Source organism: Scyliorhinus torazame, chromosome 5 (genome assembly GCF_047496885.1).
Source record: "Scyliorhinus torazame isolate Kashiwa2021f chromosome 5, sScyTor2.1, whole genome shotgun sequence".
Taxonomy (NCBI): Eukaryota; Metazoa; Chordata; class Chondrichthyes; order Carcharhiniformes; family Scyliorhinidae; genus Scyliorhinus; species Scyliorhinus torazame.
This window is the reverse complement of record NC_092711.1, coordinates 200474080-200762437: the sequence shown is the minus strand read 5'-3', so window position 1 is coordinate 200762437 and position 288358 is coordinate 200474080. Positions and strand designations below refer to the sequence as shown.

At 51.0% G+C, this 288358-nt stretch overlaps 3 protein-coding genes and 1 pseudogene across 8 annotated transcripts; 2 read left to right on the top strand and 2 right to left on the bottom strand.

Moving 5' to 3' along the window:
- The first annotated feature begins 28590 nt into the window (after positions 1–28590).
- Positions 28591–30935, top strand: LOC140420878 (interferon-inducible GTPase 5-like). Its single transcript, XM_072504983.1, has one exon. The coding sequence runs from the start codon at positions 28595–28597 to the stop codon at positions 29780–29782; it is 1188 nt and encodes a 395-aa protein (XP_072361084.1). The 5' UTR covers positions 28591–28594; the 3' UTR covers positions 29783–30935.
- Positions 30936–56396: 25461 nt separating this feature from the next.
- Positions 56397–109314, bottom strand: LOC140420877 (interferon-inducible GTPase 5-like). Of its 6 annotated transcripts, none has more exons than XM_072504981.1 (4): positions 109126–109313; positions 108768–108944; positions 90974–91124; positions 56397–58037 (listed from the first exon to the last, which is right to left on the bottom strand). In XM_072504981.1, exon 4 carries the CDS (start codon positions 58028–58030, stop codon positions 56816–56818), a length of 1215 nt encoding a protein of 404 aa, XP_072361082.1. In that variant the 5' UTR covers positions 58031–58037; positions 90974–91124; positions 108768–108944; positions 109126–109313; the 3' UTR covers positions 56397–56815. The 6 variants fall into 6 exon arrangements, 5 of the variants coding, with proteins under 5 accessions (XP_072361082.1, XP_072361081.1, XP_072361079.1 ...); XM_072504978.1 differs by lacking the exons at positions 56397–58037; positions 90974–91124 and adding exons at positions 76741–80717; positions 100675–100740 and having other exon boundaries at positions 108768–108937; positions 109126–109314; XM_072504977.1 differs by lacking the exons at positions 56397–58037; positions 90974–91124 and adding exons at positions 76741–80717; positions 100675–100740.
- A 28702-nt stretch (positions 109315–138016) lies between these two features.
- On the bottom strand, positions 138017–243306 carry LOC140418097 (interferon-inducible GTPase 5-like; annotated as a pseudogene).
- On the top strand, positions 241697–266589 carry LOC140420876 (interferon-inducible GTPase 5-like). The gene is made up of 2 exons (XM_072504976.1): positions 241697–241752; positions 262716–266589. The coding sequence occupies exon 2, from the start codon at positions 262723–262725 to the stop codon at positions 263947–263949; it is 1227 nt and encodes a 408-aa protein (XP_072361077.1). The 5' UTR covers positions 241697–241752; positions 262716–262722; the 3' UTR covers positions 263950–266589.
- Positions 266590–288358: the final 21769 nt, after the last annotated feature.

Genomic DNA, 288358 nt, shown 5'->3' with positions numbered 1-288358 from the left:
ATGACAGCCGCCACTTTACTTCGGCAAACGCCCCTGCTGCGGCGGGTCCCAAATCCGCCGCTGACCTTTCTTCAACAACAGGTGCAGCAGGGCCAAAATCATTGCCAAATTTGGGATGAACTTCCCATAATAGTAGACCAGGCCCAAAAATGAACGGAGCTCCTTTGGGGTCTCTTGGCACGGGCACCTGTCGGGTGGTCCAAACTTTAGCGTCCACCTGGGACATCCGTGTCTGTCAACTATGTAGCCCAAATTAACCACTCCAGGTGCATGGAACACGCACTTTTCACGCTGCAGGTGGACCCCGGCTGCCTCGAACCGATGCAGCAACATCCTCCATGTTTTTTAGATACTCTTGGTCATAGGAACTGATGACTAGCTCATCGTCTCGGTAAACTGACACTTGTGGCAACCCTCGGAAGATATTTTCCACCACCCTCTGGAATGTGACACATGCTGACGAGACTCCGAATGGCAGCCTGGGAGATTCATACAACCGCCTTTGTCTGTTGATGGTCACGTACTAATTAGATATAGACATGGCTCATGTCGAGCTGTGTAAAAGTCTGTCCGCCACTGAGCCTCGCATACAAGTCTTCAACCTTCGTCACCGTGTAGCGATCCAGATGGGATGCCCGGTTGACCGTCATTTTGTAATACCCACAAAGGCAGACGGACCCGTCAGGCTTCATTAACAGCACAACCGGTGCAGCCCAATCCACAAATTGCACCATGTGGATGATCCCCAGCTATTACAAGCTGTCCAGTTTGGCCTCTACCTTCGACCTCAAAGCGTAAAGAACGAGTCGGGCCCGAAAATAGTACGGTTGAGCCTCCGGGTCCACTGATACCTTGGCGGAAGACCCCCCCGAATGGTGCCGAGGCCATCCCGGAACACCCCGGGAAACGGGCCAACACCACATCTGGTCCAGCGGGGTGCATTCTGCATACTTGCTTCCAGTGCAGACGGAGATGTTTCAGCCAGTCGCGCCTCAGCAAACTTGGGCCGGAACCTTCACCACCACTTGTGGTAGGTTCACCGACGGCTCCGTATTTCATGGGAACTTCTGAGGTGCCCACGATCGCCAATGGTTCCCCTGTATACATCACTAGCTGGGCATTGGTATCCTTCAACGCTAAGGCGTGCGTCCCGGAGCGGATCATGTCATACGTGCAATGGACGATTACCGATACCACGGCTCCGGTATCAAGTTCCATCATAATTGGGAAACCGTTGGATCTGGACCATGACCTGGATAGGTGCCACCCTTGGCGCCAAAATGTAGTAAAGGCGGTGGACTACCTCCTGTCCATTGTCTATGAAATATGTCCACGTTCTGGGATGGTCATCGGTGTGGCGGTGGTGGGTGGGTGAAGTCTCTGTCCCGCCGTCTCCCTCTGGCACCGGTGCTCACATTCCGCACATCAGGAGACTCCGGTGTATGGGGTGCTCGGCGGCCATCGGCGGGGATTTGGTGCCATCAGTCCTGGTCTCTGGAGTGCACCCCTAATGGGGGAGTCCGAAAATCCTGCCCAGGGGAGGTGCGCTCCGTGCCTTGCCGGGCGTGCAAGGTCCAGGACGCCCATCCATTGGAGCTCCTGCACACTACATTGTGTGCCCTCCTGGGACAACGAGATCTCAGTTGCTTTTTTCAGATCCAGGTCAGTCTCACTCAATAAACGTTCTTGGGTCGCCCTGTCTCTGATTCCCCAGATCAACCAGTCTTGGACGCCTCTGATAATGCCGACCTGAACTTGCAAAACGCAGCGAGTTTGGGAAACTAGCCCAGGAATGTTTTAGTGGTTCGTCTGCCATTGAGAAGCTGTGTGGAAATAAAAATGGCGAACTATAAGTGCCAGTTTTGGGTCAAAATGGTCGCTGACCAGTGTAACGAGCTCCGTGATCTGGCGGTTGTCAGGCGAGACGGGAAATGTTAAACTTTTGCTAATGCTGTACGTCTCTGCACCACAAACCACACGGAGAGTCACCGTCTGCCTGTTGTCCCCGACTATGTTGTTCATCCGTTCTATGTATTGGGTCGAATCTCCAGTCTCGGCGTTGAACGCCTCAACCTTTCCAATTAGTGGCATCTGTGCCATCTGAGTAGAGGCCTCCTGAGGTCTAATCGAGATCGACCCGGCCAGGAGGAAATGGCGCCCCCTGCAGCTCCACTTGACCACCGTTGCCCGTGTAAAGTCTCAGGCAAGTGATGCATGATCAATTGGACAAAGACGAGAGTTGAATACAACTGAGGCTTTATTACTCTCAGATGTGTGGCCTCCCACAGCAGCTGGCGAAATGGCTGCTGTACGGAGGACACACACATTTGTACTCCTCCTACTGGGCGGAGCCAGCAGGCAGGGACTACCGCTGTACCTGTAGTACAGGGTCTTACCATACATATCCTAATATACGTACAACAGTGGATTACCACATTCACCCCCTGTTAAAATTGAGTCCGGCGTGGGTGGTGGAGAACTATATACAGCAAGTTTGAGTTTAATGTACAGCGTTGCAAAAAAACATTTTTCTTTTGAAGTCCAGCGGTTAGACAGTCCCGAACCAGTTATAGGTTTAGTCGGTCCGGGGCCTTGATCTGCCACATGGAGCGACGCAGTGGTGGCGGCGATTCCGATGTTGGTCCGGTCCTCGGAGACTCCGGGAGCGTGCCAAATTCCTCTTCATCCTCTGGAGTGGGCAGGGGGAGGATGGATGGTCCTGGACAGGGGTTGCTGCTGGGAGCGCCGGGGGAGGCGGGGGGGAGGGGGGGGGGGAGCCGGGCCAGAGGTGTGTGTGTGTGTGTGGAACCTGCTGGTGCCAGGTCCCTGAGGTAGACAGTATCTTGCGGCCGTCGGGGTACGCTACGTAGGCATTGTTGCTGCTAACTTTAGCCTTAGTTTAATTGCTCTTGTTCTATCACCTTTGCTCTTGAGTCGCCAGGTATCTTTCTGATACCGCCATGTGGTTCAGGTCCGAGTACTGATCAATAATCCAACACACCGCTTAGTCAGAGTTAAATCAAAGCACATTTATTATATACACTAATCAATACTTATACATAAATTCTACTTCTAAGCTACTTCCTACAACTAACAGGCCAATACTTAACTTTGGAAATGCCCATCAGGTCAGGGAAACTAATGGCCTTTCGTATGGGTTCTGAGCCTGCGGTATTCGAAGCTGGTACAGATCGATAGCTAGGAGCGCCTATCTCATAGCGAGCGTTGAAGTAAGACTTACAATTTGAGCGGCTGTTGCAGAAGGTCAGCAGAAGGGTGTCGAAGGGTGCAGAAGGGTCGATTTGAACTTGGACTCTATTCTTATAGCCCCCAAGGGCTTCCCACCTTTCGTCCCAATCACTTGGTTCAATATTCTCCAATGCTGGAGCGATTCCTTGATCGATGGGCGGTTTTGGGGTGGCCGTTCACCTCTCTTTGTGTAGGCTCCTGTTGGCGCCGAAAAGTCTGGGTTGGCTTTGTGTGTCTAATTTGTTGCACATTGTTCCCGGGGATTGCTAATTAGTATTCAGATGGCTGGTGTTTTGTTATACTGATGGCTGCAGGTATCGATTCTTGTCTGGCCTTCCCAGAGGCGAATACACAGTTTTACCTGCAGCTGCTTGTTTTAATCCTGTTGGCTGATTTTCCCATCAGCCTTTTCCGTTCGCCATTTTAAATCGGGGTTAGCCATTCTAAATCGGGAGTTAGCCATTTTAACTGGCTACAGCATACTGGGGGTTCGCGTGGAACAACTGCACCCTTTCTACCAATGGGTCCATCTTGTGGAGTCGGACGTGCCTATGGAGGAGCGAGTCAAGTCGGCAGCGACACCCTGGATGTGGACTTCATGGAGAAGGCAAAGAGACGTTCATGGGGTGGCCATTTTAACTGGCTACAAACCCTCCTTGTGATCCTAACGCGAAGCGTGATGGATCATATCATTATGTTGCTTTCCATTCCCTAACCTGGGGGGGGGACACACTTCCTTCATGGCCTGTGCACTGACCATAGCTATGCACAAAAATTTTTAACTAACAATTCTAAGGACTCTATGTCAGACAGGGACATGCATTACAAAACAATAAACTGGGAACCTCTAACTTATTCTTAATATACTACACTCACCTAAACATTCCATTATCCTACCTTCCTCAATCATAAAACAAAATCATAGCATTTCATACAGTCTTTCCTGGCTTGGCAGTCAAGCTCAGGATCATACAATTTTTGCTCATTACATCTCTTTATTTACAATAACAATAAACGCAAGTGAATGCACTTTATTACTTTATTATAGGTCGCGGGGGTCTGGTCGTAACCGAACATAGGGGATCTGATCCTATATATACCGGGGTTCGAGCGCGGTAGGCTCTCCTTCTCCATTTTTGTAGACGCATAGTCTGCACGATGCAGCAGAGTATCGCCAACGCTAGTAGTGTTTCGATCACATAGGACAGGGAGTACCAGGTTATGAACCTGGCACACCAGGATGATGTAGTGTCGCTGGTGACTGGGCTCTGGGTACTGCGGGAAAGTGAAACATTAACGGCTGGGGGTGAAGTCATGGGGTTCGCGGTCACGCGCAACCAAATGTCCAATAGCACAAAGGTGATCCACTTGAAGGAAGTCCTCATGGCTCTTCTCTTTCCTTTTCTTTCTTTGTTTTTCTCCGGTCCTGGAACTTCTGGAGTTCTGTAGAAACACGCATAGTGTCTGTAACTATCTTTGTTTAATATCTTGTATGCTAGTGTGTCTGTCCTTTGGTGCCAATTATTCCCTTTATAATTGGTCACTATGTGTGACTCCCTCATTTTTTTTCAAAAAACAATTTTTAGGACACGGCACACTTCCCAATAATGAACCAGTGCTGATTTACCATCCAAATGTTCCAGGATGTAAATAGCAGATGGCTGGCAACCTAAAGGTTACCTAAACAAACAAAACTTTTTGAACTGAAAAATGCCAAAATGAGGTGCGTATGGGCCGCGAAGGGTAAGAGTTGGATGGAGTCTCCGGGTAGGACGGCTACCAATGCCGTATCTCTCCTACCCGAGCGGAGTTGACCAGCAGGGCGGGTAACAACCTGTTTCTCCACTGCCTGAGCAACCAACAAGAACGAGCAAAAATGTAGTCATCGTGGTGGGGCTGCCGTAGTGGTTCTACCTTCGAACCAGAAGGGCAGTTACGAGCGGGCGTCTGGTACCCGAACAAGTGTCTGCCGACAAGCTAGTTCCTCTGAACAAGTGTCTGGCAATGGTGAGTCTCTGTGGGCAAGTCCTCAGAGGTTTCAGGTGAATTGGCATCTGGCAATGGTTAGTCTCTGAAGGCAAGTCCTCAGAGGTTTCGGCCGAATAGGCGAGTGGCAGTGAGAAACATTCTCCTGTCGGACATACAACATTTAACAAACGTACAAACAACATAAAACATTCCGCAGTTTCCATCAGAAAGGAGAACACTTCTCCCAAGCGGTTCCTTTGAAACATCATCTGGACACCTCAGTTCTCGGTTGCGAACAGGATCGCAAAGGGGTTATCGGTTTGGGAGTCAGACCCAAGGTCGTCCTCTTCTCCCGGGTGCCAAACTCTGGAGTGGATGAGAGCTGAAATGGCTGCATGGTGTGAGGTGGGGTCGCTCTCGTCGTTGCGGACGAGTCTGTATGAGTTGTTGCGGTGCCAGTAATTGGTGTCTAGTAGTGTGGGGACAAAATCGGGGTCGTCAGTGTGGTTCGGTGGTCGGTGGTGGGGTTTGTTCAGGAAAGTGATCAGGAAGGGATCACTTGGATCGAAGTAGGAGTCGCTGGGTGTGGGTCCTGGTGCATGGGGATAGTAGGGAGGAGTGCTGTGGCTACCGTCCGAGTCACAGTCGCTGTCTCTGCTGCTGCAGTCTGTGGGCGTTCCGGGGCGGAGTGTATATTTCGGGGGAGGAGTCGAAGTCGAGTCCGTGGCTGGGCTGGACGTGGTGGGGGTTGGTAGGGTTACGTTGGCTGTGCGCGGGGCGTGGTGTGCTGTGTCAAGCATGACGTGGTGTGCGTGGTTTGACTGTGTTCCATAAGCCTTCAGCTGGTTTATATGGAACCACGCAGTCTTACCATTGGGGTGCTTATTTTGGAAACGGAAGGGCTTACTTTATCCGCAATGGAATACGGACCCAAGTATTTTGGTGACAGGAATGTGCTGGGGTTATATACAGAAAGCATGACTTGCTGTCCGATATCGTACTCAGTCGCATGCACTGTCTTGTCGAAACAAGCCTTGCTCTGTTTCTTTCTGGTGCCCAATTTTACTGTGGCTGCTAGCTGAGCCGTTTTAACATTTGCAACTAATTGCTCCACGTCTTTCTCATGTGTGAGGGCCGTCACTTCGGGGCTGGTCAGGTCCAAACCTAACAAATATTCTGTGCCTTTCATGGGGCGTCCGGTCATGAGGGTGTGTGGGGTGTAACCTGTGGAGGTAGAAATAGTGTTACGCAAAAACATTAGCACAAAAGGGAGGACTGAGTCCCAAGTGGTGTTGTTCTGCTGGATCATTTTTCTGAGGGTGGTTTTTAGGGTCTGATTCATGCGCTCCACGATACCACTCGATTGTGGGTGGTACGCAATGTGGAATTTTTGGGTGATGCCAAATATCGTGAGGACGTTCTGCATGACACTTCGCGTAAAATGGGAGCCTTGGTCCGATTCAATGCTGCGGGGGGTCCCCATCTTGTAAAGATGTCGTGGGTCAAAATCTTGGCTGTGGTTTTTGCAGTGTTTGTGCGGGCTGGGAATGCTTCCACCCATTTCGTAAATGTGTCAACGACCGCAAGTACATATTTATAGCCATTCCTGCAAGGGGGCAATGGTCCTATAAAGTCAATCTGGACGTTAGTCCAGGGGCCATTAACGGGTCAGGTGTGGCTGAGTTGGGCCTTTTTGGCATATCTGTCGGGATTATTCTGCGCACAGATAAGACAATTTTCTATGTAATGGTTTACATCTTCCTTTAAATTCGACCACCAACAAAGCTGCTTGAGATGGGCTGTAGTGGGATCGATTCCCTGATGTCCATGACCATCATGGAACAAACAAATCAATTGATTCCTGTCCTGTTCAGGAACCACATAAAGGATGTCCTTTAACACCACACCGTCAAGTGTGGTCAGTGTATTTCTAAACCTCTCGTAGGATGCTGGATACTTTCCCTTTACAATCTCCGTGAGATTGCTGTCCTGCTTCTGAGCCTCCACTAGATCCTCGATCTTTGTCTGTGAGACCTGAACTGCACTCACTGGCGCGCTTTCGGGGGGTGTCCATAAATACCCATGTCTGGAACCTGCTTTAGCCAGTGCGTCGGCTTTTACATTTCCAGGGGGGGAGGAACGATGGTGGCTGCGGACTTTGATGATCCCAAAAGTCCTGTTCTGGGCTTTTCCTAAAATATGGCGGAGCAATGGGGCTGAGGGGAGGGGTTTTCCGTCTGCAGAAACGAATCCTCTTATTCCCATGGGCAGAAATTCCATAAGGCTGATACAGACATAGAGGCTGTCCGAGTATATGTCTGCTGGGCTGGGGAAGGAATCTGGGTGTTCCACTATATATGCTATGGCCGCGAGCTCTGCTGCCTGTGCGGCTAAGTGTCCGGGTAGTTTTAACGATATTTCCTCGAGGGCGCGTCCCTGCGCGTCCTCGACATAGATACCGCAACCTGTTATGCGCTTCCCATCCAAGACTGTGGAAGATCCATCCACATAAATCTTTATGGGCTCACACGTGTCCGTGTGCGGGGGGCTGTGAGTTGAATTACCTATTTTTCTGGGGGGTGTTTTAGCGATAAAGGGGCCTGTGTTGTGGTGTGGAGAGATAATCTCACATTCATGGGGGGTTCTGGGGTACTGTGAATTGTGGGCTAAATCGGTGTGTGTCTTTGTCCTTTTCACAGTGATGTCCCATTCCCGCAAGAGAAGGGTCCATCTGGCTGCTCTTATTTGGCTTACTGTACCGTCCTTGAGTCGTCCATCCAGTAAAAGTTGGGTGGGGGTGTGTTCGGTCAGAATTGTGATGGGGTTCAGTCCGGTAATATATGAAAAATACTGGACTGCCCAGAAAACTGCGAGCAGGTGCCTCTCAGAGGCTGAAAATCCCTGCTCCACAGCATCTAAGAGTCTGTAGGCGTAAGCTACGGGCCTTAACTGGTCGTGCCGTTCCTGGTGGAGCACGGCTGAAAGGGTGCGGTCTCTGGTCGCTACCTCTATGGCGTAAGGGGAAAGGGGGTCGGGAACTTGTAGTGCGGGGGCGGCTATGAGCGCCTGGTTTAATGATTCCACATCATCCGTATGCTGCGGAAGCCATTCCCAGGGGGCTCCTTTCTTTAGGAGGTCTGAGAGGGGCGCTGCCTTGCTGGCGAAACTGTCAATGTGGCTTGGCGTTAGCCAACCAGTCCTAAAAACGACCGGAGGGCTGAAACGTTCTGGGGAAGGGGCAATTTAGCAATCGAGTCAATCCTTTTCTGCTCGATCTCGCGTTTACCGTGCGTGATAATTGTTCCCAAATATATCACCTTTTCTTCCAAAATCTGGGCCTTTTTGGGGTTGACTTTACAACCAATTGAATGTAATAGTTCCAGCAATTCGGACAGAAGCTGAATGTGCCCTTCCTTGGTGTCTGTCTGCAGTAGTAGGTCGCCTACATACTGTACCAGACATTCGGGGCGAGAGAATTTTGCTAAACCATTTACCAGCTGTCGGTGGAAAATGGAGAGGGAGTTGTGGAATCCTTGTGGCAGGCATGTCCACGTGTACTGCTGCGCTTTAAAGGTGAAGGCAAATTTGTACTGGCACGCTTTTGCCAATGGAATGGACCAGAATCCATTACTAATGTCCAAAACCGTGAAGTAGCGGGAATTGAGTCCCTGCTTGAGCATGGACTCGGGACTTGTTGCTACTGTGGGGGTTGCTGTGGGGGTGACTTTGTTGAGTTCCCGATAATCAATGGTCAGTCGCCATGATCCATCGGGCTTTCTCACTGGCCAAATCGGGGCATTATTAGTGGAGGCTACTGATCTAAATACGCCCTTCTCTAATAAGCTCTCTATTACCTTGGAAATTTCTCCCTCTGCCTCTTGGGGAAACCCGTACTGTTTTTGGGGTCTAGGGTCAGGTCCTGTTATTTGTACGGAGCCAGACATCCGTCCACAGTCGTGCTTGTGGGTCGCAAATGCTGCCCTGTTCTTTTGCAGAACTGCCCTAACCTGCTTGTCAGTGCTAAACGTGGTCGGGTTGAACCAAAATTCGTCTACGACGCTAATTTTGTTCATATACTCTCCTATGTTGAGCGTTGCGGGGGCTCTTGCAGATTCTCACAACTTCCAGACACACTGGTTGACTGGATCGAATGATAAGTTGTGGGAATTCATGAAATCAATTCCCAGAATGTGTTCTGCTGTGTGGGGCAGGTCAACTAAAACCACGGGGTCCTTGGTGGTAGTGTTACCAATTTGAATGGGTACAGGGGCTGTGATGGGTCCCTGCTGTGAGTGGCCTGTAAAGCCGCTGAGGGTGATAGTGGCTGTAGTGGGCCACGTGTCTTTTTGGAACATGGTGGAGGAATTTATTGTGGTGCGGGACCCTCCCAAGTCCCAGAGAAATTCGATAGGCTGTCCCCGAATTTTTGCTGCAACTACCGGTCGTCCGGACCTATCCCAAAGGGTGTCGCAGACCCAACTGGGGGAGCCCGTACACCGTCAGTCCATTCCGGTCAAGTCCGTCTGATCCGAACGGGTGCTAATGCTATGAATGGGCTCTGTCTTTTTCTTAATCAGAGTGCCCGTCTGCTGGGCTATCTGTGGCTTTTTAGGGGCACTCTTTTTCGAAGTGTCCCAACAGTCCGCAGTTGTAACAATCTTGTGACTCGGGTAGGGGGGCTGTTCTTTCCCTCATTCACCCATGCGGGGTTCTGGTGTGTTGTTTTTAATGCCTGCATATCTGCGCCGGCCTGCTTTCCCTCCCTATTCTTAACTGCGGGATTACTTTGAACAGATTGTTCCCAAACGCGGGACAATCTTTTCACTACCCACGTCTCGTTATGGGCCTCCTTTGAGGGATCATAACTCGTACACGCTTTCTGACTTGTTTCTGTGGCATGGGAGATAAGGGTGCGGGTCTATTTGGCCATGTTGTCTGGGGACAAATGGGCACGGTCTACGTCTCCAAAGACTGCTGCAAAGTGAATCCACAGGTGTCCAGCGAATGCTGTGGGCTGCTCAGATTTCTTCTGCCTACATTTGTAGAGGCCATCTACGGGGTCACCCCGGTTATACCCGATCGCATCCAGGATCGCGGTATGCATTTCTGCAAGGGTGCCTCCTCCTACATTCTGTGGGCCGGGAAGGGCTGCTGCTACTGACGGATGTAAACTTAAAACCATGAGCTTTACATGCTCTCGCTCATCTAGGCCGTACATGTTCGCCTGACGTCTAACTGTGGCAAAGAACTGGTGGGGGTCTGAGGTGGGGAGCAACGGTGTAATTGCGTCACTGTTAAGGGGGTGGAATATAGAAATTCCGCATCGTCCAGTGTGGCTGTGTGGTTACAGGGTTCATTGGAGCGTGAACTATCTGCTGTGTGGGGGTTTGGGGTGCTTTTCTCTTTTGGGGCTTTCCCTGCGCACATGTTCCCTGAACATATCTCTGCTCTGTTTCGTTTAACTCTTCCCAATCAGGGCCGTCTTCCTGATCTAACTTTTCCCCAAAGGTTCCCTGAAAACCTTTTTGAACAGAAAGCAGCGATTGCAGCTCTGCAATCTGCTTCCGGCACTTTGCGTGATCTAAGGTGCTTTGTCTTTGTTCTGTGGTGGCAGCATGGAGTGCTCTTAATGCTGCCTTGAGATCACTCCACTGTTTCTGTAATGTCTCTACCTGTTTTTCCATTTCTTCTCGTACCAGGACTGCACGTTGCGTGTCCTGATAGGCCTTTTCATATTGAGATTGGAAGCTGCTTAAATGCGCCAGACAAGACTGGTGAGCCCGTTTGGCGTCATCCACCTCTCCATCTTTTGCTGCCAATTTCCTCCTCAATTCCATATTCTCTCTTTCTACTTCGCCTACATCGACCTTACTCATCCGATGTATGCCCTCAACTTCATTGCGGAGCGTCTTAATGACCTCCTCTGTGCCTCGCAATTGTGCCAAACAGGACACGATTGCCATCGGCTTGCGAGCTTTTCCCAAGCTCTTTTTGTGGATCTCGCTCAGGTTCTCCCACCAAGTATGTCCTATACTCCTGGAAGCTGATTCCTCATTATCACAGAAATCATTCCAAAGGGGCCATCCTTTCCCATTGAGATATTTCCTGATTTATTCCTCCCAAATGGGACGTTGTCCCACTCTACTGCTGCTGGTCGCTGCAACCGCAAATTCCTCAGGGTTCATGAGGCCCTGCATTGCCTGCATTGCCATCTTGCCTATCCGAATGCTTCTTTTAAATTTGGAACAGGGGAGCTAAGGCGGTGCTTTAAATATGGGTACGGCTTTCGCTACTTTCCGATATACAAACTTCCGACAGTTTTGACGCAACAAAAATCTATCAGTTTTACCTTATAGCCCTGTTAGTTACGCATGCATACACACACTTCCGAATTATGAGTATTAATCAGAACTGCTTGAACACATGTGGTGTTCTGTTTCCAATTGGATCTCTAATTCAAATTCTTGGGTTCTCCCGGAGTGGTTTTCCACTTCTAGATCGGGATGTCGCCAAATGTTGCTGCTAACTTTAGCCTTAGTTTAATTGCTCTTGTTCTATCACCTTTGCTCTTGAGTCGCCAGGTATCTTTCTGATACAGCCACGTGGTTCAACTCCGAGTAATGATCAATAATCCAACACACCGCTTAGTAAGAGTTAAATCAACGCACATTTATTAAATACAGTAATCAATACTTCTACATAAATTCTACTTCTAAGCTACTTCCTACAACTGACAGGCTAATACTTAACTTTGGAAATTGCCCACCAGGTCAGGGAAACGAATGGCCTTTCGTATGGGTTCTGAGCCTGCAGGATTCGAAGCTGGTACAGATCGATAGCTAGGAGCACCTGTCTCGTAGCGAGCGTTGAAGTAAGACTTACGATTTGAGCGGTTGTTGCAGAAGGTCAGCAGAAGGGGGTCGAAGGGTGCGGAAGGGTCGATTTGAACTTGGACTCTATTCTTATAGTCCCCAGGGGCTTCCCGCCTTTCGGGGCGGACCCTGTACCTGGTTCCAAGTGATTGGACTTCGTCCCAATCACTTGGTTCGATATTCTCCAATGCTGGAGCGATTCCTTGATCGATGGGCAGTTTTGGGGTGGTTGTTCACCTCTCTTTGTGTAGGCTCCTGTTGGCGCCGAAAAGTCTGGGTTGGCTTTGTGTGTCTAATTTGTTGCACATTGTTCCTGGGGATTGTTAATTAGTATTCAGATGGCTGGTGTTTTGTTATGCTGATGGCTGCAGGTATCGATTCTTGTCTGGCCTTCCCAGAGACGAATACACAGTTTTACCTGCAGCTGCTTGTTTTCGTCCTGTTGGCTGATTTTCCCATCAGCCTTTTCCATTCGCCATTTTAAATCAGGGTTAGCCATTCCAAATCGGGAGTTAGCCATTTTAACTGGCTACAGCATACTGGGGGTTCGCGTGGAACAACTGCACCCTTTCTACCAATGGGTCCATCTTGTGGAGTCGGACGTGCCGATGGAGGAGCGAGCCAAGTCGGCAGCGACACCCTGGATGTGGACTTCCTGGGGAAGGCAAAGAGATGTTCATGGGGTGTGTCGTTAGTGGCGGTGCACAGTAGTGACCGAATGGAGTGCAGTGCATCGGGGAGCACCCCCTGCCAGTGGGACGCCGGGAGATTCTTGGACTGTAGGGCCAGTTGGACGGCCCTCCAGACCGTCCCGTTCTCCCCCTCTACTTGCACGTTTCCCCAGGGGTTTAGTTGGTCGTCCTGCTGGAGGCGATACCCCTGCTGAGCAGGAACTGACGCAGCTCATCACTCATGAATGAGGATCCCCTATCACTATGGATGTAGGCGGGGAAACCGAACAGGGCGAAGATTGTGTTGAGGGCTTTGATGACGGTGGCAGACGTCATGTCGGGGCATGGGATGGCGAAGGGGAATCTGGAGTACTCATCGACCACACTGAGGAAATACGTATTACGGTCGGTGGAGGGGAGGGGCCCTTTGAAATCCACGCTGAGGCGTTCAAAGGGGCAGGAGGCCTTCACCAGGCACGCGCGGTCCAGCTGGTAGAAGTGTAGAGTAGGGCAGATTGCGGGCCTTTATGAAATGGTACATCCGTGTGACTCCCGGGTGACAAAGGCTGTTGTGTAGGGTCCGGAGTCGGACTACTTGTGCGCTGGTACATGTACCTTAGGATTGGGCATCTGGGGGCTCGTTGAACCTGCCGGGGCGATACATAATCTCGTAGTTGGAGGTGGAGAGCTCGATCCTCCACCTCAAGATTTTATCATTTTTGATCTTGCCCCGTTGTGTGTTTTTAAACATGAAGGCTACCGACCGTTGGACAGTGGGGAGCGTGAATCTCCTGCCGGCCAGGTAATGCCTCCAATGCCACACAGCTGCAGCGATAGCTTGGGCCTCTTTTTCGACGGAGGAGTGCCGAATTTCGGAGGCATGAAGGGTGCGGGCAAAGAATGCCATGGGCTTGCCTGCCTGATTGAGGGTGGCGGCTAGGGCGACATCTTATGCATCGCTCTCCACTTGAAAGGGCAACATCTCGTCTACTGCGTGCATTGCGGCCTTGGCGATATCTACTCTGATACGGTAGAAGGCATGTTGAGCCTTGGCCGTCAGGGGAAAATGGGTGGACTGGATGAGTGGGTAGGCCTTGTCCGCATAGTTTGGGACCCACTGGGCCTAGTATGAAAAGAACCCCAAACAGAGTTTGCGGGCTTTGGGGCAGTGGGGGAGGGGGAGCTCCATGAGGGGACGCATGCAGTCGGGATCGGGCCCCAGAACTCCGTTCTGGACCACATAGCCGAGGATGGCTGAGCGGTTCGTGCTGAACACGCACTTCTGCATGTTATAGGTGAGGTTTAGGAGAGTGGCGGTGTGGAGGAATTTTGCAAGGTTGGCATCGTGGTCCTGCTGATCGTGGCCACAGATGGTGCCATTGTCTAGGTACGGGAAAGTGGCCCGCAATCCATACCGGTCGACCATTCGGTCCATCTCCCTTTGGAAGACTGAGACCCCGTTGGTGACGCCGATGGGAACCCTGAGGAAGTGATAAGAGGCGACCATCTGCCTCGAAGGCAGTGTATGGACGGTCTGCCTTACGGATGTGGAGCTGGTGGTAGGCGGATTTGAGGTCCACAGTTGAGCAGATCCGGTACTGTGCAATCTGATTGACTATGTCAGATATGCGTGGGAGGGGGTATGCGTCAAGCTGCATATATCTGTTGATGGTCTGGCTGTAGTCCATGACCATTCTGTGTTTCTCCCCAGTTTTAACTACTACCACTTGGGCTCACCAGGGGCTGTTGCTGGCCTCGATGATGCCTTCCCGAAGCGGCCACTGGACCTCTGACCTGATGAAGGTCCTGTCCTGGGTGCTGTACCGTCTGCTCCTCGTGGCGATGGGTTTGCAATCCAGGGTTAGATTTGCGAAAAGGGAAGGTGGGTCAACCTTTAGGGTCGCGAGGCCGCACACAGTAAGGGGTGGTAGGGGCCCGCCGAATTTCCGTGTTAGGCTCTGGAGGTTGCACTGGAAGTCCAGGCTGAATAGCAGGGCAGCGCAGAGATTGGGGAGGACGTAGAGGCTGAAGCTGCTGAATTCTACATCCTGGACCATGAGTGTGACTATACAGTACCCCCGGATCGCCACGGACTGGGATCCCCGGAGGCCAGGGAGATTCTCTGCTTGGCTGGGTAGACCGCGAGGAAGCAGCGCCTTACCGTATCTGGGTGGATGAAGCTTTCGGTGCTCCCGGAGCCCAATAGGAGTCCATCAATCTTAACGCTGGTTGAGGCGGTGGCCAGGTTGTGCGGGTGAGACTGGTCGATGGTGATCAAGGCGAGTCGTGGCTGGTCGTCGCTGGTGTTGGACGATGGGGTGCCCGGGGGGCACGGTTCCTGGAACGATGGTGGTGCCCATGTGCCGTTGGGAAGACAAAATGGCGGTCTCTGGAGATCTTGGGGTGGACAAATTGGCGGCGCCCACTGGCCGCACGTGGCGGGGGTTGAAAAAAATGCCGGCGCTCATGGGCCGCACGTGTTTTGCGGAGGGGAAGATGGTGGCACCCACTGGCCGCGTGTGGTCTGAGGAGGTGAAGATGGTGGCGCTCATTGTGCGTAAACGAGGAGGGTAGGGGCAATAGAGGCGACTGAGCGGGCCTGGCACACCGCTGCACAGTGCCCCTTCTTACCGCAGGCCTTATAAAAGGCAGCGCGGACCGTGCAGCTTTGGCTGGGGTGTTTTTGTTGGCCGCAGGGGTGTTTTTGTTGGCCGCAAAAGTAACATCGGGGACCCCCGGGGTTGGCTGGCTGGCGCATGGCGCAGGTGTATTGGCTGGGTAAGGCCCCCGCTGGGGCGGCCGTCTGTGGAGTCCACGATGCGTAGGAGGGGTGGGCCGCGCGGCTGGGGGTGTAGGCCTGAATATTGAGCGAGGCGATCGTCATGGATAGCGATAGTTTCTTTGTCTCTGCGCAGTCGAGCGTGGCCCCCTCTAAAAGTCACTGGCGTATGAGGTCTGACCCAATCCCCGTAACAAAAGCGTCCCGCATAAGGAGGTTCGAATGTTCCATGGCCGTGACGGCCTGACAGTCACAGTCTCTGACTAGTGGAATTAAGGCACGCCAGAAATCTTCTACGGACTCACCAGGGAGCTGACAGCGAGTGGAGAGTACGTGTCTGGCGAAGAGCGTGTTCGTCTGCTGGGCGTAATTCTCTTTGAGTAGCGCCATGGCTTCGTCGTAGTTTGGCGCGTCCTGGATCAGAGGAAAGACGTTGGAGCTCAGCCTCGAGTACAGTATCTGTATTTTTTGAGCTTCCGGAATTGGGTCTGGTGCAAACCTGATGTACGCCTCGAAACAAGCTAGCCAGTGTTGAAAGTCCTTTTTGGCGTCGCTTGATTGCGGATCCAGCTGCAGGCGATCCGGCTTGATGTGGAGGTCCATCTTCTGAAAATCTTAGAGGAATAAATTGATGCACGATAAATTGGACAAAGATGAGAGTTGAATACAACTGAAGCTCTATTACTCTAAGATGTGTGGCCTCCCACAGCAGTTGGCGAAATGGCTGCTGTACGGAGGACACACATATTTATACTCTGCCTACTGGGTGGAGCCAGCAGGCAGGGACTACCGCTGTACCTATAGTACAGGGTCTTACCGTACATATCCTAATATATGTACAACAGTGGTTTACCACAGCAAGCGATGTCTGTCGCAAAAATTTCATTTTATTCAGGTTACGATACCCTCCTACTTCCCGAAGGGTCACCACCTGGGATTCTCTGTCCTGCCAGCCGGCCAATGGTGTTTCTGATTGTGGGCAGCCCCACACCGTCAGGAAATCCCAGGCGTGGGTGTGCTGCCAGTGCAAAGGGGAATCCTGACCGCGGAGAATCCATTCCGGGATCTTTCCCGTTAATTGTCTGGAGATTGACCTGAAGTGGTGTTTGTTGATTTCTCGCTACAGTATGGCAGGTTAGAATCATAGAATCCCTACAGTGCGGAAGGAGACCATTCAGCCCATTGAGTCTGCATCGACCCTCTGAAAGAGCACCCTACCTAGGACCAATCACACCCTATCCCTGTTATCCCACCTAAATTTTGAACATTATGGGACAATTTAGCATGGCCAATCCGACCAACATGCACATCTTTGGACTAGTTCCTGATTTTGCCAACGGAGCGGGCGGGTTAGATCACAAACAAATCGGCGTCTGGTGGGGTTCTCGATTTTTGGCCTCTCCCACGATTTGATGGCCTTGTCGCACTTTCACTTAAACGCAATGCGGCTGTATAATCGTGCCCTTGGTCACTTGTTCGAGCCCTGGGGAGTTTCCCCCCGGGCGAGCTCACATTTAGAATTATTTTCATCGCTGAGGAGCTGAACTCACTGGCAAAGGCGGCTTCTCAGAGATCGGGCATCCATTTTGAATAGGTGTCTCGATCTCTAAGTGAGCTTCAGGGTCACCCACACTCCCGGCCCATGGGAAATGTCACCCCAACACACATGGGCCTTACCCTACTCGGATGCCCCACTATGAGATTGTTGGGGTCCCCTAATCAAATCTTGCCCCTGCCCCTTTTATAGGCCCCACCCCCCTTTCAGGACTCCCGCCATTTACCGCCTCAACCCTCCTTTCATGAGCATGGCCCCGCCCTCAGGCCCTGACCCTTGTTGGTGCCCCCTGGCACCTGGGTACCCTGGCCCTGCCATCCTGGCACCGTAACAGTGCTCCTTCCAGCCTGGCACTGCCAAGATGCCTGGGTGCCAGGGGAGTGCCAGAGTTCCATCCTGACCTGTCCTCTCTGAGGCCCCCAAATGGCCTGGGAAACATACCGGGTGCCATTCTGCCTGCTTACGTTTGTGTATTGGTTTCTCGCCACGTCTGGGCGGGAATTGGATCACGCCAACGGGAGCAGTTAGGTCAGAAACCGATTTGCGCCTGGCGCGGATCATGTTTTGGGCTCTCTCGTGATCGAATCGTCTCGCACCGATTCATACTGAGCGTAATGCAGCTATTAAATCAAACCTCCATCCCTAATTTCTCTTGTAAGCAACAGTTTGGCCACGGTTCCCTCCCTACCCTAGCGCTAAAGAGGAATAAACAACTTTTGGTGTCCACCTTTTTGTTCCCCGATTACCTGTCATTCCCTGTCCGCTGTCAGTCATGTTTCACCTGACATTTTCTCCTTCCCTCTTCTTTTCATTGTCATTATTTTTCTCCACATCAATGGGAATCATTATCTTCATTCCCATGTCCTTCACTTTAAAGGGGGAGGTTGTGGTGCAGTGGTATAGTCCACAGTAATGCTCTGTCGACCTAGGTTCGAAACTCACCACGGTAGATGGTGAAATTTGAATTCACTAAAAGTATGGAATTAAAAGTCTAATGATGACCATGAAGCCATTGTTGATAATTGTAAAAATCCATCTGGTTCACTAATGTTCTTGTGAGAAGGAAATTTGCTGTCCTTACACGGTCTGGCCTACATGTGACTTCAGATCCACAGCAATGAGGCCTTAACTGCCCTCTGAAACAGCCTAGCAAGTCACTCAGTTCAAGGACAGATCAGGGTGGACAACAAATGTGAACCGAGCCAGCGCCGCCCACATCCCTGTATTGAATTTTTAAATTTTTGATCCTGCAGGTCTTCATTTGCCTCAATAAGTTCTCTTCAGTTCCACTACAATTAAAGGATGACATCCAATTTAACTGTGTAGTTTAGTTGGAATATTCTCTCAGGAATTCCTGCTCCCATATTCTTCTCCAGTCACTACCAGCTGAATGCCTTCTCTCCCACCTGCAGATAATGGAACAAGTCTTTAATCCATTTCATATCCTCTGTCAGATCAATGATTTACCTGTCCATGAAACTGTGAGTAATAGTCACCTTATTGAGAAAAACAGCATTAAATAAACACATTGTCCTTTATGATTCTAATCTTCATCAATAACAAAACACAATAGGCGATGTTCTCTGCCCACAATGTCGCAAATGTGCACTGCAATCGGGCGTCTGGCCAAAACAAAGGTCCACGCCCAGCGCCGACCAGAGCGGGAGTTATGCTCTGGTCCCCAGCTGGTGGCGGTAACGAGGCTTTCACCCTAACCCGTCAGCGACATGCAAGACAGACATTTGCATGCATTTAAATGTGATTAGCGCGTTTGATCCACTGTACTCCAGGCCTCCGCGATGCTCCGCCCCTCCTTGTCTTAAGTCACGAAGGCGGTATTTGCAAATGGCGCCTGGGCATCATGGCTGCTGAGGGTTGGCACGGTGGCGCACAGGTTAGCACTGTTGCCTCACAGCACTGAGGACCCAGGTTCAATCCTGGCCCCGGGTCACTGTCCGTGTGGAGGTTACACATTCTCCCCGTGGCTGCGTAGGTTTCACCCCCACAACCCAGAGGATGTTCAGGGTAGGTAGATTGGCCACGCTTAAATTGTCCCTTAAATGAAAAAATTTAATTTACAAAAAATGGTTGCCAAGAGTGTGAGAGAAGGTGAACAAAGTTTGAAAAACAGCACCACTTGCTGTGGGGTGGCTGCCAGGGCCAGGGAGGGAGTGGCAGGAGGGTCTTGGTGACATCTCTGTGGATTTGGGTTTTCCCCCTCGGGATCAGGATGGCCTGGTTCAGACTGCCATTGCTGCAGTCTTTGTTTTAAATACACCCGTTTGGTACAATTTATAGGCCCCTGGCTGCTCACTCTACTGACTGCTCAACGTGTCCTGTAAATGTTCAAGAGCCTCTTTTTGGACCCCAGCCAGGCCACCTCTCTGGATACCCTCAGATGCCAGAGGACCCATCAATGGGATGGGCATGGCCAAGCTCAATCATTGGCACACCAGGTGCTGGCACTCCTCAGTGCAATTAGAAGAATAGTCCCACTGCAGGAGAAGCAGGGGAGTAGCAGAGCTCGCTCCACACAAAGGGGACAGACCTTTGGCACCCTCCCTGGCACACTGCCCTCTCAGGGCAGAGGTCTCACCAGTGACACTATCAGCCAACACACGTCCCAGGACCACCAGCTGTCTCTAATCCCTGCCTGTCCACCTGCTCCTGCGCCCATCCATCCTGCCCCTGGACTAGTTGGCACAATATGTGTGTCACACTTAGCACCCACATCAGACTGCAGCTAGCTCTCAGCAGATGACCACTTCCTTGCCTCACCCCCATCTGTTGGACCTGCCAACACAAAAGCCTCTAAGCATGGAGGCGATTGGTGACAAACAGTGGACCCTCTCCACCGCAGAACCAGGTGCCACCCTGTTGGTGGGATAGCACACATCCCACGCAATGAATATGCCCACAGTAGACACCACTGGAGAAATAGGACTTGGGTCACAGAGCCTATCGCTGACATGTTGCGGCAGCTACGTGTACCCTGTTTACAAGTATGGGTGGTGAGGATAAAGGCTCCCCGGTACCTCTCACTGATGGGAGCACGGGTACAGTGTGGAAGGCGACATATCAGGTGTAAAGGCTGAGAGGTGGGAATGGGTTTGGGAGGCACATGTGGAGGGTGGAGCTGAAGTGCAACCCAGGGTCACCATGCAGCCTGTTGGATTTGAATAGGGGAGGGAATACTCATCTTGCTTACATATCTTCTCCTTTCCCCACCTGCAGAGAAAGAATTTTGGAATACAGCCAGCAATGCCCCAATAAAAAACATTCATTAAAAAAAAGCAATGCTCACTATCTACCTGGCCACAGCTGCTGTGGTGGATGCACGGAGGCTGGTGGTACAGGGCCTGCTCAGGGAGGACCTTGCACAAGAGGAGTCTGCCCCAGAAGAGCAGGGTCCAGCCAGCGAGACTCCAGTGCTGGCCTTCCAACAGGCCGAGAAAGAGGAGCCACATCAGACCATGTGTATACCATCAACGACTGATCTTTGAGGAGATGCCAGACCACCTGTGCCGCCAAAGACTTCGGCTAACCAAGGAGACCATGCACAACCTGTGCCAGATGATGGCACACCTGGCACTGCGGGGGTTTTGAGGAGGATACCCGCTCACAGAGGCCGTGACAGGTGCCCTGAGCTTCTATGCCTCAGACTTTCCAGGGGCCGAGCAGAGGGATGTCTGGGATCTCTCACACATCCGTACATGGGTGCATCCATGCAATAGGATGCCCTATGCTCTTGGGCAGCAGACAATATAGTCTAGACCAGGCACACCAGGATGCCTGGCAAGCAGGATTTGCCATCAGCACTGGCATTGCCCTGGTCCAGGGGGTGATCGATGGCACACATGTCCCCCTACGAGCACCGGTTCATTAGGGGGTACCTTTGACAATCAGAAGGGTTTTCACTCCCTAAATGTGCAGTTGGTTTGTGACCACTAGCTGCACATCATGCACGTCTGTGCCTGATACTCAGGCAGTGTGCACAATGCATGCACCCTGGCACACTCGTCGGTTCCCGTCAGCTTGGAGGGGCTCCCGCAGGCAAGGGGTTGGCTCTTGGGCGACAAGGGTTACCTGCTAAGGTCTTGGCTAATGACGCCTGTCTGGAGGCCCAGGCTGACACGGTGAATCGCTATAATATCACCCATGCAGCAAACACGAGCGTCATTGAGTGGTGCATTGGCAACCTCAAGATGCGCTTCCAATGCCTGGATCACTCTGTTGGCGCACTTCAATGAATCCCCAGAAAGATCTCTAACATCATGCTGGCATGCTGTGTCCTCCACAACATTGCACAGTAGGGGGCGAAGCAGGAGGGGGCAAACATGCTGGAGGACGGGGAAGAATGCCAGTCCTCCTCTGATGAGGAGGATGGCCAGGAAAAGCTGGGCATTGAGCCTCGGCTGGCATGACAGGCCACCTAACGTGTGCTCCAGGACCGCCACACACGGGCAACCTCATCACCTCCAGATTTGCTGACTGGAAAACCTGACCAGCAGCTGCTCCACCACCCCATGTTCTTTCCCCCCTCCCCCCACCTCCACACTCCCTTCCAAGTGGTTCCCCCTTCCCCATAGCCACTCGCATCATTCTCTCTCCCTCCTTCCTTCACTCCATCCCACCACCCCAGTCTCCCAAGGTTTATTGGACCTGGGTAGGCAGTATCATTGGGTCTTTTTCACAGGATAGAGGATAATGATGACTCGATGTGAGATGAGCTCTGGTGCTCCTCATCATTGTTGACCAATCCATCTCATGAACCACAGTTGATAGCACTGTGGCTTCACAGTTCCAGGGTCCCAGGTTCGATTCCCCGCTGGGTCACTGTGCGGAGTCTGCACGTTCTCCCCGTGTCTGCGTGGGTTTCCTCGGGGTGCTCCGGTTTCCTCCCACAGTCTAAAGACGCGCAGATTAGGTAGATTGGCCATGATAAATTGCCCTTAGTGACCAAAAATGTTAGGAGGGGTTATTGGGTTACGGGGATAGGGTGGAAGTGGATCTGTGCAGACTCGATAGGCCGAATGGCCTCCTTTTTCACTGTATGTTCTATGTTCTATGAACCCTTATATTCTTCTATTCATCCGGGTGGTGGTAGGCATTGGGTGGGGTTGGGGGGAAGGGGTGGGGGGGGGGGGGGGGGGGGGTTGGTTGGAGGCACTGCCGCAGTTGTGGAGACAGTGAGCGGTGATGGGTCACCCACTGGGTAAGCTGTCCTAAGATGGCTACACATTTCTGGCCTTGTTCCCTGATGCTCTGAGGGATGATCCCAAGTGGAACGTTCAGTTGTCCTGTGGACCCTGCCTCGTTTCATCCTCCAACACCCACACAACCAACCTCCCACAACCCCAACCGCAACACCCTCTCGACCAAACTCAGCCCATCCCTCACACCCTTCATACAGAGGATTGAAACAGGTCAGAATGTTGGTAAATTGGTGTTTAATCGTGACTATATATAATTGTTGTGCCTTGACCCCTACCACTAACCTATGTGCTGCACGCGTGCCAACTTAACTACTGTCTTTGTTATTTTACGTGGCCTACTTCTTCTTCGAGGTGTGACCCCAGACAGCACGTGAGATGTGGAGGCTGCCTGCTGCATATCTCGCCCGCTGACCTGAGATGTCTTTGGCGGACGTCCTCTGGACGGCGTGGACCTGGATGGGCCCAGCTGACTTTCTGGTGCAACAGGTGATGAGGTGCCACCCTGTTCTGCCCACTGCCCGTCAGATGCCCCATTGTCAGGTGGAGGGGGTTCAGAGGCGCTGTGGGTGGCACCAGCATGGGCCCCATCATTTCCTCCACCCTCAGGATGCTCGATGGCCCTGGGCTACTCCATGGGACAGAAGTGAAGACAGATTGAGCTCCGGAGGCTCCATTTTAACCCTGGTATTGCTAATCCTGGAGGCCTGCTGCCCTCAATCATGGGGCACTGAGACTGGGCACGGCCTTCAGCAAGTGAGTCATGCCCCTCACTGACGTGATCATGTCCCTGTGTGACTGGCCCAGATCAGTCAGCACCCGGCCAATGCTCTTGGCGCCCTCAGCCATGACCTTTTGGAACTGGGCCAAGCTCTGGAGTATTGCAGCAATGTCCATGTGGACCGGTATTTGGGTATGTTGGGGTTGTAGCTGGAGGCAAGGCACCCAAGACAGACTGGCATGATGCTGATCCTGTAAGACAAAAGACAAGATATATGTTGAGATCTTTGGACGGAGTGTTGAGGTGAGAGGGGTGACTCGTTTGCTATCGGGGCATCATTTTGCATTCGGGACTCAGTTGTCGCATGTGAACCTCCGCCTCGGAGATAGCCCTCTCTTGCACCTCCCTGGATAATTCCATCGCCCTCTGCTCAGCAGGGGTGAGAGACCTGAGGTCTGGTACTCCCCCCTCCAGTCTTCTCCCACTCCCTTCTATAATGGGCCGCCTTGTCCTGCGGGTAAAAAAAGGACACGATGCATGGAGGCGAGTTATAATCGGGGGTGGTCACCTGTAGTGGAATGTGTGCGCAAGGCACCTGGCCAAAGAGGACAGTATAGATGTTGGGATTTGGTGTGTGGTGGGATGTGAGGGACATGCAGGTGGGTTTTGATTGGCCTCTAGGGGAGTGGGGTGTGATGTGAGGGACAGGAGTGATGCCAGGGGTGGTGGCTCACCTGAGGGGTTGTTCATCTCCTTGCGACATTGCGTACCAGACTACATGGTGAGGTTCACAGCACTAGCCACCTCGTCCACCTCCACCAAGGCCCGGTTGGCCACCTTGGGTGGGAGACTCCTGCCCACCTTGGGGAAGAGGTTGTCCCGACTCTCCTCCACCACGTCCAACATGGTATCAAGCTCCAAATCGGTGAGATGTGCTGCTGCTTCCCTTGGAGTCATCTTCTTGGCTGGAATGTGTGTGTGTGGGGAGTGGAGTGCTTATACACAACTCCAGCTTGTCAAGCTCTCTAGTGCCAATTCTGGTTCCAGCGAATCTGACGCCAGTGCAAATGAGAATTGCTCAAGATTCACATGAGCAGAGTGGTGGCCCATTAGCATGTCCTGAATTGATCCACACATAGTGCTCCCAACGGGAACGCGAAACACATGCAATTCAGTCCCGGCGTCAACATTTAGGGCTGCATTCTCGAGTGCCGACGGCAAAATCACGTTCGGCAATTGGCAGGAGAATCCGTTTTTATGCTTAAATCGTGGGCTCCGCCTCCTGAAAAATGGTGGCATCACTGAGTACGCCGCACGCCACTGGGGCGACCTCAGGACGTCACCTCCTCGATGCTCCGCCCCCGATGGGCCGACTTCCCGACGGCATCGGTCGCGGGTCCTCAGTTTTCACGGATCTCGCATAGCGCCTGCGGACTGTGTCCAGCGCTGCCAGTCAGGGGGGGAAGCCATTCCGCTGGCCGGGGGGGCTTCGGCGGGCGCTGGGGGGGGGACTGGTGGGGGTGGTGAGGGGGGTTAGAGGGGGGGCCACTATAATCTGGCAGGACGGGTCCATGTCCATGTGCGGCCCTCGCCATGTTGTATGGCGCGACCGCTGCAGGTTTCCGCCGTGCGCATGCGTGACCACAGACCCGGCAATTCTGTCCGTATCTGCAGGTAAAGCCGGGGGCTTGACGTGATGCGGCTGCTAGCCCCCCCACCGGGCGGAGCATCAGTGCGGGAGCGGCCCCGACATTTTGGCTGTAAGACTAGACACATGCTCCAGACATAGCCTCAAAAGTGGAGATCCAGCCCTTAATCTCCAAAATGAAGGATTCTGACCAATGGAGGTGCACATTCTGTTTTAATTCAAAGAACAAAGAAAAGTACAGCACATGAACAGGTCCTTCAGCCCTCCAAGCCTGCACCGACCATGCTGCCCGTCTAAACTAACATCTTCTGCACTTTCAGGGTCTGTATCCCACTATTTCCATCGTATTCATGTATTTGTCAAGATGCCCCTTAAACCTCACTATCGTCCCTGCTTCCACTACCTCCTCTGGCAGCGAGTTCCAGGCACCCACTACCCTGTGTAAAAAAACTTGCCTCGTGCATCTCCTCTAAACCTTGTCCCTCACAGCTTAAACCTATGCCCCCTAGTAATTGACCCCTGTACTCTGGGAAAAAGTCTCTGACTATCCACCCTGTCTATGCCCCTCATTTGTAGATCTCTATCAGGTTGCCCCTCAACCTCCGTCGTTCCAGTGAGAATAAACCAAGTTTATTCAACCTCTGCTCATAGCTAATGCACTCCATACCAGGCAACATCCTAGTAAATCTCTTCTGCACCCTCTCTAAAGCCTCCACATCCTTCTGATAGTGTGGCGACCTGAATTGAACACTATACTCCAAGTGTGGCCTAACTACGGTTCTATACAGCTGCAACATGACTTGCCAATTCTTATACTCAATGCCCCGGCCATTGAAGGCAATCATGCCGTATGCCTTCTTTACTACCTTCTCCACCTGTGTTGCCCCTTTCAGTGACCTGTGGACCTGTACACCTAGATCTCTCTGACTGTCAATACTCTTGAGGGTTCTACCATTCACCGTATATTCCCCACCTGCATTAGACCTTCCAAAATGCATTACCTCACATTTCCTTATATTCCACACAGACTTCGTCTGTTCCCAGCCTTCTAGCCCTGACAAATGCCTCCTTTTACTTTTTGACGAGGCCTACAATATGTCTCGTTATTCAAGGTTCCTGAAATTTGCCGTATTTATCCTTCATCCTCACAGGAACATGCCGGTCCAGAAGTCCTTTCAACTGACATTTGAAAGCCTCCCACATGTCAGATGTTGATTTACCCTCAAACATCCAACCCCAATCTAGATTCCTCAGGTCCTGCCTAATATTGTTATAATTAGCCTTCCCCCAATTTAGCACATTCATCCTTGGACCACTCTTATCCTTGTCCAGTAGCACTTTAAAACTTACTGAATTGTGGTCACTGTTGCCGAAATGCTCCCCTCCTGAAACTTCTACCACCTGGCCAGGCTCATTCCCCAATACCAGGCTGTATTTCGAATACAACTAGTATAGGTAAAAGATAGCTGTTTAAGCATAAATATTAGGCCCCAGTTTTAAATACCCATTTATACAGCATAATTCACTTTTACTGAAGTCCGTTGTTCTGGCAAATGCATATTTTCAAAGACAGTGTGACATTAAAACAGCACAGTTGCAAAACAATTTGACACTGCTTGTGCTAATTGTCAAGGCGAAGGACTGAGTTCCAAGGCAACAAGGTGGCAAGAGTCCAATGCAGTTTGTAAGAGCATTGAATCATATATATATTACTCAATGTTTCTCGATATGAAGTCTCAATTGTTACATTAGCCAAGCCAGCTTAAAGATTAGCAGAATATCACATTCCATAACATGTAGACATGAAACAATTAAAAAGCTGATGTTGCACATTGAAGATGGACGGCTTGCCATCAAATCAAATGTGTTTGAGTCTAACCCAAACCAATTAGGATTATACTGGGGTGTGATTAGATGACTTAAGACAGATATGAAAGTGTATAACTGAAAAGTTTCCGCCCGCCATTTTAGTGTTGTCTCATGTGTTGTGTGTGTGTTGTCTTTGTGTTGTCTTTCTGTTAATTTAGTCAGTTTTGTCCTTAATAATCTCCATTTTAGAGATGTCTTTTGGGGGTTCTGGCAGTCTACCAGTCTGTGTCAGTGATATTAGTCCACTTTTGACTTTGAGTTTTAGTTTTGCTGAAGATTAGCTTTCTCTCTCACTTCATGTTTCATTGCCAGACTTTGACCTTTTAAAAGTTACTTTCGAGCTGTCTGTCTAAGCAAAAAAAGATAATGTCTGTAATTCTCTGAAAGCTTCGAATTGTCTACGAATTGCCTTTTAAATGACTTTCAAATTGTAATCAAGCGACTACAAATAAAACAATTCTTTTTGGCACCTGAGAAATTTTAACTGAAATTTCTGCTGAGTTCCAGTATTCGCAAAGTGCTACTGATAACCAAATAGCAGAGATGATATAAATTCCTTCAACTGTACACAGTCGAATAATACAAGGAATCGAACAACTTGGCATAGTCCAGAAATATTACAAATCTTACAACTTGTCGTATTGCGCCAGGACTTTGATTCATCAACTAAGCTTCCCCCAAACTTGGCGTAGTTCGACAGGTTAAGATCCCATCAATTACAGATTCCTGCCGAAATGCTCCCCTCCTGAAACTTCTACCACCTGGCCAGGCTCATTCCCCAATACCAGGCCCAGTACAGCTTCCCTAGTTGGACTATCGACATATTGTTGTAAGAAGCCCTCCTGGATGCTCCATACAAATTCTGCCCCGTCCAAGCCCCTAGCGCTAAGTGAGTCCCAGTCAATATTGGGGAAGTTAGCCTCCCATCACAACCCTGTTGCTTTTACTCCTTTCCAAAATCTGTCTACCCATCTGCTCCTCTGTCTCCCGCTGGCTGTACAGGGTGGCCTGTAGTAAACCCCCAACATTGTGACTGCACCCTTCTTATTCCTGATCTCTACCCATATAGCCTCGCTGCCCTCGGAGGTGTCTTCCTGCAGTACAGCTGTGATATTCTCCCTAACCAGTCGCGCAGCTCCTCCAACTCTTTTACACCCCCCTCTATCCCACCTGAAACATCTAAATCCTGGAACGTTTAGCTTCCAATCCTGTCCTTCCCTCAACCAGGTCTCTGTAATGCAACAATATCATAGTTCCAAGCACCATTCCAATCTCTTCAGTTCATCTGCCTTACCTGTTATACATCTTGCATCAAAACATAGCCACTAGTCCCACTGTTTTCAGCAACATCTCCCTGTCTGCTCTTCCTCAGAGCCATACTGGCCCTGTTCCCTAGTTCTCCCTCAATTTTTTCACCTTCTGACCTATTGCTCCGGTACCCAACCCCCTGCCACACTAGTTTAAACCCTCCCGTGTGACACTAGCAAACCTCGCAGTCAGGTTATTTATGCCTCTCCAGTTTAGATGCAATGCGTCCTTCTTATACAGGAGCTCCCATGGTCCAGATAACTGAAACCCTCCCTCCTACACCAGCTGTTTAGCCACGTGTTTAGCTGCTATATCTTCCCATTTCTCGCCACACTGCCACGTGGCACAGGGAGTAATCCCTAGAGGTGCTGTTTTTTTTTAACTTTCTGCCAACCTCCTTTGTTCCAGTGAGAACAAACCAAGTTTATTCAACCTCTCAATAACTCAATACAAATAACTCAATGTAATAATTCAAATATCTGTAGTTTCTTTGCAATACTTGCCCCAGAAGTACTGAAAACAAGAATAAAAGGTGGGGATAGAGAGATCATCAAGTTACATAGTGACAACTGCCCTTGTTTTTCAGCTCAATGAGTCTTTAAGTAGCTGTGAGTGAATTGGTTCAGCCCCTGTAATTTCTGTTTGAAATCAGTAAATATAGATTGTAACATCTTTGAATAAAGGCAGACACAGATTGTGGAAATTGTGTGTTAAATATTAATTCTCTTCCACAGTGATCCAATGGCTCAGTCTTCAAACCCTCAATTCTTCACTCAGGAAGAGCTCAATAACTTAAAGTCCACTTATGAAGTGGGTGGGCTGGAGGCTGTTGTGTCTCTGATACGGAAGAAGTTACAAGAGCTGCAGAATACAGAGCTGCACATTGCAGTGACAGGGGAGTCAGGTGGAGGGAAATCGACCTTCATCAATACTATGAGAGGACTCCGGAGAAAGGATAAGGGAGCAGCTAAAACTGGTACCACAGAAACCACAATGAAACCAACCCCGTACCCACATCCCAACATGCCGACTGTTTGCTTCTGGGACCTGCCAGGAATAGGGACAACCAACTTCCCAGCAGGTGCGTATCTTCAGGAAATGAACTTGAATAAATATGATTTCTTCATCGTTATCTCAGACTGTCGATTCAGAGAAAATGATGCAAGCCTCGCCGAAGCGATGAAAGAACTGGGGAAGAAATTCTACTTTGTTCGATCTAAAATTGATAATGATCTCCGTGCTCTTCAAATGGAAGATGAAGAGTTTAACACAGATGAAGAACTGGGCAAGATCAGAAATGACTGTGTGGATAATTTGGAAAAGGCAGGGATTTCATCAGCTGATGTTTTCCTCATATCAAACTTTAAACTGAATGAGTATGATTTTCCAGCATTAAAGGAAGCCCTCGAAGATGGTCTTGATGATCTAAAGAAACACATTTTTTTGCTGTCGCTTCAAAACACAACAATGGAGATTATAGAGAAGAAAAGAGTCCATCTCTTGGCTCTAATCGGGATAATTGCCATAATTTCTGGAATAGTGGGAGCAGTGCCAGTTCCTGGTTTGTCATTTTCTTGTGATGTCAAGCTGCTGACATATGCAATAATACATTTCCGTAATCATCTGGGTCTGGATGATGCCTCTCTTCAAAGACTGGCCGACACAGTAGGAAAGCCTATGGGAAATCTGAAAGCTGTGGCGAAATCTCCATTTATGGGTGAAATAAATGAACAAACTGTGGAAAGAATGATGGTGAAAGCCACTTTCTATACGATATTTACTGACGTGATCCGTTGTATCCCAATCATTGGGTCCATCATTGGAGCAATATCATCAGCTCCAACAATTATCAATTTTCTGAAAGATGCACTGAATGATCTTACAGAGAATGCAAAGAGAGTGGTGCAGGTTGCATTTGGGTCTCACTAAAATGGTCGGCAGTTATACATCCGGACATTGAACTCCTATAATAAATAAAAAAGCGAATAAAGAAAACAAATCTTGTGTTGTGTTGGTATCTTCTGCATCCCCCAAACAATGCAAGTAGGTCCACAACTAATGAATAATATTTGAAGAAATTGTACTGTTGTAGATTACCATGGCAACCAATTTGTGCAGAGCAAGATTCCACAAAACAACTGAGATGAGTAATCTGTTAATTATTTTTGTTATACATAGATACATAGAACATACAGTGCAGAAAGAGGCCATTCGGCCCATCGAGTCGCACTGACCCACTTAAACCCTCACTTCCACCCTATCCGCATAACCCAATAATCCCTCCTAACCTTTTTGGACACTAAGGGCAATTTAGCATGGCCAATCCACCTAACCTGCACGTCTTTGGACTGTGGGAGGAAACCGGAGCACCCGAAGGAAACCCACGCACACACGGGGAGAACGTGCAGACTCCGCACAGACAGTGACCCAGCGGGGAATCGAACCTGGGACCCTGGCGCTGTGAAGCCACAGTGCTAGCCACGTGTGCTGCCGTGCTGCCATTATACTGATGTTAATTGAATGTGTTATGGGTGAGGTGTTTTCAGAACCCCAAAATGTATCATGGAGTTCAACCAACCTCTCCCTTTAATGTATTTGTTGCTTTTCCTAGCACACTGCTTGTCCCCTAGGTGTGGGATTACAATTATGGACACTGTAGCATAATCAATCACTCATGAGACGGGATGAGAAGGAGTTGAACGATGGCTTTATTAAGCAGACTTGTTCCCCAGCAGCACAGTTACAGAATGCGGCTGCTGGGAGAACCCGGGCTCTTATACTCCGCCTTACTGGGTGGAGCCAGCAGGCGGCTGATCCAATCGGGACCCAGCTTCTATCCACCAATAGCCTCTCGGCATCACAGGGTACCTTAATACCCCTAATACATACCACCACAGACACGTGGGTTTTTAAACACAAAACAATGTTTATTCCATGAACACAACTTAACATCTTAAATAAACATTGGATCTCTTAACATCCCTTGCTTCAACGATAACTCAGATAGTATTGCAACAGTAAATAATTCCTTAAAATGTTCCTTCAAACTTCCAAGAGACTTAACACCTTTAAACAAAATCACATCAGGTTAAAGGCTTCACTATTATAAGTTTAAATCACCCAAATGATCCATAGATAGTCTTTCATGGCAGAGATCCAGCTCACTGCAAAGCACGGTCACACACCCAGCTCTTTTCCTCCCAACTGCAAAACTAAACTGCAAAATGGCTGACCTGACCTCAGCTCCACCCACTCTCTGACATCACTGTTTTCTTAAAGGTACATTGCTTAACATCCATGTCTTAAAGGTACTCTCACATGACAAATGAAACATGTTGCCCAGGTCATTGCAGAAACTCTTCTACTCTTCTGTGGATATTTTATATCTAGATGAAGAAATTAACAGATCTCAGTTTAACTCTTCACTCAAAGAACAGCATTTCCAATATTGTAGCTGTGTGCTGTGTATCGATCTATTGTCTGTGCTCAAGTCGCTGGAAGAAAAGGGGCTAAATTTAAGAATTGCAGCAATTTCACATGTCCCTTTGTTTATGGATTGACCAGCAACAAAAGAACCAAACATTCCAGCAAACTTGTAATTCTGTTCTATGATTGAAAAAAGAAACATCAAAACTCAATGTGTGTTAAATAAATGTTAATGAATGTCATCAATCATGGATTATATTATGATCATTTCCTTCATCGAAATGTTGGTTGGGTACACCTCGAAGTGTCAAATGACAACACAGGATGTGTAATCAACACCCTACCTATTTTTGGAAAAAGGTCACTGAACTTGTATAAATCACTTGACAAGAATGCCATTTTATCTCCTTTTAAAATAACAGCAAGAATCTGTACTGCAGAGATGGTGTTCCATTAGAAAGCCTTTGAACGAACTGCATTTCACCTGAGCAGATGAGGTAGTAACCAGCAAAATCTTGAAAGTGGAAGAAGGACTGCACCCACTCTCCTGCGCCCCCTAAACCTACTCCAACTACAGGTTCATCTGGGAACCAAGCTGTTAGAAATGCAACTACAAGAAGCCTCACTGTGAACTGATAATTTGTTGCTTTACAAAACCTTCACTTCAACTAAAACATCAGATCATCTAATAAACTACAAGCCTGCCAAAAAGACCATGAAACAATCATAAATAATCATTGTATTGTTGTACATTTATCTGCATTTGTATCAGGGGTGGCATGGTGGCACAGTGGTTGGACTGCTACCTTACAGCGTCAGCGACCTGGGTTAAATTCCAGCCTTGTGTGACTGGCTGTGTGGAGTTTGCACATTCTCCACCTGTCCTCCAGTGTTCTACCATAGTTCAAAGATGTGCAGGTTAGGTGGATTGGCTATGCTAAATTGCCCCGTAGTGTCCAAAGGTGTGAAGGTTAGGTCCAAGGGTTAATCCAATAGTATTGAGTTAATTGAAGTGTAATCCAATAATATATAGTCAATTCCAGGGTAATCTAATGGTGTGGTGATAATTGTAGAATAGTTCAATAGTATAGAGTTAATTGCAGTATAATCCAATAGAATAGACCTAATCGTAGTGTAACCCAACAGTATAATGTTAATTGCAGTATAATCAAATAGTATAGAGTTAATTGCAATGTAATCCAATAGTATAGACCTAATCGCAGTGTAACCCAACAGTATAATGTTAATTACAGTGTAATAAAATAATATAGAGTTAATTGCGGTGTAATCAAATAGTATAGACTCAATTGCAGTCTCAGTCTCATCCAATGTGTCTCATCAATTGCAGTGTAATCCAATAGTACAGAGCTAATCAGTGTAATCCAATAATATAGTGTCAATTGCAGAATAATCTAATAATATCGAGCTAATCGCAGTGTAATCCAATAGTGCAGAGTTAATTGCAATGTAATCCAATAGTATAGAGCCAATCGCCGTGTAACCCAACAGTGTAAAGTTAATTGGAGTGTAATCAAATAGTATAGAGTCAACTGCAGTGTAATTCAATATTATACAGTCAATTGCAGTGTAATCCAATATAGAGTCAATTGCAGTGTTATCCAATAGTATGGGTTCAATGCCATGTAATCCAATAATATAGATTCAATGCAGTGTAATCCAATAGTATAGAGTCAATTGTAGTGTAACCGAATAATTGTGTGGTGAATATCAAACTGACCACAGGATTAATTCAGGTTAAAATAAAGAAGCTTATAAGAATCAGGAATTTAAAATTAATGCACAGTGTGTTCAACCCAAGTAGAGTAAAATCACTGCGAGTATCTTTCTAGAATTCATTGGACACTTGGAAAAAGACCTTAGACTAATGTATTTGCCACGAACATGCAAAGAGCCTAAATTAAGGAATCCTTGATTTGACAGATCATAAACCCTTTTAATTACTTAATTTCAACTGTACCTATAGCCGAACCTAAGAGGCCATAAACAAGATAACAGAATAGAACCAATTAAGTAACTTTCTGTCCAACCATATAACTTCTTGAGGCACAAAAATTAAATAGAATAGACAATCTCAATAGTAACTTTCTATTCATATATACAGCATAACCTCCCTAGTCTTAAACTCCATCCCTCTAGCAATGAAGGACAAAATTCCATTTGCCTTCTTAATCACCTGTTGCACCTGAAAACCAACTTTTTGTGACTCATGCACTAGCACACCCAGGTCTCTCTGCACAGCAGCATGTTTTAATATTTTATCATTTAAATAATGATCCCTTTTGCTGTTATTCCTACAAAAATGGATAACCTCACATTTGTCAACATTGTATTCCATCTGCCAGACCCTAGCCCATTCACTTAACCTATCCACATCCCTCTGCAGACATCCGGTACCCTCTGCACTTTTTGCTTTACCACTCATCTTAGTGTCATCTGCAAACTTGACACATTGCCCTTGGTCCCCAACTCCAAATCATCTATGTAAATTGTGAACAATTGTAGGCCCAACACTGATCCCTGAGGGACACCACTAGCTATTGATTGCCAACCAGAGAAACACCCATTTAGAGATCCTTTTGGAATTCCATGTTTCTTTATTTTAATGGAGACAATGTTGACAGATAAAAAAGGACTGTTAGCAGATTTATATTGTAAAAACTCTGTAACTTTGTTCTTATACTCTGAAATGTTTATAATAAAACTCCACGACAAACTATAAACAGTGTATGTTTACAATGAGATACGTCTAAAATCTGTTATGGGTCCGGGTTTACAGAATCCCAAAGTGGAGTTCAACCGACCCACAACTTTCAATAGATTGTGGTGTGAGAAGCACACGGCGTACTCTCAGGTGTGATACAGCAGAAATGGACAAGTGGTTTTTAAAACAAAACAATGTTTATTCTACGAACTCAAGTTAACCTTTTAAAACAAACATTGAATATCTTTATACCCATTACTTCTAAGATAACCCGAAAAGACTACAACACTAAATAATCCTTCAAACTGTTCCTTTAAACATCCAAAAGACTTCAAACCTTCACAAATAGGAGCAAATTAGGTTACATTCAGTATATTTATAGTCTTTGGATTGCAGAAATCAACAGACCAGCTCTGTGTTTCTTCCTGCAGCTCACATCAAAAATAACAGACACTCCCAGCTGCGTTCTCAAACTGAAACTCAAAAAGCATAAATTAGCTCAGCTCCCCTCACCCTCTGACATCACTTCAGTAATATGATCAGCTCCATTTCTTAAAGCCACATTGCTTGAACATCCATTTCTTAAAGGTACTCTCACATGACACCTCCCCCCAAGAAACAAAAAATAAAACATCAACTTCAAGATGGTTTCATTTTTCACCTTTGCACCACCAATTGAGAAATGCACACAGTAAAAGCACTTTACAGGTTCAAAATAAAACAACACACGCAAATAGGTATAATAATATAGTCCATTTTGTTTTCCTGTTTTTCTTCATCCAACCAAAATCCTTCCGTTCATCACATTCGTGACAAAGCATCAGCTATCACGTTTTCCCATCCTGCCACATGTACTATTTTTAAATGAAATGGCTGTAACAATAAACTCCAGCGAAACAGTCTGGCATTGTTATTCCGGAATCACTCCAAAAACGTCAATGGATTATGATCAGTACATATAATGGTGTCAGACGGATTGCTGGTCATATAAATGTGAAAATGTTGCAAAGCCAGCACCAAACACAAAGTCTCCTTCTCAATCATGGAATAGTTTTTCTGGTGAGAATTCAATTTCTTTGAAAAATAATCAACAGGCCGCTCTAGCCCTTCGTCATCGTCTTGTAGAAGCACCACACCTACGCCCAAATCGCTCGCATCCACAGCCACTTTGAATGGTTTGGTATAATTTGGGATGACTAACACAGGAGCAGTGGTTAACACCACCTTCGGGCCGTCAAATGCCTGTTGACACTCCGCTGTCCACTGGAATTGTTACGCTTCTTGAGCAAGTCCGTCAGTGGAGCGACCACACTGCTAAAATTTGGTACAGATTTCCGGTAAAATCCACTCATACCAAGAAATCGCATTATTTCCCGTCGTGGCGAGGGTATCGGAAACTCCCCAATAACTTTTGTTTTCACATCCCGTGTGACCATTCGACCCTGTCCGATTTTATGGCCAAGGAAAGTGACTTGGGCTTTTCCAAATTCACTTTTGGCTAGGTTTATCACCAAACCCGCCTCCTGAAGTCAATTGAATAACTCCATAAGATGCTTTAAATGTTCTTTCCATGTCTGGCTGAAAACTAACATATCGGTGATATATATCGCACAATTGGGTAATCCCAAAACAACTGTATTAGTTAACCGTTGAAATATGAAATGTGGCTGGGGCGTTTTTCATGCCAAATGGCATAACTTTGAATTGGTTTATCCCATATGGAGTCACAAAAGCTGAAATCTCCTTCGCCCTTTCGGATAAAGGTACCTGCCAGTAACCTTTCAGTAAATCCAATTTGGAAATAAAAGCGAATTGTCCCACTTTCTCAATGCAATCCTCCAAACGTGGGCTAGGATAAGAGTCCGTTCTTGTAACTGCATTCACCTTTTTATAGTCCACACATAACCGTTGGGTACCATCTGGTTTAGGTACCATCACTATAGGTGAGTTCCATTGGCCGCAACCCACTTCAGTTATGCCATTTTTAAGCATACTCTCAATCTCTTCGTTAACCTGTGCCAATTTTAAAGGAGAAGTCGAGATGGATGTTGTTTGATAGGAACAGCATTTCCCACATCTACATCATGTATAGCCATTTTAGTACTTCCCAATTTATCTCTACAAACTTGCCCATGTGATATCAATAACTCTTTGATGTCAGTTTGTTTTTCCTCTGGAAGGTAACTTAACAATTCATCCCAAGTTTTAAGAACATCCTCATTTTCCAATTTAATTTGAGGTATGTAAAATTCACAGTCATCTGTATTTGGTTTGTCACTTTGAGTTAGAATCATTAAAACCTCCTTTTTCTCTCCTTCCCTTTCAAAGTACTTTTTAAGCATATTCACATGACACACTCGGTGAGTCTTCCTTCTTTCTGGTGTTTTTACCACATAATTCACCTCACTTAATTTCCATTCAATCTAATACTGTCCACAAAACCTAGCTTTTAAAGGCTCCCCTACCACTGGTAACAACACTAAAACTTTATCTCCACTGACAAAACTTCGAACTTTGGATTTCTTGTCCGCTACCCGTTTCATCACATTTTGTGCAACTTTCAAATGTTGTCTAGCCAGTTCACCTGCTCGATTTAATCGTCCCCTAAAATTTGACACATAATCCAATAGTGTAATTTCTGATTTCTCACCCACCAATTTTTCTTTAATCAATTTAAGTGGCCCTCTTACCTCATGACCAAAAATTAGTTCAAAAGGACTAAATTTGGTTGACTCATTAGGTGCATCCCTAATTGCAAACAGTACGAATGGAATTCCTTTATCCCAATCCTCTGGATAATCGTAACAATAAACCCTCAACAATGTCTTTAATGTCTGATGCCACCTTTGTAACACTCACTGCGATTCTGGATGGTACGCAGTTGATTTAAATTGTTTTACTCCTAAGTTATCCATAACTTATTTGAATAACTTTGAGGTAAAATTTGATCCTTGATCCGAATGAATTTCTGTGGGTCGTCGATATCTAGTAAAGAATTTAAGTCACTCCTCCACTGTCTTTTTAGCTGTAATATTACGTACTGGAATGGCCTCTGGAAACCTAGTAGACACATCCATTATAGTCAAAAGATATTGATTCCCACTTTTTGTTTTAGGAAGTGGCCCTACACAATCAATTAGAACCCTTGTAAAAGGTTCCTCAAATGCTGGAATGGGTATTAGGGCACTGCTTTTATCACTGCTTGAGGTTTCCCTATCACTTGACATGTGTGACATGATTGACAAAATTTAACTACATCTTTATGTATTCCAAGGCCAATAAAAATGTTTCTGGATTTTAGCTTGAGTTTTCCTTATCCCCAAATGACCTCCCACTGGTACCTCATGTGCCATTCGCAATACCTCCTTTCTATATCCTACCGGCAATGCTACTTGATGAACTTCTGCCCACTTTTCATCCGCCTGCATACGTACAGGTCTCCATTTTCTCATCAAGACATCACTTTTACGGTAATAACACTCTGGTATACTCTCAGATTCCTCATCCGTATATGCTTTCTAACATATCTGTTTTATTTCTGTGTTGTAACTCCGCCAATTTTACTGAACAAAAAATACCCGTCTCCTGCTCCACCTGATCTTGTTCTTTTTCAATTATTTGATCAAAAACCGTTTCAGATAATTGCACTTCCACTTCATCTTCACTCTTTGATTTCTCCTCTTGCCTTAACCTGTGACTTTGCGACCTTGTTACTACACAATCCGGAAAAATCCCATGATATTCATCCTTCAACACTTCAGTTGTCTAATTTTACACTGGCTTATCAACCACAGTAGCGATCCAGCTATATCATTACCCAAGATAAACTGTATCCCTGGACAAGATAGTCTCTCTATTACTCCTACTACCACTTCACCACTCCTACTACCACTTCACCACTCTTCACTGGACTTTCCAACCTTACCTTATATAATGGAACTATTCCTCTCACCCTGAATTCCACATATTACCAACTTTTCTGGCAACATTCTTCCCAACGTACATAATTCCTCATCTCTTACTATTAAAGATTACCTAGATCCTGTATCTCTTAAAATTGTGACTTCTTTATCTGCTCCTCCTGATACACATGAGTAAACATTACCCACACAAGTAAATTCTTGAAAGACATCTGGCACCTTCTTATCAATTACTTTTTGAACAGGCTGTACAATCGTTTGCACCTCCTTCGCTTCCCTTGGGCTTTCCTTGACCATTCTAACAAACCCCACTGTCTTATCCTGTTTTACCACATTAACCTTCCCAGTGCTTTTCTTCAACCACCAACACTGTGACTTTACATGGCCTAGTTTATTACAGTGAAAACATTTGAAACTTTGCATTTTTCTTCTACCCTCCTGGATTTCTTTTTTAATCTGAGGTACACTCTCTTTATTATCTCCCATCAGATCACCTTTACCTTTACCACTTGAGTATTTCTCATGTCCCCAGTTTCTACCCCTCACTGGCTGAAAATGATGTCGGAAACCAAGCCTTGATTCATGAACTAATTCATAATCATCTGCCATTTCCGCTGCTAATCTCGTAGTTTTAACCCTCTGCTCTTCCACATGAGTCCTCACTACATCAGGAATTGAATTCTTAAACTCCTCCAAAAGTATAATTTCTCTGAGAGCTTCATACGTTTGGTCTATTTTCAAAGCCCTTATCCACCTATCAAAATTACTCTGATTGAGCCTTTCAAACTCCATGTATGTTTGACCAAATTCTTTCCTCAAATTGCTAAACCTTTGTCTATAAGCTTCAGGCACTAGCTCATATCCACCAAAGATGAATTTTTTTCACCTCCTCATAAGTTCAAGATACCTCCACCGGTAGTGGTGCAAACACTTCACTAGCACTACTAACTTTGTTTGAATCAGTAATACCCACATGTCCTGCGGCCATTTCATTTGTTTAGCTACCTTCTCAAATGAAATGAAAAAGACTTCTACCTCCTCCTCATCAAACCTTGGCAATGCTTGGACATATTTAAATAGATCCCCACCACATCTTCGACTATGACGCTCTGTCTCACTATCCTCATCAATCTCATCCAACTGTATGTTTCCCTTTGCGACTGCCAATTTTAACTGACTTTCATGTTTCAAAGCCATTTTATGAAGTTCAAACTCTCTCTTTTTCCCTTTCCTCTCTATCTCTTTCTTTGTTTCTTTCGTCTCTCTCCTTTTCTTTGTCCTCTCTATCTCTTTCTTTGTTTCTTTCTTCTCTCGCCTTTTCTTTTTCTCTCATTGCATATTCAAGCTGCTTTAATTCTTTTTCATGTTCAAATTGCTGAATCTGCAACTGGAGCTTTGCCATTTCTAATGAGTCAGAATGTATCTCAAGTACCTCATCTACCTCAGTAAGTACCTCATCTTTTCGCATTTGCCAGGCAATGTTAACTGCAATGCTTTTGCCAAATCTAACAGTCTGCTTTTAGTCTCTGTCCGTAAGGTATTGCGTGTTACCGTGTCCACCCCCAAAAACCCCAGAGCCTTTGAAAGAGCCATTGTCCACAACACACTCCCCACTTAAACTAAAATACCACACCTGAAAAGCAACCACAATATGCTCACCCGTCACTGTCCAAGTCCGTTAAGCCAATTCAATCGATAGACTTTTATCCCCCTCGAGCCCCCAATTGTTATGGATCCGGGTTTACAGAACCCCAAAGTGTTTCATGGAGTTCAACCGACCCACAACTTTCAATAGATTATGGTGTGGGAAGCACACGGCGTACTCTCTATGTGTGATACAGCAGAAATGGACAAGTGGTTTTTGAAACAAAACAATGTTTATTCTATGAACTCAAGTTAACCTTTTAAAACAAACATTGAATATCTTAACACCCATTACTTCAAAGATAACCCCAAAAGATTACAACGCTAAATAATCCTTCAAACTGTTCCTTTAAACATCCAAAAGACATCAAACCTTCAAAAATAGGAGGACATTAGGTTACATTCAATATATTTATAGTCTTTGGATTGCAGAAATCAACAGGCCAGCTCTGTGTTTCTTCCTGCAGCTCACAGCAAAAAAACCAGACACTCCCAGCTGCATTTTCAAACTGAAACTCAAAAAGTAGATGCTTCCCCCATCCTCTGACATCACTTCAGTAATATGATAAGCTCCATTTCTTAAAGGTACATTGTTTAAACATCCATTTCTTAAAGGTACTCCCACATGACAAATCCCAGACGTTAAATGACACTACCCATGTTGAAAACGTAAGGGCAGTGCCCTGCACCGTACCCTGTGTACCCAGCTGCCCATCACGCCAGGGAAGACCCAGAGGGAGAATCCCGCGATGGCCCTGTATATATTGGGCCATCGTGGGCTTCTCCCTCTGGGTCCTTCCCTGGCAGGTCTTTCGAACAGATGTGCCGCTGGAGGCTCCGCCTCAACAAGGAGATAGTGTGGCACTTGTGCCATGTCCTTGCAGACTTGGCACCACTTGGAGGAGAGGGTGCCCACTTCCGGTGGCCATCAAGTTCACTACAGCCCTGTGCTTCTACGTCTCAGGATTATTCCAGGGCTCCAGCGGGGACTTTGTGGCATCCCACAAGCTACAGCCCACAAGTGCATCCGTGAAGTCACGGATCATAGAATTTACAGTGCAGAACGAGGTCATTTGGCCCATCAGGTCTGCACCAGCCCTTGGAAAGAGCACCTTACCTAAGCCCACCCCTCCACCATATCCCCCACCATATCCCAGTAACCCCACCTAACCATTTTAGACACTAAGGACTTTTAAAATGGCCAATCCACCTAACCTGCACATCTTTGGACAGTGGAAGAAAACCAGAGTACCCACATGAAACCCACCCAGAAACGAGAAGAACATGCAGATTCCGCACAGACAGTGACGCAAGCCGGGAATCGAACCCAGGTCCTTGGCACTGTGAAGCAACAATGCTAACCACTGTAACAGGGTTTCCTTTACTCCACAACAGGCTGATATTGGGTGTCACAGATAACTGTGAGTGTCTCTCTCCTGCAGATGTTGAAACCACAACCCGGTAGTGTCGCAATGGGACAGCTTCGTAAGAGAGAGGGAACAAGTCTCATTGTTTATACCGAACCAGTTGGATTGCCCTAATGCCAAACCAGTTAGGTATAAACCAGAGAGGCAGTTATCTGGCAGTCACCTGAGGCCTGTTTAGGGGCACAAAGGTACACATTGTATTCTTCTCTTTGAAGTTTAAGTAGTTGAGTCATCCTAAAGTCTGTATAAAAGACAGACAGAAAGCGCACTTAGTAAGCGTTGCGCTGGTCAAGGAGACACAGCCTGAGTGAGTGAGACACAGACAGAGTGAAACTTGGTAATTTGGTGCAGTGAGGTAATTCGGTGAAGAGTGGGAGAAGGTGCTTTTTCCCTACTATTTTGTTCTCTCTCTTTCTTCTGGCCTGTAACTTTTAATCAGCAGGGAGAGAACCTGAGAACATCTGAGACCCTCAGAAGGTAAGTAAATGATGTTTACTCATTTTTACTTTTATTACCTTTTCAAATTGTGTGTGTGTGTGTGGGGGGGGGGGGGGGGGGGGGACTGAAGTGACAGCACAGAAAAGCTGTGACCTGAGTGGCTGGTTGAGAATCTACACTAAATTAAAAAAATTAAGCATTGGTAACTAATTAAACATAATTACTTAATTATAATTTAGAGGGGTATCTAAGCCAGAGATCGGAGAGTACTATATTTAGCTTTCACATTTATAGTAGAAATTTAGTGCAAGGAAACAGATAGTTAACAGTAACTTAAAAAATTAAAAAAAAACTTTTAACTCTAATTTACTAATTAATTGACGCAATGTCAGTTAGAGGGGTGCAGTGCTCTGACTGTGAGATGTGGCAGGTCCGGGTGGCTTCCAGAGTCCTGGATGGCTTCATCTGCAGAAAGTGCACCCAACTGGAGCTCCTCACAGACCGCATGATTCGGTTGGAGCAGCAATTGTATGCACTTAGGAGCATGCAGGTGGCGGAAAGCGTCATAGATAGCAGTGATAGAAATGTGGTCGCACTCAAGGTGCACGCAGAGAAATGGGTGACCACCAGAAAGGGCAGGCAGTCAGTGCAGGAATCCCCTGTGGTTGTCCCCCTCTCGAACAGGCATACCCCTTTGGTGCCAGGGTCCAGGATGTCTCCGAACGGGTAGAGGGCATCCTGAAGGGGGAGCGCAAACAGGCAGAGGTCGTTGTACATATTGGTACTAACGACATAGGCAGGAAGGGGCATGAGGTCCTGCAGCAGGAGTTCAGGGAGCTAGGCAGAAAGTTAAAAGACAGGACCTCTAGGGTTGTAATCTCGGGATTATTCCCTGCGCCACGAGCCAGTGAGGAAGATAGAGCAGCTAAACAAGTGGCTAAACAGCTGGTGTAGGAGGGAGGGTTTCCATTATCTGGACCACTGGGAGCTCTTCCGGGGCAGGTGTGACCTATATAAGAAGGACGGGTTGCATCTAAACTGGAGAGGCATAAATATCCTGGCCGCGAGGTTTGCGAGTGTCACATGGGAGGGTTTAAACTAGTATTCTAGGGGGGCGGGCACGGGAGCAATAGGTCAGAAAGTGAGAGCATTGAGGGAGAACTAGGGAATAGGGACAGTGTGGCTCTGAGGCAGAGCAGACAGGGAGAAGTTGCTGAACACAGCAGGTCTGGTGGCCTGAAGTGCATATGTTTTAATGCAAGAAGTATTATGGGTGAGGCAGATGAACTTAGAGCTTGGATTAGTACTTGGAACTATGATGTTGTTGCCATTACAGAGGCCTGGTTGAGGGAAGGGCAGGATTGGCAGCTAAACGTTTCAGGATTTAGATGTTTCAGGCAGGATAGAGGGGGATGTAAAAGAGGTGGCGGAGTTGCGCTATTGGTTCGTGAGGATGTCACAGCTGTACTACGGAGGACACCTCAGAGGGCAGTGAGGCTATATGGGTAGAGATCAGGAATAAGAAGGGTGCAGTCACAATGTTGGGGGTATACTACAGGCCTCCCAACAGCCAGCGGGAGATAGAGGAGCAGATAGGTAGACAGATTTTGGAAAAGAGTAAAAACAACAGGGTTGTGGTGATGGGAGACTTCAACTTCCCCAATATTGACTGGGACTCACTTAGTGCCAGGGGCATAGACGGGGCAGAGTTTGTAAGGAGCATCCAGGAGGGCTTCTTAAAACAATATGTAGCCACTCCAACTAGGGAAGGGGCGGTACTGGACCTGGTATTGGGGAATGAGCCCGGCCAGGTGGTAGAAGTTTTAGTAGGGGAGCATTTCAGGAACAGTGACCACAATTCAGTAAGTTTTAAAGTGCTGGTGGACAAGGATAACAGTGGTCCTAGGGTGAATGTGCTAAATTGGGGGAAGGCTAATTATAACAATATGAGGCGGGAACTGAAGAACCTAGATTGGGGGCGGATGCTTGAGGGCAAATCAACATCTGACATGTGGGAGGCTTTCAAATGTCAGTTGAAAGGAATTCAGGACCGGCATGTTCCTGTGAGGAAGAAGGATAAATACGGCAATTTTCGGGAACCTTGGATAACGAGAGATATTGTAGGCCTCGTCAAAAAGAAAAAGGAGGCATTTGTCAGGGCTAAAAGGCTGGGAACAGACAAAGCCTGCGTGGAATATAAGGAAAGTAGGAAGGACCTTAAGCAAGGAGCAAGAGGGTAGCCAGGGAAAGGGTTGGTCCACTGAAGGATAGGTAAGGGAATCTATGTGTGGAGCCAGAGGAAATGGGCGAGGTACTAAATGAACACTTTGCATCAGTATTCACCAAAGAGAAGGAATTGGTAGATTTTGAGTCTGGAGAAGTGTGTGTAGATAGCCTGGGTCACATTGAGATCCAAAAAGACGAGATGTTGGGCGTCTTTAAAAATATTAAGGTAGATAAGTCCCCAGGGCCTGATGGGATCTACCCCAGAATACTGAAGGAGGCTGGCGAGGAAATTGCTGAGGCCTTGACAGAAATCTTTGGATCCTCACTGTCTTCAGGTGATGTCCCGGAGGACTGGAGAATAGCCAATGTTGTTCCTCTGTTTAAGAAGGGTAGCAAGGTTAATCCAGGGAACTACAGGCCGGTGAACCTTACTTCAGTGGTAGGGAAAATACTGGAGAGAATTCTTCAAGACAGGATCTACTCCCATTTGGAAGCAAATGGGCGTATTAGTGAGAGGCAGCATGGTTTTGTGAAGGGGAGGTCGTGTCTCACTAAGTTGATAGAGTTTTTCGAGGAGGTCACAAAGATGATTGATGCAGGTAGGGCAGTGGATGTTGTCTCTATGGACTTCAGTAAGGCTTTTGACAAGGTCCCTCATGGTAGACTAGTACAAAAGGTGAAGTCACACGGGATCAGGGGTGAGCTGGCTAGGTGGCAAGGTCATAGAAGGCAGAGAGTAGCAATGGAAGGATGCTTTTCTAATTGGAGGGCTGTGACCAGTGGTGTTCCACAGGGATCAGTGCTGGGACCTTTGCTGTTTGTAGTATATATAAATGATTTGGAGGAAAATGTAACTGGTCTGATTAGTAAGTTTGGAGACTTGTTTGGAGACTTGGGCGGAGAGATGGCAGATGGAGTTTAATCCGGACAAATGTGAGGTAATGCATTTTGGAAGGTTTAATGCAGGTAGGGAATATACAGTGAATGGTAGAACCCTCAAGAGTATTGAAAGTCAGAGAGATCTAGGTGTACAGGTCACTGAAAGGGGCAACACAGGTGGAGAAGGTAGTCAAGAAGGCATACAGCATGCTTGCCTTCATTGGCCGGGGCATTGAGTATAAGAATTGGCAAGTCATGTTGCAGCTGTATAGAACCTTAGTTAGGCCACACATGGAGTATAGTGTTCAATTCTGGTCGCCACACTACCAGAAGGATGTGGAGGCTTTAGAGAGGGTGCAGAAGAGATTTACCAGAATGTTGCCTGGTATGGGGGGCATTAGCTATGAGGAGCGGTTGAATAAACTCAGTTTGTTCTCACTAGATCGACGGAGGTTGAGGGGCGACCTGATAGAGGTCTACAAAATTATGAGTGGCATAGACAGAGTGGATAGTCAGAGGCTTTTCCCCAGGGTAGAGGGGTCAATTACTAGGAGGCATAGGTTTAAGGTGAGAGGGGCAAGGTTTAGAGTAGATGTACGAGGCAAGTTCTTTACGCAGAGGGTAATGGTGCCTTGAACCCGCTACTGGAGGAGGTGGTGGAAGCAGGGACGATAGTGACATTTACGGGGCATCTTGACAAATACATGAATAGGATGGGAATAGAGGGATACGGACCCAGGAAGTGTAGAAGATTGTAGTCTAGTCGGGCAGCATGGTCGGCAAGGCCTGGAGGGCCGAAGGGCCTGTTCCTGTGCTGTACATTTCTTTGTTCTTTGTTCTTTGTTCAGTTGCCCTGACTGCCACCTACACCTGTGTGAGTCTCTCTCCTGTGATGGTGAAATGTCACCTGGAAGCGCCACACTAGTGCAACTTCACAAGAAAGAGATAACGAGGGACCACTGTTTATCCCTAACCAGTAGCCTCTCTTGAGTGAGCGTGTTCGATGCGCTCGTTGCACGACTATGGAATTATGTCCTGGCAATTATTGTGACTCAACCTGAGCAGACAGTGAAAGGAAGGTGAGACTACAACAATGGTAGATTTAAAATTAAATAATTTATTCAAGTGAGTTAGGTTCTCCACAATTCAAACTATCACACACAAACACCGGTTATAAAAATACTATGGAAAAAAGGAGAGACTAAACAGCATGACGAAAATGCTTACTTTTACACAAATTTCCTTTAATGCCCACAAACATAAACACACTCATAAATAAACACAGAGTAAGAAAGGTGCTGCTGCAGAGGGGAAGGAAGGCAGGGGTTTGGGTCTTCCAAACCTAATGTATTATTACTGGGCGACGAATGTGAAGAAGGTACGGAGCTGGGTCAGAATGCAGGAGAGTTTGTGTAGGGGGTCGGGATTGAAGGCGGCAGCAACAGCGCCGGTCCCGATGGCCCTGGGGAAATACTCAGGGAGTCCGGTAATAATAGCTTCATTGACAATTTGGAGGCAGTTTCGCCAACACTTCGGGTTGGGGGCAGGGTCAAGGGAAATGCCAATTCAGGGGAACCACAGATTTGAGTCAAGAAAGTGGGACGGAAATTTTCGGAGATGGGAGGAACACTAAAATATTTGTTTCTTCGGGGTCGGTTTGCAGGATTGAAGGAGCTGGGAGCAAAGTATGGGCTGGAGCAGGGGGAAATGTTTAGATACAAGCAGGTTTGAGATTTTGCCAGGATGGAGATACAGAGCTTCCTGGTGGAGCCGGCCTCCACATTGCTGGAGGTGCTTACGACAGGGGTGCTGGAGAAGGGGGTAGTTCCGGCAGTTTACGGGGCTATTTTGGAAGAGGAGATAGTACCGCTGGAAGGGATCAAGGCAAAGTGGGAAGAAGAGTTGGGAGTGAGTATGGAGGAGGTGTTCTGGTGTGAAGTGCTCCAGAGAGTGAACTCCTCCACCTTGTGCACGAGGTTGGTGCTGATACAGCTGAAGGTGGTATATAGAGCACACCTTACAAGGGCGAGGATGAGCAGGTTGTTTGAGGGTGTAGAAGATGTGTGTGAACATTGCGGGGGGGCGGTCGCGAATCATGTTCATAAGTTTTGGTCCTGTCCAAAGCTAGAGGATTACTGGAAGGACGTTTTTAAGGTAATCTCTAAAATGGTGCACGTGAAACTGGACCCGGGCCCTCGGGAGGCCATATTTGGGGTGTCGGGCCAGCCGAGATTTGAAACAATTGGGGTTGGGGTGCGGAGGCAATTGTTGTGGCCTTCGCCTCATTGATCGCCCAAAGGCGGATCCTGTTGGGATGGAGATCAACCTCTCCACCCTGTGCCCTGGCGTGGCGGGGGGACCTGTTGGAATTCTTAACGCTTGAGAAGGTTAAGTTTGAACTGAGGTGAAGGATGGAGGGGTTCTACAATTCATTGCTATTATTCGTTATGCACTTTCAAGCATTGGATAACATCGAACATTAGGGGGTAGGGGTTGGGAGGGTTGGGGGGAGGGGGACTGTTTGTGTTAATGGTGACTATGGGTGATTCCCGATTCCTTTTTGTTATTTGTTTCTGTTAACATGCAGGCTGCTGCTTGGGGGTTTGGTGGGAAGATGGGAATGTTGTTGTTGTAATGCGAATTGACATTGTATTCGTTGCTGCTTATTGTTTATTGTTGGTGAGTGTAAATTTGGGAGAAAATGTGAAAAAGGAGAATAAAAATATTTATTAAAAAAAAGAAAGTTGACGTGTTAATGTGCGGTGTAATGCATCCCACTTGATTAACGAGGAGGCAGTTTTTCTTTTTCCTGCCCTCTGTAGAAATCATATTAAGTTCTGTGGTAATTGAGTTTAGATGTTCATATCCAGCCTGGATGCAGGAACTCCAAATGTTAAGTTACGATGCAAGATTACTCAAACTGGGCTTTCTCGGTAGAAATCTCCTTTCAGCTTCCTCCTACCCCACTGAACTGATGTCTTCATATCTCAATTCTACTTTTTTTCCTCTTGTCTCATCTTTTCCCACACATCTGTGACTCTGCTGATCCCCTCCTTCACCTTAACAATTTACAATTTTCACTGTCTCACCTTCATCATGATGTCTAGTCCGTCTACACCTTCATCCCCCATCAGGACAACCTGAGAGCTCCCCTTGTATTCCATAAACACACACCCTACCAGTTCCCAGCCACCACCATCCTCCTTCACCTGGCTGAACCTGTTCTCACACTGAGCGGCTAGCCATTGAACTCCACTCACTTTTTCCAAATACATTTGGAAATAAAAGATTGCCTTCGCTTTGCCTGTCTTTTTGTGGGATATGTGGAACATTCCTTGTTCCAGTCCGACCCAAGCCCCTCCCCTCACTTCTTTTTCTGGTACATCGATGACAGTATCAGTGAAGTCTCTTCAGTTCACCCTGAACTGGAAAATATCATCAACTTTTCTTCCAACTTCCACCCTCCTTTCACATTTACGTGATCCATCTTTTACTCTTCCTGAAATTCTCTGTCTTTATTTCAGGACATAGACTATCAGTGCCAATCTAAAACCAGGGGACATTATCTAAGTATTCTTCCAGTTTCTCAATAATTTTTAATCTGTTCCGAAGATGCAACTTACCAAGCTAACACTTTAGAAATATTCTCCTTTCTCCTTGACCAAGGATTACCCCCTCTATGGTTAGCAGGACCCTTGATCTTGTCTTCCCCATTTCTGGCAATTCTGCTCTACCCTTTCCCCCTCCATCCAAGAATCATGACAGGGTTTTCCCTTTTCCTCATCTTCCATTTCCAAAACATTGGGAGGTAACGGCATTGTGGTATTGTCACTGGACTAGTAATCCAGAGTTTCAGGGTAATGCTTTGGGGACCTGGGTTCGAATCCCACCATGGCAGATGGTGGAATTTTAATTTAGTAAAAATCTGGAATTAAAAGTTTAATGATGACCATAAAACCATCGGCGATTGTCGTTAAAACCCATCTGGTTCACTAATGCTCTTTAGGGAAGGAAATCTGCCATCCTTACCCGGTCTGACCTACATGTGACTCCAGACCCACAGCAATGTGGTTGACTCTGAAATATCTTCAGGAATGGGCAATAAAAGTTGGCCTAGCCAGAGAAACCCACATTCCCATGAACGAATAAAAACAAATTCACCAGCCTCAATATTTAATGGATTATCCTCCATTATTTCTGTCACCTCCAACAAAATGCCACCATCAAACACACTTTCCACTTTTCCGCCCTTCCAGAATTGGGAAGGGACCATTCCCTCTGTGACATCCTGGATCACTCGTCAATTACCCCCAACAATCCCTCTCTTTGCCACACAACCTTTTCATCGAAATGCAGAAGATAAACCCTGTTGTGGGGAGAAGGCAGGAGATTGGAGACGAGAAACAAATCAGCCATGATTGAATGGTGGAGCAGATGTGATGGGCTGAATGGCCTAATTCTGCTCCTATGTCTTCTGGTATAAGTGTCTTTTACATCCTCTCTTCTATTGTCCAGGGCCCCATACATTCCTTCCAGGTAAAGCAGCTGTTTATATATTTCAAATTGTTTTACTATATTTGCCACTCACAATACAATCTGCTCTACATTTAGAAGACCAATGCAGATTGGGTGAGCACTTTGTGGCACAACTCCCTCTGCCAGCATGACCCCGAGCTCCTAATTCTTCACCTTGCTTTCCTGTTGACCTCTCTGCATTTTTTAATTGAAACTGAATGTAAACTTGAGCAACAGCACCTCACCTTTCAACTCTGCACTCAACAAACTTCCAGATTAAATTTCAGTTCAACAATTTCCAACCATAATCTCTGCCTTCATTTTGTTTCCATTTTCTTTGCAGGTTTTGGTTTTACCCTTCCTTTCCTCTTGTTTTTGCTTCTGCACAGCAACTGTTCAGTATTCTACCATTCACACCTCCCCTGGACACATTATTTTGTTTCTTTATTTGTCCCATTACCACTTTCTCCAGTTCTGATCACCAACTCCTTTGTCATTTAACCTCCCCTGTCTTCCACCCAATCCTAAACCTTCCCTGTTGTCCTTTTCCCCAGTCTGCCCCCCTTTCACTTTCTCAAAACCTATTACAGTTCTAAATGTTCCCAGTTATGATGAAGGGTCATCGGCCTAACACAATAATTCTGTTCCTCTCCTCACTGATGTTGCCTGACCTAATAAGTATCTCCACATTTATTACACTAATTCCTTGGAATTATATTCCCTGGAATTTAGAAGATTAAGGGATCATTTGATTGACATTTTCAAGATATTAAGGGGAACTAATCGGGTGGATGAAATAAATTATTTCTGCTGGTTGGGGAATCTCAGACTTGGCGCACCGCCTAAAAATTAGAACCAGACCATTCAGCGGTGAAGTTAGTACTCAGAAATATTGGGAGAAATTTGGAGTCTCTTCTGCCTGTGGCAGTTAACGTTGAATCAGTTGTTAATATTTAATCAGAGATTGAAGGATTTTTATCAACCAACAGTATCAAGGTATATGGGACAAAGTCAGGTGTATTGTGTTCACTGACTGACTTATACACAGTGCAGTTGTCACTTTCCTGCTGTGTGGTGGCAGTGTTTCAGACTCCTGACTGGGTCTGCTCCAAGAACGTGCTGTAATGCCACATTACTGCAAACATGACTGGATTCAACTGGATTCAACTTTGATGGAAGTTATGGGCAATACCTGCAAAGCTAACGTTTGATTCCTGATAAAGGCATTCAATAAAAGAACCATTAGTCATGATATCTTCAACGTGCTAATCAAATCAGTGTCCAGTAACTGAGTAATTTGCCAGCAAACTACATTCACACACAGGTTGGCAGGGCCTTTTGTCCAACTTGGTAAAGGGTAAAAAGTTCAAGGGATATGTTCTGTTCAATGTTTGATTTTGGCTTTAACAGTCAGATCATAACATTGGTACTTAATTATCAAACAATTAACTAAGATCCAAACGAATTGTGTGGAACTGTTGTTTTAGAAAGCAGTTATGAATGACTTGGCGATGCTGTGAATGCTGATGCCAAGAATATTGTTATTCTGGAGTCAGACAATACCTTGACAGCCAATTTATCTCAATGACTTGCCCTAATAAATCATGGGCATGATTGAGTGGACTTCAAACTAAGCCCTGCTAACACAGCGTCACTCCCCAACCCCCAACCCAACCTGCCCACCAACCTGAATGACCCCCCAACAAAAATGACATGCTCACAACGTGACTGACAAACCCCCCCATATCCATTCCCTCCCCAAGTCCTAACAGCCCCCATGTCCGACATGCCATCGCCGGGATGCCCCGGGTCCAGGGGGTCATCGATGGGGTGCATGTCGCCCTACGACCACCGGCGGATAACAGGCCGCTGTTCACCAACCGAAAGGGGTACCATTCGATGAATATTCAGGTGGCCTGAGACCATTAGATGTAGATCCTGCACATCTGCGCCCAATTCCCGGGCAGTGTACATGACTCTTTCATCTTGACGCACTCAGTGATCCCCGACATGCCTAGGGAGCCCCCCCCCCCCCCCCAACCCCCCACCCCCGGCTGCGGTGCTGGTTGCTGGGTGACAGGGGTTACCTGTTGCGGTTGTGGCTGATGACGCCGAGATGGAGACCACAGACCGATGCGGGCGGAGAAACGCTACAGTGGTGTCCATTGTACGACCAGGGGTGTGGTTGAGTGGTGCTTCAGGGTCCTGAAAATACACTTCCGGCGCCTGGACCGCTCTGGTGGGGCCCTCCAGTACGAGGCCGGGAGCGTCACACGCATCGTTGTGGTCTGCTGCATCCTCCACAATATAGCCCAGCAGAGAGGCGATGTGGTGGAGGAGGCTGAGGAGGAAGGGCAGGGCTCGTCAGATAAGGAGGATGGTGGGGAGGGGGACAATGAGCGGCACATGGGCCTGGTCAGGCACGGGAGGCTGCACAACGCCATCACCAGGGCCAGCGCACACGGGACACACTCATCGAAACACCTTTCACAGACTGGAGGGAAAGGGGACGCTGGCCAGGGGCACGGATTGGTTCCAACTCCATCTACAAGTTTGCTGACGATACGACCATAGTGGGCCGGATCTCGAATAACGACGAGTCCGAATACAGGAGGGAGATAGAGAACCTAGTGGAGTGGTGTAGCGACAACAATCTCTCCCTCAATTCCAGCAAAACTAAAGAGTTGGTAATTGACTTCAGGAAGCAAAGTACTGTCCACACCCCTGTCAGCATCAAGGGGGCCGAGGTGGAGATGGCTAGCAGTTTCAAATTCCATGGAGTGCACATCTCCAAAAATCTGTCCTGGTCCACCCACGTCGACGCTACCACCAAGAAAGCACAACAGCACCTATACTTCCTCAGGAAACTAAGGAAATTTGGCATGTCCACATTAACCCTTACCAACTTTTACAGATGCACCATAGAAAGCATCCTATCGGGCTGCATCACAGCCTGGTATGGCAACTGCTCGACCCAGGACCGCAAGAAACTTCAGAGAATCGTGAACACCGCCCAGTCCATCACACGAACCTGCCTCCCATCCATTGACTCCATCTACACCTCCCGCTGCCTGGGGAAAGCGGGCAGCATAATCAAAGATCCCTCCCACCCAGCTTACTCACTCTTCCAACTTCTTCCATCGGGCAGGAGATACAGAAGTCTGAGAACACGCACGAACAGACTCAAAAACAGCTTCTTCCCCACTGTCACCAGACTCCTAAATGACCCTCTTATGGACTGAGCTCATTAACACTACACCCTGTATGCTTCATCCGATGCCAGTGCTTATGTAGTTATATTGTGCGGTGTTGCCCTATTATGTATTTTCTTTTATTCCCTTTTCTTCTCATGTACTTAATGATCTGTTGAGCTGCTCGCAGAAAAATACTTTTCACTGTACCTCGGTACACGTGACAATAAACAAATTCAATCCAATCCAATCCAATACCACACCCGCTCACCTCCTACACCACCGAACACCCTCACCTCCAACACTACCTTCCACACCACCGAACACCCTCATCTCCCATACCACCAAACCAACCGCATGCTCTGTTATAGAATCATAGAATTTACAGTGCAGAAGGAGGCCATTCAGCCCATCAAGTCTGCACCAGCCCTTGGAAAGAGCACTCTATCCAAGCCCATACCTCCACCCCATCACCATAACCCAGTAACCCCACCCCAACTTTTTAGGCACTAAGGGCAATTTAGCATGGCCAAACCACCTAATCTTTGGACTGTGGGAGGAAACCGGAGCAAACCCACGCACACACGGGGAGAACGTGCAGACTCCGCACAGAAAGTGACCGGAGCCAGGAATCGAACTTGGGACCCTGGAGCTGTGAAGCAACTGTGCTAACCACTGTGTTACTGTGCTGCCTTCTATGCTACGTTGCTGCCCTAATATACACCCGTGGGAGCACTGGGTTGGCAGTGACAGCGGGTCTGGTCCATGGGATGGAGGATAATGACAGCCCACTCAGTGGTGAGCTCCGCATCGTTAGACAATGTCTGACTCATGCCCACAGTAGCACCTCCCACCTGGGTGATCCCTGCATGCGAGCTGGCCAGTCCATCACACAGCCCTGTCGAATAGCTGGGGAGGGGGTGCTGAGGATGGTTGGAGGGAGGTGGGGGGGTGGGGTTACACGGTGCACCCATTGGGCCTCAGTCGTCCCCCACCCCCCACTCCCAGTGGCCAGCACTCACTACCCCACCCCCACACCCATCATCCAGAGCACAGAGACAGGTTTGAACAGTGTGAATATGTGTTTATTGTGAACAAATATATACAGTCTGTGCCCTAGTCCCTATAACTAAGCTGTGCCCTGCACTCATGCCAATTTAACTGGTGTCTAATTTTCTGGCCTTACGGGCCCTACCACTACGCCTTTGTGGTTCCCCAGACGGCACAGCAGGAGTGGAGGCGGCCTGCTGTGACTCCTGCTCTGCAGCGAGGGTCCCCGTTGGCGCACCTCTCCTGCGGTGGCCCGGCCTGAATAGGCCCGGGATTCTCCTTGGGCGGCCCCAGTGGTGTGGTGCTGCACTGTTCTGCCCACTGCCCACCAGATTCACCAGGCACAGGAAGGGGGGGAGTCCGAGGTGCTGCGGTGTTCCAGCGGGAGCCAACAGCATGGGCCCCATCACCGACTCCTCCTCAGCGTGCCCAAGGGCCCCCGGGCATCTCCATGGAATGCGGGTGCGAGCGGAACCATCCCCCCGAGGCCCCCCCCCCCCCCCCCCCCCCCCGCCACCTGGCGCTGCCAGTCCTGGAGGCCCGCTCTGGTATCGACAGGGGTCTGAACGTTAGCGGCCATGGAGCACAGGGAATGGGCCATCTCCATCTGGGACTGCAACACATCACTCTGCGACAGTGCCACCATCCGGGGGTCTGTGCCACATCCGCCAGTGAGTGAGCCGTGTCCCTCAGGGTGTAGGCCACATCAGCCAGTGAGTTGGCCGCACCACTCATGGTGTGGCCAATGTCCCTCAGGGTGTGGGCCACATCAGCCAGTGAGTGGGCCACATCCCTCTGGGACAGGATCACCTCCCAATGTGTCTGCGCCATGCCGGCCGCACCTGGGCAATGCCGCCGATGTTCTCAGTAATGGCCTGTCGTGACAGGGCCATGCTGAGGAGTGCCGCTGCAATCTCCAGCTGGCCCCAGCACAAGATTACCCGGGAGTCTGTACAGAATGCCCCAGGCCTTGCATAAGTTAACCCATGTCTGACACCGTCGCCCCCATTGCCTCCACCGCAGACGCCACCTGTGCAGTTTCGGCCTGGGTGACACGCTTGACCGGCACAACCCTCTGCCCCTACACGCAGATAGACTCCTCCACCTGCCCCTGCAGGTGCTGGAAGCCGGCCGTCATCCCCTCCTGTAGTCCCTGGGTCTCTGACTGCACCTGCACTATGGGTGGGACTGGATGTTCCTGGAGCCCGGGACCCATCTGGGTGGCAGCTGGTTCCTGGGCCCAGGCTGCCCTCCGACCCCTCGGCTGCTCCTACCTCTAACTGCTGTACCGGACCGACTGTGTCGTGCGCACCAGAGTGTGTCCCAGAAGCCTCTTCACTAGTCTGCCCAAATGTGGTGATAGTCTCTGAGATGGTGGAGGGTGTTGGAGACAGCAGTGACGGAAAATCAATGTCCTCCTCTGACCCGAACTCCGGGGTATGCTGGGTCACGTGCAGAGGGCTGGTGTTCTGGCTGCTCTTCCCATCAATGCTCCACCGTCCGGGGGGCACTGGCTCTGGCACTGGCTGGGGCCGGGGGCACCCGAATGGGATGGGCCCATCTCCGGCAGGTCCTGTAAGACACAAGACGGCATGTACGGTTAGACAGCCAGACGGGGCCGAGTCGTGATGTGGTGAGGGTTGAGGTGAGGGGATGAGGGATGGCGTGAGTGGGGTGAGGGGGTCGGGGTGGGGAGAGGGTGGTTGGGGATATGTGTCATGAGGATCCTCAACAAGGCAGAGGGTTGTCATAATATACACCAGTATATCATGGTGCAGACACACACACTGATGGACACACAGTGGGACCAATCAACACACTGTGATTGTGTGCAGCCAACACCGCAGCCAATCATCAGTGAGAGCACACGCACTATAAAGACAGGGGGCATCAGAGTTCCTGCTCATTCGAGCTGCAGCTTCCTAGTCGGACAGAGCTCACAGCCTGCAGCACAGACATTCACCATGTGCTGAGTGCATCGACTGGTTAGGACAAGGCAAAGGTCTTTAGTTAAAGCTAGTATCGTGTTAACCCACAGTGAGAGTATGTTAAACTGTTAATGACTCAATAAAATAGTGTTGCACTATTTCAAGTGTTGGTGACCTGTATGTGTTCCACGGATCCAGAGGGCCCAACAAAACAAGGGCCTCACTTCATCGCCCGCCGCCGGCCTGCCCATCTGCGACCTCCCTCTCCTGGGGGCCGCCGACCACGTCCAGTGCCCTCTACCCGGGCACGGTGAGGGGACGCAGGTCTGGTGGTCCCCCGCTGGTCTTCTCCCGCTCCCGGCCTTTGTGCGCGGCCTTGTCCTGGGGCAGGAATGCAAACAATGGCACTGTTAAACAGTCTGCGCATGCAGCCCAAGGGTTGGGTAGATGATGGCATCAGCGGCCAGGGTACCCGGCCATTGCGGTTGGCATGGGTACTGGTATGTGGGGCAGGGTGGGGGTCCGGCCATCCTCCGGACGGTGGGTCTGGGTTACATGTATGTGGGGGGTAGGGAGGTTAGTGCCAGGGGCACAGCGTTGACTACTCACCCTGGCTGCCCTGTGGAGGTTGTGCAGTTTTTTTCTGCACTGGTTGCCAGTGTGGGAGACTTCGCTGACGACGCTGACGTCGGCTTCCACCTCCGCCTAGGCATGGCGAATGGTGGCGCCTGAGGACCTCCCTCCCAGGCTGGGGTACAGCACCAGCCATTTCCCGTCCACCGAGTCAAGGAGGGCCTCCAGTTCTGCATCGCGGAAGGGCGGCACTGCTCTCTTTGCGGCCATGTTGGCTGCGCCGCTTGTGTGTGGGAGGGGGAGAATCCCTTAAGTGCAGCTGCAGCTGTGCGGCAATCACGGAACTGGTGAATCCACCGCCTTTCTGCTTCCAGAATGCGGCATTTCACGTGACGCCCGTGCTAGCCCCTTTGGAGTGCCTGAATATCTTCACCTGGGGCGCCGTTTTTGCCGTCGTGGAACTCCATAGTTTTCATGACGACGTCAACTCTTAGTCTCAGAAACGGAGAATCCAGCCCTTGTTAACTATTGATAAGTTTCTCACTTTCAACTCTGATTTTCATCAACAAACAATTGTTACCTTTTAATTGTCATTAACCCAGGCTTGTTTGACTTCCATTTACATGAGGGTTTTATTTGCTAGTTTTTAATAAAGTGTTTCCATCCTTCAACATTAACAAACTCCAATTCCAACATATCAATTATAAAACTAAATATTTGCCCCACAAAATTTAATGCAGAGATTTTGAGCAATGATTAAAACCTTTTTACACAGGGAAAAATAAAAGCAAAATATTACGGATGCTGAAAACTTGAAACAAAACCAGATGGAAATACTCAGCAGGTGTATCTATTCCTATTTTAATAACATTTAATCATAATGAACAGGATATTGTCAGAACAGTAAATGAGTTTGAAACCCTGAAATAATGCAGGTTAATCTGCCGCATTGTAGATCAAACATTACTTCAGTCTGTAAAAACTGAGCAGTAATGTTGGTCGGTGTAATGTGCGAGGTTCATGTCAATCTCTGCTCAGTGCAGCCTGGACCAGCCGTTGTCCAGTTTCCAAAAGGTTGTTCAGTGAATCCTTCAGTGACTTGTAGGTAAAAGCAAAGGACGACGCAGCCCCAAAGATAGAGACAGCCATTGGACTGAAGCCGTGTTTGATCCCAGTTATCATACAGGTGACGGTGGTGATTCCTAACAGCACGTTGGTAACTGCCGGTGATATCTTCCTTGGAAATCGATGATTCGTTTCAGCTTTAAAAACTGAACTGAGCTTAGTGACTTTGTTGGCCAGACTTTGCACCAACCTGTCACTGAATCCCAGCTGCTTCCGGAGGTATATCCACCCAGAAACTGTGATCACGATGGTGGTAAATAAATACCACACTGGCACTAACATTGGCTCTGGAAATGGTGCTAACACTGGCACTGCACCCACTGTTCCGGAGAGAATGGCCAATAACAGGACTCTGGTCATCAATGTGCTTCTTTTGGGCTCTGTGATTTCCAGCATCATCTTTGGGATTGCGAGAGAGAAAACATTTGATTTAATGTTCGGGAGATCCCTGGCGAGGGTGGACTTAAATCTCGGGAAGTCATGTTCCTCCCGCTCAAAACTAGAGATCAGAAAAATGTCTGGTGGCGTCACCCCAACACTTTGGAAGTTAATGATACAGTCCCTGCAGATTGTGCTCCAGCCTTCATTCAGGTCAGCACCTTGCATCTTCAGTGAGCGAATATCATTGTCTATTTTGGATCGGATATAGCAGAACTCTTTACCCTGTTCCTGAATCTTTTTGGCAATTTCTGCATCGTTCTCTCTGAATCGGGCCTGGGACACAATGATGAAAAAGTCAAAACTTTCAAACTTCACCTGCTTTAGGTAATTATTTAGTTCAAAACCAAAGGAATTTGTTCCTGGAAGGTCCCAGAGTTGGACATTAGGCAGAGATTGATAAGGATACCTGGTCGGCTCCATCCAGGTTTCTTCATTCCCAGTTGGAGCAGCTCCTTGGTCATCTCTCCGAAGATCTCTCATAGCGTTGATGAAGGTGGATTTCCCTGAACCCACATCACCCATCACTGCAATGTTAAGCTGCACATTGTCTAAATGGTCTGATTTAATCTTCATCTGAAGAATCATTGTTTCCAATTCCCCCGTGTTGTACAGAGATTGCAGGTTCCTGCTATCCTGAGCACAGAAGAACTTGGAGAGAGTAGACTGGGCCATTTGATCTCTGAAAATGACATAAATATACAAGTGTTAGGCATGAGTTCAAGAATATTTGAGAATATTCAGATCTTTAGGAGGATATTATCTAGTCCCATGTTACTGTGCATCGTAAAATTTAACAAAAAGATCACTCTGATGAAAGGTCATCAACCTGAAACATTAACTCTATTTCTTTCTCCAACGATACTACCAGACCCACTGAGTGAATCCAGCATGAACTGTTTTTATTTCAGTTTTCAAGCATCTGCAGTATTTTTCTTTCATATTCATAACATAGATTAAGTCAGTAGATGGTCAAGCTGATAACCATTTTGACTGCTATTCAATGTTATTCCCGTGTAAAACTGTGCTTGCTAAAGTTAGTCCATTCATTAAAAGTATTCAGTGTTTATTAAAGGCCAATTCCAGGTCAGCCCAACTCAGCATGGGACAATTCTTTGCACTGAAACCATTGCTTACAGTTATGTCTAAGGGGAAATTGTGTCTCATGTTACTTGGGACCAGCATCTCGCGCAGGACAAGGGGGTGGGAATCTGTTTCATCGGAGTACAATGGATCAGTGTTCATGTCGCGCTATTCATAAATTTACTATTTTATCATTATTTTAATTCACCATTCAGTAATTCGCTATTCACAAAGCCACTTGCACAGCCAACCCTCATTGACATGTGTAAGCAGTCATGTAAATAGTGATAGAGAAGACCTCAACCAGCAGGTGGCAGTAGATAACAAAACAACTGACACTTTACCTCGGGGAGTCTGGGGATAATCTTTGTAGTGGATAGTCACAATTTATAGTAGCTCTTAGTTAATTTAAAATAGTTTGTAGTTTTTAATAATATTCTTATGGTTATCTAACCCACACTATTGTTGAACAATAAAACTTTAACTAGTCTAGAATTAGACATTCTTTAGTGTATTTATTCCAATCAGCGAAGCACCAGAATGTAACAGACGTACCCTAGCATAAAATGTGGTCCCAGCAGCGGTGGCCATTTTAAGCGAGTAATCAAAATCACCATTTTATGCAAATGATGGGGCAACAAGTAATTACAAAGGCAAAGTCCAGCATTTAGAAAAATCTGTTCCAAATGCAAAGGCAAAAATCACTTTGCTAAACAGTATTTTTCTCATAAAAAATCAGAAATACCAAAGTCAATCAACGTGATTGATGAAATAAATCTCGAATCACAGGTGTGGCTCTGTGATCGAAGAAGACCAGAGACATTATAACTTGAGAAGAAAGAAAAATAATTTTGACTAACCACGTAGAGGACTGACAAATCTCACTCAATGCACTGCAAGGCATTGAAGTCCTTGATGGAAGGTCTGAAGATACCACACCAACTTTGAGTCACTGGTAATGTAGCTACAAATTGGCACATTTTTAAACAGCAATTCACACTCTAGGCAGCGGCTCTAGGTCTGCAGGCACAGCCCCTTGAACAGAGAATAGTGTTGTTGCTCATTGTAACAGGTCCACAAGCGATACACGTCTTTAACACCCTCGCATTTGAGAACAAAGAGGATAAAAATAGCTGATGAAGTTGTGAAAAAATGTGACCAGCACTGCATACCAAAGAAAAACAAAACATTTGAGTGCTATGTTTTTCGCATGCGTACACAGCAGGCAGGTGAACCATTTGATTGGTTTCTAATGGGCTTGAGGTTGAAGGCGCAGACCTGTAATTTTGCAACCCTACAAGCATTGATGATCTGCGATCAAATTATGTTTGGCATTAGTAATGACAAGGTCTGGGAGCGATTGTTGAGGGAGAAAGAACTCCAGCTCCATGATGCCATTAAGATTTACCATGCCAGCGAGCTAGCTGTGCAGCAGAATTGCACTCTAAACCTGAAGAATTTTGGAACAAAGCTCGAAGATGCAAGCAACACCATTAGTGTTGTGACGTACCCTAGCATAAAATGTGGTCCCAGCAGCGGTGGCCATTTTAAGCAAGTAATCAAAATCACCATTTTATGCAAATGATGGGGCAACAAGTAATTACAAAGGCAAAGTCCAGCATTTAGAAAAATCTGTTCCAAATGCAAAGGCAAAAATCACTTTGCTAAACAGTATTTTTCTCATAAAAAAATCAGAAATACCAAAGTCAATCAACGTGATTGATGAAATAAATCTCGAAGACACATTTTTAATAGATATAATATCTAGTGAAGATAAGCATTGTCACAGCATTCAAGTTAAACAGGCGTCAAAAGCAAATTTGTAGTAATAGCAATGCAGATGCAAGTGTTCAAAGAGATAACTGGACAGTTCATCTGATGATTAATAGAACATTAATTGATGTTAAACTCGACATTGGATCAAGAACAAACAAAGAACAAAGAAATGTACAGCACAGGAACAGGCCCTTCGGCCCTCCAAGCCCGTGCCGACCATGCTGCCCGACTAAACTACATCGAGAGGATCGAGAGACAATTTAATCAGTTTATCCGATTTGCAAGAAATGAAGACTAAACCGCACATTTTAAATACTACAACACCATTAAAAGATTACAATGGCAAAATAATTAATGCACCGTGTCAAGAACAAAGTGCAGACAGTGAAGCTTTCAATTGTAGACGCTGAGCGTGAATCTTTATTGGGAGTGAAGCACTCAAATTAATGAAAAGAGTCTACACTACACAAAATATATCAATGGATGCAATCCTGAAAGAACTTCCTGAATTCTTTCAAGGATCTGGAGTGTTACCGTTCACCTACCGTATGCAGTGAAAAGAAAATACACACACCAAAGGAACGGCTTAAGAATGAACTGGAGAGAATGATGAAACTGGGGGTGATAAAATGCATTGAAGAACCAATGGTTTGTGTGAACTCCATGGTTTGCGTGAAGAAACGGAATAATGACCTCATAATCTATATGGATCACAAGGATCTCAATTCAAACATAAAAGGAGAGCGCTATCCTATTCCAAAAAGAGAAGCAATCACGTGTGAGATGTCAGGGCAACATGTTTTAGCAAATTAGATGCATCACATGGTTTTTGGCAACTCAAGTTGGATGAGGAAAGCACAAAGCTGTGCACCTTTAACACTCCTTTTGGGCGATACTGTTTTCTCAGAATGCCATTTGGTATTATCTTAGCATCTGAAATTTCCATCGGGCAATGGAACACGTCGGAGAAGGAATTCCAGGCGTCAGCGTATACATAGACGCCATGATTGTATGGGGCTCAACAAGAGAAGAGCACGTCAAAAGACTTAGCAAAGTGCTGAGAAGCATCAAAAAGCATGGTTTAAACTGAATAAAAAAATACCAGTACCTTTCTGATAAAGGTATACATCCTGACCAAGAAAAGATCAAGGTGATTTTAACGTGCCACGTCCAACAGACAAAAAAGGAGTCTTCAGGATGCTTGGCTCGATAAATTTTGTCTGAAAATTTATTCCTAATTTTTCAGTGAAAACAACATGCTTAAGAGAAACCATCAAGAAGGACACCATTTTCCAGTAGTCGGACAAACATGAGCATGAGTGGCTAATGTTACAGGAAGCATTGACGACAGCCCCTGTGTTAACATTCTTTGACCCTACGAAGAATATAAAAGTATCGACAGATGGGTCGAAAGATGGACTGGGAGCAGTGTTATTGCAGCAAGACAATAACGAGAATTGGCTTCCAATTGCCTATGCTCCAAGGTCAATGACTGACACAGAGCGGAGATATACTCAAATAGGAAAAGAATGCTTGGGCTTGATAAATAGATGAAACAAATTCCATGACTATGTGTATGGCCTACCGACGTTCTTAGTGGAAACTGACCATTGACCACTTGTGGCGATAGTAAAAAAAAATCTCCATGAGATCTCACCAAGGATACAACCGTATGATGAGGAAGTTGCAAAGATACGATTTTGATCTCATCTGTACGCCAGGTAAACATCTTGTTGTATTGGATGCACTATCACGTGCTACGGACATGAAAGAAGAGCAACACTTGGATGAGGATGTACAAGCACAAGTGAATCTTGTGACGGAATCCCTTCCAGTCTCAGATGAGAAGTCAAAACTAATAAGAGATAAAACCACTAAAGATGAAATCTTACAGAAGATAATAAGATATCTCACAGAGGGATGGCCGAAAGGATCCTGCTACAATTATTATAATATCAGAGCAGAGCTATGTGCAGCCAATGGGCTTTTGCTAAGGCAAAATAGAATAGTCATTCCACAACCGTTACGATCAATGAAGCTGAAAAAGATTCATGACGAGCCAGAGAGACGGTATAGTGGGCGGGTATCAATCAAGATATTCAAATCATGATTGGAAAATGTGCAACCTGTCAAAATGTTCAGTGCAAAGAGTGAAAAGGACCAATGCAAATTGGCAACATCATTACGAGTGCATGGCAGAAAGTAGGGATGGATCTGTTATCTGGCAGGAAAAGAATAGCTGTTTGGTAATTGACTATTTCTCTAAGTTTCCAGAAGTGGTACAACAAGGAAACTCATCAGCCAGGTGTGTCATCAACCTCACCAAACACATTGTTGCTCGCTATGGAATAGTGAATACCTCAAATTGTCATGAGCGACAATGGCCCATGTTTTACCAGTCATGATGGACAGCGTTTGCACAGATCTGTGATTTTCAGCATACAACGTCTAGCCCTCTGTATCCACAATCCAACGGGAAGGCTGCAAAAGATGTTCACATTGTGAAGCAGCTCCTCAGAAAAGCTATGGACAGCTGTGAAGATCGATATCTCAAGTTACTGAGCTATAGAGCAGCACCATTGATAAATAAATTATCTCCTTCGCAGTTATTGATGAACAGACAGCTCAGAACAACCTTACCATACATTTTATTGGAACAAACAAATCAAAATCTTGTGAGGAAGCTCACATTTCAAAAAAGGAGGCAGAAGAGGTATTATGACAAAACGACAAGAAGGCTCCAACATTAGAAAAAGATGACACAGTCAGGGTAGAAGATCCTGATGGAAATGGATAGTTGAAGTATGCTAAAGTACTAGAATCATCAGGTCCTCAATCATATATCATCATCACCGATGACGAGTAAGTTCTGAGACGAAACAGGAGAGCCTTGATGAAGGTTCAGCAACCTTTTGTTATGGAACCACAAGATGATGTTGTAAGCAATCCAAGGACAACTGAACAAGAGATACCTCAGCATACAGAACCAGAGCAAGATGAAAATGGACAAAACCAAGAAAAACAGCAAGAATCATCTTTAACAACACATGAACATCAAGCAAACTCACAGGTTCAACCGGTGCTTAGAAGGTCGACAAAACACAGAAGAAAACCGGACAGATTGAACTTGTGGTGAACTGTAAATATGTAAATAATGAACACAATATGCATATCATGTATATTGTATCGGAAATTGAAATAATGTATGCAAAACCATACATTTACAAAGGAAAGGGGATATGATGATATGTATAAGCAGTCATGTGAATAGTGATAGAGATGACCTCCAACCAACAGATGGCAGTAGATAACAACCACGTGACACTGTTACCTTGGGGAGTCTGAGGATAATCTTCATAGTGGATAGTCACAATTTGTAGTAGCTCTTAGTTAATTTATAATAGTTAGTAGTTATTGATAATAGTCTTATGGTTATCTAACCCACACTATTGTTGAACAATAAAACTTTAACTAATCGAGAACTAGACGTTCTTTAGTGCATTTATTCCAACTGGCCAAGCACCAGAACATAACACAGACCCTGACTAGAAATTCTGAATTCAGAATTACCCCATTGTTTCTCACCCAGTTTAACAGATAATTCAGTGAAATAGGTGCTTCAGTACAGATCTGGTTCAGTCTCAGAGCGGTTATAACATGGCTTCAGTTCGTCAACATTACTCCAGATCCCTGGATATCCTGTAATTATGGACTGAAAAGAATTGAAGTGATGTAACTGGTCAATTTTCAGCTGCATACTATAACTATAGTTATGCCTGTGACTCTATAAGAATGGACATAACACAGTATGGGATTAAATCGGATTGGCCGCTGTTGAATTTGCTCGGTTTGTCTGTGTGGGAACACAAGGGTTAAGGAGTGAAAACAGAAGAATGAAAACCTGGTCAGTAAACATCAGCATGAAATGTTCTGAGTTTTGCATCCGAAGGCAGCATATGGGCAATGAAATGACCAAACGCCTTTAATTAGAATATGTCAATATTCTGGTTTCTTTTTACAGTCATTTTAATGGTGCCAATACTTATCAAAACTCTAACAGGATAGAGCTGATTAAAAGAGCCTTCTAACTTCTTCTGCATTCACGAGTGATCATTCCAGTTCAAGCACTGAGAAACCTCAAAACAGAGATGCTTATCAAGAATGGGATGCTCGACCTCTTTCTAACAGTCAATAAGGGCATTTTGAAACAGTTCATGGGGAACGCTATCACTCAGAGATGGCATCACCCTTGACCACTTGCTGAGCTGACCATTCAGTGAGTAGCCGATCCCTGATTACCACAGGTACTGAAAACATGTTCAGATGGGTATGGGGGAGCTGTAACTTGCTTTCTTCCTCACTGCACAGCCAGATGTTGGCCAACATGTCAAAAATTAGATCTTTTCCTCTGGCCATCTGACCAGTGTTCCAGGTGTGAATAGAGATGAGTGTGGGCTTGGAATTGTGACTATCATTCAGGGAATGTATAGACCTTTGGTCTCTTGGTTGACTTAAAGCAGAGAGCTGGAGGGCAACTGTCGTTTTCTTCATCTGGCTAGATTTAAAGACAGACGGCGGGATTCTCCGTTCATGAGACTTTGGGCGGGATTCTCCATTTGCCGACGCCAAAATCGCGAAACGCGATTGGAGAATAGTTACCAACGCCAAAATCGGGGTAGGCACCGGTTTGACGCCAAATTGGGATGCTCCGGCACCCCCAAAATGGCGTAAATGCGTCGCTCGTCACACGGGGTTAAAGTACAATAGGCATATCATAAGCGGGCCTGTCACCCTATTCTCCGAGGCCTCCCAGATTCACCGCCTCCGATGGGCTGAGTTCCTGACGCCGTGGTTCACTTGTGGTCTCAAAAGTTCTGAACCTGACGACGAGCCGGCTGAGCCAGAGAAAGAGGAGGTAGGAAATGACGTGGAGTGACTGCGGGCTGCTGGCCCGGACACCCCTGCTGGCTGGGGTGGGGTCCCCCTGCCAGGGCCAGGGGAAAGGAGGGGCAGGCTGAGCAGCCTGGGTGCCCCCCCCTCCCCACAGGATTGGGGCGTTACCCAGGTGCCGGTCGCCATTATGGCAGCCATCCTGCTACCATCCACCTCGGCACCTGGCTCTATACAGTGACAGCGGCCAGATGGGTGCACCCACCTCCGCACCCCACCTCCCGCCACAGTGTGCACCCCGCCGCCTAACACCCCATCCAACCGGCCGCCCAACAGGGGGACCACCCTGGGCAACACCCACGGTAGCCGCCAGTGAGGGTAGTGCCAGCCAACGGTACCCCTGGCAGCAGGGATGAGCTGACGGTGCCGGATACCAACAGGGCAGGGGTGCGGGGGTGGGGAAGGGACATGCGTGGGCAGAGCCCACAGTGCCAACCGGGACCACTGTATAGCCCATGGAACCTGGCTGGGCGCGGGAGTATGCGCCATGCTAACATATTGAACTTTGAACCCCAGCAGACAATATCAATGCTGGCCGCCGTGGCGATGGTCGCAGCTCTGCGAGATGCCTTGCGGCCGCGTTAGAGGGGGCAGCTCGGAGAAGAGGGGGAAGTTGCAGCAGCAGAGCGGCAAGTCGAGGAACAGGCTGCAGAGGACCGGGCTGCAGATGAATGGGCTGCAGAGGGACAGGTGGTGGCCGCACAGGCTGGAGGGCCGGCTGCCCATCAGGCCGATGGGAAGGAGGCGTCGCATGAGGCCTCGTGTGTACCGGCGCCGTCTGTCATTTGTGGACCTGCTGGACCAGACATGGCATCAAAGACTGCGGCTGAACAGAGAGACAGTGCAACACATCTATCAGATGATGGCATACCTGGCACCGCCAGGGCATGGCAGAGGACAGCCGCTCCCGCTGACCTTCAAGCGGACGGTCGCCCTGAACGTCTATGATACGGGGTCCTTCCAGTCGCCGAGTGGGGACCTGTCCGGGATCTCACAGACCGCAGCGCACAGGTGCACCCGCACCATCACTGAGACCCTATATGCCAGGCAGTGCAATATATCCATTTCCATGTGGACCGAACCCACCAGGATGTCCGGGCAGCAGGGTTCGCTGCCATCGTCGGGATGCCCCGGGTCCAGGGGCGATAGACTGGATACATGTCACCCTACAGGCACCTGCAGATCACAGGCCGCTCTCCACTAACCAAAGGGGATACCACTCGATGAGCATCCAGCTGGCCTATGACCATGAATTGTGCATCTTGCAGCTCTGCGCCTGACACCCGGGCAGATTGCACAACTCTTTCATCCTGGCACACGGTGATTCCTGACATGTTCGAGGAGCACCCACCCCCCGGCTGAGGGGTTGGCTCCTGGGCGACAGGGGTTACCCGCTGCGGCCTTGGCTGATGACCCTTATCCGGCGGCAACAGACCGACAAGGAGACCCGCTATAACGACAGCACGGTAGCATATTGGGGCAGCACGGTAGCATAGTTAGTGCAGCACGGTAGCATAGTGGTTAGCACTGTGACTTCACAGCTCCAGGGTACCAGGTTCGATTCCCGGCTTGGGACACTGTCTGTGCGGAGTCTGCACGTTCTCCCCGTGTCTGCGTGAATTTCCTCCCGGTGCTCTGGTTTCCTCCCACAGTCCAAAGATGTGCAGGTTAGGTGGATTGGCCATGATAAATATCCCTCACTGTGCAAAAATTGTCCTTAGTGTTGGGTGGGCCCCACAGCCCACCTTCTTGCCACCCTCCTACTCCTCCCCGTCCTGGCAGAAGCCCCCGGCCATTCGCACAAGTGCCAGCAAACTATGCGAAGTTGGAGACGTTCCCCCTCATCCAACACGACGGCTGTTTCAACCTCGTCATCGATGGAGGCGGAGGAGCGTGGAGGCCCTGGAGAAGACCGGGTCAGGCCCACTAATAATACACCAATGGCGTTTACTGTATGTGCGGAGTGGACGCATTGACGCCGCTATCGAGGCACAGGAGAATTGGGATTTGGCGTGAACCAAGCGCCCGCCACGAATTCGGCGTCAGAAATGATTCTCCGCCCAATCAGAATCCCACCTCGAATTCCTGGCTGATAGAGACCAGGGGTGGGATTCTCCGTTTGCAGGCGGCGAAATGTGATGGGTGGAGAATAGCCTCCAATGCCAAAATTGCGGTGGGCGCCGGTTTGACACCAAATCATGATGCTCTGGCACCCCGAAAATGGCACAAATGCATCACTCGCCGCACGGGCTGAAAGTACAGGAGGCATATGATTAGCATATGTGTCATGGGCAACCGCAACTCTGCTGGGTCTCACTTGCCCGCCCTTGACTGCACTCCCCCCGGCAACGTTCCTTTCCTCTGGGCCACCAGCCACGTTCAGGGTCCTCTGCTCGGGCATGGTGATGGAGTGACTCGGCAATGTCCACCTGCATCTGGGACACATCCCTCGGTGACTGAGACATGGTGTTGAGGCCCTCAGCCATCGTTATCACAGACTGAGTTATGCCTTGTACATCAGAATACATGGCTCGGACATTGTGCTCCAGGTTTTCCACTGCGCTCGTCACCCTAGGTAGTGTTGGCCTCAGTGCCATGCATTGTCGGCATGTCTCCTGTCCCTGAAGCCTTTGGGACTCTTCCAATCACCCTTGCAGTCATTGGAATGTCATTGACACTCCCTCCTGAATCTCATTGCTCTGTCCTATCTTCTGCAATAGCTCTGGTTGAACCGTATCTAGAGGATCAGCATCTGGCTGGGACCCAGCTGTGTCCTGGGATCCAGGCGACCTCCGACTGCTGTCTCGTTTGGATGTTCCTGCCTCCACCTGGCGTGCATCAGCAGCTGTGTGGTGATCACCAGATTGTCCCCCGAAGCCTGTCCACTGATGTCACCCACCGAGGTGTGTGTCTCTACGCTAGTGAAAGTTGGGGGTGTAGCTGTGACTCATCGCTGGTGATATCCTCAGAGTGGGGGGGGGAGGGGGGGGGAGTGGACACAACTCCGACTGACTTGACCGCATCAGTTGGAGACCCTGCGAGACAATGGACATGTGGTCAGTGAGAGGGAAGGATCATTTGTCAGGCATGATCAACTCACTTGAGACAGGTCATTCGGATGAAGGGGCACTGGTTCCTTACCTCTCTGACGCAGGCCAATCTTGGTGTTGGTGCCTGCTCTCTCCTCGGGCAAACCCTCGATTTCCAGGACCCATTCCTTATAGTGGGTGAGGACTCGCATCTCAGGTATTCCTCCCCCACCCCCATCTTGGCACTTTTCTGCTTATGATTGGCTATCCTCCCCTGCAGGGACAGAATAGGCCATGTGAGCCGCACACTTGATGGGTCAGGGGGTGTCTATAGCAGGTGGCATCTGTGGCCACGATACCTAGATATGAAGGGGTTGTGCTGGTGAGTGCCAGGGGGTTCTGAGTAACAAGCTTAAAGATCGGATGTGGGGAGGGTGTGAGGTGTCAGCCAGTGGATTGAGGGGAGGGGGGTCTGTTTGGGAATTTGAGGGATGGCAAGTAGAACTGATGCCCGAAGAGAGGTGGTAACTTACCCTTGCAGCTTGTTGGAGGTCATTTGTGTTCTTCCAACATTAGATGGCAGTCCTCCTGGTCATGCTGTACACACTCACAGCCGCTGTCCCAGGCAGCATTGCTAACCCTGTTGCTAGTCCTCCAACCTCCTCGAGAGAACAGGAGGCCCACCTCTCATCCGCAGCGTCGAGAAGCCTTGTGAGGTCGGCATCCCCAAAGCGAAGAGCAGATCTGCGCGCTCCCATGCTTGTGTGTTGTTGGGAGTGAGTGGTAATGTTGAGATTTCGTGCAAGCTAATCTTTGGAACTAAGTGCCGTTGAATACAGGCCGCAATCTCACCAATGCGGCTAGCGTGAAACTCCCCGCCAAACGCGGCCAAAACCGGACTTCAACTTTTGTCCGCTGAATCGTTCCCTTCATGTTAATAAATGGTTATTTTGTTGTCAAAAGCTAATCGACAGTCCTGTGACTCTATATATCCATATTTTCTAAAAACAAAGTTAACATTTGTTTTTTTGAGACAGGGTTCCATTCTAGGACATTCCCATTCAGCAGTAACATCAACTGGGATCGAAACGTCACTAACAGCCCCACTCTTTTCACTGTGCCCAAACGTACTAGCCTTTGTTTACCACACAACATGCCTCTTCCACCACAGAGCTGCAAATAATGTGCTGGATTCTCTGATTTTAAGGCTATGTCCTGAAGCCGACATGGGAATGGTGGTGTTTTACGACCGAAAATGCCGCGCAAAACGGCCACCTAACCTCCATTTGGCTGGGGGTTAGCAGCCAAGCAGCATAGAGTCCCCGGCTCTAGCTGCTGACACGGCCCGGAGAATTGCCGGGTCCGTGGCCGCGCTTGCGCCACGTTAGCGGCCGTGCCGTGCAACATGGCGCCGGTCGAGCACGGACCCGGCCTGCAAAATAGTGCCCCCACTTTGGTGAGCTCGTGAGCCCTGGACCACCTCCCAACAATGCCCCCAGCCCTTACCAGAATCCCCACTGCCCGCAGATCGGCCCTCCTCCGTCTGTGGCGGCCCTGGACTGAGTCCGCAGTCGCCACGCCGAGTTCCCGACAGGTAATACCATGAGAGACCCACGCCGTCGGGAATTCGGCTGGCCTGGGGTGGAGCATCAGAGGGGCTGGGCCTCAGGCAACGTCCTGAGGTCGGCGATACGGCGTGCAGTGTACTCCTAGAGTACGCCGCATTGGAGGGTGCGAAGCATCGCGAAAGCGGTGCTCCTCCCGATTTCGTCGGAAGCTGGTATTCTCCAGCCGATTGCCAAGCGTGATTTCGGCATCGGCGACCAGAAAATCCCACCCCCTGGCTGCACTTCCCACCATCACTCACCTGCCACTGAGCTCTCAGCACAGGGAAGTTTGTCAATGGCAGGATGGTATTGGGCGCTGGCCTGACAGAGCCCCACACCATTTTACTAGTCCCCTTGTCGCTGATCCACCACCATGGGGCAGGTAAAATCTTGCCATTACTTTGTAACTCTGTTCTTCCCAACAGAACAGAACTTTGCCCGTTAGGAAGTTGATTCGTAATAGTTTGTTACCTGCTTTCTGTTGATGACAGCAATGCAGCTACAATACTGAGTGCACCTAATGCTCAATGAATGAGAGCGACTCGTGTAGTACATTGGAACAAGGAAATCATCTTAAGTTATTGATCATTCATTTTAACTGGAAAGTTTACTTGTTTGTCAAGATTCTACCTGACAACAAGTGATCAGTGCAACAGTTGGGTCTTATTGGCCAGCCGCTGGGAATCCGATTCTTTAACAGGGATGTTATATCAGATATTAAACCGTGTGACTGTTTCCCTCAGTCCTCCCGACATTGATTCAGAGATTCTGAAACAGCCTCATTACTAGATCAAGGTATGAATGTGTCAGGAGCATTCAATTCTCCACAGGGAAACCGTGCAGAATAAGAAAACTGAACATTTAGATTTTAGATTTAGATTTAGAGATGTGGATCAGAAATTGGCTAGCTGAAAGAAGACAGAGGGTGGTGGTTGATGGGAAATGTTCAGAATGGAGTTCAGTTACAAGTGGAGTACCACAAGGATCTGTTCTGGGGCCGTTGCTGTTTGTCATTTTTATCAATGACCTAGAGGAAGGCGCAGAAGGGTGGGTGAGTAAATTTGCAGATGATAGTAAAGTCGCTGGTGTTGTCGATAGTGTGGAAGGATGTAGCAGGTTACAGAGGGATATAGATAAGCTGCAGAGCTGGGCTGAGAGGTGGCAAATGGAGTTTAATGTAGAGAAGTGTGAGGTGATTCACTTTGGAAGGAATAACAGGAATGCGGAATATTTGGCTAATGGTAAAGCTCTTGAAAGTGTGGATGAGCAGAGGGATCTAGGTGTCCATGTACATAGATCCCTGAAAGTTGCCACCCAGGTTGATAGGGTTGTGAAGAAGGCCTATGGAGTGTTGGTCTTTATTGGTAGATGGATTGAGTTCCGGAGTCAGGAGGTCATGTTGCAGCTGTACAGAACTCTGGTACGGCCGCATTTGGAGTATTGCGTACAGTTCTGGTCACCGCATTATAGGAAGGACGTGGAGGCTTTGGAGCGGGTGCAGAAGAGATTTACCAGGATGTTGCCTGGTATGGAGGGAAACTCTTATGAGGAAAGGCTGATGGACTTGAGGTTGTTTTCGTTGGAGAGAAGAAGGTTAAGAGGAGACTTAATAGAGGCATACAAAATGATCAGGGGGTTGGATAGGGTGGACAGTGAGAGCCTTCTCCCGCGGATGGAAATGGCTGGCACGAGGGGACATAGCTTTAAACTGAGGGGTAATAGATATAGGACAGAGGTCAGAGGTAGGTTCTTTACGCAAAGAGTAGTGAGGCCGTGGAATGCCCTACCTGCTACAGTAGTGAACTCGCCAACATTGAGGGCATTTAAAAGTTTATTGGATAAACATATGGATGATAATGGCATAGTGTAGGTTAGATGGCTTTTGTTTCGGTGCAACATCGTGGGCCGATGGGCCTGTACTGCGCTGTATTGTTCTATGTTCTATGAACAAGTAAATAAGTATATTCATCTCTAACTGTGAGATGTGGCAGATCTGTGACGCTTCCAGTGTTCCGGTTGACTACATCTGCAGCAAGTGTAACCAATGGCAGCTCCTCACAGACGGCATGGTTCGGTTGGAGCAGCAGTTGGATGCACTTAGGAGCATGCCGGTGGCAGAAAGCGCCATAGATAGGAGTTACAGAGACATGGTCACACCCAAGGTGCAGGCAGAGAGGTGGGTGACAGCTAGAAAGTGCAGGCAGTCAGTGCAGGAATCCTCTGTGGCTGTCCCCCTCTCTAACAAGTATACCGTTTTGGATAGTGTTGGGGGGGGGGGGGAATAACCTCTCAAGGGAAAACAACAGCAGCCAGATGTAATGGGCAGCACGGTGCAGAAGGAGTCCATTCGGCCCATTGAGCCTGCACCGGCCTTACAAAGAGCACCCTACTGAAGCCCACGTAGCTACCCTATCCCCGTAACCCAGTAACCCCCACTTAACATTTTTTGGACACTAAGGGCAATTTAGCATGGCCAATCCACCTAACCCGCACATCTTTGGACTGTGGGAGGAAACCGGAGCACCCGGAGGAAACCCACGCAGACATCGGGTGGACGTGCAGACTCCGCACAGACAGTGCCCCAAGCCGGGAATCGAACCTGGGAAGCTGGAGCTGTGAAGCAACTGTGCTAACCACTACGCTATCGTGCTGTCCTCCCAAGATTGCGCCTGTCACGGGTCCTATCTAGACCTACCAACCGCCTGTATCCTACTTTAGATGTGCAGGTTAGCTGGATTGGCCATGATAAATTGTCCTTAGTGTCCAAAACAAAAGGCCAGGTGGGTTACTGAGTTATGGGGATGGGGTGGGCTTAAGTGGGGTGCTCTTAGATAACATCCACAGCCTTTCCCTCGTCAATCATTTTTGTCACCTCCTCAAAAAATCCAATCAAATTAGTGAGACATGACCTTCCTCGTACAAAACCATGCTGTGTGTCACTAATAAGACCATTCACTTCTAAATGTGCATAGATCCAATCTCTGAGAATCTTTTCCAACAATTTCACTATCACTGACATCAGGTTCACTGGCCTATAATTACCCGGATTATCCTTGCAACCCTTCTTAAATAACGGTACAACATTGGCTATCCTCCAATCTCCTGGGATCTCACCCGTGGCCAATGAGGACACAAAGATTTCTGTCAGAGGCCCAGCGATTTCATCTCTTGCCTCCCTCAGTAATCTGGGATAGATGTCATCTGGCCCTGGGGATTTTTCAATCTTAATACTTTTTAATACACCTAACACTTCCTCCCTCATAATAACGACCTGTTCTAAAGTGTTTACACATCCCTCTGAGACTCCATCAATCAGCCAAGGTCCCAGGTTCGATCCCAGCTCTGGGTCACTGTCCGTGTGGAGTTTGCAAATTCATTTATATATGACCCACGGTTTGCGTGGGTCTCACCCCACATCCCAAAGATGTGCAGGGTAGGTGAATTGGCCACGCTAAATTGTCCCTTAATTGGGAAAATGAATTGGCTACTCTATTTTAAAAAAGGTGTGAAATCAGGAAGCTACTGATTCACTGTCACCTTTTCCCATTGATCCCAATGGGAATTAAAATCTGGGGAGATGTAAAACAGGCTTTGGATTCACTGTTTTACATTGTAAGGGTCATTCCTGTTGTTCCGTCTTTATTCCTTAATTTCCCATTTCTTTTATTTTGCTGTTACATTTTTGACCCATGGATGATTAATGGACCTGTGACTTTAAGGCAAGCAGCTTGTAAGAAGGCCGTACCTTTCATTCAAACAGAAGAAACCGGAAGGCTATGCTGGTTTAAACTGAGATTGATCACTGACAGAAAGATCAGTAAAGACTTGGTTTGGTTTATTGGATGTTGGTCAATGAATTGGCCCAAAAGGCTGTACTCTGCCTGGCAACAGCTGATGATTGAATCTGGCCCCACTGGAATGTTTTTCAGTTTCAAGGGCTAAGTTTAGTTACGGTTTTGGTTCTGGCAGGAAGATGAAGGAGAGGCTCTGCAAACTCTCCAAAAATATCCAGCTAATTGTCTCCAGAAAGCCACTGTGGTGGCTGTCTCACTCTCTCCCGCAAGCAACTTGGTACTATTCTCTGGAGACTAGTACAGAGGTCTGAAGACAAACCATGTGCTGAAAGCAAGGTTGATGTGAAATAAAGTGTCTCCCGAGAAAGCTGCTGTGAGCCATATAACTCTCCCCAGCAAGCTGCCTGTGATTACTATATTTTATAACCTATAGGGACTCTGAATGAACAAATCTGCAAAGAAGATCATTACAGGCTGTAAACCAGAGACTTTAATCTTCAAGCTGGCGGTGACTGATTGCCCCGCGCCAAGGGAAGAACTCCCGCACTCCCGACAAGCGACCCCTTTTGTACCTGTGTCATCCCAGCGTCCACGTGACCAACAGTACTCATGCCTGTGAGTCAGAAGGTAGTTTGTGGACTACTTGGTGATTGATCACAAACATCTCAGCTAACACTCCAGCGCAGCACTGAGGGAGAGCTCTGTCTTCAATTACTGATGTATGTAACTGATTCCATGGAATTCTCTTAAAGAAGACCAGGGGAGTTATCCCCTCTCTGAGCCAATAGTTAATGCTTCACTTCACTCAAAAACAATTAGCTTTCATTATCTCACTGCTGTTTGTGTTTGTGTAAGATTCCTGTGTGCAAAATTGCTGCCATATTTCCAACATTTCAACAGTGGCAACATTTCAAAAGCATCTCATCGGCTTAAAGCGTTTGGAACTTGCGAAGATCATGAACTGTGCCTTATAATTGCAAGTCGCTCTTTAACTGGACAAGAGATAATTAAAGGTGATGGTGCAGATTCCTTTATTTAATTGCTTCTCCAAATCAAAAATCAAAATTGTTAAAACAATCATTTAAAACATGACAAGAAATGGAAATTGCAGTCAGACAGATTTGGCTGCATTCTATTTGGTTTCAAAGTATGAGATTATTTTGCAATTAACTCTATAATATTGAATTACACTGCAATTGACTATACTATTGGATTACACTACAATTAACTCTATAATATTGAATTACACTGCAATTGACTATACTATTGGATTACACTGCAATTGACTATACGATTGGATTATGCTGCAATTGACTCTATTGTATTGGATTATACTGCACTTGACTCTATACGATTGGATTATGCTGCAATTGACTCTATTGTATTGGATTATACTGCACTTGACTCTATCCTATTGGATCACACTGCAATTGGCTCTATACCATTGGATCACACTGCAGTTGACTCTATACGATTGGATTACGCTGCAGTTGACTCTGTACTATTGGATTACACTGCAGTTGACTCTATACCATTGGATTACGCTGCAATTGACTCTATACCATTGGATTACACTGCAATTGACTCTATACCATTGGATTACACTGCAATTGACTCTATACTATTGGATTACACTGCAATTGACTCTATACCATTGGATTACGCTGCAATTGACTCTATACCATTGGATTGCACTGCAGTTGACGCTATCCTATTGGATTACACTGCAATTGACTCTATACTATTGGATTACACTGCAATTGACTCTATACCATTGGATTACACTGCAATTGACTCTATACTATTGGATTACACTGCAATTGACTCTATACTATTGGATTACACTGCAATTGACTCTATACCATTGGATTACACTGCAATTGACTCTATACCATTGGATTGCGCTGCAATTGACTCTATTGCATTGGATTATATTGCAATTGACTCAATGCGATTAAACAATAATTGGATGCTGTTCGTGGCACACCCCAAATGTTGGAACCACCCATCTTTACAGGGCCTCATAAAGGGGCCTCATAAAGGGGCCTCGGCCTTACTACTTGAAGACAGCACACCGTCTCTGGATCAAACCACCGTAATCAGTATGCATACTGCCCCTGTGGAACAGACTAACTGTACACCCCTAGGAATGAACCCTGTTCATTTGGGGTCCTCAGTATCCCGAAGGTGGGGAATAATCCTATACCAGAAGTAAGGGGACAGCCGGTGCAAAATAGGCACCCTTCGGACAAATTCTCTTTTTAAAAAAATAATTTTAGAGTACCCAATTATTTTTTTTCCCAATTAAGGGGCAATTTAGCATGCATTGAGGAACAAGGAGTCAGCCTGGAGGGTCCCCCAGAGATAGAGGTCTCCCCGGTGTGTGACCCTCTCCCCTACAAACGGCGTCACTCCAGGCTCTTTTCCATAGATGTCACGCCCAGTTCCCGAAAGAAAAGAGGCAGGGAGATAGTGAGGAAATCCCAGCAGCTGCCGCTGTCCCCCAAACAGGGCCCGTTCCACCCAGTACAATTTAGCACCCCGGATTTGTTAAATTTCTCTGGGGAGGGGGTCAGCGATAACCCCCTGCTTCTAAAGTTCCCTCTGTCCCAACCGCTGTCTTCGGGCGCCACCATTCCGGAGCTGTTTCCAGAGTTATATTCGGAGCCTTCCGGTGACCAGGCGGCGGGGTGGAGCAGGCATCTGCACCACCGCCTCCCACTGGCCCGGGACCCCGGGAGGAGCCTGAGGAGATCCCGCCCGTCGATGATCCCGGTGGCGTGATCAAGGCAGGCACTGGGTTGGTTGGTGGGCCCGTGTCGCCCGCCGCATTCAGTGTGGTGGAGGATTCAGGGCTGGAGAGTGACTGTCCGAAGGCTGTCAGCCGCCCAGTCTCGGGAGCGGAGGGTGCACATGAGGCTCTCTGCAGTGGGGTGCAGGGCTCACTCGTGCCTGACACTGTGTCGCCCCTCACACCCTCTGGGGGGACTCCCGGAATCTGGCACATCATAATTGAAGGTTCTTTTATTTTTCTGCCTCCGTAGATAGTTCAGGCAGTGTTCTATTGGGCAAACCCCCTCCGCCAACACACCGACTCTGCCCCTCCCACTACCCTCCTTTCCGCTCTTCCCCCCCCCCCCCCCCGGCCTCTTTCCTTTCCCTTCTGTTGGTACAGAGGCGAGGGTATCCGGTCTCTCCAGCGCAAAGTTTAGCGCTTATACCATTTTTTTGGTGCAACTGTGTTGTGAACTGTTTTAATGATCAGAGTATCCCACCCTCCCTCCCTGTACGTTGGTACTGAGGGGAGGGTACCCTATTTCTCCAACACAAAATGAGTGTTTTTACCGTTTGGCCTTGTATATATTTTTTACTGTTTTAATAAAAAGATATGGCTAATCCACCTAACCTGCACATCTTTGGGTTGTGGGGTGAAATCCACGCAGACACGGGGCGAATGTGCCAACTCCACACAGACAGTGACCCAGGGCCGGGTTTCGAACCCGGGTCCTCAGCGCCGTAGTCCCAGTGCTAACCACTGCGCCATTGTGCTGCCCGACAAATTCTCTTTATACGTGTGCATATGTGTTGTTTTTGAAACTATGTCCATACTGGGGGTGTTTGCTTAAGGGGAAGTTTCAAACTGAAGGGGCAGGTAGTGTTATGGCATGAGTGAACCAGGTGGGTTTTGAGACAATCACTGATAATCACTGATAGGGCAGCACGGTAGCACAAGTGGATAGCACTGTGGCTTCACAGCACCAGGGTCCCAGGTTCGATTCCCCGCTGGGTCACTATCTGTGCGGAGTCTGCACGTTCTCCCCTTGTCTGCATGGGTTTCCTCCGGGTGCTCCAGTTTCCTCCCACAGTCAAAAGACATGCAGGTTAGATGGATTGGCTATGATAAATTGCCCTGAGTGACCAAAAAGGTTAGGAGGGGTTATTGGGTTGTGGGGAAAGGGTGGAAGTGGGGGCTTAAGTGGGTTGGTGCAGTCTCGATGGGCCGAATGGCCTCCTTCTGCACTGTATGTTCTATGTTTCATGGTCAATGTAACTGAGAGGTGTCACAATTCCAAATGTTTTTATTCATTAATTAAACTTATTCATTAATTATTCTTTGCTAATTTATTCATATTCAGGGTGTGGAATAGAGGAAAAAGCTCAGTGAGTTCAGAACTTAATTGTGGCCATTCTCTAATTTATTCACATTTATATCAGAGACCTGAGCACATTGTCTAGCTGCTACTTTAGTGCAGTGCTGACTGCTGCAATATTGGAAATGGTGCCATTCCAATGAGGTATAAGCCAAGGTCCTGCTGTCTGTCCCTGTAGATATAAAAGATCCCCTGGCATTATTTGAAGATCATGTGAATTCTCCCAGTCTCCAGGCCAACACGTATCCCTCAACTAACAGCAATAAAAAATAATCTCTCATGCTTGCTGTTTTTGGGACCTTGATTTGATTTAATTTGATTTATTATTGTCACATGTATTAGCATACAGTGAAAAGTATTGTTTCTTGCATGCTGTACAAACGATGCATACCGTTCATAGGGAAGGAAGGAGAGACTGCAGAATATAATGTTACAGTTATAGCAAGGTGTAGAGAAAAGATCAACTTAATACGAGGTAGGTCCATTCAGAAGTCTGATGGCAGTGGGGAAGAAGCTGTTCTTGAGTCGGTTAGTATGTGACCTCAGACTTGTGTCTTTTCCTGACGGGAGAAGGTGGAAGAGAGCATGCGGATCCGGGGTGCGTGGAGTCCTTAATTATGCTGGCTGCCTTTCTGAGGCAGCGGGAATTATGGATAGAGTCAATGGATGGGAGGCTGGTTTGCATGATGGACTGGGCTACATTCACAACCTTTTATAGTTTCCTGCGGTCTTGGGAAGAGCAGGCTCCACACCAAGCTGTCACACAACCAGAAAGAGTGCTGTCTACGGTGCATCTGAAGTTGGTGAGGGTCGTAGCTGACATGCCAAATTTCCTTAGTCTTCTGAGAAAGTAGAGTCGTTGGTGGCCTTTCTTAACTATAGTGTCGGCATGGGGGGACCAGGACAGGCTGTTGGTGATCTGTATACCTAAATACTTGAAGCTTTCGACCATTTCTACTTTGTTCCCATTGATGTAGACAGGGACATGTTCTCCACTACGCTTCCTGAAGTCGATGACAATCTCCTTTGTTTTGTTGACATTGAGGGAGAGATTATTGTCGTCGCACCAGTTCACCAGATTCTCTATCTCATTCATATACTCTGTCTCGTTATTGGTTGAAATCCGATCCACTACAGTGGTGTCATCAGCAAATTTGAAAATCGAGTTGATGGGAAATTTGGCCACACAGTCATAGGTGTATAAGAAGTATAGTAGGGGGCTGAGGACACAGCCTTGTGGGGCACCAGTATTGAGGATAATCGTGGAGGAGGTGTTGTTGCCGATCTTTACTGATTGTGGCCTGTGGATTAGAAAGTTCAGGATCTAGTCGCAGAGGGAGGAGCCGAGGCCAAGGCCACGGATTTTGGAGATGAGTTTCATAGGAATGATGGTGTTGAAGGCTGAGCTGTAGTCGATAAATAGGAGTCGGGCATAGGCCTCTTTGTTATCTAGGTGTTCCAGGGTAGAGTGCAGGGCCATGGAGATGGTGCCGGCTGTGGACCTGTTGCAGCGGTCGGCGAACTGTAGTGGACCAAGGCAATCGGGGAGACTGGAGTTGATTCGTGCCATGACTAACCTTTCGAAGCACTTTTGCGGTACAAAAATAGTGCACTGTTCACCTACATTACAACAGGATACTTCAAATGTCATTCATTTGTTGTAGGCTAATTAGCATTGTCCTCAGGATGTGGTAGATGTCAAATCAACATCTTTCTTTCTTGAATTTATGATGATTTATCTGTGCTCAGTGTTCCGATGTTTTAGTGCTGACCATTTTAATCAGTCCCAAATGCAGCTTTCATCACTCTCTTTGCGTTCTCTGTAAGATCATCCAGTGCATCATTCAGAAATGTGTAGGTCACAGCAAAAGATGATACTGCTCCAAAGATGCTACCAATGACTGGTATCCAATCGAGAGCTATTTCAGATGCTGAAATGGCAGCATATCTGGAACTCAGCAATGCTGTTTTCACAAATTCCTTGCCTATTTCACCCAACAAGGGAGTTTTCGCCACGCCTTTCAGATTTTCCATATGTATCCCTGTTGTGACAGACAGTCTTTGAAGAGAGGCATCATCCAGACCCATATGTTTACGGAAATCGATGATTGTTTTAGCCAGTATTCCAAGATCACAAGCAAATGACAGGCCAGGAACTGGCACCGCTCCCACTGCTCCGGAAAGTATGGCCCACATCCAGATTTGTTTCTTTAGCTCATTTCTTTTCTTCCCTATAATCTCCATTGTTGTGTTTTGAAGCGACAGCAAGAAGACATGTTTTTTTATGTCATCAAGATCATTTTCGAGGGCGTTCTTTAATGCTGGAAAATCAAACTTATTATTTTTAAAGTTTGATATCAGGAAAATAGCAGATGTTGGAATCCCTGCCTTTTCCAAGTTGCTCACACAGTAATTCCTGATCTTGTCCAGTTCTTCACATGTGTTAAACTTTCTACCTTCCTGTTTAAGAGATCGGAGATCATTATCAATTTTAGTTCGAACAAAGTAGAATTTCTTCCCCAGCTGTTTAATCTCTTTGGCCAGTTTTGCATCATTTTTTCTGAAGCGACAGTCTGAGATAATGATGAAGAAATCATACTTATTAAAGTTCATTCTCTGCAGGTACATATCTGTTTGGAAGTTCGAAGTCCCTAGTCCTGGCAAGTCCCAGAAGCAAACACTTGGCAGGTTGGGATGTGAGTATGAAGCTGGTTCCATTGTGGTTTCTGTGGTACCAGATTTAGCTGCTCCCTTATCAATGCTCTGGAGTCCTCTCATAGCATTGATGAAGCTGGATTTCCCTGCGCCTGACTCCCCTGTCACTGCGATGTGCAGCTCTGTATTGTGCAGCTCCTTTTCCTTCTCCTGCACCAGAGACACAGCAGCCCCCAGCCCATCCTTTTCACAAATGGCCTTGAATTCATTCATCTCTTTCAAAGTGAAGAATATTGATATTGAAGATTGAGTGATCTCTGAAAGAGAATGAATATTTCATAGTGTATCATTTCCCACTGTGTCCTTACTTAAAGATTCAAGGAACACTATAACAGTATATATTGATTTCAAACAGAACAATTCATTCATAGCTACTTGAAGATTAATTGAGCTGAAAAACAAAGGGAGTTGTCACTCTGTAAAATTGATGATCTCTCTATCCTCATCCTTTATTCCTGTTCTCAATGCTTCCAGGACATGTGTTGTAAAGATACTCCTGATGTTTGAGTAACTTATGTTCATTTTGGAATGAAACAGAATGTGCACCTACATTGTGGATTTATATTGACGGAGATTGGAATCAGTGTGCTTATTTGATGTTGTTTTTCTCAATCGGGTAACAATTACTCTCACTGTCCTGGAGGAGTAAATAGATTAGCAGTGTTGTCATGTCAGAGGATGGAAAATAGATTATGTGCTGGATTCTCCCACCCCGCCTGCTGCAAGAATGCCACGGATGAGCCGCGTACAATGGAGAACTCCATTCACCTTGTGCGGGATTCGGTGGATGTGGCCGGAGAATCCCGCCCTGTATCTGAAAATGGGTGACAACATGTGCAGGCTGTGGTGACAAAAGTAGAGAATGTAGACAGGAATTCTTGAGAGGTTAATGTACACACGAAAAATAAAAAACTCAATTCGGGATCATGTTTCAATAGACTGAACCCAAAGTTAATTGTGGGATATAGATCCTGCCTCATGGTACTGGAAAATCGGGGAAGGACAGAAGGAAAGGAGATAATGGATTGATATTGAGCTTGAGAAAATGATGGCAATAAATAGAAGAGGAAAGGAGCAAACTCGTGTCAAAGGAGAAGAACGGAAGGGGAAATGGATGTTTTTGTATTTTTGTAGATCATCAAGGACAGGATTAGTTAACAGGACTTAGTGTGAGTTAGCTTACAGGCAGCAGGTCTTTGGATGAATTTACGTTCATGGAAGGTGGAGGTCAGAAGAACATTGGGAGTCAGGTTTAGAAATAACAAAAACTTTGGTGCGGCAGGGTAGCAGTTGTTAGCCCTGGGACTACGGCTCTGAGGACCCGGGTTCGATCCCGGCTCTGGGTCACTGTGTGGAGTTTGCACATTCTCCCGTGTCTGGTGGGTTCCACCCCCACAACCCAAAGATGGGCATGTTAGGTGGATTGGCCAAGCTAAATTGCCCCTTAATTGGAAAAAAAATAACTGGGTACTCTAAATTAATAGAAATAAAACTTGGAGGGTTTCAGCATAAATACGCTGAGTTTGGGACAGAATTTAGCAGAGAAAACTATACGACTTGATTCAACTAAATAGGAACAAAGTTCCACAGCGAGCTCGTTTAGCTGCGTGTTTCCCGGCGTTGCAGCGTCGAGAAACACATGGCTACTCAACGCCGAGGCTGCACATACTCCCGTTTTGTACACTGAGGAGCTCCACTCGCCAGAATGCCCCAGTATAGTGAGAGATTGGGACGTCATTTTTAATGCCGTCCTTAGCTCCGTGGCCCCCGAAGCGATCCCCGACCCCCCCAGTACAAACTCACTCTGGGAGGGTGGGAGGGACCCTACCCTCCCCCCGCCCCCCCCTCCCCCCGACCCACACAGGGCACCCCTGACCCTGTCGTGCATGTGCAAAAAATGGCAAATTGACAGTGCCATCCTGTCACCCTGGCAGTGCCCCCATGCCAGCTGGCAATGCCACATACACACCTTGGCAGTGCCAGGCTGGCACCCAGGTGCCACTTCCAGAATGCCAGGCTGGCACTGCCAGTCTCCCAGGTGGCACCAGCAGTACCAGGACACCACCATGTCCAAAGGGCATGCAGCTGGGGGCCTCTGATCCTCTGGGTCCCCATTTGCTGCAATTCTTCTTTAAAGTATCAGGTCTTTCAGTGACCGTCCTGCTCTTGGAGTGTGGCTACTTGCCAGGAAGAAGGCAACATGTTGTTCAAGCCTGATCATCTACCTAGCATCCTTCTGCCCCTCTGAGAGCACCTGTGCCCTCTCACATGCCTTGAGCCTCCTATCAACCTCCCATCATCATTGATAAACCAGCTATACCCCAGGCTCAACATTCAAGTATGGCTCAGGGAGAAGAGGCAGAACAAGAAGGGAGAGAAACTAACTATATTGTTGATAAATATCCGCGATGATTGACAGCTGATGGCCACGTGAAAAGCAGTTAAGTGCTTTCTGCTGAGAAAAAGAGGGACTTAACTCCACAATGTTTATAAATTGTGATCAGGTTCAACCCAGGATACTTGAGGTCCAGTAAAGCGCGAATAGAAATGCAATTAAACAATCCAGACGCCTGGCTGCCACGAAGCTGTCAATTATAGCCTAGTAAAAGCTATTTCTCTGGTTCTGGTGGTGGCCATGGAGTGAGTGGTCGTATATTTGGTAGATCCCACCGTGGTGGATTTTTTGGACCTTTTTCCCCGATTTACGGTGTATTTGATGGTTAAAACAGGAGACTGGTGAAGTAGAGGAGAAGGATTCCCCACCAGTGTATGGATTCATGGATCAGAAGTGGTCTGAAAAGGAGAGAACGTTGGTCGAAGACGGGATTGGAGTCTGCAGCACAGGAGAATATGGCGGAGGGTCAGGGACCAAAACTGCCGGCCCAGTGGTCAATGGAGCAGCTGGTGGTCTTTCGTCAGGAGAAATTCGCTCAGCAAAGAATGGAATACCTGGACCCAATTATGATGGGGATTAATCATGTGGAACAGAGACTGGAATCCCAGGGCCAGGTGATCCAGAAGGTGGAAGAGGCGGTGGCTGAGCACGAGGACCAGCTAGCTGCGATGGCGGTGGAGATAGGGCTGATGAAGGACCACCAGAAGAGGCTGCAAGAGAAAGTGGAGTATTTGGAGAACAGATCGCAAAGGCAGAACCTGATGATTGTTGGCCTGCCAGAGGGCAGCGAGGGATCGGACACAGGTGCATATGTGGCACGTATGTTCGAGAAGCTGCTGGGGGAAGGTGCGTTTGCTCAGCCCTTGGAGGTGGACAAGACACACAGGACGCTTATGAAGAAGCCGCTGAGGAATGAGCCACCGAGGGCAATGGTGTTACGAATGCACCGGTTCCTGGACAAGGAACAGATCTTGAGGTGGGCCAGGCAGACGAGGAGCTGTTTATGGGAAGGCGACAATCTGCGTATCTACCAGGACTTGGGTGCGGAACTGGCCAAATGAAGGGCGAGTTTTAACAGGGTGAAATCGGCCCTCTTTAAGACAGGGGTGGTTTGGTGTGCTGTACCCAGCACGTCTGTGGGTCACTTATGAGGGCCAGGAACTTTACATCGGATCACCAGATGAGGCGATGAACTTTATAAAAAACAGGGAACTGGCAGGTGATGGAGGACATTGAACTTGGGGGCGAGTAGATGTGTTTTTGATCTGCTGCTAAATTTCTCTTTTTTTCTTCTGGTTTTGTATGTATTGTTTTGTAGTAAGTTTGGGACCGTTGCTCCGTATTGTTTGCGGGTTACATTTGTTCTTAATGGGGGATAGTGGGTGGAATTTTCTTTTTTGATTTTGCTGGGGACTGTGATGTTTGCATATGTATGTTCGAGCGGAGGGGAGGGAGATCAGTGGAGGGTAGCTTGCTTAGCGCCATGGGCGGGGGTTACCAGGCTAGCTGGGCGGACTTGCTCACGGAAGCGCAGTGGGGGGGGGCGAGCAGGTGATAATCTTGTTGAGGGGGGTTGGGATTGTTATTTTGTTATGGGGGTGGGAGGGGGCATTGATCTTCTGACAGGAGTGGGGCTGGTGCTTGGAGACAGACTGGGGGTCGATGACGGTGGGCGCCCGAGGGCGGAACTGAAGAGGCGTGGGACGCGGGCTGAAGGCTGGCCTAAGAAGAGTTATGGTTGATCGGCAGGTGGGGGGGGCAGGGGGATGCCCACATGGGGCTGATCACATGGAGATCACGTTAGAGGGTTGAATGGGCCGGTCAAAAGGGCTCGCATGTTTGCGCATTTGAAGAGCTTAAAGGCAGACGTGGCAATGCTACAGGAGACACACCTGAGGGTGGTGGATCAGACTAGGCTGAGGAAGGGGTGGATTCGGCGGGGCTACACTCTAAAACTAGGTTGGTGGCGATTCTGTTCAATTTGAGGTCGGGAGCATAGTGCCGGGCTCGGGGGGTAGGTACGTTATGGTAAGTGGGAAGTTGGAGAGGATGCCGGTGGTATTGGTGAATAACTATGCACCAAATTGGGATGACACGGAGTTTATGAGATGGGTGTTAGAGAAGATCCTGGACCTGGACTCGCATAGGCTGATCATGGGGGGGGGGCTTTAATGCGGTTATAGATCCGAAGTTGGAACGGTCAAGTTCGAGATCAGGGAGGGTGCCAGCTGTGGCGATGGAACTAAAAGGGTTTATGGAGCAGATGGGAGGGGTAGATCCATGGAGGTTTGGACGGCCAAGATCGAAGGAGTTTTCGTTTTTCTCCCATGTTCACAAAGTGTACTCCCGGATCGATTTTTACGTTTTGGACAGGGCTTTCCTGGTGGGGGTGGTCGATGTCGTGTATTTGCCGATTGTATGTTGGACCATGCCCTACACTGGGTGGATTTACGGGTGAGCAAGGAGGGGGGGGGGGATCACACTGAAGATGAGATGTCGGGCTGTTAGAGGATGAGGAGGTGTGCGGGCGGTGAGGGAGGCCATCCAGAATTATGCAGAGATAAATGACACAGGGGAGGTTCTGGCAGCAACGGTATGGGAGGCACTGAAGGCAGTGGTTAGGGGGTACTGATTTTGGTGCGGGCTCACAGGGAAAAGGTGGAGCGGGCAGAGATGGATCGGCTGGTTAGGGAGATACTCTGGTGGACAGAAGGTACTCGGAAGACCCGGAGGCGGGCTGTTGAAGTTACGGCAGAAGCTTCAGATGGCGTTTGGTCCATCAGGGAAGGGGGAAGGTGGTGGGGCAGCTGAGGAAGGCGAGTCGGGCACTGTGTGAATATGGGGAGAAGGCCAGTGGGATGTTAGCATAGCAGCTCAGGAAACGGGAGGCGGCCAGGGAGATAGGAAGAGTGAAGGCTAGAGGGGGGGAACATGGTCTTGGACCCAGCGGGGTGAACGGGGTGTTCAAGGAATTTTACAGTCGGCTGTATGAGTCGGAGCCCCCAGCTGGGATAGAGGGGATGAGGCAATTCGTGGAGGGTTTGGAGTTTCCGAAGGTGGAGGAAGGGTTGGTGGAGGGGCCGTAGCCCTGATTGGGATTGTGGAAGTAGTTGAGGGATTGGAGGCCTTTCAGTCAGGCAAGGCCCGGGGCCGGAAGGATACCCAGTGGAATTTTACAAGTGGTTTTCTGGGATGTTGGGCCCGCTGCTGGTGAGTGCATTTAATGAGGCTAGGGAGATGCCTGATTGCTGGCCAAGATTTTGGCCATGAGAATAGAGGATTGTGTTCCGGGGCTGATAGGGGAGGACCAGCCGGGATTTGTCACAGGAAGGCAGCTGACGGCCAACGATAGAAGGCTCTTGAATGTCATCATGATGCTCTCCGAGGGGAAGGAGGTGGAGGTGGTGGTTGCTGTGGACGTGGAGAAGGCCTTCGACCGGGTGGAGTGGAAGTATTTGTGGGAGGACCTGGGGCGGTTTGGGTTTGGTCGGGGTTTTGTAGACTGGGTCCAGTTGCTGCACCGGTGGCAAGTGTGCAGACGAACCGAGTGAGCTTGGAATATTTTAAACTTAGCCGGGGACGAGGCAGAGATGTCCACTCTCCTCACTGTTGTTTGCCTTGGCTATAGAGCCATTGCCGATGGCGCTGAGAGCGTCAAAGGACTGGAAGGGGCTAGTCCAGTGTGGGGGATGAAACACAGGGTATCGTTGTATGCAGACGGCCTAATCTTGTATATTTATGACCCATTAGGGGGATGGGAGAGATTATGCGGATCTTGGGGGAATTTGGCCAGTTCTCGGGGTATAAATTGAACATGGGTAAGGGAGAGATTTTTGTGATCCAGGCGAGGGGGCAGGAGAGGTGGCCGGGGGAGCTGCCGTTTAAAGTGGTGGGAGGGAGTTTTTGATACTTGGGAATTCAGGTGGCACGGAGATGGGAGCAGTTACATAAATTAAATCTGATTCGGTTAGTTGAGCAAATGAAGGAGGACTTTCGGAGGTGGGACATGCTCCCGCTGTCACTGTGGGGAGGGTGTAGACTGTAAAGATGATGGTTCTGCCGAGATTTATGTTTGTCTTCCAGTGTCTCCCTATTTTTATCCCAAAGGCCTTTTTGAAGTGGGTTAATGCGATGCTTTCTGGGTTTGTCTGGGTGGGTAAAACCCAGCGAGTAAGAAAAGTGCTGTTGGAGCGGAGCCGAGGAGGGGGGTTGGCCTTATCAAACTTTAGGAATTACTACTGGCTGGCAAATATAGCCATGATCAGGAAGTGGGTAGTGGGGGAGGGGTCAGTGTGGAGCGGGTGGAGGCGGCGTCTTGTAGGGGCACAAGTTTAGGAGCACTGGTAATGGTACCTCTGCCGTACTCGCCAGCTCGGTTCTCCCGGTGGTGGTGGCAGATCTGAGAGTCTGGGGGCAGTGGCGGAAGCATATGGGAGTGGAGGGAGCCTCGGTATGGGCTCCAATTTGTGGTAATCACCGTTTTGTGCCGGGGAGGTTGGATGGAGGGTTTCGGAAGTGGCATAGAGCAGGGATTGAGAGGCTGGGGGATTTGTTTATCGATGGGAGTTTTCCTTGTTTGGAGGATTTGGAGGAAGAGTTTTAATTGCCGGGCGGGAATGGTTTCTGCTATCTTCAGGTGAGGGACTTTGTATGAAGGCAGTTTTTGACCTTTCCGCTTCTACCGTGCCAGGGGATACAGGTCAAAGTAGTTCCAAAAACGGGAGTGGGGGAAGGGTAGGTCTTGGATATTTACAAAGAGTTCATGGAGTGGGAGGGAACCCAGATCGGGGAGGTAAAGCGCAAGTGGGAAGATGAGCTGGGTAAGGAGCTAGAGGCAGGTCTGTGGGAGGATGCTCTGAGCAATTCAACACGTCCTCATCATGTGCCAGGCTCAGCCTGATACAATTCAAGGTGGTACACCGGGCACACATGACAGTGGCCCGGATGAGCAGGTTTTTTGGGGTAGAGGACAGGTGTGTGAGGTGTGCGGGAGGGCCCACAAACCATGTCCACATGTTTTGGGCATGTCCGAAGCTCAGGGGATTCTGGCACGGATTTGCTGATGTCATGTCCACAGTGCTAAAAACAAGGGTGGCCCCGAGTCCAGAGGTGGTGATTTTTAGAGTGTCAGAAGACCCGGGAGTCCAGGGGGCGAAAGAGGCTGATGTTTTGGCCTTTGCCTCCTTGGTAGCCCGGAGACAGATCCTGTTACCCTGGAGGGACTTGGAGCCCCCGAAATTGGGGGTATGGGTTAGCGACATAGCTGGGTTTCTCAGGCTTGGGAAAATTACATCCTCTGCCACCTCATCCCAGGCTTCATGCATCACATGGGATGGAAGTCTTCTGCCAACCCTGGGGAGTAGGTTGGCCCTCCTCTCCCCCACTGCATCCAACATCTTCCCAATATCCGATCAAGGAAGCATGGTGCCGATCTTCGTCCAAGCTTCTTCTTGGCTGAAATGAGGCTCAGTGCTGCAGGGGGCATTTAAATGCTGCACTCGCTTGTCAAGGGCTAACAGCTGATCCCCAACTCCAGTGAATCACGTGCCTGGGAGTTGGAAATTCAGCATGAGTGATATGTGTGGAAAGCTGGCTCATTTCCATAGGATGATGTGGGCTTATTCAGTGCTCCCAGCGGAAATGGGAAACATTTTAGTTTTCCCACTGGTAGCAACACTTAGAATAAAATCAGGAGAATTGCATCTGTAATTTCATATAATCTATGTTTGTATTGTTGAGTTTTAGAAATAAGGTATAGATTTCAATGAGTTCACTTTAGTGTTTCTGTGTAAGAATATGTTAAAACTTTACTTAGATTCATGTTGAGGAAAGGTGTTTGCATGTATGGGTGTTTTGATCTAATTTCAAATTGTGTTGGAGAGTTTATGACCTAAAAAGCAAAAAGAGATTAGAAATGGAATGAGCTGTTGCTCAGCAACTGGGGCTTCCTTTATGTTCGAAAGCACGTCTGAGTTTAGGGGTATGATTCAGCGGCCTTGTTGTGCCTGACTTGGTGTCGGGATTGTCATGTTCTTTAGACTGGCTGAAATGAATGATGCACTACAGAACATCTAGTTCTTGACTAGTTAAAATAATTTATTATGAAACAACTGTGTGGTAAAGATAACTAGAATAAATATAAAACAAACTAGTCACACTAACTAATTATTCTAGAGCTACTGCAAAATGCGTCGATCCACCAACACGATTTACACTACCACCTGGTGGTCGGAGGGCAGGTACAATATTCTACACAGGATTGCTTATGCATATCACCACCATTGGAAATGTAGTTATTTACATTCATTTGATAATTTTTACAATTTAATAGGATATGCATAAATATTTACATCTTTAAATTATCATAGATTATCATAGAATTTACAGTGCAGAAGGAGGCCATTCAGCCCATCGAGTCTGCACCGGCTCTTGGAAAGAGCACCCTATCCCCATAACCCAGTAACCCCACCCAACACTGAGGGCAATTTATCATGGCCAATCCACCTAACCTTCACATCTTTGGACTGTGGGAGGAAACCGGAGCACCCGGAGGAAACCCACGCACACACGGGGAGGATGTGCAGACTCCGCACAGACAGTGACCCAAGCCGGAATCGAACCTGGGACCCTGGAGCTGTGAAGCAATTGTGCTATCCACAATGCTACCGTGCTGCCCCATTATATACAGTCTGTCACAAATTCAGTCTCTCAGGTTTAGGTTGTAGCATTGTTTATCTTTTGTTTATCTTCTGAGTGGCTGCTGAACTTGTGAAGTTACTTCATGTTCCTTTGTAGTTGTGGATGCTGCTTGTTGTTCTTCTTGTATTGTTGTGTCTGTGTCTTGTTGCTGTGTCTCTGTATGCTGGACTGTATCTTCTGCAGTTTTCTTGGGACTACTAACCACTTCTTCTTGCGGTTGTATCACAAAAGGTTGCTGAACCTTCAGCAGAGCTCTTCTGTTTCTCCTAAAGACAACACCTTCATTCATGATGATGAGATACGAGTTTGGACCTGCTTGTCGCTGTACCTTCATATACTTAGACCATCCATTCCCTTTGGAATCTTCCAATCTGACTGTGTCATCTGGCTGCAATGGGTGGAGTCTTCTCACTGATCTATCGTAAAATCCCTTTTGCCTCCTTTTTGTGAGATCAGTTGCCTCTCTATGGTTGACTGGTTCTCGAGGAATACAGGGCAAGGTCGTTGTCAGTTGCCTGTTCATCAGCAACTGAGCTGGAAAAACCCCATTGATTAATAGTACAGAACGATATCTTAGGAGCGTGAGATAAGTGTCATCTCGGCTATCTAAGGCTTTTTTCAGGAGCTGGTTAATGGTATGAACGCCCTTCTTATCCTTCCCATTCGACTGAGGGTACAGAGGACTCAAGGTAACGTGTTTGAAGTTATACTGTCATGCAAATTCTGTCCACTCATAAATGTCGAACAGGGACCATTGTCTCTCATTACTATATTCGCTATCCCTTGGTGCGCAAAACTCCATTTAACATTCTTCATGACACATCTGGCCATGGAATTCGCCAGCTGTGCTCCTTCTGGATAATTGCAAGGTAGTTAATGACCAGAAGGTATTCCTTTCCATTCAAGTAAAAGAGATCCATGCCGACCTTCTGCCACAGAGTTGTGACAATCTCACCCATCGGCTCTTTGCTTTGTTTGCGTTTAAGTTTTGACAGGTTTTGCAGTTATCTACCGTCATAGCAATGTCGTGGTTTATCCCTGGCCAGTAAACGGCATCCCTGGCTCTACGCTTGCACTTTACTAATCCCAAGTGCCCTTTGTCATGATATTCAAACACACACATCATGATAGACACACCAACAGACAAATCAGAACACACAACACCACAACCAATGACAGAAAGATATAAAAGCACAGACACGACCCCTGGTGGTCAGTAAGAGCTGCAGAGGAGAACCAGGACACAGCAATTGCCGGGGACACTCAGGGAGACAGCACGTGCAGAGTATCCAGAACGAACTGTATTATAAGAGTTATAATAAAATAGAGTTGTACCACATACAACTGTGTTGGCTCATCTGTGCACCAGAGCACCCAACACCACATGGTACAGGAGTGGATCGATACCTGCCGGCATACCTCAGTGTACACAGACAACCAGCAGTGCCCAGGCATGATGCACGAGCTCCCGGTTCCGCAGGCGCTCCAGTGCGACGGCGACCTCCACGAAAACTGGCGGCGATTCCGGCAAATGTTCGAGTTGTTCCTGGCGGCAGCTGAACTCCAAGACCTGGATGATAAAGAAAAAATTGAATTTCTCCTCATCGTCGCCGGTGCAAGGGCAAGAGCAATGTTCAGAAGGTTCAGGTTCTTCAGGAGGCAGCAAAGGCACGATTACCAGGCAGTCATGGGCAAATTCGCCAAGTACTGTGAAGAATACGCAATCCAATGGGGACTTAAAGGTAAGAAAAGCTGCAGTACTCACCTCGTGGCTGGGATCCCGGAGCCCGAAATCCCGGGCCTGAGAAAAGGCTGGGTCGAGGTCGGCGGCCATCTTGCTAAAGGTATAACGCTAGCACAGTTGCACGAGAAGTGCGCAGAACCGGAAGTTTCGTTTGCGCATGCGCAATATGGTGCGCATGCGCAGTTAAGAAAATGGCCATCGGTAAAGGAACAGCGATCTGAGCATACGCAGTCGCTTCCTACGTGCTACATACCGAGCGTCAGGATGTCAGAGGCCCAAGACTGGATCAATTTAAAAAGGAAATGTCCCAAATCCAATTTAAAAGGGAAACGTCCCAAATCGAAAATACAAAAATCTGTTAAAGCTGTAAAACAACCTTCCTTCACCTGGAATGACAGCACAGTGCCGCAAATTGACCCAGGAGATGAATTTAACCTCCGAAGAACCCTCCGACAAGCAGTTACCTACGCACAAGCCGATGATTCCGACCTTGAATACTTCGATGACGATTTTTACAGTGTTTCCGGACCTCGCGAGCCCAATGATAGCTCCGTGGTCCTATATGACTATGACTCGGACGAACCTTTCGTGTTGCACATTGGCGGCCCCCATATTGAATCCGACGCAGATGCGGATTCATTTTTCGGATTTGAGGATCTTCAACCCAGCAGATATGACGTTCCAACTTATCAGTACCGGATGATGCTGCAGCCTGACATTACCAGACAGGGAGCGGTGCAAGCACACGGAGAGTGCCCTGCTGCCACACAGAGCGTGATCCACGTCCCGCTCAACGTTCCCGACTCTATGAAAGAAGACATGCAAGACTCCAGAGTGCAGTCCTCGCATGAACCAGAAGTGACTCCAGTGTCACAAGCTTCCACAGCAAGCTCGTGGACAGCCTCCACGATAGAAGCAACGCAAGACTCCAGAGCGCAGTCCTTGCACGAACAAGAAGTGACTCCAGTGTCACAAGTCTCCACAGAGAGCTCGTGGGCAGCCTCCACGATAGAAGCAACGCAAGACTCCAGAGCGCAGTCCTTGCACGAACAAGAAGTGACTCCAATGTCACAAGCCTCCACAGAGAGCTCGTGGACGGACTCCACGATGGAAGGAACGCCAGACTCCAGAGCGCAGTCCTTGCAGGAACAAGACCATGAGGGTCTAGCAACCTCTCCTGACCAACCAGCGGCAGACGATGCAAGTCTGCCATGCTCCCGTGAACAGCAAGAAGACTATAACAGCCTACCATGCTCCACTACACAGCAGCATGACCATGACGGTCTCTCATGCTACAATAAAGGGCACAGCGCTGAAGACTGTTCAAGCCCGACTGAAGACAAGCCAAAGGAATCGCCTCGTCCAAGCCCGAAGAAAAAAGGTTTATGCGCTGACCTTCAGGATCATTGTAGCCGAACAGAGATTAATAATGCAGCACGGCCACAGAAGGATGCTGAGGATTTGCTAACGAAATTAATTGTATGTTTAACTTGCAAGGAGCAGACTGAGAATTGCCAGTGTTTTAGTACGGATCGAAAAAATGGACAAGACATTGATCCTCAGGTAATGGAAATAACACAACCTGAATCATATCTACAGCAGGGACAAATGTCTCCCTTCAACACAATGCCGCAAAATCCCAACTTCGGAGACCAGCAGTTAGTCAGTAATGACTCTTCAAACCTGGAGGGGAACATTAATTGCATTGAACCTATACACACTCCACTGATTATTGAGCAGAACATTGCAGCAAGAATCCTGAGGACACCGACATCGAGTAGCCAGATAACGAATTTAACACCCACAGCAGTTTCAAGTGAACCAAGTGTGCTCTCCACTAATGATGAAGATGCAGATAAGGTCGACCCGATTATCCATTGTACCACACTAACCCCAGTGATTAAGCAGTTATGTATGGGGAGTATAATGTGGGCAATTGAGAACAGTAAAAGAGAGACTGTGACCATGCCAGTCCCAGCAAAATCAGACCCAGAGACCATGAAGGCATGTACATCAAACAAAGTTACATATGAGGTACCTGAGAAGAAAAGTGAAACGGAATGTTCTTTGGAAAATGGTACAATGTCGATAGAAACAGTGGATACGATATTCGAGACCATACATATGGGAGAATTTGGGGGTAATAAACAAGGTTCTGCAATGTCTGGGGGAAGATTTAGAGTTCCAAAGAAGAAAAGCCCAAATGAAGGACAATGGCAAGACAATGACAGTCCACCGACATGGTGTGCACCACCAGATGAAAACTCTGACAATTTACCCAACCCTAGTGAACAGCAAGCTGCTAATGACGATCTATCCACGGGATGTGAGACGAGTGACGACAGCATCCCACTTCCCATGCAAAAGGTGCAAGGTGACAGACCTCGCCTAGTGCGTACCGAGGCACTCAACGATCACGGTGGGACCACTGACGACTGCGGTGGCGGCGCACCGCTTCCACCCTCGATGGCTCGAGCCTCTCCACTGGTTGGTGCATTCCTGCATGTTCCGACTCCAGAAGTGCAGCTTCAGGGAATCTCGGCTGCCTCCAGTGAACCTGTTGGGACTCCGGACGGGGGGCATCGACGGAAGGCAGACCGGACTCCAGATGGGGAGCAGCCAAGCGCCGAATCTGATCTGCGCACGCCAGACCTTGCTCCGGACGGGCGGTGTCGCGGCCTCGGTGATGGCACGCTCAGGGTGACGGCAGATGCCACGGCGACAGGGAATGGATCGCGTGGCAGTCCCACTGGGTCGGCAGTGGCAACCAGCACCGGCGGTCCAAGATGGACACACCAATTCGCGCCATCGCCAGACGTTGATGCGAGCAACAATTCTCTCTCCAAGGCGACATGCTTCGACGTTTCTCTGCGGAGTCGCCCTTCCGGCACAGCAGAAGGCCGGAACCAGCGTACACGGTCTTGGCCAACTTCCACATCTGGCACAGTCATCGCCTTGCATGATATTAGTGATGGTGCTACTTCGATGGCAACGACCCATCGGCTACAAGATGCCGTCCACCACAAACATAAAAAGAAAACAGACTCCACCTTGTTCCTGACATGCAGGGCGGATGGATTGGTGCGTAGGCGCAATCAGCGAGCTTTGTGCCGCCTTCCACGCTCGCAACTGCACCGTACGCACACGCCGGATCCTCCACTGGTTCCCAAGGATGACTTCGTGGAGATGCCACGGATCATGCCCCTTCCATCGCCACCAGAACCAAACCACAGCCAGGGCACCACTAACAAAGATGTTGAATGTTATATTTGCAAGAATGAAAAAAACCAAGCACTGCATGAAGTACAACAAATGGTGAAGTAGAGACTTCGGCAACAGCATCACCTCCAACAGTCCAAGGTGAACCAGTGTGACCCCAAATCTCCACAGCTGAACCGGCTTGAGGACCAGCCCATTCTTGAGGCGGTCACCCATTAGACTGGACTTATAACGCTGTTTATACGTTCAAAAAGTCAAACACTTCTGTATTATAACCTGTTGTTGTTTATTGTTCCAGACATCGTCTGACCGGACCAATGTTCAAGTTTTTTTTTCTCTCGCATCCAAGTTTTGTTATGGTACAACCTTGTTAGTGTGACGCACCCGACATCGCCCCATGTAAATAGTTACGTCATAAACACACGCTGTACACAACACAAACGCACACTCTTAGATGCACTCACGACACAATTATATTTATAACCACGTAGGCACTTGTCTTTGTAAAAAGGGGGGATGTCATGATATTCAAACACACACATCATGATAGACACACCAACAGACAAATCAGAACACACAACACCACAACCAATGACAGAAAGATATAAAAGCACAGACACGACCCCTGGTGGTCAGTAAGAGCTGCAGAGGAGAACCAGGACACAGCTATTGCCGGGGACACTCAGGGAGACAGCACGTGCAGAGTATCCAGAACGAACTGTATTATAAGAGTTATAATAAAATAGAGTTGTACCACATACAACTGTGTTGGCTCATCTGTGCACCAGAGCACCCAACACCACACCCTTCATGGAGTTTTGTTAGGATCATTGACCTTCATGATTGTGGAATCACAATTCTTTGTTTTCGCAGCAAAAATCCATTTGCATCACTTAACTCTGCTCTTACATTATAAAAACTGGAGCAGGAACCGTTAGGCCATCCCTCATGGAGATATGTTCTCATCTTTTGCAAGACTGTGTCTTTGGTGGTTTCTGATTTTGATTTGTTGTCAGATACTGGCAGAGACTCAGTGACGAGGTTCACATAGACCTGCACGTCCTCATCCAACTGCAGTAGGACAGCTCCCAAGCCATCCTTTGATTTGTTCGTCAAAATTTTCGTATTTTTCGCTGTGTCGATAAACGTCAGGATTGGCGCTGTTGTCAATGATACTTGCAATGCTTGCCATTCCTGTTCATGGCTAGTAGACCATTGAAATATTGCGTCTTTCATGATAGTTTCTGTGAGGTGTGCAGTTTTAGCTGCAAGATTGGGAATGAATTTCCCAACAAAATTTACCATCCCTAACATTCGTAATATACCTTTATTTTATCTTGATCAGGTTGAACGCCTTGTGCGGAGAGCTTGTCTCCCAGGAAAGTGACGCTGTCCATACCGATTTGACATTTCATACTGTTCAACTTCAAGCCATTCTTTTTAATGCTCTTCAGGACTCTGAGAAGCCTTTGTCAGGTTCTTCCTGTGTTGACCCCATATGATTATGGCATCCACATAAACTCGGACTCCTGGAATCCTTTCCACTATGTGCTCCATGGCATGATGAAAAGTTTCTGAAGCAGAAATTATGCCAAATGGCATCCTTAAGAAGCAATATCTTCCAAAGGATGTGTTGGAACATACATAACTTCATGCTTTCTTTATCTAATTTAAGTTGCCAGAAGCCTTGTGACGCGTCTAACTTACTGAAACATGTTGCTCCTACCATCTCACATGTTATTTCTTCCCTTTTCGGTATCGGATAATGCTCTCTTTTAATGTTGAGGTGCAGATCTTTAGGGCCCGTACAGATTTGTAGGCCTCCATTGCGCTTCTTGACACAAACCATAGTTTACCCAGTCTGTAGATTCTTCTATGTGTTTAATTATGCCTAAAGCTGCCATCCTCTCTATCTCAGCCTTTAATTTGTCTCTCAATGGAGCTGATACATGTCTCAGTGCGTGAATCACTGGCTTCGCGTTGGATTTTGTACGTGTAAGATTAAGTGCCAAAGCCTTGAAATATCTCAGGAAATTCCTTCAGGATAGAATCTACCGATGCATGTTATCTGGTTGCAGCGTTGTCTGCACTGTAAACACATTTAACTAGCTGAAGTTCCTCACATGATTCTACTTCTAGCAGAGATTCATGTTCCGCTGCTACAATGGAAAATTTCAACGTGTGAATTCTGTTTTTCAAATTGACATCGAGTTCACATGCTGCGAACATCGCAATTTCATTTCCGTTGTAGTCTCTTAACAATATTGTTTTGTTTACTCCCTGCAGTTTAATTCTCAGCTCCTTTAAATCTGATAAATTGATGAGGTTGGCCCTCGCACCTGTGTCGAGTTTGAATGTTGCAGTCTACCCGAGTTCCTCCTCACTAGTGTGGGAGCTGATATTCCATGACTTTCACAGATTGAACAATTGGAATATACCCTTGGGTCCATGAAGATTATGAAACAGGGATTGAAGAGAAAGATTCCAGGAAGATTAAAGTCAAAGGGACAACAGGAACTGGAATTTAAACAGGGTACTGTGTATTGTAATTCAAGTCAAAGGCAGAGAAAGGTCTCACAGTATCATGGAAAGATAAAGGGCTGGATTCTCCATTTGGGAGACCAAGTGCTGACGCCAGCGGAGCATATGTGGACTTTCGCGCCGAATGCAACTTCCACGTGCCAAAAAACGCACAGAGAATGACAGGGTCCCGGGCCATGCATAAGCACGGCTGGCAACCTAAACCGGTCATGGCATACAACAATGAGCAGGTTGTGCGCGACCCAGCCCGCCAACCGTGATCCCACAGCCCACCCCCTGGAAACCCCCCACCAGTCCACCCAGCCCTAGCAGAAGCCCACCCTGCCTGCGGCAATGATCCCGGCTGAGTGTGGCAGCGCTGGACATAGTCCGCTGCTGGCACGCCAGATTCCCGCACGGTTGGGACCGTGCCGTCGAGAACTCGGCCCATCGGGGGGCGTAGCCGGCCGATGACGCGCCAACGCCGTTGAGCTGGTGCGCGGCGCGTGTCAGTATGATACCAGATTGGAGGGGGCGGAGCATGGCAGATCAGTGTCAAACCTGTGCCGGCCCTGATTCCTGCGTCAGAATCCATTCTCCGCCCGATCGCCGATCTCGATTTCGACGTCGGCGACAGAGAATCCCGCCCAAGTGTTTTCAAATCATGGGATGTGAACTGGATGAATGAGTTGTTCCATTATCTGAAGGTGGGAGAGAAGGCAGCAAGGCAATGGAGAAGAGAGGAGAGTATGGGGGCAGGAATTCCTGAGAGGAGAAAATTCCCACCTCAATTACACTGTTAAATTGGATTTCATGTTCCAATAGGAGTGGAACTGAAGAGAATTTAATTGAGGGAAATGGAGACCAGCAGGATATGGGAGAACAGGGAAAGTGAGGGACAGAGGGAAAGAAGGTAATGATGGGTCCGATTCTCCGACCTCGCTCCACTCTCGCTTGAGTAAAACAAGGTTGGTGAATAACGGGAAGGCTGAAAATGAGAATCGTTCCAGGCACCGAACAGTTTGCGGTACTCCTTTAGACAAAATTGGGATCTCGCCGTAGCATGGCAAAAAGCCAATTATCACCACTTGAGCCGTATTTCCACAATTAACGAGGGGGACCCCATATCCAGTGTCCTCACCTGATTCATCGGCCTCCCCAGCAAGTGGTCACGTTGGCACCGATTAGTACTCATTTTGAAAAACATGAACCTGGCCGAAGAGTTGCTGCGGGGAGCCGAGAAGGTGAGTAGCCATCTTTGCTGCTTCCCCATTGCATGGTGGTGGGGTGGGGGTCGCTCGGCTGTGGGGGTTGGGGCTGCCTTCGCAAGGGTGGGCCATGATGGGAGGTTGGGAAGGAGGCACTAGGGGGCAACTGCGTGCGGCACCACTATGTCAACCCCTGGATCCTGTGTACCCATTCCGGGGGAAACCCTTGTCCCTGACTGTCTGCCCCCAGACCACTCATAACCCCCACCATCTGCCGAGGCATCTGGCAGTGCGGGTGAAGGCTATTGCTTATAGGGAATTAGCAAACGTGGTTAAGTGAGCATTTTGCACAATCCAAGTGGATTCCATGGGTGTGCGCAACATGTAGCATGTGGGAGTCATTGCCCAGCATTCTGATCAGACCATGATGTCTAAACAGTGCAGGAGACAAGACCACACATGCAGCAGCCAACATCCATACACCCAGGGGATGGTACACAGCTCTGGATCATGATCGCAGCCGGGGGGTGGGTGAGTGCAACGGGTAGGGGACCAGCTCCCAGTTCAGGTGAAGTTATGAGCGGGTGTCTGAGATTCAGGGTCTAGGGTCCATTGAGGGCAGCCCGCTGCAGCCTGGAGTGTGTGGGCAGGGCATTCCGGGTGTGGGGGAGGAGGAATCAATGGGGGAATGGAGAGTCCTGGGGTGGCAGCCACTGCTGTTTCTCTGTCTAACAGCCTAGCCCAATGCCTTACAGATATTCAACACTATGGACAGTATTTTGGACCCCACAGAACAGGCGCGAGTGGTGCTGCTGCTAGGCTGGGCAGCCAGACCGGAGACAGCGGTAGCAGCAGCGTCTGCAAATGCTCAAGGCAGCGGCTCATGTGCCGGAACTCGCAGCACACCCTGAGGACCCAGCAGCCCGTGAGGGACCTGTAGTGATCTGTATATCTGATGGTGTATGAAGGGTTAACAACTGCATCATAGTGTTAGATGATGCCACTAGATGGTAGCACTAGATTCAGGTATATAAACTGAACCTGGAAGATCCTCCCTCTCTTTGAACCAGGAGTGTCTAGACAGCAGAGATATAGCTGAGATATAGAGAGATATAGCTTAGTTGGCACGTGTAGTTAAACATAGTTAATATTTCTTTTGATTTACTTTATCATCAGTTTTTGTTCTGTAGAGTGAACAAACTCATTAGTATTTATATTCATTATTCATTCAACGTAATTTGCTTTAAATTGGAGATTGGTAGTTTCATTTATATCTAACCATCAGACCATTTTGGAAGTAAAGCAAACAGTAACGACGTATTACGATCACATAATATAACATGGTACCAGGTTTTGGCTTCAGTAAACTAGCTAGAGTGATATAATTAGATCAGAAAAAGAAAACCGTAGCAGCTGTTCAACTGGAGAAGCATCGCAACAAATGAATCCTTCGAAGACATACGCCTCGATGGACCACGCACAAGCTCCACATCACCAAAGGATGATCGGTAATTTGAATGCAAATTGGAACTGTTTAATCAGCAATTTCAAATATATGTGGAAGCTGCAGACTTAACTAATGCAACTGATGCTTGTAAAATTGCATTGCTCTTAACAATGGCAGGACAGCGTGCAATTGAAAAAGACAACTCCTTTCAGTACTCTGCTGGTCAGGACAAAGCTAAATTTGATGTTATTAAAAGTAAATTCGACGATCACTGCAAGATCCAAACAAAGGTGACATTTGAACACTTCATTTTACATAAGAGATTGCAAAAACAGGGGAATCGTTTACGAACTTTGTGACAGACTTAAAACTTCTAGCTCAATCCTGTAACTTTGCAGCACTGCATGATTCTTTAATTCGTGACCAGGTTGCATTTGGGATAAATGATGAGCCCCTCAGAGAAAGACTTTTGAGACAACAAGATTTAACGTCAGAAATAGCGATTGAAAAATGCCGAGCACATCAGCAAAGTAAGAATCAGTACCAAGAGTATTATATCCGTGAAAAAGACGCGAAAATCCACCACAAGGTTTAGTGTGTAAAAATGGTGTCGCAAAAGATGAAGAAGCATGTTTCAGATGGCAACCACCTTGCACACGTGCACTAAAGCCCTGCACATGCGCATTTGTGAAAAATTGCGAGACGGACGAAAGCCGATCTGCGCATGCCCGAAGATGTGTTGTGCGTCATGACGTCAACGTCATGACGTGTTCTTAATGTGGAACCTCCCACTTAAAGAAGAAATGTCCAGCACATGGTAAACAATGCTCTAAATGTGGCAAATTAAATCATTTTGCTGCACAGTGCAGTTCTTCGCTCGCATTTGAACCTGCTAAACAAAACTACAGGCAGATTAATGTCCCCAGTATCAAATCACAAGAAAAAGAAGAGAATTTATCATCCGATACTGACAATTACTCACTGGAAAACATGTTCTTTGTTGGCATAATGGAGATGTGTGAAGAATCCAATGAAACAACAAACGATCCTAAACAAATTAATTAAGTAAATTTTAATAATGAATGGAACACAGTCGTACAAGTTAACAACTGCCCAATTCTGTTTAAATTGGACACTGGCGCTTCAGTTAACCTGCTCTCAAGGCTGGATCTCAACAAGCTTCAAGATGGACCTGAGATACTTCCAGCAGCCTGCAGACTGAAAGACTATAACGGCAACTTGATTTCTTCAATAGGGTCATGCCATTTAAAAATCTCCAATAAACAAATGGAAAAGATCTTAAGATTTGAGATTGTCAAGAGTGACAAATTTTCATTTCTAGGTGCACAAGCATTTAAAGAATTGCGTGTCTCGTGCAGCATATTTATTTAGCGACCGCATCTACACCACTATTGGATGATGATATCCAATGCATTTTGAATCAATATCTTGATGTTTTCAGAGGCATGGGTACACTACCATTCCAATATAAAATCCTATTAAGGAAGGATGCCAAGCCAGTGGGACATCCGCCTAGGAGAATTCCTACTCCTTTGTGAGAAAGATTGAAGCAAGAACTAGACCGACTTCAGAACCAAAGGATAATCTCATGAGTCACTAAACCGACTGACCGGGTCAGTTCACTGGTTTGCGTTTAAAAACTGTCCGGTGATCTACGCATCTGCATTGATTACAAGGACCTCAATAAGAACAAAAGAAGTGAACGCTATCCCATACCAAAGCACGAGGAGGTCACAACTGAGATGGCGAATGAGATGGCGAATGCACGCATCTTTAAAAAGTTAGACGCATCACAGGGATTTTGTCAAATGCAACTTGACGACTCGAGCAGACAACTCTGCACATTTAACACGCCCTTTGGAAGATTTTGTTTCAATCGTATGCCTTTAGGTATTGTAGAAGGGACTTTAGTTGGCAGATTAGTTACGTTAATACCCTGCATTCATTTTAACCAGCTGCTTGACTATATTTCATGGAAATAGGCACTTGGCAAAGCATGATGGATATTTAGCCTTATTTCAGTCAAGAAGTTCTGTATGAAATAGTCAGAAGGTCATACAATGTAAACAAGCGTTCAGCTGCACATTAGTTTGCTTGATGTGGAGATGCCGGCGTTGGACTGGGGTGAGCACAGTACGAAGTCTTACAACACCAGGTTAAAGTCCAACAGGTTTGTTTCGATGTCACTAGCTTTCGGAGCGCTGCTCCTTCCTCAGGTGACAGCATACAATTATTATTTTTCTTAGGCAAGGAACCCAAGACCTGTTATTAAAATCTAACTCCGGCCTGCTCGGTTTTCTGTCACTTGCTAATCTAAAGAATGCTTTCTGTCCTAGATATTGCTTACTGTATCATATAAATTGCCTGCCTTTACCTCTGTAAAGTGGGAACATTTGGAATTACTGTAGTCCCTTCAACTCCCCACGAACTTCGTGTTTAATTAAAGGACCTTTGGTGAAAACTCAAAGTGCTGACGTATAATTTCTTCAACAAATTGACGTAGTCGTGCAGTTTCCCAAATTTAAAGGGAAGTGAACCCTGAAATGAATCTCGAAACAGGACTCTCTCAGCTGAAAGGGAGAAAGCCATAGCGTGACCCCAGCTGAAAGGGGGGTCCGCCGCTTGGCAGCCTTAATTACTGGCCAGTGACTCATGCTAATGAGAGTTATCCTAATTAATAAATTAACTATAGCTGCATGAGAAGAACAAAGGTGCCTTAGAGACTAAAAAAAACTGAACAATCAACAGCAAAAGGACTGATACAAGTGAGCGCTCCTTGTAGTATTTGTTAATAATTTCCCGCGGTCCTTGTTGTTATATGTATATCCTCTAAAGTATTTTTCAGAAGGAACGATGAGCATTAAACTCGATGCCCCCTCACAGGTGGTCCCGAAGCCTCGGTAAAGATATCCGGAGCGAGAAAGAAGGTGAACTCCTGAAAGAAGACAGATAAGGGAGTCAAAATGAGTAAGAAAATGAAAAGAAACAATCATAAAGCAACGGAATGAGGTAGGAAAACCTTTATGTCCCCCATAGGAATCTAATAAAGCTGACCCCCCCTCTCAAAACAAAAAAACAGGGGAGTAAAAGAAATAGAAGATGAAGGTAAAAGCGTAACCGATGGGTTCCAGTTGGAAAGGGAATTCAGATTTGTCTGTAGCCGTGAGATAAGGTTAACGGTTAACTGTGATATTTGTGAGCTGTGAGAATCTGTAGTGTTTTGTTTAACCAATTAATTTTAGTCAAAGGATGAAGTGCTAAGTGGGCTGTATTTTTTTATCGTCTGTCATTGTGAGACCGAGATTATAACTTAAGTGATTTGTGTTGAGATTTCTCTAATGCACTGAAACATTGGAAATTAAAATCAGTTTAAAAGAAAGAAAATGTCTTTCCGAATAAAAGTAATTGAACATGAATAAGTTTTTAGATTACGTGAAAAGACGTAAATGGCATCATTCCAAGTTCTCCGCCCCTTTAGGTTCTGCAGGAAACATTAACGCACTGGTTACGAAGTAATCCTCTCTAAAACCAACTTTACCTACAAGCGAGCGCCAGCTGTCACCCTGCTACAGTCTTGCCTGCGCCCTCAGAAGCAGAACATATGTATGATCATGGCTGTTTACAATTGGTTGAAGCCACCATAACCCCTCGACCTGATTTATTGAGTCACCTACTAGACAATCCAGACATCATCTTTTTCACTGATGGGTCAGCAAACCGACCAAATGATATGACCCTCTTGGCCGGTTATGCAATAGTAACTCCATTCAAGGTAGTGGAAGCTTTTGCTCTGCCTTCGGGAACGTCTGCTCAAGCGGCCGAATAGTTTGCCCTTACTAAAGCATGTATTCTAGCTAAAAATAAAACAGTCAATATTTATACTGATTCATGATCCGCTTTGGGGTACTACATGATTTGGGCCAATTATGGAAAAACAGGGGATTCATGACTTCCTCCGACCAACCTATTAAACATGCTAAATTGGTTATAAATTTACGAGGTGCTGTTCAGCTGCCCAGCAAGATAGCCGTTTTAAAGTTTGAAGCGCATACTGCTGCAGACGATGAAGTCTCCAGTGGTAATAGATTTGCAGATAAAATAGTGAAGGAAGTGGCTCTCAAAGAGCAGCCACAACTACAAGCTGCTGCAGTTGAACTTCCGTCCACCATAACAGAACCAAAGTTAAAGCAGGCACAGGAGCAAGCCTCGCTACAGGAGCATCGCTCTTAGCTAAAAGTGGGTTGCTATCAAGACAATCATCAAATCTGGATCCATCCAAATACCCATGCAGCATGCCCCAGAAGTCTGTTTTTGCCACTATGTCGCCTTGCCCATGGGCAGGCTCATGTGGACAAAGGAGGAATGACACATGCCATATGTCAACAATGGTATGCTCGAGGTATTACGGTAACAATTGAAAAAGTAGCTCGCACATGGATGATTTGTCAAAGGAATAATTGGTGATCGTGGACATGTTTTCACGGTGGGTAGAGTCTTTTCCAACCAAAAGAGGTGATGCTAGGAATGGTTGAATTGGATGGAATAATTAAAACTGCAGTTACAAAAGTGTGTCAACAAAATGGGCTGCTATGGCCAGATGCCATACCCACAGTAATGTATGCCCTGAGAAATCAGTAATAAGGGTTTAACCCCGTATGAGATATTAATAGAACGTCCCATGACAACTGGAACTAAACCCCCAATGACTCCAGCAGAAGTAGCCTTAATATGGGCAGATGAGGCATCACTAAAATATGCCCAGGCCATGTGTGAAACCACTGAAAAAAAAAAATACATGAAAAGGTGAAACGCTGACCAGAAGAGAATGATGGCGCGACCAGTAAAGAGGTAGCAGAATGGGCTCTAAGACAAAATAGTACAGGACGTGGAGAAGATACACAGAATATGTTTGATTGTAGATTAGCTGGATACGATATGAATAGGTTTGAGGAATGGTGGGGGCCTAGGTTTAATGTAACAAGTCAACAGCCCTGATTGTACTGGAGTCCCAAAAGGAAGCAAATGCTTTAAGAATCATAAAACATATGGGACCCACTCAGTAGGCACGAGTCAGTGTGATCAGACCTTGAATTGGCAACCCCCTATGTTCCAGCTTACAGCTAAAGGATTATTCATCTTTGATTGGTCAGGAGTTGAAAATCAAACTAGTGGAGGCTCCTGGGAAGGGTATCCGATTAGACTAATGATGACTGATAGTAAAGGAAACGTGACTGCAGATTACAGCACGTATTTTATCTGTGGCCATAAGGTTTCTGGTTACCAGAAAATTGGGAAGGCTCCTGCTATTTGGGATACGTAGTCCCTTATGTGCATCACGCAGGACCATCCCCATCACAGGACGACACAAAGTATTGTGACATGGGCACAAATGCTGGGAATAATGAGACCACCATTAGGAATAGCCACTAATAAGACCATAAGACATAGGAGCGGAAATAAGGCCATTCGGCCCACCGAATCCGCTCCACCATTCAATTATGGCTGATTTCAAATCCATTTACCCGCTCTCTCTCCATAGCCCTTAATTCCTCGAGAAATCAAGAATTTATCAACTTCTGTCTTAAAGACACAACGTCCCGGCCTCCACCGCGCTCTGTGGCAATGAATTCCACAGGCCCACCACTCTCTGGCTGAAGAAATTTCTCCTCATCTCTGTTCTAAAGTGACTCCCTTTTATTCTAAGGCTGTGCCCCCGGGTCCTAGCCTCCCCTGCTATTGGAAACAACTTCCCTACGTCCACCCTATCTAAGCCATTCATTATCTTGTAAGTTTCTATTAGGTCTCCCCTCAACCTTCTGAAGTCCAATGAATATAATCCCAGGATCCTCAGACGTTCATAGTATGTTAGGCCTACCATTCCTGGGATCATCCGTGTGAATCTCCGCTGGACCTGCTCCAGTGCCAATATGTCCTTCCTGAGGTGTGGGGCCCAAAATTGCTCACAGTATTCTAAATGAGGCCTAACTAGTGCTTTATAAAGCTTCAGAAGTACATCCCTGCTTTTATATTCCAAGTCTCTTGAGATAAATTACAACATTGCATTTGCTTTCTTAATTATGGACTCAACCTGCAGGTTTACCTTGACTCCTGGACTAGGACTCCCAAGTCCCTTTGCACTTCAGCATTATGAATTTCCCACGCTGTTTTCAATGCCCCGGCTGTCTCTCCTCCCGCGCTGTTTTCACTGTGCCGGCTGTCTCTCCTCCCGCGCTGTCTTCACTGTGCCGGCTGTCTCTCCTCCCGCGCTGTTTTCGCTGTGCCGGCTGTCTCTCCTCCCGTGCTGTCTTCACTGTGCCGGCTGTCTCTCCTCCCGCGCTGTTTTCACTGTGCCGGCTGTCTCTGCTCCCGCACTGTTTTCACTGTCCCGGCTGTCTCTCCTCCCACGCAGGTTTCAATGTCCCGGCTGTCTCTCCTCCCCCGCTGTTTTCAATGTCCCGGCTGTCTCTCCTCCCGCGCTGTTTTCACTGTGCCGGCTGTCTCTCCTCCCGGGCTGTTTTCACTGTGCCGGCTGTCTCTCCTCCCGCGCTGTTTTCAATGTCCCGGCTTTCTCTCCTCTCGCGCTGTTTTCAATGTCCCGGCTGTCTCTCCTCCCGCGCTGTTTTCACTGTGCCGGCTGTCTCTCCTCTCGCGCTGTTTTCACTGTCCCGGCTGTCTCTCCTCTCGCGCTGTTTTCACTGTGCCGGCTGTCTCTCCTCTAGCGCTGTTTTCACTGTCCCGGCTGTCTCTCCTCCCGCGCTGTTTTCAATGTCCCGGCTGTCTCTCCTCCCGCGCTGTTTCCACTGTGCCGGCTGTCTCTCCTCCCGCGCTGTTTTCACTGTGCCGGCTGTCTCTCCTCCCGCGCTGTTTTCAATGTGCCGGCTGTCTCTCCTCCCGCGCTGTTTTCACTGTGCCGGCTGTCTCTCCTCCCGTGCTGTTTCACTGACTCTCTTCCCGCGCTGTTTTCAATGTCCCGGCTGTCTCTCCTCTCGCGCTGTTTTCAATGTCCCGGCTGTCTCTCCTCCCGCGCTGTTTTCAATGTCCCGGCTGTCTCTCCTCCCGGGCTGTTTTCAATGTCCCGGCTGTCTCTCCTCCCGCGCTGTTTTCAATGTCCCGGCTGTCTCTCCTCCCGCGCTGTTTTCACTGTGTTTTCACTGTGCCGGCAGTCTCTCCTCCCGCGCTGTTTCACTGTCTCTCCTCCCGCGCTGTTTTCACTGTGCCGGCTGTCTCTCCTCCCGCGCTATTTTCACTGTGCCGGCTGTCTCTCCTCCCGAGCTGTTTTCTCTCTGCCAGCTGTCTCTCCTCCCGCGCTGTTTTCACTGTGCCGGCTGTCTCTCCTCTCGCGCTGTTTTGAATGTCCCGGCTGTCTCTCCTCTCGCGCTGTTTTCACTGTGCCGGCTGTCTCTCCTCCCGCGCTGTTTTCACTGTGCCGGCTGTCTCTCCTCTCGCGCTGTTTTGAATGTCCCGGCTGTCTCTCCTCTCGCGCTGTTTTCACTGTGCCGGCTGTCTCTCCTCCCTCGCTGTTTTCACTTTCCCGACTATCTCTCCTCCCGCGCTGTTTTCACTGTCCCGGCTGTCTCTCCTCCCGCGCTGTTTTCGCTCTCCCGGCTGTCTCTCCTCCCGTGCTGTTTTCACTGTCCCGGCTGTCTCTCCTCTCGCGCTGTTTTGAATGTCCCGGCTGTCTCTCCTCCCGCGCTGTTTTCGCTCTCCCGGCTGTCTCTCCTCTCGCGCTGTTTTCAATGTCCCGGCTGTCTCTCCTCCCGCGCTGTTTTCAATGTCCCGGCTGTCTCTCCTCCCGCGCTGTTTTCACTGTGCCGGCTGTCTCTCCTCCCGCGCTGTTTTCACTGTCCCGGCTGTCTCTCCTCCCGCGCTGTTTTGAATGTCCCGGCTGTCTCTCCTCCCGCGCTGTTTTCACTGTCCCGGCTGTCTCTCCTCCCGCGCTGTTTTCACTGTCCCGGCTGTCTCTCCTCCCGCTCTGTTTTCGCTCTCCCGGCTGTCTCTCCTCCCGTGCTGTTTTCACTGTGCCGGCTGTCTCTCCTCCCGCGCTGTTTGCACTGTCCCGGCTGTCTCTCCTCCCGCGCTGTTTTCACTGTGCCGGCTGTCTCTCCTCCCGCGCTGTTTTCACTGTGCCGGCTGTCTCTCCTCCCGCGCTGTTTTCAATGTCCTGGCTGTCTCTCCTCCCGCGCTGTTTTCACTGTCCCGGCTGTCTCTCCTCCCGCGCTGTTTTCACTGTGCCGGCTGTCTCTCCTCCCGCGCTGTTTTCAATGTCCCGGCTGTCTGTCCTCCCGCTCTGTTTTCGCTCTCCCGGCTGTTTCTCCTCTTGCGCTGTTTTCACTGTGCCGGCTGTCTCTCCTCCCGCGCTGTTTTCACTGTGCCGGCTGTCTCTCCTCTCGCGCTGTTTTCAATGTCCCGGCTGTCTCTCCTCCCGCGCTGTTTTCAGTGTCCCGGCTCACTCGCCTCTCGCGCTGTTTTCAATGTCCCGGCTGTCTCTCCTCTCGCGCTGTCTTCACTGTGCCGGCTGTCTCTCCTCCCGCGCTGTTTTCACTGTCCCGGCTGTCTCTCCACCCGCGCTGTTTTCACTGTCCCGGCTGTCTCTCCTCCCGCGCTGTCTTCACTGTGCCGGCTGTCTCTCCTCCCGCGCTGTTTTCACTGTCCCGGCTGTCTCTCCTCCCAGGAGAGGTCTCCTCGCACGGCGCCGAGGTCCCAGGTTTGATCCCGTCTCTGGGTTACTGTCTTTGTGGAGTTTGCACATTCTCTCCGTGTTTGCATGGGTTTCACCCCCACAACCCAAAAGTTGTGCAGGGTAGCTGGTTTGGCCACGCTAAATTGCCCCTTAATTGAAAAAAAAAAGGATTTGGGTACTCTAAATTTTTTATTTTTTTTAAAGAAATTCATATTTTGAATAGATCCCAGATTAGAAGGGGAAAAGGACATTCAGCAAATCACTTTACACATCATTAAAGCTGAGCTGTAATTTAATTTAAAGTTGTGACTATGGTTCTTTCTCATAATTTTGATAACTTTATTCAGTTTGTAGTTTGATTTCTTGCCACTTACCTGCACTGCTTCCTTGATGGAGAAGAGTTTACCAGTGAAGTTCTCACACTGACAACACCTTAATCCAGAGTGACTGGTTACTGCTGCTTCTCTCTCTCACTCACACCAGCCGCAATGAGGAACCGATCCAATAACACAGCCTTTTATAGCGGTGGACAGACTCCTGAACACTGTACACTAAAGAAAATAAATTCATATTTTGAACAGATCCCAGATTAGAAGGGGAAACGGACATTCAGAAAATCACTTTAAACATCATTGAAGCTGAGCTGTAATTTAATTTAAAGTTGTGAATATGATTCTTTCTCATAATTTTGATAACTTTATTCAGTTTGTAGTTTGATTTCTTGCCACTTACCTGCACTGCTTCCTTGATGGAGAAGAGTTTACCAGTGAAGTTCTCACACTGACAACACCTTAATCCAGAGTGACTGGTTACTGCTGCTTCTCTCTCTCACTCACACCAGCCGCAATGAGGAACCGATCCAATAACACAGCCTTTTATAGCAGTGGACAGACTCCTGTACACTGTCAAATGGGAATCAAGCACAGTGGAAGGTCATTTGTTGCCAGGGAGATTATATTTTTACAGTTTCTGATTCCCAGATGTCTATATTTAGATAGTTACTCTGGATACAGAATCAGTGAATCATGGACGTGCATTTTGTGATTGTTGGGAGTTAGTGAGCCCAGAAGTGCATGTACAATCTGCTCCAGGGTGAGAGCGCATTGTCCCAGTGATTTCATGTTGGGCCGTCCAGCGTGCAACACATCCTGAGATAGGCCGGGGGAAACAGGAGGGGCAGGGTCACGTTGGGCACTGGGTCCAATGGGAACCTGGTGTGGGCTTTAAATCGCTGCAGGCAGGATACTGAAGGCTGCTAGGGGTTGTGGGAAAGGAGATCAGAACATCCTCCACTAGATCAAAGGAAAAATATCTGCAGCTTTAATGGCCTTAACACCCAATGCCGGAGGGCAAGTCCGGTGGGCACTTCACCTGCAGTGTCCTGCCTGCAATGTTTTTATGACCTCAGAAGGTTCATACAAATTTATGGTTCATTCACTTATGTTGGAACTCTGAGGCCTGTGGGACTGGCAAGAAATGACTGAGCACTCGCCCAGGGTATCGTAACATGCTCCACGTACTGTTGAGCAAGGAGCAGGAATGGTGCTTGGGTGCTTCTCAGGATGAGGCATTCATTGCCATTAAGATGCGTCTGTCTTCAAAGCAACTTCTTACACATGGTAATCTGGCTAGGCCTCCAATTTTAACATGTGATGCTTCCCCTTATAGCATCGGGACGGGGCTAGCCCATGGATGGGACAATGGCATGGAATGCCCCGTTGCATTCATTTCAAGGACCCTGGCGGATGGCGATTGCTGTCCCAGGCAGATAAAGAAGGAGGCTTTGGCTGTGATTTTTGGCATTGAGAAGTTCCATCAGTATGTGCATGGTCAACAGGAGAAGCTCCCAGAGGTTCTTCGGTCTTTCACCCAGATGTTCTCCGAGTTCAGTTTGGAGGATGCCGTTATATTTTGGGGCATTCGGGTGGTCATCCCCCCGCAGGGTCAGGAAGCACGACTACAGGACATGGCCACTGGGGACTTGGAAAATGAAAATGTTGGCCCGGACTTATTGTTGGCCTGGTGTAGATGGGGACATTGAGAGAGTTGTGAAAAGCAGCCTGGTGTGCCAGGAACTCCCATCAATGACCCTTGGTAATGGCTCGGACGCCGATGGGTTCGCCTCCATGTGGATTTTACGGGACGTTCATGGGGTCCATGTTCCTGGTGGTGATGGATGCCCACTCGAATTGGTTGGAAATGTGCAGGTTAATCTCCGCGACATCCAGGGCCATGATTGAGAAGCACCGGGGGGCTTTTTGCACCCATGGGATCCCGGTAGTCCTCGTGATGGACAATGGTACGCAGTTCACTGGTGAGGGGTTTGTTATGTTTATGTGGAGAAACAACATTTGGTGTATTCGGACTGTCCCATATATCATTCCTCATCCAATGGAGTAGCAGAACAGGCAGTCCAGACTTTCAAATGGGGCTTGAAGAAGCAACAGATTGTGTCTATAGACACATAGTTGGTGAGTTTCCTGTTTAATTGTCGTACGATGCCGCATGTGATGACAGGGATCGTTACTGCAGAGGTATTGATGGTCGACATCTCAGGACTCTGCTGAGTTTGACTTTTCCAAGCCTCATTGCCAAAGTCGAGCAGCAAGAGGAATCACAGAAAAGACACGACGGTTTGAGGCCGCCGGAGTGGGCATTTCACATTGGGGATATGATATTTGCATTCTGGTTTCCAGGGGTATTACTGGAACAGATGGGCCCGGTCTTGTATAAAGTGTGGGTCAGGGGAAGATCCTAAAAAACATTTGGACCAATTAACCAGGTGTGAGCCCACAAGTCAGGGCGTCTGACCGGCAGTGGCACCCATTTTGCTGTACCAAGAGCTGCCCCTCAGTCTGAGGGCCTTGCCGTCCGGGTTGCCATGCCAGGACATGCAAGAGGGTGATGACTCGGTTTCTGACGTAGACCCAGCAGTGCCATGCTGGCGGATGACATGTGTCCGGCACCAATGTCGCAGCAGTACCTCTTCAGCTGTCTGCCAGGAAACAGCTTTCTAATACTCGATTCACTTCACGCAACCCAGAGCCACCACAGGTGGAAATGCAGTTGCTGTTGAAGCGGCGCAGAAGGCAGCCTCCATTGGTGGCTGAAGGGGAACTTTGGACTTTGTGGGGGGGGGGCGTAAACCCCATGAGGACCATGGTACTGGACCTGGTATTGGGGAATGAGCCCGGCCAGGTGGTAGATGTTTCAGTAGGGGAGCATTTCGGTAACAGTGACCACAATTCAGTAAGTTTTAAAGTACTGGTGGACAAGGATAAGAGTGGTCCTAGGATGAATGTGCTAAATTGGGGGAAGGCTAATTATAACAATATTAGGCGGGAACTGAAGAACATAGATTGGGGGCGGATGTTTGAGGGCAAATCAACATCTGACATGTGGGAGGCTTTCAAGTATCAGTTGAAAGGAATTCAGGACCGGCATGTTCCTGTGAGGAAGAAGGATAAATACGGCAATATTCGGGAACCTTGGATAACAAGAGATATTGTAGGCCTCGTCAAAAAAGAAAAAGGAGGCATTTGTCAGGGCTAAAAGGCTGGGAACAGACGAAGTCTGCGTGGAATATAAGGAAAGTAGGAAGGAACTTAAGCAAGGAGTCAGGAGGGCTAGAAGGGGTCACGAAAAGTCATTGGCAAATAGGGTTAAGGAAAATCCCAAGGCTTTTTACACGTACATAAAAAGCAAGAGGGTAGCCAGGGAAAGGGTTGGCCCACTGAAGGATAGGAAAGGGAATCTATGTGTGGAGCCAGAGGAAATGGGCGAGGTACTAAATGAATACTTTGCATCAGTATTCACCAAAGAGAAGAAATTGGTAGATGTTGAGTCTGGAGAAGGGTGTGTAGATAGCCTGGGTCACATTGAGGTCCAAAAAGATGAGGTGTTGGGTGTCTTAAAAAATATTAAGGTAGATAAGTCCCCAGGGCCTGATGGGATCTACCCCAGAATACTGAAGGAGGCTGGAGAGGAAACTGGTGAGGCCTTAACAGAAATGTTTGGATCCTCACTGTCTTCAGGGGATGGCCCGGAGGACTGGAGAATAGCCAATGTTGTTCCTCTGTTTAAGAAGGGTAGCAAAGATAATCCAGGGAACTACAGGCCGGTGAGCCTTACTTCAGTGGTAGGGAAATTACTGGAGAGAATTCTTCGAGACAGGATCTACTCCCATTTGGAAGCAAATGGACGTATTAGTGAGAGGCAGCATGGGTTTGTGAAGGGGAGGTCGTGTCTCACTAATTTGATAGAGTTTTTCAAGGTTGTCTCTAAGATGATTGATGCAGGTAGGTCAGTGGATGTTGTCTATATGGACTTCAGTAAGGCCTTTGACAAGGTCCCTCATGGCAGACTAGTACAAAAGGTGAAGTCACACGGGATCAGGGGTGAGCTGGCAAGGTGGATACAGAACTGGTTAGGTCATAGAAGGCAGAGAGTAGCAATGGAAGGATGCTTTTCTAATTGTAGGGCTGTGACCAGTGGCGTTCCACAGGGATCAGTGCTGGGACCTTTGCTGTTTGTAGTATATATAAATGATTTGGAGGAAAATGTAACTGGTCTGATTAGTAAGTTTGCAGACGACACGAAGGTTGGTGGAATTGCGGATCGTGATGAGGACTGTCTGAGGATACAGCAGGATTTAGATTGTTTGGAGACTGTTGCCTGGTATGGAGGGCATTAGCTATGAGGAGCGGTTGAATAAACTCGGTTTGTTCTCACTGGAACGAAGAAGGTTGAGGTGCGACCTGATAGAGGTCTACAATATTATGAGGTGCATAGACAGAGTGGATAGTCAGAGGCTTTTCCCCGGGGTAGAGGGGTCAATTACTAGGGGGCATAGGCTTAAGGTGAGAGGAGCAAGGTTTAGAGTAGATGTACAAGGCAAGTTTTTTACGCAGAGGGTAGTGGATGCCTGGAACTCGCTACCGGAGGAGGTGGTGGAAGCAGGGACGATAGTGACATTTAAGGGGCATCTTGACAAATACATGAATAGGATGGGAATAGAGGGATACGGACCCAGGAAGTGTAGAAGATTGTAGTTTAGTCGGGCAGCATGGTCGGCACGGGCTTGGAGGGCCGAAGTGCCTGTTCCTGTGCTGTACATTTCTTTGTTCTTTGTTCTTTGGTCACTGTGTTGTTAGATGTAGAGGCTTGATCGTTCTTGTTTCTTGTTTTATGGTGTCTTTGCTAATCTACCTATTTTAGTTTTTATGGACAAAATCGTGGTACCATGTATTGTTCTCTGCCTTGCTCTAACCAGATGGCTTTGATGTGCAGTGGTGATCAGAGAACGAGTCTTGTAAACTAAAAAACCTATTTATTTAACACTACAATTGGATTCAACATTTATCCCTAAGAACTCACAGTTGATTAAACACACATAAACTATATTCATCTAAAATCTAACTCACTTACTGATTAACTACACTCATGCTCTCTCACTAATCTGCAGTACTCCTAGCTCAGCTCCTGCTCCTACCACCTACTCCAACCTCCTGTCCCACAAGGTTCAGCATCATCCCTTATATATTTCAACGATTAGCTCCCTCTACTGGCTGTCTGTACACATTTCATTAACCTTTCCATTACCTTCATGTATGATAATACCACAGTCACCATTCTGAATGCTTGGTAGCAAGATCCTCCCAGCCATTAAAATCAACACTGCTGTGCTTCAAGGAAAGCATCAGAGTGTCTTTGAAGTGTTTTATTTATCCATCCACAGAACGTTTGCCTTTTGGAAAACTGAGAGAACAGAATCTGGTGGGGAAGGACCGTCCAGGCACAGTATCAATCCATCACAGTTGATTTTGTAGGAGTTTTGTCTGAATCCTTGTGGAATGCAAATGGTATGTTGGCCTTCATAGTGAGAGGATTGAGTACAGGAGTGGGATGTTTTCCTACAATTGTATAGAGCATTGTTGGGGCCACACCCGGAGACATGTGTGCAGTTTTGGTGCACTTATCTGAGGAAGAATGTTCTTGCTATGAAGGGACTGCAGGGATAGTGATAATGATAATCGCTTATTGTCACAAGTAGGCTTCAATGAAGTTACTGTGAAAAGCCCCTAGTCGTCACATTCCGGCGCCTGTTCGGGGGGGCCGGTACGGGAACTGAACCCGAGCTGCTGGCATTTTTCTGCATTGCAAGCCAGCTATTTAACCCACTGTGCTAAACCAGCCCCGGTGAAGGTTTACCAGGCTGATTCCTGCGATGCTGGGACTGTCATATGAGGAGAGACTAAATTGGTTAGAAATATATTCATTGGAGTTTAGAAGAGTAAGAGGGGATCTCATAGAAACTTATAAAATTCTAACAGGATTGGACAGGGTAGATTCAGAAAGAATATTTCCGATGGCGGGAAAGTCCAGAACTAGGGGTCATAGTTTGAGGATAAGAGGTAATCTTTTTTGACTGAGATGAGGACAACGTTCTTTACCCTGAGAGTGGTAAATCTGTGGAATTCATTACCACAGAAAGTAGTTGAGGACAAAATGTTGTGTGATTTCAAGAACAAATTCGATACAGATCTTGGGGCTGAAAGGATCAAGAGATATGGGATGAGGACGGGATCAGGGTATGGAATATGATCAGCCATGATCATAATGAATGGCGGGGCAGGCTCAAAGATCTGAATGCCTCCCCTGCTTCTCTTTTCTATGTCTCTGTTCATTATCTGTCTTCAAGAAGGACACTGGGATTAGTTCCAGGATTCTCCCATTAAATCCTCCTATTAAATCAGAGACATTGCTACTTTCATGAAGATGATATATAGTCCTTGCAATGCAGGAGTGTGGTCAGCTCTCTTGAATGTGGAATTGAAGAAGTCAAGACTGGTTTGCAAGAGTGGCAGTGACACCGTAGCCATCCACGGACCGTATATCATGTGGTCAACATTGTTTGTGCAAAGAGGCAAATTAGATGAAAAAGTTTTCCACCTTGGCAGCATTAAATACTGACACCAGAGGACAATTGATCGTTGATGAAGTGAACAGCCACTGTCAGGAAGATTGTAAATAGTATGGGGCTACTATTTGAGCTCTCCCACTGCAGACAGTTACACTGTTGAAATTGGGGATTTTGTTTTCTTTCCAAATCAGTAGGATGAATTCATAGAATCTTGTGTAAGCAAAAGTTCACTGGATTTGAAGATCTCAGCTGGAACCCATCATGGCCACAGTTTTTTTAATCATCTATATTGTTCCTTGTTGCAGCTCTCAATCGATGGTGGTTCCCCCATTGATCCTACAGCAGGGCACAGAGGAATAACCTCGAGATGGACCTCGAGTTGTTTTGCCAGCCAATGAAGGTTGTTTGTTTTTGTTCCAGGAGGTGACATTTTTGAACGTCAATTACATTGAATCAGTCCTGGTGACTATCATGCTTGAATCCATTGGTCTGGACAGATAAGCCGAGCACAGCTGACTTGATCTGATCCCCATGATCTGAAACTGCGTTGGATGTGTGAAGATTTTCCAGATTGACTGTGAGCTGTGCTTGGAATTCTGAACTTCAGTCGGGATGCTTTAGAGCTGAAATATTGATCTTCTTTCTCTTGGGCTTTGGTTTCTTGCGATGTCTTGGTTTTAGGTGGATGTTCATCACAGATTGATCAATTTCATGATCTGATCAGCAAGCAACAGTTTGCAGTAAGACCAGGACATTATCTAAAGGAGTTCTAAGATTTGTGAGAACTTATGAATGCCCGAGATGAGGTGAGAGTGACAGCCCTTGACAGCAAGGCAGCATTTGACCGAGTATGGTTTCAACGAGCCCAAGCAAAACTGGAGTCAATGGGAATCGGAGGAAAACCCTCCTCTGGTTCGGTCATACTTGGCACAAAGGAAGATGGTTGTGATGGTTGGAGGTCAGTCATGTCAGCTCCAGGACATCACTGCAGGAGTTCCTCAGGATGGTGTCCTAGGCCCAATCATCATCAGTTGCTTTATCAAAGACTTCCCTTCCATCAAAAGGGAGGCACGGTAGCACAGTGGTTAGCACTGTTACTTCACAGCACAATGGGCCCGGGTTCGATTCCAGGCTTGGGTCACTGTCTGTGTGGAGTCTGCACATTCTCCGTGTGTCTACGTGGGTTTCCTTCGGGTGCTGCGGTTTCCTCCCACAAGTCCCAAAAGACGTGCTGTTAGGTGAATTGGACATTCTGAATTCTCCGTCTGTGTAACCAAACAGACGCCGGAATGTGGTGACTAGGGGCTTTTCACAGTAACATCATTGCAGTGTTAATGTCAGCCTACTTGTGACAATAAAGATTATTATTATAAGTTCAGAGGTGGGGATGTTCACTGATTATTGCACAATGCTCAGCACCATTCACAACTCCTTTTACTGAAGTGGTTAATGTCCAAAAGCAGCAAGACCTGGAAAATATACAGGCTTGGGCCAGGAACAGTTGTGCCACATAAGGGCCAGGCAATGACCATCTTTTCTTGACATTCAAAGGCATGAACTTCGCTGAATCCCCCACTATCAACATCCTGGGAGTTACCATTGACTAGAAAATGACTTGGACTAGCCACATAAATACTGTGGCTACAAGAGGCAAGGAATTCTGTGGCGAGCAACTCTCCTCCTGACTCCCCAAAGTATGTCCATCATCTCCACGTCATAAGTTCAGAATGTGTTGCAATACCCTCTACTTACCTGGATGAGCTTCAATAACACTCAAGAAGCTCAACACCATCCAGGACAAAGTAGCTCGCTTGATTGGCATCACATCTACAAACATTCACTCCCTCCAGTGGTACACAACAGTGGCAGTGTGTACCAACTACAAGGTAAACTGCAGGAACTCACCAAGGCTCCTTAGCAGCATCTTCCAAACCCACCACCTTCGAGAAGGACAAAGGCACCAGACACATGGGAACATCACCACCTGCGACAATTTCCGTTGTTATTAATGCCACACATGAGGCAGTCTCGCAACAGCTCCGGGGTTCACCCAGCCGTATTGCACCGCTATCTCTGCATGATCACTGAAGGTTTAGGGTCGTAATGGTCTGTGACAAGTTCTACAAAGAACAGAGAAATGTACAGCACAGGAACAGGCTCTTCGGCCCTCCAAACCAGCACCGACCATGCTGCCGACCTAACCATACTGCCCTTCTACATTTCCAGGGTCCGTCACCCTCTATTTGATCCTATTCATGTATTTGTCAAGATGCACCTTAAACGTCACTATCATACCTGCTTCCACCTACTCCTCTGGCTGCGAGTCCCAGGCACCCACTACCTTCTGTGTAAAAAACTTCCCTCGCACATCTCCTCTAAACTTTGCCCCTCGCACCTTAAACCTGTGTCCTCTCGTAATTGATACATACACCCTGGAAAATAGCTTCTGACTATCCACTCTGTCCATGCCCCTCATAATTTTGTAGACTTCCATCAGATCATCCCACAACCTCGGTCGTTTCAGTGAGAACAACCTCTCCTCATAGCTAATGCCCTCCAGACCAGGCAACATCCTGGTAAAACTCTCCTGTATCCTCTCCAAAGCTTCCACATCCTTCTGGTAGTGTGGCGTGCAGAATTGAACACTATATTCCAAGTGTGGCCTAACTTAGGTTCGATACAGCTGCAGCATGACTTGCCTATTTTTATACTCAATGCCCCAGCCGATGAAGGCAAGCATGCCGTATGCCTTCTTGACTACCTTCTTCACCTGCATTGCCACTTACAATAATAATATTTATTAGTGTCGCAAGTAGGCTTACATTAACACTGCAATGAAGTTACTGTGAAAATCCCCTAATCGCCACACTCCAGCGCCTGTTCGGGTACACTGAGGGAGAATTCAGAATGTCCAATTCACCTACCAAGCATGTCTGTAGACCTATGCACCCAGATCCCTCTGCCTGTCAATATTGTGAAGGGTTCTCCCATTTACTGTATATTTTTCACCTGTATTAGACCTTCCAAAATATATTACCTCACATTTGTCCAGATTAACCTCCATCTGCTATCTCTCCGTCCAAATCTCCAAATGATCTATATCCTGCCGGATCCTCTGACAGTCCTCATTGCTATCCACAATTCCACCAATCTTTGTATCGTCCGCAAACTTCCTAATCAGACCAGGTACATTTTTCCCCACATCAATTATATATACTAAAAACCGCAACAGTCCAGGTTCATTAAAGGTCTTCAAATCTGGGGCTGCTGGGTAGGTGAGGCCTTTGATTACACTGAAAGCTGGGGCTCTGCAGGTGGTCTGGAATATTACCATTTTCCGGTCGACTCCTGCAACACAATTAGAGAGGAAGAAATACCGCATCCATTGGGTATACTGGGCCCAGTCTTCCACACCTGCATCAAAGGCTTCTAGTCTTCCAAAAAGCTGTATTTTTAAATCCTCATCAACTTTATTCTCGTGCTGAGGAATTCAAATGCACTCTGGAGGTCCAGAATTGCAGCTGTAGTTCTTTCTCATTGCCAGTATCCAAGCTGAGGAGACCCGAGCAGGTGATTCAAACAGAGCTTTATTTATAACCAGAAGAAAAGGCCAAAATTGCAGCACACAGCACATGGGTCCCAACCGGGACTACTAACCATGCCGGTCCCAATCCAGGCCGGCTTTTAAGGGTTGGTTCTAAGTGCCCCAGCTGATGGGCCTCCGTCATTGTTGCATTAACTCACACTTTTACAGATGGAATTCCATCTGCTGCTTTGTGCCCACTCAACCAAACCATTGATATAATTCCGGAGCCGGCAGCTATCCTCTTCACCATTAACTACCCGACCAGTTTTTGTATCTTTCCATCTTTCATCTGCAAGTTTTCCTATCATGCCTCCCAGATTCATGTCTAAATCATTCATTATACAATAAACAGCATGGTCCCAAACACTTGTGGAGCCTTGTGGAACCTTTACACTTTGTTTCCTGTCCCTGAACCAAATTTGGATCCAACTTGTCACCTTCCGTTGTATCCGACAAGATCTTAGTTTTAGAAACAGTCTGCCATGTGGGACATTGTCAAGTGCCTTGCTAAAATCCATGTAGACAACATCCACTACACTACCCTTATCAATCCTCCTTGTTACTTTCTCAAAAAGTGTCATTAAGATGGGACCACAACTTTTCACAATCTACATTAATGATCAGGAAGAAGGAACTGAAGGTACTATTGCAAAGTTTGCAGATGATACAAAGATCTGTAGAGGGACAGGTAGTATTGAGGAAGCAAGGGGGCTGCAGAAGGATTTGGACAAACTAGGAGAGTGGGCAATGAAGTGGCAAATGAAATGCAATGTGGGAAAGTGTGAGGTTATGCACTTTGGAAGGAGGAATTTTGTGGTAGTAGTGAATGTGGTAGTATGTATTGGGGGTCATGTGGGACTGGAAGCCCTAATGTCATTGGCTGACAGATCCCAGGTCCTGGTTGGCCATTGACCTCAAGCTCCGCCCTGAAGGCGGAGTATAAGAAGCCGGAGTCTTCCCCCGCAGGCCAGTTTACTATCGAGCTGCTGGGGAACAGACACGCTTAATAAAGCCTCATCGACTTCACTCTATTCGTCTCATGGAGTCTTTGTGCGCTACAAATTTAGGCACAGACTATTTTCTAAATGGGAAAATGCTTCGGAAATCAGAAGCACAATGGGACTTGGGAGTCCTTGTTCACAATTCTCTTAAGGTTAACGTACAGGTTCAGTCGGCAGTTAAGAAGGCAAATGCAATGTTAGCATTCATGTCAAGAGGGCTAGAATACAAGAGCAGGGATGTACTTCTGAGGCTGTATAAGGCTCTAGTCAGACCCCATTTGGAGTATTGTGAGCAATTTGGGCTCTGTATCTAAGGAAGGATGTGCTGGCCTTGGCGAGGGTCCAGAGGAGGTTCAAAAGAATGATCACTGGAATGAAGAACTTGTCGTATGAGGAACGGTTGAGGACTCTGGGTCTGTACTCGTTGGAGTTTAGAAGGATGAGGGGGGATCTTATTGAAACTTACAGGATACTATGAGGCCTGGATAGAGTGGACATGGAGAGCATGTTTCCACTTGTAGGAAAAACTAGAACCAGAGTACACCATCTCAGACTAAAGGGATGATCCTTTAAAACAGAGATGAGGAGTAATTTCTTCAGCCAGGGGGTGGTGAATCTATGGAACTCTTTGCCGCAGAATGCCATGGAGGCCAAATCACTGAGTGTCTTTAAGACAGAGAAAGATAGGTTCTTGATTAATAAGGGGGATCAGGGGTTATGGGGAGAAGGTAGGAGAATGGGGATAAGAAAATATCAGCCATGATTGAATGGCGGAGAAGACTCGATCGGCCGAGTGGCCTAATTCTGCTCCTATGTCTTATGGTCTTATAAGTTATTAAGACACGATCTTCCCTGAACAAAGCCTTGTTGACTATCCCTGATTAATCTTTGCCTTTCTAAGTGATAGTTTGTACTGTTTCTCAGAATTGTTTCCTAAATGTCTTTGTAGTGGGAAAGTGGTACTTCCAGTGGTAGTAGGAGCGGTGTACTCCACGATCATAACCTCCGACCACGCTCTATCTACATGGATGTGAGATTGAAGATGAGCTGGGCCCAACGCCTCTCATGGAGCGTGGACACGGCCTTCATGGCCAATAAGGCATTCTGCTAAAGGATATCACAGGCCATTGATGGGTACGATACCAACAACCAGAACGGGGAGGTCTCACCCTCCATGTTCTGGGAAGCAATGAAGGCTGTGATAAGGGGGGAACATATTGCATATAAGGCATGCAAAGATAGGAAAGAGATGGCAGCTAGAAACAGCTGGGTGCCTCTGTACTGGAGGTGGACCGGCGATTTTCCACGTCCCGACCTTAGAGCTACTGGCCAGAAGAAAGAAGCTACAAATGGACTTTGACTTGTTCTACCATGAGGAAAGCAGTGCACCAGCTCCGCCAGACATGGGGGACCCCTTTACAAACATGGAGACAAGGCCAGCCACCTGTTGGCTCAGCAGCTGAGAAAGCAGGCAGCCATGAGGGAAATAGTTCATGTTTGGGACAGCTAGTCGCCTCGCCAGAAAGGGTCAACGAGTCCTTCAAGATCTTAAAGTGCTCCCTGCCAACAACACCCACACAAACTTCAATATCGTTGATACACAAAAAGGACCTGAGAGCAGGTCCTATAGGTCCATCTTGCTACTCAGTGTGGACACAAAAATCCTGGCAAAAACCCTGACTAAGCAGCTGGAGAGCTGCATGCCAAAGGTGGTTGCAGATGACCAGACAGGCTTTGTCAAGGGCAGGCAGCTAAAATCGAACATCAGGCAGCTGCTGAACATGATAATGACCCCATCTGGGGGGAGAACACCAGAATAATCATCTCCTCAGATGCAGAAAAGGCTTTCAACAAAGTCGAATGAAAGTATCTCAATGAGGTACTGAAGCAGTTTGAGCTCGAGTCAGGGTTCGCCTCTTGGGTGAAACTACTGTGCTGCACTCCCATGGTGAGGGTATGGACAAACAACACCGGCTCTAAACACTTTCAGCTGCACAGAGGCATGAGGCAGGGATGCCCGCTGTCTCCACTGCTGTTTGCTCTGGCAATCGAACTACAAGCGATTGGCCTCAGAACGGCGAAAGGCTGGAGAGGTAGCCAAAGGGGGGACAGAGTTTCACTCTATGTGGATGACCTTCTCCTCTATATCTCAAACTACCCAGGCTGGCATGGAATCATGGTGCTCTGAAAGGAAGTTGGAGCCTTCTCGGGCTACAAACTCAATCTGAGCAAGGGTGAAGTCTTCCCGGTGAACCTGGGAGGGAGAGGGACAGAGCTGCCCCTACCATTCAGGCAAGCTCAAACAAAATTCCGCCACTTGGGGATCCAATTAACCCACGACTGGACACGGATCCACAAATGGAACGTGACAAGTCTGGTGGAGAAAGTTAAAAGGGACCTGTAGAGGCGGGGCTCACTCTTGCTCTCGCTAGTTGGTAGAGTGCGGGCGTTCTAAATGTAAGTACTGCCCAGGTTTCTCTTCCAGGTCAAATCCCTCCCAATCTACATCCCCAAGGCCCTCTTCAACACAGTGGATAAAGTAATCATGCCGTTTGAGTGTGGGGGGGGGGGGGGGGGGGGGGGAGGGGGGGGGGGGGAGAGAACTTGAGGATCCCACATCGAAGAAGTATGGGAGCCCTGGCCATCCCAAACCTACAGTTCTACCACTGGGCAGCCACAGCAGAAAGAGTGAGGGGATGGGTGAAGGAACCAGGAGTGGAATGGGTGAGGATGGAGGAGAGTTCCTGCACAGGGTCATCCCTCCAAGCCCTAGCCATAACCGCACTCCCATTCCCCCTGACCAAGTACACAAGAAGCCCAGTGGTAGTAGCCACGCTCCAAATGTGGTACCAGATGAGACAGCACTTCGCTCGAACCGAAATGTCTACTATGGCTTCCATCTGTAACAACCACAGGTTCACACCCGCAACAATGGATGTCATCTTCGAAAGATGGAGGCAGGATGAGGGGACACTGATGGTTAGGGCCATGTATACAGACAACAGAATAGCAAACCTGGAGGAACGCACGGAAAGGTTCCAGCTACCACAGGGAACTGAAATGAGACATCTACAGATCTAAAACTTCCTCCGTCGAGAAACAACGACAAACACCCCAGATACCAAGACATCTGCAGGTTGAGGGACTGTTGGATACGGGACCTAGGGAAGGGAAACTGTGGGGACTTGTGCGGGCGACTGCTGGGGGAGGTACACGCAACCCTGGATGAAACAAGGGGAAATGAGAGGAGGAACTAGGCATAGAGTAGGGGGAGAATTCTAGATCGAAGCACTGCACAGGGCGATCTCCACCTCCACATGCACAGGGTTAAGCGTAACGCAGCTAAAGGTGGTCCACAGAGGCACCGAACCAGAACCCAAATGAGTAGTTTATTTCTGGAGGTGCAGGAATAATTGAAACGGTGCCAGGAAGACCTGGCCTTCTACACGCACGTGTTCTGGGCCTGTCCCAGGCTTGTCGGGTTCTGGACGACCTTCTGTGAGACAACATCCAAGGTCATGAGGGTGAGAATGGAGCCATGCCCAAAAGTGGCGGTCTGTGGCTTGGCTGGCGATCGGCATCACCGCCCTCGCTTCCCTCGGGTCTCGAGCTTCTGGAACAAACATAGCCAGGGGCTACATGAGGGATTGTCAGCGAGCATCCAGTACCTGCAGGTGCAGTTGGAGGGGTCCAACCCCATGCAGCAGCAGGAGGTGCGGCCGACAATGCGTTCCACCCAGGCTAACACCACAAAGGTGGCGTCCGCGGTGGAGGCATTGGGGGCGACGGTTTTGGCCTATGGATCAACATGTCTACGGCCTGAGGTGCTGGCCGAGGCGCAGGACAGGGTTGCCGTCTCACAGGCGACCATATCCTACAGCCACCTGGAAATCGCAGCGGTACTCCTGAGCGTGGCCCAGTCACAGTGGGCCATGGCTATGATCATCAGCGGTATTGCCCAGGTGCTGGCCAACGTGGTGCAGACACAGAGGGAGGTGGCTCAGAACCAGAGGAAGGTGGCTGATTTGACACAAACTCAGAAGGTGGTGGCACAGTCACAGCATGATGTGGCGCAGTCCCAGACGGAGATGGTCCACTCCCTGTGCTCCATGGCCACAAGCGTGCGGACCCTGGTCGAGACCAGAGTGGGCCTGCAGGACTGGCAGCGTCAGATGGTGGGGAAGCCTCAGGGGATAGCTCTCCCTGCACCCTCATCCCCTGGAGTAGCCCGGGGTCCATCGGGCACCCCGAGGGAGGAGGAGGTGATGGGGCCCATACAGGTGACACCCACAGAGACGATGTTGGAACACCGCAGCAACCCGGACTCGCCCCTCCTGTCCCTGGTGCATCTGGTGAGCAGTGGGCAGAATGGGGCGGCACCATGCCACCTGGACACCCGATCAGCTGCCTTGCCCATCCAGGCTCGGTTGCCGCAGAAGACGCCCCCCCCAACGGGGACCCAGGTCACAGGGCTGGAATCACAGCAGGCCACTTCCACTCCTGCTGTTCCATTTGGGGATCCACCTAGACGTAGCGTTAGGACCTGTAAGGCCAGAAAGCTAGACAACAATTACGTCGGCATGGGTGCAGGGCACAGTTTGGTTATAGGGGCTAGGGCACAAATCTGTATATATTTGTTCACATTAAACACCTGTTACCACTGCATCGGTGCTCTGCCAGATGGGGGTAAGGGCTTGACTGGGCTAGATGGAGTAGGAGGGAGGGATGGGCGGATGTTGTGGGGGAGAGGGGGGAATGGGCAGACCCTGTGGGTGCCCCAGGCTCCCTACCCCTCTACCCATCCTGACGATCCCCACCTCCGCTACCCCAAGGATCCGATGGGACCATGTGGATGGAATGGGCAACTCGCATGCATGTGTCACCCTGGTGGAGGGCAGAAAGGGCTCCCGTGGGCAGGAGTCAGACGTTGTCAAATGATGCGGAGCTCATTGCAAAGTGGGTTGTCATCATCCTCCATCCCATGGACAAGACCCGCTGTTACTGCCAACCCAGGGCCCCCAGCCCGTAGTGGGACAGGTATGTATCATGGAGGGAGTTGTAGGCAGAGTGTGGCCAGAGGGGAGGGTAGCGGGGTGGTTGGGGAGTGAGGGAGTGTGGGGTTGGGATGTGGAGTCTGTGTCCAGGCACCTGAACCGCATCTTCAGGAGACCGACTGCTCGATCGCGCCCCTGGTTGCTGTATGGGCATCATTGTGGTGGGTCTCCGTGTTGGTCTGTGGTCTCGGGATAAGGGTCATCAGCCACGACCGCAGTTGATAATCCCAGTCACCCAGGAGCCAACCCCCAGCCGGGGGAGGGTCCTAGAACAAGTCAGGAATCGTCGAGTGTGGCAGGATAAAAGAGTCGTGCACACTGCCCGGGTATCGAGCACAGACGTGTATGGTGCACAGCTGATGATCACAAATCAGCTGCACATTCATTGAGTGATACCCCTTTCGGTTTGTGTACAGCGGCCTATCATGTGCAGGTGCTCGTAGGGGGACATGCATCTCGTCGATCACCCCCTGGACCCGGGGAATCCCGTCAATGGCGGCGAACCCCGCTGGCCGGCCATCCTGGTGGGTTCGGTCCACATCAAAGTGGATGTATTGAGGCCCCTGGGCATATAGGGCCTCCATGACTACGCCGATGCACCTGTGCACCAAGGTCTGTGGCATCTCAGACAGATCCCCACTCAATGCCTGGAAGGAGCTCGTGGCATAGAAGTTCAGGGCAACCGTCACCTTGACGGCCACTGGGAGCAGGTGTCCTCCGCCATGCCGCCAGGTGGCAGGTGTGCCATCATCCGGCTGATACGTCACACTGGCTTTTTCAGCTCAGCCAGAGTCTTCGACGGCATGCCCGGTCCGGCAGGTCCTCGAATGACAGGTGCTGCCAGTACACACGAGGCCTGATGTGGCGCCTCCTTGACACCTCCTCCTCCTCGGCCTGTTGGGCAGCCGGCTCTCCAGCCTGGCTGGCTGCTTTCTATTCCGCTGCTCCCCACTCCACTGCTACAGCTTCCTCCTCCTCGAGCAGCTCCAGCTCGTACAGTTGCAGGACATCCCCCAGGGCTGCGGCGACTAGGAGGAAGGCCAGCATTGCTGGTTAAATTCCAATATTCATTGTCTGCAAGGGGTGAATGGCTGACATGTTAGCATGGTGCATACCACCGTGCCCAACCAGGTCAACCAGGCTACATGGTGGCCCAGGTTGACACTGCAGGCTCCGACCCGCATGTCCCTACCCACTCCCCCCACTTCCCCGCACCTCTGACCCCGTCGATTGGCTGGCACCATGGGGGCTTCTGGCCCTGATGCCTGTTGAATGGTAAAGACAAAGATTGGTTGCACCTCCTGTGCCAGTGGTACTGCCAAAAGCCATTGGCCATGTCTATAGCTGAAAACCACTCGCGTTCTGGTGTTAAAACATTAAAAATGGTGGAAGGGTCAGCTAACAAAGGGGCTTTCTTATCAATTCACAGGTTCACCTTCCTGTAGTCAACGGTCAGGCGCCATGAGCCATTTGCCATTTTTACAGGCCAAACTGGGCGATTTGATGAGCTGTGTGTTTTAATCAGTACACCCCTTTCCTCTAGTTGCTTTAATATAGGTAATATTTGTTTTGTTACCTGTGTGGTAGGTAACATGTGCTACTCAATCCTTGGTTAATGATGAGGTATTCTGAATCTCGATGAAGAAGTTTCAAACTCATCCAGTAGTAACAAAAGGTTTATTGAGTAACTATAACAATAATTGTATGAGTGCTTTACTTTAACTTTGATATTAGTGATGAGGTTAGCAAGATCTAACTACAGTAACTATACGTAACTCCACTAGCCATCTGGACTAGTCTGCTATTGCCCTGGTCACAGTGCACCCAAGAGAGGGTGAGAGACCCAATGTGGTTGCCTTTTATACCCCTGTTGGTCTGGCCCTCTATTGATCATGTGGTGCTACTGATTACACATTAAGCCCTTGTGTACATGCACACATAGAGATCACTACATCCACCTTTTTTTCATGTTACATATTTTCTGTTTGTTGAAAAGAAAATTGAACAAACATAATGGATGCAGTTTGCAAATGCATAACATAAAATTAATGAGTTAATCCGTCAAATGTTAATACATTTAGTCTCATTTAGGGGCTGTTTAGCACAGGGCTAAATCGCTGGCTTTGAAAGCAGACCAAGGCAGGCCAGCAGCACGGTGAAATTCCTGTACCAGCCTCCCCGAACAGGCGCTGGAATGTGGCGACTAGGTGATTTTCACAGTAACTTCATCTTGAAGCTTACTTGTGACAAAAAGCGATTTTCATTTCATTTTTGTTTCTTAGGTTTTTTGCTTGCGTGAAACAGGTACACAAATGATGTTATGTACAGGTTGTGATGATCTTGATGATTGTACAAAGCCAATCAATATTTATGAGTCCAATCTTAATAAATAAATAAAAAATTGTGCGTCCATACTTTATGAACTTGTTCGGTCGAGTTGCTTTCTTCTTCTGTTGTTGAAGTGGTGATGTTGATGTTGTTATTTCTTTGTGAACATCATCAGTGTTCCTGTGTTTAAGTAAGCAAGAAGTCATCAATAAGGAGCTTGAATGCTCAAATCACTTTATTGTCTGATTTACACTTTTTTTCTATGCTTGTGGTATTGATTCTGTATGTCATCTTTGTTGTTTGACCTGGACATTTTCTTGTGTTCGTGGTATTGATTCTGTATGTCATCTTTCGTGAAAGCTGGTTTGCTTGTTTGGTCTGGAGCAGATGTGAATTCGTGAGATTCTTTGTCATGCCATGGCATGTTTGTAGCCTTGTCATTGTATTGCAGTGTGCTGTGGCATTGTCCTTCACGTGCAGAGTTATACATTTTGTACAGGTCGTTTTTTCATTGTTGTTGTTTCTGTAATTTCTGTCTTTGTTGTTTTTGTTATCGTTCTTGTTGTTGTTTTTGTCGTGCTTGTTGATTCTGTTTTTGTTGTTTTCACTTTTGTTCTTGTTGTGTTTCTTGTCCTGCGTGTTGTTCCTGTGATGCTTCTTGTTGCTTTTGTCATTTTTGTTGCGCTGCATGTTGTTTTTGTTGTTGCTGTTGTTGTTCTTGTTTCTGCTGTGCTTCTTGTGGGTTTTGTTGTTCTTGTTGTGCTCAATGAGTGTTCCGTGTGGATGATTTGAGTAATTGTCACAGTTATTGGTGTCCGTGTCCTTTGTGGTTTCTGTCACATTGAGCGTTGCGTCTTGAGAATTGTGAGAATGATCTGATGTTGCATTGATGTTGGTGACATCAGTCATTTGTGGTGGATTTGATTCCTCTTCTTTGCTTCTTGGTACTCCTCTTCTAGAGCCATTTCTGGTTCACTTGAATCATCATTGGTTTCTTGGTGTTCCTCTTCTGGAGTCACATTCTTCACGATTTCATTCTCTTGTGGGTCTTGGTGCTTCTCCTGGAGTCAAAATCTTCAAGATTTCTATTGACGTGGTCTCCCTGGACTCTTGGTGCTCCTCTTCTGGAGTCAAAATCTTCAAGATTTCAATTGACATGGTCTCTCTGGACTCATGGGTAGCCCTCCTCTGATTGTTGAGTGCTTCTGTACAGACAAGCTGAGATCTGTCAGTCTCGCTGTGATCCTGCACATCCTGTATGCCGATTGTGATCACATTGTCACTATTCTCACATGCAGTGGATAGACATTCAGTGTCTTCTTGTTGGTTAAATGAGCTGGGTAGACTTTCATAGTCTTCTTCTGGTGGCTTAAATAAGCAGGCCAGACTTTCATAGTCTTTTTGTTGTTCACGTGAGCTAGGTAAACTTTAATAGTCTGCTGCTGGTTGCTCAGATAAGGTGGATAGACCTTCATAGTCTTATTCATGCATGGCATTCGCTATGGAGTGTTTGCTTGCTTCCATTTTTGAGTCTGTCAACGAGCTGTCTGTGGAGGCTTGCATCGCGCTCTCTGTAGAGTCTTTCATCGCTCTCTCTGTGCAGTCTTTCATCGCGCTCTCTGTGAAGTCTTTCATCGCTCTCTCTCTGTTGTCTTTCATCGCTCTCTCTGTGGAGTCTTTCATCGCTCTCTCTGTGCAGTCTTTCATCGCTCTCTCTGTGGAGTCTTTCATCACTCTCTCTGTAGAGTCTTTCATCGCTCTCTGTGTGCAGTCTTTCATCGCTCTCTCTGTGGAGTCTTTCATCGCTCTCTCTGTGGAGTTATGCAGTGTTCTCGCTGTGGAGTCGCTCTGTGCTCTCTCAACGGAGTCATTCTGTGCTCTATGTGTGGCGTCGTCTTCTTCTTGGGTATTTGACAGGTTGCTGTCATCCAATGTATCGACGATCTGCCATGGCATCATGGTATTGGATTCATCTACCATGAGTAGAGTCGTGTTGAGCTTTGCAACCATGTTGCTGATGCTGTGATTAGCATATCCGAATAACTCTAAGTAGTATTGTTCGATAGACAAATCATCTCTTTTTGTTTCGGAGTTGTTATCGTTCTCTTCGTGTTCAATGAACAAATCATCTTTTTTGGTTTCGGATTTGTCATTGTGCTCTTCACTTTGGTTGGTGCAGACTGCTTGTTCCAGGGTGTTGTGAAAGTTATTTTCAACTGCTGGGGTAAGTTCAGGCATTGTTCTGTCTTTTGAGGTAAGAAAATTGGGTTTTGAAGCTTTGAATTTCTTTTTTTTCATTATCCTGCATTTCCCTTTTAAGTGGGCGTGGTCTGGGTCCTCTGACATCGTGACGCTCGTGACGTCATGTGTAGGAATCAATTGTGCATGCGCAATTCAACTTTCCTTTACTGTGCACTCTTCGCAACTGCGCATGCGCGCAAGTGTATTTTCCCATTTTCCTTCTTTTTGAAAAGTGCGCATGTGGGTACTGTTGGAACGCTCTCGCTCAAGATGGCTGCCTATCAAAAAGTGCTGCTGCATCGAGTGAGATCCTGCCTCTGCTCGTGGTGAGTGTTCGTGCCATTTTTACTGATTTTGTTTTCTAGATACTGATTCTGTGTTTGTAAAGACTCACTGTATTGATTTTGTTTTTGTTCATGAGCAAGGCATTTTTGTATAGCGATTTCTAATGTTAAATATGTTTTTTGTAAAAGTTCTTCCCCCAAATTTTGTTCAGATAGTCCATAAATTAATTGATCCAGTATCACAGCATCTCTGAAATCAGCATAATTACAGGCTTGTGCTAGTTCCTGGAGGTCTGCAATAAAATCAGTGACTGACTCTCCGCTTCTCTGGCACCTATCATGAAAGTCAAATCTGGCCCGTATCTCACCAGACTGACTTTAAAAATTTTTTAGCATCTCACCAGACTGACTTTTACAATGTTCTTCAAATTTTGCAATAATCACTTTAAATTTAGTTTTGTCTTCACCTTCCAAGAAATTAAAGGAGTTATAGATTTCTATAGCTCCCGTCCTGCTCTGCTGAGTAGTAGTGCTATTTTCCTTTCTTCAGAGACAATGTTTAAATTATTAGCTGCCATATATGCTTGGACTTTTTGTATAAACATTTTCCAGTTATTACTTAAGTTACCATCAGTTTTCTGCTGCATTGATGCCTGAGCGTGGTCCATCTAATCGTCCAGTCGTCGAGGATCCATCTGCTGCGAAGTCTTCCACAGTCAAATATCCAGTCTGAATTTTCTTCTCTTTTTGTCTAATCTTATCTAACTAGTTCTGTTAAAGCCAACATGTCTGGTACCATGTTTTGTTACCTGTGTGGTAGGTAACATGTGCTACTCAATCCTTGGTTAGTGATGAGGTGTTCTGAATCTCGATGAAGAAGATTCGAACTTGTCCAGTAGTAACAAAAGGTTTATTGAGTAACTATAACAATAATTGCATGAATTTTTTACTTTAACTTTGATACCAGTGATAAGGTTTACAAGACCTAACTGCAGTAACTATACGTAACTCCACCAGCCATCTGGACTAGTCTGCTATTGCCCTGGTCACAGTGCACCCAAGATAGTGTGAGAGACCCAATGTAGTTGCCTTTTATACCCCTGTTGTTCCGGCCCTCTAGTGATCATGTGGTGCTACCGATTACACTTTAACCCCTTGTGTACATGCACATATAGAGATCACTACAGTATTCAGAAAATATAAGAACAGTGAAATCATCTACAAGTATACAAACACACAGTGTGTATCTAAATACAACATTGATTCCTTAGAGGATAATAATGTGCAATTAACAATGGGAAGCAGCAGAGAGTGAGACACATATTTTGTACATTGATTCACAGTAGAAGTCAGAAAATAAGTCTAAATAATAATAAACGACTTCCGATGATGGGGATGTGCTGAGCGGATTCACGAACAGTGGCTTTCCTCCTAAGAATTTGAAATTATGCATGTTTGGTCTAAAATAGCCCAGCAGAACAGACAAACAAGTATTCCCGCACCCTCTTCAATCGAAATACAAAGAACGATGGCGAACAATAGCAGCTGCAGAGGCAAAACACAGCAGAAGCCAGGAGAAGCAGCAGAAGCCAGGCAGCACAGTAGCACAGTGGTTAGCACTGTTGCTTCACGGCTACAGGGTCCCCGGTTCGATTCCCGACTGGGTCACTGTCTATGCGTAGTCTGCACGTTTTTCTCGTGTCTGCGTGTGTTTCCTCCGGGTGCTCCAGTTTCCTCCCACAAGTCCCGAAAGACGTGCTGTTAGGTGAATTGTTATTCTCCCTCTGTGTACCCGAACAGGCGCCGGAATGTGGCGACTAGGGGATTTTCACAGTATTTTCATTGCAGACTTAATGTAAGATTAGTTGTGACAATAAGAAAGATTAGAAATGATGATTGATCTCCAGGCACTCTCTCCAAATATTTCATTTGTCTGGTGATTAAACCTTTGGCATTCTAGAATTTTCACCAATATTAATTCATTGAGACATATTCTGTCCAAAACGATTCCGTGTCTGCATTTGAATGTGTCCCAGTATCAAAGACTCGCCAATTTCTCAGATATTTATTCTTTTGTCATTCACTCAACCTGCGGCACTGATCTGGGTTGGAGTTGTCCATGTTTCCAAAGATGACACTGTTGATTTACTTCACCACCTCGCCAGCTGTCATGTAAAACAACTTCTCCAGCATATTAATATAGATCGAATGTTCAGGTCTCACCATCCAGCCGTGTTTTCACACATTGTAAAGAATCTCAGTGACTGGATCATACCCTCTCTGATTCCGCAGTAAGAAAGATCAACAGCATCAACCAGCAAACATCATTCCCATTTACTTTAGAGCACTTAAATAATTAAAGGGGTAGCACGGGGCGCAGTGGGTTAGCCCTACTGCCTCACGGCGCCGAGGTCCCAGGTTCGATCCGGCTCTGGGTCACTGTCCGTGTGGAGTTTGCACATCCTCCCCGTGTTTGCGTGAGTTTCGCCCCCACATCCCAAAGATATGCAGTGTAGGTGCATTGGCCAAGCTAAATTGCCCCTTAATTGGAAAAAATGAATTGGGCACTCTAAATTTATTATAACAAAACTAAAGTAATTAAAATAACTGTCTCAGAGCGTGTCAAACATAATATACAAAGATCCACGTTAGAATATATTAGGAAAAGTGATAAATGCAATTAAATGCAATTCTTAACGGGCGTCTTAAAAGTGAAAGCAAGAGGTGGTAAGATTTAGGCCAGAAATTCTGAATTTTAAGGTCTCAGTAAGATGGGTCATTTGCAATGCTGCAAAGTATGACAGTAATTCTGCCATTCTGATAGTTCAATTTGGAACAACCTGATCACAACGTCTTCACCTTCGACAACAAGTTCTTCATCCAGACGCACGGAACAGCCATGGGGACCCAATTTGCACCTCAATCTGCCAACATCTTTATGCACAAGTTTGAACAAGACCTCTTCACCGCACAGGACCTTCAACCGACGTTATTGACATTTTTTTCTTTTGGACCCAGAGCAAAGAATCACTGAAACGACTACACGATGACATCAATAAGTTCCATCCCACCATCAGACTCACCATGGACTACTCTTCAGAATCAGTTGCATTCTTGGACACACTCATCTCCATCAAGGATGGTCACTTCAGCACTTTGCTTTATCGCAAGCCCAAGGATAACCTCATGATGCTCCACTTCTCCAGTTTCCACCTTAAACACATTAACGAAGCCATCCCCTCTGGACAAGCCCTCCATATACACAGGATCTGCTCAGACGGTAGGGGCGTAACAGACATGTACAGGCGTTGGAAAATGCCCCCGTATGAACGGGATATGGTGTTCGACTCATTGATCGACAGTTCCAACGCGCCACAGCAAAAAAAAAGCACCGACCTCCTCAGAAGACAGACATGAGACACAACCGACAGAGTACCCTTTGTCGTCCAGGACATCCCCGGAGCGGAGAAGCTACGAAATCTTCTTCGCAGCCTCCAACACTTCATCGATGAAGATGAACATCTTGCCAAGGTCATGCCCACACCCCCACTACTTGCCTTCAAACAACCGCAAAACATCTCTGCAAGACGTGCCAGAACATCGACATGGGTGGTGTTCTCACCATTACACGTGAGAACACCACCCACCAGGTATTTGGTACATACTCGTGTGACTCGGCCAACGTTGTCCACCTCATACGCTGCAGGAAAGGATGTCCTGAAGCATGGAACATTGGCGAGACCATGCAGACGCTGCGACAACGGAAGAACGGACATCGCGCAACTATCGCCAGGCAGGAATGTTCCCTTCCAGTCGGGGAACACTTCAGCAGTCAAGGGCATTCAGCCTCTGATCTTCAGGTAAGCGTTCTCCAAGGCGGCCTTCAGGACGTGTGACAACGCAGAATTGCCGAGCAGAAAGTGGATAACATCACATTTTTTTCAAATTATACTGCATCTGTCAGTCATTTGCCCACTCACTCAACATGTCCAAATCACACTGAAGGATCTCTGCATTCTACTCACAGCTGATCCTCCCACCCAGCTTTGTGACATCTGCAAATTTGGAGATATTACATTTCATTACCTCATCTAACTCATTAATACATATTGTAAATTGCTGGGGTACCATCACCGATCCCTGCAGTACTCACTGGTCACTGGCTGCCATTTGGAAAAAAACTCATTAATTCCTGTGCTTTGTTTCCTGTCTGTCAACAAGTGCCCTACCCATCTCAATACACTGCCCCTAATCACATGTGCTTTATTTGTACACGCTAATCCCTTTGTGGAACTTTGTCGAAAACCTTTTGAAAGTCCAAATAAACCACATCCACTGGTTCCCCTTCATCAACTCTACCAGGGACATCCTGGAAGAATTACAGTAGATTTCTCAAGTATGATATCCCTTTCATAAATCCATGCTGACTCTTTCCAATTCTGCCACTGTTTCCAAGTACTCTGTTATACAATCTTTGACAATGGATTCTGGAACTTTTTTCATGACCGACGTCAGGCTTATTTGTCTATAAGTCCCTGTTTTGTATATGCCTTCATTTTTAAATAGTGGGGGATACATTAGCTACCCTCCAATCTGTAGAAATTGTTCCATAGTCAATAGAATCTTGATATGGAGATGCCGGCGTTGGACTGGGGTGAGCACAGTAATAAGTCTTACAACACCAGGTTAAAGTCCAACAGGTTTGTTTCGAATCACAAGCTTACGGAGCACAGCTCCTTCCTCAGGTGAATGTAGAGGTGGGTTCAAGAAACATACATATAGACAAAAAGCAGAAACTTATAGCCATGTTCCGCACACATGACGACGGCCTCAACCGGGACCTTGGATTCATGTCGTATTACATTCACCCCCCAGCATTTGGCCTGGGCTTGCGAAATCCTACCAACTGTCCTGGCTTGAGATAATTCACACCTCTTTAACCTGTGATTATCCATCTCTCCAGTTGCTCTGTCTGAACCTGAAAAGACTTAATTACCTGCAAAGACTCGCATTCAAAGTATCGTCTTGCATCTTTGATTTAGCGAAACCTGTAAAATTCTATCAGTGCTAGACAGGGTAAATGCAAGATGTTCCCAATGGTGGGGTGTCCAGAACCAGGGGTCCCAAACCAAGGATAAGGGGTAGACCATTTAGCACTGGGATCAGAAGAGATTGTTTTCAGCCAGTATGTGGTTGGCCTGTGGAATTCATTACCACAGAAAGCAGTTGAGGCCAAACACTATTCGCCATCAAGAAGCAGTTAGAAAAAGCACTTGAGGCGAAGGAGATCAAAGGACAAAGAGGAAGGGGAGAGCGGGCGATTGGGCTTGATGATCAGCTACGATCATAATGATTGATGGTGCAGACTCGAAGGTCCAAATAGCCTCCTCCTGCTCCTATTTTTGACTTTTCTATGATTTTTTATTCATTTTGCAGGCTGTGGATGGTAAAATGATTAGCTAACACTAACGTCCCGTAGCATACCATGTTGCCATAGAAATATGTTGTGCGGCTCCTTTGCTAACTTATCTGCATATGTTTGTTGCTTTCCAGCTCAGAAATGGAAAAGAAAATATAAATTCAAGCAGCAATTCTTCAGGGTTCATGAGGCATTGCATTGCCTGCATTGCCATCTTTCCTCTCTAAATACTCTCTTAAAGTTTGGAACGAGGGGTACTAAGGTGGTGCTGTAATTACGGGTACGGCTTTCGCTATTTTCCGGAATACAAACTCCCGACAGTTTTTCGCAACAAAAATCTATCAGTTTTACCTGATAGCCCTGTTAGTTACGCATGCATTAACACATTTCCGAATTACGAGGATTGGTCAGAACTGCTTGAACACTTGTGGTTTTTTCTGTTCCCAATCGGATTCTAATTCAAATTTTGGGTTCTCCAGGAGTGGTTAAGCCACTGCTAATTCAGGTCCCATCAGGATGTCGCCAGTAATATGTTGCTAACTTTTGGTTGCCTCTTTAATGTCACCCGTTGTATCTTTACTTAATTTACTCTGTTTCTGTAACCTTTGCTCTGGAGTCGCCAGGTATCTTTATGATACCGCCACGAGGTTCAAGTCCAATTAATCATCAATAACTCAACACACCAATTAGTAAGATTCAAATCAAAACACATTTATTATACACAGTAAATCATTACTCATGCATAATCTCTACTCTCTAGACTATTCTCTATCACTAAAAGGCCTATAATTAGCTTCTGGAATTCGCCCACCAGGTTAGGGGAACAAATGGCCTTTTCTTCGATCTGAGTCTGCAGGATTCAAAAGCTGGTATGGCCTGGTAGCTAGGAGAGCCTATCTTGTAGCATGCGTTACTGGAGACTTACTTGGTTGATGTGGCAGCTTAGACAGTTCATTCCCAAGGGCTGATTCGAGTTGCTGAGTGACCCTGCCAAGAAGAACGATTTGAACTTGGAGACTCTACTTTATTGTCCCCAGGGGCTTCCCTCCCCTTTGGGCGGACCCCGTACCTGGTTCCAAGTGATTGGACTGCGTTCCGATCACTTGGATCGATTTCTCCAATACTGGAGCCGTTCCCTGATCGCTGGGCGGTCCCTAAGTTGGCCTTCCTTTGTCTTGGCTCCAGCTGGCGCCAAGGAGTCTGGCTTGGCCTTATTCACCTTAAATGTTTTGATTGTTCCCGGGGATCGCTCATTAGTATGCAGATGGCTGTGAGTTTCAGTGCTGTCTGGGCTTTTGCAAGTTCTAATACACAGGATTTCTGCACTTGCTAGTTTTTTGCCTAGTTGGCTGAATTTCACTGTAGTCTTTGCGGTTCTCCATTTTAAGTCGGGAAGTGGCCAACCCAGGTGGCTACACAGCCTCCTTGTGATCCCTAACGTGAAGCGTGAAGGACCACATAACTGCGTTGTCTTCACTTCCTGACCCAGCGAGCTCTCTTCCATGGCCTCTACACTGACCATAACTATGTATGAGAAATTTTTTAACTAACAATTCGAAGTGGCGCTATGTCACAGCAGGGATATGCATTACAACAAAAAAGAACCGGTGCCTCTAACTGTCCTCAATAAAGGAAGGGATCACTCGAATCGTGTTCAGATTCGCTGGGTGTGGGTCCTGTTGCATGGGGATAGTAGGGAGGCGTGCTGTGGCTACTGTCTGTGTCACAGTCGCTGTCTCTGCTGCTGCTGTCTGTGGGCATTCTGGGGCGGAGTCTAGAGTTCGGGGGTGGAGTCGAGGTTGAGTTTGTGGATGCGGTGGGCATGTTGGGGGAGGGGAGGGGTACGTTGGGTGCGGGCAGGGTGATAAGCAGGGTGGGCACCGCTTTGGGGACCGTGGAACTCTTACGATTCAGTCCTGACGCCAGCACTTACGGATGAAATGAAATGATTCCGGCTTGGGTCACTGACTGTGCGGAGTCTGCACATCCTCCCCGTGTCTGCGTGGGTTTCCTCCGGGTGCCTCCCACAGACCAAAGATGTGCAGGTTAGGTGGATTGGCCATGATAAATTGCCCTTAGTGTTGGGTGGTGGTGTTGACTTTGGGTAGGGTGCTCTTTCCAAGAGCCGGTGCAGACTCAATGGGCCGAATGGCCTCCTTCTGCACTGTAAATTCAATGATAATCTATGATTAATCTAGGACAAAGGTTCGGCACAACATCGTGGGCCGAAGGGCCTGTTCTGTGCTGTATCTTTCTATGTTCTATGAAAATCGCTTATTGTCACAAGTCGGCTTCAAATGAAGTTACTGTGTAAAGCCCCTAGTCGCCACATTGCAGCGTCTGTTCGGGGAGGCTGGTACGGGATTTGAACCGTGCTGCCGGCCTGCCTTGGTCTGCTTCAAAGCCAGCGATTTAGCCCAGTGTGCTAAACCAACTCCTGGTTTCACTTAATCTCTGAAACAGAGAATCCCACCCCGTATCTTTCAAATTCTATTTCCCTCATGTATTTATCCGCTGGGAATTTTGTTGTTCCATTTCCTGGCAGGTCCCAGAAACAAACATTGGGCTGGTTGGGATGTGGGTGTGGGGTTGATTCCATTCTGGTATCTGTGGTTCCACTTTTAGCTGCTCCCTAATCATCGCTCTGAAGTCCTCTCATCGCATTGATGAAGATGGATTTATTTCTCAGGGCCTGTTTCCCTGTCACTGTGATGTACAACTCTGTCTTGTCCAGATCATTTAGTTTATTCTGTATCAGTGGTGTAACTGCCAGCAAACCATCCATTTCCTAATTTGACTTCAGTTGCTTGAGCTCTTCCTCACTGAAGAATGTAGATAAATCTCTGAAAGGAAAAGAAAATTACTTTGTTTCACACCAGGGTAAAATAATTTGCATTTATACAACACATTGTCACATTCCCATACATTTCATATCTAATTAATTACTGGTGAAATACTAATAGATATTAGCCAGATGTGACAATAGATTCATCCCATTAACAGATCCACATTAGGAGCTGAAGTAATCCATTCATCCTCTTGAACTTGCTACACTATTTGATAAGATTTCATTGGTAAAGTTCTCTCCCTCAAACTGAATGTAAGCTTCAATCATATTAGGACCTCTGGGTAATTGTGGTAATTAATTAATCCTAACGCATTGCGTAATACTAGGTCTAGTATAGCCTGCTCTCCAGTTCATGCCTGAACATGCTGTTCTGAGAAACACCTTATTGCATTCCCTGATCGCCTCATCTCGGCTAACTTTGGCCATCTGATTTTTACAGTCTTTGGGCGAGATTCTCTGGCCTCCCTGCGGCATGTTGCTCGGCAGTGGGAAGCAGCCACCATTGGCTGGCGGCAGGATCTTCCAGTCCCACTGCTGTCATTGGCATTTTCCATTGCATCCTCCCCACGTCTCCGGGAAACCTGTGACCGGGTGCGCCGTTGGCAAGCACGGAACAACCGGAATTCAGCCCTGCATGTAGATTAAAATCCTCCACAATTATTGCCATGACAAGTCCCTGTGATTTCATCCATTATAATCTGCCTTGCCCTGTTGCTCCTGTTTGGGGTCGCGACACGACTCCCATTAGTGACTTCTTGCCTTTACCATTTCTCATCTCATTTCTATGTGCTGGTTTCCTGAACGTAGGTTATCCCTCTGTATTGTGTTAATAACATCTTTAAATATTAGTCACCCTCATCTGTTCCTCGTCCTTCTGAGATGCCATGTACCCTTCTATGTTTAGGCCCATACCGATTAAATATTCAGTCAGTACCTAAAAATTAATGTTCCCTGGCAACAAAGTTAAAGTCGCCCCATCTGAAATCTGAAACCTGTTCAACAGTGGTTCAGTATCTAAAAACTAAAGTTCTCTCATAATGAAGCGAAAGTGTTCACATCTGCCCCCACATTTCTTTCTAGGCAATACTTGAGATCAAAGAGGAAGCCTCATTAAAAAATGGATCCCTACAGAGCTATATAAATAAATAATCTTAATCTCCTCATTGAAACTGCCTTGACCTGTCAATATAAAAGATTTTAAGAGGCAATGGTGTGAGAGATTGAATGTAAACAAATGCTTTTAGTCTTCCAGGAATATAAATAGGCTCCTATACTTTAAAGGGCAATGAAATTGTCTGTGAGAAAGCCACTTCAATGATTTTCACCACATTAAATGGATAACTTTTCTTTTAATTCACAAATCTTTGAACTTGGCGTACTGACAGACCTATTAAAGGGTTTAGGGGTACTGATAGGAAAACTTTCACTTTATTATCAGCAAAATTTAATATTTAGATACTGACAGGCTATTTAATGTGTTAAGGCTGCAGATGGGTAGACTTTCATGAGAAAGACGGAGGTTGAGGGGTGACCTGATTGAGGTCTACAAGATTGAGGGGCATGGATAGAGTGGATGGGCAAGCACTCTTTCCCAGGGTGGAGGGGTCAATCACCAGGGGGGCATAGGTTAAGGTCTGTGGGACAAAGTTTAAAGGAGATGTGCGAGGCAGGTTTTTACGCAGTGGGTGGTGTGTGCGTGGAACACGTTGCCAGAAGAGGTTGTGGAAGCAGATACATTAACGGCGTTCAAAAGGCATCTTGACAAACACATGGATAGGCTGGGTATAGAGGGATACGGCACAAGGAAGTGCTGAGGGTTTTGGCAAAGGTTGGAATCACGGCCAGTACAGGCTTGGAGGGCAGAAGGGCCTGTGCTGTATTGTTCTTTGACTTTATTGTCAAAAAACAATAATTTTTATATACTGACTCACTGTTTGAAGGGTTTAAAGGTTGCAGATGGGAAGAACAGCCAAACAACCACCATCCCAGGAAAGGTACACAGGCTGAGCCTCTCCAGCACAGCACAAACTCCCTTGACCCCCGCCTGCCATGAACCCCTTCAGCACCATGGAGGCAATTGTGGTGAGGATACTTACCACCTTGCCACCTTTTGGACTGCAAGGTGCCAAGGTAACACTGTCAAGGGGCAGGGCCTGAAGGGGTGAATGAAGGGGACTGAAGGAAGGAATGGGGGGAGTGAGGATTGACAAGAGCTGAGGGTGGGACTGGGGGGGGGGGGGGGGGGGAGGGGAGCTAAAAGGGTGTACTGAGGGGGTGTCCTTGCCAGCGAATAGGGTGGGGTAAGTGCCCTGCCAGCAATCCGGGCAGGGAGTGGGCTGCAGGAGCATTTTGACATCCGGATGCTCTTTAAAAGAGTGCCCCGGTCTCAAAGTGCAGCCTATCAGAGAGATCCTGCCTCTCTCAGATCCAGCAGGAACTCCGTGTCATTAAATGACACTGAAAACCCACTTGCGGGTAAAAGTTTTTTGAAATGCCATTGGAATCGCACATTGGGATAGCTTCTAGTGCCAGCAGGAATCACCTTGGTTTTTCTGCTGGTGTGAGCACTTAGTTGGCAATAGGGTAAATTGCATCCAGAGTCTTTAGTTTTGTCCTTTTGTTATTATTGTAACTATTGGCCTGATGCACTCTTAGATTTGCACTCTTGCTTCTTTCCTGTCGAAGTCTATTTATCATTTCCCGTACTAATAATTTTCTCTAGCGCCTTTTCTCTATTCTTTCCTTGACCATATCTTTGCAAATTTGATCTTTTGCCCCACAATTCAGGTTACAATCCTCTCTTCCCTAGTTATGCAGCTCTCTAGAACACCAGCCTCAGCACGGTTCTGGTGTAGGCCGCACCAATAGTGCAGAACTCAATAATGGTGCTGGTGCCTCACGAACCAGGACCTAATTCTCTCACACCAGTCTTTGAGCCATGTACGAGAAACATGGAAAATAGAAGCAGGAGTAGACCATTTGGCCCATCGAGCCTGCTCTACCAGTCATTATGATGATGACTGATCATCCAACTCTGTTCCTGCCTTCATCCCACATTCATTTCTCCAATCTTATTTGCCCTGTGCCAATTTGCATATCGCTCAGGTAATAATCCAGAAATTGTTCGAGGTTCTGCTCCCGAATTAGATTCTTAGCTCCTCAAACTAACTATGGAAAATATATTTCCTCGTTCTACCTATTTCGTTGGCACCTACATGGACAACGATAACTGGATCCTCCCTCTCCCACTGCAAGTTCCGCTCCAACCTTGTGCAGCAATTTGTCCCAATTCCTGAAGATGGGCAGACATCACAGCCTTCTGGCCCTGTATCTTGGCTACAGAGAACAGACTCAGTCCCCCTTACTGTACTGTCCCCTACTACAACTTAATTCCACATTTCTCCTTCCAGAATTGCTTCCTGTACCAGGGTGCCATGTTTGATCAGTTCACCCATCCAACAGCCCTCACTCCTATTCAGACACATTGAAAGAACCTTAGACATGTTGGACAAAAGCAAGGGTTGAAGCTCCTGTACTCCTGCCCTCGGCACCCCCTTACCTACCTCACTCACACTCACGCTATCCGTCCATGACCACTGGCCAAATCAGAAGATCCCATCCTAAAATTTACCAGAGCCTCCTTGTAAAAAGTATCAAGGTGGCTTTCCAACTCCCTGCAGTATCTGCAGCTCAGCTTCCAACTCAATAGCTCTCAGCTGAATTTCTTGGAATTACAAACACTGGCTGCAGACATGGATGGATCACAGGAACTGCATCCAAGAGTTCCCACAGGCAGCCATAACTTATTGCCCGTCCTTAATATGTCTTTATCAACTACTTAGTTAATTTTGGAGAAGGGTTGCCCCCCCATCCCCCACATTAGTCCCCTGCTCATTACCCCCATGTTGTCACGCCAGCAGGAAGTGGGGGGGTCAATCCATGGTGCTGGATGCTATGGTGTCAAGCCCTTTAGTGACGTTATAGTTTATGTTCAACTATGTATAGTTTAAGGGCAGGGGTGGGGAAGATTGCATTCTGAAATCTCGTCAGCACAAATCTTGGTCCTCTTGTGAGATTTTGTGGCCATAACGCTATTTGCGTTAGAACCTAACGAACCCACAAAACATTGTAAAGTATAATTCCTCCAACATTCAGGGTTAAGGGTGAAACCACTTCTAATATGTTATGGACTCACAGGATTGATTTCACCACTCGCTCTGCATTCTCTGCAAGATCATCAATTGCATCATTCGGCACCTTGTAGGTCACTGAAAATGACGATTCCGCTCCACAGATGGATCCAGCGACACCGCACTGTAACCTTGCAATTAAATCGCGAGTTATTTCACCCAACAGAGGCGTGTTCACCGCGGCTTTCAGATCTTCCACGGGTTTCCCTGCCCTATTGGCCAGTCTTTGAAGTGAGGCGCCTTCCAGACCCAGACATTTCCGGAAATGTATTATTCCTCCAATCAGTATCCCAATGTCACAACCACGGGAAACTCCAGGAACTGGCACAGCTCCTAATGCTCCTGAAAGTGATGCCAGCATCCAGATTTGCTTCTTTAGCTCTTCCCTTTTCTTATCAACGATTTTCAAGTTTAGGTTTGGAAGAGCCAGGACGTGCACACATTTGTATATATTCAGAAGATCATCTTCAAGAGAGTCATTTAACCATTTAAAATCATACCGATTCAGATCAAAGTTTGATATCAGGAAAACACGGGGCGATGGGATCCCTGCCTCGTTCAAGTTCCTGACACAATAATTCCTGATCTTTTCCAGTTCTTCTTCTTCATTGAATTCCCTCCCTGCCATTCTTTGGCAATAGATTACAAAATCAATTTTAGATCGAATGAAGTAGAAATTCTTCCCCAGTCGTTAAATCTCTTTGGCGAGTTTTACATAACTTTCTTTGAATCGCATGGAGCTGATAATGAGGAAGAAATCAAATCTTTCAAATTTCATTGGACTCAGGTATTTATTCATTGGTAAGTGAGCAGTTCCACATCCTGGCAGGTCCCAGAGATAAACATTTGGCAAGTGGGGATGTGGATATGGGGTTGGCTCTATTGTGGTTTGTGCACTTCCAGTTGTAGCTGCTCCCTCATCATTATCCTGAAGTCCTCTCATCACATTGATGAAGGTGGACACCCCTGAGCAGCATTGACCTGTCACTGCGATGTTAAACTCTGTGTTGTCCGGGACATCTAATTTGTTCTGTATCAATCTTGCAACCTGTTCCACACCACCTCTTTCATAATCAGACTTCAGCTTTTGTCGCTCTTCCTCATTGAAGGACAAAGATTTCAAAGACTGATCTCTGAAAGAAAACATTTTACATGGTGTTTTGAGCCAGACAAAAATAACTTGTATTTGTGCAGCACATTGTCACATTCCCAGGACATCCCCACACACTTCACATCTAATAAAATACTGGTGAAGCATAATGACTGGTTATGTAGCTGATTATGACAGCTAATTTGAAAACATTAAGGTTCCTCAACAAGCAATGAAATGAATGACCAGCTACCTAGTCTCTGATTGAAGATAACAGGCACTCCTTTAACTGATGGACAGCTTAGATCTGGGCACTGAGTTAACACAGCTGAGGAGGAACATTTCCTTTCCCTCTAAAGAATAGTGACTCCCTTATCTCCCGTCCAAATTCCTCCTCATCACTTGCCCTTTGTGCATCATCATGTATTCTCTCCTCAGTCGGACTGAGCTCTCACAAGTTTCTATCTCTCGATTTTTATTTGTGAGGCTCAGCTGCGATGTTGGTTTTGGGTGAAGCCCAAGCTGAGGGACTTGGTTCTTGAGGCTTCGCTTCCTCTGCTGAAAAGCTGAAGATTTATTCAGTACACTCTGAATAACATTGGTGATATTGAGCAATGGATAGAAGACTGGCTAACCAACAGAAGGCAGAGAGTCGGGATAAATGGGTCTTTTTCTGGTTGGCAAGATGTAACTAGTGGAGTACCACAGGGTTCGGTACTTGGGCTCCACTATTTACAATATATACTCATGACTTGGATGTCGGGATAGAAGGTACTGTAGCCACATTTGCACTAAAACAGGTGGGACAATAAGTTGCAATTAAGAAATAAGAAATTTACAAATGGATATGGAGAGGTTAGGTGAGTGGGTCAAAATTTGGCAGATAGAGTTTACATAGACAAGGGTGAGTTTATTAATTTTGGGCGGCAAAATAAAAAGGCAACTTATCATCTTATTGGAGAGAAACGTCAGAGTGTTTCAGTGCAGCGGGTTCTGGGTGTCCTCGTGAATGAATCATAGCAAATAGCATGGCAGTACAGCAGGTAATAAGAAGGCAAATGGAATTTTGGCATTTATTTCTAAAGGGGGAGAGTATAAAAGTAGGGAAGTGTTGCTGCAGCTGTACAGGGCATTGGTGAGGCCGCTCCTGGAATATATTGTACAGTTTTGGTCCCCTTATTTGAGGAGGGATATAATAGCTGTTATAACTCCAATAGAGGTCCCGGGATCAGGACTATATGATTTCCTGTGATGTCCTGGAATATGAACTTCCCCTTGAAGACAGACAGGCCTTCCTCTAAGGGGGGCGTGGCTTCCCCTAGCTACAGGTTAAGGAAGGAGACCCTGGGTGTCCTGGGTGGAAGAGCATTGTAAGTGCATCAAAATCAACCTTATTCTGTAATTTCTACTTCCGTTTATGTGTTCTGCCAACCACGGATTTAACACTGGCGACAAGAATTCAGTGGAGTTGCTGTCGCCAGTGGTTGCTACACATCTGGCCATCCTCATTTAGGCTTCGGCAGGCCCCACTACTAACCCCACCCCCCCCCCCCCCCCACTACTACGAAGGAGGATGTGCTGGAGATTTTGAAAAGCATGAGGATAGATAAGTCCCCTGGACCAAATGAGATATACCCAAGGTTGCTATGGGAAGTGAGAGAAGAGATTGCGTTGGCGATGATCTTTGCGTCCTCACTCTCCACTGGAGAAGTACCGGATGATTGGAGGGAGGCGAATGTTGTTCCCCTGTTCAAGAAAGGGAATAGGGAAATCCCTGGGAATTACAGAGCAGTCAGTCTTACGTCTGTGGTGAGCAAAATACTGGAAAGGATTCTGAGAGCTAAGATTTATGATTATTTAGAAAAACACAGTTTGATTGAAGATAGTCAGCATGGCTTTGTGAGGGGCAGGTCATGTCTCACAACCCTTACTGAATTCTTTGAGGATGTGACGAGATGCATTGATGAAGGTCGGGCAGTGGATGTGGTGTATATAGATTTCAGTAAGGCATTTGATAAAGTTCCCCATGGTAGGCTCCTTCAGGAAGTCAGGGGGCATGGGATACCGGGATATTTGGCTGGCTGGTTACAGAATTGGCTGGCTGAAAGAAGACAGCGAGTGGTAGTGGATGGAAAGTATTCTGTCTGGAGGTCGGCGAACATTGGTGTCCCGCAGGGATCTGTTCTGGGACCTCTTCTATTTGTGGTTTTTATAAATGACTTGGATGAGGAAGTGGAAGGGTGGGTTAGTAAGTTTGCCGATGACATGAATGTTGGTGGAGTTGTAGAAAGTATCGAGGGCCATTGCAGGTTACAACAGGACATTGACATGATGCAGAGCTGGGCTGAGAAGTGGCAGATGGAGTTCAACCTAGATAAATGTGAAGCGATTCATTTTGAAAGGTTGAATTTGAATGCTGAATACACGGTTAAAGGCAGCATTCTTGGAAGTGTGAAGGAACAGAGGGGTCTTGGGGTCCACGTACATAGATCCCTCAAAGTTACCACCGAGGTTGAGAGGGTTGTTAAGAAGACGTATGATGTGTTGGCTTTCATTAACAGGGTGATTGAGTTTAAGAGCTGCAAGGTTTTGCTGCAGCTTTATAAAACCCTGGTTAGACCACACTTGGAATATTGTGTGCAGATCTGGTCGCCTCATTATCGGAAGGATGTGGATGCTTTGGAGAGGGTGCAGAGGGATTCACCATGATGTTGCCGCGACTTGAGCGCATATCTTATTTAGAGATGTTGAGGGAGCTAGGTCTTTTCTCAACAGAGCAAAGAAGGAAGGGAGGTGACTTGATAGAGGTGCACAAGGTGATGAAAGGCATGGATAGAATGGATAGCCAGAGACTTTTCCCCAGGGCGGAAATGGCTGTCACGAGGGGACACAATTTTAAGGTGATTGAAGGAAGGTATAGGGGAGATGTCAGAGGTAGGTTCTTTACACAGAGTGGTGGGTGCGTGGAATGCACTGCCAGCGGAGGTGGTGGTGTCAGGTATCAGAGACATTTAAGAGACTCTTGAACAGGCACATGGACAGCAGTAAATTAAAGTTGATCTTAGATTAGGTTGATCTTAGATTAGGATAAATGGTCGGCACAACATCGTGGGCCAAAGTGCCTGTACTGTACTGTTCTATGTTCTACTCTCAAAGGGTTGTGAACCTGTGGAATTCACTACCCCAGTGTGTGGTGGATGCTGGGACATTGAGTAAATTTGAGGAGATAGACAGATAGTTAAAAATGGGTTAAAGGGTTATGGAGAATGGGCTGGAAAGTGGAGTTGATGCTAAGGGGAGATCAACATGATTGCATTGAAATGGCAGAAAGGTATTGAGGGGCTGAATTGTCTGGTCCTGCGCCTAGTTCTTGGGTGGGATTCTCTGACCCGCCAGCTGGCACAGCGCACCCCTGCCAGCAGCGGGATTGTCCGTTCCCATGGCCGGCCAATGTGATTTCCATTTGTGGGCCATCCCATGCTGTTGGGAAACATTCGGATGTGGGTGTGCTGCCGGTGGAGAATCCTACAGCTTATGTTCTTGTGTATTGCAGTGACAGGTTGTGCTGTAACAGAAGGAACTGGAGAGACACAATATAGGATTTTCTGGACCAACCTGGAGCTGGCAAAAACGAAGCATCACCCCTTGTCAAAAATGAATCTGGCGGGGTGATGCTTCGCATGGTGGTAAGGGTTTACAGGGCTGGTCCTGGGAGGAAAACGTTCACATGGCAATACAGTATGTACAATTTTGTCCTGTTTCAACTATTTACAGAAGGTATCGGGAGAAAAGCAAAATGTTCTTGTGAAAAGTCCATATATTGATTTAGATCGACGCCACGAGTCGGTCGGGCGGTCTGGTCGTCCGTGTCGATCGCCTCGGCCCCGGTGGTGGTGGTGGTGCTTGTACCGGTGTTGTCGTCTCCGGGAGCCTTACGGTTTCAGCTTGGGCTTTATTCTTGGTCGGGCCTGAGGGGAGGGGAACCGATCCTCCTGGGAAGGGGGCAGTCGCGGGGTGCAGCGGTGGCAGGAAGCAGGGAGGTTGGGTGAATGGTGTCGGGGGGGTGTGTGTGTTGCCGGCGGGCGCCAGATCCCGCAGGGAGACCGTGTCCTGTCGGCCGTCGTACTCCATGTAAGCGTACTGCGGGTTCGCGTGGAGGAGGTGAACCCTTTCGACCAACGGGTCCGCCTTGTGTGCCCGCACATGCTTTCGGAGCAAGATGGATCCTGGGGCCGCCAGCCAGGTCGGCAGTGACGTTCCAGAGGAGCACCTCCTAGGGAAGAGAAGGAGACGCTCATGAGGCGTTTGATTAGTGCTCGTACATAATAGCGACCGGATGGAGTGGAGAGCGTCCGGGAGGACCTCCTGCCACCGTGAAACTGGGAGGTCCCTGGACCGTAGGGCCAGTAGGACGGTCTTCCAGACCGTGCCGTTCTCCCTCTCTACTTGCCCGTTCCCCCGGGGGTTGTAGCTGGTCGTCCTGCTTGAGGCTATGCCCTTGCTGAGCAGGAACTGGCGCAGCTCGTCACTCATGAAAGAGGACCCCCTGTCGCTGTGGACGTATGCGGGGCAACCGAACAGTGTGAAGATGGTGTTCAGGGCTTTAATGACTGTGGCCGCGGTCATGTCAGAGCAGGGAATGGCGAATGGGAAGCGGGAGTATTCGTCCACCACATTAAGAAAGTATGTGTTGCGGTCGGTGGAGGGGAGGGGCCCTTTGAAATCGAGACTAAGGCGTTCAAAGGGGCGGGAAGCCTTAATCAGGTGCGCACCATCCGGCCTGAAAAAATGCGGTTTGCATTCCGCGCAGATGTGGCAGTCCCTTGTGACTGTACGGACCTCCTCTAAAGAGTATGGGAGATTGCGGGACTTGATAAAGTGGAAAAACCGAGTGACCCCCGGGTGGCAGAGGTCCTCGTGGAGGGTTTGGAGGCGGTTAATTTGTGCGTTGGCACATGTGCCGCGGGATAGGGCATCGGACGGCTCGTTCAGCTTTCCGGGACGATACAAAATCTCGTAGTTGAAGGTGGAGAGCTCGATCCTCCACCTTAAGATCTTGTCGTTTTTGATTTTGCCCCGCAGTGCATTATCGAACATGAAGGCTACCGACCGTTGGTCGGTGAGGAGAGTGAATCTCCTTCCGGCCAGGTAATGCCTCCAATGTCGCACAGCTTCCACTATGGCTTGGGCTTCCTTTTCCACTGAGGAGTGGCGGATTTCTGAAGCGTGGAGGGTTCGAGAGAAAAAGGCCACGGGTCTGCCCGCTTGGTTAAGGGTGGCCGCTAGAGCTACGTCGGAGGCGTCGCTCTCGACCTGGAAGGGGAGGGACTCGTCGATGGCGCGCATCGTGGCCTTTGCGATATCCGCTTTGATGCGGCTGAAGGCCTGGCAAGCCTCTGTCGACAGAGGGAAGGTCGTGGTCTGTATTAGGGGGCGGGCCTTGTCCGCGTACTGGGGGACCCACTGGGAAATTCCATGAGGGCGCGCATACGTTCGGGGTGGGGGCCTATTATCCCATTGCGCACTACGTAGCCCAGAATGGCTAGCCGGTTGGTGCTAAAAACGCACTTGTCCTCGTTGTACGTGAGGTTCAAGGCTTTGGCGGTCTGGAGGAATTTTTGGAGGTTGGCGTCGTGGTCCTGCTGGTCGTGGCCGCAGATGGTTACATTGTCGAGATACGGGAATGTGGCCCGCAACCCATGTTGATCAACCATTCGGTCCATCTCCCGTTGGAAGACCGAGACCCCGTTTGTGACGCCAAATGGGACCCTTAGGAAATGGTATAATCGCCCGTCTGCCTCGAAGGCTGTGTACTTGCGGTCACTTGGGCGGATGGGGAGCTGATGGTAGGCGGACTTGAGGTCCACGGTGGAGAAGATTTTATATTGGGCAATCCGATTGACCATGTCGGATATGCGGGGGAGAGGGTACGCGTCTAGTTGTGTGTACCTGTTGATGGTCTGGCTATAGTCTATGACCATCCTTTGTTTCTCCCCTGTCTTCACTACTACCACCTGTGCTCTCCAGGGACTATTGCTGGCCTGGATTATGCCTTCCTTTAGTAGCCGCTGGACTTCGGACCGAATGAAGGTCCGGTCCTGGGCGCTGTACCGTCTGCTCCTAGTGGCGACGGGTTTGCAATCCGGGGTGAGGTTCGCAAACAAGGACGGGGGTTGCACCTTGAGGGTTGCGAGGCCGCAGATAGTGAGTGGGGGTATTGGGCCGCCGAATTTGAACGTAAGGCTCTGTAGATTGCACTGGAAATCTAATCCCAGTAAAGTGGGGGCGCAGAGTTGGGGAAGGACGTGTAGTTTGTAGTTTTTGAACTCCCTCCCCTGCACCGTTAGGGTAACTATGCAGAAACCTTGGATCTGTACGGAGTGGGATCCTGCAGCTAGGGAAATCTTTTGTGCGCTGGGATAGGTGATCAAGGAACAGCGTCTTACCATGTCGGGGTGGATAAAGCTCTCCGTGCTCCCGGAGTCGACTAGGCATGGTGTCTCGTGGCCGTTTATTAGCACCGTTGTCGTCGTCGTCTGGAGTGTCCGGGGCCGAGCTTGATCGAGCGTAATTGAAGCGAGACGTGGTTGTAGTAGTGGATGGGGTCCGTTGTTGCCGTCCAAGATGGCGTCGGGGATGAACAAAATGGCTGCCCCCATCCATCGCACATGGCTGGGGGGTCACAAGATGGCGGCGGGGGTGGACAAAATGGCTGCCCCCACGCGTCGTACAGGTCTGGGGTGATCCAAGATGGCGGCGCCCTTCCTCCCCTCGTGGTGGCCGGGACCCATAATGGCGGCGTCTGCGGGTCGCACATGGGGCGCTGGGGGGGTTGGGGAGCGTTAGGACCGCGCGGGGCTCCCTCATCTCTGGGGACAGCGGTGGTCGGGACCCAAAGTGGTAATGCCGGCGGGTCATACATGGGGCGCGGGGGGGGCGGTTGGGGAGCGTAAGCGGCGTGCAGGGCTCCCTGTTCTCCCGGGACCGCGGTGGTCGGGACCCAGAGCGGCTGCGCCTGCGGGTCGTACATGGGGCGCTGGGGGGGTTGGGGAGCGTAAACGGCTTGCAGGGCTCCCTGCTCTCCCGGGACAGCGGCGACCTCATGGTGGAGGAGGTCCTCATGGTAATGGTGGAGCGGGCAATTCAGAGGCTACCCTATCAGTGATCCAATGTTAACCCCATGCCTCTGCATTTTCTAAACAAAGTTCCAGACAATACGGTGAAAAAAATCTGCCAGCAGCATCAGCCGGTCAAATGCCAATTGACCCAACCAATTTCCCCCACACTGGGGAACCTGGATCTCCCTCCTTCTGGCCTCCAGTGAACCAACACCTTCAAAGCAGCATTTCCCCTGATTTGTATTGACTTCAGCTTTGCCCAGGTTCCTTGTTCGGTGAAGAGGGTATTGATTTGTATGTGCCACCTGATAGCATCGTTGGTGACACCTTCCATTATTAAGCTGATGACCGAGAGTTGACTGATGGTGCAATAATTGCCTGAATTGGATCAGAACTTCTTTTGTGGACAGGACATATCTGAGAAACTTTCCACATTACCGGGTAGATGCCAGTGTAGCTGTACTGGAACATCTTGGCCAGAGGCACAGTTAGTTCTGGAGCATTTGTCTTCAGTGCAATAGTCTTCTTACATCTATCTATCTATAAGAACTAGAAGCAGGAGTAGGCTATCTGGCCCCTCGAGCCTGCTCCACCATTCAATGAGATCATGGCTGATCTTTTGTGGACTCAGCTCCACTTTCCGACCTGAACACCATAACCCTTAATTCCTTTATTCTTCAAAAACGATCTATCTTTATCTTAAAAACATTTAATGAAGGAGCCTCTACTGCTTCACTGGGCAAGGAATTCCATAGATTCACAACCCTTTGGGTGAAGAAATACCTCCTAAACTCAGTCCTAAATCTACTTCCCCTTATTTTGAGGCTATGCCCCCTAGTTCTGCTTTCACCCGCCAGTGGAAACAACCTGCCCGCATCTATCCTATCTATTCCCTTCATAATTTTATATGTTTCTATAAGATCCCCCCTCATCCTTCTAAATTCCAACGAGTACAGTCCAAGTCTACTCAACCTCTCCTCGTAATCCAACCCCTTCAGCTCTGGGATTAACCTAGTGAATCTCCTCTGCACACCCTCCAGTGCCAGTATGTCCTTTCTCAAGTAAGGAGACCAAAACCTTCCTTCCTTCCTGCCACACTCCCTTCATTTCTTTTTTGCTCTCTCTTTCTTTTTCTCTCCTAACATAAAGGGTGATTGATACCTGACCCTTTAGATAGGTGACCATTTCGATCTAATCACCCCTGACCTACTAAACACCAGGGATTACAGACCTTGAGAATATAAGTATCTCCTCATGATGTAATTCTTGGAGCCCTGTTACCATTCTAGTGAGTGAGTGCTGTGCTCATTTCAAGATCAAATCCATTGTAATACTGCACGCAGTATTTCAGATGTGGTTTGGTTTGTTGTGAAAAATATCCCCCCTATTGGCGGCTAGCCCTCTAGTTATAAAGACTAACATTCCATAAGCCTTTGCATATTTACTTTTGGTCCAGACTGCATCATTTCAGTGATCGGATAGATAAGCCTTAAACTGTTGTTCCTAGCTGTATAGTATTCCTCTGAACTATCCTTTTATGATTCAAAATGTATGTCTTCACATTTAACTAGGTTGAAATCCATCTGGCACAGTTTCACCGACTCACTTTCTTGTGATGTCATGTGGCGAGGAGGAAATTGGCTGAAGACTGGAATCTGTGATACTGGGGACCTCAGGAGGAGGCCGGGATGAATCATCCACTCAGTACTCTTGGCTGCAATGCTTCAGTTTCCCCTTTCACACTCATTTGTTAAAAAGTGTGAGGGTTTGAGCAGCATCTTTGAAATGGATGTTGAGATGGCTAATGGCTAGCCCTTCTGAGAGGTTCGAAGGGGTGGGCCTGTGCTGAGGGAGTGCTGCACTGTTGAAGGTATCACCTTTCAGATGAGGTGTTAAATTAAGGCACGTCTGCTTTCTCAGGCAGGCATAAAAGATGTCCTGACCCAAGGGCCGTGGTGTGTTCAACCAGCATCACTAAAACCGATTGTCCGGATTATTATCACATTGTTGTTTATGGGATCTTGCTGTGCACACATTCTCTGTTGTGTTTCCTATATTACAACAGTAAGTAATGTGGCAAAACGTACTTGATTGGCTGTAAACACGTTGCAATTTACTGAGGTCATGAAAGGTGCTATAGAATCACAAGACTGTGTTCCACACAGTGCCCCTCCTACACTGTTTCTACCAGCTTTCTGCTTCGTGACTGGCACACGTGTCCAGGTGTCGGAGTCCAGAGTTGTGGACTCAAGAGGAGTGAAGTCTATCTCCCCAAATGATTGCTGTCAAGTGGTCACATTCTGCTCTGACTAGCTTAGGGTCATAGAGTCATAGAGATCCACAGCACAGAAAAGGCCCTTTAATCCATCGCGCCAGCACCAGTCAAAAACAACCACCTAACCATTCTAATCCCATTTTCCAGCACTTGGCCCAGAGCCTTGTTTGCCTTCATTGCAAGTACTTTGTGTGTACCAATTTCTGATCAATCTTCACATACAGCAACATCGCTGTGGTGTTCTTTGTGATTCTCATTATCAGGATGGATGTCCTAGTGTTCACTAAGACCACAGAAGCTAAGTTCAATACCAAAGCTAACATTTATTACACTACTTATTAAAACTCTGTTCTCACTGGAACGAAGGAGGTTGAGGGGAGACCTGATAGAGGTATACAAAATTATGAGGGGCATAGACAGAGTGGATAGTCAGAGGCTTTTCCCCAGGGTAGAGGGGTCAATTACTAGGGGGCATAGGTTTAAGGTGAGAGGGGCAAGGTTTAGAGTAGATGTACGAGGCAAGTTTTTTACGCAGAGGGTAGTGGGTGCCTGGAACTCGCTACCGGAGGAGGTAGTGGAAGCAGGGACGATAGGGACATTTAAGGGGCATCTTGACAAATATATGAATAGGATGGGAATAGAGGGATACGGAACCAGGAAGTGTAGAAGATTATAGTTTAGTCGGGCAGCATGGTCGGCACGGGCTTGGAGGGCCGAAGGGCCTGTTCCTGTGCTGTACATTTCTTTGTTCTTTGTTCCTCCTATAGCAATCAATAATCTAGTAATCTACAATCTACACTCTACAAATACTAATCTCTACACCCATCTGTAACTGTACTTTGCACTCTCTAGACCTCTCCTCTGCACTCTCTCCAGCCATCTCACAGAAGCCTGAGATTCAGTGCTTTATATAGTTCGGCATCTAGCTCCATCTAGTGTTCAATTATGATATCACATTAACCCTTTATATTCTAGACATTCTACATAATGTCACAATCGCTTCCCCCCCCCCGCCTGCCCTCACACAGCCATTCCCTTCCGACTCTGCAGCCTGTGGTTTCATTAAGTTCTCACGGCAAGGATGCCGGGTCGATACACTGATAGAGACTCATTATATATTCTAATGAAACCAACGGGAGAGGAAATTCTCATCTGGTGCCGTAAAACGGGTCTGAGTGGGAGTAGAACTTGAGGTTTCTGCAACAACAAGTCACTGGCTCCTGCTCCCTGGGGTAGGGGATTGGGTAAATCGGAGCAAAGCCGTTAGAAAATCATTCTGTGTCGCTGATGAGCCTGTTTAGGAACAGGGGTAGATGATTCAGCACTTCCATCATTCAACAGGATCATGGCTGATCTATCTCCTAATGCCATCCACTCACCTTTTCGGACAGAAGAAATAGGAGCAGGAACAGATCATACAGTCAAACCTACTCCACTGACCAATGTGACCTTCAGCTTTGTCTCGACTTTCTCACCTTGGTTCTCCATAGCACTTAATGCCCATACCTCGCGGAAATTTAACAATCTTTGTTTTGCAATTTCCAATTGACAACCAACCTCAGCAGCTTATGGGGAGGTGGTGGCGTAGTGGTATTGTCACTGGACTAGTAAAACAGGTATTGCTCTGGGGACCCAGGTTCAAATCCCGCCACTTCAGCTGGTGAAATTTGAATTCAATAAAAATCTGGAATTGACCATGAAACCATTGTTGATTGTTGTAAAAACCCATCTGGTTCACTAATGCCCGTTAGGGAAGGAAATCTGCCATCTTTACCTGGTTTGGCCTACATGTGATTCCAGACCAACAGCAATGCGGTTCACGCTTTACTGCCCCCTCAAGGGCAATTAGGGATGGACAATAAATGCTGGCACGTCTACGGCCCGTGAACAAAAAAAAACTTCTCTTGGGAGAATTTTCCACATTTCCGCTATTCTTCATGTGATGAAATGCTTCCTGACGTCACTCTTGCTCCAGTTTTAATGCTACCTCCCCCTTGTCTGGACATCCACAGCAGAGGAGCTAGCCTCTCTATCAACTGTGTCCCTCACCCCTGGACTGTTTCCCTCATTCCTGGCATGTCTACCCCATTCCTGGGCTGTGTCCCTCATTCCTGGCATGTCTACCCCATTCCTGGGCTGTGTCCCTCATTCCTGGCATGTCTACCTAATTCCTGCATTGTGTCCCAAACTCCTGGACTGTGTCCCTCACTCCTGTGCTGTTTCCCTCACTCCTAGACTGTGTCCCTCACTCCTGGGCTGTTCGCCTCACTCCTGGATTGTTTACCTCACACCTGGACTGTCTACCCCATTCCTGGATTGTTTACCTCACTCCTGGACTGTCTACCCCATTCCTGGACTGTCTACCCCATTCCTGGACTGTGTCCCTCACTCCTGGACTGTCTACCCCATTCCTGGATTGTGTCCCTCACTCCTGGACTGTCTACCCCATTCCTGGATTGTTTCCCTCACTCCTAGACAGTCTACCCCACTCCTGGATTGTTTCCCTCACTCCTAGACTGTCTGCCCCATTCCTGGATTGTTTACCTCACTACTGGACTGTCTACCCCATTCCTGGATTGTTTACCTCACTCCTGGACTGTCTACCCAATTCCTGGACTGTGTCCCTCACTCTTAGACTGTCTACCCCATTCCTGGATTGTTTACCTGACTCCTGGACTGTCTACACCATTCCTGGATTGTGTCCCTCACTCCTAGACTGTCTACCCCATTCCTGGATTGTTTCCCTCAGTCCTAGACTGTCTACCCCATTCCTGGATTGTTTACCTCATCCTGGACTGTCTACCCCATTCCTGGATTGTTTCCCTCACTCCTAGACTGTCTACCCCATTCCTGGATTGTTTACCTCACTCCTGGACTGTCTACCCCATTCCTGGATTGTGTACCTCACTCCTGGACTGTCTACCCCATTCCTGGATTGTGTACCTCACTCCTGGGCTGTTTCCCTCACTCCTCGATTGTGTTCAACACTCCTCATAGATTCATAGAATAAAAACACTAAAGTGCAGAAGGAAGCCATTTGGCCTATCGCGCCTGCACCGGCCCATCAAATGAGCACTCTACCCATGTCCACTTCCCTGTCTACCCCGCATTATCCCATAACTCCATTACATAACCTGCACATCCCTGGACACTAAGGGGAAATTCAGCATGGTGAATCCACCTAACCTGCACATCATTGGGCTGTAGGAGGAAACCGCAGCACCCGGAGGAAACCCACGCAGACACGGGGAGAAAGTATAAACTCCACACAGACAGTGAGCCAAGTCGGATTTGAATACAGGTCTCTGGCGCTGTGAGGCAGCAGTGCTAACCACTGTGCCTCCCCGCCGCCAGGACACAATCCTGGATTGTGTCCCGCACTCCTGGACTCTTTCCCACACTCCTGGAATGTCTCCTTCACTCCTGGATTGTGTCCATCCTGGACAGTGTCCATCACTCCTATATTGTGACCTCACTACTGGACTCTGTCCCTTACTCCTGGACTTTGTCCCCATTCCTGGACTGTGTCCAACCCTCCTGGATACAGTCCCTCACTCTTTATCTGTGTCCCTCATCCATGGATTGTGTCCCTAATTCCTGGACAGCATGGTAGCACAGTGGTTAGCAAAGTTGCTTCACAGTTCCAGGTTCCCAGACTCAATTCCTCGCTGGGTCACTGTCTGTGCAGTGTGTGCACGTTCTTCCCGTGTGTGTGGGTTTCCTCCGGGTGCTCCGGTTTCCTCCCACAGTCCAAAGATGTGCAGGTTAGGTGGATTGGCCATGCTAAATTGCCCTTAGTGTCCAAAAAGAGTAGGTGGGGTTACTGGGTTGTTAGGTTACGGGGATAGGGTAGAGATGTGGGGATAGGGTGGGGCGATCTTTCCAAGGGCCGGTGCTGACTCGATGGGCCAAATGGCCTCCTTCTGTACTGTAAATTCTATGATTCCTATGATTAACCCTCACTCCTGGACTGGTCCAACACTCCTGGATTCTGTCCCTCACTTCTTCACTGTCTCCCTCATTCCTGGAGTGTGTCCCTTACTCTTGGATTGTCTCCCTCAATCCTGGACATTGTGCCTCACGCCTGGACTGTGTTTCTCACTCCTGGGTTGTGGCCTTCATTCCTGGACTGTGTCCATCCCTCCTGAAGTCTGTGCCTCACTCCTGGACTATCTCCTTCACTACTGGACTGTCCCCCTCACTCCTGGACTTCATCTTTCACTCCTGGACTGTGTCCAACACGCCTCATAAAATCATAGAATAGAATCACTACAGTACAGAAGGAGGCCATTCGGCCTATCGAATCTACACTGACACTTCAAATGAACAGTCTACCCCGCCCTATCCATTAGCTCCATTACCTAACCTGCATATCTTTGGACACTAAGGGGCAATTTATCATGGTCAACCCACCTAACCTGCACGTTTGGACAGTGGGAGCAAAAGAGCTCACGGAGGAACCCCACGCTGACAAGGGCAGAAAGTGCAACTCAACACAGACAGTGAGCCAAGGCTGCGATTGAAGCCGGGTCCCTGTCGCTGTGAGACAGCACTGCTAACCACTGGTTCATCGTGCCACAGGACACAATCCTGGACTGTGCCACTCACTCCTGGACTGTGTCTCTCACTCCTGGACTGTGTCCCTCAATCCTGGACTGTGTCCCTCACTCCTGGACTGTGTCCCTCACTCCTGGACTGTGTCCCTCACTCCTGGACTGTGTCCCTCAAACCTGGACTGTGTCCCTCAAACCTGGACTGTGTCCCTCAAATCTGGTCTGTGTCCCTCACTCCTGGACTGTGTCCCTCACTCCTGGACTGTGTCCCTCACTCCTGGACTGTGTCCCTCAAACCTGGACTGTGTCCCTCAAATCTGGTCTGTGTCCCTCACTCCTGGACTGTGTCCCTCAAACCTGGACTGTGTCCCTCAAACCTGGACTGTGTCCCTAAAATCTGGACTGTGTCCCTCACTCCTGGACTGTGTCCCTCACTCCTGGAAGTGTCCCTCACTCCTGGACTGTGTCCCTCACTCCTGGACTCTGTCTCTCACTCCTGGACTGTGTCCCTCAAACCTGGACTGTGTCCCTCACTCCTGGACTGTGTCCCTCAAATTTGGACTGTGTCCCTCACTCCTGGACTGTGTCCCTCAAACCTGGACTGTGTCCCTCACTCCTGGATTGTGTCCCTCAAACCTGGACTGTGTCCCTCACTCCTGGACTGTGTCTCTCACTCCTAGACTGTGTCCCTCACTCCTGGACTGTGTCCCTCACTCCTGGACAGTGTCACTCACTCCTGGACTGTGTCCCTCACTCCTGAACTGTGTCCCTCAAATCTGGACTGTGTCCCTCAAACCTGGACTGTGTCCCTCACTCCTGGACTGTGTCCCTCACTCCTGGACTGTGTCCCTCACTCCTGGACTGTGTCCTTCACTCCTGGACTGTGTCCCTCACTCCTGGATTGTGTCCCTCACTCTTGGACTGTGTCCCTCAAACCTGAACTGTGTCCCTCCCTCCTGGCTGTGTCCCTCAAACCTGACTGTGTCCCTCACTCCTGGCCTGTGTCCCTCGCTCCTGGGCTTTCTCCCCCACTCCTGGACTTTCTCCCCCACTCCTGGACTTTCTCCCTCACTCCTGGACTGTGTCCCTCACTTCTAGCTTGTGTCCCTCACTCCTGGGCTTTGTCCCTCACTCCTGGACTTTCTCCCTCACTCCTGGATTGTGTCCAACGCTCTTGTTATCTGTCCGTCACCTCTGGATTTCTACCCTCACTCATGGATTGTGTCCCTCATTCCTGGACTGCATCCAACATTACTGGAATGTGTCCCTCACTACTTTATTGAGCCTCTCACTCCTGGACTTTTCCCCTCACTCCTGGATAGTCTCCCTCACTCCTTGATTATGTCCCTCTCTCTTGGAGTTCTTTATTATCTTTTTCAGTGTTTCTTGATGTGAGAGATTGGATTGCAGTAACTGGTTTGCACTCCTGGGTGTCCATTTTAGCCATTCTCTGCAATCATTATCCCCTCTGTAATCGGAGCTCTTTAGAAAATTCCTTGCCAAAGCTCTTCCCTCCAGCAAAGAGCAGAATAATCAGCTCGGAATGTTCCTGTAATGTTTCTGCATGTCTTGACTGCAGGCTGTGTGGGCAGATAATGACATTTTTCTCTCATTTGGCTGCAAACGGAGTGAAATCTCTTTAAACTTACTCGATCACTGAAACATTCCGATGTCACACTATTTTGTTGAGTTGTCTTGCTCCACAAAATAGTTTCCCCCGGATAGATTGAAAAGGTGGACTCTAAACAAGGTCTTCAGAAAGTCTCTGTATGGGAAGTGGTCGGCAACAGTTCACTGATGAATTTTCTCAATTCACCGCCCAAACACTGCGATGATATTCCACCTTGTGACTTCCGACCTTCTACTCTTTGCATAACATAGATTAGTGACTTTAAATGCTCCTGGATTTTTCCAGAATTCTTCCCATTAAATGAAGATGCCAGCCAGGTCGTCTACCACATCTGAATTTGCAGATATCTGTCATCTGGTATATGAGCATGTATGTGGATGAGTTCAAAGATACGTTTTGGCAGTTTATTTGGTCAGATTACTTCTCTAGTCCAAGATGAAATAAAAAACCCTGCAACTAACGCCCTTAGTTAACAGTCAACTTATCTTTGAACTCTTCTGGGTTCATGCATAAGCAATGATGTGAGAAAGTCATATCTGATTGGCTGTAATCTTGTCCTGTAGCCTCCCCCTTTCTATCTCCCAATCAGTCGCCCTACTCAGCCAGCTAGCAACCAATAAAAGGGATGCAAAATACTGTTGCAAATCTAAAAGGAAATCAGAAAATATTGGAAATTCCCAGCAGGTCAGACAGCATCTGGGGAGAGAATGAGGTCCGGAGGGGTCATTGACTTCAAACATGGGGCAGAATCCTCTGTCCCCAGCGAGAGTCTCACTTTCTACATGCTCGCCGAGATCTGCCAGCTAAGCAGATGCCAGCAGCTCTTGCAATTGGTAGCACCACAGAGGAGTCCGTGGCTGCTGCCCGAACATGATCACTCCCCTGTCACTGTCTCAGGATCATGAAATGTCCTAAATGAAGCCAAAATGCTGATGCGAGGGTCCCATAGGATGGCGGTTGTAGGGTCAGGTAGAGCATTGAGATCGGCAGCAAGGGCAGGGGGGATGGTTGCTGATAGGCACCCCCGCCCTCCCCATGTCCATGCAATCAGTCATGTGCAGATTGAGCACTCCCCCCACCCCCCCCCCCTCCCCTCCACTTGTGACAATATAGATTGTTATAATGTAGGAAACAAGGCAGCCACTTTGCGCATAGCGAGCCCCCTCACCCAGACAGTGACCAGATAACGTTTTAGTGATACAAAATCAGAACATGTGGGGAATTCTGATCTTCCATCAGAACTCACAATCTCCTCAGAATCTTTTGGCGATGTTTTCCAATATTGGCCAGGACACTGCGGAACTCCCGTCCTTTGAAATGTACCATGGCCGGGATTCTCCGACTCTGTGCCAAGCAGGAGAATCCCTGCGGGGAGGCGCGAATCCCACCCCGCCACCCCGACGCCGGCTGCCCTATGCTCTGCCATCGTTTTTCGGGCGGGGGAGGGATTCATGCCACGCTGGTCGGGGGCCATTGACAGCGGCCCCCCCTCAGCGATTCTCCAGGTCCCGATGGGCCAAGCGGCCGTCCATTTTTGGCCAGTCCCGCCGCGTTGGTTACTCAGGTCCCACACTGCGGGACCTGGCAGGTGAGTATGTGGGGGTGGTCCTCGGGGGGGGGGGGGGGAACGGGGGGATCCGACCCCGGAGGGGTGCCCCACGGTGGCCTGGCCCGCGATCGGAGCCCACCGATCTGCGGGCGAGCTTGTTCCATGGGGGCACTTCTTTCCTCCGCGCCGGGCCCCTGTCGGGCTCCAATGTTGCCCGGACACCGGTGCGAAGAGGAGAACCCCCGCGCATGTGCGGAAATACACTGGCTGGTCCACGCATGCGCGAGATCACGCCGGCCGTTCCGCGCATGTGCAAGCACACGGCGACCGTTTGCCATCGAATGAGGCGGCGCCACCGGCTGCGGCGACAACCTAGCCCCCGAGAAAGTTGAGGTAAGTGGAGAATTCCTCACCTTGGGGGGCCGTTGACGCCAGAGTCGTTGCCGGTTTCCCCACCGGTGTGGGGACATAGCCCCATTTTCTGAGAATCCCGCCCCTTTCATATCAACCCAAGACTCAAAGCACGGCCTCTGTTTAAACTTTCACCTGGGTAAATGGCACCCCTGACAGTGCAGCACTCCCTCAGTAGTGCACTCGATGCTGCACTCAACCATTCAGTGGGCAGAATTGAATGCAATTGTTAATGTGACTCTACCCTGGCATGGGCACGCAAACTGGTAACAAGAAAAGATACAGGGCCATTTTATTTCAAATGTATATTTTATTTCATTTTTGGAGTTTTTCTTTAATAGGAGGACAAAAACAATTGCCAAATGCATCATCATTACATGGTATAAACCCAGCCATGGTTCATCGCTCAATTATTCAGCAAACCCCCACCCTCACCCCCATACCACTAGACCTCCCCGCTCCACCTTCCTCCCATTACTACGCACGAAGCTGTGTCTGAAGCAAACAGAAGAAATAAAATCACCAAATAGAAGCAAGAGGGTGCCTTGAATATTGAGGGGGGGTCAGTGGGGCAATGCCCCTCCCCTCAAAGCGCAATGTTGTGATTATTGATGTGTCAGGCTTATATAAAAGAGAATGGTCGGCATTGTGGAAGGTACTGGGGCAATGATGCCTTGTCCGCTGCCTGTCTCAGGAGGCTTTTTCTCCCACGTCCTTCTTTTCTTGCTCGATTGCTGCAATGACAACAGAAAGGAAAGTTAGAAACAAGTTGCTCAACGCCTTAAAGTTTAACATCCGCAATTGCTGGGAAAGGAGCAATGTCCCACTCTCGTCTCCAAGGGATGACAACGGAATGCGAGCATCGGCTGTCACACACCATTTATCATATCATAGAATTTACAGTGCAGAAGGAGGCCATTCGCCCCATCGAGTCTGCACCGGCTCTTGGAAAGAGCACCCTACCCAAGTTCAGCACCTCCACCCTATCCCCATAACCCAGTAACCCCACCCAACACTAAGGGCAATTTTGGACACTAAGGGCAATTTATCGTGACCAATCCACCTAACCCGCACATCTTTGGACTGTGGGAGGAAACCGGAGCACCCGGAGGAAACCCACGCACACAGGGGGAGGATGTGCAGACTCCGCACAGACAGTGACCCAAGCCGGAATCGAACCTGCAATTGTTAATGTATAATCTGCATGATGTTCAGGGGTAAATAAAAACAGGATATACTGGGAAAGAAAATGTGGCAGGTCTGTGAGAAACTGGAGAGAGAGATACAGAGCGAACGGACCCAATTCTCTGGCCTTGTTGCGCTCTCGCTCGAGCAAAAAGCCGGGAGAGGCCGAAAATGAGATCTGCACCAGGTGCCAAACAGTCTGCAATGTAACTGACTCGCTCCCGTCGGTGCAATTGGGATCCCGCCGCAGCTTGTTGATAAACCAAGTATCTCAACTTGAGTGCTATTTCCGTACAATTAACAGGAGCCACCCCTTATCCAACAGTCCCCCTGTCATTCAGCCGCCTCCCCAGCAAGCGGTCATGCTGGCGCCGATTAGTACTCCTTTTTACAAATGTGAACCTGGCGGAAGGGCTTCTGTGTGGTGGGGAGGTGAGTAGCCATCTTTACTCACAGACATTGCTCGGTTGGGGGTGGGGGGCCCTTCTCAGGGGTGGGCCGCCATGGGAGTGTGGAGTGGGGGAGGTACTAGAGGGGGCAACCGGGGGGCAACCACGCGCGGCACCACCATGGCAACCCCTGGACCATGTGTGTCCGTTCCGGACGCAATCATTTTCCCTGCCTGTCTGTCATATCGGCCACCCATAACCCCCAACGATTGCTGAGGCCTATGGCCGTGTGGCTGAAGGCTATTGCTAATAGGGAATTGGCAATTACGGTTAAGTGAGCACTTCACACAACCCAAGGGGATTCTCGTGGATGGGTGGGCCATGTGGCATGTGGGAGTCATTGTCAAGCCTCCCAATCAGACAGTGATGCCTGGACACATGCAGCAGCCAACATCCGAACACCCAGGGGATGGGACACAACTCCTGGGTCATGTCCATGGCCGGAGGGTAGTTGGGTGCCACGGGGAGGGGTCCAGATGACGTTATGAGTCGATGTCTGGGGTCCAGTGAGGGGAGCCCGCTGCTGCCGGGACTGTGTGGGCAGGGTGTTCCGGGTGGGGGTCGGGGGGGGGGTCAATGGAGCAATGGAGGGACCCGGAGAAGGAGCCACCACCATTTGTCAATCTAACACCCTCTCCTTACGGATATTGAACAGGGATTTTGTACCCAACAGAACTTTCCCTAGTCGTGCTGCTGCTCGGGTGGGCGGCCAGACGATGGAGGCAGTAGAGTCTGGCACGCCTCTGCCAGTCTGAGCCCTCTCCAGATGGTTGTGGGAGAGCTTATCCTGAGGAGACACAGGGAGGCCACCATTAGCCACACGTGTGGTTCACAGTGGCTGGGGTGCGAAGGGAGGGTTGGGGGCTGCATGGAGAATTTGGGGAGGGTGGATACTTGCGTGGGGGAGGAAAGGTGTCGTGTGGGGGAGGGGGGGGTGACATTGGTGTCTAGATACCTGTGCTGCCCGAAGTAGGCCGTGGACCTTTTTTGGGCACTGGAGGCCAGTCCTCCTGGTCACACTCCCAGAGCTTGCAACTACCGCCACCTCATCCCAGGCAGCACTGGCTTACCCTCCAGGACCCTTGGGGGAACAGGACATCTCCTGGCCTCCACCGCGTCTAGGAGTCTCCCCAGGTCCGCATCGCCGAATCTTGTGGCCGGTCTTCTCGACACCACTGTTGTGAGCTGACTGGGGCTGGCTGGGCAAGTGCAGCTTAAGTGCTGCTCGACCTTGTTAGCGGGGGGGCTGACGAGCCCGTTGCCGGTAAATCGGCAGGCGAGCCTTCATTTGCGGCGAGAGGCCCATGAGGCCTCGTTAAGTGGACCAATTAACTTTGAGTAACATTGCCGGCTCGCTGGGCCGAGCGCCGGGAAGCTCACAGCAGTTCCCACTCGCTACAACACTTAGAAACCTTTCCGGAGTATTGCGCCCAACATTTTGCATCTGTATGAACATCCTTCAGAGCTGTTCCGAAGTTCCCAGCTCCGATGGAAGAGTCATATTAGACTCAAAAGTTTGGACTCATTTCTCTCCGGACAGGCTGAGGTTTCCAGCATTTTCTGCTGTAATTTTACGTTTCCAGCATCCAATGTATTTTGCTTCCATGGCATTCAGAGGAACTAATTAAAATTCATAACCCCAGGTCAAACCGAGTCTGATGGAAGGTTGCTGGCCCGGCCCCTTCTGCCCTGTTGGAACTGGAAGTTCTGTACCATGGCCTACAAGACTGATACATCTTTGCTTACCTGTCCACCACCTGCACCCGCCGTCCACCTGCACCCACCATCCACCAGCACCCGTCAACCTCCTGCACCCGTCCACCTCCTGCACCCGCCGTCCACTGCCTACACCCGCCGTCCACCTGCAGCCACAGTCCACCTGCACCCACCATCCACCTGCAACCGTCCACCTCCTGCACCCGTCCACATCCTGCAATCGTACACCACCTGCATCCACCGTCCTACTGCATCCACCGTCCACCTGCATCCACCATCCACCTGCATCCACCGTCCACCTGCACCCGCCATGCACCTGCGCCCGCCGTCCACCAACTGGATCCGCCGACCACCTGCACCCGCCGTCCACCACCTGCTCCCACCGTCCACCGCCTGCATCCACCGTCCACCTGCATCCACCGTCCACCTGCATCCGCCGTCCACCTGCACCCGCCGTCAACCAGCTGCACCCGCCGTGCACCTGCGCCCGCCGTCCACCAACTGGATCCGCCAACCACCTGCACCCGCCGTCCACCACCTGCTCCCGCCGTCCACCATCTGCTCCCGCCGTCCACCAACTGCATCCGCCGTCCACCTGCATCCGCCATCCACCTGCACCCACCGTCCACTATCGGCATCCGCAGTCCACCTGCACCAGCCGTGCATCACCTGCATTCGCCATCCACCACCTAAGCCCGCCGTTCATCTGCACCCGCCGTCCACCACCTGCATCCGCCGACCACCTGCACCCACCATCCACCACCTGCACCCACCGTCCACCAACTGCACCCATCTACCACCTGCACCCAGAGTCCACCAGCTCCCACCGTCCATCTGTTCCCACTGTCCATCTGCTCCCACTGTCCATCTGCTCCCAGTGTCCATCTGCTCCCAGTGTCCATCTGCACCCACCGTCCATCTGCTCCCAGTGACCCTCTGCTCCCACCGTACACCTCCCAGTGTTCATCTGCTCCCAGCCTCCATCTGCTCCCAGTATCCATCTGCTCCAAGTGTCCATCTGCTCCCACCGTCCATCTGCTCCCACCCTCCATCTGCTCCCAGTGTCCATCTGCTCCCAGTGTCCATCTGCACCCACTGTCCATCTGCTCCCAGTGTCCCTCTGCTCCCACCGTCCACCTGCTCCCAGTGTCCATCTGCTCCCAGCATCCATCTGCTCCCAGTGTCCATCTGCTCCCACCGTCCATCTGCTCCCACCGTCCATCTGCTCCCAGCGTCCATCTGCTCCCAGTGTCCATCTGCTCCCAATGTCTACCTACTCCCACTGTCCATCTACTCCCAGTGTCCATCTGCTCCCACCGTCCATCTGCTCCCACCGCCCATCTGCTCCCACCGTCCATCTGCTCCCAGTGTCCATCAGCTCCCACCGTCCATCTGCTCCCAACGTCCATTTGCTCCCAGTATCCATCTGCTCCCACCGTCCATCTACTCCGTGTCCATCTGATCCCAGTGTCGATCTGCTCCCAGTATCCATCTGCTCCCACCGTCCATCTGCTCCCAGATTCCATCTGCTCCCAGTGTCCATCTGCTCCCAGTGTCCATCTGCTCCCACTGTCCATCTGCTCCCACCGACCACCTGCTCCCAGTGTCCATCTGCTTCCGCCGTCCATCTGCTCTTGCCGTCCATCTGCTCCCATTATCCATCTGCTCCAAGTGTCCATCTGCTCCAAGTGTCCATCTGCTCCAAGTGTCCATCTGCTCCCAGTGTCCATCTGCTCCCACCGTCCATCTGCTCCCACCGTCCATCTGCTCTTCCCGTCCATCTGCTCCCACCGTCCATCTGCTCCCACCGTCCATCTGCTCCCACCGTCCATCTGCTCCCAGTGTCCATCTGCTCCCAGTGTCCATCTGCTCAAACCCTCCATCTGCTCCCACCGTCCATCTGCTCCCAGTGTCCATCTGCTCCCAGTGCCCATCTGCTCCCAGTGTCCATCTGCTCAAACCCTCCATCTGCTCCCACCGTCCATCTGCTCCCAGTGCCCATCTGCTCCCACCGTCCATCTGCTCCAAGTGCCCATCTGCTCCCACCGTCCATCTGCTCAGAGTGTCCATCTGCTCCCACTGTCCATCTGCTGCCAGTGTCGATCTGCTCCCAGAATCCATCTGCTCCCAGTGTCCATCAGCTCCCAGGATCGTTCTGCTTCCGCCGTCCATCTGCTCCCGCATTCACTCTGCTCCCACTGCCCATCTGCTCCCACCATCCATCTTCTCCCACCGACCATCTGCTCCCAGTGTCCATCTGCTCCCTATGTCCACCTGCTCCCAGTGTACATCTGCTCCCAGTGTCCATCTGCTCCCACCGTCCATCTGCTCCCAGTGTCCATGTGCTCACAGTGTCCATCTGCTCCCACCGTCCATCTGCTCCCCATGTCCAACTGCTCCCAGTGTACATCTGCTCCCAGTGTCCATCTGCTCCCACCGTCCATCTGCTCCCAGTGCCAATGTGCTCCCAGTGTCCATCTGCTCCCACCGTCCATCTGCTCCCAATATCCATCGGCTCCCACCGTCCATCTGCTCCCAGTGTCCATCTGCTCCCACTGTCCATCTGCTCCCAGTGTCCATCAGCTCCCTCCGTCCATCTGTTCCCCGTGTCCATCTGCTCCCAGTGCCCATCTGTTCCCACCGTCCATCTGCTCCCACCATCCATCTGCTCCCACCGTCCATCTTCTCCCAATGTCCATCTGTTCCCACCGTCCATCTGCTCCCAGTGTTGATCTGCTCCGCCGTCCATCTGCTCCCGACATGCATCTGCTCCCAGTGTCCATCAGCTCTCACCACCCATCTGCTCCCACCGTCCATCTACTCCCAGTGTCCATCAGCTCCCAGTGTCCATCTGTTCCCAGTGCCCGTCTGCTCCCACCGTCCATCTGCTCCCAGTGTCCACCTGCTCCAGGTGTCCATCTTCTCCCAGTGTCCATCTCATCCCAGTGTCGATCTGCTCCCAGTGTCCATCTGCACCCAGTCTCCATCTGCTCCCAGTGTCAATCTGCTTCCAGTGTCCATCTGCTCCCACCATCCATCTGCTCCCACCTTCCATCTGCTCACAGTGTCCATCTGCTCCCAGTGTCCATCTACTCCCACTGTCCATCTGCTCCCAGTGTCGATCTGCTCCCAGAATCCATCTGCGCCCAGTGTCCATCAGCTCCTAGGATCGATCTGCTTCCGCCGTCCATCTGCTCCCGCCGTCCATCTGCTCCCAGTATCTCTCTTCTCCCAGTACCCATCTGCTCCCACCATCCATCTGCTCCCACCGTCCATCTGCTCCCAGTGTCCATCTGCTCCCAATGTCCACCTTCTCCCAGTGTCCATCTGCTCCCAGTGTCCATCTGCTCCCACTGTCCATCTGCTCCAAGTGTCCATCTGCTCCCAGTGTGCATCTGCTCCCACCATCCATCTGCTCCCACTGTCCATCTTCTCCCAGTGACCATCGGCACCCAGTGTCCACCTGCTCCCAGTGTCCATCTGCTCCCAGTGTCCATCTGCCCCCACTGTCCATCTGCTCCCAGAGTCCATCTGCTCCCAGTGTCCATCTGCTCCCACCGTCCATCTGCTCCCAATGTCCATCTGCTCCCACCGTCCATCTGCTCCCAGTGTCCATCTGCACCCAGTGTCCATCTGCACCCAGTGTCCATCCGCTTTCACCGTCCATCTGCTCCCACCATCCATCTGCTCCCACCGTCCATCTTCTCCCAGTGTCCATCTGCTCCCACCGTCCATCTGCTCCCAGTGTCCATCTGCTCCCACTGTCAATCTGCTCCCAACGTCCATCTGCTCCCACCGTCCACCTACTTCCAGTGTCCATCTGCTCCTACTGTCCATCTGCTCCCAGTGTCCATCCGCTCCCAGTGTCCATCTTCTCCAAGTGTCCATCTGCTCCCAGTGTCCATCTGCTCTCACCGTCCATCTGTTCCAAGTGACCGTCTGCTCCCACTGTCGATCTGCTCCCAGTGTCGATCTGCTCCAAGTGTCGATCTGCTCCCAGTGTCCAACTGCTCCCACCGTCCATCTGTTCCCAGTGTCCATATGCTCCCACCGTCCATCTGCTCCCCCTGACCAACTGCTCCCACTGTCCATCTGCTCCCAGTGTCCATCTGCTCCCAGTGTCCATCAGCTCCCCCCGGCCATCTGCTCCCCGTGTCTATCTGCTCCCAGTGTCCATCTGTTCCCACCGTCCATCTGCTCCCACCATCCATCTGCTCCCAGTGTCGATCTGCTCCCACTGTCCATCTGCTCCCACCGTCCATCTGCTCCCAATGTCCATCTGCTCCCACTGGCCATCTGTTCCCAGTGTCCATCTGCTCCCAACGGCCATCTGCTCCCACCATCCTCCTGCTCCAGTGTCAATCCGCTCCCAGTGTCCATCTGCTCCCACTGTCCATCTGCTCCCTGTGTCCATCTGCTCCCACTGTCGATCTACTCCCAGTGTCTATCTGCTCCCTCCGTCCACCTGCTCCCAGTGTCCATCTGCTCCCACATTCCATCTGCTCCCAGTGTCCATCCGCTCCCAGTGTCCATCTGCTCCCACTGTCCATCTGCTCCCTGTGTCCATCTGCTCCCACTGTCGATCTACTCCCAGTGTCGATCTGCTCCAAGTGTCCATCTGCTCCCACCGTCCATCTGCTCCCACCGTCCATCTACTCCCACCGTCCATCTGCACCCAGGGCCCATCTGCTCCCACTGTCGATCTGCACCCAGTGTCGATCTGCAGCCATTGTCCATTTGCTCCCTGTATCCATCTGCTCCCAGGATCGATCTGCCTCCGCCGTCCATCTGCTCCCGACATCCATCTGCTCCCAGTTTCCATTTGCTCTCACCATCCATCTGCTCCCACCGTCCATCTACTCCCAGTGTCCATCTGCTCCCAGTGTCAATCTGCTCCCACCATCCATCTGCTCCCAGTGTCCATCTGCTCCCAGTGTCCATCTGCTTCCACTGTCCATTATGCTCCCACCGTCCATCTGTTCCCAATGTCCATCTGCTCCAACCGTCCATCTGTTCCCAGTGTCCATCTGCTCCCAACGTCCATCTGCTCCCACCGTCCACCTGCTCCCAGTGTCTATCTGCTCCCAGTTTCCATCTGCTCAAACCCTCCATCTGCTCCCAGTGTCCATCTGCTCCCAGTGTCCATCTGCACCCACCGTCCATTTGCTCACAGTGTCCATCTGTTCCCACTGTCCATCTGCTCCCAGTGTCGATCTGCTCCCAGAATCCATCTGCTCCCAGTGTCCATCAGCTCCCAGGATCGATCTGCTTCCGCCGTCCATCTGCTCCCGCCGTCCATCTGCTCCCTGTGTCCCTCTGCTCCCAGTGCCCATCTGCTCCCACCATCCATCTGCTCCCACCATTCATCTGCTCCCAGTGTCCATCTGCTCCCCATGTCCACCTGCTACCAGTGTACATCTGCTCCCAGTGTCCATCTGCTCCCACCGTCCATCTGCTCCCAGTGTCCATCAGCTCCCCCCGTCCATCTGCTCCCCGTGTCCATCTGCTCCCAGTGTCCATCTGTTCCCACCGTCCATCTGCTCCCACCATCCATCTGCTCCCACCTTCCATCTTCTCCCAGTGTCCATGTGCTCCCACCGTCCATCTGCTCCCAGTGTCGATCTGCCTCCGCCATCCATCTGCTCCCGACATCCATCTGCTCCCAGTGTCCATCTGCTCTCACCGTCCATCTACTTCCAGTGTCCATCTGCTCCCAGTGTCCATCCGCTCCCAGTGTCCATCTGTTCCCAGTGTCCATCTGCTCCCACCGTCCATCTACTTCCAGTGTCCATCTGCTCCCAGTGTCCATCAGCTCCCACCATCAATCTGCTCCAACCGTCCATCTGCTACCAGTGTACATCTGCTCCCAGTGTCCATCTGCTCCCACCGTCCATCTGCTCCCAGTGTCCATCTGCTCCCACTGTCCATCTGCTCCCAGTGTCCATCAGCTCCCCCGTCCATCTGCTCCCAGTGTCCATCTGCTCCCACTGTCCATCTGCTCCCCCCGTCCATCTGCTCCCCCCGTCCATCTGCTCCCCGTGTCCATCTGCTCCCAGTGTCCATCTGTTCCCACCGTCCATCTGCTCCCACCATCCATCTGATCCAACCATCCATCTTCTCCCAGTGTCCATGTGCTCCCACCGTCCATCTGCTCCCAGTGTCCATCCGCTCCCAGTGTCCATCTGCTCCCACTGTCAATCTGCTCCCTGTGTCCATCTGCTCCCACTGTCGATCTACTCCCAGTGTCGATCTACTCCCACCGTCCATCTGCTCCCAGGGTCCATCTGCTCCCACTGTCGATCTGCACCCAGTGTCGATCTGCACCCATTGTCCATTTGCTCCCTGTATCCATCTGCTCCCAGGAACGATCTGCATCCGCCGTCCATCTGCTCCCGACATCCATCTGCTCCCAGTTTCCATTTGCTCTCACCATCCATCTGCTCCCACCGTCCATCTACTCCCAGTGTCCATCTGCTCCCAGTGTCAATCTGCTCCCACCATCCATCTGCTCCCAGTGTCCATCTGCTCCCAGTGTCCATCCGCTCCCAGTGTCCATCTGTTCCCAGTGCCCGTCTGCTCCCACCGTCCACCTGCTCCCACCGTCCATCTGCTCCCAGTGTCCACCTGCTCCAGGTGTCCATCTGCTCCAGGTGTCCATCTGCTACCACCGTCTAATTGCTTCCAGTGTCCATCTGATCCCAGTGTCGATCTGCTCCCAGTGTCCATCTGCTCCCACCATCCATCTGCTCCCACCTTCCATCTTCTCCCGCCGTCCATCTGCTCCCAGTGTCCATTTGCTCCCGCTGTCCATCTGCTCCCACCGTCCATCTGCTCCCAGTGTCCATCTGTTCCCACCATCCATCTGCTCCCAGTGTCCATCTGCTCCCAGTGTCCATCTGCACCCAGTGTCCATCTGCCAAACCCTCCATCTGCCTCCACCATCCATCTGCTCCCAGTTTCGATCTGCTCCCAGTGTCCATCTGCTTCCACTGTCCATTATGCTCCCACCGTCCATCTGTTCCCAATGTCCATCTGCTCCCACCGTCCATCTGTTCCCAGTGTCCATCTGCTCCCAACGTCCATCTGCTCCCACCGTCCACCTGCTCCCAGTGTCCATCTGCTCCTAGTTTCCATCTGCTCAAACCCTCCATCTGCTCCCAGTGTCCATCTGCTCCCAGTGTCCATCTGCTCCCACCGTCCATCTGCTCACAGTGTCCATCTGTTCCCACTGTCCATCTGCTCCCAGTGTCGATCTTCTCCCAGAATCCATCTGCTCCCAGTGTCCATCAGCTCCCAGGATCGATCTGCTTCCGCCGTCCATCTGCTCCCGCCGTCCATCTGCTCCCTGTGTCCCTCTGCTCCCAGTGCCCATCTGCTCCCACCATCCATCTGCTCCCACCGTCCATCTGCTCCCAGTGTCCATCTGCTCCCCATGTCCACCTGCTACCAGTGAACATCTGCTCCCAGTGTCCATCTGCTCCCACCGTCCATCTGCTCCCAGTGTCCATCTGCTCCCACTGTCCATCTGCTCCAAGTGTCCATCAGCTCCCCCCCGTCCATCTGGTCCCCGTGTCCATCTGCTCCCAGTGTCCATCTGTTCCCACCGTCCATCTGCTCCCACCATCCATCTGCTCCCACCGTCCATCTTCTCCCAGTGTCCATGTGTCCCACCGTCCATCTGCTCCCAGTGTCAATCTGCCTCCGCCATCCATCTGCTCCCGACATCCATCTGCTCCCAGTGTCCATCTGCTCTCACCATCCATCTGCTCCCTCCGTCCATCTACTCCCAGTGTCCATCAGCTCCCAGTGTCTATCTGCTCCCACCATCCATCTGCTCCCACTGTCCATCTGCTCCCAGTGTCCATCCGCTCCCAGTGTCCATCTGTTCCCAGTGCCCGTCTGCTCCCACCGTCCATCTGCTCCCACCGTCCATCTGCTGCCAGTGTCCACCTGTTCCAGGTGTCCATCAGCTCCAGGTGTCCGTCAGCTCCCACCGCCTATCTGCTCCCAGTGTCCAACTGTTCCCAGTGTCGATCTGCTCCCAGTGTCCATCTGCACCCAGTCTCCATCTGCTCCCAGTGTCAACCTGCTCCCAGTGTCCATCTGCTCCCACCATCCATCTGCTCCCACCGTCCATCTTCTCCCGCCGTCCATCTGCTCCCACTGTCCATTTGCTCCCGCTGTCCATCTGCTCCCACCGTCCATCTGATCCCATTGTCCATCTGTTCCCACCATCCGTCTGCTCCCAGTGTCCATCTGCTCCCAGTGTCCATCTGCTCCCAGTGTGCATCTGCCAAACCCTCCATCTGCTCCCACCATCCATCTGTTCCCAGTGTCCATCTGCTCCCAGTGTCCATCTGCTCCCACCGTCCATCTGGTCAGTGTCCATCTGCTCCCACTGTCCATCTGCTCCCAGTGTCAATCTGCTCCCAGAATCCATCTGCTCCCAGTGTCCATCAGCTCCCAGTATCGATCTGCTCCCGCCGTCCATCTGCTCCCGCCGTCCATCTGCTCCCAGTGTCTCTCTGCTCCCAGTGCCCATCTGCTCCCACCATCCATCTGCTCCCACCGTCTATCTGCTCTCAGTGTCCATCTGCTCCCAATGTCCACCTTCTCCCAGTTTCCATCTGCTCCCAGTGTCCATATGCTCCCATCGTCCATCTGCTCTAAGTGTCCATCTGCTCCCAGTGTGCATCTGCTCCCACCATCCATCTGCTCCCACTGTCCATCTGCTCCCAGTGTCCATCGGCACCCAGTGTCCACCTGCTCCCAGTGTCCATCTGCTCCCAGTGTCCATCTGCTCCCACCATCCATCTGCTCCCAGAGTCCATCTGCTCCCAGTGTCCATCTGCTCCCACCGTCCATCTGCTCCCACCGTCCATCTGCTCCCAGTGTCCATCTGCTCCCACCGTCCATCTGCTCCCAATGTCCATCTGTTCCCACCGTCCATCTGCTCCCAGTGTCCATCTGCTCCCAGTGTCCATCTGCTCCCACCGTCCTTCTGCTCCCACCATCCATCTGCTCTCACTGTCCATCTTCTCCCAGTGTCCATCTGCTCCCACCGTCCATCTGCTCCCAGTGTCCATCTGCACCCACTGTCCATCTGCTCCCACCGTCCATCTGTTCCCAATGCCCATCTGCTCCCACCGTCCATCTGTTCCCAGTGTCCATCTGCTCCCAACGTCCATCTGCTCCCACCGTCCACCTGCTCCCAGTTTCTATCTGCTCCTAACGCCCATCTGCTCCCAGTGTCCATCCGCTCCCAGTGTCCATCTTCTCCAAGTCTCCATCTGCTCCCTGTGTCCATCTGCTCCCACCGTCCATCTGCTCCAAGTGTCCATCTGCTCCCACTGTCGATCTGCTCCCAGTGTCGATCTGCTCCAAGTGTCTATCTGCTCCCACCGTCCATCTGCTCCCACCGTCCATCTGCTCCCACCGTCCATCATCTCCCAGTGTCCATCTGCTCCCACTGTCGATCTGCACCCAGTGTCGATCTGCTCCCAGTGTCCATCTGCTCCCAGTAACCATCTGCTCCCAGTATCCATCTGCTCTCAGTATCCATCTGTCCCAGGATCGATCTGCCTCCGCCTTCCATCTGCTCCCACTGTCGATCTGCTCCCAGTGTCAATCTGCTCCCAGTGTCTATCTGCTCTCACCATCCATCTGCTTCCACTGTCCATCTGCTCCCAGTGACCATCCGCTCCCAGTGTTCATCTGTTCCCAGTGTCCATCTGCTCCCACCGTCCATCTGCTCCACCCGTCCATCTGCTCCCAGTGTCCTTCTGCTCCCCATGCCCCCCTGCTCCCAGTGTACAGCTGCTCCCAGTGTCCATCTGCTCCCACCGTTCATCTTCTCCCAGTGTCCATGTGCTCCCAGTGACCATCTGCTCCCACCGTCCATCTGCTCCCAATGTCCATCTGCTCCCACCGTCCATCAGCTCCCACCATCCATCTGCTCCCAGTGTCCATCTGCTCCCAGTGTCCATCTGCTCCCAGTGTCCGTCTGTTCCCACCGTCCATCTGCTCCCACCATCCATCTGCTCCCACCGTCCATCTTCTCCCAGTGTCCATGTGCTCCCACCGTCTATCTGCTCCCAGTGTCGATCTGCCTCCGCCTCCATCAGCTCCCGACATCCATCTGCTCCCAGTGTCCATCTGCTCTCACCATCCATCTGCTCCCTCCGTCCATCTACTCCCAGTGTCCATCAGCTCCCAGTGTCTATCTGCTCCCACCATCCATCTGCTCCTACTGTCCATCTGCTCCCAGTGTCCATCCTCTCCCAGTGTCCATCTGTTCCCAGTGCCCGTCTGCTCCCACCGTCCATCTGCTCCCACCGTCCATCTGCTTCCAGTGTCCACCTGCTCCAGGTGTCCATCTGCTCCAGGTGTCCATCTGCTCCCACCGCCTATCTGCTCCCAGTGTCCAACTGATCTCAGTGTCGATCTGCTACCAGTGTCCAACTGCACCCAGTCTGCATCTTCTCCCAGTGTCAACCTGCTCCCAGTGTCCATCTGCTCCCACCTTCCATCTTCTCCCGCCGTCCATCTGCTTCCAGTGTCCATTTGCTCCCGCTGTCCATCTGCTCCCACCGTCCATCTGCTCCTAGTGTCCATCAGTTCCCACCATCCGTCTGCTCCCAGTGTCCATCTGCTCCCAGTGTCCATCTGCTCCCAGTGTCCATCTGCTCCCAGTGTCCATCTGCTCCCTGTGTGCATCTGCCAAACCCTCCATCTGCTCCCACCATCCATCTGCTCCCACCGTCCATCTGCTCCTAGTGTCCATCTGTTCCCACCATCCGTCTGCTCCCAGTGTCCATCTGCTCCCAGTGTCCATCTGCTCCCAGTGTCCATCTGCTCCCAGTGTCCATCTGCTCCCTGTGTGCATCTGCCAAACCCTCCATCTGCTCCCACCATCCATCTGCTCCCAGTGTCCATCTGCTCCCAGTGTCCATCTACTCCCAGTGTCCATCTGCTCCCAGTGTCCATCTGCTCCCACCGTCCATCTGGTCACATTGTCCATCTGCTCCCACTGTCCATCTGCTTCCAGTGTCGATCTGCTCCCAGAATCCATCTGCTCCCTGTCTCTATCAGTTCCCAGGATCGATCTGCTTCCGCCGTCCATCTGCTCCCGCCATCCATCTGCTCCCAGTGTCTCTCTGCTCCCAGTCCCCATCTGCTCCCACCATCCATCTGCTCCCACCGTCTATCTGCTCCCAGTGTCCATCTGCTCCCAATGTCCACCTTCTCCCAGTGTCCATCTGCTCCCAGTGTCCATCTGCTCCCACCGTCCATCTGCTCCAAGTGTCCATCTGCTCCCAGTGTGCATCTGCTCCCACCATCCATCTGCTCCCACTGTCCATCTGCTCCCAGTGTCCATCGGCACCCAGTGTCCACCTGCTCCCAGTTTCCATCTGCTCCCAGTGTCCATCTGCTCCCACCGTCCATCTGCTCCCAGTGTCCATCTGCTCCCACCGTCCATCTGCTCCCACCGTCCATCTGCTCCCAGTGTCCATCTGCTCCCAGCGTCCATCTGCTCCCGGTGTCCATCTGCTCCCACCGTCCATCTGCTCCCACCATCCATCTGCTCCCACCATCCATCTGCTCCCACCATCCATCTGTCTATCTACTCCCAGTGTCGATCTGCTCCAAGTGTCCATCTGCTCCCAGTGTCCATCTGCTCCCACCATCCATCTACTCCCACCTTCCATCATCTCCCGCCGTCCATCTGCTCCCAGTGTCCATTTGCTCCCGCTGTCCATCTGCTCCGACCGTACATCTGCACCCAGTGTCCATCTGTTCCCACCATCCATCTGCTCCCAGTGTCCATCTTCTCCCAGTGTCCATCTGCGCCCAGTGTGCATCTGCCAAACCCTCCATCTGCTCCCACCATCCATCAGCTCCCAGTGTCCATCTGCTCCCAGTGTCCATCTGCTCCCCTTGTCCATCTGTTCCCACCGTCCATCTGCTCCCACCATCCATCTGCTCCCACCGTCGATCTTCTCCCAGTGTCCATGTGCGCCCACCGTCCATCTGTTCCCAGTGTCGATCTGCCTCCGCCGTCCAACTGCTCCCGACATCCATCTGCTCTCAGTGTCCATCTGCTCTCACCATCCATCTGCTCCCACCGTCCATGTACTCCCAGTGTCCATCAGCTCCCAGTATCTATCTGCTCCCACCATCCATCTGCTCCCACCGTCCATCTGCTCCCAGTGTCCACCTGCTCCAGGTGTCCATCTGCTCCAGGTGTCCATCTGCTACCACCGTCTATCTACTCCCAGTGTCCATCTGATCCAAGTGTCGATCTGCTCCCAGTGTCCATCTGCTCCCAGTCTCCATCTGCTCCCACCTTCCATCTTCTCCCACCGTCCATCTGCTCCCAGTGTCCATTCGCTCCCGCTGCCCATCTGCTCCCACCGTCCATCTGCTCCCAGCGTCCATCTGTTCCCACCATCCATCTGCTCCCAGTGTCCATCTGCTCCCAGTGTGCATCTGCCAAACCCTCCATCTGCTCCCACCGTCCATCTGCTCCCAATGTCCATCTTCCCCCCACCGTCCATCTGCTCCCAGTGACCATCCGCTCCCAGTGTCCATCTGTTCCCAGTGTCCATCTGCTCCCACCGTCCATCTACTTGCAGTGTCCATCTGCTCCCAGTGTGCATCTGCTCCCACCATCAATCTGCTCCCACCGTCCATCTGCTACCAGTGTTCATCTGCTCCCCATGTCCACTTGCTCCCAGTGTACATCTGCTCCCAGTGTCCATCTGCTCCCACCGTCCATCTGCTCCCAGTGTCCATGTGCTCCCAATGTCCATCTGCTCCCACCGTCCATTTGTTCCCAATGGCCAACTTCTCCCACCGTCCATCTGCTCCCAGTGACCATCTGCTCCCACTGTCCATCTGTCCCCTGTGTCCATCTGCTCCCTGTGTCCATCAGCTCCACCCGGCCATCTGCTCCCCGTGTCCATCTGCTCCCAGTGTCCATCTGTTCCCACCGTCCATCTGCTCCCACCATCCATCTGCTCCCAGTGTCGATCTGCTCCCACTGTCCATCTGCTACCACCGTCCATCTGCTCCCAATGTCCATCTGCTCCCACCGGCCATCTGTTCCCAGTGTCCATCTGCTCCCTACGGCCATTTGCTCCCACCGTCCACCTGCTCCCAGTGTCCATCTGCTCCCACTGTCGATCTGCTCCCAGTGTCCATCTGCACCCAGACTCCATCTGCTCCCAGTGTCAATCTGCTCCCAGTGTCCATCTGCTCCCACCATCCATCTGCTCCCACGTTCCATCTTCTCCCGCCGTCCATCTGCTCCCAGTGTCCATTTGCTCCCGCTGTCCATCTGCTCCCACCGTCCATCTGCTCCCAGTGTCCCTCTGCTCCCAGTATCCATCTGCTCCCAGGATCGATCTGCCTCCGCCGTCCATCTGTTACCGACATCCATGTGCTCCCAGTGTCAATCTGCTCCCAGTGTCTATCTGCTCTCACCATCCATCTGCTCCCACTGTCCATCTGCTCCCAGTGTCCATCCGCTCCCAGTGCCCATCTGTTCCCAGTGTCCATCTGCTCCCACCGTCCATCTGCTCCCAGTGTCCATCTGCTCCCAGTGTCCATCAGCTCCCACTGTCCATCTGCTCCCTCCGTCCATCTGCTCCCTCCGTCCATCTGCTCCCACCGTCCATCTGGTCCCAGTGTCCATCTGCTCCCACTGTCGATCTGCACCCAGTGTCAATCTGCTCCCAGTGTCCATCTGCTCCAGGTATCCATCTGCTCCCAGGATCGATCTGCCTCCGCCGTCCATCTGCTCCCGACATCCATCTGCTCCCAGTCTCAATCTGCTCCCAGTGTCTATCTGCTCTCACCATCCATCTGCTCCCACTGTCCATCTGCTCCCAGTGTCCATCCGCTCCCAGTGTCCATCTGTTCCCAGTGTCCATCTGCTCCCACCGTCCATCTGCTCCCAGTGTCCATGTGCTCCCAGTGTCCATCTGCTCCCACCGTCCATCTGCTCCCAATGTCCATATGCTCCCACTCTCCATCTGCTCCCCCTGATCAACTGCTCCCACTGTCCATCTGCTCCCAGTGTCCATCTGCTCCCAGTGTCCATCAGCTCCCCCCGGCCATCTGCTCCCCGTGTCCATCTGCTCCCAGTGTCCATCTGTTCCCACCGTCCATCTGCTCCCACCATCCATCTGCTCCCAGTGTCGATCTGCTCCCACTGTCCATCTGCTCCCACCGTCCATCTGCTCCCAATGTCCAACTGCTCCCACTGGCCATCTGTTCCCAGTGTCCATCTGCTCCCAACTTCCATCTGCTCCCACCGTCCTCCTGCTCCCAGTGTCCATCCGCTCCCAGTGTCCATCTGCTCCCACTGTCCATCTGCTCCCTGTGTCCATCTGCTCCCACTGTCGATCTACTCCCAGTGTCAATCTGCTCCCACCGTCCACCTGCTCCCAGTGTCCATCTGCTCCCACAGTCCATCTGCTCCCAGTGTCCATCCGCTCCCAGTGTCCATCCGCTCCCAGTGTCCATCTGCTCCCACTGTCCATCTGCTCCCTGTGTCCATCTGCTCCCACTGTCGATCTACTCCCAGAATCCATCTGCTCCCAGTGTCCATCAGCTCCCAGTATCGATCTGCTTCCGCCGCCCATCTGCTCCCACCGTCCATCTGCTCCCACCGTCCATCTACTCCCACCATCCATCTGCTCCCAGGGTCCATCTGCTCCCACTGTCGATCTGCACCCAGTGTCGATCTGCACCCATTGTCCATTTGCTCCCTGTATCCATCTGCTCCCAGGATCGATCTGCCTCCGCCGTCCATCTGCTCCCGACATCCATCTGCTCCCAGTTTCCATTTGCTCTCACCATCCATCTGCTCCCACCGTCCATCTACTCCCACCATCCATCTGCTCCCAGCGTCCATCTGCTCCCAGCGTCCATCTGCTCCCGGTGTCCTTCTGCTCCCACCGTCCATCTGCTCCCACCATCCATCTGCTCCCACCATCCATCTGCTCCCACCATCCATCTGTCTATCTACTCCCAGTGTCGATCTGCTCCAAGTGTCCATCTGCTCCCAGTGTCCATCTGCTCCCACCATCCATCTACTCCCACCTTCCATCATCTCCCGCCGTCCATCTGCTCCCAGTGTCCATTTGCTCCCGCTGTCCATCTGCTCCGACCGTACATCTGCACCCAGTGTCCATCTGTTCCCACCATCCATCTGCTCCCAGTGTCCATCTTCTCCCAGTGTCCATCTGCGCCCAGTGTGCATCTGCCAAACCCTCCATCTGCTCCCACCATCCATCAGCTCCCAGTGTCCATCTGCTCCCAGTGTCCATCTGCTCCCATTGTCCATCTGTTCCCACCGTCCATCTGCTCCCACCATCCATCTGCTCCCACCGTCGATCTTCTCCCAGTGTCCATGTGCGCCCACCGTCCATCTGTTCCCAGTGTCGATCTGCCTCCGCCGTCCAACTGCTCCCGACATCCATCTGCTCTCAGTGTCCATCTGCTCTCACCATCCATCTGCTCCCACCGTCCATCTACTCCCAGTGTCCATCAGCTCCCAGTATCTATCTGCTCCCACCATCCATCTGCTCCCACCGTCCATCTGCTCCCAGTGTCCACCTGCTCCAGGTGTCCATCTGCTCCAGGTGTCCATCTGCTACCACCGTCTATCTACTCCCAGTGTCCATCTGATCCAAGTGTCGATCTGCTCCCAGTGTCCATCTGCTCCCAGTCTCCATCTGCTCCCACCTTCCATCTTCTCCCACCGTCCATCTGCTCCCAGTGTCCATTCGCTCCCGCTGCCCATCTGCTCCCACCGTCCATCTGCTCCCAGCGTCCATCTGTTCCCACCATCCATCTGCTCCCAGTGTCCATCTGCTCCCAGTGTCCATCTGCTCCCAGTGTGCATCTGCCAAACCCTCCATCTGCTCCCACCGTCCATCTGCTCCCAATGTCCATCTTCCCCCCACCGTCCATCTGCTCCCAGTGACCATCCGCTCCCAGTGTCCATCTGTTCCCAGTGTCCATCTGCTCCCACCGTCCATCTACTTCCAGTGTCCATCTGCTCCCAGTGTGCATCTGCACCCACCATCAATCTGCTCCCACCGTCCATCTGCTACCAGTGTTCATCTGCTCCCCATGTCCACTTGCTCCCAGTGTACATCTGCTCCCAGTGTCCATCTGCTCCCACCGTCCATCTGCTCCCAGTGTCTATGTGCTCCCAATGTCCATCTGCTCCCACCGTCCATTTGTTCCCAATGGCCAACTTCTCCCACCGTCCATCTGCTCCCAGTGACCATCTGCTCCCACTGTCCATCTGTCCCCTGTGTCCATCTGCTCCCTGTGTCCATCAGCTCCACCCGGCCATCTGCTCCCCGTGTCCATCTGCTCCCAGTGTCCATCTGCTCCCAGTGTCCATCTGTTCCCACCGTCCATCTGCTCCCACCATCCATCTGCTCCCAGTGTCGATCTGCTCCCACTGTCCATCTGCTACCACCGTCCATCTGCTCCCAATGTCCATCTGCTCCCACCGGCCATCTGTTCCCAGTGTCCATCTGCTCCCTACGGCCATTTGCTCCCACCGTCCACCTGCTCCCAGTGTCCATCTGCTCCCACTGTCGATCTGCTCCCAGTGTCCATCTGCACCCAGACTCCATCTGCTCCCAGTGTCAATCTGCTCCCAGTGTCCATCTGCTCCCACCATCCATCTGCTCCCACGTTCCATCTTCTCCCGCCGTCCATCTGCTCCCAGTGTCCATTTGCTCCCGCTGTCCATCTGCTCCCACCGTCCATCTGCTCCCAGTGTCCCTCTGCTCCCAGTATCCATCTGCTCCCAGGATCGATCTGCCTCCGCCGTCCATCTGTTGCCGACATCCATGTGCTCCCAGTGTCAATCTGCTCCCAGTGTCTATCTGCTCTCACCATCCATCTGCTCCCAGTGTCCATCCGCTCCCAGTGCCCATCTGTTCCCAGTGTCCATCTGCTCCCACCGTCCATCTGCTCCCAGTGTCCATCTGCTCCCAGTGTCCATCAGCTCCCACTGTCCATCTGCTCCCTCCGTCCATCTGCTCCCTCCGTCCATCTGCTCCCACCGTCCATCTGGTCCCAGTGTCCATCTGCTCCCACTGTCGATCTGCACCCAGTGTCAATCTGCTCCCAGTGTCCATCTGCTCCAGGTATCCATCTGCTCCCAGGATCGATCTGCCTCCGCCGTCCATCTGCTCCCGACATCCATCTGCTCCCAGTCTCAATCTGCTCCCAGTGTCTATCTGCTCTCACCATCCATCTGCTCCCACTGTCCATCTGCTCCCAGTGTCCATCCGCTCCCAGTGTCCATCTGTTCCCAGTGTCCATCTGCTCCCACCGTCCATCTGCTCCCAGTGTCCATGTGCTCCCAGTGTCCAACTGCTCCCACCGTCCATCTGCTCCCAATGTCCATATGCTCCCACTCTCCATCTGCTCCCCGTGATCAACTGCTCCCACTGTCCATCTGCTCCCAGTGTCCATCTGCTCCCAGTGTCCATCAGCTCCCCCCGGCCATCTGCTCCCCGTGTCCATCTGCTCCCAGTGTCCATCTGTTCCCACCGTCCATCTGCTCCCACCATCCATCTGCTCCCAGTGTCGATCTGCTCCCACTGTCCATCTGCTCCCACCGTCCATCTGCTCCCAATGTCCAACTGCTCCCACTGGCCATCTGTTCCCAGTGTCCATCTGCTCCCAACTTCCATCTGCTCCCACCGTCCTCCTGCTCCCAGTGTCCATCCGCTCCCAGTGTCCATCTGCTCCCACTGTCCATCTGCTCCCTGTGTCCATCTGCTCCCACTGTCGATCTACTCCCAGTGTCAATCTGCTCCCACCGTCCACCTGCTCCCAGTGTCCATCTGCTCCCACAGTCCATCTGCTCCCAGTGTCCATCCGCTCCCAGTGTCCATCTGCTCCCACTGTCCATCTGCTCCCTGTGTCCATCTGCTCCCACTGTCGATCTACTCCCAGAATCCATCTGCTCCCAGTGTCCATCAGCTCCCAGTATCGATCTGCTTCCGCCGTCCATCTGCTCCCACCGTCCATCTGCTCCCACCGTCCATCTACTCCCACCATCCATCTGCTCCCAGGGTCCATCTGCTCCCACTGTCGATCTGCACCCAGTGTCGATCTGCACCCATTGTCCATTTGCTCCCTGTATCCATCTGCTCCCAGGATCGATCTGCCTCCGCCGTCCATCTGCTCCCGACATCCATCTGCTCCCAGTTTCCATTTGCTCTCACCATCCATCTGCTCCCACCGTCCATCTACTCCCAGTGTCCATCTGCTCCCAGTGTCAATCTGCTCCCACCATCCGTCTGCTCCCAGTGTCCATCTGCTCCCAGTGTCCATCCGCTCCCAGTGTCCATCTGTTCGCAGTGCCCGTCTGCTCCCACCGTCCATCTGCTCCCACCGTCCATCTACTCCCACCATCCATCTGCTCCCAGGGTCCATCTGCTCCCACTGTCGATCTGCACCCAGTGTCGATCTGCACCCATTCTCCATTTGCTCCCTGTATCCATCTGCTCCCAGGATCGATCTGCCTCCGCCGTCCATCTGCTCCCGACATCCATCTGCTCCCAGTTTCCATTTGCTCTCACCATCCATCTGCTCCCACCGTCCATCTACTCCCAGTGTCCATCTGCTCCCAGTGTCAATCTGCTCCCACCATCCATCTGCTCCCAGTGTCCATCTGTTCCCACCGTCCATCTCCTCCCACCATCCATCTGCTCCCACCGTTCATCTTCTCCCAGTGTCCATGTGCTCCCACCGTCCATCTGCTCCCAGTGTCGATCTGCCTCCGCCATCCATCTGCTCCTGACATCCATCTGCTCCCAGTGTCCATCTGCTCTCACCATCCATCTTCTCCCTCCGTCCATCTACTCCCAGTGTCCATCAGCTCCCAGTGTCTATCTGCTCCCACCATCCATCTGCTCCCAGTGTCCATCTGCTCCCAGTGTCCATCTGCTCCCAGTGTCCATCCGCTCCCAGTGTCCATCTGTTCCCAGTGCCCGTCTGCTCCCACCGTCCATCTGCTCCCACCGTCCATCTACTCCCACCATCCATCTGCTCCCAGGGTCCATCTGCTCCCACTGTCGATCTGCACCCAGTGTCGATCTGCACCCATTGTCCATTTGCTCCCTGTATCCATCTGCTCCCAGGATCGATCTGCCTCCGCCGTCCATCTGCTCCCGATCTCCATCTGCTCCCAGTTTCCATTTGCTCTCACCATCCATCTGCTCCCACCGTCCATCTACTCCCAGTGTCCATCTGCTCCCAGTGTCAATCTGCTCCCACCATCCATCTGCTCCCAGTGTCCATCTGTTCCCACCGTCCATCTCCTCCCACCATCCATCTGCTCCCACCGTTCATCTTCTCCCAGTGTCCATGTGCTCCCACCGTCCATCTGCTCCCAGTGTCGATCTGCCTCCGCCATCCATCTGCTCCCGACATCCATCTGCTCCCAGTGTCCATCTGCTCTCACCATCCATCTTCTCCCTCCGTCCATCTACTCCCAGTGTCCATCAGCTCCCAGTGTCTATCTGCTCCCACCATCCATCTGCTCCCACTGTCCATCTGCTCCCAGTGTCCATCCGATCCCAGTATCCATCTGTTCCCAGTGCCGTTCTGCTCCCACCGTCCATCTGCTCCCACCGTCCATCTGCTGCCAGTGTCCACCTGCTCCAGGTGTCCAACTGCTCCAGGTGTCCGTCTGCTCCTACCGCCTATCTGCTCCCAGTGTCCATCTGTTCCCAGTGTCGATCTGCTCCCAGTGTACATCTGCACCCAGTCTCCATCTGCTCCCAGTGTCAACCTGCTCCCAGTGTCCATCTGCTCCCACCATCCATCTGCTCCCACCGTCCATCTTCTCCCGCCGTACATTTGCTCCCGCTGTCCATCTGCTCCCACCGTCCATCTGCTCCCAGTGTCCATCTGTTCCCACCATCCGTCTGCTCCCAGTGTCCATCTGCTCCCAGTGTGCATCTGCCAAACCCTCCATCTGCTCCCACCATCCATCTGTTCCCAGTGTCCATCTGCTCCCACTGTCGATCTGCACCCAGTGTCGATCTGCACCCATTGTCCATTTGCTCCCTGTATCCATCTGCTCCCAGGATCGATCTGCCTCCGCCGTCCATCTGCTCCCGACATCCATCTGCTCCCAGTTTCCATTTGCTCTCACCATCCATCTGCTCCCACCGTCCATCTACTCCCAGTGTCCATCTGCTCCCAGTGTCAATCTGCTCCCACTATCCATCTGCTCCCAGTGTCCATCTGCTCCCAGTGTCCATCCGCTCCCAGTGTCCATCTGTTCCCAGTGCCCGTCTGCTCCCACCGTCCATCTGCTCCCACCGTCCATCTACTCCCACCATCCATCTGCTCCCAGGGTCCATCTGCTCCCACTGTCGATCTGCACCCAGTGTCGATCTGCACCCATTGTCCCTTTGCTCCCTGTATCCATCTGCTCCCAGGATCGATCTGCCTCCGCCGTCCATCTGCTCCCGACATCCATCTGCTCCCAGTTTCCATTTGCTCTCACCATCCATCTGCTCCCACCGTCCATCTACTCCCAGTGTCCATCTGCTCCCAGTGTCAATCTGCTCCCACCATCCATCTGCTCCCAGTGTCCATCTGTTCCCACCGTCCATCTCCTCCCACCATCCATCTGCTCCCACCGTTCATCTTCTCCCAGTGTCCATGTGCTCCCACCGTCCATCTGCTCCCAGTGTCGATCTGCCTCCGCCATCCATCTGCTCCCGACAGCCATCTGCTCCCAGTGTCCATCTGCTCTCACCATCCATCTTCTCCCTCCGTCCATCTACTCCCAGTGTCCATCAGCTCCCAGTGTCTATCTGCTCCCACCATCCATCTGCTCCCACTGTCCATCTGCTCCCAGTGTCCATCTGCTCCCAGTGTCCATCCGCTCCCAGTGTCCATCTGTTCCCAGTGCCCGTCTGCTCCCACCGTCCATCTGCTCCCACCGTCCATCTACTCCCACCATCCATCTGCTGCCAGGGTCCATCTGCTCCCACTGTCGATCTGCACCCAGTGTCGATCTGCACCCATTGTCCATTTGCCCCCTGTATCCATCTGCTCCCAGGATCGATCTGCCTCCGCCGTCCATCTGCTCCCGACCTCCATCTGCTCCCAGTTTCCATTTGCTCTCACCATCCATCTGCTCCCACCGTCCATCTACTCCCAGTGTCCATCTGCTCCCAGTGTCAATCTGCTCCCACCATCCATCTGCTCCCAGTGTCCATCTGTTCCCACCGTCCATCTCCTCCCACCATCCATCTGCTCCCACCGTTCATCTTCTCCCAGTGTCCATGTGCTCCCACCGTCCATCTGCTCCCAGTGTCGATCTGCCTCCGCCATCCATCTGCTCCCGACATCCATCTGCTCCCAGTGTCCATCTGCTCTCACCATCCATCTACTCCCAGTGTCCATCAGCTCCCAGTGTCCATCAGCTCCCAGTGTCTATCTGCTCCCACCATCCATCTGCTCCCACTGTCCATCTGCTCCCAGTGTCCATCCGCTCCCAGTGTCCATCTGTTCCCAGTGCCGTTCTGCTCCCACCGTCCATCTGCTCCCACCGTCCATCTGCTGCCAGTGTCCACCTGCTCCAGGTGTCCAACTGCTCCAGGTGTCCGTCTGCTCCTACCGCCTATCTGCTCCCAGTGTCCATCTGTTCCCAGTGTCGATCTGCTCCCAGTGTACATCTGCACCCAGTCTCCATCTGCTCCCAGTGTCAACCTGCTCCCAGTGTCCATCTGCTCCCACCATCCATCTGCTCCCACCGTCCATCTCCTCCCGCCGTACATTTGCTCCCGCTGTCCATCTGCTCCCACCGTCCATCTGCTCCCAGTGTCCATCTGTTCCCACCATCCGTCTGCTCCCAGTGTCCATCTGCTCCCAGTGTCCATCTGCTCCCAGTGTGCATCTGCCAAACCCTCCATCTGCTCCCACCATCCATCTGTTCCCAGTGTCCATCTGCTCCCAGTGTCCAGCTGCTCCCACCGTCCATCTGGTCAGTGTCCATCTGCTCCCACTGTCCATCTGCTGCCAGTGTCAATCTGCTCCCAGAATCCATCTGCTCCCAGTGTCCATCAGCTCCCAGTGCCCATCTGTTCCCAGTGTCCATCTGCTCCCACCGTCCATCTGCTCCCAGTGTCCATCTGCTCCCAGTGTCCATCAGCACCCACTGTCCATCTGCTCCCTCCGTCCATCTGCTCCCACCGTCCATCTGCTCCCAGTGTCCATCTGCTCCCACTGTCGATCTGCACCCAGTGTCAATCTGCTCCCAGTGTCCATCTGCTCCAAGTATCCATCTGCTCCCAGGATCGATCTGCCTCCGCCGTCCATCTGCTCCCGACATCCATCTGCTCCCAGTGTCAATCTGCTACCAGTGTCTATCTGCTCTCACCATCCATCTGCTCCCACTGTCCATCTGCTCCCAGTGTCCATCCGCTCCCAGTGTCCATCTGTTCCCAGTGTCCATCTGCTCCCAACGTCCATCTGCTCCCAGTGTCCATGTGCTCCCAGTGTCCATCTGCTCCCACCGTCCATCTGCTCCCAATGTCCATATGCTCCCACTCTCCATCTGCTCCCCCTGACCAACTGCTCCCACTGTCCATCAGCTCCCAGTGTCCATCTGCTCCCAGTGTCCATCAGCTCCCCCCGGCCATCTGCTCCCCGTGTCCATCTGCTCCCAGTGTCCATCTGTTCCCTCCGTCCATCTGCTCCCACCATCCATCTGCTCCCAGTGTCGATCTGCTCCCACTGTCCATCTGCTCCCACCGTCCATCTGCTCCCAATGTCCTTCTGCTCCCACTGGCCATCTGTTCCCAGTGTCCATCTGCTCTCACCATCCATCTTCTCCCTCCGTCCATCTACTCCCAGTGTCCATCAGCTCCCAGTGTCTATCTGCTCCCACCATCCATCTGCTCCCACTGTCCATCTGCTCCCAGTGTCCATCCGCTCCCAGTATCCATCTGTTCCCAGTGCCGTTCTGCTCCCACCGTCCATCTGCTCCCACCGTCCATCTGCTGCCAGTGTCCACCTGCTCCAGGTGTCCAACTGCTCCAGGTGTCCGTCTGCTCCTACCGCCTATCTGCTCCCAGTGTCCATCTGTTCCCAGTGTCGATCTGCTCCCAGTGTACATCTGCACCCAGTCTCCATCTGCTCCCAGTGTCAACCTGCTCCCAGTGTCCATATGCTCCCACCAGCCATCTGCTCCCACCGTCCATCTTCTCCCGCCGTACATTTGCTCCCGCTGTCCATCTGCTCCCACCGTCCATCTGCTCCCAGTGTCCATCTGTTCCCACCATCCGTCTGCTCCCAGTGTCCATCTGCTCCCAGTGTGCATCTGCCAAACCCTCCATCTGCTCCCACCATCCATCTGTTCCCAGTGTCCATCTGCTCCCACTGTCGATCTGCACCCAGTGTCGATCTGCACCCATTGTCCATTTGCTCCCTGTATCCATCTGCTCCCAGGATCGATCTGCCTCCGCCGTCCATCTGCTCCCGACATCCATCTGCTCCCAGTTTCCATTTGCTCTCACCATCCATCTGCTCCCACCGTCCATCTACTCCCAGTGTCCATCTGCTCCCAGTGTCAATCTGCTCCCACTATCCATCTGCTCCCAGTGTCCATCTGCTCCCAGTGTCCATCCGCTCCCAGTGTCCATCTGTTCCCAGTGCCCGTCTGCTCCCACCGTCCATCTGCTCCCACCGTCCATCTACTCCCACCATCCATCTGCTCCCAGGGTCCATCTGCTCCCACTGTCGATCTGCACCCAGTGTCGATCTGCACCCATTGTCCCTTTGCTCCCTGTATCCATCTGCTCCCAGGATCGATCTGCCTCCGCCGTCCATCTGCTCCCGACATCCATCTGCTCCCAGTTTCCATTTGCTCTCACCATCCATCTGCTCCCACCGTCCATCTACTCCCAGTGTCCATCTGCTCCCAGTGTCAATCTGCTCCCACCATCCATCTGCTCCCAGTGTCCATCTGTTCCCACCGTCCATCTCCTCCCACCATCCATCTGCTCCCACCGTTCATCTTCTCCCAGTGTCCATGTGCTCCCACCGTCCATCTGCTCCCAGTGTCGATCTGCCTCCGCCATCCATCTGCTCCCGACAGCCATCTGCTCCCAGTGTCCATCTGCTCTCACCATCCATCTTCTCCCTCCGTCCATCTACTCCCAGTGTCCATCAGCTCCCAGTGTCTATCTGCTCCCACCATCCATCTGCTCCCACTGTCCATCTGCTCCCAGTGTCCATCTGCTCCCAGTGTCCATCCGCTCCCAGTGTCCATCTGTTCCCAGTGCCCGTCTGCTCCCACCGTCCATCTGCTCCCACGGTCCATCTACTCCCACCATCCATCTGCTGCCAGGGTCCATCTGCTCCCACTGTCGATCTGCACCCAGTGTCGATCTGCACCCATTGTCCATTTGCCCCCTGTATCCATCTGCTCCCAGGATCGATCTGCCTCCGCCGTCCATCTGCTCCCGACCTCCATCTGCTCCCAGTTTCCATTTGCTCTCACCATCCATCTGCTCCCACCGTCCATCTACTCCCAGTGTCCATCTGCTCCCAGTGTCAATCTGCTCCCACCATCCATCTGCTCCCAGTGTCCATCTGTTCCCACCGTCCATCTCCTCCCACCATCCATCTGCTCCCACCGTTCATCTTCTCCCAGTGTCCATGTGCTCCCACCGTCCATCTGCTCCCAGTGTCGATCTGCCTCCGCCATCCATCTGCTCCCGACATCCATCTGCTCCCAGTGTCCATCTGCTCTCACCATCCATCTACTCCCAGTGTCCATCAGCTCCCAGTGTCCATCAGCTCCCAGTGTCTATCTGCTCCCACCATCCATCTGCTCCCACTGTCCATCTGCTCCCAGTGTCCATCCGCTCCCAGTGTCCATCTGTTCCCAGTGCCGTTCTGCTCCCACCGTCCATCTGCTCCCACCGTCCATCTGCTGCCAGTGTCCACCTGCTCCAGGTGTCCAACTGCTCCAGGTGTCCGTCTGCTCCTACCGCCTATCTGCTCCCAGTGTCCATCTGTTCCCAGTGTCGATCTGCTCCCAGTGTACATCTGCACCCAGTCTCCATCTGCTCCCAGTGTCAACCTGCTCCCAGTGTCCATCTGCTCCCACCATCCATCTGCTCCCACCGTCCATCTCCTCCCGCCGTACATTTGCTCCCGCTGTCCATCTGCTCCCACCGTCCATCTGCTCCCAGTGTCCATCTGTTCCCACCATCCGTCTGCTCCCAGTGTCCATCTGCTCCCAGTGTCCATCTGCTCCCAGTGTGCATCTGCCAAACCCTCCATCTGCTCCCACCATCCATCTGTTCCCAGTGTCCATCCGCTCCCAGTGTCCAGCTGCTCCCACCGTCCATCTGGTCAGTGTCCATCTGCTCCCACTGTCCATCTGCTGCCAGTGTCAATCTGCTCCCAGAATCCATCTGCTCCCAGTGTCCATCAGCTCCCAGTGCCCATCTGTTCCCAGTGTCCATCTGCTCCCACCGTCCATCTGCTCCCAGTGTCCATCTGCTCCCAGTGTCCATCAGCACCCACTGTCCATCTGCTCCCTCCGTCCATCTGCTCCCACCGTCCATCTGCTCCCAGTGTCCATCTGCTCCCACTGTCGATCTGCACCCAGTGTCAATCTGCTCCCAGTGTCCATCTGCTCCAAGTATCCATCTGCTCCCAGGATCGATCTGCCTCCGCCGTCCATCTGCTCCCGACATCCATCTGCTCCCAGTGTCAATCTGCTACCAGTGTCTATCTGCTCTCACCATCCATCTGCTCCCACTGTCCATCTGCTCCCAGTGTCCATCCGCTCCCAGTGTCCATCTGTTCCCAGTGTCCATCTGCTCCCAACGTCCATCTGCTCCCAGTGTCCATGTGCTCCCAGTGTCCATCTGCTCCCACCGTCCATCTGCTCCCAATGTCCATATGCTCCCACTCTCCATTTGCTCCCCCTGACCAACTGCTCCCACTGTCCATCAGCTCCCAGTGTCCATCTGCTCCCAGTGTCCATCAGCTCCCCCCGGCCATCTGCTCCCCGTGTCCATCTGCTCCCAGTGTCCATCTGTTCCCTCCGTCCATCTGCTCCCACCATCCATCTGCTCCCAGTGTCGATCTGCTCCCACTGTCCATCTGCTCCCACCGTCCATCTGCTCCCAATGTCCTTCTGCTCCCACTAGCCATCTGTTCCCAGTGTCCATCTGCTCCCAACGGCCATCTGCTCCCACCGTCCTCCTGCTCCAGTGTCCATCCGCTCCCAGTGTCCATCTGCTCCCACTGTCCATCTGCTCCCTGTGTCCATCTGCTCCCACTGTCGATCTACTCCCAGTGTCAATCTGCTCCCACCGTCCACCTGCTCCCAGTGTCCATCTGCTCCCACAGTCCATCTGCTCCCAGTGTCCATCCGCTCCCAGTGTCCATCTGCTCCCACTGTCCATCTGCTCCCTGTGTCCATCTGCTCCCACTGTCGATCTACTCCCAGTGTCGATCTGCTCCAAGTGTCCATCTGCTCCCACCGTCCATCTGCTCCCACCGTCCATCTACTCCCACCATCCATCTGCTCCCAGGGTCCATCTGCTCCCACTGTCGATCTGCACCCAGTGGCGATCTGCACCCATTGTCCATTTGCTCCCTGTATCCATCTGCTCCCAGGATCCATCTGCCTCCGCCGTCCATCTGCTCCCGACATCCATCTGCTCACAGTTTCCATTTGCTCTCACCATCCATCTGCTCCCACCGTCCATCTACTCCCAGTGTCCATCTGCTCCCAGTGTCAATCTGCTCCCACCATCCATCTGCTCCCAGTGTCCATCTGCTCCCAGTGTCCATCCGCTCCCAGTGTCCATCTGTTCCCAGTGCCCGTCTGCTCCCACCGTCCATCTGCTCCCACCGTCCATCTGCTCCCAGTGTCCACCTGCTCCAGGTGTCCATCTGCTCCAGGTCTCCATCTGCTCCCACCGTCTAATTGCTTCCAGTGTCCATCTGATCCCAGTGTCGATCTGCTCCCAGTGTCCATCTGCTCCCACCATCCATCTGCTCCCACCTTCCATCTTCTCCCGCCGTCCATCTGCTCCCAGTGTCCATTTGCTCCCGCTGTCCATCTGCTCCCACCGTCCATCTGCTCCCAGTGTCCATCTGTTCCCATCATCCATCTGCTCCCAGTGTCCATCTGCTCCCAGTGTCCATCTGCTCCCAGTGTCCATCTGCCAAACCCTCCATCTGCCCCCACCATCCATCTGCTCCCAGTGTCCATCTGCTCCCAGTGTCCATCTGCTCCCAGTGTCCATCTGCTTCCACTGTCCATTATGCTCCCACCGTACATCTGTTCCCAATGTCCATCTGCTCCCACCGTCCATCTGTTCCCAGTGTCCATCTGCTCCCAACGTCTATCTGCTCCCATCGTCCACCTGCTCCCAGTGTCCATCTGCTCCCAGTTTCCATCTGCTCAAACCCTCCATCTGCTCCCAGTGTCCATCTGCTCCCAGTGTCCATCTGCTCCCACCGTCCATCTGCTCACAGTGTCCATCTGTTCCCACTGTCCATGTGCTCCCAGTGTCGATCTGCTCCCAGAATCCATCTGCTCCCAGTGTCCATCAGCTCCCAGGATCGATCTGCTTCCGCCGTCCATCTGCTCCCGCCGTCCATCTGCTCCCTGTGTCCATCGGCACCCAGTGTCCACCTGCTCCCAGAGTCCACCTGCTCCCAGAGTCCATCTGCTCCCAGTGTCCATCTGCTCCCACCGTCCATCTGCTCGCAGAGTCCATCTGCTCCCAGTGTGCATCTGCTCCCACCGTCCATCTGCTCCCAATGTCCATCTGTTCCCACCGTCCATCTGCTCCCAGTCTCCATCTGCTCCCAGTGTCCATCTGCTCCCACCGTCCTTCTGCTCCCACCATCCTTCTGCTCCCACCGTCCATCTTCTCCCAGTGTCCATCTGTTCCCCCGTCCATCTGCTCCCACTGTCGATCTACTCCCAGAGTCGATCTGCTCCAAGTGTCCATCTGCTCCCACCGTCCATCTACTCCCACCATCCATCTGCTCCCAGGGTCCATCTGCTCCCACAGTCGATCTGCACCCAGTGTCGATCTGCACCCATTGTCCATTTGCTCCCTGTATCCATCTGCTCCCAGGATCGATCTGCCTCCGCCGTCCATCTGCTCCCGACATCCATCTGCTCCCAGTTTCCATTTGCTCTCACCGTCCATCTGCTCCCACCGTCCATCTACTCACAATGTCCATCTGCTCCCACTGGCCATCTGTTCCCAGTGTCCATCTGCTCCCAACGGCCATCTGCTCCCACCGTCCTCCTGCTCCCAGTGTCCATCCGCTCCCAGTGTCCATCTGCTCCCACTGTCCATCTGCTCCCTGTGTCCATCTGCTCCCACTGTCGATCTACTCCCAGAGTCAATCTGCTCCCACCGTCCACCTGCTCCCAGTGTCCATCTGCTCCCACAGTCCATCTGCTCCCAGTGTCCATCCGCTCCCAGTGTCCATCTGCTCCCACTGTCCATCTGCTCCCTGTGTCCATCTGCTCCCACTGTCGATCTACTCCCAGAATCCATCTGCTCCCAGTGTCCATCAGCTCCCAGTATCGATCTGCTTCCGCCGTCCATCTGCTCCCACCATCCATCTGCTCCCACCGTCCATCTACTCCCACCATCCATCTGCTCCCAGGGTCCATCTGCTCCCACTGTCGATCTGCACCCAGTGTCGATCTGCACCCATTGTCCATTTGCTCCCTGTATCCATCTGCTCCCAGGATCGATCTGCCTCCGCCGTCCATCTGCTCCCGACATCCATCTGCTCCCAGTTTCCATTTGCTCTCACCATCCATCTGCTCCCACCGTCCATCTACTCCCAGTGTCCATCTGCTCCCAGTGTCAATCTGCTCCCACCATCCATCTGCTCCCAGTGTCCATCTGCTCCCAGTGTCCATCCGCTCCCAGTGTCCATCTGTTCCCAGTGCCCGTCTGCTCCCACCGTCCATCTGCTCCCACCGTCCATCTACTCCTACCATCCATCTGCTCCCAGGGTCCATCTGCTCCCACTGTCGATCTGCACCCAGTGTCGATCTGCACCCATTGTCCATTTGCTCCCTGTATCCATCTGCTCCCAGGATCGATCTGCCTCCGCCGTCCATCTGCTCCCGACATCCATCTGCTCCCAGTTTCCATTTGCTCTCACCATCCATCTGCTCCCACCGTCCATCTACTCCCAGTGTCCATCTGCTCCCAGTGTCAATCTGCTCCCACCATCCATCTGCTCCCAGTGTCCATCTGTTCCCACCGTCCATCTCCTCCCACCATCCATCTGCTCCCACCGTTCATCTTCTCCCAGTGTCCATGTGCTCCCACCGTCCATCTGCTCCCAGTGTCGATCTGCCTCCGCCATCCATCTGCTCCCGACATCCATCTGCTCCCAGTGTCCATCTGCTCTCACCATCCATCTTCTCCCTCCGTCCATCTACTCCCAGTGTCCATCAGCTCCCAGTGTCTATCTGCTCCCACCATCCATCTGCTCCCACTGTCCATCTGCTCCCAGTGTCCATCTGCTCCCAGTGTCCATCCGCTCCCAGTGTCCATCCGTTCCCACCGTCCGTCTGCTCCCACCGTCCATCTGCTCCCACCGTCCATCTACTCCCACCATCCATCTGCTCCCAGGGTCCATCTGCTCCCACTGTCGATCTGCACCCAGTGTCGATCTGCACCCATTGTCCATTTGCTCCCTCTATCCATCTGCTCCCAGGATCGATCTGCCTCCGCCGTCCATCTGCTCCCGACCTCCATCTGCTCCCAGTTTCCATTTGCTCTCACCATCCATCTGCTCCCAGCGTCCATCTACTCCCAGTGTCCATCTGCTCCCAGTGTCAATCTGCTCCCACCATCCATCTGCTCCCAGTGTCCATCTGCTCCCAGTGTCCATCTGTTCCCACCATCCATCTCCTCCCACCATCCATCTGCTCCCACCGTTCATCTTCTCCCAGTGTCCATGTGCTCCCACCGTCCATCTGCTCCCAGTGTCGATCTGCCTCCGCTATCCATCTGCTCCCGACATCCATCTGCTCCCAGTGTCCATCTGCTCTCACCATCCATCTTCTCCCTCCGTCCATCTACTCCCAGTGTCCATCAGCTCCCAGTGTCTATCTGCTCCCACCATCCATCTGCTCCCACTGTCCATCTGCTCCCAGTGTCCATCCGCTCCCAGTGTCCATCTGTTCCCAGTGCCGTTCTGCTCCCACCGTCCATCTGCTCCCACCGTCCATCTGCTGCCAGTGTCCACCTGCTCCAGGTGTCCAACTGCTCCAGGTGTCCGTCTGCTCCTACCGCCTATCTGCTCCCAGTGTCCATCTGTTCCCAGTGTCGATCTGCTCCCAGTGTACATCTGCACCCAGTCTCCATCTGCTCCCAGTGTCAACCTGCTCCCAGTGTCCATCTGCTCCCACCATCCATCTGCTCCCACCGTCCATCTTCTCCCGCCGTACATTTGCTCCCGCTGTCCATCTGCTCCCACCGTCCATCTGCTCCCAGTGTCCATCTGTTCCCACCATCCGTCTGCTCCCAGTGTCCATCTGCTCCCAGTGTCCATCTGCTCCCAGTGTGCATCTGCCAAACCCTCCATCTGCTCCCACCATCCATCTGTTCCCAGTGTCCATCTGCTCCCAGTGTCCAGCTGCTCCCACCGTCCATCTGGTCAGTGTCCATCTGCTCCCACTGTCCATCTGCTCCCAGTGTCAATCTGCTCCCAGAATCCATCTGCTCCCAGTGTCCATCAGCTCCCAGTGCCCATCTGTTCCCAGTGTCCATCTGCTCCCACCGTCCATCTGCTCCCAGTGTCCATCTGCTCCCAGTGTCCATCAGCACCCACTGTCCATCTGCTCCCTCCGTCCATCTGCTCCCACCGTCCATCTGCTCCCAGTGTCCATCTGCTCCCACTGTCGATCTGCACCCAGTGTCAATCTGCTCCCAGTGTCCATCTGCTCCAAGTATCCATCTGCTCCCAGGATCGATCTGCCTCCGCCGTCCATCTGCTCCCGACATCCATCTGCTCCCAGTGTCAATCTGCTACCAGTGTCTATCTGCTCTCACCATCCATCTGCTCCCACTGTCCATCTGCTCCCAGTGTCCATCCGCTCCCAGTGTCCATCTGTTCCCAGTGTCCATCTGCTCCCAACGTCCATCTGCTCCCAGTGTCCATGTGCTCCCAGTGTCCATCTGCTCCCACCGTCCATCTGCTCCCAATGTCCATATGCTCCCACTCTCCATCTGCTCCCCCTGACCAACTGCTCCCACTGTCCATCTGCTCCCAGTGTCCATCTGCTCCCAGTGTCCATCAGCTCCCCCCGGCCATCTGCTCCCCGTGTCCATCTGCTCCCAGTGTCCATCTGTTCCCTCCGTCCATCTGCTCCCACCATCCATCTGCTCCCAGTGTCGATCTGCTCCCACTGTCCATCTGCTCCCACCGTCCATCTGCTCCCAATGTCCTTCTGCTCCCACTGGCCATCTGTTCCCAGTATCCATCTGCTCCCAACGGCCATCTGCTCCCACCGTCCATCTACTCCCACCATCCATCTGCTCCCAGGGTCCATCTGCTCCCACTGTCGATCTGCACCCAGTGTCGATCTGCACCCATTGTCCATTTGCTCCCTGTATCCATCTGCTCCCAGGATCGATCTGCCTCCGCCGTCCATCTGCTCCCGACATCCATCTGCTCCCAGTTTCCATTTGCTCTCACCATCCATCTGCTCCCACCGTCCATCTACTCCCAGTGTCCATCTGCTCCCAGTGTCAATCTGCTCCCACCATCCATCTGCTCCCAGTGTCCATCTGTTCCCACCGTCCATCTCCTCCCACCATCCATCTGCTCCCACCGTTCATCTTCTCCCAGTGTCCATGTGCTCCCACCGTCCATCTGCTCCCAGTGTCGATCTGCCTCCGCCATCCATCTGCTCCCGACATCCATCTGCTCCCAGTGTCCATCTGCTCTCACCATCCATCTTCTCCCTCCGTCCATCTACTCCCAGTGTCCATCAGCTCCCAGTGTCTATCTGCTCCCACCATCCATCTGCTCCCACTGTCCATCTGCTCCCAGTGTCCATCTGCTCCCAGTGTCCATCCGCTCCCAGTGTCCATCCGTTCCCACCGTCCGTCTGCTCCCACCGTCCATCTGCTCCCACCGTCCATCTACTCCCACCATCCATCTGCTCCCAGGGTCCATCTGCTCCCACTGTCGATCTGCACCCAGTGTCGATCTGCACCCATTGTCCATTTGCTCCCTCTATCCATCTGCTCCCAGGATCGATCTGCCTCCGCCGTCCATCTGCTCCCGACCTCCATCTGCTCCCAGTTTCCATTTGCTCTCACCATCCATCTGCTCCCAGCGTCCATCTACTCCCAGTGTCCATCTGCTCCCAGTGTCAATCTGCTCCCACCATCCATCTGCTCCCAGTGTCCATCTGCTCCCAGTGTCCATCTGTTCCCACCATCCATCTCCTCCCACCATCCATCTGCTCCCACCGTTCATCTTCTCCCAGTGTCCATGTGCTCCCACCGTCCATCTGCTCCCAGTGTCGATCTGCCTCCGCTATCCATCTGCTCCCGACATCCATCTGCTCCCAGTGTCCATCTGCTCTCACCATCCATCTTCTCCCTCCGTCCATCTACTCCCAGTGTCCATCAGCTCCCAGTGTCTATCTGCTCCCACCATCCATCTGCTCCCACTGTCCATCTGCTCCCAGTGTCCATCCGCTCCCAGTGTCCATCTGTTCCCAGTGCCGTTCTGCTCCCACCGTCCATCTGCTCCCACCGTCCATCTGCTGCCAGTGTCCACCTGCTCCAGGTGTCCAACTGCTCCAGGTGTCCGTCTGCTCCTACCGCCTATCTGCTCCCAGTGTCCATCTGTTCCCAGTGTCGATCTGCTCCCAGTGTACATCTGCACCCAGTCTCCATCTGCTCCCAGTGTCAACCTGCTCCCAGTGTCCATCTGCTCCCACCATCCATCTGCTCCCACCGTCCATCTTCTCCCGCCGTACATTTGCTCCCGCTGTCCATCTGCTCCCACCGTCCATCTGCTCCCAGTGTCCATCTGTTCCCACCATCCGTCTGCTCCCAGTGTCCATCTGCTCCCAGTGTCCATCTGCTCCCAGTGTGCATCTGCCAAACCCTCCATCTGCTCCCACCATCCATCTGTTCCCAGTGTCCATCTGCTCCCAGTGTCCAGCTGCTCCCACCGTCCATCTGGTCAGTGTCCATCTGCTCCCACTGTCCATCTGCTCCCAGTGTCAATCTGCTCCCAGAATCCATCTGCTCCCAGTGTCCATCAGCTCCCAGTGCCCATCTGTTCCCAGTGTCCATCTGCTCCCACCGTCCATCTGCTCCCAGTGTCCATCTGCTCCCAGTGTCCATCAGCACCCACTGTCCATCTGCTCCCTCCGTCCATCTGCTCCCACCGTCCATCTGCTCCCAGTGTCCATCTGCTCCCACTGTCGATCTGCACCCAGTGTCAATCTGCTCCCAGTGTCCATCTGCTCCAAGTATCCATCTGCTCCCAGGATCGATCTGCCTCCGCCGTCCATCTGCTCCCGACATCCATCTGCTCCCAGTGTCAATCTGCTACCAGTGTCTATCTGCTCTCACCATCCATCTGCTCCCACTGTCCATCTGCTCCCAGTGTCCATCCGCTCCCAGTGTCCATCTGTTCCCAGTGTCCATCTGCTCCCAACGTCCATCTGCTCCCAGTGTCCATGTGCTCCCAGTGTCCATCTGCTCCCACCGTCCATCTGCTCCCAATGTCCATATGCTCCCACTCTCCATCTGCTCCCCCTGACCAACTGCTCCCACTGTCCATCTGCTCCCAGTGTCCATCTGCTCCCAGTGTCCATCAGCTCCCCCCGGCCATCTGCTCCCCGTGTCCATCTGCTCCCAGTGTCCATCTGTTCCCTCCGTCCATCTGCTCCCACCATCCATCTGCTCCCAGTGTCGATCTGCTCCCACTGTCCATCTGCTCCCACCGTCCATCTGCTCCCAATGTCCTTCTGCTCCCACTGGCCATCTGTTCCCAGTATCCATCTGCTCCCAACGGCCATCTGCTCCCACCGTCCATCTACTCCCACCATCCATCTGCTCCCAGGGTCCATCTGCTCCCACTGTCGATCTGCACCCAGTGTCGATCTGCACCCATTGTCCATTTGCTCCCTGTGTCCCTCTGCTCCCAGTGCCCATCTGCTTCCACCATCCATCTGCTCCCACCGTCCATCTGCTCCCAGTGTCCATCTGCTCCCCATGTCCACCTGCTACCAGTGTACATCTGCTCCCAGTGTCCATCTGCTCCGACCGTCCATCTGCTCCCAGTGTCCATCTGCTCCCACTGTCCATCTGCTCCCAGTGTCCATCAGCTCCCCCGTCCATCTGCTCCCCGTGTCCATCTGCTCCCAGTGTCCATCTGTTCCCACTGTCCATCTCCTCCCACCATCCATCTGCTCCCACCGTCCATCTTCTCCCAGTGTCCATGTGCTCCCACCGTCCATCTGCTCCCAGTGTCGATCTGCCTCCGCCATCCATCTGCTCCCGACATCCATCTTCTCCCAGTGTCCATCTGCTCTCACCATCCATCTGCTCCCTCCGTCCATCTACTCCCAGTGTCCATCAGCTCCCAGTGTCTATCTGTTCCCACCATCCATCTGCTCCCACTGTCCATCTGCTCCCAGTGTCCATCCGCTCCCAGTGTCCATCTGTTCCCAGTGCCGTTCTGCTCCCACCGTCCATCTGCTCCCACCGTCCATCTGCTGCCAGTGTCCACCTGCTCCAGGTGTCCAACTGCTCCAGGTGTCCGTCTGCTCCTACCGCCTATCTGCTCCCAGTGTCCATCTGTTCCCAGTGTCGATCTCCTCCCAGTGTACATCTGCACCCAGTCTCTATCTGCTCCCTGTGTCAACCTGCTCCCAGTGTCCATCTGCTCCCACCATCCATCTGCTCCCACCGTCCATCTTCTCCCGCCGTACATTTGCTCCCACTGTCCATTTGCTCCCGCTGTCCATCTGCTCCCACCGTCCATCTGCTCCCAGTGTCCATCTGTTCCCACCATCCATCTTCTCCCAGTGTCCATCTGCTCCCAGTGTCCATCTGCTCCCAGTGTGCATCTGCCAAACCCTCCATCTGCTCCCACCATCCATCTGTTCCCAGTGTCCATCTGCTCCCAGTGTCCAGCTGCTCCCACCGTCCATCTGGTCAGTGTCCATCTGCTCCCACTGTCCATCTGCTCCCAGTGTCAATCTGCTCCCAGAATCCATCTGCTCCCAGTGTCCATCAGCTCCCAGTATCGATCTGCTTCCGCCGTCCATCTGCTCCCGCCGTCCATCTGCTCCCAGTGTCTCTCTGCTCCCAGTGCCCATCTGCTCCCACCATCCATCTGCTCCCACCGTCTATCTGCTCTCAGTGTCCATCTGCTCCCAATGTCCACCTTCTCCCAGTTTCCATCTGCTCCAAGTGTCCATCTGCTCCCATCGTCCATCGGCTCTAAGTGTCCATCTGCTCCCAGTGTGCATCTGCTCCCACCATCCATCTGCTCCCACTGTCCATCTGCTCCCAGTGTCCATCGGCACCCAGTGTCCACCTGCTCCCAGAGTCCATCTGCTCCCAGTGTCCATCTGCTCCCACCGTCCATCTGCTCCCAGAGTCCATCTGCTCCCAGTGTGCATCTGCTCCCACCGTCCATCTGCTCCCAATGTCCATCTGTTCCCACCGTCCATCTGCTCCCAGTCTCCATCTGCTCCCAGTGTCCATCTGCTCCCACCGTCCTTCTGCTCCCACCATCCATCTGCTCCCACCGTCCATCTTCTCCCAGTGTCCATCTGTTCCCCCGTCCATCTGCTCCCACTGTCGATCTACTCCCAGTGTCGATCTGCTCCAAGTGTCCATCTGCTCCCACCGTCCATCTACTCCCACCATCCATCTGCTCCCAGGGTCCATCTGCTCCCTCAGTCGATCTGCACCCAGTGTCGATCTGCACCCATTGTCCATTTGCTCCCTGTATCCATCTGCTCCCAGGATCGATCTGCCTCCGCCGTCCATCTGCTCCCGACATCCATCTGCTCCCAGTTTCCATTTGCTCTCACCATCCATCTGCTCCCACCGTCCATCTACTCCCAATGTCCATCTGCTCCCACTGGCCATCTGTTCCCAGTGTCCATCTGCTCCCAACGGCCATCTGCTCCCACCGTCCTCCTGCTCCCAGTGTCCATCCGCTCCCAGTGTCCATCTGCTCCCACTGTCCATCTGCTCCCTGTGTCCATCTGCTCCCACTGTCGATCTACTCCCAGAGTCAATCTGCTCCCACCGTCCACCTGCTCCCAGTGTCCATCTGCTCCCACAGTCCATCTGCTCCCAGTGTCCATCCGCTCCCAGTGTCCATCTGCTCCCACTGTCCATCTGCTCCCTGTGTCCATCTGCTCCCACTGTCGATCTACTCCCAGAATCCATCTGCTCCCAGTGTCCATCAGCTCCCAGTATCGATCTGCTTCCGCCGTCCATCTGCTCCCACCGTCCATCTGCTCCCACCGTCCATCTACTCCCACCATCCATCTGCTCCCAGGGTCCATCTGCTCCCACTGTCGATCTGCACCCAGTGTCGATCTGCACCCATTGTCCATTTGCTCCCTGTATCCATCTGCTCCCAGGATCGATCTGCCTCCGCCGTCCATCTGCTCCTGACATCTATCTGCTCCCAGTTTCCATTTGCTCTCACCATCCATCTGCTCCCACTGTCCATCTACTCCCAGTGTCCATCTGCTCCCAGTGTCAATCTGCTCCCACCATCCATCTGCTCCCAGTGTCCATCTGCTCCCAGTGTCCATCCGCTCCCAGTGTCCATCTGTTCCCAGTGCCCGTCTGCTCCCACCGTCCATCTGCTCCCACCGTCCATCTACTCCCACCATCCATCTGCTCCCAGTGTCCATCTGCTCCCACTGTCGATCTGCACCCAGTGTCGATCTGCACCCATTGTCCATTTGCTCCCTGTATCCATCTGCTCCCAGGATCGATCTGCCTCCGCCGTCCATCTGCTCCCGACATCCATCTGCTCCCAGTTTCCATTTGCTCTCACCATCCATCTGCTCCCACCGTTCATCTACTCCCAGTGTCAATCTGCTCCCACCATCCATCTGCTCCCAGTGTCCATCTGTTCCCACCGTCCATCTCCTCCCACCATCCATCTGCTCCCACCGTTCATCTTCTCCCAGTGTCCATGTGCTCCCACCGTCCATCTGCTCCCAGTGTCGATCTGCCTCCGCCATCCATCTGCTCCCGACATCCATCTGCTCCCAGTGTCCATCTGCTCTCACCATCCATCTTCTCCCTCCGTCCATCTACTCCCAGTGTCCATCAGCTCCCAGTGTCTATCTGCTCCCACCATCCATCTGCTCCCACTGTCCATCTGCTCCCAGTGTCCATCTGCTCCCAGTGTCCATCCGCTCCCAGTGTCCACCTGTTCCCAGTGCCCGTCTGGTCCCACCGTCCATCTGCTCCCACCGTCCATCTACTCCCACCATCCATCTGCTCCCAGGGTCCATCTGCTCCCACTGTCGATCTGCACCCAGTGTCGATCTGCACCCATTGTCCATTTGCTCCCTGTATCCATCTGCTCCCAGGATCGATCTGCCTCCGCCGTCCATCTGCTCCCGACCTCCATCTGCTCCCAGTTTCCATTTGCTCTCACCATCCATCTGCTCTCACCGTCCATCTACTCCCAGTGTCCATCTGCTCCCAGTGTCAATCTGCTCCCACCATCCATCTGCTCCCAGTGTCCATCTGTTCCCACCGTCCATCTCCTCCCACCATCCATCTGCTCCCACCGTTCATCTTCTCCCAGTGTCCATGTGCTCCCACCGTCCATCTGCTCCCAGTGTCGATCTGCCTCCGCTATCCATCTGCTCCCGACATCCATCTGCTCCCAGTGTCCATCTGCTCTCACCATCCATCTTCTCCCTCCGTCCATCTTTTCCCAGTGTCCATCAGCTCCCAGTGTCTATCTGCTCCCACCATCCATCTGCTCCCACTGTCCATCTGCTCCCAGTGTCCATCCGCTCCCAGTGTCCATCTGTTCCCAGTGCCGTTCTGCTCCCACCGTCCATCTGCTCCCACCGTCCATCTGCTGCCAGTGTCCACCTGCTCCAGGTGTCCAACTGCTCCAGGTGTCCGTCTGCTCCTACCGCCTATCTGCTCCCAGTGTCCATCTGTTCCCAGTGTCGATCTGCTCCCAGTGTACATCTGCACCCAGTCTCCATCTGCTCCCAGTGTCAACCTGCTCCCAGTGTCCATCTGCTCCCACCATCCATCTGCTCCCACCGTCCATCTTCTCCTGCCGTACATTTGCTCCCGCTGTCCATCTGCTCCCACCGTCCATCTGCTCCCAGTGTCCATCTGTTCCCACCATCCGTCTGCTCCCAGTGTCCATCTGCTCCCAGTGTCCATCTGCTCCCAGTGTGCATCTGCCAAACCCTCCATCTGCTCCCACCATCCATCTGTTCCCAGTGTCCATCTGCTCCCAGTGTCCAGCTGCTCCCACCGTCCATCTGGTCAGTGTCCATCTGCTCCCACTGTCCATCTGCTCCCAGTGTCAATCTGCTCCCAGAATCCATCTGCTCCCAGTGTCCATCAGCTCCCAGTGCCCATCTGTTCCCAGTGTCCATCTGCTCCCACCGTCCATCTGCTCCCAGTGTCCATCTGCTCCCAGTGTCCATCAGCACCCACTGTCCATCTGCTCCCTCCGTCCATCTGCTCCCACCGTCCATCTGCTCCCAGTGTCCATCTGCTCCCACTGTCGATCTGCACCCAGTGTCAATCTGCTCCCAGTGTCCATCTGCTCCAAGTATCCATCTGCTCCCAGGATCGATCTGCCTCCGCCGTCCATCTGCTCCCGACATCCATCTGCTCCCAGTGTCAATCTGCTACCAGTGTCTATCTGCTCTCACCATCCATCTGCTCCCACTGTCCATCTGCTCCCAGTGTCCATCCGCTCCCAGTGTCCATCTGTTCCCAGTGCCCATCTGCTCCCAACGTCCATCTGCTCCCAGTGTCCATGTGCTCCCAGTGTCCATCTGCTCCCACCGTCCATCTGCTCCCAATGTCCATATGCTCCCACTCTCCATCTGCTCCCCCTGACCAACTGCTCCCACTGATCATCTGCTCCCAGTGTCCATCTGCTCCCAGTGTCCATCAGCTCCCCCGTCCATCTGCTCCCCGTGTCCATCTGCTCCCAGTGTCCATCTGTTCCCACTGTCCATCTCCTCCCACCATCCATCTGCTCCCACCGTCCATCTTCTCCCAGTGTCCATGTGCTCCCACCGTCCATCTGCTCCCAGTGTCGATCTGCCTCCGCCATCCATCTGCTCCCGACATCCATCTTCTCCCAGTGTCCATCTGCTCTCACCATCCATCTGCTCCCTCCGTCCATCTACTCCCAGTGTCCATCAGCTCCCAGTGTCTATCTGTTCCCACCATCCATCTGCTCCCACTGTCCATCTGCTCCCAGTGTCCATCCGCTCCCAGTGTCCATCTGTTCCCAGTGCCGTTCTGCTCCCACCGTCCATCTGCTCCCACCGTCCATCTGCTGCCAGTGTCCACCTGCTCCAGGTGTCCAACTGCTCCAGGTGTCCGTCTGCTCCTACCGCCTATCTGCTCCCAGTGTCCATCTGTTCCCAGTGTCGATCTGCTCCCAGTGTACATCTGCACCCAGTCTCTATCTGCTCCCAGTGTCAACCTGCTCCCAGTGTCCATCTGCTCCCACCACCATCTGCTCCCACCGTCCATCTTCTCCCGCCGTACATTTGCTCCCACTGTCCATTTGCTCCCGCTGTCCATCTGCTCCCACCGTCCATCTGCTCCCAGTGTCCATCTGTTCCCACCATCCGTCTTCTCCCAGTGTCCATCTGCTCCCAGTGTCCATCTGCTCCCAGTGTGCATCTGCCAAACCCTCCATCTGCTCCCACCATCCATCTGTTCCCAGTGTCCATCTGCTCCCAGTGTCCAGCTGCTCCCACCGTCCATCTGGTCAGTGTCCATCTGCTCCCACTGTCCATCTGCTCCCAGTGTCAATCTGCTCCCAGAATCCATCTGCTCCCAGTGTCCATCAGCTCCCAGTATCGATCTGCTTCCGCCGTCCATCTGCTCCCGCCGTCCATCTGCTCCCAGTGTCTCTCTGTTCCCAGTGCCCATCTGCTCCCACCATCCATCTGCTCCCACCGTCTATCTGCTCTCAGTGTCCATCTGCTCCCAATGTCCACCTTCTCCCAGTTTCCATCTGCTCCAAGTGTCCATCCGCTCCCACCGTCCATCGGCTCTAAGTGTCCATCTGCTGCCAGTGTGCATCTGCTCCCACCATCCATCTGCTCCCACTGTCCATCTGCTCCCAGTGTCCATCTGCTCCCACCGTCCATCTGCTCCCAGAGTCCATCTGCTCCCAGTGTGCATCTGCTCCCACCGTCCATCTGCTCCCAATGTCCATCTGTTCCCACCGTCCATCTGCTCCCAGTGTCCATCTGCTCCCACCGTCCTTCTGCTCCCACCATCCATCTGCTCCCACCGTCCATCTTCTCCCAGTGTCCATCTGTTCCCCCGTCCATCTGCTCCCACTGTCGATCTACTCCCAGTGTCGATCTACTCCAAGTGTCCATCTGCTCCCACCGTCCATCTACTCCCACCATCCATCTGCTCCCAGGGTCCATCTGCTCCCTCAGTCGATCTGCACCCAGTTGCGATCTGCACCCATTGTCCATTTGCTCCCTGTATCCATCTGCTCCCAGGATCGATCTGCCTCCGCCGTCCATCTGCTCCCGACATCCATCTGCTCCCAGTTTCCATTTGCTCTCACCATCCATCTGCTCCCACCGTCCATCTACTCCCAATGTCCATCTGCTCCCACTGGCCATCTGTTCCCAGTGTCCATCTGCTCCCAACGGCCATCTGCTCCCACCGTCCTCCTGCTCCCAGTGCCCATCCGCTCCCAGTGTCCATCTGCTCCCACTGTCCATCTGCTCCCTGTGTCCATCTGCTCCCACTGTCGATCTACTCCCAGAGTCAATCTGCTCCCACCGTCCACCTGCTCCCAGTGTCCATCTGCTCCCACAGTCCATCTGCTCCCAGTGTCCATCCGCTCCCAGTGTCCATCTGCTCCCACTGTCCATCTGCTCCCTGTGTCCATCTGCTCCCACTGTCGATCTACTCCCAGAATCCATCTGCTCCCAGTGTCCATCAGCTCCCAGTATCGATCTGCTTCCGCCGTCCATCTGCTCCCACCGTCCATCTGCTCCCACCGTCCATCTACTCCCACCATCCATCTGCTCCCAGGGTCCATCTGCTCCCACTGTCGATCTGCACCCAGTGTCGATCTGCACCCATTGTCCATTTGCTCCCTGTATCCATCTGCTCCCAGGATCGATCTGCCTCCGCCGTCCATCTGCTCCCGACATCTATCTGCTCCCAGTTTCCATTTGCTCTCACCATCCATCTCCTCCCACTGTCCATCTACTCCCAGTGTCCATCTGCTCCCAGTGTCAATCTGCTCCCACCATCCATCTGCTCCCAGTGTCCATCTGCTCCCAGTGTCCATCCGCTCCCAGTGTCCATCTGCTCCCACCGTCCGTCTGCTCCCACCGTCCATCTGCTCCCACCGTCCATCTACTCCCACCATCCATCTGCTCCCAGGGTCCATCTGCTCCCACTGTCGATCTGCACCCAGTGTCGATCTGCACCCATTGTCCATTTGCTCCCTGTATCCATCTGCTCCCAGGATCGATCTGCCTCCGCCGTCCATCTGCTCCCGACATCCATCTGCTCCCAGTTTCCATTTGCTCTCACCATCCATCTGCTCCCACCGTCCATCTACTCCCAGTGTCCATCTGCTCCCAGTGTCAATCTGCTCCCACCATCCATCTGCTCCCAGTGTCCATCTGTTCCCACCGTCCATCTCCTCCCACCATCCATCTGCTCCCACCGTTCATCTTCTCCCAGTGTCCATGTGCTCCCACCGTCCATCTGCTCCCAGTGTCGATCTGCCTCCGCCATCCATCTGCTCCCGACATCCATCTGCTCCCAGTGTCCATCTGCTCTCACCATCCATCTTCTCCCTCCGTCCATCTACTCCCAGTGTCCATCAGCTCCCAGTGTCTATCTGCTCCCACCATCCATCTGCTCCCACTGTCCATCTGCTCCCAGTGTCCATCTGCTCCCAGTGTCCATCCGCTCCCAGTGTCCATCTGTTCCCAGTGCCCGTCTGGTCCCACCGTCCATCTGCTCCCACCGTCCATCTACTCGCACCATCCATCTGCTCCCAGGGTCCATCTGCTCCCACTGTCCATCTGCACCCAGTGTCGATCTGCACCCATTGTCCATTTGCTCCCTGTATCCATCTGCTCATAGGATCGATCTGCCTCCGCCGTCCATCTGCTCCCGACCTCCATCTGCTCCCAGTTTCCATTTGCTCTCACCATCCATCTGCTCCCACCGTCCATCTACTCCCAGTGTCCATCTGCTCCCAGTGTCAATCTGCTCCCACCATCCATCTGCTCCCAGTGTCCATCTGTTCCCACCGTCCATCTCCTCCCACCATCCATCTGCTCCCACCGTTCATCTTCTCCCAGTGTCCATGTGCTCCCACCGTCCATCTGCTCCCAGTGTCGATCTGCCTCCGCTATCCATCTGCTCCCGACATCCATCTGCTCCCAGTGTCCATCTGCTCTCACCATCCATCTTCTCCCTCCGTCCATCTTTTCCCAGTGTCCATCAGCTCCCAGTGTCTATCTGCTCCCACCATCCATCTGCTCCCACTGTCCATCTGCTCCCAGTGTCCATCCGCTCCCAGTGTCCATCTGTTCCCAGTGCCGTTCTGCTCCCACCGTCCATCTGCTCCCACCGTCCATCTGCTGCCAGTGTCCACCTGCTCCAGGTGTCCAACTGCTCCAGGTGTCCGTCTGCTCCTACCGCCTATCTGCTCCCAGTGTCCATCTGTTCCCAGTGTCGATCTGCTCCCAGTGTACATCTGCACCCAGTCTCCATCTGCTCCCAGTGTCAACCTGCTCCCAGTGTCCATCTGCTCCCACCATCCATCTGCTCCCACCGTCCATCTTCTCCTGCCGTACATTTGCTCCCGCTGTCCATCTGCTCCCACCGTCCATCTGCTCCCAGTGTCCATCTGTTCCCACCATCCGTCTGCTCCCAGTGTCCATCTGCTCCCAGTGTCCATCTGCTCCCAGTGTGCATCTGCCAAACCCTCCATCTGCTCCCACCATCCATCTGTTCCCAGTGTCCATCTGCTCCCAGTGTCCAGCTGCTCCCACCGTCCATCTGGTCAGTGACCATCTGCTCCCACTGTCCATCTGCTCCCAGTGTCAATCTGCTCCCAGAATCCATCTGCTCCCAGTGTCCATCAGCTCCCAGTGCCCATCTGTTCCCAGTGTCCATCTGCTCCCACCGTCCATCTGCTCCCAGTGTCCATCTGCTCCCAGTGTCCATCAGCACCCACTGTCCATCTGCTCCCTCCGTCCATCTGCTCCCACCGTCCATCTGCTCCCAGTGTCCATCTGCTCCCACTGTCGATCTGCACCCAGTGTCAATCTGCTCCCAGTGTCCATCTGCTCCAAGTATCCATCTGCTCCCAGGATCGATCTGCCTCCGCCGTCCATCTGCTCCCGACATCCATCTGCTCCCAGTGTCAATCTGCTACCAGTGTCTATCTGCTCTCACCATCCATCTGCTCCCACTGTCCATCTGCTCCCAGTGTCCATCCGCTCCCAGTGTCCATCTGTTCCCAGTGCCCATCTGCTCCCAACGTCCATCTGCTCCCAGTGTCCATGTGCTCCCAGTGTCCATCTGCTCCCACCGTCCATCTGCTCCCAATGTCCATCTGCTCCCACTCTCCATCTGCTCCCCCTGACCAACTGCTCCCACTGATCATCTGCTCCCAGTGTCCATCTGCTCCCAGTGTCCATCAGCTCCCCCCGGCCATCTGCTCCCCGTGTCCATCTGCTCCCAGTGTCCAACTGTTCCCTCCGTCCATCTGCTCCCACCATCCATCTGCTCCCAGTGTCGATCTGCTCCCACTGTCCATCTGCTCCCACCGTCCATCTGCTCCCAATGTCCTTCTGCTCCCACTGGCCATCTGTTCCCAGTGTCCATCTGCTCCCAACGGCCATCTGCTCCCACCGTCCATCTACTCCCACCATCCATCTGCTCCCAGGGTCCATCTGCTCCCACTGTCGATCTGCACCCAGTGTCGATCTGCACCCATTGTCCATTTGCTCCCTGTATCCATCTGCTCCCAGGATCGATCTGCCTCCGCCGTCCATCTGCTCCCGACATCCATCTGCTCCCAGTTTCCATTTGCTCTCACCATCCATCTGCTCCCACCGTCCATCTACTCCCAATGTCCATCTGCTCCCACTGGCCATCTGTTCCCAGTGTCCATCTGCTCCCAACGGCCATCTGCTCCCACCGTCCTCCTGCTCCCAGTGTCCATCCGCTCCCAGTGTCCATCTGCTCCCACTGTCCATCTGCTCCCTGTGTCCATCTGCTCCCACTGTCGATCTACTCCCAGTGTCAATCTGCTCCCACCGTCCACCTGCTCCCAGTGTCCATCTGCTCCCACAGTCCATCTGCTCCCAGTGTCCATCCGCTCCCAGTGTCCATCTGCTCCCACTGTCCATCTGCTCCCTGTGTCCATCTGCTCCCACTGTCGATCTACTCCCAGAATCCATCTGCTCCCAGTGTCCATCAGCTCCCAGTATCGATCTGCTTCCGCCGTCCATCTGCTCCCACCGTCCATCTGCTCCCACCGTCCATCTACTCCCACCATCCATCTGCTCCCAGGGTCCATCTGCTCCTACTGTCGATCTGCACCCAGTGTCGATCTGCACCCATTGTCCATTTGCTCCCTGTATCCATCTGCTCCCAGGATCGATCTGCCTCCGCCGTCCATCTGCTCCCGACATCCATCTGCTCCCAGTTTCCATTTGCTCTCACCATCCATCTGCTCCCACCGTCCATCTACTCCCAGTGTCCATCTGCTCCCAGTGTCAATCTGCTCCCACCATCCATCTGCTCCCAGTGGCCATCTGCTCCCAGTGTCCATCCGCTCCCAGTGTCCATCTGTTCCCAGTGCCCGTCTGCTCCCACCGTCCATCTGCTCCCACCGTCCATCTACTCCCACCATCCATCTGCTCCCAGGGTCCATCTGCTCCCACTGTCGATCTGCACCCAGTGTCGATCTGCACCCATTGTCCATTTGCTCCCTGTATCCATCTGCTCCCAGGATCGATCTGCCTCCGCCGTCCATCTGCTCCCGACATCCATCTGCTCCCAGTTTCCATTTGCTCTCACCATCCATCTGCTCCCACCGTCCATCTACTCCCAGTGTCCATCTGCTCCCAGTGTCAATCTGCTCCCACCATCCATCTGCTCCCAGTGTCCATCTGTTCCCACCGTCCATCTCCTCCCACCATCCATCTGCTCCCACCGTTCATCTTCTCCCAGTGTCCATGTGCTCCCACCGTCCATCTGCTCCCAGTGTCGATCTGCCTCCGCTATCCATCTGCTCCCGACATCCATCTGCTCCCAGTGTCCATCTGCTCTCACCATCCATCTTCTCCCTCCGTCCATCTTTTCCCAGTGTCCATCAGCTCCCAGTGTCTATCTGCTCCCACCATCCATCTGCTCCCACTGTCCATCTGCTCCCAGTGTCCATCCGCTCCCAGTGTCCATCTGTTCCCAGTGCCGTTCTGCTCCCACCGTCCATCTGCTCCCACCGTCCATCTGCTGCCAGTGTCCACCTGCTCCAGGTGTCCAACTGCTCCAGGTGTCCGTCTGCTCCTACCGCCTATCTGCTCCCAGTGTCCATCTGTTCCCAGTGTCGATCTGCTCCCAGTGTACATCTGCACCCAGTCTCCATCTGCTCCCAGTGTCAACCTGCTCCCAGTGTCCATCTGCTCCCACCATCCATCTGCTCCCACCGTCCATCTTCTCCTGCCGTACATTTGCTCCCGCTGTCCATCTGCTCCCACCGTCCATCTGCTCCCAGTGTCCATCTGTTCCCACCATCCGTCTGCTCCCAGTGTCCATCTGCTCCCAGTGTCCATCTGCTCCCAGTGTGCATCTGCCAAACCCTCCATCTGCTCCCACCATCCATCTGTTCCCAGTGTCCATCTGCTCCCAGTGTCCAGCTGCTCCCACCGTCCATCTGGTCAGTGTCCATCTGCTCCCACTGTCCATCTGCTCCCAGTGTCAATCTGCTCCCAGAATCCATCTGCTCCCAGTGTCCATCAGCTCCCAGTGCCCATCTGTTCCCAGTGTCCATCTGCTCCCACCGTCCATCTGCTCCCAGTGTCCATCTGCTCCCAGTGTCCATCAGCACCCACTGTCCATCTGCTCCCTCCGTCCATCTGCTCCCACCGTCCATCTGCTCCCAGTGTCCATCTGCTCCCACTGTCGATCTGCACCCAGTGTCAATCTGCTCCCAGTGTCCATCTGCTCCAAATATCCATCTGCTCCCAGGATCGATCTGCCTCCGCCGTCCATCTGCTCCCGACATCCATCTGCTCCCAGTGTCAATCTGCTACCAGTGTCTATCTGCTCTCACCATCCATCTGCTCCCACTGTCCATCTGCTCCCAGTGTCCATCCGCTCCCAGTGTCCATCTGTTCCCAGTGCCCATCTGCTCCCAACGTCCATCTGCTCCCAGTGTCCATGTGCTCCCAGTGTCCATCTGCTCCCACCGTCCATCTGCTCCCAATGTCCATCTGCTCCCACTGTCCATCTGCTCCCCCTGACCAACTGCTCCCACTGATCATCTGCTCCCAGTGTCCATCTGCTCCCAGTGTCCATCAGCTCCCCCCGGCCATCTGCTCCCCGTGTCCATCTGCTCCCAGTGTCCAACTGTTCCCTCCGTCCATCTGCTCCCACCATCCATCTACTCCCAGTGTCGATCTGCTCCCACTGTCCATCTGCTCCCACCGTCCATCTGCTCCCAATGTCCTTCTGCTCCCACTGGCCATCTGTTCCCAGTGTCCATCTGCTCCCAACGGCCATCTGCTCCCACCGTCCATCTACTCCCACCATCCATCTGCTCCCAGGGTCCATCTGCTCCCACTGTCGATCTGCACCCAGTGTCGATCTGCACCCATTGTCCATTTGCTCCCTGTATCCATCTGCTCCCAGGATCGATCTGCCTCCGCCGTCCATCTGCTCCCGACATCCATCTGCTCCCAGTTTCCATTTGCTCTCACCATCCATCTGCTCCCACCGTCCATCTACTCCCAATGTCCATCTGCTCCCACTGGCCATCTGTTCCCACCGTCCACCTGCTCCCAGTGTCCATCTGCTCCCACCGTCCTCCTGCTCCCAGTGTCCATCCGCTCCCAGTGTCCATCTGCTCCCACTGTCCATCTGCTCCCTGTGTCCATCTGCTCCCACTGTCGATCTACTCCCAGAATCCATCTGCTCCCAGTGTCCATCAGCTCCCAGTATCGATCTGCTTCCGCCGTCCATCTGCTCCCACCGTCCATCTGCTCCCACCGTCCATCTACTCCCACCATCCATCTGCTCCCAGGGTCCATCTGCTCCTACTGTCGATCTGCACCCAGTGTCGATCTGCACCCATTGTCCATTTGCTCCCTGTATCCATCTGCTCCCAGGATCGATCTGCCTCCGCCGTCCATCTGCTCCCGACATCCATCTGCTCCCAGTTTCCATTTGCTCTCACCATCCATCTGCTCCCACCGTCCATCTACTCCCAGTGTCCATCTGCTCCCAGTGTCAATCTGCTCCCACCATCCATCTGCTCCCAGTGGCCATCTGCTCCCAGTGTCCATCCGCTCCCAGTGTCCATCTGTTCCCAGTGCCCGTCTGCTCCCACCGTCCATCTGCTCCCACCGTCCATCTACTCCCACCATCCATCTGCTCCCAGGGTCCATCTGCTCCCACTGTCGATCTGCACCCAGTGTCGATCTGCACCCATTGTCCATTTGCTCCCTGTATCCATCTGCTCCCAGGATCGATCTGCCTCCGCCGTCCATCTGCTCCCGACATCCATCTGCTCCCAGTTTCCATTTGCTCTCACCATCCATCTGCTCCCACCGTCCATCTACTCCCAGTGTCCATCTGCTCCCAGTGTCAATCTGCTCCCACCATCCATCTGCTCCCAGTGTCCATCTGTTCCCACCGTCCATCTCCTCCCACCATCCATCTGCTCCCACCGTTCATCTTCTCCCAGTGTCCATGTGCTCCCACCGTCCATCTGCTCCCAGTGTCGATCTGCCTCCGCCATCCATCTGCTCCCGACATCCATCTGCTCCCAGTGTCCATCTGCTCTCACCATCCATCTTCTCCCTCCGTCCATCTACTCCCAGTGTCCATCAGCTCCCAGTGTCTATCTGCTCCCACCATCCATCTGCTCCCACTGTCCATCTGCTCCCAGTGTCCATCTGCTCCCAGTGTCCATCCGCTCCCAGTGTCCATCTGTTCCCAGTGCCCGTCTGGTCCCACCGTCCATCTGCTCCCACCGTCCATCTACTCCCACCATCCATCTGCTCCCAGGGTCCATCTGCTCCCACTGTCCATCTGCACCCAGTGTGGATCTGCACCCATTGTCCATTTGCTCCCTGTATCCATCTGCTCATAGGATCGATCTGCCTCCGCCGTCCATCTGCTCCCGACCTCCATCTGCTCCCAGTTTCCATTTGCTCTCACCATCCATCTGCTCCCACCGTCCATCTACTCCCAGTGTCCATCTGCTCCCAGTGTCAATCTGCTCCCACCATCCATCTGCTCCCAGTGTCCATCTGTTCCCACCGTCCATCTCCTCCCACCATCCATCTGCTCCCACCGTTCATCTTCTCCCAGTGTCCATGTGCTCCCACCGTCCATCTGCTCCCAGTGTCGATCTGCCTCCGCTATCCATCTGCTCCCGACATCCATCTGCTCCCAGTGTCCATCTGCTCTCACCATCCATCTTCTCCCTCCGTCCATCTTTTCCCAGTGTCCATCAGCTCCCAGTGTCTATCTGCTCCCACCATCCATCTGCTCCCACTGTCCATCTGCTCCCAGTGTCCATCCGCTCCCAGTGTCCATCTGTTCCCAGTGCCGTTCTGCTCCCACCGTCCATCTGCTCCCACCGTCCATCTGCTGCCAGTGTCCACCTGCTCCAGGTGTCCAACTGCTCCAGGTGTCCGTCTGCTCCTACCGCCTATCTGCTCCCAGTGTCCATCTGTTCCCAGTGTCGATCTGCTCCCAGTGTACATCTGCACCCAGTCTCCATCTGCTCCCAGTGTCAACCTGCTCCCAGTGTACATCTGCTCCCACCATCCATCTGCTCCCACCGTCCATCTTCTCCTGCCGTACATTTGCTCCCGCTGTCCATCTGCTCCCACCGTCCATCTGCTCCCAGTGTCCATCTGTTCCCACCATCCGTCTGCTCCCAGTGTCCATCTGCTCCCAGTGTCCATCTGCTCCCAGTGTGCATCTGCCAAACCCTCCATCTGCTCCCACCATCCATCTGTTCCCAGTGTCCATCTGCTCCCAGTGTCCAGCTGCTCCCACCGTCCATCTGGTCAGTGTCCATCTGCTCCCACTGTCCATCTGCTCCCAGTGTCAATCTGCTCCCAGAATCCATCTGCTCCCAGTGTCCATCAGCTCCCAGTGCCCATCTGTTCCCAGTGTCCATCTGCTCCCACCGTCCATCTGCTCCCAGTGTCCATCTGCTCCCAGTGTCCATCAGCACCCACTGTCCATCTGCTCCCTCCGTCCATCTGCTCCCACCGTCCATCTGCTCCCAGTGTCCATCTGCTCCCACTGTCGATCTGCACCCAGTGTCAATCTGCTCCCAGTGTCCATCTGCTCCAAGTATCCATCTGCTCCCAGGATCGATCTGCCTCCGCCGTCCATCTGCTCCCGACATCCATCTGCTCCCAGTGTCAATCTGCTACCAGTGTCTATCTGCTCTCACCATCCATCTGCTCCCACTGTCCATCTGCTCCCAGTGTCCATCCGCTCCCAGTGTCCATCTGTTCCCAGTGCCCATCTGCTCCCAACGTCCATCTGCTCCCAGTGTCCATGTGCTCCCAGTGTCCATCTGCTCCCACCGTCCATCTGCTCCCAATGTCCATCTGCTCCCACTCTCCATCTGCTCCCCCTGACCAACTGCTCCCACTGATCATCTGCTCCCAGTGTCCATCTGCTCCCAGTGTCCATCAGCTCCCCCCGGCCATCTGCTCCCCGTGTCCATCTGCTCCCAGTGTCCAACTGTTCCCTCCGTCCATCTGCTCCCACCATCCATCTGCTCCCAGTGTCGATCTGCTCCCACTGTCCATCTGCTCCCACCGTCCATCTGCTCCCAATGTCCTTCTGCTCCCACTGGCCATCTGTTCCCAGTGTCCATCTGCTCCCAACGGCCATCTGCTCCCACCGTCCATCTACTCCCACCATCCATCTGCTCCCAGGGTCCATCTGCTCCCACTGTCGATCTGCACCCAGTGTCGATCTGCACCCATTGTCCATTTGCTGCCTGTATCCATCTGCTCCCAGGATCGATCTGCCTCCGCCGTCCATCTGCTCCCGACATCCATCTGCTCCCAGTTTCCATTTGCTCTCACCATCCATCTGCTCCCACCGTCCATCTACTCCCAATGTCCATCTGCTCCCACTGGCCATCTGTTCCCAGTGTCCATCTGCTCCCAACGGCCATCTGCTCCCACCGTCCTCCTGCTCCCAGTGTCCATCCGCTCCCAGTGTCCATCTGCTCCCACTGTCCATCTGCTCCCTGTGTCCATCTGCTCCCACTGTCGATCTACTCCCAGTGTCAATCTGCTCCCACCGTCCACCTGCTCCCAGTGTCCATCTGCTCCCACAGTCCATCTGCTCCCAGTGTCCATCCGCTCCCAGTGTCCATCTGCTCCCACTGTCCATCTGCTCCCTGTGTCCATCTGCTCCCACTGTCGATCTACTCCCAGAATCCATCTGCTCCTAGTGTCCATCAGCTCCCAGTATCGATCTGCTTCCGCCGTCCATCTGCTCCCACCGTCCATCTGCTCCCACCGTCCATCTACTCCCACCATCCATCTGCTCCCAGGGTCCATCTGCTCCTACTGTCGATCTGCACCCAGTGTCGATCTGCACCCATTGTCCATTTGCTCCCTGTATCCATCTGCTCCCAGGATCGATCTGCCTCCGCCGTCCATCTGCTCCCGACATCCATCTGCTCCCAGTTTCCATTTGCTCTCACCATCCATCTGCTCCCACCGTCCATCTACTCCCAGTGTCCATCTGCTCCCAGTGTCAATCTGCTCCCACCATCCATCTGCTCCCAGTGGCCATCTGCTCCCAGTGTCCATCCGCTCCCAGTGTCCATCTGTTCCCAGTGCCCGTCTGCTCCCACCGTCCATCTGCTCCCACCGTCCATCTACTCCCACCATCCATCTGCTCCCAGGGTCCATCTGCTCCCACTGTCGATCTGCACCCAGTGTCGATCTGCACCCATTGTCCATTTGCTCCCTGTATCCATCTGCTCCCAGGATCGATCTGCCTCCGCCGTCCATCTGCTCCCGACATCCATCTGCTCCCAGTTTCCATTTGCTCTCACCATCCATCTGCTCCCACCGTCCAGCTACTCCCAGTGTCCATCTGCTCCCAGTGTCAATCTGCTCCCACCATCCATCTGCTCCCAGTGTCCATCTGTTCCCACCGTCCATCTCCTCCCACCATCCATCTGCTCCCACCGTTCATCTTCTCCCAGTGTCCATGTGCTCCCACCGTCCATCTGCTCCCAGTGTCGATCTGCCTCCGCTATCCATCTGCTCCCGACATCCATCTGCTCCCAGTGTCCATCTGCTCTCACCATCCATCTTCTCCCTCCGTCCATCTTTTCCCAGTGTCCATCAGCTCCCTGTGTCTATCTGCTCCCACCATCCATCTGCTCCCACTGTCCATCTGCTCCCAGTGTCCATCCGCTCCCAGTGTCCATCTGTTCCCAGTGCCGTTCTGCTCCCACCGTCCATCTGCTCCCACCGTCCATCTGCTGCCAGTGTCCACCTGCTCCAGGTGTCCAACTGCTCCAGGTGTCCGTCTGCTCCTACCGCCTATCTGCTCCCAGTGTCCATCTGTTCCCAGTGTCGATCTGCTCCCAGTGTACATCTGCACCCAGTCTCCATCTGCTCCCAGTGTCAACCTGCTCCCAGTGTCCATCTGCTCCCACCATCCATCTGCTCCCACCGTCCATCTTCTCCTGCCGTACATTTGCTCCCGCTGTCCATCTGCTCCCACCGTCCATCTGCTCCCAGTGTCCATCTGTTCCCACCATCCGTCTGCTCCCAGTGTCCATCTGCTCCCAGTGTCCATCTGCTCCCAGTGTGCATCTGCCAAACCCTCCATCTGCTCCCACCATCCATCTGTTCCCAGTGTCCATCTGCTCCCAGTGTCCAGCTGCTCCCACCGTCCATCTGGTCAGTGTCCATCTGCTCCCACTGTCCATCTGCTCCCAGTGTCAATCTGCTCCCAGAATCCATCTGCTCCCAGTGTCCATCAGCTCCCAGTGCCCATCTGTTCCCAGTGTCCATCTGCTCCCACCGTCCATCTGCTCCCAGTGTCCATCTGCTCCCAGTGTCCATCAGCACCCACTGTCCATCTGCTCCCTCCGTCCATCTGCTCCCACCGTCCATCTGCTCCCAGTGTCCATCTGCTCCCACTGTCGATCTGCACCCAGTGTCAATCTGCTCCCAGTGTCCATCTGCTCCAAGTATCCATCTGCTCCCAGGATCGATCTGCCTCCGCCGTCCATCTGCTCCCGACATCCATCTGCTCCCAGTGTCAATCTGCTACCAGTGTCTATCTGCTCTCACCATCCATCTGCTCCCACTGTCCATCTGCTCCCAGTGTCCATCCGCTCCCAGTGTCCATCTGTTCCCAGTGCCCATCTGCTCCCAACGTCCATCTGCTCCCAGTGTCCATGTGCTCCCAGTGTCCATCTGCTCCCACCGTCCATCTGCTCCCAATGTCCATCTGCTCCCACTCTCCATCTGCTCCCCCTGACCAACTGCTCCCACTGATCATCTGCTCCCAGTGTCCATCTGCTCCCAGTGTCCATCAGCTCCCCCCGGCCATCTGCTCCCCGTGTCCATCTGCTCCCAGTGTCCAACTGTTCCCTCCGTCCATCTGCTCCCACCATCCATCTGCTCCCAGTGTCGATCTGCTCCCACTGTCCATCTGCTCCCACCGTCCATCTGCTCCCAATGTCCTTCTGCTCCCACTGGCCATCTGTTCCCAGTGTCCATCTGCTCCCAACGGCCATCTGCTCCCACCGTCCATCTACTCCCACCATCCATCTGCTCCCAGGGTCCATCTGCTCCCACTGTCGATCTGCACCCAGTGTCGATCTGCACCCATTGTCCATTTGCTCCCTGTATCCATCTGCTCCCAGGATCGATCTGCCTCCGCCGTCCATCTGCTCCCGACATCCATCTGCTCCCAGTTTCCATTTGCTCTCACCATCCATCTGCTCCCACCGTCCATCTACTCCCAATGTCCATCTGCTCCCACTGGCCATCTGTTCCCAGTGTCCATCTGCTCCCAACGGCCATCTGCTCCCACCGTCCTCCTGCTCCCAGTGTCCATCCGCTCCCAGTGTCCATCTGCTCCCACTGTCCATCTGCTCCCTGTGTCCATCTGCTCCCACTGTCGATCTACTCCCAGTGTCAATCTGCTCCCACCGTCCACCTGCTCCCAGTGTCCATCTGCTCCCACAGTCCATCTGCTCCCAGTGTCCATCCGCTCCCAGTGTCCATCTGCTCCCACTGTCCATCTGCTCCCTGTGTCCATCTGCTCCCACTGTCGATCTACTCCCAGAATCCATCTGCTCCCAGTGTCCATCAGCTCCCAGTATCGATCTGCTTCCGCCGTCCATCTGCTCCCACCGTCCATCTGCTCCCACCGTCCATCTACTCCCACCATCCATCTGCTCCCAGGGTCCATCTGCTCCTACTGTCGATCTGCACCCAGTGTCGATCTGCACCCATTGTCCATTTGCTCCCTGTATCCATCTGCTCCCAGGATCGATCTGCCTCCGCCGTCCATCTGCTCCCGACATCCATCTGCTCCCAGTTTCCATTTGCTCTCACCATCCATCTGCTCCCACCGTCCATCTACTCCCAGTGTCCATCTGCTCCCAGTGTCAATCTGCTCCCACCATCCATCTGCTCCCAGTGGCCATCTGCTCCCAGTGTCCATCCTCTCCCAGTGTCCATCTGTTCCCAGTGCCCGTCTGCTCCCACCGTCCATCTGCTCCCACCGTCCATCTACTCCCACCATCCATCTGCTCCCAGGGTCCATCTGCTCCCACTGTCGATCTGCACCCAGTGTCGATCTGCACCCATTGTCCATTTGCTCCCTGTATCCATCTGCTCCCAGGATCGATCTGCCTCCGCCGTCCATCTGCTCCCGACATCCATCTGCTCCCAGTTTCCATTTGCTCTCACCATCCATCTGCTCCCACCGTCCATCTACTCCCAGTGTCCATCTGCTCCCAGTGTCAATCTGCTCCCACCATCCATCTGCTCCCAGTGTCCATCTGTTCCCACCGTCCATCTCCTCCCACCATCCATCTGCTCCCACCGTTCATCTTCTCCCAGTGTCCATGTGCTCCCACCGTCCATCTGCTCCCAGTGTCGATCTGCCTCCGCCATCCATCTGCTCCCGACATCCATCTGCTCCCAGTGTCCATCTGCTCTCACCATCCATCTTCTCCCTCCATCCATCTACTCCCAGTGTCCATCAGCTCCCAGTGTCCATCTGCTCCCACCATCCATCTGCTTCCACCATCCATCTGCTCCCAGTGTCCATCTGTTCCCACCGTCCATCTCCTCCCACCATCCATCTGCTCCCACCGTTCATCTTCTCCCAGTGTCCATGTGCTCCCACCGTCCATCTGCTCCAAGTCTATATCTGCCTCCGCCATCCATCTGCTCCCGACATCAATCTGCTCCCAGTGTCCACCTGCTCTCACCATCCATCTTCTCCCTCCGTCCATCTACTCCCAGTGTTCATCAGCTCCCAGTGTCTATCTGCTCCCACCATCCATCTGCTCCCACTGTCCATCTGCTCCCAGTGTCCATCCGCTCCCAGTGTCCATCTGTTCCCAGTGCCGTTCTGCTCCCACCGTCCATCTGCTCCCACCGTCCATCTGCTGCCAGTGTCCACCTGCTCCAGGTGTCCAACTGCTCCAGGTGTCTGTCTGCTCCTACCGCCTATCTGCTCCCAGTGTCCATCTGTTCCCAGTGTCGATCTGCTCCCAGTGTACATCTGCACCCAGTCTCCATCTGCTCCCAGTGTCAACCTGCTCCCAGTGTCCATCTGCTCCCACCATCCATCTGCTCCCACCGTCCATCATCTCCCGCCGTACATTTGCTCCCGCTGTCCATCTGCTCCCACCGTCCATCTGCTCCCAGTGTCCATCTGTTCCCACCATCCGTCTGCTCCCAGTGTCCATCTGCTCCCAGTGTCCATCTGCTCCCAGTGTGCATCTGCCAAACCCTCCATCTGCTCCCACCATCCATCTGTTTCCAGTGTCCATCTGCTCCCAGTGTCCAGCTGCTCCCTCCGTCCATCTGGTCAGTGTCCATCTGCTCCCACTGTCCATCTGCTCCCAGTGTCAATCTGCTCCCAGAATCCATCTGCTCCCAGTGTCCATCAGCTCCCAGTGCCCATCTGTTCCCAGTGTCCATCTGCTCCCACCGTCCATCTGCTCCCAGTGTCCATCTGCTCCCAGTGTCCATCAGCACCCACTGTCCATCTGCTCCCTCCGTCCATCTGCTCCCACCGTCCATCTGCTCCCAGTGTCCATCTGCTCCCACTGTCGATCTGCTCCCAATGTCCTTCTGCTCCCACTGGCCATCTGTTCCCAGTGTCCATCTGCTCCCAACGGCCATCTGCTCCCACCGTCCATCTACTCCCACCATCCATCTGCTCCCAGGGTCCATCTGCTCCCACTGTCGATCTGCACCCAGTGTCGATCTGCACCCATTGTCCATTTGCTCCCTGTATCCATCTGCTCCCAGGATCGATCTGCCTCCGCCGTCCATCTGCTCCCGACATCCATCTGCTCCCAGTTTCCATTTGCTCTCACCATCCATCTGCTCCCACCGTCCATCTACTCCCAATGTCCATCTGCTCCCACTGGCCATCTGTTCCCAGTGTCCATCTGCTCCCAACGGCCATCTGCTCCCACCGTCCTCCTGCTCCCAGTGTCCATCCGCTCCCAGTGTCCATCTGCTCCCACTGTCCATCTGCTCCCTGTGTCCATCTGCTCCCACTGTCGATCTACTCCCAGTGTCAATCTGCTCCCACCGTCCACCTGCTCCCAGTGTCCATCTGCTCCCACAGTCCATCTGCTCCCAGTGTCCATCCGCTCCCAGTGTCCATCTGCTCCCACTGTCCATCTGCTCCCTGTGTCCATCTGCTCCCACTGTCGATCTACTCCCAGAATCCATCTGCTCCCAGTGTCCATCAGCTCCCAGTATCGATCTGCTTCCGCCGTCCATCTGCTCCCACCGTCCATCTGCTCCCACCGTCCATCTACTCCCACCATCCATCTGCTCCCAGGGTCCATCTGCTCCTACTGTCGATCTGCACCCAGTGTCGATCTGCACCCATTGTCCATTTGCTCCCTGTATCCATCTGCTCCCAGGATCGATCTGCCTCCGCCGTCCATCTGCTCCCGACATCCATCTGCTCCCAGTTTCCATTTGCTCTCACCATCCATCTGCTCCCACCGTCCATCTACTCCCAGTGTCCATCTGCTCCCAGTGTCAATCTGCTCCCACCATCCATCTGCTCCCAGTGGCCATCTGCTCCCAGTGTCCATCCGCTCCCAGTGTCCATCTGTTCCCAGTGCCCGTCTGCTCCCACCGTCCATCTGCTCCCACCGTCCATCTACTCCCACCATCCATCTGCTCCCAGGGTCCATCTGCTCCCACTGTCGATCTGCACCCAGTGTCGATCTGCACCCATTGTCCATTTGCTCCCTGTATCCATCTGATCCCAGGATCGATCTGCCTCCGCCGTCCATCTGCTCCCGACATCCATCTGCTCCCAGTTTCCATTTGCTCTCACCATCCATCTGCTCCCACCGTCCATCTACTCCCAGTGTCCATCTGCTCCCAGTGTCAATCTGCTCCCACCATCCATCTGCTCCCAGTGTCCATCTGTTCCCACCGTCCATCTCCTCCCACCATCCATCTGCTCCCACCGTTCATCTTCTCCCAGTGTCCATGTGCTCCCACCGTCCATCTGCTCCCAGTGTCGATCTGCCTCCGCCATCCATCTGCTCCCGACATCCATCTGCTCCCAGTGTCCATCTGCTCTCACCATCCATCTTCTCCCTCCATCCATCTACTCCCAGTGTCCATCAGCTCCCAGTGTCTATCTGCTCCCACCATCCATCTGCTCCCACCATCCATCTGCTCCCAGTGTCCATCTGTTCCCACCGTCCATCTCCTCCCACCATCCATCTGCTCCCACCGTTCATCTTCTCCCAGTGTCCATGTGCTCCCACCGTCCATCTGCTCCCAGTGTCGATCTGCCTCCGCCATCCATCTGCTCCCGACATCAATCTGCTCCCAGTGTCCATCTGCTCTCACCATCCATCTTCTCCCCCGGCCATCTACTCCCAGTGTTCATCAGCTCCCAGTGTCTATCTGCTCCCACCATCCATCTGCTCCCACTGTCCATCTGCTCCCAGTGTCCATCCGCTCCCAGTGTCCATCTGTTCCCAGTGCCGTTCTGCTCCCACCGTCCATCTGCTCCCACCGTCCATCTGCTCCCACCGTCCATCTGCTGCCAGTGTCCACCTGCTCCAGGTGTCCAACTGCTCCAGGTGTCTGTCTGCTCCTACCGCCTATCTGCTCCCAGTGTCCATCTGTTCCCAGTGTCGATCTGCTCCCAGTGTACATCTGCACCCAGTCTCCATCTGCTCCCAGTGTCAACCTGCTCCCAGTGTCCATCTGCTCCCACCATCCATCTGCTCCCACCGTCCATCATCTCCCGCCGTACATTTGCTCCCGCTGTCCATCTGCTCCCACCGTCCATCTGCTCCCAGTGTCCATCTGTTCCCACCATCCGTCTGCTCCCAGTGTCCATCTGCTCCCAGTGTCCATCTGCTCCCAGTGTGCATCTGCCAAACCCTCCATCTGCTCCCACCATCCATCTGTTTCCAGTGTCCATCTGCTCCCAGTGTCCAGCTGCTCCCTCCGTCCATCTGGTCAGTGTCCATCTGCTCCCACTGTCCATCTGCTCCCAGTGTCAATCTGCTCCCAGAATCCATCTGCTCCCAGTGTCCATCAGCTCCCAGTGCCCATCTGTTCCCAGTGTCCATCTGCTCCCACCGTCCATCTGCTCCCAGTGTCCATCTGCTCCCAGTGTCCATCAGCACCCACTGTCCATCTGCTCCCTCCGTCCATCTGCTCCCACCGTCCATCTGCTCCCAGTGTCCATCTGCTCCCACTGTCGATCTGCACCCAGTGTCAATCTGCTCCCAGTGTCCATCTGCTCCAAGTATCCATCTGCCCCCAGGATCGATCTGCCTCCGCCGTCCATCTGCTCCCGACATCCATCTGCTCCCAGTGTCAATCTGCTACCAGTGTCTATCTGCTCTCACCATCCATCTGCTCCCACTGTCCATCTGCTCCCAGTGTCCATCCGCTCCCAGTGTCCATCTGTTCCCAGTGTCCATCTGCTCCCAACGTCCATCTGCTCCCAGTGTCCATGTGCTCCCAGTGTCCATCTGCTCCCACCGTCCATCTGCTCCCAATGTCCATATGCTCCCACTCTCCATCTGCTCCCCCTGACCAACTGCTCCCACTGTCCATCTGCTCCCAGTGTCCATCTGCTCCCAGTGTCCATCAGCTCCCCCCGGCCATCTGCTTCCCGTGTCCATCTGCTCCCAGTGTCCATCTGTTCCCTCCGTCCATCTGCTCCCACCATCCATCTGCTCCCAGTGTCGATCTGCTCCCACTGTCCATCTGCTCCCACCGTCCATCTGCTCCCAATGTCCTTCTGCTCCCACTGGCCATCTGTTCCCAGTGTCCATCTGCTCCCAACGGCCATCTGTTCCCACCGTCCATCTACTCCCACCATCCATCTGCTCCCAGGGTCCATCTGCTCCCACTGTCGATCTGCACCCAGTGTCGATCTGCACCCATTGTCCATTTGCTCCCTGTATCCATCTGCTCCCAGGATCGATCTGCCTCCGCCGTCCATCTGCTCCCGACATCCATCTGCTCCCAGTTTCCATTTGCTCTCACCATCCATCTGCTCCCACCGTCCATCTACTCCCAATGTCCATCTGCTCCCACTGGCCATCTGTTCCCAGTGTCCATCTGCTCCCAACGGCCATCTGCTCCCACCGTCCTCCTGCTCCCAGTGTCCATCCGCTCCCAGTGTCCATCTGCTCCCACTGTCCATCTGCTCCCTGTGTCCATCTGTTCCCACTGTCGATCTACTCCCAGTGTCAATCTGCTCCCACCGTCCACCTGCTCCCAGTGTCCATCTGCTCCCACAGTCCATCTGCTCCCAGTGTCCATCCGCTCCCAGTGTCCATCTGCTCCCACTGTCCATCTGCTCCCTGTGTCCATCTGCTCCCACTGTCGATCTACTCCCAGAATCCATCTGCTCCCAGTGTCCATCAGCTCCCAGTATCGATCTGCTTCCGCCGTCCATCTGCTCCCACCGTCCATCTGCTCCCACCGTCCATCTACTCCCACCATCCATCTGCTCCCAGGGTCCATCTGCTCCCACTGTCGATCTGCACCCAGTGTCGATCTGCTCCCATTGTCCATTTGCTCCCTGTATCCATCTGCTCCCAGGATCGATCTGCCTCCGCCGTCCATCTGCTCCCGACATCCATCTGCTCCCAGTTTCCATTTGCTCTCACCATCCATCTGCTCCCACCGTCCATCTACTCCCAGTGTCCATCTGCTCCCAGTGTCCATCTGCTCCCAGTGTCAATCTGCTCCCACCATCCATCTGCTCCCAGTGTCCATCTGCTCCCAGTGTCCATCCGCTCCCAGTGTCCATCTGTTCCCAGTGCCCGTCTGCTCCCACCGTCCATCTGCTCCCACCGTCCATCTACTCCCACCATCCATCTGCTCCCAGGGTCCATCTGCTCCCACTGTCGATCTGCACCCAGTGTCGATCTGCACCCATTGTCCATTTGCTCCCTGTATCCATCTGCTCCCAGGATCGATCTGCCTCCGCCGTCCATCTGCTCCCGACATCCATCTGCTCCCAGTTTCCATTTGCTCTCACCATCCATCTGCTCCCACCGTCCATCTACTCCCAGTGTCCATCTGCTCCCAGTGTCAATCTGCTCCCACCATCCATCTGCTCCCAGTGTCCATCTGCTCCCAGTGTCCATCCGCTCCCAGTGTCCATCTGTTCCCAGTGCCCGTCTGCTCCCACCGTCCATCTGTTCCCACCGTCCATCTGCTCCCAGTGTCCACCTGCTCCAGGTGTCCATCTGCTCCAGGTCTCCATCTGCTCCCACCGTCTAATTGCTTCCAGTGTCCATCTGATCCCAGTGTCGATCTGCTCCCAGTGTCCATCTGCTCCCACCATCCATCTGCTCCCACCTTCCATCTTCTCCCGCCGTCCATCTGCTCCCAGTGTCCATTTGCTCCCGCTGTCCATCTGCTCCCACCGTCCATCTGCTCCCAGTGTCCATCTGTTCCTACCATCCATCTGCTCCCAGTGTCCATCTGCTCCCGGTGTCCATCTGTACCCAGTGTCCATCTGCCAAACCCTCCATCTGCCCCCACCATCCATCTGCTCCCAGTGTCCATCTGCTCCCAGTGTCCATCTGCTTCCACTGTCCATTATGCTCCCACCATACATCTGTTCCCAATGTCCATCTGCTCCCACCGTCCATCTGTTCCCAGTGTCCATCTGCTCCCAACGTCGATCTGCTCCCACCGTCCACCTGCTCCCAGTGTCCATCTGCTCCCAGTTTCCATCTGCTCAAACCCTCCATCTGCTCCCAGTTTCCATCTGCTCCCAGTGTCCATCTGCTCCCAGTGTCCATCTGCTCCCACCGTCCATCTGCTCACAGTGTCCATCTGTTCCCACTGTCCATCTGCTCCCAGTGTCCATCTGCTCCCAGAAACCACATGCTCCCAATCTCCATCAGCTCCCAGGATCGATCTGCTTCCGCCGTCCATCTGCTCCCGCCGTCCATCTGCTCCCTGTGTCCCTCTGCTCCCAGTGCCCATCTGCTCCCACCATCCATCTGCTCCCACCGTCCATCTGCTCCCACCGTCCATCTGCTCCCAGTGTCCATCTGCTCCCCGTGTCCACCTGCTACCAGTGTACATCTGCTCCCAGTGTCCATCTGCTGCCACCGTCCATCTGCTCCCAGTGTCCATCTGCTCCCCGTGTCCATCTGCTCCCAGTGTCCATCTGTTCCCACCGTTCCATCTCCTCCCACCATCCATCTGCTCCCACCGTCCATCTTCTCCCAGTGTCCATGTGCTCCCACCGTCCATCTGCTCCCAGTGTCGATCTGCCTCCGCCATCCAACTGCTCCCGACATCCATCTGCTCCCAGTGTCCATCTGCTCTCACCATCCATCTGCTCCCTCCGTCCATCTACTCCCAGTGTCCATCAGCTCCCAGTGTCTATCTGCTCCCACCATCCATCTGCTCCCACTGTCCATCTGCTCCCAGTGTCCATCCGCTCCCAGTGACAATCTGTTCCCAGTGCCGTTCTGCTCCCACCGTCCATCTGCTCCCACCGTCCATCTGCTGCCAGTGTCCACCTGCTCCAGGTGTCCAACTGCTCCAGGTGTCCGTCTGCTCCTACCGCCTATCTGCTCCCAGTGTCCATCTGTTCCCAGTGTCGATCTGCTCCCAGTGTACATCTGCACCCAGTCTCCATCTGCTCCCAGTGTCAACCTGCTCCCAGTGTCCATCTGCTCCCACCATCCATCTGCTCCCACCGTCCATCTTCTCCCGCCGTACATTTGCTCCCACTGTCCATTTGCTCCCGCTGTCCATCTGCTCCCACCGTCCATCTGCTCCCAGTGTCCATCTGTTCCCACCATCCGTCTGCTCCCAGTGTCCATCTGCTCCCAGTGTCCATCTGCTCCCAGTGTGCATCTGCCAAACCCTCCATCTGCTCCCACCATCCATCTGTTCCCAGTGTCCATCTGCTCCCAGTGTCCAGCTGCTCCCACCGTCCATCTGGTCAGTGTCCATCTGCTCCCACTGTCCATCTGCTCCCAGTGTCAATCTGCTCCCAGAATCCATCTGCTCCCAGTGTCCATCAGCTCCCAGTATCGATCTGCTTCCGCCGTCCATCTGCTCCCGCCGTCCATCTGCTCCCAGTGTCTCTCTGTTCCCAGTGCCCATCTGCTCCCACCATCCATCTGCTCCCACCGTCTATCTGCTCTCAGTGTCCATCTGCTCCCAATGTCCACCTTCTCCCAGTTTCCATCTCCTCCCAGTGTCCATCTGCTCCCACCGTCCATCGGCTCTAAGTGTCCATCTGCTCCCAGTGTGCATCTGCTCCCACCATCCATCTGCTCCCACTGTCCATCTGCTCCCAGTGTCCATCGGCACCCAGTGTCCACCTGCTCCCAGAGTCCATCTGCTCCCAGTGTCCATCTGCTCCCACCGTCCATCTGCTCCCAGAGTCCATCTGCTCCCAATGTCCATCTGTTCCCACCGTCCATCTGCTCCCAGTCTCCATCTGCTCCCAGTGTCCATCTGCTCCCACCGTCCTTCTGCTCCCACCATCCATCTGCTCCCACCGTCCATCTTCTCCCAGTGTCCATCTGTTCCCCCGTCCATCTGCTCCCAGTGTCCATCTGCTCCCACTGTCCATCTGCTCCCACCGTCTATCTGTTCCCAATGCCCATCTGCTCACACCGTCCAACTGTTCCCAGTGTCCATCTGCTCCCAACGTCCATCTGCTCCCACCGTCCACCTGCTCCCAGTGTCTATCTGCTCCTAACGCCCATCTGCTCCCAGTGTCCACCTTCTCCAAGTCTCCATCTGCTCCCTGTGTCCATCTGCTCCCACCGTCCATCTGCTCCAAGTGTCCATCTGCTCCCACTGTCGATCTGCTCCCAGTGTCGATCTGCTCCAAGTGTCGATCTGCCCCCACCGTCCATCTGCTCCCACCGTCCATCTGCTCCCACCGTCCATCATCTCCCAGTGTCCATCTGATCCCACTGTCGATCTGCACCCAGTGTTGATCTGCTCCCAGTGTCCATCTGCTCCCAGTATCCATCTGCTCCCAGTATCCATCAGCTCCCAGTATCCATCTGCTCCCAGTATCCATCTGCTCCCAGGATCGATCTGCCTCCGCCTTCCATCTGCTCCCACTGTCGATCTGCTCCCAGTGTCAATCTGCTCCCAGGGTCTATCTGCTCGCACCATCCATCTGCTCCCACTGTCCATCTGCTCCCAGTGACCATCCGCTCTCAGTGTTCATCTGTTCCCAGTGTCCATCTGCTCCCACCGTCCATCTGCTCCCAGTGTCCATCTGCTCCCAGTGTCCATCTGCTCACACCATCCATCAACTCCAACCGTCCATCTGCTCCCAGTGTCCATCTGCTCCCCATGTCCCCCGGCACCCAGTGTACATCTGCTCCCAGTGTCCATCTGCTCCCACGGTTCATCTTCTCCCAGTGTCCATGTGCTCCCAGTGACCATCTGCTCCCACCGTCAATCTGCTCCCAATGTCCATCTGCTCCCACCGTCCATCTGCTCCCACCATCCATCTGCTCCCAGTGTCCATCTGCTCCCAGTGTCCATCTGCTCCCAGTGTCCGTCTGTTCCCACCGTCCATCTGCTCCCACCACCCATCTGCTCCCACCGTCCATCTTCTCCCAGTGTCCATGTGCTCCCACCGTCCATCTGCTCCCAGTGTCGATCTGCCTCCGCCGTCCATCAGCTCACGACATCCATCTGCTCCCAGTGTCCATCTGCTCTCACCATCCATCTGCTCCCACCGTCCATCTACTCCCAGTGTCCATCAGCTCCCAGTGTCCATCTGCTCCCACCATCCATCTGCTCCCACTGTCCATCTGTTCCCAGTGTCCATCCGCTCCCAGTGTCCATCTGTTCCCAGTGCCCGTCTGCTCCCACCGTCCATCTGCTCCCACCGTCCATCTGCTCCCAGTGTCCACCTGCTCCAGGTGTCCATCTGCTCCAGGTGTCCATCTGCTCCGACCGTCTATCTGCTCCCAGTGTCCATCTGATCTCAGTGTCGATCTGCTCCCAGTGTCCATCTGCACCCAGTCTCCATCTGCTCCCAGTGTCAACCTGCTCCCAGTGTCCATCTGCTCCCACCATCCATTTTCTCCCACCTTCCATCTTCTCCCGCCGTCCATTTGCTGCCAGTGTCCATTTGCTCCCGCTGTCCATCTGCTCCCACCGTCCATCTGCTCCCAGTGTCCATCTGCTCCCACCATCCATCTGCTCCCAGTGTCCATCTGCTCCCAGTGTCCAGCTGCTCCCACCGTCCATCTGGTCACAGTGTCCATCTGCTCCCAGTGTCGATCTGCTCCTAGAATCCATCTGCTCCCTGTCTCTATCAGTTCCCAGGATCGATCTGCTTCCGCCGTCCATCTGCTCCCGCCGTCCATCTGCTCCCAGTGTCTCTCTGCTCCCAGTCCCCATCTGCTCCCACTGTCTATCTGCTCCCAGTGTCCATCTGCTCCCAATGTCCACCTTCTCCCAGTATCCATCTGCTCCCAGTGTCCATCTGCTCCCACCGTCCATCTGCTCCAAGTGTCCATCTGCTCCCAGTATGCATCTGCTCCCACCATCCATCTGCTCCCAGTGTCCATCGGCACCCAGTGTCCACCTGCTCCCAGTGTCCACCTGCTCCCAGTGTCCATCTGCTCCCACCGTCCATCTGCTCCCAGTGTCCATCTGCTCCCACCGTCCATCTGCTCCCAATGTCCATCTGCTCCCACTGTCCATCTGCTCCCAGTGTCCATCTGCTCCCAGTGTCCATCTGCTCCCAGTGTCCATCTGCTCCCACCGTCCATCTGCTCCCACCATCCATCTGCTCCCACCATCCATCTGTCTATCTACTCCCAGTGTCGACCTGCTCCAAGGGTCCATCTGCTCCCAGTGTCCATCTGCTCCCACCATCCATCTACTCCCACCTTCCATCTTCTCCCGCCGTCCATCTGCTCCCAGTGTCCATTTGCTCCCGCTGTCAATCTGCTCCCACCGTACATCTGCACCCAGTGTCCATCTGTTCCCACCATCCATCTGCTCCCAGTGTCCATCTTCTCCCAGTGTCCATCTGCGCCCAGTGTGCATCTGCCAAACCCTCCATCTGCTCCCACCATCCATCAGCTCCCAGTGTCCATCTGCTCCCAGTGTCCATCTGCTCCCATTGTCCATCTGTTCCCACCGTCCATCTGCTCCCACCATCCATCTGCTCCCACCGTCGATCTTCTCCCAGTGTCCATGTGCGCCCACCGTCCATCTGCTCCCAGTGTCGATCTGCCTCCGCCGTCCAACTGCTCCCGACATCCATCTGCTCTCAGTGTCCATCTGCTCTCACCATCCATCTGCTCCCACCGTCCATCTACTCCCAGTGTCCATCAGCTCCCAGCATCTATCTGCTCCCACCATCCATCTGCTCCCACTGTCCACCTGCTTCCAGTGTCCATATGCTCCCACCGTCCATCTGCTCCCAGTGTCCATCTGCTCCAGGTGTCCATCTGCTCCAGGTGTCCATCTGCTACCACCGTCTATCTGCTCCCAGTGTCCATCTGATCCAAGTGTCGATCTGCTCCCAGTGTCCATCTGCTCCCAGTCTCCATCTGCTCCCACCTTCCATCTTCGCCCACCGTCCATCTGCTCCCAGTGTACATTTGCTCCCGCTGTCCATCTGCTCCCACCGTCCATCTGCTCCCAGTGTCCATCTGTTCCCACCATCCATCTGCTCCCAGTGTCCATCTGCTCCCAGTGTCCATCTGCTCCCAGTGTGCATCTGCCAAACCCTCCATCTGCTCCCACCGTCCATCTGCTCCCAATGTCCATCTGCTCCCACCGTCCATTTGCTCCCAGTGTCCATCTGCTCCCAGTGTCCATTAGCTCCCCCCGGCCATCTGTTCCCCGTGTCCATCTGCTCCCAGTGTCCATCTGTTCCCACCGTCCATCTGCTCCCACCATCCATCTGCTCCCAGTGTCGATCTGCTCCCACTGTCCATCTGCTCCCACCGTCCATCTGCTCCCAATGTCCATCTGCTCGCACCGGCCATCTGTTCCCAGCGTCCATCTGCTCCCAATGGCCATCTGCTCCCACCGTCCATCTGCTCCCTGTGTCCATCTGCTCCGACAGTCCATCTGCTCCAAGTGTCGATCTGCTCCCAGTGTCCAACTGCTCCCACCGTCCATCTGCTCCCAGTGTCCATCTGCTCCCACCGTCCATCTGCTCCCAACGTCCATCTGCTCCCAGTGTCCATCCGCTCCCACTGTCGATCTGCACCCAGTGTCGATCTGCTCCCAGTGTCCATCTGCTCCCAGTATCCATCTGCTCCCAGGATCGATCTGCCTCCGCCGTCCATCTGCTCCTGACATCCATCTGCTCCCAGTGTCAATCTGCTCCCAGTGTCTATCTGCTCTCACCATCCATCTGCTCCCACTGTCCATCTGCTCCCAGTGTCCATCCGCTCCCAGTGTCCATCTGTTCCCTGTCAGGCAGGGAAGAGATGGTCGAGTGAGGGAACCATGGTTGACAAGAGAGGTTGAATGTCTTGTTAAGAGAAAAAAGGAGACTTATGTAAGGCTGAGGAAACAAGGTTCAGACAGGGCATTGGAGGGATACAAGATAGCCAGGAGGGAACTGAAGAAAGTGATTAGGAAAGCTAAGAGAGGGCATGAACGGGTAGGATCAAGGAAAACCCCAAGGCCTTTTACACATATGTGAGAAATATGAGAATGACTAGAGCGAGGGTAGGTCCGATCAAGGACAGTAGCGGGAGATTGTGTATTGAGTCTGAAGAGATAGGCGAGGTCTTGAATGAGTACTTTTCTTCTGTATTTACAAATGAGAGGGGCGATATTGTTGGAGAGGACAGTGTGAAACAGATTGGTAAGCTCGAGGAAATACTTGTTAGGAAGGAAGATGTGTTGGGCATTTTGAAAAACTTGAGGATAGACAAGTCCCCCGGGCCTGACGGGATATATCCAAGGATTCTATGGGAAGCAAGAGATGAAATTGCAGAGCCGTTGGCAATTATCTTTTCGTCCTCACTGTCAACAGGGGTGGTACCAGGGGATTGGAGAGTGGCGAATGTCGTGCCCCTGTTCAAAAAAGGAACTAGGGATAACCCTGGGAATTACAGGCCAGTTAGTCTTACTTCGGTGGTAGGCAAAGTAATGGAAAGGGTACTGAAGGATAGGATTTCTGAGCATCTGGAAAGACACTGCTTGATTAGGGATAGTCAGCACGGATTTGTGAGGGGTAGGTCTTGCCTTACAAATCTTATTGAATTCTTTGAGGAGGTGACCAAGCATGTGGATGAAGGTAAATCAGTGGATGTAGTGTACACGGATTTTAGTAAGGCATTTGATAAAGTTCCCCATGGTAGGCTTCTGCACAAAGTAAGGAGGCATGGGATAGTGGGAAATTTGGCCAGTTGGATAACGAACTGGCTAACCGATAGAAGTCAGAGAGTGGTGGTGGATGGTAAATATTCAGCCTGGATCCCAGTTACCAGTGGCGTACCGCAGGGATCAGTTCTGGGTCCTCTGCTGTTTGTGATTTTCATTAATGACTTGGATGAGGGAGTTGAAGGGTGGGTCAGTAAATTTGCAGACGATACGAAGATTGGTGGAGTTGTGGATAGTGAGGAGGGCTGTTGTCGGCTGCAAAGAGACATAGATAGGATGCAGAGCTGGGCTGAGAAGTGGCAGATGGAGTTTAACCCTGAAAAGTGTGAGGTTGTCCATTTTGGAAGGACAAATATGAATGCGGAATACAGGGTTAATGGTAGAGTTCTTGGCAATGTGGAGGAGCAGAGAGATCTTGGGGTCTATGTTCATACATCTTTGAAAGTTGCCACTCAAGTGGATAGAGCTGTGAAGAAGGCCTATGGTGTGCTCGCGTTCATTAACAGAGGGATTGAATCCACCACCACTCTTCTGACTTCTATTTAAGAGCCGTGAGGTGATGATGCAGCTGTACAAAACTTTGGTAAGGCCACATTTGGAGTACTGTGTACAGTTCTGGTCGCCTCATTTTAGGAAGGATGTGGAAGCTTTGGAAAAGGTGCAAAGAAGATTTACCAGGATGTTGCCTGGAATGGAGAGTAGGTCTTACCAGGAAAGGTTGAGGGTGCTAGGCCTTTTCTCATTAGAACGGAGAAGGATGAGGGGCGACTTGATAGAGGTTTATAAGATGATCAGGGGAATAGATAGAGTAGACAGTCAGAGACTTTTTCCCCGGGTGGAACAAACCATTACAAGGGGACATAAATTTAAGGTGAAAGGTGGAAGATATAGGAGGGATATCAGAGGTAACGTCTTTACCCAGAGAGTAGTGGGGGCATGGAATGCACTGCCTGTGGAAGTAGTTGAGTCAGAAACATTAGGGACCTTCAAGCAGCTATTGGATAGGTACATGGATTACGGTAAAATTATATAGTGTCGATTCATTTGTTCTTAAGGGCAGCACGGTAGCATTGTGGATAGCACAATGCTTCACAGCTCCAGGGTCCCAGGTTCGATTCCGGCTTGGGTCACTGTCTGTGCGGAGTCTGCACGTCCTCCCCGTGTCTGCGTGGGTTTCCTCCGGGTGCTCCGGTTTCCTCCCACAGTCCAAAGATGTGCAGGTTAGGTGAATTGGCCAATGATAAATTGCCCTTAATGTCCAAAACTGCCCTTTGTGTTGGGTGGAGGTGTTGAGTTTGGGTAGGGTGCTCTTTCCAGGAGCCAGTGCAGACTCAGGGGGCCGAATGGCCTCCTTCTGCACTGTAAATTCAATGATAATCTATGATTAATCCAGGACAAAGGTTCGGCACAACATCGTGGGCCGAAGGGCCTGTTCTGTGCTGTATTTTCTATGTTCTATCCTCACTATGTGCTGAGTGCATATAGTGCACGATCTAACATCGTGTTAACCCACAGTGAAAATATGTTCAACAGTTTCTAACTTAATAAAATAGTGTTGCACCGGCCGCGGGCCGCTCTACGCGGCTGGCCCGCCGATTCTCCGGATGGGCCGAGTGGCCGTAGGAAAAGAGTCGCATCCCGCCGGCGCCGTTCTAACCTGCTCTGGGCTGGCAGGACCTCAGCGTGTAAGGGTCGGGTGGCGGCCTGTGGGGAGGGAGGGGTCCGACCCTGGGGGGGGGGCTCTCCGATGTGGCCTGGCCCGCGAACGAGACCCACCGATCGGCGGGCCGGTCTCTGTGGCTGGGGGCCTCCTTTCCTACACGTCGGTCCCTGTAGCCCTGCGCCGTGTTGCGTCGGTGCCGACACATTGAAGGAGGCCACTGCGCATGCACTTGTTGGCGCCGGCGCCACTGCGCATGTCCTCATCGGCACCGGTGCAACTGCGCATTCGCGGATCCCACGGTGCACAGTACGCGGCAGGATCTGCAGCTGGAGCGGCGCGAACCGCTCCAGCGCCGTGCAGACGTAAGAGCGTTTACGACGGCGTGGACACTCTGCGGCATTGGAGAATCCCGCCCCACGCCTTTATTTTTATATTTTGCGAGACAAGGGGCAGAGTCTCTGTCCCGCCGCGCCAGGTTTCTGGTTCAGCGCACCGGCGGAATGCTCCGTTTCACCGGCTGGTCAATGGGGTTTCCCATTGTGGGGCAGCCCCATGCCGTCAGGAAACCCCCGGGCTGCCGGCAAAATGGAGCATCCCGCCGGTGGAGAATTCAGCCCAAGCTGTCGAGCCTTTTCATAAATTTACAAGTACATCTAATTCATACATGCAGCCAGTTAATTTAATATTTAATTTCTTTCAGATTAGAAACATTTGTGAATATGCAAATTGTTTCGAAAAATCTTTAGCTTCTTCATCAAACGGGTATCCAGGGCTGATGTGAAAAGCCAGATGAGGAAGAAGTGGACGAAGAAGCAAAAGAATTGAAACCTTTATTTTTCTTTTTAAAATTTTCTTATGTTTGTGAAGGACACCCTCCTTGAACAATTACTTCACGGCGTTTTAAATGTATGGCATGCTCTCAGCTGGTTAAGAGTGGAGCTTCCTGGGATTGGGGTAATGATTGTGGAGAGTTGTGCTGAACTCAGAATCAAATCATATGAATTTGCTGATGGCCTCCATTATCTGCAGTGCAGTTTAACAGTCTCCTACCGCCACTGCGTCGGGGGTGTCGGGGGGTGGGGGGGGGGGGAGACACATCTCTGTGGGAGAACTACTAGAGTCACTGGGGTTCGCAGTTACTTACTTGGGTAGCTGATACACTACAACAACAGACCTTACTCTCATCAATTCACATTTCGTCTACCACTGCCTCCATTCTCTCCAACTGCTCCTCAACAGGGGTCCAAACTCATCTGTATAGGCGAGGGAAAGCCGGCCTCACTGTCAGCCTCCACAATGTCCCAACTGCGATAGTCACAGCCATAGTGACCCAGACAGTTATAATTAAACCAACACACTGAGACACTCCTTCCTGGATCGTGCAGATTTCTGGGCAGGCAATTGTCCTTCACCATTCCCTGCACCACCTCTGTCTGGCCTTAGCCTGTTTTATGTGTCCACACACTGGCACTGCCTCATTGAATAAGAGGCGGAGCAGAGACACAAGTAGTCTTCACTATATTTTTCTCGCAAAGGTCTAGCTTTGGGGACAGCAGCCATGAGTGTCCGTTGTTGACAAATTCATGCCTGAAGCTTTGATTTGAGCTGCACAGGGGGAATGGTCTTTCTTTGAACATAAGAACATTAGGACTAGGAGCAGGAGGAGGCAATTTAGCCCCTCGAGCCTGATCCACTGTTGAATCCGATTATGGCTTATCTCATCATGGCCTCATCTTCACCGTCCTGCCCGTAATCCTTCAACCCATTAATAATTAAAAGTCCATCTAAGTCCTCCTTAAATTTACTCAAGGTCCCAGCATCCACTGCGCTCTCAGGTAGTGAATTTGACAGATTCACGACCCTTTGGTAGAAGTACTTACTCCTTCCTATAGTGACTCCTATGAACAGCACCTTGTATAGATTGGTAGAGTATGCGCCACACCCATCTTTACATCGACAGTGCAATCAGGTGGACCTCACAAAACAGCAGATATCTCCCACTGTTATCTAGGTAGGCTTGAATTGCCCTCCCATCCTGCAAGAGCACTTCTCCCACCACCCATCCATTCCCCAAAGTGACACAAGGGACCTACTGTTTTCTCACAGTAGGATACATTTGTTATTTATGTTTTCTACATTTTCTTAACTTTGCAATATTAATGTGCATTTTTGTCACCATTGGAAGGGGTCACAAGTTCAATGCAACTCTTCAGCGGGTCATCTATGTCACTCTAGAACAAAACAAAAAGGCCTTTTGAGATTATCTTAGCTTCAAACTCAATCGGCATGACTTGTGAAATTAGGAAAGGTCTGATGAAGATATGCTTGTTTATCAGTCTTGTAAAATTAAATTTGCTGCACTTATCAAGCTGAGAGTCTAAAATACAGGACCAGCGAGAGAGATCACATGCCCTGATGCTTCATGTCTTTCCAGGTCCCTTATTCTCCACAACCCTCCCACCATCACCACACACACACTTGTCGCCTCTATGATGCATTGTCTGCCCCAGACAAGGACCGATCCGGTTCCCTGTTGAAGTCTTTGAGAAACAGAATTGTGCATATGCCAGCAAGAGGATCAATTCTCCTTCCTGAAGGATATTAGTGATTCAGTCTGGCAGATTGCATAATTGTTTCAATTGAGTTCTATTGAACAATTGGGCATACTGGATTTGTACGCCTGACTTGGGGTTATTAGCCTTGTATCATCAGTAGTCAGGACAGTATGACCATTCTGCGCCTAATTTGCCAACCTAATCCCTCCCTCACACCCAATGCATGCTCCACATTGTTGTCTCCATGATCATCATTTGTTTCTGATAGGCTAACAAAATGTAAGCTCCTGGCAATGTTTTGTGTGGGGCAATAGGTAAATAAATTGATTCAAAGTGTGTGCGGAGACACTTCGTGGCAAGTGTACTTTGAGCGGATACATGGCATTTGAAATAGTTTTTTTCTGGTTTTTGTTTGAGAACTTTTACTGGAAACCAGTTACTCATTATCAACTTTTGTGACGTCCAGAGAATATTGAACGGTTGCAGTTCAGGAAAGTGAAACTTAAGGGTATGAAGGAAATGAGTGAAAGGTGAATGGGGCAGTATTTTCAACCCTCCAGTAATGGCTGGAAAATCAGTACAAAATCCTTGAAAATAGCAAATTGTTATAGCCGTTCAGTGACAGCATTTATCTGAAGACTCACCATCCACCAATTTCTGTCCATTGTGTTTGAGTAAGATGCTCCTTTTGTTTAGATTCATATTTTTAGGAATTGTAAAAACACAATTTCTGCTTTGACAAATGATCCTACATGGTGCTTGATTTTCATTGGATAGAAACATGGAAAATAGGAGCAGGAAGAGGCTGTTTGATCCTTCGAGCCTGCTCTGCCATTCATTATCACAACTAATCATTCAACTCAATAGCCTAATCCTGTCTTCCCCTCATATCCTTTGCTCCCCTTACTCCCAAGTGATATATCTAACTACTTCTTGAAAACATGCAGGGTGCAATTTAACCACCACGTTGCACCCGGCACGGTTCTGGGTGGGCCAGTTAAATAGCGGGAGATACCAAAATCGAGGTCCGTGTCAGGCGCGAATCAGTTCACTATCGAACCGGCCCGCTCCTAGTGGTGGGTTCCGGATTCCGCCCAATCATCGCAAGAAGATCAGAGACTCAAATTAGCACCAATCTCTATCTCATTAGCGAGATAGAAGTCCAATGTAACCTTTTCCCGGGAATTAACCGGCTCCCAGAGAGAGGTTATGCGACCGTCAATTAGCACTCGCTTTTAAAACGTGAAGCTGGCGCAATGGCTGCTGAGGGGGACTGAAGTGATGAGGAGCCATTTCCATGCAGCTCAAGGCCATTGGAGATGATGCCACAGTGCTCAGGTGGGAGGGGGGGGGACGCCCGGGGGTGATTGGTCTGGTCGGGGAGGGTTGGCCGTCTTAGGTCGAGGGTCAGCATCCTCCATCATTGTGTATACCCATAACAGGGGCAACTACAGCTGCTGCCTGTCTGTCTCACCAAACACTTCCAAGACGGAGCCCTGCTCTTGGTTATATGTTGCAGGCCACTTTAACTCCCTCTGACTGTGAGCAGCCTCTAGTTCCACAGCTGAAGGCTATTTAACCACTATTTAAAGGGGAATTGGCCTTATTAGTTATGTGGGCACTTCACAGCTCTCAAGTGTATTCTCCCCAAGCCACCTCGAGGAAATGCCCTCCGTGCCCTTTCGCACTGCACGGAGGACTTTCCTGTTTGGGCTGCTCCTGCACACCTTTCACCTCCTCGCCCTCGCCCATTGCCAGGCCTTGGCATGCCGGTCCCTCTAAGGAAGAGTCATTCCCCTCAATCTTGGAAAACTGGGGTCGAGGGTGTTGTATGCAGCAGTACCATGAAACCGTCATTGGCACGGTTCACGGACTCTGCTGATGCCTGCCCTTTTTGTGGTCTTGCAGCATCCGTGGACCATGCCTATGTTAAATGTTTTAGGCTGCACCTTTTTAGTTTCCTATCAAAACTTTTACTGAAGTTTGGTTTGCATTTCAGCCCCACACTTCTAATCTGTGGGCACCCGGTGAGGAGCGGACAAGGAGGAGGTCCTCCTTGTGAACCTATTCCTGGGCTTGATGAAACTCACCATAAACAGGTCCAGGCCTCGGGCAGTCGAGGGGGTCGTCCAGCCCGACTGCCTGCCCCTCTTCCGTGGCTTCCTTCATGGCCAGGTGTCCCTCGAGAGGGAGCATGTGATGTCCACTGGCACCATGACGGCCTTTCGTGCTCAGTGGGCATCGCAGGACCTGGGGTGCTGAATTGATCCTTTTACCCACATTTTGATTTGAGTTTTTAAGCCTCCATTGCTGTTTGTTGTAGTTTGGACAGCACCCCTATCAGGGGTGCCCTCTTTTTCTTTGTCCCTTTTTTTTTTTTACTTTTGTTTACTTGGTTGAGCTTCATGTGCATCTGCAGGTGGCCCCAGGCTATCCTTGCTGCTTGCTCCTGCTGTTAGCTGCCACTGCCTGGAGGTCGCATGCTTATTTGCTGCCACCTCTTCGGCTCTGTGACCGGGAGTGCGGTTCTCAAAGATATGGGCTGACCTGCTGCCAGTGCTGGACACGGACTTGACTGAGCACCTTGATTTAGATTTGGATTTATTTTCACGTGTACAAAGGTACAGTAAAAAATATTGCTCTGCTTACAGTCCAGACAGATCAAGCTTACGGAGTGTGGTGCTATTCAATAAAGATATGTGGAGAGATCAGTTCAGTCCATAAGAGGGTCATTCATGAGTCTGGTAACAGCGGGTCCAGGTGGTCCAGGGCGAAGAGAGTCTGTGAATGGGAGGGTAATCAAGTGCGGATCTACCAGGACATCGGCGCGGAGGTGGTGTGCGGGCTGCAACAAGGCCAAGGTGGTGTTGTACTGACGGCAGATTCGGTTTGGGGTGTTGTACCCAGCCAAACTCTAGGTAACACATGATGGCTGGGAGTAATATTTAGAGACGCCGGAGGAGACGAATGACTTTAGAAGGGACCATCGGCTTAGGGAAAGCTGTGGGGTGGTAAGGAATGGAGTAGTTAAATCTGCATAAGTTGGGAGTTGCGGTTATTTTGGGTTGCCGATTGGGGGGGGGGGATGGAATTTCAGAAGTTTGAAGTTTGCAAGGGGGCGATCGATTCCCCCTCCCGCCTTTTTGTTTTTTGGGAGCAGGTTATTTGTGAATTTTGTATCTTTTTCATGTAAGGGGCGTGTCCGAAGGGGGCCTTTGCGTTGTGTTGATGGTTGGTCATTATTTAGAGTGGTTGGGGGCCTGTTCGGCAGGCTAAGGTGGGGTTGGTGGGGGAGTGGTGGGAGTGTGAGTAAGGGGGCCTTCGGGTGGGAGAGGCCACGCTAGCAGGCAATGCTAGTGAATGGGTGTGTGGTGGGGGATGAAGGCCGTGAGAGTTGGCCAGATTGAGGGGGGGGGGGGTGGTTTGATGTGCGACGTGGATGGTTGGGAGGATGAGCGAGGTCTTGGGCGCGGGGGGGGGGGTGGGGGGTGGGGGGTGGGGGGGGGGGGGGTGGGGGCACCTAGGATGGGCCCGGTTCAGAGTAGGTTTGGATGAAGCAGAATCAAAAGGAGACGATGGCGCATGACAGAAGGTGGTGGAGGCGTAAGCCTTTAGTAGGAATTCTGAGATGAAATGTCCGCAGGATAAACAGACCGGTTAGGCGGTCCCAGGCTTTTACACATCTGAGGGGTTTGAGAGAGGGCATGATTTTTGTGCAGGAGACACATTTCTGGGTGAAGGATCAGGTTAGACTGAGGAAGGGATGGGTGGGACAAGTATTTCACTCGGGGTTTGACTCGAAGTCGAAGGGAGTTGCCATTTGGCTGAGCAGGAAAATGGGGTTATGGGGGCCAGGGAGGTGCGGGATCTGGGTGGGGGGGGTGGGGGGTGGGGTAGGTTTGCGATAATGAGTGGGGTGTTAGAGGGGACACCGGTAGTGTTAGTCAATGTTTATGAACCTAATTGGGACGATGCGGGGTTTGTCAAGAGGGTACTAGTGGCGATTCCGGACTTGGATTCATACCAGCTGATCATGGACGGGGATGCTGTGTGATGGAGCCGAAGGTAGACAGGTTCAGCCCCAAGTCGATCGGAAGGTCGAGGATGGCGAGAGAGCTGGAAGGGTTTCCGGACAGATGGGGGTCGTAGATCCCTGGAACCCGGGAAGGAGGGAGCATTCTTTCTTCTTGCACGTGTGCAAGGTGTACTCTAGAATTGATTTTTTTTGTGGTGTGTCGGGCGGTACTGAGGCAGGCATTTGAGGAGCCACTGGGGCTGAGGGAGATGATGGATAGTATCAGGGGGGGTGGAGTCGGGGAAGGCCCCAGAACTGGACGGCTTTCCGGCAGAGTTTTTTAAGCAGTTTGCGACAAGGTTGGCCCCACACCTGTTGGGGATGTTTAGTGAGGCAGTGGAGTGGGGGAAGTTGCCAGCGACGGGGAAGGACCCACTAGAGTGTGTGTCCTACAGGCCCAGCTCTTTGTTGAACATGGATGTGAAAGTTCAGGCGAAGGTGTTGCCGTGTAGGTTGGAAGGGTGCGTGCCAGAGGTGGTCTTAGAGGAATAAACAGGTTTTGTAAAGGGTAGGCAGCTCTCCAGCAACATTAGGAGGTCCCCCTGGCTGGAGAAGATTAATTTCAAGTTGAGGGGGTCAGAAAAGGATTTTGAGGTGGGGTGGAGGCCGTACATGACTGTATGTCAGGAGCTGCTCATCGCGGGAAGGGGGGTTTAAAGGGGAAAAACTGCACAGACTATTAAATATGCTTTGATGGACTGTGTATTTTGTAGATGTTGTGTATGTTTGGAATATCTTTTTAAAAATGTACTTATGCGCTGGTTGGGAGTGAGTTGTGAGGGAACATTTAAAAGACATTCCCCATTGTTAGCAGAGAGCTGCTGTGCCACAAGCCCAGCGAATCAGATGGCGAGACAGCCAGTAATGACGTGAACCTCGTGGGCGTTAATTTTCGGCACAAAGTGCCGTTAAATATGGGCCACGATCTCACGAATGCAGTCGCCGGGAAACACCCGGCAAATCATGCCAAAAATGACACTTAGACCTTTTCCCGTTAAATCGCACCCACAGTGTTTTGGCCTCAGCTACGTTCCGTGGTAACAAATTCACCACTCTCTTGGTGAAGACATTTCTCCTCATCTCTGTCATAGAACATACAGTGCAGAAGAAGGCCATTCGGCCCATCGATTCTGCACCGGCCCACTTAAGCCCTCACTTCCACCCTATCCCCGTAACCCAATAACCCCTCCTAACCTTTTTGGTCACTCAGGGCAATTTATCACGGCCAATCCACCTAACCTCCACGTCTTTGGACTGTGGGAGGAAACCGGAGCACCCGGAGGAAACCCATGCAGACATGGGGAGAACGTCCTAAATGGTCTGCCCCGTTTCCTCAGACTGTGACCTCCAAGAATTTGCCCAATGACTGGAAAGCTGTTCAGTGTCACTATTCACTCCCAGTTTAAATGTGAAACTGAAGCAGCAGTAACCAGCCACTCTGGACTAAGGTGTTGACAGTGCGAGAGCTTCATTGATAAACTCTCCTCCATCAAGGACGCGGTGCAGGTAAGGAGCAAGAAATCAAACAACAAACCTAGTAAAGTTGTCAGAATTATGAGGGTGAATCAGATTCAACAAGTTTAAACAAAATCACAGCTCAAACTTAAATGTTGCTCCAAGTGTTTACCTCATTGTCTCAATCTCGTTTTCCTCTTCAATTTAGGAATTATGCATTGAAAATACATCTACCTAAAAGTGAGGAGTTACATATTCAGGGTTCTACCAGGTGAAAATGAAACTGTTATAAGAGAGATAAACTTCAGGAAATTAAAATTGACCAGATTGGGGAGTGGAATCCATCACGGGAATGGTTGTGGAAATTGTTGGTTATCAGTAGAAGTGCGATGTTAGTCAGAAGATGAAATTGAACTGTTTGGTCTTTTTTCTAAGTATTCACAATGAGAACAAATCGCTGAATGTTTTGTCTCTCCTCTGCAGGTCTTTAAAAAAAAAAATTTTAAGTACCCAATTCTCTTTTTATTCCCAATTAAGGGACAATTTAGCGTGGCCAATTCACCTAACCTGCACATCTTTGGGTTGTGGGGGTGAGACCCACGCAGACATGGGGGGGAATGTGCAATCTCCACACGGACAGTGACCCGGGGCCAGGATTGAACTCAGGTCTTCGGCACCTTGAGACAGCCACTGCACCTCTGTGCTTCCCTTCGCCTCTGCAGGTCTAATTAAAAACTGGGAATGAATAAGAAATAACTGTTTCATATCACTGCAAGAGAGGGCAGTCTGGTGTCTGTTAGTTTAAGAGCTAAAAGTGAAAAGAAGATATTGGACAGCCAGACCTTCACTTGCTCCAGCAGTGGTACGGGCTCCCCTGGTTTAATTTAGCTGGCCTGGGGACTGCCTGTGTTCCTAGTTAAAACTCGAAAGAAGCATTTCGTTAGCCATACTTTGGTCAAGTGCCCAAAGACAAGTTTCCGTGCCTGGCTTAATACCCTGTGTCCTTTCTGGCTCTTTGGTTACATGGGGCATCTCCCTCACTATTTCTTTCCCTGAGTCAGGGGTGATAACATGGCTAGGATAGGACGGCATGCTGGCTCAGTGGTTAGCACTGCTGCCTTACAGCTCCAGGGACCTTGGTTCAATTCCGGCCTCGGGTGACTGTGTGGAGTTTGCGCGTTCTCCCCGTGTCTGCGTGGGTTTGCTGCGGTTTCCCCCCACAGTCCAAAAATGTGCAGGTTAGGTGGATTGGCTAAATTGTCCCTTCGTGCACAGATTATTAGATGAGGTTACGGGAAATGGGCAGCTGAGTGGGCCTGGGTAGAGTACAAAGGTCGATGCAGACTTGATTGGCCAAATGGCCCCCTTCTGCACTGTAGGGCTTCTATAACTGCTTGAGGATTTTCTGCTCCCTCTTCAGCTTGAGGATGTTTGGACATTCTATTTCAGATTCTCGGGGCCTGCTCTGGATCCCATTTGTTTTACTGACCTTGCTTTGGTAATGTGAGCAGCTCTCGCCCGAGGTCCACTCTTTTGTGCTTCTTGATCTTTTCCAGCTTTCTGCTCTTCTGCAGATTTCTGCTGCTTCGCATGAGCCTCTTTCATATTTTTCTGGCTGAATCACAGACTTTTAAAATCTAGAAAACTTTTTTTCTAAAGGCAGTGCCTCTGAGCTATCTGCAGCCGCCTGCGCCACAGCAGAGTTTTGCTGAAACTTTTGGTTTGCTCAGCCTTTCCGGATTGTTCTGGCTTGTCGGGGCACAGTGCTTGGGAACTCACCGAAGCATGCCCCTGCTGTTTAGCGATTTCCCTCTTCTCTTCTTGGCATTCCCACTCTGCTCATTGAGCTTTTCATCTTATCACCTGGATCTTGTGTTGCTGCGCACATTCTCTCTCTCTTGCCCCCTCTTGAAATTCTTGCTGGAGACTGAACTTCCCTAGCTCAACATTGGCTTTGGGAGGGGATCGGGAGGACATGATTGATCTTTTGCTCTGATTGTTCCACTGGTAACGTTGAATCCACACATCCTCCCAATGTCAGGATTAGTTTATTTTGTTTGATTTCATTGAGCAATTTGAACTGCAATTCCCTAGCCTGAGCTGCCAATTGAACGGTCAGGTAGAGAGGGAGAATGGTACGGTCTGGAAGACCGTCCTACTGGCCCTACGGTCCAGAAATCTCCCAGTTTCCCGGTGGCAGGAAGTCCTCCCGGATGCCCTCCACTCCATCCGGTCGCTGCTGTGTACCACCACTAACCAAACGCCTCACGAGCGCCTCCCTGTCTTCCCTAGGAAGTCCTCCTCCGGAACGTCGCTGCCGACCTGGCTGGCAGCCCCAGGACCCACCTTGCTCCGAAAGCGTGTGCGGGCGCACAAATCGGACCCATTGGTCGAGAGGGTTCACCTTCTCCACGCAAACCCCCAGTACGCCTACGTGGTGTACCCCGACAGCCGACAGGACACGGTCTCCCTGCGGGACCTGTCGCCCGCCGGAAGCACACACACACTCCCAACACCGATAACCCCCTCCATGCCACAGGCGCACCCCACGACCGCTCCCTTCCCGGGTGGATCGGTCCTCCTCCCGTGCCTGCCCAGGAGTAAAGAAACAGGGACGAACAGCGCAACGCTCCCAGAGACGACAGTGCCCGAGCCAGCACCTGCACCACCACCGGGGCTGAGGCGATCGACAAGGATGACCAGTGCACCCGCTCGACTCGTGGAATCCGCGTGACACAATTTAAAAAAAAAACTTGGAAATAATTCTGACAAAACCTGTACATTGTTAACTGTTGGGATAAATGCATAGCCACTGTACGAAATTAGTTCCAGGACCAGCCTTGTAAACCCCTACCACCATGTGAACCACCACCCCGCCGGGTTCTTTTTTAACAAGGGGTGAATGTGGTGGTATGTATTAGGGGTAGTACGGTACCTGTGAAGCCGAGAGGCTATTGGCTGACAGGTCCCGGGTCCTGGTTGGATCTGCTGCCTGCTGGCTCCACCCAGCAGGTGGAATATCAGGGCTCGAATTCTCCCAGCAGCCGCATTCTGTAATTGAGCTGCTGGGGAACAAGTCTTGCTTAATAAAGCCTCGATTGACTTAATCACTTCTCGACTTGAGTGAGCAATTGTTGCGCTACAATCTGTAATTCTATGAAGGAAGCTCAGCCAGAAGGTGGTAGGGTTTCTCCCTCTCGCTCTCTCTTTGCCAAATGATTTTAAGAGGCATTCCAGCAAAATCTGTGGAGAGTTTCTTGTTTAAAAAGCACAGACAGCCATCAGAACTGGGAAAGAGATCTCCTGAATGTGAAAGTGCCAGCTGTTTTTTTGCAGGTAAGCAACACTCTTATGTCTCTGTCTGAAGGGCGGGGAAGAGCTCAAAATTGAAGCTTATGGATGGGCGTTATTCTCTGACCCCCCAGAGGGTCGGAGAATGGCCGTTGGCCGCCGTCAATTCCGCCCCCGCCGCCCGCCGAAGTCTCCGAAGGGAGAAAGGTCGGCGGGGCGTCAATGGCGCCGCAGACCTCGGAGAATGGCACGGGTGGGCGCAAGGCAATCGATTTTGGGCCTGTCGATATTCTCCCGTCCGGATGGGCCGAAGTCCCGTCGACGTGATGACGGGTCACGTCGGCGTAAATCAAACCTCCTTTTCATCGGCGTCAACCTGTGCTCCAGGTTCACGCTGACCAGCGTGGAGGTGGGTGACGGCCTGGGGGGGGGGGGGGTTGGCCGTTGGACAGGCGATGGCGTGGCCACAGTCTGAATGTGTGGGGGAGAGGTGTGTGTAGGGTTTTGTGTGTGTGTGTGCGGTGGGGGGAGTGGTTAGAGTGGGCTGGGCTCCGGGGGAGTGCCGGGAGGGGGGTTGAGTGCAGGGGACGGGAGGATGGGGGGGTCCGTGCCGGGGAGGAGGATGGGGGGGTCCGTGTCGGGGAGGAGGATGGGGGGGTCCGTGCCGTGGAGGGGGATGGGGGGACGGGGTCCGTGCCGAGGAGGAGGATGGGGGGGACGGGGGGGTCCGTGCCGGGGAGGGGGATGGGGTCCGTGCCGGGGAGGAGGATGGGGGGGGGTCCGTGCCGGGGAGGGGGACGGGTCCAAGCCGGGAGGGGGATGGGGTGACGGGGTCTGTGCCGGGGAAGAGGATGGGGGGGGATCCATGCCGGGGAGGGGGACGGGGTCCGTGCCGGGGAGGGGGAAGTGGGGGGCCGTGCCTGGGAGGGGAACGGGGTCCATGCCGGGGAGGAGGATGGGGGGGGGGGTCCGTGCCGGGGAGGAGGAGGGGGTCCGTGCCGGGAGGGGGATGGGGGGACGGGGTCCGTGCCGGGGAGGAGGATGGGGGGGGGGGTCCGTGCCGGGGAGGGGTATGGGGGGGGTCCGTGCCGGGGAGGGGGTCGGGGTTCGTGCCGGGGAGGGGGATGGGAGACGGGGTCCGTGAAGGGGAGGAGGATGGGGGGGGGGGGGTCTGTGCCGGGGAGGAGGATGGGGGGGGGTCCGTGCCGGGGAGGAGGATGGGGGGGGTCCGTGCCGGGGAGTGGGGGTGCGAGGGCAAGTGAGTTGGTCCACCTGGCCAGGTGCCAGCCTCCAACAGTTGGACCCATGCGGTCCAGGCCACCTGGCTGGTGGGAGGAGGGGGTATGGGCAATGATGACATGTCGTCGTTCCCCCCCCCCCCCCACCAGGCTGTCATGTTTTCCGATCAGCCTGCGATGTTGGCCGCCGTAGCGGCAGCCGCTAATGTCTATGTTGCCCTGGATGAGGACGAGGAGGGGGAGGAGGACGTCGCGGCCCCACGGCAACAGAGGCACCCGAGGGTAGGGGCCCCAGCAGTCATACCAGGACCTCACGGACCGGGAATGCAGGAGGAGACTCCGGATGAGCCGGGAAACCGTGGCACACATCTGCCACCTGCTGGCACACCTGTCACCGCGTGGCACTGGCGGGGTCACCCTCTCCCCGTGTCCGTCAAGGTTACGGTGGCCCTGAACTTTTATGCAACGGGGTCATTCCAGGCACCGAGTGGGGACCTGTCTGGCATATCGCAGACATCGGTGCATCGGTGCATCCGGACATTGACAGACGCCGTATATGCCATGGCGCACCGCTACATCCGCTTCCCGGTGGACCGGGCCAGCCAAGATGCCCGGGCCGTGGGCTTCTCTGCCGTGGCTGGGTTCCCCATGGTCCAGGGCGCGATTGATCTGATGCACGTCGCCGTGCGGCCACCTGCAGACAACAGGGCCGTGTTCACCAATAGGAAGGGGACCTATTCAATGAACATACAGGTGGTCTGCGACCACCGCATGATGATCCTGCATGTCTGCGCCCGTCACCCAGGCAGTGTACACGACTCATACGTGTTGTCACGGTTATACATCACCGGCATGTACGAGGGATGCCATCCCCGGCTGAGGGGCTGGTTGCTGGGCGACAGGGGCTACCCATTGCGATCGTGGCTGATGACGCCTGTACGGAGGCCACGCAATGAGGCGGAGAACCGCTTCAATGATGCCCATGTAGCGACAAGGGGAGTGATAGAGGTGCTTTGGCGTGCTGAAGATGCGTTTCAGGTGCCTGGACCTCTCTGGGGGCGTCCTCCAGTATCGGTCAGATAGGGTCGGCCGCATCATTGTGGTGTGCTGTGTCCTGCACAACATAGCCCAGCAGAGGGGCGATGTGCCGCAGGCAGAGGAGGGTGGAGTGGAGGAGCAGCAGGAAGAGGCGCAGTCCTCTCCAGATGAGGGGGATGGGGGCAATGGTCAGGGCAGACGGGCTGGACACGGGCGGGTGGCTGTCCACCGTTACCGGCTGGGCCAGCGGGCACGGGACAGGCTGATAGCCGCCCGCTTCACTGATTAGATGGGCGTGGGAATCGGGTAGTATGGCCACAGACCGCACACCATGGAAACACCCAACCACCCCCACCCCCCACCCATCCACCCACCCAGCACCCTCACCCCCCCTCCCCAACCCCACCCACCCCACCCGCATGCACACCACCACCCCCCCCCCCCCATTGCCGATCCACCTGCGGCACAATGGCCGGGCTCACACAGTTGCCGGTGGAAGCGTGTCTATTGCGAGCCATGGAGGATGATGACAACCCGCCCTGCGATGAGCTCCTGGCTCCACATCGTTGGACTATGTCTGACCCATGGCCACAGTACCACCATCCACCCGGACCATCCCTGCATGCGGCTGTGACACTGCAGCGCACGGTCCCGTCCTCTGCCCGGGGGCATGTTGATGGCGGCGCAGGGGGAAGGGGGCAGACTCACCTGGGGCTGAGGTAAGACCACCCCTCACACACACACTTGCGCTCAACGTACATGACACCCCCGCATGCTTTGGACAGAGCACAAAGGCAGCTTCTGTAGGTGTAACATTGACTTTAATAACGAACGGAGTTCATGCACGTGCCCTAGCCCCTAAAACTCATCTGTGCCCTGCACCCGTGCCAACTTACTCAGTGTCTAGTTGTTTGGCCTTACGGACCCTTTGACTACGTCTACGTGGTTCCCCAGACGGTACAGCAGAACTGGAGGTGGACTCCTGTGATTCCTGCCCTCTGACACGGGATCCCTTTGGCGGCCGTATCCTGGGGCGTCCTGGCCTAGATGGGCCAGGCTGTGGCCCGGGCGACTGGGATGGCGAGCTGCCAGCCTGTCCTGCCCGTTGCCCACCCGATGCACCTGGGTCGAAAGGGGGGGGGGGGGGGGAGTCCGAGGTGTCGTGGTGTTCTGGGACCTCCCCTACAGGGGGAGCCGGGACGGACCACACCACCTCCTCCTCCCTCGGGGTGCCTGATGACCCCCAGGCCTCTACATGGGTGGGGGATGCGAACGGACTGGCCATCCGACGCCCCCCCCGACATCTGGCGCTGCCAGTCCTGGAGGCCCGTGCTGGTATCGACAGGGGTCTGCAGGTTTGCAGCCATGGAGCCCAGGGGGTTGGCAAACCCTGTCTGTGACAGTGCGACGCCGGCTCACACATGGCCACTGGCGCCGATGCCCTCAGCGATGGCCTGCAGAGACTGGGCCATGGCCTGCAGAGACTGGGCCATGGCCTGCAGAGACTGGGCCATGGCCTGCTGAGACTGGGCCATGGCCTGCAGACACTGGGCTATGGACTGCTGAGACTGGGCCATGACGTTGAGCGCCTCTGCCATCTGCCACTGGCGCTGGCTCATGGCCTCCTGTGAGAGGGCAGCCATGTCCTGGGCCACAGACGCTGCCTGCACGGAAAGCCCCAGGCCTCGCAAACCGTTCCCCATGTCTGACACCGTCGCACCCATTGCCTCCACCGCGGACGCCACCCGTGCGGTGTTGGTCTGGGTGACACATATGACCGGCACCACTCCCAGCTCCTGGACGTGGGTGGACTCCTCCACCTGCGACTGCAGCCGCCGTAAGCCGGCCGTCACCCTCTTCGCCCGTCTCCGGTTCGGTGGTTGCATCGGATCTATGGGTGGGTGTGGTCACTCCAGGAACACGGGATCCATCTGGGCAGCAGATGTTCGCTTGGGCTGGGCTGCCCTCCGACCGCCCGGCCCCTCTGCTGCTCCTACCTCCGCCTGCTGTACCGGGACGGCTGTGTTGTGCACACCAGTGAGTTTACCAGACGCCTCATCACTAAAGTGCCCAACCGAGGTGAGCGTCTCTGCGATGGTGGAGGGTGTTGGTGACAGCAGTGGCGTTGTGTCGTGCTCTTCGTCCCACTCTGAGTCCATGGCACTTTGGGGTGGCGGTTCGTCTCCACCCATCCAATCTGTGTCACTGTCCGGTATTTCGTTTTCCTGGGTAGTGCTGTCCCGGGTAGGGGTGTCCTGGGTAGTGGTGTCCTGGGTAGTGGTGTCCTGGGAGGGGGTGTCCTGGGTAGTGGTGTCCTGTGTAGTGGTGTCCTGGCTCAGCTGTGACGGGGGCCTGTGGCTGCCCCTCTCGTCGCTGGGTGGCACACGCCTGCGTCGTCGCACCCGCACGAGACGGGGTCGTCTTCTCCCTGTTGCTCCAGGTCTCTCCGTCTCCAGTGGTCTCCAAGGGACATCCTGCGGGCGTCGCATGCCGGAGGGTCCGGGTCTCTTCGTCTCCAGTGGTGTGCGAGGGGCATCCTGCGGGCGTCGCATGCCGGAGGGTCCGGGTCTCTCCGTCTCCTGTGGTGTGCGAGGGGCATCCTGCAGGCGTCGCATGCCAGAGGGTCCGGGTCTCTCCGTCTCCCATGGTGTGCGAGATGCATCCTGCGGGCGTCGCATGCCGGAGGGTCCGGGTCTCTCCGTCTCCCGTGGCCTCCGAGGGGCATCATGCGGGCGGTCTGCATCTGCGGGGATGGGTGCCTCGACGTTTGCTCCTGCGATAAACAATGAAGCATGCATGGTTAGACACACAGGCAGTGATCAGGTGATATGGGGGAGGGGGGATATGGGGACGGGCTGTCGGTGGCTCACTTGCTGGTGGGCCCCCGACCTCTGCATCAGCAACCTCCCGGTCCTCAGGTCTGCCAGCCAGTTCCAGGGCCCTTCCCTCATGTTCGGTCAGTGGCCTCTCATCAGCTGGGCCTCCTCCAGTCCTCACATGCTCCCTGGTGTTGTGTGCGCGCTTCTCCTGTGGGGGGTGGTGGCAGGGGTAAAAGGCAACAGTGTTAGACAGGTATATGAATGCACGCCATCGGTTGCGCGTGTATTGCAGATGTTAAGGTTAGGGCTGGATTCACTTGGGGAAATGGGAGAAGGCGGATATGGGGGAGAGGGGATATGGGGGATATGCGGGAGGGGGGATATGGGGGAGGGGCGATATGGGGAGGGGGATATGGGGGCTATGGGGGACGGGGCATATGGGGGAGGGGGGATATGGGGCATATGGGGGCTATGGGGGAGGGGGGATATGGGGGAGGGGGGATATGGTGGATATGGGGAGGGGGGATATGGGGAGGGGCATATGGGGGATCTGGGGGAAAAGGGGAGGGGGGATCTGGGGGATGTGGGGGAGGGGGGATATGGGGGATATGGATATCCGGCAGGGGGGGAGGCTCACCCTGCCTGCTCTGACGAGGTCGTTCACCTTCTTGTGGCACTGGGTGCCTGTCCGTGGTGTCAGGGCCACAGCGCTGGCGGCCTCTGCCACCTCCCTCCACAGACGCCGGCTGTGGCGTGGGGCAACTCTGCGGCCGTGCCCGGGATACAGGGCGTCCCTCCTCTGCTCCACTGCGTCCAGGAGCGCCTCCACATCCCGTGACTCGAACCTCGGGGCTGAGCGGCGGGCGGCCATCCGGTCGGGTGTTCCGGTCGGGTGGGGGGGAGCAGCGCGTCCTGATGAGCCGTCACGCCGAGCGGCGTGTGTGACGCCGCACGGCGTGAAGCATGTGAGCAAGCGCGGATCCCGTCACGTCGCTGCTAGCCGGAGACTTTGCGACGTTTGGGGCGGTGTGATGAAGGTCGGATTTGTGCCGTTTTTGGAGCTGATCGGCGGACTTTGCGCCGATAACGGAGAATTTCGCCCATGGTGAGAGCATTCATGATAACACAGCCAGAGTCCTGTATAGAAATCAGGCAACGGAAAATCTGCTCATTCCAGAGTTAAAGCCCAGTAATTTCACAGAGAGACGAATGCTCCATCTGATGGTACATGAGCAGAATTACACTGATCTGAAAATCTTGTACATAGCACCATCTGGTGGCTGGCGATTAGAATTGCACTGACCTTAACATCCTGTACCTCGCTCCATCTGATGGTGAAAAGATGGAATTGCGGCAACTTGAATTTCTTGAGTAAATCCATTCCCAGAGGCTACAACCACAACAGTGAAGACTCAGCTGAAACCTATTTTCCATTTTCTTTTAATCCTCTCCTACCCTTACCATGCATATGTCTTGTATATGTCTGGGTGAAGGGTGGGATAAGGTTGTAGAGTAGGTACACTGGTAGACCATTGTCCTGTTATTCCTTTCTGGTGTCGGTAACTCATTGGAGCAGGCGAGGGTTAAAGATTTCAGAAAAACACGAAGGCTAATTCACTTATGTTGGGACTCCAGCGTCTGTGGGGCTAGAACTGACTGCGCACTCACCCAGGGTGTCATAACTATTTGCAAATCAACTATGTAACAGTACACATATCACACTAACCATCAAACAACAAGGAAACATCACCGTTCCATATTGGTACCAAAACAAAATATAGATCATGGATTATCATAGATTATCATAGGATTTACAGTGCAGAAGGAGGCCATTCAGCCCATCGAGACTGCACTGGCTCTTGGATAGAGCACCCTACCCAAGGTCAACACCCCATAACCCAGTAACCCCACCCAACAGTAAGGGCAATTTATCATGGCCAATCCACCTAACCTGCACATCTTTGGACTGTGGGAGGAAACCGGAGCACCCGGAGGAAACCCACGCACACACCGGGAGGATGTGCAGACTCCGGACAACAGCTCATTTTCACAAAAAAGTCAAACAGACAGTATCACCCTTATAGATTCCTCAACAGAAATGGAAGATAAGTCTGAGAATGCATTGTCATGGCCAGAACATTGCGCTGGAAATGATCTGTCCATCAATGTATTGCTTGCTGGTTGTTCAATGTATTACTGCCATTCTCCGTTCAGGAGCCGCAGCTGTGCAGGCCCCCTCTAGATGGCCCAATCTCACCAGGACCAATTTCTGGCATCCACATATTCCACTGGCGCTCAAGTTGCAATTGAACATCCTTGACTTCCAGCATGTTTGACCTGCAGAGACGTGTCAGTTATATGCAGCACTCACCACACCAGCAACCGGCAAAAGCATTTCTACAATGGCATTATCAGGTGGCCCATTTGGATCAATGTCAATGGATGCGAGGCAGGTTTGTGTGATGGACTGGGCGGTGTTCATGACTCTCTGAAGTTTCTTGCGGTCCTGGGCCGAGCAGTTACTGTACCAGGCTGTGATGCAGCCCGATAGGATGCTTTCTATGGTGCCTCTGTAAAAGTTGGTAAGTGTTAATGTGGACATGCCGAATTTCCTTTGTTTTTTTGAGCAAGTATAGGCGCTGTTGTGCTTTCTTGATGGTAGCGTCAACATGGGTGGACCAGGACAGATTTTTGGAGATGTGTACCCCTAGGAATTTGAAACTGCTAACCATCTCCACCTCGGCCCCGTTGATGCTGGCAGGGGCGTGTACAGTAATTTGGTTTCTGAAGTCAATGACCAGCTCTTTAGTTTTGCTAGCATTGAGGGAGAGATTGTTGTCGCTGCACCACTCCACTAGGTTCTCAATCTCCCTTCTGTATTCTGACTCGTCGTTATTCAAGATCCGACCCACTATGGTCGTATCGTCAGAAAATTTGTAGATGGAGTTGTAACCAAAGTTTGCCACGCAGTCGCGTGTGTACAGGGAGTAGAGTAGGGGGCTAAGTACGCAGCCTTGCTGGGCCCCGGTATTGAGGACTATTGTGTGGGAGGTGTTGTTATTTATTCTTACTGATTGTATCTATGGGTCAGAAAGTTGAGGATCCAGTTTCAGAGTGAGGAGCCAAGACCTAGTTTTGGAGCTTGGCTGGGATTATGTTGTTCAAGGCCGAGCTGTAGTCAATAAATAGGAATCTGGTGTAGGAGTCCTTGTTGTCGAGATGTTCTAGGGGTGAGTGTAGGGCCAGGCTTCAAATCGCATTGCCTTCTGGCTTCATGTCCCTCTGAGCTCCAGGTCTCGGGTATCTTTGAAAAAAATGTCCTTCTTTCCAGATACAGAAAAAGAATGAAACAACAACAGCAGCCTCCAGGCATTTGCAACTACCAGCAGGAGATAGCAACAAACACAAAGCTATAACAGAACATTTGTACAAAGAAAACCATACACACTTTAAACATTAAACAGTCAACAATACAATAAAGTGACCAGCAATCTTCCCCTCCAGCAACTCGCAGCAGTAGATTCTCAACAGTGGAAAGTCGCACCAGAAAGTCATACCGATGCAGAACATGCCAGAAGAGGGAAAGAGCATCCCTTCCCCTTCACCGGCACGAGTAGCATGTAACCTTACATCCTTCATTTTCTCAGCCCAGGCCACAGAAACAAAAGAGGTGGCAGCAAACAAAGATGCAGCTTCCAGGCATTAAACATTAAACAGTCAACAGCACAATAAAGCCACCATAAATCTGCAAAAGCATTTCTTCACCATGTTCATCAAGTTGCTCGTTTGGGTCAATCCGCCTCTGTCTCCCCCTCTCGCAGCTCCCAGGCAGTGGACTCTCAACAGTGGAAAGTCAAACCGCAAGGTCACATCGACGCAGAACATGCCAGAAGAAAGATAGAGCACCCCTTCCTTTTTCCAGCACTGGCAGTAGGTCATTTTACATCCTCCCTTTCCTTACTCCAGGCTACAGAAGCTAAAGAGGCAGCAGCAAGCAACACACATGGCCTTCAGGCATTTTCAGCCACGAGCAGGAGCAAGCAGCAAACACAATCTGCAGCCACTTGAGAATATTTTATTTATTAATGGTCAACAGTACCTTTATACAAAAGGATTTTAAAAAACTTAACAGTCCACACATCACATTAACCATAAACTGACAAGGAAAAGTACTGTGCCATACACACAGGTACATACTCACTGCAAAATATCAGTACAAATTCAAATCCACAACAGCTTCGTTACACAAAGAAACCAAATACACATAAAACATGAAACGGTCAACAGTACAAATAAGTTACCAGTATCCAAAACAACACGCCGCCCTGTCGACGTATCTCAACCCCCAGCAGCAGGTTAACCGGAAAGTCAAACTAACACAGAGCATGATGGAACAGCGAGATAACCACCCTTTCCAGTCTCACGCTGCAGATAAAGGGGGCTGCAGCAGACAAACACACGGCCGCCAGGCATGAAATAACAAAGAGGCGGTACAATGAAGTTGCCAGCATCCGAATCAACATGCTCCTCTTTCCCCCTCTGGCAGCTCCCAGCAACAGACTTGCATCAGTCAAAAGTTCTCTGTTGATAATGCAACAATACACCAGAAAGCCACACGGGGCAGCATGGCAGCACAATGGGTAGCACAGTTGCTTCACAGCTCCAGGGTCCCAGGTTTGATTCCCGGCTTGGGTCACTGTCTGTGTGGTGTCTGCATGTTCTCTCCGTGTCTGCGGGGGTTTCCTCCGGGTGCTCCGGTTTCCTCCCACAAGTAATGAAATGAAATGAAAAATGAAATGAAAATCGCTTATTGTCACAAGTAGGCTTCAAATGAAGTTACTGCGAAATGCCCCTAGTCACCACATTCCAGCGCCTGTTCGGTGAGGCTGTTACGGGAATCGAACCGTGCTGCTGGCTTGCCTTGGTCTGCTTTCAAAGCCAGCGATTTAGCCCTGTGCTAAACAGCCCCAAAAGTCCCGAAAGATGTGCTGTTAGGTGAATTTACATAGAATATAGAACATAGAACTGTACAGCACAGTACAGGATCTTCAGCCCACGATGTTGTGCCGAACTAGTCTGAAACTAAGATCAAATCAACCTACTCCCAATCATTCTAGTGCACTCCATATGCCTATCCAATAACCGCTTGAAAGTTCCTGAAGTGTCCCACTCAGCTACCATAGCTGGGAGTGCGTTCCACGCCCCAACCACTCTCTGAGTAAAGAACCTACTTCTGACATCCCTCCTATATCTTCCACCATGAATCTTATAGTTATGCCCCCTTGTAACAGCCACATCCACCCGAGAAAAAAGTTGCTGAACATCCACTCTATCTAATCCTCTCATCATCTTATACACTTCAATTAAGTCACCTCTCATCCTCCTTCGCTCCAATGAGAAAGCCCTAGCTCCCTCAACCTTTCCTCATAAGACCTACCCTCCAATCCAGGCAGCATCCTGGTAAATCTACTTTGCACCCTTTCCAATGCTTCCACATCCTTCCTACAATGAGGTGACCAGAACTGCACACAATACTCCAAATGTGGTCTAATCAAGGTCTTGTACAGTTGCAGCTTAACCTCACAGCTCTTAAACTCAATCCCCCTGTTAATAAACGCTAACACACTATATGCTTTCTTCACGGCTCTATCCACTTGGGTGGCAACTTTCAGAGATCTATGGACATGAACTCTGAGATCTCTCTGCTCCTCCACATTCTTCAGAACCCTGCCGTTAACCATGTAATCCGCATTCAAATTTGTCCTACCAAAGTGAATCACTTCACACTTATCAGGGTTAAACTCCATCTGCCACTTTTCAGCCCTTACTCCATCTGCCACTTTTCAGCCCAGCTCTGCATCCTATCAATGTCTCTTTGCAGCCTACAACAGCCCTCCACATTATCCACTACTCCACCAATCTTGGTGTCATCAGCAAATTTACAAACCCAACCTTCAACTCCATCATCCAAGTCATTGATAAAAATCACAAATAGCAGAGGACCCAGCACTGATCCCTGTGGTACACTGCTGGTGACTGGGCTCCAGGATGAAAATTTACCATCTGCCACCACCCTCTGTCTTCTATGTGATAGCGAGTTACTGATCCCATCAGCCAAATTTCCCTCTGTGCCATGACTCCTTACTTTCTGCATGAGCCGACCATGAGACACCTTATCAAATGCCTTACTAAAATGCATGTATACGACATCAACTGCTCTATCTTCATCTATGTACTTAGTTACCTCCTCAAAAAATACAATCAAACTTGTGAGGCAAGACTTACCCCTCACAAATCTGTGCTGACTATCCTAGATTAAGCTATATCTTTCCAAATGATCATAAATCCTATCCCTCAGGACCCTTTCCAATAATGTACCTATGACCAAAGTGAGACTAACCGGCCTACAATTCCCAGGGTTATACCTGTACCCTTTCTTGATCAAGGGGACAACATTCGCCTCTCTCCAGTCTTCTGGCACTATTCCTGTAGACAGTGAGGACATAAAGATCAAAGCCAAAGGCCCTGCAATCTCATCCCTTGCCTCCCAAAGAATCCTAGGACATATCCCATCAGGCCCAGGGGACTTATCTATCCTCAGGTTTCTCAAAATTTCTAACACATCTTCCTTCTGAATATCTACCTCCTCCAGCCTACCAGCCTGTATTGCACTATCCTCCTCAACAACATGGCCCCTGTCCTTTGTGAACACTGAAGAAAAGTATTCATTTAGGGCCTCTCCTATATTTTCAGACTCCATGCACACGTTCCCACTACTGTCCTTGACTGGCCCTAACTTCACCTTGGTCATTCTTTTATTCCTCACATAAGTGTAAAAAGCCTTGGGGTTTTCCTTGATCCTACCCGCCAAGGACTATCTTGTATCCCTCAAGTGCCCTGACTGAACCTTATTTTCTCATCCTTACATAAGTCCCCGAGTGTAGAAGCAGGGATGTGTTGCTGCAATTATACAGGGCCTTGGTGAGGCCACACCTGGAGTATTGTGTGCAGTTTTGGTCTCCTTCTCTGCGGAAGGATGTTCTTGCTCTCGAGGGAGTGCAGCAAAGGTTTACCAGACTGATTCCAGGGGTGGCGGGACTGTCATATGAGGAGAGATTGACTAGGTTGGGATTATTCTCGCTGGAGCTCAGAAGAATGAGGCTGGGATCTAATAGAGACTTATAAAATTTTAATGGGACTAGACAGGGTAGATGTAGGGAAGATGTTACCAATGATGGGTGCGTCCAGAAGCAGGGATCACAGTCTGAGGACTCAGGGTAAACCATTTTGGACAGATATAAGGAGAAAGTTCTTCACACAAAGAGTAGTGAGCCTGTGGAATTCATTACCACAGGAAATAGTTGATGCTAAAACTTTGAATATATTTCAGAGGTGGCTGGATATAGCACTTGGGGAGAATGGGATCAAATGCTACGGGGAGAAAGCAGGATTAGGCTATTGAGTTGGATGATCAGCCATGATCATGATGAATGGCGGAGCAGGCTCGAAAGGCCAAAAGGCCTCCTCCTGCTCCTATCTTCTATGTATCTATATATGTATCAAAGACAACAAAGTATTTGTGGCTGCACTGTGAGTGGTGCCTGGTTAAACGAGAGAGCGCTTTAGGAATTGGGTGAAAATAGGGAGTTAATAATAATTTTTATCATTGTCACAAGTAGGCTTACATTAACACTGCAATAAAGCTACTGTCAAAAGCCCCTATTCGCCCCACTCCAGTGCCTGTTCGGGTACACAGAGGGAGAATTCAGAATGTCCAATTCACCTAACAAGCACGTCTTTCGGGATTTGTGGGAGGAAACCGGAGCACCCGGAGGAAACCCACGCAGACACGAGGAGAACGTACAGACTCCGCACAGACAGTGACCAAAGCCGGGAATCGAACCTGGGACCCTGGCGCTGTGAAGCAACAGTTAGGTGAAACCGGGAGACGGTGAAGCTAAAAACACTGAGAGCGGAGCTCAGTCTCAGTCCAGGCAGGAGCGCGGCTTAGCTGAGCTTCATGAATACAAAGGTCAGATTCCTATTCACATTAACCTCGCAGTCAGTGTCACAGTGAAGCAGTCGTGAGTTTGAAAAGTTTTTTTTTGGAAGAAGGGATTAACTGAGATACAACACAAATAAGTGAAAGTCAGTTTGTTATAATAAAGTAATGTAATTAAAGTAGGGTAAAGGAAGTGAAGTTAGCATAAGGGTGATATGTTAATAGTATTCCTATACAAGTATAATTCTTTGTTAAAAACGGGAGTAAATAAGGGGCTTAAGCGTAGTCATGGCAGGAGAGTTCACACCAGTGAAAAGCTCCTGCTGTGGTATGTGGCAAATCATGGAAGCTTCAGTTGTCCCTGCTGTGCAGGAAGCATGTCCAACTGTAACTCCTGGCTAACAGCATTTTTGAACAGGAACTGAAGCTGGATTCACTGCGGAGTTTCCTCGGTTCTGAGCACGTCATGGATAGCACATTCAGTGAGGCGGTCACAGCACAGGTGAAGATTGAACAGGCAGAAAAGACATGGGTGACCACCAGGCAGAGTAGAGGAAGGCAGGTTGTGCAAGAGGCCCCTATGGTCATCTCCCTCTCTAACAGATATGCCGTATTGGATACTGTTGTGGATGACTGTGTTGGAGAAAGCAGTGACAGCCGATTTCATGGCACCATGTGTTGGTCTGCTGCACAAGATGGGAGGAGGAAGAATGGCAGGTCTATTGAGGTCAGGGATTTAATTGTAAGGGAAACAGGTAGACATTTCTATGGCTGCAAAAGAGACTCCATGATGGTATGTTGCCTCCCTGGCGTCAGGGTCAGGGATGTCACTGACGGCTGCAGGGAATACTGAAAGGGAGGGGAAATGGAGAGATAGCGTGGTACACATTGGTCCCAACGATATGAGCACAAAAAGATATGAGATCCTGCAAGTAGAATTTAGGGAGCTAGGAAGTCAATTAACAAACAGGATGTAGGAAGTAGTTCTAGATTACTTCTGGTACCATGTGCTCGAGAATGCAGAATAAGAGGTAAGTCCAGATGAATGCATTGTTGAAAAAATGGTGGGTGGGGGGGAGGAGGGCGCTTTAGATTTCAGGGATATTGGCGTTGATGGGACCTGTACAAGGTGGACGGGTTGTACCTGAACTGAAATGGAACCAGTGTCCTTGCAGGGAGGTTTGAGAGTGATGTTGGGGAGGGTTTAAACTAACTTCATAAGGTTCAGCAGGGAGAGATGCACAGCCAAAATTAGAAGAGGCATCAAGTGAATCAGAAAGGCATAGAATTTCTAGACCAGTTAAATCACAAGGGAGTTTGGCAAGATTGGATGGTGTTTATTTTAATGCAAGGATTCTGACGAACTAGACAGATTAGTTGAGGGCAAAAATTAAAACATGATGATATGATATCATTGCTGTCACTGAGGCATGGTTGAGAGAGGGGCAGGATTGAAAGCTCAATAATCCAGGCTAGAGGATCTTCAGTCGACACAGGGAAAGAAGTAAAAGACGAGGGGTGTCGCAATTTTGATCAGGGAATCAATTACAGCAGTAAGAAGGGACAGCACCTTAGAAGGCGCTTCAAACAGAACCATATGGATAGAACCTAAAAAGTAAAAGGGGCAAGGATATTGCTGGGAGTGTTCTACAGGTCCCCGAACAGTCCGAGAGAAATATAAGAAAATATAAGTATCGGCAAATTTCAGAGAAGTATAAAGGTAACTTTGGGGGATTTCAACTTCCCCAACTGTAGCTGGGATAGTCATAGTGTGAAAGGTTTAGAGGAAGCGGAAAATGCATCCAGGAGAACGTTTAAAGCCAGTACATAAAAGATCCTACAAGAGACGAGGGGATGGTGGGGGCAGTCCTGGATTTAACTTTAGGTAACAAAGCCAAGCAAGTGTTTGAAGTATGACTGGGGGAGTATTTTTCAGACAGCGAAAATAACCCATTTAGATTCAAGATACTTATGAACCTGAAATAAAAGTTCTAAACTGGGGGAAGGCCCATCTGAATAAGATCAGAAATGATTTGGCCCGACTGGACTAGGGGCAGACACCTTTAGGTAAATCTGTGACAGAACAGTAGAATGCATTCAAGAAGGAAATAGGGAGAGTGCAGGGCTAACATGTTTGAATCAAGAAAAAGAGTGGGATCAACAAATCCAGTGAACACTGAATGTCGAGGGATATACAGCATTGGTAAGCAGCAGAAGGAAGGCTAATGGCAGATATCGAGGGCTTAAAACAGCAAAAGCCCGAGAGGCGTATAGAATGTGCAAGAGGAACTTAGAAAGGAAATTAATAGAACAAAAAGGAGACATGAAACAATACTGGCATGTGAAATAAATGACAATCCAAAGCTGTTTTACAAGCACATTAAGGGTAAAAGGATAACCGAGGGAAAGAGTCAGGTTAATCTCAGTGTTGGGGAAACTATTGGAAGCAATTCTGAGAGACAGAATTAATCTGCATTTTTAGAAGCAGGGATTAATCAAGAACAGTCAGCATGGTTTGGTGAAGTGTAGGTCATGTCCATAAGACCATAAGACATGGGAGCAGAATTAGGCCACTTGGCCCATCGAGTCTGCTCTGCCATTCAATCATGGCTGATATTTTCTGATCCCATTCTCCTGCCTTCTCCCCATAACCCCTGATCCCTTGTCTGACCAACTTGATTGATCTTTTCAAAAAGGTGACCAGGAGGTGTGTAGTTGAGGGCAATGCATTTGATGTGGTCTAGTTGGACTTCAGCAAGGCTTGTGATGAGGTCCCACAGGGGAGACTGATAGCGAAGTTAAGCGCCCATGGGATCCAAGGAAGTTTGGCAAATTGGATACAGAATTGGCTGAGTGACAGGAAGCAGAAGATGATGGTTGAGAAGTTATGGGAAACCTGTGTCCAGTGGGGTCCCACAAGGATCAGTGTTGGGGCCCTTGCTGTTTGTGGTTGATAGAAATTATTTAGACAGGAGGGGTGATTGGATTACGGGGATAACGTGGAAGTGAGGGCTTGAGTGGGTTGGTGCAGACTCAATGGGCCGAAGGGCCTCCTTCTGCACTGTATGTTTACCAATGTAGGAGAGTTGATCATTAAGTTTGCGGATGATACGAAAATTGGTGAGGTGGTAAATAGTGAGGAGGATAGCCTTAGATTACAGGAGGATATAGATGGGCTGGTCAGTTGGGCTGATCAGCGGCAAATGGAATTCAATCCGGATAAGTGTGAGGTGATGCACTTGGGCAGGACAAACAAGACAAGGGAATACATGATAAACAGCAGGACCTTGGGAAGCACCGAGAATCAGAGGTGTGCATATGCTCCGGTCCCTTAAGGTAGCAGGACAGGTGAATTAAGAAGGCAAATGGTATACTTGCTTTAATTAGCTGAGTCATAGAGTTTAAGAGCAGGCAGGTTATGCTGGAACTGTATAAAACGTTGGTTAGGCCACAGCTAGAGTATTTTGCTCAGTTCTGGAATCCACATAATAATAATCTTTTACTAGTGTCACAAATAGGCTTAGATTAACACTGCAATGAAGTTACTGTGAAAATTATAGGAGAGATGTGATAGCATTGGAAAGGGTGCAGAACAGATTTACCAGGATGTTGCCTGGGATATAGAGTTTTAGTTATGAAGAGAGATTGGATAGGCTGGGATTGTTGTCCTTGGAGCAGAGAAGACTGAGGAGGGACATGGTTTAGATGTACAACATTATGAGATAGATAGAATAGAGAAAAATAAACGTTTCCCCTTGGTGGAGGGATCAATGATCAGGGGAGGTTTAGAGAGAATGTGATGAAAAACCTTTTCACCCAGAGGGTGGTGGGTGGCTGGAACTCACTGCCTGAAAGGGTGGTGGAGGCAGAGACCTTCATAACATTTAAGAAATAATTAGCTATGTACTTGGGGTGCCAAGGCATATAAGGCTGTGTGCCAAGTGCTGGAAAATGTGATTAGAATAGTTACGTGATTGTTTTTGACTGGCACAGACAGGATGGGCCGAAAGGCCATTTCTGTGCTGTCCACATCTATATCTCGATGACTCTAAGTGGCAGGGGAGGAGGAACCACAATCCTCTGTCCTCTCCCATTTTCTGAGGAGGAAACTCTGGAATCGCTGGGCAGTCACATGGGGAAAGCAGTAAGAGATAGAGAAGCAGGATGAAAGGAGCCAGCTTCAGTCTGCAGAATTTAAGCAGTCAGCAGAACAGACCTTAAAAAGGGAAACAACGGTCAGACAAGGATTTAAAAGAGGTTCCTTACATAAGGGGTGAGGAGAAACCTGGGGTGGTAGAGAAGTCTGGAATTGCCACTATCTGCAGGGACAGGAGATGATTTATATTTTGCTGTTGTACCTCTGGATCCAGATTGAAGGAGTCCTTCATTTTAAGGAAAGTTGTTTGTCTTCAAGAAAAGACAAATCAGCTTACCATTCATTCCATTGGTCATTCTGGGACCTTGCTGTAAATTAATTGATTGTCACATTTACCAGATAATTACAGTGATTGCATTTTTAAAATAATTAGTTAGGTGTGAAGTGTGTTCTGAGAATATGACAAAGTGCTATATAAATGCATGTTCTTCTGCCTGCTACAAAACATCTTGTAAAATGTTTTTTTTCAGAGATCAGATGGCTCATTCATCAAATTCTTCATTCTTCAGTCTGGAAGAGATCAGTAAACTGAAGTCATCCTTTGAAATGGATGGGCTGATGAGGGCTACTCCACAGATACAGAAGAAGCTAAATGAGCTGGACAACACCGAGCTTAACATCGCAGTGACAGGGGAATCAGGCTCCGGGAAATCTTCTTTCATCAATGCGATGAGAAGTCTTCAGAGCGATGATGAGGGAGCCGCTCAAACTGGAACCACAGAAACCACAATGGAGCCAATCGGATACAGACACCCCAGCCTGCCCAATGTTTGTTTTTGGGATCTGCCAGGAATTGGGACAATAATATTCCCAACCGAAAATTACTCAAAGGAAATGCAATTCAATAAATATGATTTATTCATCATCATCTCCGCCTGCCGATTTAGTGAAAATGATGTAAAACTCACCAAAGAGATTAAGCGGCTAGGAAAGAATTTCTACTTCATTCGAACTAAAATTGACAATGATCTCAGGTCAATGAGAAAGAGAGGAAGGAAATTTAATGAAGAAGAAGAACTGGAAAAGATCAGGAATTATTGTGTCAGAAGCCTGCAAAAGGCTGGGATCCCATCACCCCATGTTTTCCTGATATCAAACTTTGATCTGAATCTGTATGATTTTGATCTGTTAAGTAAAACTCTTGACGTTGATCTTCCCAATATAAAGAGAAGTATTTACACCTTGGCCCTTCCAAATTTAAACTTGGAAATTGTAGAGAGGAAAAGGGAAGAGCTAAGGGAACAAGTCTGGATGATGGCAACACTTTCTGGAGCAGTAGGAGCAGTGCCTGTTCCTGGAGTTTCCCTTGCTTGTGACATTGGGATAGTGCTTAAAGGAATAGTACATTTCCGTAAATGTCTGGGTCTGGATGATGCCTCTCTTCAAAGACTGGCCAACGAGGTAAGGAAACCTGTGGAGGATCTGAAAGCCGTGGTGAAAACTCCCCTGGTGGGTGAAATAACTCCCGATATAATAACGGGATTACATTGGGGTCTTGCCTCTGCCACCATTTCAGCAGTTGAGCTTGCTTTCAATAACATACCAATTATTGGATCCATCTTTGGAGCAGGATCGTCATTTCTTGTGACCTACAAACTGCTGACTGGTGCCCTGGATGATCTTACAGAGAATGCAAAGAGAGTGGTGAAGGCTGCACTTGGGATTGATAAAAATGCTCCAGAGCAAAATCAGTCCATGAGTTAATGCTGATACATTAAAGATGCGTGCGTCACCCTTACATTGGCAAGAATTCGACTGACCAACATTGCACTTTTGCTGAAATCATTCTGAAAACATTTCTCCTACGGGATTCTCCATCGGCGGGATCCTTTGTTTCACCAGTAGCGCACACACACCCATGGATTTCCTGATGGCGTGGGATGGCCACAATGGGAATCCCCATTGACCGGCTGCCAGAACGGAGGATCTCGCTGCCAGTGAGGGGCGCAGGAAAACGGGGCTGGCGGGATGGAGAATCCCACCCCTCATGTATTTCAGGGAAGGATGAGTGTTTCCAGAAAGGACTTTTCCCCACCCACTGTTGCTGCCAGAGCTCTCAACCGTGTGCGACCCATCTCCTTCACCTCTGCTCTCAATCATTGCCCTCTCTTCCAGAACCAGGGTCCTTCTTGCCTTTGTACAAACCCCATCAGCCACCATATTCAAAGGATTAAAATCCGCTAGTTTTGTCAATTCTAGCATGATGCCATACCAAACACATCTTTCCCTCACTCCCTCTATCAACATTCAGCAGGGCCCATTCACTCCGGGACACCATGGTCCACTCCATCACCTCCAACAACTCATGGAACCTTCCCAGAATTGCAGGAGGTGTAACACCTGCCTCGCTACCTCCGGCCTGCTCACCATTCCAGGCCCCAAACACTCTGTACAAGTGTGTACAAGACGCTTCACCTGCAACTCCTTCAATCTGGTTTATTGCATTCGCTGCTCAAAATGCAGTGTACTCTACATTGGAGAGACTAAATGCAGACTGGTTGATCGCTTTGCAGAACATCTTCGGTCCGTCCGCAAGCAGGACCCAGATCTTCCTGTCGCTTGCCATTTCAACTCACCATCCTGCTCTCATGTCCACGTGTCCATCTTGGCCTGCTGCAATGTACCAGTGAAGCCCAGCGCAAGCAGAAGGAACAGCACCTCATCTTCCGATTGCATGGCATGTTATAGTCTTTGGACAATGAGTCCAACAACATCAGACTGCCAATCTCTCCTCCACCTTTACCCCATTGTTATCTCTGTCATTTATTTCAATTTCTTCCATCAATCCCTTTTTCCTCACCACTGTCTCCCCCTCCCCATCCCACCCGACCTCACTAGGGCCATCCCTGAGGTTGTCCTTTGACACACTGCTTACCTTTGTCCTGCCATTAACACATTCTGATCTCTTAGTCATCATCGCCACAATTTACATTCCCTTTGTCTTTTTATCCACCGCATCTTTGTTAATGCCCACCTATCACTGGCCCTATCCAGCCCCACTGCTCCACACACACCCACAACAGTATAAATCTAATTTATTTCCAATTCTCCCTAGAATCATCATAGAATCGTAGAATTTACAGTGCAGGAGGAGGCCATTCAGCCCATTGAGTCTGCACCAGCCCTTGGAAAGAGCGCCTTACCTCAGCCCACATCCCACACCTTATCCCCGTAACCCCGTAAACACTAGCTCCGTTCTCTCCACAGATGCTGTCAGACCTGCTGAGATTATACAGCATTTTCTGTTTTTGGTTTGGGAATAGGTTTCTCTGGCTGTTATGTGAGGAGAGAAATGAGGGTGAGAATTTTAAAAGAGCTCACCCAGTATTACACACACACACTGCACCCAGACAACTCAATTAAATTAAACACAAGCAAATCGGACTGACTACGAGAATCATTCAAAGATCACAGACTGTTGCCATTCCACCCATCGTGCCTGTGTTCTCAGTGATTGTGATGGATTCAGTTCCCATGCCCAGCTCCTTCTCTGTGATGGTCTTGATTTGGTTCATAACAAGAGCATCAACACTGAAATGGATGCACACAGGTTTACATGAGAGACAAACCCACTTAACTGTGGAATTGGCTCGCTGATCCGTAATTTTCACATTAGCTTCTATGTCACCCGCATATATGTCATTCACACAAGCTTTATTCACAATAGATGATTAAGTCACAATGGAAACTTATTGCCAGTGAACCCCAACCACAATATCATATCAAGCTACGAGCTGCTTTCTAATGCTATTAAAACTTTTCACCCCCTTCACTAATGCTCCTCCACACATTGGCTTTCGATCACTGCTGCATCATACACTATCTGTATTTTGAATTGTTCCCAGCTCTGTGAGTTCTTCTGCGCGATTCTCCATCAGCGGGACCCTCCGCTTCACCAGAAGCACCACCCACACCTGTGGGTTTCCTGATGGTCTGGGATGGTCACAATGGGAAACCCCATTGGCCGGCTGCGGGAACGGAGGATCCCACTGCTGGTGGGTTGCACAGCGCGGGAAAACAGGGCTGGTGGGACAGAGAATCCCGCTCCTTATTTTTAGGCAAGCTGTGGTCACAGATAAAGAGACTACAGAGATCGGGGTCCAGGATCAGCCCAGTACTAATGCAAAATACTATAATGCTTGAAATCTGAAATAAAAACAGAAAATGCTGGAAACACTCAGCCGATCAAGCAGAAACCGTGAAGAGAGAAACAGGGGGCGCAATCCAATGGCCACGCTGAACCAGAAAAGAGCTCGCCGCGACGCAGCATGCCATTGAAATCCGGGAGAACCTGCTCCCGGGATCTACCTGGCTCTCAATGCCTCGTGAGATTCAACGCAATTTTGCAAGTTGTGATGTGCTGGTTTAGCTCAGTGGGCTAGACAGCTGATTTGTAATGCAGAACAAGGCCAGCAACGCGGGTTCAATTCCCGTACCAGCTCACCTGAACAGGCGCCGGAATGTGGCGACTAGGGGCTTTTCACAGTAACTTTATACTTGTGACAATAAAAGATTATTGTTATGTAACTCCCGCCCATAATGGGCGGGATCATTTTTGAGCAAATCTGCCTATTAGAGCGAGGTAGTAAGCCTCACCCTAATGTGCAGATTCCCGAGGTACCTGAGGCTTTAGAATTCACCCCCTTTGCCTCGGAGACCTCGGCGAGCACAGTTCAGCACTGGTCCCCACAAATGGGACTCATGGGGATCTCCCAAGGGATTTAAGGCCCCCAGCTGCATGTGCTTTGGGCAGGGTGGTGCACAGGCACTTCTGGTGCCAGCTGGGTACCCTGGCAGTGCCAGTTGGGAGTCAGCCTGGCACTACCAAGGTGCCCAGGTGTCACTGCCAACTGGGATCCGCACTGCCAAGGTGACAAGCTGGCATTTTGTGCACATGTGCAATCAGGCCAGGGTTGCCCAGAATAGGTGTTGGGGGGGCTAGGAACCCTCCCATTTTTGCATTCGGGCTGGGGGAGAGGTCAGGGATTGTTTCGGGGGCCTCGGAGATTGGGACACCATTTAAAAGTGGCGTCCCGATCTGTCACTACAATGTACAAAATGGAGCCATGTGCAGCCTCGACCGCATGTTCCACGTTCAGGCCCCTTATTCAACATGAGTCATGTTGAATATCCATTTGTTTCTCGGCAATGCAAATTCTCGCTGGGAGACTGTTCCCTTTTGGGAGAATCGTGCCCAGGGACTTCCTAGTCAGCAGTGGGAGTCGGAGCATTGCGATCAGAAAATCTGGAAAGCAGCCGAAAGTCTGCTGCCTTGGGGCAGGAATTTCCAGGAACAGGAAATCCCACCAAAGTTTCAGGCTGATGACCATTCGTCAGAAATATGGCAGACAAACACAGTCATTTCAGCAGCATTGAGGAGCAAGGCTTTACGAGGCTCTGTCTAGCCATCGATGCCGTGGCTTAGGTCTGTATCCTGGGCGTCATTCTCCGAACCCCCGCCGGGTCGAAGAATGGACGTTGGCCGCCGTGAATCCCGCCCCCGTCCCTTCCGAAGTCTCCGGTACCGGAGATTGGGCGGGGGCGGGAATCGGGTCGCGCCGGTTGGCGGGACCCCACGCTCAATTCTCCGGCCCGGATGGGCCGAAGTCCCGCCCAGAAATTGCCTGTCCCGCCGGCGTAAATCAAAGCTGGTATTTACCGGCAGGACCAGGCGCCATGGGTGGGCTCCGGGGTCCTGGGGGGGGCGCGGGCGATCTGACCCCGGGGGGTGCCCCCACGGTGGCCTGGCCCGCGATCGGGGCCCACCGATCCGCGGGCGGGCCTGTGCCGTGGGGGCACTCTTTCCCTTCCGCCTCCGCCACGGCCTTCACCATGGCGGAGGCGGAAGAGACTCTCCCCACTGCGCATGTGCGGGAAACTGTCAGCGGCTGCTGACACTCCCGCGCATGCGCCGCATTTCCGCGCCAGCTGGCGGGGCAACAAACGCCATTTCCGCCAGCTGGCGGGGCGGAAATCCCTCCGGCGCTGGCCTAGCCCCTCAATGTTGGGGCTCGGCCCCCAAAGATGCGCCGTTTTTGGCGCCAGTCGGCGGACATCGCGCCGTTGGGAGAGAATTTTGCGTGTCTCACAGGGGCAACACCATCACGGCAGAGAGAGTTACAAAAACAGGCAGTACCTTCCAGCTACCCACTGGTGATATCATTACCCGTCATTATGTGGGCAACACATTGATCAGGAGAGTGAGTGAAACTTGCTGTCAGAATGATTGCTGACACGTTAGTTCCAGCTGGCTGAGAAGAGGGAGAGGAAAATATTCTGGAATAGCAGCAGAAGATTAGTTCCTGCACGGGGAGAGGTGTGGGAGTGTGTTACACCAATTAAGGAACCTCGTATGCTGCTACATCAGTAACATGGACAATGGGTTGAGGTTAATGATGTGAAATATTGTATTTTTAATCTAAAATTGGCTTGATGTGATCAAACTTAATTAACATTTATCCAAATATATTAGTTGTTGTTTAGCAATAATTGTAACTTGGAATATTTTTATGCTAATCGCACAATATAAATGCAAACACTTTGCTGTATTAACTTTGAACTCATGCTTATCTGTCATTATCAAGATAGTAATCTGATCAAGTGATGAACAATCTGATTTGACCCCAGCATATTGTGCGATGTTTGCCCCGATGAATTGTATTGTTTTTTGCTGCTTTAGAAAACAAATGTTGCGAGAAATTCTGCAATGGATCAAATTCTACAGTGTGGACATTACTGCTGAAACAATACTGTACCAACTTGGATTGAAAATCTCCACACACCATGTAATGATCCAATAAATGTTCAAAATCTCGTCTTAAACCTTGTGTTGAGTATTTATCACGAGCTGCATTGAATCAAAAATGTAGAAGTAGACAAGCATAGATGATGCTAGAAGAATTGAACAAGAGTGGGCGGCACGGTAGCACAGTGGTTAGCACAGTTGCTTCACAGCTCCAGGGTCCCAGGTTCGATTCCCGGCTTCGGTCATTGTCTGTGTGGAGTCTGTAGGTTCTCCTCATGTCTGCGTGGGTTTCCTATGGGTGCTCTGGTTTTATCCCACAGTCCAAAGATATGCAGGTTAGGTGGATTGGCCATGCCAAATTGCCCTTGGTGTCCAAAAAGGTTAGGGGGGGTGGGGGGAGGGCGTTACTGGGTTATGGGGATAAGGTGGAGGTGTGGGCTTAGGTAGGGTGGGCTTTCCAAGGGCTGGTGCAGACTCGATGGGCCGAATGGCCTCTTTGTGCACTGTAAATTCTATGAGTAGGAGAAGGTGATTTAGACATGGGACTGAATTTAACATTCTCCTGCAGGTGAGTTTGCAGGTGAGGGGGGTGGGGGTTGGCCTGTAAAATTCCTCGCTTGGTCTTCCCACTGGGTTCTCGCCCACTCTGCAATTCTACGGTGGAATGGGCAATGCTTGGGCTGGCCCACCCACCCATGTACCAACTGAATTCCTGAGCAATGGAGGGCCACTTCATGCCTGAGTTTTCAGGTTGGTTGGAGCAGTTCAAGGGAGGCTGGAGGGGCATGCCTGAAACGTGACCCTGATCAGCCCTCGGATGGCAAAGGGAGGAGCCTATTTCAAAGGCCTCTTTTCAACATGGCCCCCTCTCCAAGATTTAGCCCCTGCAGGTCATCACTCTGCCAATGGCTTCATCACCAACACCTATTAATGCTATTTTCCCAACCCCCTGGATGCAACTTCTCCATCCCTACATTTGACTGCCACACATCTTGACTGGACTCTCGGGACTTAGACTCTGGGGAATGCCTGCAGTCCTTTACACAGCAACATGTGACATTTCTGGGACTAGAGAGCTGTCTGACAACCAGAACCCTTTAGGTGGGACGTCCTTCCGAATGAAGGGAGGAAATTCCATCTCCAGCCAATTAGAGTGGGAAATGACTACAGGGCAGCCAATATCGGCAAGGATGTGTTTGCTAAAGACTCCTCGGATGGGCAGGAAGGCAAAAACCATCATCATGAAAATCCTGGTTACGTTGTGGATGTGATTGGAGAACTTCTGAACACAGGATAGATTTTCCATTCCGGGCACTCAATGCACTGGAGAGTGGGTTTCTTGGCTCATTTCTTGCTGGGCAGTGGGCAGGAAAGCATGCCCGGTCTCTAGTTCTGAAATTCATTAATGAAACATTGTCGAATCATTCTCCAAATTACAAGGAAGGGCGGGCACTGATTTATCCTCCCTGCCATTACCTAATGGGTAGAAGATCTGGGCACTATATTTAAATGCTACCTGAACGCACACATATAACTCTCAGCAGACCAGCACTTTGCATACACCTCTTGATATCATAGAATCCCTACAGTGCATAAGAAAGGCCATTCAGCCCATCAAGTCTGCACCAACCCATCGAAAGACCACCCTACCTAGGCCCAATCCCCCACCTTATCCCTGTATTCCGGCTCCAACCTTTGGACACGTAGGGGCAATTTAGCATGGTCAATCCACCTAGCCTACACATCTTTGAACTGTGGGAGGAAACCGGAGCACCCGGAGGAAACCCACGCACACACGGGGAGAATGTAGAAAATCCACACAGATGGTAACCCGAGGTCGGAATTGAACCCGAGTCCCTGGTGCTGTGAGGCAGCAGTGAGAACCACTGTGCCACCATGCCGCTCCACTGTGCCACGCCACCAAAGAAAAAAGCTGCTCCCAGGCTCAGCAATGGTCGAATTTAGGCCCTCATCCATGGAGTTCACGAGCACCAGGATATCCTCTACACAAAGGATAACCAGGGTGTTCACCTCACTGGCCTGGGAGGCAAGGGAGGCCAGCTTGTTGGGAAACCATCCAAGAAATGCCATTTTGTGCAGGAAGAGGGTGAATGATCTCTTCCACTCCGTTAGAGTAAGTCACCCTTCAGCCCACTCCTATCTCAAACTCTCATATTGGCCTCATGCACTTGTTTACACTGCTCAGGAATCTCACACAATATTTGTAGGGACGTCATCATCACTGATTGTTCACAGACACTTGAACATCACCATCAGCTCATCTATCATCACGGTGGCACCGCTTGAAAGTTCCTAAAGTGTCCGACTCCACTATCACAGCAGGCAGTCCATTCCACACCCTAACCACTCTCTGAGTAAAGACCCTACCTCGGACATCCCTCCTATATCTCCCACCCTGAATCTTATAGTTATGCCCCCTTGTAACAGCTACATCCACCCGAGGAAATAGTCTCTGAATGTCCACTCTATCTATCCCCCTCATCATCTTATAAACCTCTATTAAGTCGCCTCTCATCCTCCTCCGCTCCAAAGAGTAAAGCCCGAGCTCCCCCTACCTTTCCTCATAAAACCTACGCTCCAATCCAGGCAGCATCCTGGTAAATCTCCTTTCCACCCTTTCCAATGCTTCCCCATCCTTCCTATAGTGAGGTGACCAGAACTGCACACAATACTCCAAATGTGGTCTCACCAGTTGCAGCATAACCACGGCTCTTAAACTCAAGCCCCCTGTTAATAAACACTATCACACTATAGGCCTTCTTCATGGCTCTATCCACTTGAGAGCCAACCTTCAGAGATCTATGGACATGAACCCAAGATCTCTCTGTTCCTCCACATTCCTCAGAAGCCTGCCGTTGACCCTGTAATCCGCATTCAAATGTTTCTTACCAAAATGAATCACCTCGCACTTATCAGGATTAAATTCCATCTGCCATTTTTCGGCCCAGCTCTGCATCCTGTCAATGTCTCTTTGCAGCCTACAACAGCCCTCCACCTCATCCACTACTCCACCAATCTTGGTGTCATCAGCAAATTTACAGACCCACCCTTCAGCCCCCTCCTCCAATTCATTGATAAAAATCACAAATAGCAGAGGACCCAGCACTGATCCCTGTGGTACACCGCTGGTAACTTGTCTCCAGTCTGAAAAATTTCCATCCACCACCACCCTCTGTCTTCTATGTGATAGCCAGTTACTTATCCAATTGGTCAAATTTCCCTCTATCCCACACCTCCTTACTTTCTTCATGAGCCAACCATGGGGAACTTTATCAAACGCCTTACTAAAATCCATGTATACGACATCAACTGCTCTACCTTCATCTACACACTTAGTTTCCTCCTCAAAGAATTCAATCAAATTTGTGAGGCAAGACTTACCCTTCACGAATCCGTGTTGACTATCCCAGATTAAGCTGCATCTTTCCAAATGGTCATAAATCCTATCCTTCAAGATCTTTTCCATTAACGTACTGTTGTAACATGCCTACTTACGATTGGCTGGGGACTAATGACTATCCCACAATCCTGTGGGAGTATGAGCTTCCCCAATGAGGGGGGCGGAGAAACTCCTAGTATAAATAAGCTGGCCAGTTCAGGAACCAGCAGGAAAGAGAAGGTAGCAAGGGAAGTTACTGCTACTGTTATGTATATATGTTATAGTAAATAAATGTTATTATTTTGTATCCTTAAAACTCGTGCTGGATTCTTCGTGGCCCTTACAAAACTGGCGACGAAGGTAAAAGTGAATAGCTGTCTACACTGCTGAAGCCACCTCCCTGGATTTTTGTTGGATACAGGTTGGAAGTTGTTTTCTATTATACCATGCCTCTGTACGGACGTTTGGATGTTTTTGATGCTGCGCTGGAAAGCTGGAACCAGTACACACAACGGATGCGTTACTATTTCCGGGCAAACAATATCACTGAAAACGAGCGCCAGGTGGTCATATTGCTCACTGCCTGCGGCCCGCATACGTTTGGGGTGATTAGGAGCCTTACGTACCCAGCTGCGCCGGACACCAAAACGTTTGATGAACTTGTGAATATAGTGGGGCAACACCTTAACCCAACCCCGTCCACGATAGTCCAGCGTTACCGGTTTAATACCGCTGAGAGGACCCCTGGAGAATCCCTTGCCGATTTTTTATCTAGGCTACGCGGGATTGCGGAATACTGTGACTATGGTGAGACCTTGTCAGAAATGTTACGCGACCGTTTGGTTTGCGGTATTAACAATGCAGCAACCCAGAGCAAGTTGTTAGCGGAGCCAACATTGACTTTTCAACAGGCCATTCAAATAGTCTTGTCCCGAGAGAGCGCAGAGCGAGGAGTACAGGAGCTACAGGGAATGGAAGTGCATGCCTTGGGGCGCAACCCTTTCCGCCCAAAAACGTCCCCCCGCACTCCTGCGGTACCTTGGGCGAGGCAACATCCGGACCGACGCCAGTGGCCATTGGACATTCCTCCCCGAAGGGAGCCTTCTCCAGAGCCAATGGATGAGGAGCCATGTCCGTGTCAGACTTGTAGGCGCCGACCCCGTCGCGGACGGCGGTCCTGGGGACGCCAGAGGCGCCGTCGTTCCGACCGAAACTGGGACCAGCCCAGGGGCTGTAACTGGGACCAGCCCAGAGGCCGTACCTTCCATGTGGATGAACCTGTGGCGACTACTCCTGAGGACGTGGAGATGGAGGACGACTGCCTGCAGCTGCATTGTGTGGCAGCTCCCCGTGTGGCACCCATTAAGGTGACAGTACGGGTCAATGGCCACCCGCTTGAGATGGAGTTGGATACTGGCGCAGCGGTCTCCGTGATCGCCCAGAGGACATTCAACCGCATCAAGCAGGGTATACAGACCCTTACATTAACTGACTCACAGGCCAGGTTGGCCACCTACACGGGGGAACCACTGGACATTGCAGGAACTACAATGACCCCTGTTGTCTATGGACACCAGGAGGGGCGTTTCCCACTTATCGTGGTGCGTGGCCATGGGCCCAGCCTGTTGGGTCGGGACTGGTTGCGCCATTTGCGGTTGCAATGGCAGCACATCCTCCAAACAGTTTCTGAAGGGTTGACTGAGGTGCTAGGACGATACCCAGACGTATTCCAGCCTGGTTTGGGGAAAATAAAAGGGGCCGTAGCCCGTATCCAAGTTGAACCAGGAGCCACGCCGTGCTATTTCCGGGCGTGCCCAGTGCCTTACGCCTTGCTCGAGAAGGTAGAAGGGGAGCTCACTCGTTTGGAGAGTTTGGGGGTTATCAGGCCCGTCCGTTTTGCTGACTGGGCAGCACCAATTGTACCTGTAATGAAGCCAGATGCCACAGTTCGCGTATGTGGCGACTATAAACTTACAGTGAATACAGTTTCCCGACTCGACCGATATCCAATGCCTCACATAGAGGATCTCTACGCGAAACGTGCAGGTGGACTCTCATTCATAAAATTAGATATGAGTCACGCCTACCTGCAGTTGGAGCTGGACCCTGCCTCCCGACCATATGTAACAATTAATACACACTGGGGCCTGTATGAATATACACGGTTGCCTTTTGGAGTATCCTCTGCCTGCGCAATTTTTCAACGTGTTATGGAGGGCATTTTGAGAGGTTTACCACGTGTGGCTGTCTACCTAGATGACGTTTTGATTACAGGGACGTCGGAGCAAGAACATTTGGAAAATCTGGAGGCTGTCCTTAGACGCCTTTCGGAGGCTGGAGTCCGTTTACGTCGCACAAAGTGCGTATTTCAGGCAAAAGAAGTAGTCTACCTAGGTTATCGGGTGGACCGCGAGGGTCTGCACCCCGTCGCAGAGAAGGTGCGTGCAATTCAACATGCCCCCACCCCGACTGACACTTCGCATCTTCGTTCTTTTCTCGGTCTCGTAAACTATCACGGGAAGTTCCTCCCCAATCTGGCAACTACGCTGGCCCCTTTGCACCTGCTGCTAAAGAAAAATCACACCTGGGTTTGGGGTCAGCCGCAAGAAACCGCTTTCCGGCGGGTAAAGCAAGAATTGTCGTCGTCTGGGTTACTAACCCACTATGATCCGGGAAAGCCTTTGCTCGTCACATGTGATGCATCCCCGTATGGTATTGGGGCCGTCCTGTCCCACAAGATGGAGAACGGGGCCGAGCGACCGATAGCTTTCGCCTCCCGCACATTGACTGCAGCGGAGAAAAAGTACGCGCAGATCGAGAAGGAGGGCCTGGCAGTGGTTTTCGCGGTAAAACGCTTCCACCAGTATGTGTACGGCCGCCATTTCACCATCGTGACTGATCATAAGCCCCTGCTGGGACTTTTCAGAGAGGAGAAGCCAATACCGCCCATTGCTTCTGCACGGATCCAGCGCTGGGCTTTGTTGCTTGCCGCATACGAGTATTCTCTGGAGCACAAACCAGGTACGCAGATAGCAAATGCCGACACACTGAGCCGATTGCCTTTATCGACCGGCCCCATGTCGACCCCCACGACCGGTGAGGTGGTTGTAACCCTAAATTTTATGGACACCTTGCCTGTCACGGCATCACAGATCCGTGAGTGGACCCAGACGGAGCCAGTCTTGTCAAAGGTTCGGCACATAGTCCTGTATGGTGGGCAGCATAGACAGCTCCCAGGCGAGTTGCAGGCATATTCCTCCAAGCTGTCAGAGTTCAGCGTGGAAGACGGCATCCTCTTGTGGGGGACGCGTGTGATTGTCCCGGAAAAAGGCCAGGAGCTGATATTATCAGACTTGCACAATGGGCATCCAGCCGTGACCAAGATGAAAATGTTGGCCCGGAGTTATGTCTGGTGGCCAGGCCTCAACACCGACATTGAGAAGGTGGCCCAAAACTGCTCCATTTGCCAGGAGCATCAGAAGCTTCCGCCGGCCGCGCCCCTACATCACTGGGAATGGCCAGCGCGGCCTTGGGCACGCTTGCATGCAGATTTCGCAGGCCCTTTTCAAGGATCCATGTTCCTTCTACTAATTGACGCCCAGTCCAAATGGCTGGAGGTGCATAAGATGCAGAGGACAACGTCCGGCGCAACAATTGAAAAGATGCGTTTATCGTTTAGTACGCATGGCCTCCCCGAGGTGCTGGTCACGGATAATGGCACTCCATTCACGAGTGAGGAGTTTGCTAGGTTTACAAAGATGAACGGCATCCGCCATATCCGCACCGCCCCTTACCACCCGGCTTCAAATGGGTTGGCAGAGCGTGCAGTGCAGACATTCAAAAGAGGCCTAAATAAGCAGTCTTCCGGATCAATGGACACGAGACTGGCTCGCTTTTTGTTTACGTACAGGACCACCCCCCATGCAGTGACTGGGGTAGCTCCCGCAGAACTCCTAATGGGCCGGAGACTTCTCACCCGCCTTAGTATGGTTTTCCCGGACATTGGCGCAAAAGTATGCCTCACACAAGAACGGCAGGGACAGGGATTGTCTCGGCACCGTCCGATTCGGCAGTTTGCGCCCGGTGACCCAGTATTCGTGCGGAATTTTGCTGGTGGTGCCCAATGGGTTCCTGGTGTAATCTTGCGCCAAACGGGCCCTATATCTTACCAAGTGCAAGCCCAGGCTCGTCTCCAGCGAAAACATGTAGACCACGTCCGGTCAAGAAGATCATCCCCTCAAAAGATTCCCCGCCCCCGGAGCTCATTTCAGCAGCCGCAAAGACCAGAGACAAGGGAAGGTAGTCCTCAATCTTCCACTGGTGCCTCACTCGAAGCCTGCGCAGGTCGTTACGGGGCCGAATTGAGATAGAGACGCTGACATGACGGAGGCAGCAGACTCTGACTCCGAGATGGAGACACAGGATGCATCAGAGGGGGAATCCTCGGGTCCACGGGCCGTGGATGTACAACCGCGCCGTTCATCACGGAAGCGCCGGTCTCCATCTCGTTACACGCTGCCTGATCCAGCGCCGCGTGCAAATGGCGTCCGGCCTGCGGCCAAACGAGTCCGACGCCTTCCTTCGCCAGGGTCTTCGGTGGATTCCTTGGACTTTGGGGGGGAGGGATGTTATAACCTGCCTACTTACGATTGGCTGGGGACTAATGACTATCCCACAATCCTGTGGGAGTATGAGCTTCCCCAATGAGGGGGGGCGGAGAAACTCCTAGTATAAATAAGCTGGCCAGTTCAGGAACCAGCAGGAAGGAGAAGGTAGCAAGGGAAGTTACTGCTACTGTTATGTATATATGTTATAGTAAATAAATGTTATTATTCTGTATCCTTAAAACTCGTGCTGGATTCTTCGTGGCCCTTACAAAACGTACCAACCACCGAACTAAGTCTAACAGGCCTATAATTACCAGGGTCATTCCTATTCCCTGTCTTGAACAAAGGAACAACATTCGCCACTCTCCAGTCCTCTGGCACTATCCCCATGGACAGTGAGGACCCAAAGAGTAAAGCCAAAGGCTCTGCAATCTCATCCCTTGCCTCCCAAAGAATCCTAGGATATATCCCATCTGACCCAGGGGACTTGTCGACCCTAAGGTTTTTCAAAATTGCTAATACATCCTCCTTCAGAACATCTACCTCCTCCAGCTACCCACCTGTATCACACTCTCATCCTCAAAAACATGGCCCCTCTCATAGAATTTACAGTGCAGAAGGAGACCATTCGGCCCATCGAGTCTGCACCGGCTCGTGGAAAGAGCACTCTACCCAAGGTCCACACCTCCACCCTATCCCCATAACCAGTAACCCCACCCAAAACTAAGGGCAATTTATCATGGCCAATCCACCTAACCTGCACATCTTTGGACTGTGGGAGGGCTTGGACAGTGACCCAAGCAGGAATTGAACCTGGGACTCTGGAGCTGTGAAGCAATTGTGCTATCCAAATGCTACCATGCTGCCCTCAATAGCATAGAAGAAACATTGGTGAACTCCTTGGTGAACACTGAAGAAAAGTATTCATTCAACGCCTCTCCTATCTCTTCTGACTCCATGCACAAGTTCCCACTACTCTCCTTGACCGGCCCTAACCTCACCCTGGTCATTCTTTTATTTCTCACATAAGAGTAAAATGCCTTGGGGATTTCCTTGATCCGACCCGCCAAGGACTTCTCATGCCCCCTCCCAGCTCTCCTAAGCCCTTTTTTTAAGCTCATTCCTTGCTACCTTGTAACCCTCAAGCGACCCAACTGAACCTTGTTTTCTCATCCTTACATACGCTTCCTTTTTCTTCTTGACAAGACATTCAACCTCTTTTGTGAACCATGGTTCCCTCACATGGCCATTTCCTCCCTGCCTGACAGGGACATACCTATCAAGGACACACAGTATTTGTTCCTTGAACAAGCTCCACTTTTCATTTGTTCCTTTCCCTGACAGTTTCTGTTCCCATCTTATGCTCCCTAATTCTTGCCTAATCGCATCATAATTACCCCTCCCCCAATTATAAACCTTGCCCTGCCGAATGGCCCTCTCCCTCTCCATTGCAATAGTGAAAGACACCGAATTGTGGTCACTATCTCCAAAGTGCTCTCCCATAAAGAAATCTAACACTTGGCCCGGTTCATTACCCAGTACCAAATCCAATGTGGCCCCACAACACAAGTGAATTCACCATTAATTCTTATAAAAATACGAACTACGCAGTAAATGCAGCTACTTAATGACAAGTTCATCCATGACTCTGTTGGAACTGACCCACCCTCTATCCACACAGTACCAGACAGACAAACACAGATGGGTGCAAATGGGTAAAAATAATAAGGTTGAAGGTCAAAAGGTAAGAATTTGTGCTTCAAATGTGGTTCAACAGTCTGCTGTCTTCGCAGTATGCTTGTGGATTAAAGTCTTTGGTTTACAGCCTGTAATGATCTTCCTTGAAGTTTAGCAATATCTTACTCACAGATTTTCCAGGAGAGGCCCCTTTGCTTCACCACAAACATTGCTTCGAGGCCTCTGCCATATCTGGAGAAATGGTTGGTCGGTTCACCTCAGCCTTTTCGGACGAGAGAGAGTTATCAGATTCTAAACCTTTCCTACACAGCCTGTAGTGATTCACCTGTAACCAGATTCATCCAGGCTTTCTGCCAGTTCAGAAGTACAGGGCTGGATTCTCTGATTGGTGAACTGTGTTATCCTGCCAGAGCTGAATTGCATCAGTTTTACGATTCGCTTGGGGTCGATAAGTGGGATGCAATTAAATGCAAATTTATGCACGGCGTGGAATACAATGGATTCCAGGGAATCCTGCTATGGGGCCGCCATCTTGAGCCCTCACAGGAACCCGTATAATAGGGAGACCTCCCCACAGTGACCCCTATATTAGTGATATCCCCCAGATTCCTTTAATCGGGTGAACGCTTCACAGGGACCTCTATCTATACCTCCCGCTGCCTGGGGAAAGCGGGTAGCATAATCAAAGACCCCCTCCCACCCGGCTTCCTCACTCTTCCAACTTCTTCCATTGGGCAGGATTAAAGAACAGCTTCTTCCCCGCTGTTACCAGACTCCTAAATAACCCTCTTATGAACTGACCGGATGATGCATGTCCCCCTACCAGCACCGGCCCATGACAGGCCGGTCTTCACAAAACTCGATGGCCGTGCAGCTGGTGTGTGACCATGAGATGCATCATGGCCCATGCCTACCTCCAATGACTGCCCATCCACGCCCCCACCCGCAGCACCCCCTCTGCGGCCAGTCCAGACCAGCCCATCCCTCACACCCTTCTGACAGAGCACCGAGGCAGGTTGTAACATTGTGAACATGTGTTTGTTGTGAACAAGTCAACATATATATATAGCTTTGTGCCCTAGCCCCTATCACTATCCTATGTGCTGCATTCATGCCAAATTAACTGACGTCTACCTTTCTGGCCTTAAGGGCCCTCACGCTACACCTAGGTGGATCCCCAGGCGGTACATCAGGAATGGAGGCGGCCTGCTGCGATTCCCGTCCTGTGACCTGGTCCCCTTTTGTGGCCGTCTTCTGGGGCAACCGGGACTCAATGGGCTCAGCTGCTGCTCGGGTGTCCTAGGTGGCGTGGTGCCCATTGGATGCACCAGGTACAAGAGGGGGTGGGGGTGGTGGGGGCCGAGGCACTGTGGTGTTCCGGCACCTCCCCTGCAGGAGTCACCAGCATAGGACCCAGCACCTCTTTCTGCCTCGGGATGCCCGATGGCCCCTGGGCTCCTACATAGAACATAGAACATAGAAAAATACAGCACAGAACAGGCCCTTCGGCCCACGATGTTGTGCCGAACCTTTGACCTAGATTAATCATAGATTATCATTGAATTTACAGTGCAGAAGGAGGCCATTCGGCCCATCGAGTCCGCACCGGCTCCTGGAAAGAGCACCCCACCCATAGCCAACACCTCCACCCAACACCAAGGGCAATTTTGGACACCAAGGGCAATCCATCATGGCCAATCCACCCAACCTGCACATCCCTGGACCGTGGGAGGAAACCGGAGCACCCGGAGGAAACCCACACAGAACGGGGAGGATGTGCAGACTCCACACAGACAGTGACCCAAGCCGGAATCGAACCTGGGACCCTGGAGCTGTGAAGCAACCGTGCCATCCACAATGCTACCGTGCTGCCCTTAAGAACAAATAAATCTACACTATATCATTTTACCGTAATCCATGTACCTATCCAATAGCTGCTTGAAGGTCCCTAATGTTTCCGACTCAACTACTTCCACAGGCAGTGCATTCCATGCCCCCACTACTCTCTGGGTAAAGAACCTACCTCTGACATCCCCCCTATATCTTCCACCCTTCACCTTAAATTTATGTCCCCTTGTAATGGTTTGTTCCACACGGGGAAAAAGTCTCTGACTGTCTACTCTATCTATTCCCCTGATCATCTTATAAACCTCTATCAAGTCGCCCCTCATCCTTCTCCGTTCTAATGAGAAAAGGCCTAGCACCCTCAACCTTTCCTCGTAAGACCTACTCTCCATTCCAGGCAACATCCTGGTAAATCTCCTTTGCACCTTTTCCAAAGCTTCCACATCCTTCCTAAAATGAGGCGACCAGAACTGTACACAGTACTCCAAATGTGGCCTCACCAAAGTTTTGTACGGCTGTATCATCACCTCTCGGTTCTTAAATTCAATCCCTCTGTTAATGAACGCTAGCACACCATAGGACTTCTTTGCAGCTCTATCCACTTGAGTGGCAACTTTCAAAGATGTATGAACATAGACCCCAAGATCTCTCTGCTCCTCCACATTGCCAAGAACTCTACCGTTAACCCTGTATTCCGCATTCATATTTGTCCTTCCAAAATGGACAACCACACACTTTTCAGGGTTAAACTCCATCTGCCACTTCTCAGCCCAGCTCTGCATCCTATGTCTCTTTGCAGCCGACAACAGCCCTCCTGACTATCCACAATGCCACCAATCTTCGTATCATCTGCAAATTTACTGACCCACCCTTCAACTCCCTCATCCAAGTCATTAATGAAAATCACAAACAGCAGAGGACCCAGAACTGATCCCTGCGGTATGCCACTGGTACCTGGGATCCAGGCTGAATATTCGCCATCTACCACCACTCTCTGACTTCTATCGGTTAGCCAGTTTGTTATCCAACTGGCCAAATTTCCCACTATCCCATGCCTCCTTACTTTCTGCAGAAGTCTACCATGGGGAACCTTATCAAATGCCTTACTAAAATCCATGTACACTACATCCACTGCTTTACCTTCATCCACATGCTTGGTCACCTCCTCAAAGAATTCAATAAGACTTGGAAGGCAAGACGTACCCCTCACAAATCCGTGCTGACTATCCCTAATCAAGCAGTGTCTTTCCAGATGCTCAGAAATCCTATCCTTCAGTATCCTTTCCATGACTTTGCCTACCACCGAAGTAAGACTAACTGGCCTGTAATTCCCAGGGTTATCCCTATTCCCTTTTTTGAACAGGGGCACGACATTCGCCACTCTCCAATCCCTTGGTGCCACCCCTGTTGACAGTGAGGATGAAAAGATCATTGCCAACGGCTCTGCAATTTCATCTCTTGCTTCCCATAGAATCCTTGGATATATCCCGTCCGGCCCGGGGGACTTGTCTATCCTCAAGTTTTTCAAAATGCCCAACACATCTTCCTTCCTAACAAGTATTTCCTCGAGCTTACCTGTCTGTTTCACACTGTCCTCTCCAACAATATGGCCCCTCTCATTTGTAAATACAGAAGAAAAGTACTCGTTCAAGACCTCTCCTATCTCTTCAGACTCCATACACAATCTCCCGCTACTGTCCTTGATCGGACCTACCCTCGCTCTAGTCATTCTCATATTTCTCACATATGTGTAAAAGGCTTTGGGGTTTTCCTTGATCCTACCTGCCAAAGATTGTTCATGCCCTCTCTTAGCTCTCCTAATCCCTTTCTTCAGTTCCCTCCTGGCTATCTTGTATCCCTCCAACGCCCTGTCTGAACCTTGTTTCCTCAGCCTTACATAAGTCTCCTTTTACCTCTTAACAAGACATTCAACCTCTCTTGTCAACCATGGTTCCTTCACTCGACCATCTCTTCCCTGCCTGACAGGGACATACATATCAAGGACACGTAGCACCTGTTCCTTGAACAAGTTCCACATTTCACTTGTGTCCTTCCCTGCCAGCCTATGTTCCCAACTTATGCACTTCAATTCTTGTCTGCCAACATCGTATTTACCCTTCCCCCAATTGTAAACCTTGCCCTGTTGCACGCACCTATCCCTCTCCATTACTAAAGTGAAAGTCACAAAATTGTGGTCACTATCTCCAAAATGCTCCCCCACTAACAAATCTATCACTTGCCCTGGTTCATTACCAAGTACTAAATCCAATATTGTCCCTCCTCTGGTAGGACAATCTACATACTGTGTTAGAAAAGCTTCCTGGACACACTGCACAAACACCACCCCATCCAAACTATTTCATCGAAAGAGTTTCCACTCAATGTTTGGGAAGTTAAAGTCAGCTGCAGCTGCCAGTCCTGGAGGCCTGCTCCCATCTCAACCAGGGACTCAATGCTCGTGGCCTTTGAGCACAAGGGGTGAACCACCTCCCTCTGGGACTGCGCCACATCACACTGTGACTGTGCCACCACCTTCTGGGTGTGTGCCATGTCGGCCAGAACCCATGCAATGCTGCCAATACCCTCAGTCATGGCCCGCTGTGACTGGGCCACGCTTTGGAGCACCCGGTAATAGGACAGCCCTTTGCTGGACCTCGGCCACTGCCAATATATGTGCCAAGGGGAAACGCAACTCAGCGGGGTATCACTTGATCGCCCATTGTCGACCTCCTTCTCGGTTACTGCCTTCTCTCCAGGCCCATGGATCTAGGGCTGGATTCTCTGCCCCACCACATTTCTGTTTCACCCCACCGGTGGGATGCTCCGTTACGCCGACTAGTCAATGGGGTTTCCCATTGTGGGGCAGCCCCATGCTGTCGGGAAACCCCCGGGCTGCCGGCAAAATGGAGCATCCCGCTGGCGGAGAACCCAGCCCCAGATCCAGTGCCCATTGCACTGCTGTCAGGGGCCGCAGGTCTGGCGGCCACCCCCCCGCACCCCTCCCCGGGCCTTTCTCTCACCCGGTGGTTGGGGGTTGCCTTCTCCTGGCGGGGAGGGCATGGTGGGGGGGGGGAATGCACAGTGTTTGACAGTTGGACACATGCACAGAAGCTGGGTAGCTGGTGGTCTTCATAGCCAGGGCACCCGGCCATGGCAGCCGGTATGGGTGCTGACAGGTGGTTCAAGATGGGAGTCCGGTTGCCCTACGTATGGGGGGGAAGGGAAGGTTTACAGGTCTGCTGATTGGGGGTTAGTGCCAGGGGCATAATCCTGCTACTCACCTTGGCCGCCCTGAGGAGTTTGTGCAGGTTTTTACGGCACTCCTGGCCGGTCCTGGTGGTCTTGCCTAAGGCGCTCACGGCCTCTCCCACCTGCGCCCAAGCCTGGTGCATGGTGGCGAGTGGCAACCTCCTGACCACCCCAGGCTACAGAGTGGCCCACCTCTCCTATAATGCGTCCAGCAGTGTCTCCAGTTCACCATCTTCAAACCGGGTTGCCGTTATTCTTGCTGCCATCTTGTTGGCTTGGATGAGTTTGTGGGGGTAGCGGAGTGCTTGTACGCGGCTGCATCTTGTCAGCCTCTCATGTGTCAATTACGACCCTGGTGAATTGAATACAATTTTCCATTGGAATTGACCGTGTTCCACGTGTCGCCCTTGCTTGTCCGTTGACGGTTGGTGAATTGTTCTGGGAATAGCCCCAATTTTGTTGTCGTAGAAGTCCACCAATTCAAACTTGGTGTCAGCAAGTGGAGAGTCCCACCGTCTACCTTTAAATCTAGCCAGAGAAAAACTGACACTTCCCCTCCAGCTCTCTGCTTCAACTCAACCAGGAGACCAAAGGGCCCCCTGGGTGGTACCCACATTTCCCAACCCTCTCTGTTCATCTCTGGAACACTGGTCAGATGGCCAGAGGAAAAGATCTAATTTTTGACATGTTGGCCAACATCTGGCTGTGCAGTGAGGAACAAAGCAAGTTACAGCTCCCCCATACCCATCTGAACATGTTTTCAATACCTGTGGTGATCAGGGATTGGCTACTCACTGAACGTTCAGCTCAACAAGTGGTCATGGGTGACGCCATCCCTGAGTGACAGAGTTCCCCATGAACTGTTTCAAAATGCCCTTACTGACCGATACAAAACCCAGAAATAGACCAGAGCATTCCATTCTTGATAAGCATCACTATTTGAAGGTTTCTCACTATAACTGGAATAATGACTCATGCCTGCAGAAGAAGTTACAAGGCTCTATTAATGAGGTCTATCCTGATAAGGTTTTGATAATCATCGGTATTGGCACCATTAAAATTACTGTAAAAAGAAACCAGAATATTGATGCACGATCAATGACCACTAAAGCGAGGTTGTAGTCCAACTGAAGGCTTTAATAAGCTAGATGTTTCCCCCAGCAGCTCAGGTACAGAATGAAGGCTGCTGGAGGGGGGGGGGGGGGGGGGGGGGGGGGGGGGGCACGGGCTCTTATACCCCGCCTAGCAGGGCGGAGCTACCAGACATCCTAACCAATAGAAAGCATACAGTTTCCACCAATGTTGCTCCAGCCTATCAGGTACCGTCATACCTCTAATATTCACCCCCTGTTAAAAAAGAGTCCGGCGGGGGTGGTGGCCTGATACTACAAACATGGCAACGTGGTAGAATTAGTTATGGAGGTACTGTAATACCTCCGTACAGTGTTTTGTAACTATTTACAATTCTGATAGCTATGTACATTTGATGATTTACATTTACAGTTTACAGTTTACAATTTAAAATGAAACAATCAGTCGATCGGGGTCCCTGGTCATCCTCTGTGATCGTCGGAGCCTCGGTGGTGACTCCGGTGGAGACTCGGGCGCCTGTGACTCCGGGGGCATGGCTTTGATCTCCATGGCAGCTTCGGCACCCCTAGACGGCGCTGGTGGGGAAAACGGTTGACCTGGAAAGGGAGCGCCTGCGGGGAGCGTCGGTGGGTGGGGGCCTAGACGGGGCCGGCGGAACGATCTATCCACCTGTAAGGTGCCCCGGTGGAGGGGAGAATGGGACTGGTGGCTGGGGTGTGCCTGGGGCTCCGGCGGGTGCCAGGTCTCGTAGGGAGACCGTATCTTGTCGGCCGTCGGGGTACGCCACGTAGGCGTACTGGGGGTTAGCATGGAGCAGGTGGACCCTCTCGACCAACGGATCCGACTTGAGCGCCCGCACGTGTTTTCGGAGCAGGATGGGTCCGGGTGCTGCCAGGCAGGTCGGGAGCGAGGTCCCAGAGGAGGACTTCCTAGGGAAGACAAGGAGACGTTTGTGAGGTGCCTGGTTGGTGGTGGTACAAAGCAGTAACCGGATGGAGTGGAGGACATCCGGGAGGACCTCCTGCCAGCGGGAGACTGGGAGGTTCCTGGACCATAGGGCCAGTAGGACGGTCTTCCAGACCGTTCCGTTCTCCCTCTACCTGTCCGTTACCCCAGGGGTTGTAACTGGTCGTCCTGCTCGAGGCGATGCCCTTGCTGAGCAGGAATTGACGCCCTTTGTCGCTCATAAAGGAGGACCCCCTATCACTGTGTATGTTAGCGGGAAACCCAAACAGTGCAAAAATGCTATGGAGGGCCTTGATGAAGATGGTTGCGGTCATGTCGGGGCAGGGGATGGCGAATGGGAACTGGGAGTACTCATCAATCATGTTCAGGAAGTACGTGTTGCGGTCGGTGGAGGGGCCGGGGCCTTTGAAGTCCATGCTGAGGCGTTCAAAGGGATGGGAAGCCTTTATCAGGTGCTCTTTCTCTGGCCGGTGGAAGTGCGGTTTGCACTCCGCGCAGATTTGGCAGTCCCTGGTGACTGTCCTGACCTCCTCGATGGAGTAGGGCAGGTTGCGGGTCTTGACAAAATGGAAAATGCGAGTGACCCCCGGGTGGCAGAGGTCCTCGTGGAGGGCTCGGAGGCGGCCCACTTGTGCGGTGGCACATGTGCCGCGGGACAGGGCGTCAGGAGGCTCATTTAGCTTCCCAGGACGATACAAAATCTCGTAGTTGTAGGTGGAGAGTTCGATCCTCCACTGCAAGATCTTGTCGTTTTTTATCTTGCCCCGCTGTGCATTATCAAACATGAAAGCAACCGACCATTGGTCAGTGAGCAGAGTGAATCTCCTGCCGGCCAGGTAATGCCTCCAATGTCGCACTGCTTCTAATATGGCCTGGGCCTCTATTTCGACTGAGGAGTGGCGGATTTCGGAAGCATGGAGGTGAGAAGAAGGCCACTAGTCTGCCCGCTTGGTTGAGGGTGGCCGCCAGAGCTACGTCAGACGCATCGCTCTCGACCTGGAAGGGGAGGGACCCGTCGATGGCTTGCTTCGTGGCCTTTGCAATGTCTGCTTTGATGCGGTTGAAGGCCTGGCGGGCCTCTATCGACAGGGGAAAAGCTGTGGATTGGATCAGGGGACGTGACTTGTCCGCATAGTAGGGGACCCACTGGGCGTAGTAGCTGAAAAACCCTAGGCTTCAGGGCCTTGGAGCAGTGAGGGAGGGGGAACTCCATAAGGGGGCAGATGCGTTCAGGGTCGGGGCCTATAACTCCATTTTGCACTACGTGGCCGAGAATGGTTATGGCAGTCGGTGCTAAACAGGCATTTATCCTTGTTGTATGTAAGGTTAAGGATTTTTGCGGTCTGGAGGAATTTTCGGAGGTTGGTGTCGTGGTCCTGCTGGTCGTGGCCGCAGATGGTGACATTATCGAGATACGGGAATGTTGCCCGTAAACCGTACCAGTCAACCATTCAGTCCATCTCGCGCCGGAAGACCGAGACCCCATTGGTGACACCGAAGGGAACCCTTAAGAAGTGGGAGAGCCGCCCATCTGCCTTGAAGGCAGTGTATTTGCGGTCACTAGTGCGGATGGGGAGCTGGTGGTAGGCGGACTTGTGATCCACCGTGGAGAAGACCTTATAATGCACGATCCTGTTTACCAGGTCGGATATGCGGGGGAGAGGGTACGCGTCCAGCTGCGTAAACCTGTTGATGGTCTGACTGTAGTCAATGACCATCCTATGCTTCTCCCCGGTCTTTACCACCACTACTTGAGCTCACCTGGGGCTGTTACTGGCTTCAATGACCCCTTCCCTCAGTAGCCTTTGGACCTCTGACCTAATAAAGATCCGGTCCTGGGCACTGTAGCGTCTGCTCCTGGTGGTGACGGGTTTGCAATCCGGGGTGAGGTTCACAAACAGGGAAGGCAGGTCGACCTTAAGGGTCGCGAGGCCGCAGACAGTAAGGGGGGTATAGGGCCGCCAAATCTGTAGGTTAGACTTTGGAGGTTACACTGGAAGTCTGAACTCAGGAGTGTAGCCGCGCAGAGGTGTGGAAGGACGTAGAGACGGAAACTTTTGAACTCCCTTCCCTGGACTGTGAGGTTTGCTACACAAAACCCCTTTATCTCCACTGAGTGTGAACCGGAGAGCAGGGAGATTTTTGTTTAACGGGGTGGATGAGGAGAGAACAGCGCCTTACCGCGTCAGGGTGTATGAAGATCTCCGTGCTCCCAGAGTCGATTAGGCAGGATGTCTCGTGTCCGTTGATGAATACAGTCGTTGTAGCAGTTGAGAGTGTTCGAGGCTGGGACTGATCCAGGGTCACTGAGGCTAATCGCAGCAGTTGAGAGTTCTCTTCGGGCAGTGCGTGGTCAGCCGAGCTGGGGTCCTGGGGGTTCATCCAAGATGGCGGCTCCAATTGGTCGCACATGGTTGGTGGTGCACAAAATGGCGGCGCCCATCCCTCTAACGTGGCGTCCGCGGACAAGATGGCGGTTCCCGGGGTCCGCACGTGGCCCTAGAATAGGAA

What these genes read in the sequence shown, in the direction of transcription:
- LOC140420877 (XM_072504978.1), bottom strand. Translation starts at nt 100,699, where the DNA reads ATGCCAACAAAGAACATGTTTTCCA. An exon ending in AACAAAGAACATGTTTTCCA is followed by an intron (nt 80,718 to 100,674) that starts GTGAGTAATTGT and finishes ATTCTCTTTCAG; the next exon opens with AGATCACTCAATCTTCAATA.
- LOC140420876 (XM_072504976.1), top strand. Translation starts at nt 262,723, where the DNA reads ATGGCTCATTCATCAAATTCTTCATTCTTCAGTCTGGAAGAGATCAGT.
- LOC140420878 (XM_072504983.1), top strand. Translation starts at nt 28,595, where the DNA reads ATGGCTCAGTCTTCAAACCCTCAATTCTTCACTCAGGAAGAGCTCAAT.